At 50.7% G+C, this 284722-nt stretch overlaps 6 protein-coding genes across 25 annotated transcripts; 3 read left to right on the forward strand and 3 right to left on the reverse strand.

The window, feature by feature from the left end:
• Positions 1-1516: 1516 nt before the first annotated feature.
• GPT (glutamic--pyruvic transaminase) lies at positions 1517-48409 on the reverse strand. 8 transcript variants are annotated; one of them, XM_084854757.1, is made up of 12 exons: positions 47857-48409; positions 24168-24336; positions 19545-19634; positions 18629-18737; positions 17053-17186; positions 14937-15180; positions 12783-12862; positions 12090-12226; positions 11674-11848; positions 7843-7998; positions 5362-5474; positions 1517-4415 (listed from the first exon to the last, which is right to left on the reverse strand). In XM_084854757.1, exons 2-12 carry the CDS (start codon positions 24303-24305, stop codon positions 4292-4294), a joined length of 1500 nt encoding a protein of 499 aa, XP_084710883.1. In that variant the 5' UTR covers positions 24306-24336; positions 47857-48409; the 3' UTR covers positions 1517-4291. The 8 variants fall into 8 exon arrangements, with proteins under 8 accessions (XP_084710883.1, XP_084710881.1, XP_084710880.1 ...); XM_084854755.1 differs by lacking the exon at positions 47857-48409 and adding an exon at positions 30336-31574 and having other exon boundaries at positions 12150-12226; XM_084854754.1 differs by lacking the exon at positions 47857-48409 and adding an exon at positions 30336-31574.
• On the forward strand, positions 27042-49677 carry LOC146346463 (uncharacterized). 10 transcript variants are annotated; one of them, XM_084854771.1, is made up of 3 exons: positions 27042-27853; positions 31543-31890; positions 32017-49677. In XM_084854771.1, exon 3 carries the CDS (start codon positions 42684-42686, stop codon positions 43920-43922), a length of 1239 nt encoding a protein of 412 aa, XP_084710897.1. In that variant the 5' UTR covers positions 27042-27853; positions 31543-31890; positions 32017-42683; the 3' UTR covers positions 43923-49677. The 10 variants fall into 10 exon arrangements, with proteins under 10 accessions (XP_084710897.1, XP_084710898.1, XP_084710899.1 ...); XM_084854772.1 differs by having other exon boundaries at positions 27042-27257; XM_084854773.1 differs by having other exon boundaries at positions 27042-27180.
• A 15425-nt stretch (positions 49678-65102) lies between these two features.
• PPP1R16A (protein phosphatase 1 regulatory subunit 16A) lies at positions 65103-135476 on the reverse strand. 4 transcript variants are annotated; one of them, XM_084854764.1, is made up of 11 exons: positions 135344-135476; positions 119927-121605; positions 93472-93542; positions 85864-86009; positions 81084-81187; positions 77935-78059; positions 77101-77226; positions 74986-75061; positions 73762-73891; positions 73363-73525; positions 65103-71174 (listed from the first exon to the last, which is right to left on the reverse strand). In XM_084854764.1, the coding sequence occupies exons 2-11, from the start codon at positions 120174-120176 to the stop codon at positions 70794-70796; spliced, it is 1572 nt and encodes a 523-aa protein (XP_084710890.1). In that variant the 5' UTR covers positions 120177-121605; positions 135344-135476; the 3' UTR covers positions 65103-70793. The 4 variants fall into 4 exon arrangements, with proteins under 4 accessions (XP_084710890.1, XP_084710887.1, XP_084710888.1 ...); XM_084854761.1 differs by having other exon boundaries at positions 65103-71177; XM_084854762.1 differs by lacking the exon at positions 135344-135476 and adding an exon at positions 128745-130513 and having other exon boundaries at positions 65103-71177.
• Positions 135477-136947: 1471 nt separating this feature from the next.
• Positions 136948-152616, forward strand: LOC146346465 (uncharacterized). The gene is made up of 3 exons (XM_084854751.1): positions 136948-137570; positions 138037-139082; positions 151199-152616. The coding sequence occupies exons 1-3, from the start codon at positions 137294-137296 to the stop codon at positions 151679-151681; spliced, it is 1806 nt and encodes a 601-aa protein (XP_084710877.1). The 5' UTR covers positions 136948-137293; the 3' UTR covers positions 151682-152616.
• A 5861-nt stretch (positions 152617-158477) lies between these two features.
• On the forward strand, positions 158478-196691 carry FOXH1 (forkhead box H1). Its single transcript, XM_084848495.1, has 3 exons — positions 158478-161961; positions 192865-192969; positions 193688-196691. Exons 1-3 carry the CDS (start codon positions 161605-161607, stop codon positions 194651-194653), a joined length of 1428 nt encoding a protein of 475 aa, XP_084704621.1. The 5' UTR covers positions 158478-161604; the 3' UTR covers positions 194654-196691.
• Positions 196692-230357: 33666 nt separating this feature from the next.
• On the reverse strand, positions 230358-278816 carry KIFC2 (kinesin family member C2). Its single transcript, XM_084847932.1, has 18 exons — positions 278492-278816; positions 268949-269039; positions 266968-267140; positions 264731-264986; positions 262669-262856; positions 261401-261466; positions 260807-260944; positions 250240-250413; positions 249516-249663; positions 249046-249176; positions 248168-248279; positions 242088-242269; positions 238741-238845; positions 238143-238273; positions 236387-236510; positions 234252-234381; positions 233154-233383; positions 230358-232038 (listed from the first exon to the last, which is right to left on the reverse strand). Exons 1-18 carry the CDS (start codon positions 278633-278635, stop codon positions 231913-231915), a joined length of 2649 nt encoding a protein of 882 aa, XP_084704058.1. The 5' UTR covers positions 278636-278816; the 3' UTR covers positions 230358-231912.
• Positions 278817-284722: the final 5906 nt, after the last annotated feature.

A 284722-nucleotide genomic window follows, 5' to 3' on the forward strand; every position in this document is an offset into this window, starting at 1 on the left:
CCAAGGGCGGACTGCCTCTGCATCTGGAGGGCCCATGTAGCCATCATGACTAATAGCCCTTGATCAGCCTTCCCCAATCTGGTGCCCTCCAGGAGGGCTGGACTGCAACACCCGTAATTCCAGCCAGGATGGCTGTTGGCCATGCTGGCTGGGAATGATGGGAGTTGCAGCCAAACACATCTGGAGGGCACCAGGTTGAGGACAGCTGCCCTTGATGGACTCCTCCTGAACCTCTCAGCAGCGCTCTACCTCAGAGAGACTTTTCAGCTTTGTTTGGAATGCTCTCTGTGTGTGACTGTTGCCTTCCCTCATTCTTTCCCCTTCCCCTTCCCCCCCACCCCAAACTCCTTCTTTATATTTGGACATTTGGCTGTGTTGTTTTAAAAGGGAATTCTCAACTCTTCCCCATGTGAAGGATTGGATAGTTACAAAATTAGCATTTGTGTTTTTGGAATTTTCTTAAGTTTCGTTGAGTTCTGTGTATCTGGACTTTGACCGAGAAAATCCAAGGCACCCTTTTCCCTCTAGGGCTGGCCTTAGAGAGGGGTCCTTGGCAATAGGGCTCAGAAAATCCCCAAGCAGCTGGACAGCCTAGGGGGTGTCAGGAGGTCCATCCTGGCCAGTGACAGCCTATCAGTGACTCTTTTGTGGGGAACGCTTGTAAAGAAGGGGTCTACCAGGATGAAGAGTCATTCTTCCTCCCACATCTGTAACAGCCTCATTAGGGGGGATGCAGATTCAGGGCACCTGGCTGGCCACATGCGCCAGTTTTGAGACCCTCTACAATCACCCTAGTGCCCCAGAAGGTGATGAGTCCAATTGGGAGCCCTGACCAGAAGGTGCAGCGCACCCCTAGCACTGCGGTGCTTCACATCCCACAGCCCTGTTCCAGGGAAGGACATAAGAACCGAGGCATGCGCTCAGTCGGGGGCCTGCTGATGCTCCAGGAAAGGGTGGAGCAGCAGATGACCCACCACTAGTGCAACACCTCCCTCCGCTGAGCTCCGAGGACTGTGCACTGCCTTGGCCAGACAGCTCCCCTGTGGCTTCAGCAGCCTTGTCACAGACCAGCTCCTTGACCTAGGAGGAGCCAGCAAGGATGCGCACAGGCCATAAGAATATCACAAGAGCCATGCTGGATCAGGCCCAGGGTCCATCTTGTCCAGCATTCTGTTCACACAGTGGCCAACCAGCTGCCTGCAGGTAGGGGTGGCGTGGATGCCCAACTGGGTCTGACAGTCTGCCAGCCCCCCCGGCCCAGACCGCACCCGCCAACCCCTGCCCTCACTCGCCCCCACTCACACCATCCTGGATGCTCTGTGCACTCACCCTGGGCCCCATCCGCAAGCACCTGCCATTTTGCCGAGTCTTTTTTTTTTACTAAAGAAGGAGCTAATTAAAAATGTGCACATTTAAATATGCACACATTCAGGCTGGGAAAGCTTGATCTACGCAATATTAGAGGTATTGTGCCTCTATTGCATAGATTGAGCTTTCCCAGCCCAAAGGTGTGCATATTTAAATATGTGCATTTTTAATAAGCTCCTTTTTTTGGTTAAAAATCTCAGCAAAATGGCGGACGCTTGCAGAGGGAGTCCAGAGTGAGTGCAGGTGGCTCGCCGAGCTCGTGGGGTCCCAAGCGCAGGTCCGGGGGGGCTTGAGCAGGGGTGGCGCTTCAGTGGGCGCCCACCGACCCCAGACAGGGGTGGATTTGCACATCCCTACCTGTGGGAAACCCACAAGCAGGACAAGAGTTCAAGGCTCCCTTCCACCCATGTTCTCCAGCAAAAGTGTACATAGGCATATTGCCTCTGATACCGGAGGAGGCATCAGGACTAGTGGACATTGATACCTTTCTCCTCCAGGAACCTGTCTAATTCCCAAAGGGCCAGTCGTCTCTGATGTGCTGATACAGCACAGACATGTGTATATTGACATGATTGACATTCACAGGGGTCTGATTAATGCCCCCGACCGTATGCCTTTGGGTTTATGAAATGCTCCAGCTCCCTTTTGAGAGGCAAGTGGAGCAGAGTCTCAGCCTGCTGTTGTTAGGTCCCGCCTATGCAAGGAAGCATCTGGCACATGATGGTTTCCCATGAATACATCCTTCCCCTCCTCCATGAATGGCTGCTTTTCGGGGTGGGGGTGGGGTTACAGGGGTTGACTGAGTAATGGAAGCCATTCCAGTGGCCACTAAATGACCCAATGATGCAGGAGTTCTGAAGACACATGAGTGAATGCTTCCCCCATCTCAGGAATCCATTCATTAGACTCTGGTGCTAACACCCATTCTCAGAGACACTGGAATGGCGGCGGTGGCGGAGGGGTGTGTGATTGCCACAGCTCAGCTGTTTGGAAGAGCTCACTGGGGCAGGCAACGCACAATTGATTATACCTTGGAAAAGAGAGTTATCAGAAGGAACTGAATGGCTCCGTATACCATCTAATGGGATTCATTCCCTGTGCACTGTGCAGGAGAATACTTGGCCTGAGATCATGAGGAGCATTTTGCAAATATCAGCCTAATTCTGCATTTGATTGTCAAGTATCCCCACTGACTCCCCAGGACAGGCGGTGCCCCCAGGTAATTTCAACGGCCATGTCCCAAAACGGTGTCCTGCTACTTGCAGTGACATTCTCCCCCATAGCTCTGGGGTGTCTTGGCCACTGATGTGCAGGCAGTGATGTGCAGTTTTCTTTTCTAAATTACACCCACCTGAAACAACATGGGATGAAACCACCGTTGCTTGGCAAACTGTGTGAAGGATGGAGACAAGCCCCATATGCCTCTGTGCTGGCTTCTGCCCCCCACCCCACCCCACGACGGCTGCATTGCCTCTACGTTTGTAAATCGAGCAAATGCTGCAGGAAGGCCAGACGCACCTCTGCGCCCACTAAAAAGAAACCCACCTACCTGAAGCTGACCGGGTGGATGTTCCCACCTTTGCTCAGGGATGGCGAGCCTGATGCAGGGGAAGTAAGAGTCACCGACAGCCCCCCATGGAATTCTTCATTACTCTCATTACACTATACATGGAAAGAGCTGCTGGTGTCTCTTCTCTTTCTGGGTGGGGCATTGTTGTTTTTGGCGCCCTCCATTTCCTGAGCACCCCTGGGGAAGCTAGTTTAAGTCCATAGTATAGATGTTCCCTTGCTCTCTGCGAACCTGCCTGCTTGCTTTGCCTGACTTGGGAGCCAGCAGGGTGGTCTCTGCTGGCAAAGCGGTGGTGGAGAAGGTCCAGGGGCTGTCCAGCTGGGACACTAAATGCAGCACAGCAGCCATCAGACGCCCTCCCGAGACTGCTGGGACCCAGGTGCCTCCTTGCAGCCCTGTGGGCACGCTCAGCCACTCTCCCTCCTGGAGCAAGTGGAGTCCAGAGGAGAGAAGCACTCCCGACTACCATCGGGCCAAGACTCCGCTTCGCGGCTTATTCCAGCTGGCCTTCCTGCTTCATTACTCTGCACCCACCACCTTCCTGTTCTCACCCCCATCACATTGTGGGGTGGCACCCGGAGTGGGCGCAGTCCCTGGGGACCCACAGAGATGAGACCCCCTTTCCAAAGCATTCATTAAGTGGGTTTTATTGATCCTCAGCTGCCCCCCCCCCGAGCCACAGACACGCAGGGCGGGGGGAGCACCATGGCCGCCCTGCACCAGGGTACAACGTCCAGGTTGGAAGGGGGACTTTGGGGTAGGCTGAAGGCGATGCCCGCCCGCCCTGCTGCTCACCCCCAGCAGTGTGAAGAGCGAGAAGCCCCTGCCCACGGCCCAGCCCCTCCCCTGCCCCACATCCACAGGAGAACAGAGAAGCCAGACGGGACCTGGGCAGGCTGGAGGGGGCGGGCAGCAACCAAGGCGCGGCTTTCTCCCCTGGAATCGTGGAATGCAAGGCACAGCTGGCATCGCGGGCAAAGGGGCCACGAGCAGGGAGGGGCAGCATTCGGCCCGGCAGCCTGCTCCGTCCTCTGGGCTCAGCCCGGCCTTGGCCTGCGTGCCCAGGCTGGGGGGGACAGCAGCAGCCCAGGTGCGAAGAGCTGGCCGGTGGGAATGACCCGCCGGACAGGGGCTCTGAGGCATGGCAGGGTGGGCCTAGGGGAGCAGGGCCACCCTGCGTTCCAGACGGTGCACTGGGGGAACACGCCCAGCCCACGGGCAGCTGCCTCTGCTGGCCACAGGCCCTTGCTTGATAGATGGCGCTGTGGTTGGGGGATCTTGGAGCGCCTGAGGGGCATGCAAACTGGAAGGTGAGCTGGGCAGAGCGCCCTCCCCAGGAGTGCCCCGGCTTCCCTATTGTCCTCCCCCTTCACTCCTGAGCTGGAGTTGGGAATATTCCTGGGTGAACCTGGCATGGAACTGGCTCAGCTTCCGCAACATCACCTCGAGCTTCTCCAGGGGGGGCAGGATGGTCATTCTGGGGTGGAGAGAGCAAGGAAGGAGACATTTAGGGACATGGAACCATGGGAGCGGAAGGGACCCAAAGAGCACCTAGCCCACTCTTCTGCTGCCAAAGGCAATACCCCCTTCCCTGGCCAGGGCGACCCACGGGAGCCAGGCCAGAGTGGAACAGAAGCAGCCCTCAGAGGCCCTGCAGCCAGATGTTCCGAGGGCTCCCAGTGCCTTGCGACCCAGAGGCACTGGGCTCAACCCACCCTCTCTTCCCCACTTGGGCAGCCGAGCCTCGAAGTTACGAGCGCCCGCCTCATGTCCCCTCCCCCCGGACCGTGTCTGGTGTGGCACCCGGCAGATGTTTCCCAGTATTTCTGGATGTCTCGTCCCCTCTTGAAGTCAGTCCATACAAGCGCTCCGTAAGTCTAGACTTCAGCTCCCAGCAACCCCCAGCCAGCTGGGAGTTGTAGTCCAACACATCTGGAAGGTGCCAGGTTGGAGAAGGACGCTGCACACAGTGGTCAATAGCAAGTGCCAGCCTGTGGTCCGGGACTGCATGCCACCAGCTTGTGGATGGTCCCGCCTGGCCTTCTCCTGCTGCCACCACGCACTGAGGGGCTGTGCAAACAGTCTGGCGTTTCCTGGCTTCCTGGCGCTCCCCTGACCCTTTTTATTTTGGCATGGCACGGCGGCAAGGCATAGTGATGGGGCTGGTGCCTCGGGCAGGGCAACTGTGGATGGAATGGGAGATGGGCTGCTGGCCAGTCCTCCAAGAGTTCTCCATGATCCCAAGGGGTTCAGGGGCCAGAGGGCCCCAGTTGGCTTCTTGGGGGAACTCTGGCAAGGCTGTTCGTGGCAGCCCAAGAGCAGTGGTTGGAGAGCTGGGCTGAGGGACCTGGCCTCCAGAGAGCAGGAAGTGCAGCCCACTTGGCCCACTCAGATGAGGCACAGAGGACCAGCAGGGTCTTTACCTGAAGTGGAAGGTGCCTTCCTTCTGGCCAAAGCCGCTCCCTGGGACGACACAGATGCCCGTCTCCTCCAGCAGTTTGAGGCAGAAGAACATGTCTGGGGCCTGCCCTTGTGCCTGGGGAAATTGCGGGGGAGGGGCACAAGAGGGTTACTCAGGGGTGTGGGAGCGCCGCTGGGGAGCTGGGGGAACCAGCCAAAGCTCTGGCAGGGCAGGGCCCAGCGGCGACTCGCCCTCAGCCCGAACCTAACGGAGCAGAGTCGCTCATTGCAGACTGGGCCCGGATCACCGTGCTCCACTTGGCCCCCACAGGAGGCCACGTGGTCCAGCGCTCCCTGGGTGCTTCCAGATGGAGGGCTCCCGGCAGGACCAGTCACGAGGCCTTGTGCAGCTATTTTATCTTGTCCTCCTTAACAGATTTTCTGCACCAAGAAAGAAGAGGGACAAAGCAGTGGGAAAACATGGGAGGATTCCAAGTGGTTGATGATCTTGTCTGGGCCTCCTGCAAAATTCCGTGAACGAGGCAGGGCAGTGGTGCACCTAAAGGCTCATCTGGAAGCACCATGAGAGGAGGAGGACGTGTGTGTGTGTGTGTGTGTGTGCACGCGAGTACGTGCACTGTGAGTCACTACTAGAGTGCTGTGCATGAGCCTGGGGCTTGGCCAGGAGACGAGGGTGTTAAGCAGCCAGAGCGACTGCTTAAAGTTCCGTAATGGTCAGGGACCAAGTGTGCTAGCCACATTTTTGGTTAAAGAAATTAGCAGCCCACGGCCCAGAAAGGCCAGGAATTAGTTGGAGCAGGTGACTCAGTCCTCTCCCTCCAGCTGGAGGGAGGAAGCAAGGGCCCTGAGTGCAAAGGAAAAAGGGGGCAGCACTTTGGACAGGCTGAGGGAGAGGGGAGAGTGGACTGGAAGTGGAACAGCATCGCGGTGTGGTGGGCTGCCTCTCTGGGCCTCTGTGGCGGGGCAGTGGGTTCGCTCTTTGTAGAACAGCCGTGCTGACTGTCTCCAGCTATGACCAACTTGTATATTTTTCCGTAATCCAAAATATTATGACAAAAGCGCCGTAAGTCTCCAGCAATCTCTCCTTCCAAAGGAAGCCAGCCGTCAGGCAAAGAGCAGCCTCTGGAACCTCCCCTGCTAGAGAAGCCAGGTGCGCACAGTGGCCTCATCCTCACTCATGATCATCATGGCTGTGCAAAGTGAAGCCAATGAGTCCAGCAGTGCAAGCACAGCTTGCACCACGCAGGGCAGCCTCTGAAAAAAGCTCAGAAACTGCCACAGGTGCAGAACAGGGCTCCCAGCGTGCTGACTGAGGCCCACTATTCCCATCACACAGCTTTAATCAGCTTTGGGTCACTGTTTGCTTCAGGGCCAGTTCCTAGTGTTGCTCTGTCATCGTCGCCTTGAAAACCCTCAACGGTTTGGGGCCTGGGATCACAAGGGCCACCTTCTGCCACACAAACCTGCTCGCTGGCCCAGGGCAATGAATGACATAGTGGGCTCTGTTCTGTGTCTTGCCAGCTGTCGGGGGCATGGGGGTGCAGAAAGACATGGGACAGGGCCTTTACTGTTTTGGCACCTTTGGAACTCGCTCCCCCAGATGACTCCCCTGGCATTTCAACAAATGGTAAAAAACACATTCTTTCATTGTGCCTTTGGTTAGGAGCACTGTTAGCTCCTGGCTTAGTGTTTTGATTTGGATGCTGAGAATCTTTTGCTGCTTTGGGCAAAATCCTATGCAGGCTTAGACAGAAAAAAAAGTTGAAACTTTTAAAACAGTTTAAACTGTCTAAACATGCATAGGATTGTGCCCTTAGTGTGTTTATTTTATTAACAGCATTAACGTATATTTTTGTATTTTTGGCTATTCTATCATATTTGTTTTATATTGCATGCCACTTTGGAGGCCTATCAGTAAAAATATTATATATTTAAATACAACAATGAGAAATCATTAGTCTGTTCCCTTGTGATAACGTGGAATGGCTTAATCCTGTAAAAACAATGGTTTTTCTTTATTTCTAAGAGTTGTCAACTCCTTTTAGCTATGCCCTGTAAATGTATATGTCTCCTCCAGTATATGGCTTCATAATTTCTTACTTTTTGAAATTAATAAAAAGAAGAGGAAACATTGTGTCTGAGTGGCTGTCAGCTGGTACAGAAAGCCCCCCCCCCCTCCCCCGGGTGCAGGGACAGCCCTACATGCCACAAGATGGACAGGACCGTGGAGTGGAACCCACTCAACGGATTCTGCCAACCTTGAGAGGCCTGTGCAGATGTCTGGAGGTCAGAAGCTGCCTTGTTCCTAGCAAACCCTTGGCTCACCTCTGGCCCTGTTATCTGCTCTGACTGGGAGCTGATCTCCAGGGCTCTTTCCCAGCCATGCTAAAGGATATCCTTCTAACTGGAGATGTCAGCAGTGAATGTGGGGCCAATTGGGATGGCGCACCTTGTTAGGGAAGACCGGGGAGGGGAAGCCTTACCTGTGCGTCTTGCACAGCCCGAGGTGGCAGGTGAATTCGGGGGAAGGCATACATGGCCCCCTGCACTGGATTGCAGCGGATCCCAGGGGCTTGATTGAAGGTCTCCTCCGTGAGCCGGGCCTTCTTGGCCAGAGCACTCAGCACTGCCTGCTTTTCCTGCAAGAAGAGGCCCACAGGTGAGGGCAGAGAGGGAGAGCAAAGCATCTAGAAAAGGGCTCTGATGGGCAATCCAGCCCTTGATCCTGCCTGTGAGCAGGACCAGACACATGGGGGCCCCTTCATGAAACCAAACCAGCAAACTGGGAATATGTGCTGGATTGATCAGGCCTGAGTTCTGCTGGCTGTACGATGCTAATTCACCATTAGCACAACTCACAACTTGATGGCCGTTCAACCCGCCGCTGCACAACTCTGGGCCAGTTCCCACAATCCTCTAAGCCCTGCACAGCCGGCACCACTTCCATGCTGCCATGTGCTATCTGTCATCTGCATGCCACCACGATGTGCACAGTGCCAGCTGGGGCTGAGGTCAGCAGGTGGCAGCAACATGCACCTGGCGAGCCCCCTGCAGGCACCTCAGCACAGACTGGCTGGAAAGCATGGAGCGCTCACAAGAACACCGTTCCCTTCCAGCAGCCTTTGCAACAGCGCCCTAAAATGTGGCTTGAGTTGTGAGCCGTGCCGACAGTGAACATAAGAACAAATTGCCTTGCCAGATGCCTCTAGCAAGCTCACAAGCAGGGCACAAAGCATCCAGTAATCTCAGATATTCTGCCACTGAACATGGAAGCTCTGTATGCAGTCATGAGAGCTTAGATACCTCACGTCTGTGAAGTGGTTCCACAACCATTTCATCATGAGAACAACTCAGCCCAGAACTGATTAATTGGCATGCTCACCACACCAGCTTGATGATGATGTGAAGCGGCCCTTAAGCTAGCCCTAAACCTAAGCCCTGTTTTAAACAACATTACATCATGCCAATGTTACCACAACCTCCTTTAATCATTTTGGTGTTTGAAAATAATTATTGGACCAGAGTTTCTGGTATTTAATGTTTAATTTAATTTAATACCGGGTTGCACCTCACAAAGGCTGGGAAGAATGTGTCTGGCCACAGCATGAAGAACTTCATCAGGAGGGCTTTAAACTGAATCCTACGGGGAAGGGAGATGTAATGTTGGGGGTAACAATGGACATAGGCACATGCACTGCAACAGAGAGAACAGCTCTGATAGCACCCAATAATAGTCTTCAGACACATGTAGGAAGAAAGCCAGACTATGAAGCACATGGTCTTCGATGTCTATATACTAAGCCCAGAGTATGGGAAACAAAGAGAACGAACTTGAACTCTTAATACAGCAGGGAAATTATGACCTGATAGGTGTAACTGAGACTTGGTGGGATGACTCTCATGACTGGAATACAGCACTTGAAGGATATAAGCTGCCACCATTGGGGAAGAGGCATACCTGCTGCTGCTGGGCCTGCTGCTGCTGCTGCCACCGCTGCCACCACCAACACCAGGCCTTCCCTGCGGACTTCTGCCTGGCAGACCGCCAGTCCCTGCAGGACCAGGCCCCCAGGTACCGAGCTAGCTGTGCTGCTTCCACCTGCCCCTTCCTGGAGGGGCTACATAAGCTGGTTGGCTGAGGTGGCCTGGGACAGCCAGGGCACGCAGGGGAAGCTACCACCACCAGGTAAGAGGCGTGCCTGCCTCTGCCACCAACACCAGGCCTTCCCTGGTGGACTCCTGCCTGGCATTATTTTTAAGGGGGTTTTTATTTTTTTTGTTTTGTTTTTGTTTTTGTTTTAATTTCTGGGGGATTTTGTTGTGTTTTTAGGGGTGGGTCGCCTGCCTGATCCCCTTCATGGATCACTGCCTTGTTGTGGTGAAGGGGCTTGCGTAACTCAGTGAAGCCATAAGCTATGCCATGCAGGGCCACCCAAGACAGACAGGTCATTGCAGAGAGTTCTGACAAAATGTGGTCCACTGGAGAAGGAATTGGCAACCCATTCCAGTATTCTTGCCAAGAAAACCCCATGGAACGTATCACAAGGCGAAAAGATATGACGCCGGAAGATGAGCCCCTCAGGTCGGAAGGTGTCCAATATACTACTGGGGAAGAGCAGAGGGTATTTCCAAGTAGCGCCAGAAAGAGCGAAGCGGCTGGGCCAAAGCCGAAAGGACGCTCAGCTGTGGATGTGTCTGGTGGTGAAAAGAAAGTCCGATGCTGTAAAGAACAATATTGTTTAGGAACCTGGAATGTCAGATCAATGAATCAAGGTAAGCTGGAGGTGGTCAAACATGAGATGGCAAGACTGAACATTGACATCTTGGGAATCAGCGAACTAAAATGGACAAGCATGGGCAAATTTAATTCAGGTGACCATTATATCTACTACTGTGGGCAAGAATCCCTTAGAAGAAATGGAGTAGCACTCATAGTCAACAAAAGGGTGGGAAAAGCAGTACTGGGGTACAATCTCAAAAACGATAGAATGATCTCAGTACGAATCCAAGGCAAGCCATTCAACCTCACAGTAATTGAAGTCTATGCCCCAACCACTGAGGCTGAAGAAGCTGAGGTTGATCGGTTCTATGAAGACCTACAACACCTTCTAGAACTAACACCAAAAAAAGATGTCCTCTTCATCATAGGGGATTGGAATGCTAAAGCAGGAAGTCAAGAAATCACCGGGATAACAGGCAAGCATGGCCTTGGTGTACAGAATGAAGCAGGACAAAGGCTAATAGAGTTTTGCCAAGAGAATACGCTGATCATAGCAAACACTCTTTTCCAACAGCACAAGAGACGACTCTACACATGGACATCACCAGATGGTCAATATCGAAATCAGATTGATTATGTCCTTTGCAGCCAAAGATGGAGAAGCTCCATACAGTCAGTCAAAACAAGACCTGGAGCTGACTGTGGCTCAGATCATGAGCTTCTTATTGCAAAATTTCAGCTTAAATTGAAGAACGTAGGGAAAACCACGAAACCATTCAGGTATGACCTCAATCATATCCCTTCTGAATATACAGTGGAGGTGAGGAATAGATTTCAGGGATTAGACCTGATAGACAGAGTGCCTGAGGAACTATGGACGGAGGTCCGTAACATTGTTCAGGAGGCAGCAACGAAATCCATCCCAAAGAAAAAGAAATGCAAGAAAGCCAAGTGGCTGTCTGATGAGGCTTTACAAGTAGCTGAGGAAAGAAGGGAAGCGAAAAGCAAGGGAGAAAGGGGAAGATATATCCAATTGAATGCAGAGTTCCAGAGAATAGCAAGGGGAGACAAGAAGGCTGCATCCTAGAGTAATAAATGAACTGCATCCTAGAGTAATAAAGGAACTGGCAGAAGAACTCTCAGAACCGCTGTCTATTCTCTTTGAGAAATCATGGAGGACGCGGGAAGTGCCAGAGAATGCTGATTAAATTTGCAGATGACACCAAATTGGGCGGGATAATGGACTCAAGTGACAGGAAGCCAGATTCTGGCTGAACATCAGGAACAACTTCTTGACTGTTAGAGCAATATGACAATGGAACCCATTGCCTGGGGAGGCGGTGGGCTCTCCCACACTGGAGGCGTTCAAGACGAGGCTGGACAGCCCTCTGTCAGGGATGCTCTGACTTGGATTCCTGCACTGAGCAGGGGGTTGGACTTGATGGCCTTGTAGGCCCCTCCCAACCCTACTATTCTGTGATGTTTCTATGACTCTATGACAGAGGTGCCTGCTGGGCCCTTGGAATGGCAGTGAGACACACACCCTGTTCGTCCCCCGGCCTCCATATGCAGCGCCATGCCCTGATTCACCCACCTGGCTGAACTGCTGGTACGAAGGGTCTCCAGGCTGCGGACGGTTCATGACCACATCAAGGAGGACCTGCCCAGTCACCGGCGGACACAGGCGCACAGAGACCAGCTTGGACAGCTGCTGCTGAACGGCGGGCTCCATGTTAATCACCTCCATGTAACCGCCCCGGAAGCCGCACCTGTCAAGACCAGTGAAGGGGAGATGACTCCAAGGGCTTTGGGCAAACATTCTGGGATATGTTAGGCACGAATGCAAGCCTCAAACTATATTGCCCCATGTTTGCTGGCTCTGTTTCCGTCCTGGGTCGCAGGCGGAGGAGAGCCAAGCCAAGGAAGAGGCCCGGTTCTCCCTCCTTCTGCTTTCCTGAAGGCAGAGGAGGGGAGCCCCGACGGGGGTGGAAGAAGGGACGTGTGACTCACTCGCCCACGAAGCCCTTAGAGATGGAGTGGAAGGTGGCCAGCTCCACGCTCTCTGCGTACTTGGGACCCATCTCAAAGAGCACCTTCTTGAAGGAGTGGAACTGGGAGCCCTCGGCATACACATTCTCCTGGTACACCTGGGTTGGAAGAAGCGCAGCGGCGTTGGCTGGCGGGCAGCAAGGGCCCAGGAGCACAAAAGCCTCCCCAGCCTGCTCCCTCCAGATGTGTGGGGCTGCAACTCCCATATCCCCAGCGAGTATGGCCATCATCCCTGACTGTTGGCCATGCTGGCTGGGGCCGATGGGAGTTGCAGTCCCACACATCTGGAGGGCGCAGGCTGGGGGAGGCTGCTCTAAAGTGGCAGCACAATCCAGAGTCCCGGCCTCCCCCAACCTGGCACCCTCCAGATGTTTGGGGGTGCAATCCCATCACCCCCAACCATTGGCCATGCTCACTGGGGCTGATGGGAGTTGTGGTCCAAAACATCTGGAGAGCGCTAAGTTGAGGAAGATTGATCCAAACCATACCAGAGCAAGAAGCCATTAGGGGGCTGGGCATGGCTGCACTCCGACTGCACCTCCCGGAAGACCAGGATGCCCTCTGCTGGCTCGGGGCCCCCGTTTCCCAGCAGGGAGACCACCTGGCCTTGGCCCCCTGAGTTAGTGGAGGAAGGGGAGAATCCGAAACCTTTACCTCATCAGCCAGGAGGAAGAGCTGCTCTTCCCAAGCAAAGTGGATGACGTCTTCAATGCACTGGCGGCTTTGAACCTGTCCTGGGGTGGGGGAGAGAGAGAGAGAGAGAGAGAGAGAGGGAGGGAGGGAGGGAGGGAGAGGTTCACCGAGGGAGCTGCCAGGGAGCCGATGACGTCTTCCTCTGCATTTGGGGGCACGGCTGTCCCGAGGCTCAGGGCTTGTTTACACAGTCAGTTCTCCTGGATTAGCAGCCCCTCAACTCACTTATGCCACAGAAGTGAGCTGAAAGAAGGTCAGCAGCCCCTGGCAAGACCCGGGGCTCGTCACTCCCCTCTCTTTCGTTCCAGGATAAACTACCATGTAAACTACGGCAGAGCTGTCATCTCTGGCGGGCGGCCTTGCCAAATCCCCTGGAGACACAGAGGGACTGTGAACGACCCAAGCGAGTAAGCAAGGGCGGGAGCAGAAACATCCTGGCATCCGGCCTTTGTACAGAGACTAGGGAGGGCTGACAGGAGGCCCGCAGGCTGGGTTTGGACCCAGTTTTATCTGGCCTAGTCTAGGGGTGTTACGCGATTTCAATCACAGCGCATGTGTTATTTTAAAGATTGCCCACAGTTTCGCTTTCAGAAGGAGTGCGCATGGAAAGCCGAATGACCCCACCGGCACGCCGGAGACAAAAGATGCCCAACTGTGCCAGTCTGCCTCAGGAGGGGGTCTTTCAGGGGGCACAGCCACTCCACAGCACCTCGCCCCAACGCTCGCAAGCTTCGTGCCTCTGCAGCCCTCGCAGCAAGGTGAGGCCAAGGGGACTTGCAGAGTCTGACCACTGGGAGGGGGTTGGTGCCTGGGCCAGGTCTGTAGCAGAGCCCGGGAGAACACAGGCGTGTATGATAACTGGGAGAGACAAAGGGCCGTTCTCTCAGGATAGCCATCTCTGCATCTTAACTGTGGCAACAACCTTTGGGAAAGAGCTTCAGGCTGCCTTGGTCATTCCAAAAAGCCCTTGGGCAGTCTGCCCCATCCTGGGGCCAGTGGTGTTGTGGAGGCGGGGCTCGCAGGGCCGCAGCCCTGGCACTTTTCCATGAGCAGGGACTCTGACATCATCTGCCAGCCCCCTCAGAATGCCCAGCTCCTCTGAGCTTAGCTGCGATCCTCACTGTAGCTGTGGGGGGAATGGGTTTTCCAGGCAACAATATATTGTTCCATGTTGGAATGCAAAGTCTTTGGGATGACTTGGTCTGGAATGGGCAACTAAGACCCATTCGCTTTACCAAAGACGTGCTCCTGGTGGAGATGAAAACTCCTGGAACTGGTTTGTTGATATGGATGGACACAGCGGCCTGAAATAGTTGGACTGCCCTTGGAGACTGTCACAACGAGCTCCTGCATTTCCAAATTTACCACTACACCACTGTGTGTGTGTGTGTGTGTGTGTGTGTGTGTGTAGTTCAATCCAGCTGGGTGTGTGGACGTTTCTGTTGGAGCGGGAGTTGGGAGATACAATGAAGGAGCTTAGGGAAGCCTAGTGGTAATGTTGGGGCGCTAAGGGAGTGTGCAGGGGGGCTGTTTAAGTGAGAAAGGATCTGTCCATGAGGGCTGAGTTGAGAGGGTGAGGCTTCCATGGAGTACCTTATTTTGAAAACCTAAAATATTTGTGAATGAGTGAGTGGGTGGGTGAAAAAGATTTTAACAGCCCTGCATTTTTTCTCGGCCGTCCACCCCGCCTTGCTCTCAGCTGCACTGTTTCTGGATCCCCGTTGAAGGCTGTATATCTTACACGGTTGTGCAATCTTAGAAGGGGGCGTGGCTGTGGCTCTCACGAAGGGTCCCTGCACTTCTGGATTGGCCACTATGCTACTGCCTGGGGCCCTCCAGGTGTCTTGAACTGTAATGCCCAACATCCCCAGCCAGCCATCCCTCTCTTAAGTCAAGTCTCGGGAAACAAGGGCGAGAGCAGAGCAGGCAGGGACGGAACGATGGAGGGAGAGGCCAGACGTTGCTCTTCCTCCTTCTGGGTCCAGCACCACGCAGGAGGGAAACATTCTGGGCTCCATCCTCCAGGACCAGATGAATTCATGGCGCTCTGGGCTGCTCTCCCATCAGGGCCAGCCGGGATGCATGCTCTCCTGCCACCGCACCTCGGACACCTACCGGTCGGGTTGCCCGGGTTGATGATGCACAGGGCCCGAGGGTGGCAGTGCTCCCGGGCTTGGCCCAGCGCTCTCCGCAGCTCCCCGACGTCCAGGGCCCAGCAGTTCTCCTCATCCAGGTAGTAGTTGATCTGCACGGCATTGAGCTCTGCCAGCGCTGCTGAGTAGAGGGGGTACTGGGGGATGGGGATCATCACCCCAGTGCGGGAGCACCCCTCCCCCGACACCAGCAGCTTCAGAATGGTCTGGGGGCAGAGCAAGAGGGAATGGGGGGTTAACAGAGCTGCGCGCACGCCCACCCGCTCACCCACAACCCATTCCCGGGCCTTGAACTTTCAAGGCAAATGAATGGCAATTCCGGGGCAATCCTGCGGCACAAAACCTCACAGGGAAAAAGGGGTCGTTCCATATTAGGCTAAGGGCCAAACTAGACAGGATGCTTAATTAACATGCATGTTTTTGTCATGTAAATAGCAGCCAGCAGGAGCTGGAGCAGGCGCTGTGGGACCATGTCGCGGGTGGGGTGAGGAGGAGGAGCGCAGCGGTGTCTCTCCCTGCCACTCGCCAGACAACATTTGCCTCTCCAAAGCTGCTCTTGGCATGTCCAGGACGCGTCACTGAGCCAACGCCGCCTTCAGTCCCGATGCAAACAGCAGCTTCGGAGAGACAGATCGCGCCCGTTTCCCCGCAGTTAACGGCACGGCTAGTCTGGCCCACGGTGAACCTCGTTCTGGCTGGGTCCTGATGGTAAGGGAGAGCAGCAGAATTAAAGTCCTGTTAAATGCTCCCCACTTCACCCAAGTAGTGAGAAGTCCAGAAGCAACAAAGCAGGATCTCACAGGAAAGAGAGCATGCACTGGAGAGTCAGAGTGTCTTTTTCGTGTCTCCTGATTTACAAATATACAAGCACTGCACTTTGGGAGCAAACAGACTCCCAGGTCCGACAGCACAACCACTCACCCTGCATCTGATTCCCAAAGGGAGCAACTGCGCCCCAAGGAGTGTTCACCTTCAATCCATCACAGCACTCATCTCCCACTGTCTCTTTCCAAAAAAAAAAGTCCAACTGCCCTGCAAGTAGACTAGCACAGCAGACAGAGGGCTAGGACATTCCTCCCTGCTGTGCTACCTTTCTGACTTCAGGGACTTTTTTTAACACAGGAGAGCAGCATTCAAAAATATGAAACCCACAGATCTGGATTCAAATCTCCCCTGAAGAAGAGCTGGACACAGCTCAAAACACGTCAGGTTCTTGGCACTGTCATGGGAGACTGCAGTGGTGCCGTATGTGGGGTGGTGTCCCACAAATTCACACCTGGAGTGGGTTTTTCTCCTGATACGTGCTTCTAAGCTTTGGGGATCCTTCCCAATTCTGCAAGCTGTGATGGTGATTCTGAGGGCCATCCCAGCAACCCTCCATTTTCAGCGCACGTGGCAGAGCCTGGGGCTGCCCGTCCTCCAAGGACGAGCGGCTGCCCTCCATGTGCATTGAGGGTCCTGCACATGGACAACGTCCATTCATGCCAGCTCAGCTGCCCCACTCCTGCCAGGAGATGGACAGTGCCAGGAACAGCCACAAAAGGGCCTTTGTGAAGCTGTCCAAATGCCCAGAGCCGGCCATTGGCAATGCAGCCCTGGAGGCAGCTACTCTGGGATAAGAACAGGGAGGTCACATAGCGCAGAGTCATCGTAGCTGGTAACAGGCTGCATCCTCATGACTCACAGCTCTGCCACTTTGCCCCGAGCCTCACAAAACATTCCTCAACGAATATTTAGGCAGCAGCAGCAACTTCTCCAAGCGGGCACATCCCCCTGCACCGCTATTCAAATGATCCCCGGGGTGATAGAATGTGCCTAATGGAGGTGGCGCGGAATGGGCGCTGGGCAAGCGCTGCTGAACCTCCTCAGATGTAACCTTAAATGTTCCCCTCAACAGCAGCTCAGAGTTTCCGTTGCAGAGGGCCTCCCTTCTGGAACCTTCTCCACATGGGGGCGCTGACTTGGTTTCTGGGTGCCAAGCAAAGAGCTCTTTTATTTCCCCAAGCTTTTTTTTACTACCCACCCATCCCAAGCCCCCCTCAATGCCCCTCCCTCCACGTGCATTGTGGTCCCCGTACCACAATAGCATCACTGGCGCCTGTAGAAAGGAAGATGTTTTCTGGGCTGGAGGGAATTCCGCCATCCCGACACTCAATGAAGCGGGCCACATCTTGGCGGATAAGCTCGATGCCAGGGCTGGCGCTGTAGGCACCTGAAGGTGCGGGAGAGAGAAGAAGAGTGAGCTGCTGGAGAGGTGCATGACCTGGCCATCACAACCCAAGTGGGTGTCACTTGAAGGGGGCTCCGTGATCATATGCAGTAGGTGCTGCTGCACTCATGCCCTGCTTGTGGGTTCCTGGTGGACAGCTGGTTGGCTGCTGTGTGAACGGAATGCTGGGCTAGGTGGACCTTTGGTCTGATCCAGCAGGGCTCTTCTTATGTTCTTATGACATTTGCTGTGTTCCCAGCATGCATCTGCACAAGGGTGGCTCTTCCCACAGTAGCCAACCACATGTCCCAACTGGAAGCCCACAAGCAGAACACAAGTGGATCAGCCCCCTCCTGCCCATGTTCTCCAGCAACTGGTGTACATAGGCATACTGCCTCTGATACCGGAGGCAGCAAATAGCCATCAGGACTGGGAGCCATTGAGAGCCTTCTCCTCCAGGAAATTGACTAGTCCCCTTTTAAGAGCTTCTCTACATTAAGCAAAAGCCCCGCATCCTTAGCAGGGCTTTCTGCTTTCGCTTTCTTTGTGGGATTCTGATGGGCTTTTTTACGCAGTGGACATGTGGTTTGAATCGAGGAAAGTCCTTCCTCGGCAAGTTCTATATGTTTCTGTGTTTCAGTTTACAGCCACTAGATGGCGGTGTCATCATAGTGCATTATAGTACTACACCGACATTTCACACAGCCGACAGATTGGAAAAACGTTCCTTTTTGCACTATCTCCAATCTTTTTGAAAATGGAATAAATGGGGAAAAGTGCAGGAGATGTCCTGGAGGTTGACAACATAATGTAAAGGGTCCGCTAACTTCCGTGAATGACCAGTCACGAGCGTGTGATAAATCGCTTGTATAGAAAAGCTCTAAAGCCTTTTAAAATCCCCTTCCTTTTGTCTGCCCTGAATCTCTCACTTCATGGGATGATCCCATAGGGTTCTAGTCTTGTAAGGGAGGGAGGGAGGGAGGGAGGGGTCTCCCAGGGTCCCCCAATCCATCAGGCATTTTGCTGCCTGAAATGGAGCCCCCTGCCCTCCTCACCACCACCAGGACTCACACTTCCAGAAGTCTTGCTGCACCATTCAGACACCAGTGCCAGAGACGGCACATGTTCCAATGGTCGTGTCCAAACAGGATGTTGTAAAGGCCTCTGGGTTGCACCATGTGGCCACTTGGGGAGGCAAACCGCTAGAGGACAGCCCTGCATCCAACAGACCACACTGGTCCTGTCTTAGCTTGACAGCATCTTACGCTCAGTTTGGAGATGGTGGCTGGTTTGGGGATGAGGCAAGAGTGCCAGACACTGCCCAAGGCTGCTGCCTCTCGTCCATTCTGCCTAACAGAGGGCAGAGGGGTTTTAGAGAGCGGATGGAGGGGCTGACTGCGGGCCACCCAGGGAAAGGTGCCGGAGGAAGGATGGAGGACACTCACCGATGCTCTGCCCCCCACACGCTGCCAGCAGCCTCCGAGCTTTCTGCTTTGCATCCTCGGGAAAGATGGGGTCATTCAGGAGGTCAGGGTACATGCAGAGGGCAGTGACCTGCAAGGGGAGAGCTCAGCTGAGACGCCCTGAGTTCGAATCTCAGTGGTCCCCACCCCACCCCTCTGGTCCCATCTCAGTCCGGTGAGCCACGCCCCCCTGACAACACACTCTTCCCCCAATCCTGGACTGCGACCTGCCCCAGCCTGGCGCCTTCCACATGTGTTGGACTACAACTCCCAGCATCCCCAGCCAGCACTACTGGCTGGGGATGCTGGGAGTTGTGATCCAACACATGCAGCAGGTGCCAGGTTGGAGAAGACTGCCCAGGTGTGTGCAAGCCGGTCGTGTCAGCCCATCCTCCTAGAGGCTTTCCCCTTCATCAATACCTCGCAGGCGTCAGCCCTGGGGTGGAGTCAGCCCTGGGCACTGAACACGTGTCCCCCAGCGGAGCTCTGCCAGGCACAGTCTCAAACTAAGCCCCGCCCAGATGCAAGTAAACACCGCAGGATCTGGTTCTCTATTTCCACTGCCAAGCACTGCGCTTGTTGGCCTCAAACTAGCACCGTTTCTCTGCTGCCCTTGAGACTGGAAGGAAAAACCTCAGGGTCCAGACCTCGGGGTGGGGGCAGGGGGCAGCTTGAAGCAGGAGGCCTAACAGATGAAGGGCCCTGGGTCCTTGTCCCACCCCAGGAGCAAAGTTCCTATAGTTAGACCGCCCTCCCCTTTACCGGCGGTGGGCCAGGTAGAACTCCAGGACCCCTCCCCTCTCTCTCCCTTCTACCGTCCCGTCCTGGGCAGGCTCTTTTATTCTGGGCACCCTGCATGGACGTCTCTGCTGATCTCCCTCGTCCCCTCAGCACTTACCTGGCGAAAGAAGGTGATGGGATTCTGTCCCATCGCTTGGGCATCGCCGATATTGGCTCTAATCACTTCTGTGAATGGTTTCTTCACCCCCTGCGAAGAGGAGGGAGGGAGGGAGCATTAGGCACACCAAGACACTGCTCAGCCGTGGTCCTGCCACAAAGAGAGAAGGGAGGGCGTCCCCAGCCCCCTCCCCACTCCTTCAGCACCATGCACCCCCCCAGTCAGTCACAGAAGCAGAATGAGCTCTTACTGCCCCAACAGGCAGTTAGCCAAGCAGGAGACAGGGCTCCCCTGGGCTTAGCACATGAGTGGGATTGCCAGCCCCTCCCTGCAACATCCCTTGGCTCCTGCCGGAAACCGACTCTGGACCTACATGCTGCCTTCCCCAGCCTGGTGTCCGCCAGCTGTGATAGACTACAACTCCCGTCTTCCCCCAGCCCGCTCAGCCAAGTCATCTCAATTAACTCCAAGCCTATTCATGCAGAACCAGCACGTGACTTTGGGAAGTTCTGGCTTGTTTGTTACATTTATATCCCGCCGTTTCCTGCCAGGAGCCCAAGGAGTACATTATCTTCCCCCTCTCCATTTTACCCTCACAACAACCCTGTGAGGTAGGTTAGACTGAGAGTCAGTGACTGACCCAAAGTCACCTACTGAGCTTCACAGTCATGTGGGAACTAGAACCTTGGTCTCCCCAGTCCAACACTCTAACCACTACACCGCACTACATCCAACACATCTGGAGGGTACCGGGTTAGGGAAGGCTCCCTGGCAGTGTTATGCTGCCCTGGCCTGCATCGGAAGGTCCTCCCTTCAAGACCTTCCTCCCCTGGAGGACGTGAGGAAGACCACAGCAGATTCAGCTGCAACTCACTTTGGGCTTCCTGCCATCTTGCCACATCTTTTCTTTTCCCCTGGTAGGACATTTGTGCCTTCGACAGCTGCACAGCAGGCAGAAATTCAGCAGGTGCAGCTTTTCCTGCCACCAAGATGCAGGGATAGGGAATGCTCCACCTGCTGAACTTTTGCCTGTGGTGCCATTCTTAAAGGCACCACTTGCCAAATTGAAAAGGCCACCCCCCTGTCCTCCCCAGTGTCACCAGCCTTGCTGTGTGGAGGGAGATGTGGCTGCTGGCTGCGACTGCGGCGAGCAAAGGAGACAGCCACCTGCCTCGGGAGCCCCCTGGCTAACAGAACCAATTGCCACCCCATCCCAGAGTTTCCTTTCTCCACGGTGAGGAAAGCCTCCTCCACTGGGTCTTCCCAAGTGTTAGGATGGCAGTCTGTAGGGCAGCTTTCCCCAACCTGGTGCCCTCCAGATGTGTGGGACTACAACTCCCACAAATCTAGAGGGCACCAGGTTGGGGAAAGCTGCTGTAGAGTGAGGAGCCTTCTTGGTCTCCACTGCCTTCACCTCTTGTGCCTCTGCTGTGCAGGGCCCTGAGCCACGAGCAAGAGGCCCCACTCAAGAGTCCCGCACCGTGCAGGTTGCCAGGGCAGCAGGACCACAGGCCGGGCGGCCCCTCCTAGCGTGCAGCTAATGCAGTCGCTGCACACTGCAGGGGACGTGCCGAGAGGTCCCCACAGGGACATGGGACGCTGGCCGAGCTTGCCCAGCCAGGGGAGAGGTGGAGGGGGGTTGCTCTGATGGATGTCAGAACGTGCCAAGACCCCTGCTGGGTCAGCCCACAGCGGGTCGGCCTCCTGCTTCCCACAGTGGCCAACCAAGCGGCCCCTGGAAAGCCTGCACAAGCAGGGCACGAAGGTCAGAGCCCTCTCTTGGTGTGGCCCCAGGGGAGCGGTACACAGCCTCTGACCTTAGAGGCTCCACGCAGCCATCGTAACTAGTAGCTGCCAGAAGGCTTCTCCTCCATGAATGCGCCTAGTCCCCTTTCAAAGCCACATGAGCTTGTGGCCATCCCCACATCCTATGGCTGCAAATCCTTTCAACAGCATGAACACACACACACACACACACACTCATCTTGTGCAAGGAAGCCCTGTCTTCTGTCTCTCTCCAATGTGCAGCCAATCCGTTTCACTGGGTAACCCATCCTCTTCCTCTGTTATCTCCCTCATGTCTATTTCTACATTGTAAGCCTCTCAGGGCAGAGACCTCTCCCTCTCATAGAATCATAGAATAGTAGGGTTGGAAGGGGCCTACAAGGCTATCGAGTCCAACCCCCCGCTCAATGCAGGAATCCAAGTCAGAGCATCCCTGACAGAGGGCTGTCCAGCCTCGTCTTGAATGCCTCCAGTGTGGGAGAGCCCACCACCTCCCTAGGTTCCATTGGGTTCCATTGTCGTATTGCTCTAGCAGTCAGGAAGTTTCTTCTGATGTTCAGCCGGAATCTGGCTTCCTGTCACTTGAGCCCATTATTCCGTGTCCTGCACTTCGGGATGATCAAGAAGAGATCCTGCCCTTCCTCTCTGTGACAACCTTTCAAGTCCTTGAAGAGTGCTATCATATCTCCCCTCAGTCTTCTCTTCTCAAGGCTAAACAGGCCCAGTTCTTTCAGTCTCTCCTCAGAGGGCTTTGTTTCCAGTCCCCTGATCATCCTCGTTGCCCTCCTCCGAACCCTCTCCATCTTGTCTGCATCCTTCATAAAGTGCGGTGCCGAGAACTGGACACAGTGCTCTAGATGAGGCCTAACCAGTGCTGAGTAGAGGGGAGCTAGTATTTCTGGGATTTGGAAGCTATGCTTCTATTAATGCAGCCCAAAAGAGCATTGGCCTTTTTTGCAGCCCCATCCCATGGTTGGCTCATATTCAGCTAGTGATGGACAACAATTCCAAGATCCTCCTCGCTAGTAGTGTTGTTGAGCCACGTATCCCCCATCTTGTAACTGTGCATTTGGTTTCTTTTTCCTAGGTGCAGAACTTGGCATTTATCTCTATTAAATGTCATTCTGTTGTTTTCTGCCCAGCACTCCAGTCTATCCAGATCACTTTGAATTTTGTTTCTGTCTTCCAGGGTATGAGCTATCCCGCCCAGTGTTGTGTCATCTGCAAATTCGATAAGCATTCCCTGCACCTCCTCCTCCAAGTCATAAATACAAATGTTGGAGAGCGCTGGGCCCAGGACGGAGCCCTGCAGTAATTCTTTATACAGTGCACAGATGGCACCACCATCACCATCATTCTCTGCATCCTCCTCCTCCTCCTCCTCCTCATCGAGATTGCCCCCCGCCCTGCTGTCACTATAAATGTCACCCTGCACCGCAAAAACTGAGCCCCACAAAAATTCAGGATAGCTCCACATTTCTCCTGGGCTTTGAGGACCATGATGGAGCAAGGGTGGATGGGTCACCAGCCCCAAGAGGGTGCATCTGCCTTTAAGAGTCACACAAAACTGGCAATTCCACCTCTTGTGACTTTTCCCATCCCAGAGCAGCAGCAACAGGAGAAGCCATGAGTGGGGGGATGCCACTGTGGAAAAGAGTAGAGGCCTTCTTAGGGTCCAGGCCTGGAAGCCTTGGGAGAAATGCTTCCCTGCAGGAGTCAAGACTTTTACATCCACAGCTGGTTTTCTCTGCAAAAACGTCTGCTATTGTTTCACTTCCTTCACGCCCAGATTGCTCGGTTTGTTTTAATCACTGTTATCATCCTGGCAATCAGTGCACACTGTCTTTACCTGGGATAGAAGAGCTACAGCTGCCTTCTGCAGCCTAGTGCCCTCCAGATGTGTGTTGGACTGCAACCCCCATCATTCCCATCCAGCATCGCCATGCTGGCTGGGAATAATGGGAGTTGCAGTCCAGTACACGTCTGGAAGGCACTAGGCTGCAGAAGGCTATGGTAAAGGTTTGCTACTATCTCCCCCAAGAGGGATTAAAATATGGAAACTAGGTATACAGTTGCCAACATTTGGAGCAGCCCCTGTATCTGTGCTGGTATTAACAACAGCTGGATTTACAGGCGTGAGCAGGTGGTGACAGCTGTCTCTGTGCCATGGAAGTCTTCACTTGCTACTGATTTCTGTAGGTCAAACTACTGCCAGGGGCACAGCAGCAGGCCATGGCTGCTTCTCTGGTATGCTTGCAACCTTAACGAGTAAGCAGTGGGGCAACAGTTCCACAGGTCTTCAGAGCCAGGGCTGGATGCTCCATAGCCCCACCTCCTGTAGCCCCACCCCACTTGCACCTTTGGCCATGCCCCACTGCTACCGGAAACACGTTTGTCGATTGTTCATGTCACATTTGCCATCCAAATCCAGACAGGATGGAAGTGATGGCCGTGGGGTCTCAATTCCTGATGAAGTGTCCCTACCTCTTGTAAAGCAGGCCCTTTTCAGCCTAGGGGGCTACCCTGGTCAGGTCCTCACAATCATGAATGCAGATTAGCATCCCAGCTTCATGAGAAAGCACACAGAAATACTTTTTTTAAACTGTTGATGTAGTTCTAAGTTAGCAGTTTGCATGTTTTAAACTGGATTTATACTTGTATTTTTAATATTTTCAGAAACAGTTACACGAACATTTCCATTAAAAGATGCTGTAGGAATAGAACCAAGTAATGAATCATGCCGTCGCTTGAAGTCCTGTCTCAACTGAAGAGAAGCTTCACCAGTGGTGGGACGCTTCTCCAGCCCGAGGCCACGGCGATGGGCACCAGCTCCCTTACCTGCTGAAGCTCCTTCTCCAGCTGGACGGCACGGGCAACAATGGGCCCCCGCACGGCATACTCCACCTTCTTGATGAAGGGGTTCATGGAGTCCAGGGTCAGCACCTTGTCCCGCCGCGCCAGCCCGTTCTCTGCCATCCCGGGCTGGTCCGCCTGCTGCTGCAGGGCCCTGCGGAGCAAGAGGGAGGTGGGGCTGAGCAACGGGCACAGCAGGGAGGGCACCCGCTGTGGGCACCCCCCTGCCCCGGCATTGGGGAGGCTGCAGCCCAGGGCAGCCCTGGCAACCCCACGCCTTGGCACTGCCTTCATGGGAACCTTTGCCGCAAGTGCTCCGGCTGCCGGGATTAAAGTCCTGTGGAGAGAGAGATCCAGCGATCTGGGCAGGGCTGGGACAGGACTCATGCAGGTGGCAAAGATCTGCAAATTCCCAAGTGGGTGGGAAAGGTGCTGGGGCTGGGCCTGGCAAAGAGAGGGGAGAGCAAGGCCTCGTGGCTTGGCCGCCTTCCCTGCCCCACTGGAGAAGGGCACCTACCCAGCTACCAGGCAGGGAAAGAGGAGGCTGGTTCCCACATGGGCAGGGAGGGGAACGAGCAGCTCCTTTTAATGCAAGGCAGGAGGGAGGAGACTCGGCCTGGAAGAAAGAGCCACATTGTGGAGAGCAGCTGAAAGGGACCTGCCATCTCGCCTTTGGAAACAAAGGCAGAAAACAAACGGCCCCCCTCCAGTCCCCCACAGAGTCTTTCACTGGCCCCTGGCAGGCCGCCTATGTGGGATGGTGGGGCGGAGGAGGGAAGGAAGGAATGCTTGGGGACCAGAGCTTGTCCCCCTTCCTTTGCATCAGTGGCAGGCACGGAGCCATGGGAAGCGGGGATGGAGCCAGGATGCCGGCGCTGGGTGGGTGGAAAGACTGAAATGTGGGACCTGGCCCCAAAGCACCGCCTGGGTGTACAGGAGAGGGCAGCCATGCGGGCAGAGCCTGCCCCCCCCCCCCGTTCTGAACAGTCCACCCCAAGACCAGGGCGTGAAGGTTGCATAAATGTTGCACAGGCGGGTTCAATGGGTCACCCCTCATGGAGTTGAGGCAGCTGCTTGGGAATTCTTCAGCACAATCCTGATACTGAGAATCAGTTTTGCCACAGCCAGGATTGAGCCACTTCCCAATCCTCCCAGCATCCATAGCTCAATAGTCATGGAGCATGTGTACATTTAGGAAGTCCAGCGTTGGCCTCTCCAGTTAAAGACAGCAGCAGTTGGCCTCAGTCTGGTTCCCTGGAGAACCACTGCCCGTCAGAGCGGGCACAGCGGGCATGCACACTGAGGCTCACTAGGAAGCCGTCTGGGGGCCACATGATCCCATCAAAGTCTCCCCCCCACCCCTCACTCAACCGAAGTCAGCTCGTGGTGACACCACCACTGCATCAAACACAGCTGTATGAATCTGTCCATAGCACCACTAACAGACAGCCGGCTGCTACTGCTGACCTGCAGACACTGTGCTGAGAAATTCCCAAATCCATGGTCAGGCAATACTTTTACTAGGAGAAGTAAAATATGCACAAAATGGCAAGCAAGCTTTCAAAAACTCCAGAGCCCTTTGCGAGCAAGCTTTCTAAACCTCTAGATCAGCCTTCCCTAACCTGGTGCCCTCCAGATTTTGGGACTGTATCCTCCAGCATTCCTGACCATGCTGGTTGGGATTAATGGGACTTGTAGTCCACAACATCTGGAGGGCACCAGGTTGAAGAAGTTTGGACTAGATCTTAGAAAAAAAGAGGGATGGGGAAGAGAAGAACGAAAAGGCTGACTTGATGCTGAAGTCATGAAGTCTGCATGGTCAGAGTCTTAATATATGTCCTCCAGATATGTTGGACTACAACAGCCATCAGCCCCAGCCAGCCTGGCCAGTCCCACCTAGGACTGTTGAGACAAACAAAATATAATGGCTGATCCCCCCCTCCATTTTTGAAAATATAATGTGCAGTAGCTACTCAGGGTTGTCTCCAACTTTAGTCGAAACACTTGGTAGGCAGAGAACAAAAGTGAACAGTCGTGTTCAGGCACAGCTGAAATAATAAGACAATGACTGGGTTCACACAATATGACAACCCCTACTCAAGGTTGAGCATGGGGTTGAGTGAGGTGGGTTGTTGTTGAACTGTAGGTTGTTGTGTTGTGTGAACCCAGTCATGCTAACAAACCATGGTTTGTTGACCATGAACCCACAGTTCACAACCCAACAACAAACCATAGGTTCTCTTCGTGGGTTGTTTGTGGTTTGTTAGCATGGCTGTGTTCACACAACACTACTCACACTTCAACAACAACCCACGGTTTAACAACAACCCACACTCAACCTTGATTGTGGGTTGTTGTGTTGTGCGAACCCAGACAGACAGAGCTGCAGTCCCAAGTAAGGAGAAATAGGTTGGTTCCCATTTGGGCATCAATGCCATTTCAAAGCACTCATTGTGAGTAGACATGCACATCTAATGGACCCAATAAAAGAGTAAAAGACACAGCAGGGGGGAGGTGGCTTCAGCCTGTGGAAAATAACTAAGGCAAGGCCATGTTGATCAGCTTCTTTGTGCCAATGTGGGAGATTCCTCAAAAGCCCATAACTGTTGTCTTTGTTTCTTCTGTACTGAAGAAGAAATTGTTAGGACAGTAGAGATAAGTTATCTTGTCTCCACAGCAACTCACCCCAGACCTAAGAATCATCGTCCTTGCAAAAGTTGCAGGGCTCTGAGAAGAAGCCGGGGGTGGTGGTTCAGTAAAAGCTCAGTTGATAATGACCAGACATGCGCGCTAGGCTTGGCTGATGTCACTTATTTAGCCACATTATGATTATAAATGTAACTGGTGAGTGTTGATCTGGGCTGCCTCTGGGTTGACAGAGCTGCCTTCGTTGTACACGAATAAACTCGAGTTGAATCTTACCCGCGTGTCCAGAACTTAGTTGGAGGGCAGCTGGGCACGGACCTCCAAGTCCAGTTTGGACTATTACCACAATCTGGTGAGCCAGCCCAGAGGGCCCAGCTTTGCAGCGCAATCACGCCCCGCCCGATGCCTGAACAACCCAGCCGGCACTAGGTGAGTTCACCTTGCGGTCTTCTTGAACGGGCGGGACGGGTGTGCTTCAAAACCAAGGCCAACTCCAAGTAGGGTAAGATTTACTGGTAAAAAGGGGTAAGACCCCCTGGTTGGTTTCCTTTGTTAAAGGTGATGTCCATTAAGTATTGAAAGGTATATACAGGACAGCCTTTACTGGTTGAAGGAGACAATATGGGTGGGGGTCGGAGTGTCCCGACGGGGTCATCTCTAGATGTTATGCTTAAGCAATGGAATACTCTGCCAGGCATGGCTGGTTTGAGTAAAAAGCGCTTGGTTCTGTTGTACACAGAAAAATGGCCAGTTCTTAGTCACTCATGGCCACCCAAAGGATCCTTCAACCAAAACATCTTAAGAGATCTCCACCTTGTTCTCTAGAAAGGGTGTCCGAAAACATGGATTATTGGTTTCTCTGGGCTGACATGGCTGAGAAAAGGCAGGCAAGAAGTAAAGCAGCATCCTTCTCAAGCGTACCATCCATGCCACCTCTGCCGCCTTGTCCACCGCCCCCCTACCCAGAGAACCAAGATCTGGTGCCATCCCAAAGAATGTATCCAGTTATAAACCAAATTCAAAGGGTATGTACACAAATGTGACAAATAGGGGTTTTAAACGACTACCCCAACCCCTGTCCCCCGTTAAGTCTGAATGATGCAGCTGATTGGACAGTCATAACTCAGTACCAAGAATGGATGCACACCATTCTATGATAAATGGGTCAGAAAACTATAAACTGGTCTAAGGTGTGGGCTGTGACTCAAGAAAAATCAGAATCCCCCGCTGATTTCCTGGTTCGTTTGACTCGCGCTCTGCGCATGTATGGGACATTAACCCTGATGAGGCAAGGCATGCTGCCCTGATAGTAGGTATGTTTGTGGAGCAAGCCGCTCCTGATATTCAAAAATATTTCAGGGAACACCAGCCAGGGTGGCAGGAAAATTGTGTGGAGATGTTGGCAATAGCAAAGTATGTGTTTGATAGAAGGGAGGAGAAGGTGCAGAAGCAACAGAAGAATGAGAAAGAGTTAGACGCAAAGTTGTTGGGGGCAGCCATTATGGGAACAAGGTTCCCGGGGTGTGGCCGAGGGAGAAGACGAGAGCTTGGTCATGGACGTGGTCAGAGAGGGCGTGGTAGAGGAGCAAGTGCAGGGGCAAATGAGGGAGGACAGGGAAGTGGTTATGACCAGGATGTGTGCTATTATTGCAAGCAACCTGGTCATGGGAAAAATGAGTGTCCCCAGAAGGGGAATCAAAGGTAAGAAGATCAGTGGACTGGGCAGTGGCAGGGGCAAGGGCCCGCCACTTACCAGGGAGCAGAAAGTGTTGGTACGTCAGAATGATGGGTAGAAGGAGGTCTAGAGTTGGTTAGTAACGAGAGCGAGAGTCAAACCCGAAGCAGCTGAAAACTGAAATTGGCAAAACCTTTTCTGACCCTTAACATAAATGGGAAACCTTATGACTGTCTTCTTGACACTGGCGCTGCAAAAAGCATGCTAAATAAAATCACCTTACCCCTTTCTGGTTCCGGAAAAAGTGTCATAGGAATTGATAGAAAAATAGCCACTGTTCCCCTTGAGTCAACCAGTTACGGTTAAAATTGGCCCTTTTGCAGCAGATCATTCCTTCCTGATGATGTCAAAAAGCCCAGTAAACCTCTTGGAAGAGACCTGCTAGCAAAGTTAATTGCTTCTATCACTTTCAGCTGAGATGGGCTCCATGTCACCCTGCCTTCCTCCAATGTTATGGCTTTTTTAGAGGAGGCCAGTCCCCTGACAGACACAGATCTGCCAGAAGAGCTCAGAGGGCTGCCATCTGAGTACTGGGCGAAAGATTCGGGTGAAATCGGGCTGCTAAAATCTGCAGTTCCTATAAAAATTACTATCCGTACTGACATGCCCCCCCATGGGTGAAGCAATATCCCATGTCATTGGAAGCCAGAGAATGCATTGAGAAACTAATTGAAAAAATCTTAAAACAAGGTGTCTTAGTCCAATGTTTTTCGCTATGTAACACCCCAATTTTGGCTGTCAAAAAGAGGGTAGAGCCAAGACAGCCCCCCGGTTACCGCATGGTGCAAGACCTCAGGCTAATCAATACATTTGTGATCCCAAGACATAATGTTGTCCCAAATTCCGCCACCGTAATATGCAGCATCCCTGCAAGTGTATGTGTATATACAGTATTAGACCTGATATTTTACTCTGTGCATGCTCAGAGGAAGATTCCAAAAGTGATTCGGTCATATTAGTTAACGCCTTAGGTGAAAGAGGACATAAAACTGCAAAGAGGAAGTTGCAGTGGTGTAAGTCTGAAGTTGAATATCTGGGACACATTCTGTCTTGTGGAATAGAAAATTATTTTGTAGACGTGTGCGTGCCATTACAAAAATGAATGCCCCATCTACTAAAACCCAGGTCAGAGCCCTGTTTGGCATGTTGGGGTATCGCAGAGCTTGGATCCCTAGTTTCTCTGAAATTGTGAAGCCACTGATAGAAAAAACAAAGGCTGTGGCCCCAGGAGAGTGTGAATGGACAAAGCTTGACTCCCAGGCTTGGGAACAAGTAAAGACTCTCCCTGTATCCACTCCAGCTTTAAGTCTCCCAGATTATACTAAACCTATTATTTTATTTGTACATGAGAAACGTGATGTGGCTTCTGGAGTTCTATGTTAAAATTTTAAACCTCATAGGAGGCCAGTAGGGTATTGCTCTGGGCAATTAGACAGCGCTGCGAAAGCCTATGCCTCTTGTTTGCCCAGTGTTGCAGCCACGGCACTCATTGTTGAAAAAGTCCAAGACGTTGTACTTGGTCATCCTTTGCAACTCTGGGTAACCCATGCAGTATCCGCCTTGTTAACCGAGCGAAATACCCAGCATTTTTTCCAACGCCCGTTATACCAAACACGAGACTTTGTTGCTCCAGACTCCAGAATTAACTATTTCACAGTGTAACGTGTTAAACCCTGAAACTCTTATGCCTGAGCAAGATCCAGATCTCCCACATGACTGTAAAGCAGTTATTCGTGACGTGCAAATGCCTAGAGATGATCTGAAAGACACACCTTTGCAAAGTTCTGAATTCATTTGGTTTGTTGATGGGTCTTCCAGGCTGGTGGATGGAATCCATAAGACAAGTTATGCAGTAGTGTCAAACACAGAAGTAATTGACTCTGGACCTCTGACAGGAAATAAAAGTGCACAAGCCGCGGAACTGGCTGTTTTAGCCAGAGCTTGTGAAAAAGCAGGAGAGAGATCTCTGACAGCCTACGCTGATTCTAAATATGCCTTTGGAGTTTCTCATGCTACAGATGCCCTATGGAAAGAGCGAGGATTCATCACAGCAGCGGGAAAACCAATTTCCAATGGTCCTGAAATCGACAGGCTGCTGAACACAATCCATTTGCCTCAAGAATTAGCAGTAGTACATTGCAAAGCTCATGAGACTGGTAATGACCCTGTCACCCAAGGGAATGTCAGGGCAGATAAGGAGGCAAAATCAGCCGCCCTTCATCCACTGCCTCCTGAACACCTCCTCTGCACTGTGATACCAGCCCCACCCTTATTAACATGGTGGGAACTTGCCAGTGCAGAGGAGAAGAAAGTGTGGCAAACGGCTAGAGCTACACAAGATAGCACTGGAGCCTGAGCTGTCCCAGATGGCAGGCTTGTTTCACCAAAAGCAGGTCTAAGGCCAGTATTACAACAGCACCATAGCCAGGGGCATGTGGCTAGTACTGGGTTGGCAAAGGGGATTTGCAGAGAATTGTTTGCCCCGGGTATACATCAAATGGCTAAGCTGGTGGTTTCTGCCTGCCCTCAGTGTGTGAAGGAGAATGCAAAAGTAATACCGCCTGGGCCCCAAGGCGGAAGACCATGGGTGTAATTGCCATTTAAATCCATTCAGATTGATTTTGCTCATTTGCCCAAAACACAAGGATTCCAGTGGCTGTTAGTCAATGTAGATAAATTATCGAGATGGGTAAAGGCTTTCCCCTGCAGGAAAGCCACAGCCCAAAAAGTAGGGAAACGTTTGATGAAGGACATTGTCCCAAGATTTGGCCCACCTCAGTGTATGTTCTCAGATTAGGATCACATTTCACTACTGCACTTCTAGCCTTACTGTCAGTAAGGACCACCCCATGACAGCCCATGGGTCTGTCTCCTTATGAGATTTTACTTGGAAGGCCTCCACCAATTGGCCGAGGATGGGCTGTTCCTCATGTTACACTGCTAGGAGGGGATGAAGACTTAACTGCTTATATTATTTAGCTCCAGGGCCAGTTCCAGCGTATCCACAGGCACGTGGGCAACGCGCAACCACTGCCCCTTGATGTGTCAGCTCATCCATTCCTACCCGGAGACGAGGTCATCATTTGTGCATGGACAGCCGAAGGCCTCCAAGAACATTAGACTGGTCCCCATCTTGTGTTGCTGACCACTCACACAGCAATAAAGGTGAGAGGAAAGTCCGCTTGGATCCACTACACCTATCGCTCAAAGGATCCATCAAAAGGCTCTTCTGATCCTGCACTTGCAGGAGGGAGCAAAGGTGAGGACCACGCACAACAGGGGAACAGCACCGCTAGCCTTTCTCCGGACCCTGTGGACGAAGCAAGGGTAGGTAGTAGTTGAATTTGGGTTGCTAGCAAGGTTAAGCGTTATAGCGTGCATGTTAGAGAAGAGCTTGCATTGGCAAAATGTTTGGATGTGTTGTTTTAATCTACCGTCTATCTTCTTGTATAGGTTGTCCTCGTGAGCCAGTATTACAGACTGATTCTTCCCCAAGTAGCGTTCTGAGTATAACTCAGAGCACCCAACAAACCTTTGCACTTTCAGACTGTTAGATCTGTTTAGCGGCCTCTAAGGCTACCTTGGCTCCAGTGCCCTGGGAGGCCAAACCATTAAGTGCAGCTAACTTGGCAAGCCCCCTGGTTCCTTTAAAGTCAGATAACAGCACTTGAAAGGATTTGGGGTTTCCAAATGCTCACACATGGTGGTCTGTCATTCCTACATTGGGAACATTCTGTTTTAAAAGCACCTGTAAAGATGGACCGTTTGGGGGTAAGTCCAGCTGTCTTTGAACCCAATATAGTAGCACGAGATTTGACCTATCTCACCAGTAGACTTATCAGGCTACAGGCAGTAGTTGAAGTATTTGCCAATCATATTGCAGATGCCTTAGGCCTGCTTGCTACTCAGATGACTCAAATGCAGGAAGCCATAATCCAGAACAGAATGGGTTTAGACTACCTGCTGGCAGCTGAAGGTGGCCTGTGTGGAAAATGTAATTGGTCTGACTGTTGTCTAAGGATTGATGACAATGAAAAAAAATTGTAAAACAATTGGCAGCAGACATTAGAGAAGTAACGCATGTACCTGTACAAGCCTGGAAAGGATGGAATCCTATAGATTGGCTAACTGGATGGTTCTCAAACCTTGCCTGGTTGAGGCAAGGCTTTCTCATTGTGTTGGGTATTCTATTTGTGGTATTGTTCTTACCCTGTATCTTTGCATGCTTTGCGTCTTGTATAAAAAGACAAGTTAGCCAGCAATTTCTTGCTATGAATCAAGGCTTGCCACAAGAAAAGGTAGAAAATCGGAAAGAACTGCTGAAGCAGTGGGCTGACGGCACTCTCTAGGTGATCCAATATGAAGAATTCCGCTCCTATTGGATCAAATGAGGGAATGTGGAAAATAACTAAGGCAAGGCCATGTTGATCGGCTTCTTTGTGCCAATGTGGGAGATTCCTCAAAAGCCCATAACTGTTGTCTTTGTTTCTTCTGTACTGAAGAAGAAATTGTTAGGACAGTAGAGATAAGTTATCTTGTCTCCACAGCAACTCACCCCAGACCTAAGAATCATCGTCCTTGCAAAAGTTGCAGGGCTCTGAGAAGAAGCCGGGGGTGGTGGTTCAGTAAAAGCTCAGTTGATAATGACCAGACATGCGCGCTAGGCTTGGCTGATGTCACTTATTTAGCCACATTATGATTATAAATGTAACTGGTGGACTCAATGGCCTTGTAGGCCCCTTCCAACCCTAGCGTTGATCTGGGCTGCCTCTGGGTTGACAGAGCTGCCTTCGTTGTACACAAATAAACTCGAGTTGAATCTTACCTGTGTGTCCAGAGCTTAATTGGAGGGCAGCTCGGCACGGACCTCCAAGTCCAGTTTGGACTTTTACCACAAGCCCTCCATGGTAATGGGCACATGGAGCCACCCATCAAACTGGGAGGGAGGAGGAAGAGTTGGGGTGACTCAGTATCCCTTCAGTAGTGGCAGGATGAGTCACTAGCTGCCCAGGGCCAGGGACGGGACAGCCCAGGAAACTGTATGCTGAGCTGGTTCAGGCTGAAGGGATCAGAGGGGGAATCCCCCTGCCTACAAGAGAAGCCGGATTACCAGCAAACCCGAGAAACAGGTTCTCCAATTGCCACCTGGCCTGCCCTGCTTATGACTATGGACAGATCCAGACACTGAGAAGGGCAGGAGAGCTGGAGGCACCGGTCACTCACACTCAGGCCCAAGGGTCCAGGGTGACCTGACCAGGACCTGGAGGCAGGAGAGCACTGGGGGGCCGGCCCACTCGAGAGTCCCTTGTGCATGAGAGCCACCCCGCCTCCCTTCCTCCAACCAGACGGGCTTCCTTTGGGGTGCTTAAAATGGTGTCAGCTGAATATGCCCAACCTGTCATGGCCAGTGTCAAAGCAGGCCGCTGGCATCCTCCATCAGTCTTCCCCAGCCCAGTGTCCTCCAGACACACTGGACTGCAACTCCTATCATTCCCAGCCAGTATAGCCGGTTTGGGAAGGCTGTCCTGCTTTAACATTGGAACAGGGCGCAACTACCATGGAAGTGAACATTCATCACGGGGGCTCTTTAGTGCCACGTGCGAAAACACCAGAGGGTTCTATGATGCCTCTGCATTTGCACACCTACAGTGGGCTTTGATGGGAGAGACCTTGTTCATTCCTGCTTTACATTCTGAGTTCAAGTAGGAAAAGTGTTGGTGCGTAAGCGCACAATGCTGGCTGGGGAAGGCTGGGAGTTGTGGGGCTTTGTTCCCTCTAAACATGCATAGGGTTGCGCCTTGAGTGACCAAATATAGCTGCATGGCATCGTCACTTGTCAACTGAAATACACTACAGGGCTATAGTTTACTTTGTTGGGACAGAAGTGATGTTGCTAATTAGCTAGCCCACAACAAAAAAGAGCAACCTTGTTTGCACACCCACAATGGTCAAGAGCAGAGCTGGACATGGAGCACAAGACCCATATCGGCTGTAGCTGTGAAGTCATCCAGCCTCCTGGGAACTGCAAGCCGAGCCCTTCTGAGCCAGTTCTGGCCACTGGCGCAACTCCTCTCACCTGCTGCTCCATGCTCAGGTGGTCCCCAGCACCCCCCTCATCCTGCTTCGGCTATTAGCAGGGTCATCCCCCACCGAAGACGGAACTTGGGTGCCAGCAGACTGAAGCAGTTCTTTGGCCTTGTGAGGAACAAAGCCGTACACTCCAAAACGGAACTCTTTGGAAATTCTTGGGACGATGCAAGCAGCAGAAGGAGGCCAGGAAGGTTTCCTCCTGCCTTCAAGCCCAGCATCAGGGCAAACCTGTTTATCTGATCTGTTGTGAAAGCATCTACTGCATTTTCAGAAACTACACAGATAAACAAATAACCATCACAATCATTATGCTAAACCCCAGCTAATTGTTTTCATTGGTCCTTTTGGGACCATCCTTAACTAAGACACCCACACTGTAGAAGGTGGATGAGACACACACCACTGCCGCCGCCGCCACCCCACAACACACACACACACATCCAGCCAAGCCACTGTGAGAATTGCCAGCTTGACAAGATGGACATTCGCTCTTAGGCAGTGCTGGCTCCAGGACTGGGTGTGTGTGTGTCAGGTATGATAATTTTGGTTGGGGTCCCTAACCTAGAAGAGGCAGAACATGCAAACTAAGAATTCTCTTGGCTGCAACGGATCTTCTTGGAAGTTCTGTGCAGTGGGAGAACTAGCATTTGCAAGTCAGTGGGCCCTCTATTGGCCTTGGGGTCCTGGCAAATACCCAACCATTCCAGCCCCTGTAGCCATCCCTACATCTGGGCTGAGGCCCAGTCTGAGCAACGCATTTGTGCATGCAGCTGTTTCTGAAAGACCACCTCCTCCTGTATAAGCCTGCCCAAAATGCACACTCATCATCTGAGGCCCTGTTGTGCTTCCTGCCTCCTAGAGAGGTGAGGTTGGTGGGCACTCACAACAGGGCCTTTTGCGTAGCAGCACCCCAGTTTTGGCGTTCCTTCCCCGGGAAGGTTAGGCTAGCCTCCTCCTTAGAGTCGTTTAGATGGCTGGTGAAGATGATATTGATCCACCGAGCTGTTAACACTGCTCTCTGCTTTTATAATTCATCCCCAGTTTTAAAACATGTTTTAAGTGTTGGTATTGTTACACATTTTAGTTTTTGTATTTTTATTGTACAGGGCCTTGAGCACTCACTGGGTGGAAGGGTGATCCAAAAATATTAAATAAATAAATAAATAAAATAAGAAGTGACCCCCATCCAGTGCTCAGTCTGCTCATAGCTCAGTTTGAGCTGCATTTCCCTGCTTTTTTACTGGCCCAGTTCCAGTAGCTCTAACAGCAGCCTGCCCCATGGAAACTAAGGGGGTGGGTCTATTCCTAGGGTGGAGGTAAAGTGATGGGACAAGCTTCGGCTGCTTAATATTTGTGGGGCAGGCTTCCATTAAAGGAACAGCAGCGGGGCCCATAAAGAACAAAATTGGCAACCCTATACTTTACAGATTGATGATGCATTAAGGATGGGAGGGAGAGACACTATCCCCCAAGGCCAGACAATGCATCCATTGCAGGGCTGGCGTTTAAGAACATAAGAAGAGCCCTGCTGGATCAGACCAAGGGTCCATCCAGTCCAGCATTCTGTTCACACAGTGGCCAACCAGCTGCCGACCAGGAACCCACAAGCAGGGCACGAGTACAAGCAGGAACCCACAAACAGTGCCCGCCCGCCCATGTTCCCCAGCAACTGGAGTACACAGGCTCGCTGCCTATTCATTCTCCTCTCCCCCCAGGTCAACCTGGTTCTCATCCAGAACCTGCTCGGGTCTGGTCTCCTGCATCTTAGTTGGACAGACGTTACATCAGGGCCCACAGATTGGAGAAGCAGAGGATGGCGCTCCTGTCTTCCTTGCCAAGAAAGACACCCCCACCTCCATGTCCAAGCACTTCCCCAGCGCCTTGGCTCCAATGCTCTTTTTTCTGAGAAAGGTGAAGCAACGTAGGACGGGCCAAAATAGGTTGCAAACATGTATATGGACAGGAGGAACAGTTCCCACCCTCTGTTCAGGAGGCGTAGATTAGAATAGCCTTCCCCAACCTGGTATTCTCCAGATGTGTTGGACTACAACTCCTAGCATCCCCAGCCAGGATGCTAGGACTTGTAGTCCAGCATATCTGGAGGGCAGCGGGGAAGGCTGTGTTAGAACTGTTGGAAAGTGTAACCCAGGGGCAGCCACCCTCCCACCCTCCCCATACAATCCTGCTAGGAACCATGCTGTCTCCTCACATGGCAAAGTTTCCAGCAAGGTTTCTCAAGTGGCCGGCAATCAGCTGCTGAGTGGAACCGTCTTTGCTTCACTTTTTATTAAGAATTGAAAAAAAGACAAAAAGACCGCCTGTTCACTGTGTCAAATGGTAAGCATCCCCCCACCCCACCCCACAGTTCTTCTCCACCCGACCATCCGCTTCCCCTCCTGACCTTTGGGACCTTTTGTCACACACACACACACACACACACATATACCGTTTAAAACCTCTGAACATCCGGATCAGCCCCAAGATGGACTCTTCTTTCCCTTTTGTATTTCTACCTTTCCTTTGCCTCCTTCTCAAACAGCTCCCTGGGTTGTCTCCGGCCAAGGTTTTATTTGTGTTACAGGCCTGATTAGATTCGTCCCAAGTCTGTCTGGCCCCTATTGTGTTTACGTGCGCTTATTTCGTGCTGGTTTCCCCCTCCTCGGCCGCGCTATCTTGCCCCTGTGCTATCCTGCTTTGTGTGTGATCCCGCTGCTCTCAATCTTCCCTATCTCCTATCTTCTCCATAGAGTTAGCCAAACAATTGTCGCTCCCATTTGAATTCTGCCCACATGCTTATTCTATTTTCATAATAAACCACCTCTCTGAGTACCCTTTGGCTTGTCTCTTTACTTTGTTCTCCACCTGGGTTGCTCTAATTCCTGCCATGGTGCGCCATAACTTTTAGTTAAAGGTCCACATATGTGCGGTGTGAAGAGGTCCTCCCTTTTGTCTGTCCTTAATCTCCCACTATTCAGCTTCATTGGAGGACCCCATGGGGTTCCAGTATTAGTGGGAGAAGAACCTCTCCCTCTCTACACCGTACATGCCTCTCTGTCATGTCTCCCTGCAACCCCATTACTTGCCTTTTTTCTACTGTATACACGTGTACACAAGTACACATGGCAATACATGCTTTTTGGTTTTGTTGAACGGATAATTTGGTGAGGTGCTGTGGGTGATTGTGAGTGAAAAGGCCTTTTTGGTAGTAGCACCCCAGTAGTGGAACCCTCCCTAGGGAGACCCATTGACTGCCCAATGCCCTTCATCCACGGTGTTGCGAATCTGGGAGGGGAGGAATGACTTTCCCTGCAGGTGGACCCCTTCTCTGCCATTGCTCCCCCCAAAGGAATGACTGGGAGGCTGCCACCAGTCAGGATGACCCTCCAATCTGTCCAGCTACCTGGGGAGTTTCTGAGCCTGGCTGCCAAGGCCCCCTCCCTCCAGCCCAGCCCTGGGGCAAAAAGGGAAAGTGCTTTGGATTTTCTAGCCCAAAGCCCAGACACACAGAACCTTGAGAAAATCCTAAGAATGCTAGTGGTTGTTTGTCTGGGGTCCTTCGCATGGGTTTAGAGATAAATTCATTTTTAAATTCCTTAAGCAGATGAATGCCCCAAAACTAAAAAGTTTATTGTGGGGGGGAGGGAGAAGGGGAGGCAACAGTCACACACAAAGTATTCCAAATAAAATCAATCAAGTCAACCTAGCTTAGCCAGTTACATGTTACCTACTTGAGTAGAGTGTTGGATTTCAGAGCATGTGCAGAGTTCATTGCAGAGCAGATGATCTGAGAGAGCACCTAGGCCTTCAATTAGATGTCATCAGGAAGACAGTGAAGAGGGAGCAAACTCTTACTTCTATGAGAATCTGAGTTCAAGTAAAAGCCCCTAAGCCGAGCATGACTGTTGCCTTGACCAATCATGCAATGCCCTCCATTTCTGATGTCAGTGGTCTAGCTAGCAAATCAGGAAATTACTTGGTGGCTGAACCCACCACCTTAACTTGAATGATAAAAGATGTCATGATGGCCACCCACTTGGACGGCCTTAAAAGGGGATTAGACAAATTCATGGAGGAGGAGAAGGCTATCAATGGCTACTAGTCCTGATGGCTCTATGCTACCTCCAGTATCAGAGACAGTGAGCTGGGGAAGGCGGCCGAGACAGCGCTGCTGCACTCGTGTCCTGCTTGGGGGTTTCCTGCAGGCTGCTGGTTGGCCACCGTGTGAAGAGAATGCTGGACCTGACGGCCCTTTGGTCTGATCCAGATGGCTCTTCTTATGCTCTTTCCGCAGTTGACCCACATGGTGTCTGCTTACTCTCACAAAAGGGCAGCTTGCTGTAGCGAGTGAGGGTGTGTTTGCAAGGAGCTTTTTTTAAAATGCCAGCTTGCTCTGGAAAGGGCACCGTCAGCAAAACCTGGCATATGCTGGTGCCACCTCTCCTGGGCTGAACAAACAGCGATAAGACAAGCAGGTGAGGGGGGAATGCTCTTGGCCAAGCAGCCACTCAGGAGCGGCGCAAGGATCCCTCCTCCCTTTCCCCGCGCTTCAGACAGCTAGGGAAGAGGGCAAACGGATGGAGCACTTTCTGGATTCTCCTAATTGCTCCCCACAGGCCCTCTGGATTGTTAGGCGCCACCTGGTGCCATCCCACACTGGTTTGGACTGGCAGCACTCATTTTTTGTTTTCTTTAGGATTTTTAAGAGAAGGAGAAAAGGAGGGGAGGGAGTCAAAAGGAAAAAGCAGCACAGAGTAAGCAAACCAAAGAGGACCCCGCATTGCAGGCAGGGTCAAAAGGGGAGCTGGAGGGCAACCGGCTGCAGAAGGCTGAATGAGAACATAAAAACAGCCCTGCTGGGTTAGGCCAAGAGAGGTGTAGCTGGCCACAGCAGGCTGCCTTGTATCGAGTCAGCCCATGGGCCCAGCTAGCTCAGTCCTGTCTACAGTTCTGGCAGGGGTCTTGCCCAGCCCTAGCTGGAGATGGCCCAGCATCCTGTTTCCAGCAGTAGGCAGCCAGACGGCCCCTAGCCTGCTCACAAGCAGGGCATGAAAGCGACAGCTGCCTCTGTTCCTTGCCCCACCAGCAGCTGGCATTCTGTGATGAGATAGCAGCAAGCAGATGGTCTCTTCTTCCTTGTGCCCCCAAACCAGCCCCATCTGGTGAAACAGCTAGTGCAGCTAGAGGCGCCCGACCTGTTCACACAAGGCTTGAAGGACAGCACTTGAGGTTAGGGCTGTAATCCCCTGCACACCTGCTAGGGAGTAACTGCCACTGCAGTGGGATTTACTCAGGAGTAAATCCTATTGATTTAGGGGGATGCTTAGGGCAGGGCTCCAGAAACCCAGGAAGTGTGAACATGTCATCTTGGAGGTCAGAGATCCAAGAGGCCCGTGAAACAGCAGTGTGGTTGTCCCAGCAAGAACCTGTTCACAACTCGGGGCTGAAAACTAGAAATTGGGAAAGTGTGAGGGCTGAGGGGGTTGCCACATTTCGTTTACTGGCCCCACTCCTTCGCCTTTAACAGCAGCTGTCTTAGTTTTAAAAGGCAGCAGCCCCAAATCTAGCCAGAGCACGATGGTACTGGCTCTCTAGGCAGGCTGGGAGCCTGAGCAATGAGGCAGAAGCAAGGTCCCCTGAACTGGGTGGGTGGGACTTGGAGCAGCGATGGAGGAACTGGGCACCAGAGGCATTGTGGGCCAAAGGCTCCCAGAGGCCATGCTGATGCAGCAATGCCTCCAGACCCCTCCTGTCCCCGGCCCTGCACTTTGCCCCTTCCCTTCCTGCTGGGAAATCTGCTTTCTAAGCATGCTCTGACTCATCTGAGTCCCTGTTCAAACTCCAGAGTGTCAGAGCTGAGGTTGCCGCCCCTTTCTCCTTCTGTGCCTCAAACAGCTGCATGAGAGACAGAACTTCAAGAGATGCAGCTTCCCTCGGAGGCACAGTGCCATGACGTGGGGGCCTTTGCTGGACATACTCTGCCTGCCATCCAAGTGCCCTGAGACGTTGGAACTCAGGTCTGTTTGTGCAAGCGCAGCCATGTTGCAAAGGATTCTGGGAAACAGGGCTGGTCCTCCCATGAAGGTGAGGTGCCCGCCTCACATGCCACGCTGCACAGAGTGCAGGGTTGGGTCCTGCTGCTACCCCCTGCCCTGAATGCCACCTTTCAGTTGTGCTTGCAGCAGCTCCTTCACTCCAGACTAGCCCTTCTCTTTGCTGCTGCAGCTGCTTTTCTCATTCACCATCAGTGCAGCACCAGCTTTCCCCCCAACCCACATGCCTGAGATGCTGCCTTCACTAACACTATTCTCACTCTTATATTGCCAGCCCCAGAGCCACACTGCCCATAAAAAGCGGCCAGCACGGCTCAGCCAGGCCCAAATCCCTGGCTCTGAGGGCCGTTCCTGGAGACCACCTGTACTGCAGGCGAGGACCCTGAGAGCCAGGCATTTGGGCCTGGCCATCTCTCTGCAGAGCTGTGCTGGCCACTTTATGGCTCCTCTTGCTGCTGCTCTCCGAGAGCCACAACAGCAGCACCAAGGGGGAGGTAGGTGGGAGATGGAAGGCGTAGTGGGGGGAGATGCGGCACACGGCGGCAGCATTGGGGGAGGATGCAGCAGAGGCGCACATGTGCTCTCCCACCTCAGGCAGCAGAAAGCTTGCACTGGCCCCGCCAGGACACCCCGCCTTGGATCTTGCATCATTGGCGCCTGCTTTCATTATGTGCGTGGCCAAGACGCCCTTGTCTAAATTACTTCCAGGGGTGATCTACACTTTAACACAGACCACTCTGGCAGCGAGCAATGGGAACCCTCTGTGAGCTTTAAGGGGTCACCCCAGAGCACCATCTGGCTCTGGGCCAAAGGCAGGCTGGAAGGCCGCTGAGCTGGCATGTGATGATGGTGCGCTCCCCTGAACCAGCCATGCTGGCCGGGAATTGTGGGAGTTGCAGTCCAACACATCTGGAGCGAGCTAGGCTGGGGAAGGCTGCCCTGAGTGCTCCCACCACTGTGACCTCTCGAGAAAATAGTTCTGCTCCCCAATCCAGGTGAACACCAGAGGCAACCCTGCTAAAAGGCCAGGAGACACCCTGGCTTTGGGGCACCACGAAGTGGGGGGAGGCACAGTGGGAGACAGCTAGATCTAGTCCATGGGGCCCAATCCAGCAAGATGTTTGCCTATATATGCCCCAGTGAAATCAAAAGGAGCTGTGCAAACAGGCATTCTGCATATGCCCAGAGTTATGTATTTCCTGGGCCACGCCCTGGTGCTCACAAAAGCGTTCCAGGGTAAAACTCAAATGAACCTTGGATGGAGCACACATGGTTATCAGTGCACTGTGTGCATGTGTCTGTTTGTGTGAAAGACAGCAGTAATTTCCCCACACAAATACAGTTTGTACTGCTCGCTAGACCAATTAAGCTAATTTACTGAGACAGTTTACAAAGGTTCCATATTCAGTGCAGCTGGTGAATCATGAAACCAAGGCCTACAACAGGAAGAGAAGAGTGGTAGTAGTGGGAGACTCCTTGCTGCGTGGGATTGAAACCCAAGTATGTCACGAAGACCCGTGGACTCGCCAGGTATGTTGTCTCCCTGGAGGACAGATCAGAGACGTGACTGAAAGGTTGTCTGCACTCATAAAGCCCACTGACAGGTATCCCTTTCTTCTCATTCATGTGGGTACAAATGATACCGCCAAGCGGAGCTACGACGAAATCACGTCAGACTTCGAAGCTTTGGGAAGGAAACTCAAGAACTTTGGGGCCCAGATAGTTTTCTCATCCATCCTTCCAGTAGTTAGAAGAGGGATAGAAAGGCAACGAAAAATACTCTGAGTGAATGACTGGCTACGAAGGTGGTGCCTGCGTGAGAGATTTGGATTCTGGGACCACGGGCTATACTTCCTGGAAGATGGGCTGTTGGCAAGGAAAGGATGGGAAGAATGTGTTTGGCCACAGCATGAAGAACTTCATCAGGAGGGCTTTAAACTGAATCCTACAGGGGAGGGAGACATAAAGTTGGGGGTAACAATGGATGAAGGCTCATGCACCACAACGGAGAGAGCAGCTCTAATAGTGCCCAATAACAGCCTTCAGAAACATGTAGGAAGAAAGCCAGACCATGAAGCACATGGTCTTCGATGTCTATATACTAATGCCCAGAGTACGGGAAACAAACAGAATGAACTTGAACTCTTAATACAGAAAGGAAATTATGACCTGACAGGTGTAACTGAGACTTGGTGGGATGACTCTCATGACTGGAATACAGCAATTGAAGGATATAACTTGTTCAAAAAGAAGAGGAGGAACAGAAAGGGAGGTGGGGTTGCACTGTATGTGAAAAATACATATCTCTGCACAGAAATACAGGAGGATGAGCTTGGTAGCCCCATCGAGAGCATCTGGTTCAAAATTAATGGAGCAAAGAATAAAAGGAACCTGGTGGTCGGAGTCTACTACCGGCCACCCAATCAAGGAGACGACAAGGATGAAACTTTTCAAAAGCAAATAGCCAATGTTTCAAGGAACCATGATGTAGTAGTAATGGGGGACTTCAATTTCCCTGATACTTGTTGGGAGACAAATTCTGCAAAACATGGCACCTCCAGGAAATTCCTGACTTGTGTGGCGGATAACTTCCTCCTACAGAAAGTCGAGGAAGGAACTAGAGGATTGGCTGTCTTTGACTTGATCCTAACCAACAGAGATGACTTAGTGGGTAAAGTAGCAGGTACAGGAACTCTGGGGGAAAGCGGCCATGTTATACTTCAGTTCATGGTTCTAAAGGAAGCAAAAGCCAAGTGTAGCCAAACGTGTACCCTGGATTTTAGGAAAGCTGATTTTAATAAACGCAGAACAATGATCAGTAAGGTCCCATGGCAAGCGACTCTAACGAGAAAAGGAGTCCAAGATGGGTGGGAGCTTTTAAAAAAGGAAATTCTCAAGGCACAATCACAAACCATTCCAACAAGAAGAAAAGGTGGAAGACAACAGAAGAAGCCAATGTGGCTTCACAAAAAGCTTAGGGATGACCTGAAAACAAAAAAGCACACATATAGGGAGTGGAGAGAAGGCCAAGCAACAAAGGAAGAGTACAGGCAGGTAGCACAGAGTTGCAGGGATGGCGTCAGGAAGGCTAAAGCTGAGAACGGACTGAGGTTAGCAAGGGATGCTAAAAACAACAAAAAGGCTTTCTTCAGCTACGTGCGTAGTAACAGGCAGAGGAAAGAAACGGTGGTTCAGCGAATAAGGATGGCGAAATGGTAACAGATAACAAAGAAAAGGCAGAGGTGCTCAATTCCTACTTTGGCTCAGTCTTCTCCCAAAAGAGGGTCTATGACCTCCCTGGCAAAGGCGAAGTACAGGCTGATGGAGCAGGATTGCAGCTTGAAGTCAATAGGCATATGGTCAAGGAACACCTAATTACTTTGAATGAGTTCAAAACAAGTGGAGTACCGCAGGGCTCAGTCCTGAGCCCAGTGCTCTTCAACATTTTTATTAATGACTTAATGACTTTATTAATGACTTGGAGGAGGAGGTGCAGGGAATGCTGATCACATTTGCAGATGACAACATTGGGTGGGATGCTAATACTTTGGAAGACAGAAACAAAATTCAAAGTGATCTTGACAGACTGGAGCTCTGAGCAGAAAACAACAGAATAATATTAATAGGGATAAATGCCAGTTCTGCACCTAGGAAAAAGAAACCAAATGCACAGTTACAAGATGGGGGATACGTAGCTCAACAACATTACAAGCGAGATGGATCTTGGAATTGCGGTAGATCACAAGCTGAATATGAGCCAACCATGTGATGTGGCTGCAAACAGGGCAAATGGTATTTGGGGATGCATTAACAGAAGCATAGCTTCCAAATCCTGGGAAGTACTAGTTCCCCTCTACTCAGCACTGGTTAGGCCTCATCTGGAGAACTGTGTCCAGTTCTGGGCACCACACTTTATGAAGGATGCAGTCAAGCTGGAGAGGGTTCAGAGGAGGGCAACAAGGATGATCAGGGGACTGGAAACAAAGCCCTATGAAGAGAGACTGAAAAAACTGGGCATGTTGAGCTTTGAGAAGACTGAGGGGAGATAGGATAGCACTCTTCAAGTACTTGAAAGGTTGTCACAGAGAGGAAGACCAGGTTCTCTTCTTGATCATCCCAGAGTGCAGGACATGGAATAATGGGCTCAAGTTACAGGGAGCCAGATTCCGGCTGAACATCAGGAGAAACTTCCTGACTGTCAGAGCAATACGACAGTGGAACCCATTCCCTAGGGAGGTGGTGGGCTCTCCCACCCTGGAGGCATTCAAGGCGAGGCTGGACAGCCATCTGTCAGGGATGCTCTGACTTGGATTCCTGCACTGAGCAAGGGGTTGGACTCGAAGGCCTTGTAAGCCCCTTCCAACCCTACTCTTCTATGATTCTATGATCCGGAAGTCTTCCTTGCTGGCCAGGGACCCTCTGGAGGTGCTGACTCTCATGATGTCTTTAAAATACGGTGCAAATACCACTCCCTGAATGAAGGCAGTCCTTGTATGGAAGGCAGTGCTCACCTCTGCCCTTAAGAACTAGCTTGCCACTGACTGCCCACCATCAAAAAAGAGCAGCAGGACGCTTCTAACATTGTCATTATCTCCAATTAAGTTTGAGGGATTTCCAGCAGGTGCTATCAAGCCCATCCAATTAGATGTACTCCCAACATTCCATGATAACAAGCCTACTAATCTGACTACACCCATTCAGAAAACAGTGGCAACCAAGGCTGTTCATGTGGGTTAATTACCACTCTCCTTCTGTACAACCACCACGCCCAAAGTGCGAATAGCACACTAACACCCGTGCAAAGTCCATGGGCACCGAGTTCCTCTGTGGCTGCATTCTACCTTTATTCGGGATAACGAACATCCCACGCTTCCTGTCTTGGAAGATATACAGAGCGGCCTCCAGGACTCACTTGGGGATTTTCCAGCTCACCGACTCCTCTCGCGCCTCGAAAGAGGGCCCCAATTTCAGACCCTGGCCTTCACCGTCTTAGACGAACTTTAGACCAACCCTGCTTTAGACAAACCTGTGCATAGCTCCCGTTGTGAAGCACACACCTAATCTTTGTCCTCTTCCCCCACCCCAACCACCATTCCATGCTTTGCAACGTCTTCAACATCCTAATGTTAGAATGTTTACCAACCCGGATTTTGAAAAATATATACTCTGAGCATGTGCAGTGTTGCATTTTAAGCTCACTTGAAGAATCGTCGCACCACCGCGACTACAGCAGTGAGGAGTTTGCTTCTGCTGCCCTCATCGCCTGCTGCTCCCTGGGTGGTCACCCCCCCCCGGGGGGGTGCAGGGCCCCGGGCTTTGGCGTCAGGCCCCGCTGCACGCGATGGGGCACCGAGGGGCCAAGGGAAGAGTGGCGCAACGCCCGCGCGAGGCTTGGCAGGGCGGTGTCGCGCCCGCGCGGAGGGCGGTGTCGCCCGGCGAGCTGGGACAGGCTCTTGGCCGGGCGGCGCCTCATCCCGCCTCCAGGCCGCGCGCCAGCCCAGAGCGTGGCCTCGCTGCCGGTCGCCCGGGATGCGCGCGCCCCTTTTGTGGCTTCGACGGGGGCGGCGGAGGTGGCCCGGGGCCCGTCCGGCAGGACAGCCGGTGCCCGGTGCCCCGTGGGCACGCAGTAAGGGAGGGGCGGGGCTCTGGCACGCAACCCCGCCCTTCCTCGGAGCACCTGCCGGATGGGAGCCTTGTGCGTCCCCGCGCGGGAAGACGACGGCGGCGGGAATAAAGCCCCTTCCGAACGCGGCCCCTCTCCCTGGTGGCGGAAACCTGGCGGGACCGGCGGCCCCCCGGGGGGCAGGGAAACGACGGCAGCCCGAAGCGCCTTCCCGCCCCAGCCGCCCCCGAGGGCCCAGGCCCGGAGCGGCCCCTCGCACCCGCGCTGGGGCCCGGCTGAGGCACAGGGGCCGCGCCCCCGGCGCAGAGAGGCGGCGCGGGAGGGGCCGAGCCGGCGAGGCCGCGCACGCGGACCCAGGCGGACGCTGGGGCAGGGGCGGCCTCTCTCCGCGGGCCCGCGAGGGGAGCGGGGCCGGGGGCAAGCCGAGGCCGCCTTACAGCGGCCCCCGAGGCAAGGCGCGGCGTCTCCCCTCGGCGGCTTCAGAGATTTGCCGGGCCAAAGGCGGCCCTGAAGGGGCGGGCGCGGAGCCGCCTCCTGCACTGGGCTCCCCTGCGCGCTTTGGTGGGAGCCGCGCAAGCCCCCGCGCCCGCAGAAGAGGAGGAGGCCGTAGCCCCGAGCGCCCGGCGCGAGAGCGCGGAGAGGCGCCTCAGGAGCGCCCCGTGCCCGCTCGCGCGGGGCTGCACGAGGCCTGCACCACCGGCCTCCCCTCCGGGCCGGCCCAGCACCTCGAGGGACCCAGGCAGCTGCAGCCTCTTCGGGGATGCCGAGGGAGCCGCCTCCTGCCCCGAGAGGGCGCCCCAGGACCCTCGCAAGGCGGCAGAGGATGCTGCGCCGCCCCTCCGTCGCAGGCTCCACCTGTGGGGAGCAAACCCCCTCGGCCAGCCCCTCTCCCCAGGTCGGCGAGAGCCCCACACCCCCTTCCAGCCGTATAGGCCGGAGCATCCCGCCGCGCCGCCGCGCCGAATCCCATAGGGCTGGGCGCGAACAGCGCCGCGCGGCTCCGCGGAACACGGACCAGCCTGGCCCGAGGGGCGCGGGGAAGGCCGCCTCTCCGCACACGGCAGCGCAGCGCCCCGTGGAAGGAGGAGGGGTTGGCCGGGGGGAGGCGGGGCTCTCCGCCTTGCCAGCAAGGGGCCGGGGCAGGGCGTGGGGAGGCCCAGCAGACCCTCCGCCTTGCCCCTTTGGCGGCGCCAGCCTCGAAGCAGCCCGGCCCTCGGGGCCTTCCGGCAATTGGCGAGAAAGGCGGGCGCGGGCGCCCCGGCCCCCCCGGCGGCCCAGCTCGGGGGGCTGCTGAATTGCCTCGTTTCCGAATATTGGCTTGTTCGCCCTTATTGTTCAGCCTCTGGCATTTCTAAGCACGCGAAGACTAACAAACTACAATTCCCGCGTCCCGAGCAATGGTGCGGTGCGCGCGCTTCCACACGCGCAGAAGCGCCCCCCCAGCCAAAGCCTGCCCTGCCTGTGCCAGGCTGCAGGGGGCGCTGTCGGGCGCTCGCCCCTTCTCGCGAAGGGAACGGCCGGGCCACTCACCTCCTCGTCCCTTGGGGGTCTCCCTCTCCCCGGCCGGCGTCGCCAGGGGCCCCTCTCCAGCGCAGCCGGCCGCCCTCTTGCGAATCTCCTCCTCCGGCTAATAATAAGGCAGGCAGTGCCCCAGGGAGGGCTCAGGCGGCAGGAGTGGGTGTCACCTCCGTTTGCATGTGGCCGGACAGGCTGGTTTGACCTTTGCTGGAGCAGCTGCCTCCCGGGGCCAACCCCAGGCCGCGAAGCCGCTCCGTTTCAATCCTGCCTGCTTCCCAGAGCACCCTGGCAGTTTCGGCGGGAGCACAGCTCCCCGGAACTGAGGGAGGAAGCCATCCCCAGCTCCTCAGAGCCCCCTGGGGCAGGGACCCACAATTCTCCAGACCTAGGTCTCTCTCTCTCTCATACACACACACACACACTCCAAATTCCTCAACCGCAGAGGCAGGACTTAATATCTCCAGTGCTCAGTTCGGCAAGCTCGACCCTTGCACCTTTTTTCAGCGCTACGGCTCAGTCACAGATGCATAATGCATGTTTCTGTGCATACGCAGAGCACATTTACCTTACAACCCACCCATCTGGAATTCTGGGACAGAGCTATTAGTGTGTGTGGATTCAGGCAGGTCTGAGCCCCATTTATTTTTTGCGTTATTCTCATGCCACCTCAACAAAAAGTTTGGCTGGCTCACAGGATAAAAATAACACATTAAAACTATAACAACGCAATACAATAAGAATACAAAAAATAAAAGACATGATTAAAACAGCACTAGATGAGATAAAAAGGATCAAAGAAAAGTAGGAGAAGAGAATAATGTTAAAAGATCGTGTTACAGTGTTAAGAACTACAGGATGATTTAACAGGCTTGGGGAAATCAAAAGGTTTTTGCTTCAAAAATGCTTTAGAGTAGTGCCAGTCGTACCTCTCTGGGGGGGCATGCCATAACTGGGATGTCACTGTTGAGAAGCCCCTTTCACTTGCAGCCCTGGCTGTACCTCACTTCCTTGCTGGGGGCACTCGAAGGAGGGCCTCGGGTGACGTTCTCAGTGTGGGTCCAGGTGGGGACATGTGGGAAGAGGCAGTCCTTCCAGCACCAAGGTCTGAAGCCCTGAAAGGCCTTAAAGGTCAACAGCAGCTCTTTGAATTGGTCCTGGGAAGCCAGTAAAGATGGGTGTAAGATGTTCCTAATGCCCAGACCCATTTTAGATATTAAAAACCATCCCCCATGCTCCAAAAGCAGACTCTTCGATTGTTGTGCTTTGAATTTGTTTTTATTTTCTTTTAATTAAGATGTTTTTATTCTCTATTTAACGCTTGTTAGCAACACTGAACACCATTTTTGGTAGAGAGGTGGGATATACAGGAAGTAGAAGGAAGGCCAAGCTACAAAGGAAGAGTACAGGCAGGTAGCACAGAATTGCAGGGATGGTGTCAGGAAGGCTAAAGCTGAGAACGAGCTGAGGTTAGTGAGGGAGGCTAAAAGCAACAAAAAGGTTTTCTTCAGATACATGCATAGTAAAGGGCAGAGGAAATAAATGGTGTTTCAGCTATTAAATAAGGATGGCAAAATGATAGCAGATGACAAAGAAAAGGCAGAAGTGCTCAATTCCTACTTTGGCTCAGTCTTCTCCCAAAAGAGGGTCTAGGACCCCCCCGGCAAAGGCGAAGTACAGGCTGAAGGGGCACGATTGCAGCTTGAGATGGATAGGCATATGGTCAAGGAACACCTAATTACTGTGAATGAGTTCAAATCTCCAGGGCCAGATGAGCTGCATCCTACAGTAATAAAGGAACTGGCAGAAGAACTCTCAGAACCGCTGTCTGTTATCTTTCAGAAATCGTGGAGGACAGGGGAAGTGCCAGATGACTGGAGGAGGGCTAACATTGTCCCTATGTTCAAAAAGGGTAAAAAGGAGGAACCTGGGAACTACAGACCAGTCAGTCTGACATCAATCCCTGGGAAAATTCTGGAGCAGATGATAAAGCAATCTGTAAGCACCTTGACAACAATGCAGTGATTACTCAAAGCCAACATGGATTTGTCAAGAACAAGTCCTGCCAGACAAACCTGATCTCATTTTTGGATCAGGTCACCTCCCTTATGGACTGTGGAAATGCTGTGGACATCATATACCCCAACTTCAGCAAAGCTTTCGACAAAGTGCCCCATGATCTCCTGATGAGCAAACTAGCTCAAAGTGGGCTAGATGAAACAACGATCCGGTGGATCCACAGTTGGCTACAGGATCAGACTCAAAGAGTGCTTATCAATGGTATCTTCTCAAACTGGGGAGAGGTAACAGCGGGGTACCGCAGGGCTCAGTCCTGGGCCCAGTGCTCTTCAACATTTGTATTAATGACTTGGAGGAGGAGGTGCAGGGAATGCTGATCACATTTGCAGATGACACCAAATTGGGTGGGATAACTAATACTTTGGAAGACAGAAACAAAATTCAAAGTGATCTGGATAGACTGGAGCGCTGGGCAGAAAACAACAGAATGACATTTAATAGAGATAAATGCTAAGTTCAACACCTAGGAAAAAAGACACCAAATGCACAGTTACAAGGTGGGGGATACTTGGCTCAACAATACTACAAGTGAGAAGGATCTTGGAATTGTTATAGATCACAAGCTGAATATGAGCCAACAGTGTGATGTATCTGCAAAAAAGGCAAATGCTCTTTTGGGCTGCATTCATAGAAGCATAGCTTCCAAATCCCAAGAAGGACTAGCTTCCCTCTACTCAGCACTAGTTAGGCCTCACGTGGAGTACTGTGTCTAGTTCTGGGCACTGCACTTTAAGAAGGATGCAGACAAACTGGAGAGGGTTCAGAGGAGGGCAACAAAGATGATCAGGGGACTGGAAACAAAGCCCTATGAAGAGAGACTGAAAGAACTGGGCATGTTTAGCCTTGAGAAGAGAATCATAGAATAGTATAGAATAGTAGGGTTGGAAGGGGCCTACAAGGCCATTGAGTCCAACCCAACAGAAGACTGAGGGGAGATAGGATAGCGCTCTTCAAGTAGACTTGAAAGGTCCCAGAGAGGAAGGCCAGGATCTCTTCTCGATCCTCCCAGAGTGCAGGACACGGAATAATGGGCTCAAGTGACAGGAAGGCAAATACTGGCTGAACATCAGGAAAAACATCTTGACTGTTAGAGCAATACGACAATGGAGCCAATGACCTAGGGAGGCGGTGGGCTCTCCCACACTGGAGGCGTTCAAGACGAGGCTGGACAGCCGTCTGTCTGGGATGCTGTGACTTAGATTCCTGCATTGAATGGGGGGTTGGACTCGACTGTCTTATAGGTCCCTTCCAACCCCACTATTCTACGATTCTATAAATTAAATAAATAAACAGATAATCCTTCATATGTCAACCACGGCATAGAGCACAAAGCGTATTCCTCCCCGCTGTGATTTCTAGCTCCACAAATCATACGCGCTGTTTTCTAACCCATCTGATGTTACACAAGGGGGCCACTGGTTAGCGCTGCCAGTTTTACAAGATTAACTATTTCTGTTTCAGCTGGTAAGAGGAGCATTGCATAGACGCCCCATGACAGGCGCCTCCCAAGCAGTTGCCTGGGTCACCTGCCCTGAATTCCAGCCATGCTTCCACCCCCTGGCAGCTCCAGCCCCATAAAGACCTGGTTGTCTGCAAGAATACGTCACATTCGTATAGCAATTTTCCAGCGCGCATTCTTTCAGCACTCTTTGCAACACCCCTGCAAGACAGGCCAGTATTATTAAGGTCCTACTGCAGGTGGTGGTGGCAGGGAGGAACCAGTCGCTGGTCTAAAGCTAGCCAGTGAGCTTGTGGCCAAGGTGAGGTTTCAGCCCTGGATTCTCTGCTGACGCTCCTGGCCGCTACGCTGCATCACGCCTGTGCTGTGGGCTCTGTCGAAGTGGCCAGCCCCTGGGGCACACCGGCGCCTGCAACTCACCCACTCCTCACACAGAGCTGTCATGAGGCGAGTTTTAAGGGGAAGCCATGGCCAGGAATGGTCCCCTGGTTTCACCCCAGTTGGAAACTGGTCATCCAGTCCTCTCTGCCACTCCTCTGGACTGGCATTTTGACTTGAACCATCTGCAGTAGATATTGATAATAAACTCTGAAGTGTTTCGTGCTAAACCATCTCCAGTGGATAATGCAGAGATCTTTTGGCAGGCCTGGAGGGAGAAACCTTTTCCTTTTCAGAATGAAAAGAAAATGTTGAGGGACGGGGGGACAACAGGAATTGAAAAATTCAAAGTAAATGATGGAATACCAATAGCAAACTTAGATACCTCCATTGGGCTCAGAATAAGAACAAACGCAAACAACAGGAAACAAACCTGTCCTGAGTTTATGAGGCAGGCCCAAAGGAAACACACACTTGTGCAAAGAAACAGCTTTCCAGTTTCATTGGATCTTAATTTTCTTCTCTTTCAATATTTATTTATTTTAGAAACTAAACTTTCCAATCAAATCGAAATTCTCATGGTCTTTTTTTCTGGGAGCAATGCAGGGGGCTAGATGTTTGGGCGTTGTGTGTCTTCGGGACTGCCCGTCAGTTACAATTGTTGTAACCCCTGTCTGCATTGCACCTATTTGCTCATTGCACCTTGTATGTCAGCTGCTGCCTTAGAGCTGTGGAGCTCCCTGCCTCTGGAACCTTAGCCATGTCAGAGCACTGCAAGGCAGCCTCATAGGTGACCAGGGGTAGGTGGGTGGGCAGCCATTTTAGTATATAATTTGTCATATTTAGTGAGCTTCAGTTGGGGGAGTGGGGCTAAGAATCTATTTTTTTAAAGCAAGTTTTGAGAGAAAGTAAGTTAATGGAACAGAGGGTTTTCCCAATCCCATTTGCCCAATTGTTAATTTTTGCTTATCAGTCTATTTCTTTATTAATGGCCTTCTGGAAGCTAGAAAAGGCCTTCCTTTTGGGGAAGGCATGGGTAGTATGTAATTTTAATTTGCTGCTTTTAAGTTGTCTCTGCTCTTTGAATATTTTCAGTATTTGCTGACGGACGTGCTGTTATTTTCTGCTGCTGTTTTTATGTTTTAATGTTTGGTGTTTATTTGTAAACTGAAAGGTGTTTTGAACTATTAATATTTTTTATTGTAAGCCACCTCAAATTCTTAGGAGTAAATGTGGGCTGTGGTGCCCTGATGGTGGACTGCCCACAGCCCCCAAGGGATGGTCCGACTGACACTGATGTCAGCTTCATTTCGGTGCCAAGTTAAGGCCTGGCTGTTGAACCAAGCATTCAGGTCTCATTGACCATAGCTCGGTTCTAATTTACCATTGCTGATTTTATATACTAGCTTCTGGATTACTCTTTTATGTTCTTTTACTGGATTTTTAGAAATTGATTGTATCCCGCCCTGAGATCCACTGATACGGGGCTGGCTAGAAACATTTAAATAAATAAATAATGTGCACTTTAAAAATAAATACATATTGGGCTGGGGGATTTTTCTCTGGAACATTCTCCCCCTTCCCTAACCCTCAGATCACGATACATAACTTCTCATAAACATCAATGTTCTTACCGATGGCTTTAAAGGGATACTGGTACAGTCCATGCAGGATAAGGCTGTCAGTGGCTACTAGTCTGTGCCTTCCCGGACCCTAAGATCATCCTCAGCGGTCCTTCTCTGTGAGCCCCTGTCAAAGGAAGTGGGGCGGGTGGCTACGAGGAAGAGGGCCTTTTCTGCTGTGGCACCCTGGCTGTGGAATGAGTGCCCTAGAGAGGCTCACCTGGCACCTATGTTGTACTCCTTCCGGCACCAGGTGAAGACCTTTTCATTCTCCCAGTATTTTAGCATTTTAGCTTCCTAGTCTTTTAGCCTTGGTGTTTTAAATCTGTATTTTAAATCTCTGCACTGCTGCTAGGTTTTATTCTGGTGTGCTGTTATATTGTGGTTCTAAGCTTTCATATTTATATTGTTTTATAGAATCATAGAATAGTAGGGTTGGAAGGGGCCTATAAGACCCTGTGCTTTGTGGTTTTAATTTTTGTGAACTGCCCAGAGAGCTTTGGCTATTGGGCAGTATAGAAATGAAATGAAATAAATAAAATAGCCATGGTGGTTATAGATGGCCTCCAGCATCAGAGGCAGTGTGCTTCTCAGTGTCAGTTTCCAAGGAAGATGAGCAGGGGGTGCTGTGGCCCTCCTGTCCTATCTGTGGGCTTCCCATTGGGGCATCTGCCTGGCCGCTGTGGGAACAGACTGCAGGACTAGTCGACAAGCCTTCGGTCTCATCTGGCAGGCTCTTCGATGTCCTTAGCGGTGGATGGCAACTGGCCAGTGAGTGACTCCCAGTTGGGCCCTGATATACGAGGGGGCTGCCTGAGGCTGACTCGCTGTAGGCTCCTTGTGATTCCCAGTCCCCCATAGGGCCTGTCTCACTTCCCACCACCCTCCCAAGGTCATCTGCAGGTCACAAGCAGGAGGGAGGAGATCTGGACGAGACACACAAGGACTGTCAGCCGCTGGCGTGAAGGGGAAAATGTCTTCGAGACAGCTCAGATGTCAGCATTTGGTCAAGACATTCCTCCCGTACAGCAAAAGCCTCTTTCCAGTCTTCCAGGAAGAACCGGAGGAGGAGCAGTTGCTCCCCTCCCTCAAAATGCAAGTTCCTTCTTGAGCAAAGGTCTGTGCAGCCAGGCCCATCATCTTGGCATCTGATCTCACAATTAATCAGAAGCATACTGAATCTGCAAAGAAGGAAGGGAGGGAGGGAGGGAGGGAGGGAGGGAGGGAGGGATTGATTATTGATTGAAGCAGTTATTTTGATCTGCACTTGTATTCCAGACCCCTGGACCAGGGCGCAGAAGGTATTTTGAACGAATTGAAGCAGGATTCAGTGGTGTGAACTTGTGTTGGTGTCGCTGCTGGTGGCACAGGGGAGGTTTCCACTGAAAGTCGATGGGAAGCAGTGGGTGGGCTAAGCAGGAGCACTTGACTTCTCTGCCCTCCTCAAGGAGGAGCACCTGGTCAAGGAGCCGCACCACTCCAGACAACGTTGGATGACTCTGAATTCCGAGCTGCCCTAGTAGTTGTTCTTGAACTCCAGGGCAGGGCGGTTTTCCAGCACTGTTCATATTCCAGTCTTCACACTAGTCTAGAGAGAGCAGCGTTTGTTTGTTTGTTAATGTAGACCCTGCTCTTTATCAAATAACTTCAAAGCAGCTTACATAAAAAAGTCCATGAAATATGTAAACCACAGTAAAAGCAATCCAAATGACTAAAATCCATCGATCAGAATCCCAGGGTATATTCTGATGGATAAATCAGGGCAATTCCATACTGTCCGTAGTAAAGATGACAGCTGTACTGTGTTTCTGTGTAAACCACAGATATCAGGCACCCAGGTGTCCGAGAACCCTGGCCTAACTGGGGTCCCCACACATGGGCCCCCCGGTGTGTCTCTCCCACACTTCACAAGGTTGTGGCAGGAGACACTGGTGCTTGATCATAGGTGAAGGGTGGCGCTCTCGTTAGCAGAGGAACCGGGGGCGGGGCGGGGCGGGGCGGGAGGGAAAGTGCTTGTGCAACTTGATATCCAGCGTCAGCCTTGATGGGTGTTTGACTGCTGTTTGACGAGCCGTTTCTAGGCTCTGCGTTCTCTATGCAGCTACGGGGGATGGCTGCACCTGAGCAGCTGAGAGGAGGAGGAGGCCGCGCACCTCTCGGACTGCCTGCCGGTCTGTGTGTTGCCCCCCCCCCCCCTTCCATGCACATCTTGCGGAGGAAAGCTCGCCACACCTCCCAAGAAAAGCCCAGCTGGGTCATAGAATCATAGAATAGTAGAATAGTAGGGTTGGAAGGGGCCTACAAGGCCATCGAGTCCAACCCCCTGCTCAATGCAGGAATCCAAGTCAGAGCATCCCTGACAAATGGCTGTCCAGCCTCGTCTTGAAGGCCTCCAGTGTGGGAGAGCCCACCACCTCCCCAGGTAATTGGTTCCATTGCCGTATTGCTCTGACACTCAGGAAGTTTTTCCTGATGTTCAGTCGGAATCTGGCTTCCTGTAACTTGAGCCCATTATTCCGTGTCCTGCACTCTGGGATAATCAAGAAGAGATCCTGGCCTTCTTCTCTGTGACAACCTTTCAAGTACTTGAAGAGCGCTATCATATCTCCCCTCAGTCTTCTCTTCTCAAGGCTAAACATGCCCAGTTCTTTCAGTCTCTCTTCATAGGGCTTTGTTTCCAGTCCCCTGATCATCTTTGTTGCCCTCCTTTGAACCCTCTCCAGCTTGTCTGCATCCTTCTTAAAGTGTGGTGCCCAGAACTGGACACAGTACTCCAGATGAGGCCTAACCAGTGCTGAGTAGAGGGGAACTAGTACTTCCCGGGATTTGGAAGCGATGCTTCTATGAATGCAGCCCAAAATAGCATTTGCCTTTTTTGCAGCCACATCACATTGTTGGCTCATATTCAGCTTGTGATCGACTACAATTCCAAGATCCTTCTCGCTCGTAGTGTGGTTGAGCCACGTATCCCCCATCTTGTAACTGTGCATTTGGTTTCTTTTTCCTAGGTGCAGAACTTGGCATTTGTCCCTATTAAATGCCATTCTGTTGTTTTCTGCCCAGCACTCCAGTCTATCCAGATCACTTTGAATTTTGTTTCTGTCTTCCAAAGTATTAGCTATCCCTCCCAATTTTGTGTCATCTGCAAATTTGATCAGCATTCCCTGCACCTCCTCCTCCAAGTCATTAATAAAAATATTGAAGAGCACTGGGCCCAGGACTGAGCCCTGCGGTACCCCACTCGTTACCTCTCCCCAGCTTGAGAAGGTCCCATTGATAAGCACTCTTTGAGTCCGATTCTGTAGCCAACTGTGGATCCACATGATCGTTGTTTCATCTAGCCCACTTCGAGCTAGTTTGCTCATCAGGATATCATGGGGCACTTTGTCGAAAGCTTTGCTGAAGTCGAGGTATATGATGTCTACAGCATTCCCACGGTCTACAAGGGAGGTGACTTGATCAAAAAATGAGATCAGATTTGTCTGGCAGGACTTGTTTTTGACAAATCCATGTTGGCTTCGAGTAATCACTGCATTGTTGTCAAGGTGCTTCCAGATGGATTGCTTTATGATCTGCTCCAGAATTTTCCCAGGGATTGATGTCAGACTGACTGGTCTGTAGTTCCCAGGTTCCTCCTTTTTACCCTTTTTGAAGATAGGGACAACGTTAGCCCTCCTCCAGTCATCTGGCACTTCCCCGGTCCTCCATGATTTCTCAAAGAGAATAGACAGCGGTTCTGAGAGCTCTTCTGCCAGTTCCTTTATGACTCTAGGATGCAGTTCATCTGGCCCTGGAGATTTGAACTCATTCAAAGTAATGAGGTGTTCCTTGACCATATGCCTGTCGATCTCAAGCTGCAATCCTGCCCCTTCAGCCTGTACTTCGCCTTTGCCAGGGGGGTCATAGACCCTCTTTTGGGAGAAGACTGAGCCAAAGTAGGAATTGAGCACCTCTGCCTTTTCTTTGTCATCTGTTATCATTTTGCCATCCTTATTTAATAGCTGAACAACCATTTCTTTCCTCTGCCTTTTACTATGCACGTAGCTGAAGAAAGCCTTTTTGTTGTTTTTAGCATCCCTCGCTAACCTCACCTCGTTCTCCGCTTTAGCCTTCCTGACGCCATCCCTGCAATTCTGTGCTACCTGCCTGTACTCTTCCTTTGTTACTTGGCCTTCTTTCCACTTCCTATATGTGTCCTTTTTTGTTTTCAGGTCATCCCTAAGCTTTTTGTGAAGCCACATTGGCTTCTTCTGTTGTCTTCCACCTTTTCTTCTTGTTGGAATTGTTTGTGATTGTGCCTTGAGAATTTCCTTTTTTAAAAGTTCCCACCCATCTTGGACTCCTTTTCTCGCTAGCATTGCTTGCCATGGGACCTTACTGATCATTGTTCTGAGTTTATTAAAATCAGCTTTCCTAAAATCCAGGGTACGCGTTTGAGTACACTCGGCTTTTGCTTCCCTTAGAACCAAGAACTCAAGTACAACATGGTCGCTTTCCCCCAGAGTTCCTGTAACTGCTACTTTATCCACTAAGTCATCTCTGTTGGTTAGGATCAAGTCAAGGATAGCCGATCCTCTAGTTCCTTCCTCTACTTTCTGTAGGAGGAAGTTATCCGCCACACAAGTCAGGAATTTCCTGGAGGGGCCATGTTTTGCAGAATTTGTCTCCCAACAAATATCGGGGAAATTGAAGTCCCCCATTACTACTACATCATGCTTCCTTAAAACATTGGCTATTTGCTTTTCAAAAGTTTCATCCTTGGCTTCTCCTTGATTGGGTGGCCGGTAGTAGACTCCGACCACCAGGTTCCTTTTATTCTTTGCTCCATTTATTTCAACCCAGATGCTCTCGATGGGGCTACCAAGCTCCTCCTCCTGTATTTCTGTGCAGAGATATGTATTTTTCACATACAGTGCAACCCCGCCTCCCTTTCTGTTCCTCCTGTTCTTTTTGAACAAGTTATATCCTTCAACTGCTGTATTCCAGTCATGAGAGTCATCCCACCAAGTCTCAGTTATACCTATCAAGTCATAATTTCCCTCCTGTATTAAGAGTTCAAGTTCGTTCTGTTTGTTTCCCATACTCTGGGCATTAGTATATAGACATCGAAGACCATGTGCTTCATAGTCTGGCTTTCTTCCTACATGTGTCTGAAGACTATTATTGGGCGCTATCAGCGCTGTTCTCTCCATTGCAGTGCATGCGCCTACGTCCATTGTTACCCCCAACATTACATCTCCCTTCCCCGTAGGATTCAGTTTAAAGCCCTCCTGATGAAGTTCTTCATGCTGTGGCCAAACACATTCTTCCCAGCCTTTGTGAGGTGCAACCCATCCCTAGCCAACAGCCCATCTTCCAGGAAGTATAGCCCGTGGTCCCAGAATCCAAATCTCTCTCGTCGGCACCACCTTCGTAGCCAGTCATTCACCCGGAGTATTTTTCGTTCCCTTTCTATCCCTCTTCTAACTACTGGAAGGATGGATGAGAAAACTATCTGGGCCCCAAAGTTCTTGAGTTTCCTTCCCAAAGCTTCAAAGTCTGACGTGATCTCTTCGTAGCTCCGCTTGGCGGTATCATTTGTTCCCACATGGATGAGAAGAAAGGGATACCTGTCAGTGGGCTTTATGAGTGCAGGCAACCTTTCAGTCACGTCTCTAATCTGTCCTCCCGGGAGACAACATACCTGGCGAGTCCACGGGTCTTCGCGACATACTTGGGTCTCGATCCCACGCAGCAAGGAGTCTCCCACTACTACCACTCTTCTCTTCTTCTTCTTGTAGGCCTGGGTTTCATCGCCTCTGTTTGACTGACCTTCAGCCTCTTGCTCACTCTCATGCAGGTTCCCCTGTGATTCTTCCTCTGCAGGCTGTCCTCCAGTCTCATCTGCAAGTACCTGGAATCGGTTCCACAGCTCCACCGCTTCCACTGGTGCAGAGTGGCGTCTAGTTCTTCTTCTCCTAACTGTCACCGTTTTCCAAGGAGTATCCTCTACTCCATTTTTCTTCACCTCAGCATTTCCCACTGCCTCATCTTGCTGTTGCTCTTCAAGCTTCTGGTCTGCCCTTTGCTGCTGTAGTTCCCCCATTCTGTCCAAGAACTCTTCGTGTTCTCTTATTCCCCGGAGGGTTGACAGTCGCCGCTCCAGTCCACTTACTTTTTCCTCCAGCAGCGTGATCAACTTGCACTTGTTGCAGGTGTAGGCCATGTTGTTCTCAGGCAAGAAAACAAACATTGCACACACCTTGCAGGTCACCACCACTGGAGAGTCTTGTCCTTCCATAGCCTCTTCTCCCTTTTTGTGTCTAGCTTTGTGATTGTTCTAGACTAGCCTGTGCCTGCTCCTCTACTCAGTAGAGGTTAAAAGCAGAGTCCCACTGGTGTGGAAGTGTGTGTTACAAGACAAATAAATGAAAAAAAGTTAGTAAAAAAAAATAAAAAAAAATGTTAGGGGCCTCCCCCTTGACCTCCCCTGCCGAACTCCCCTGGCCAACTCCTGTTTGCTCCCCCTGTCCGCTCGCTCTGGTCGCTCGCTCTCTGGGAGCTTGCCTGCTTCTGTAGTCCCTGGACCAGCTGGAGCAGCTTGCTCTGCTCTGCTCTGCTCAGCTGGGAGGCGGGAAACAGACTGAAGCTTCCCGCCCAGTCAGCTGCTGGGAGTACTCAGGCCACACCCCTCCAATTCAGTTGGAGCTCTCAGAAGCTCCTGGTGAGCTCACAGCCAGTCAGAAGGATAAAGGGCAGCGCCCTGGGCTTCCTGCAACCCACTTACCTCTTAGCCTCTGTCTCCTTTGTCTCCTTTGTCTCTTCAACCACTGCAACTCCCCTGACCAACTCCTGTTTGCTCCCCCTGTTCGCTCGCTCTGTTCGCTCGCTCTCTGGGAGCTTGCCTGCTTCTGTAGTCCCTGGACCAGCTGGAGCAGCTTGCTCTGCTCTGCTCTGCTCAGCTGGGAGGCGGGAAACAGACTGACCATCTTCTCCAGCAGCTCTTGCCAATAGTGACCAATTAGATGTCCACAAGAAGCCCACAAGCAGGGCATGAATCTGAAAGCTCCGTTTAGCCATCGTTGCTAGTAGCCCTTGATAGACCGGCTCTCCTCTGTGAATGGGTCTGACGCCCTCGAGTAGGAATTGGTTGACCAGTCGGCTCACAGCTGCCTGGTTGCTGCAACAGGCTGCCCACTTGGGTTGTGATTGCAACTGGGCTGGCCTCGTCTCCCTGGGCTCAGTTCACACCCTGCCAAAGGTGTCTGGCCCCCCTCCGCAGCAAGACCTTTACACCCATCAGCCGCCCCCCGCCCCCCCCCCCATGAGCTGGTTCAGATGTGGCCTTTCTGGAATCCAGAAACCGGCAAGGCTTCCGCCTCCCTGCTGAACTCGCTTATCACTGGGCCAGGATGTTGCAAACTTGTACAACTGGCCCCTTGTCCAGCAGGCAGGTTGAACAGCCTGGGGAGCCAAGGGCAGCAATCGGCCTGTTTGTTTGGCCAGGTCAGTCAGGCTTGCCCAAGCAAAGGTCTCTGAGGACAGGTCAGTCAGGCTTGCCCAAGCAAAGGTCTCTGAGGACAGCTTTGTTTTCCTCCAGCACTGCCTATCCTGATTTCCTCTCTGAACTCCACCATCAAGAGAGATTGCTGGAGATGGGAAAAGGGGCAGAATGAGGGGTGGCTTCCCACAATGTCTCCCCTGTCCATGGCGGAGCTGAAGCTCAGCTGCTGGCCACAGCCCCCCTCCAAGCGATGGGGCTGCTCTGTGCTGCTCTTCGATGATAACCATGTGCATCTTACTCTTTACCCGATTGCTTCTCCAGCGGCCCCCAGCCCTTTTCCTGGAGTGCCAGGCGATGCCCACCTAACTGAAGCGAAAGACACCAACCCTCCCTTTGGGGGCAAGGTCTGCGGGTGTCAGGTGTTGGCACAGCTCCAGCACTTACTGGATGAAACTGATTATCTGGAACATTTCCACTCTGGTTATTGGTCTGGTTTGGGGACTGAGACTGTCTTGGTTGCCCCAGTGCAGGGATGCAGAACCTCTGGCCCATGGGCCAGATTAGGCCCACGGAGGTTCCACATCCAGCCCGGGTAGCCACCTTGGATTCTTCCAGGGGGTGGGGCTTAGCCTCCAAGCCCCACCCCTAGAGGAATCTCCCCTGGAGGAATCCCCGCTGTTATCTCCGATCAGAGATCGGGCACACACAGAGATTCAGCACACACAGAGAGACGCACAAAATGAGCAGGTGAGGGGTGATGCCATTGGGTTTGGCCACACCTCAGACATCATCTGGCCCATGGAGGGCAATTTGGCCTTCCTCCACAAAATTGTTCTGCACTCCTGCCCTACTGGATGAGTTTTGTGGGGAGACAGACAGGGGAGTGGGATCCTGTTGATTCTCCTGAACCTCTCAGCAGCATTCAGTACCATCAGCCACCATACCCTCCTGGGTGGCCTCACAGGGATGGGTGCAGGGTGGTCTGTGTTGAGCTGGTGGTGCTCATTCTTGGGAGGCGAGACCCAGAAGGTGGTGCTGGGGGATGACTGCTTTTCCCCCTGGCTGGTGGCCTGTGGGGTTCCATGGGGTTTGATCTTGTCCTCCATGCTATTCAGCATCTACGTGAAACCACTGGGTGAATTCATCTGGAGTCTGGGGTTGCGGAGACATCAATATGCAGGTAACACCCAGCACTATTCCTCATTTACACCTGAATCTAAGGAGGCAGTCGAAAACCTCAAATGCTGTCAGCTGGGAAGGACCGGATGGGGCAGAACATGCTGAAGTTTAATGGAGACAAGAGGGAAGTACTGCTGGTGGGTGGACCATCTGACCCAGGGTTTGGTGCACAGCCTGTACTGGATAGGGTTGCGCTTGCCCTCAGACATCAGGTTCATGGCTTGGGCATGCTCCCTGACCTGGTGCTCCTGTTAGATATGCAGGTGGCATCAGTGCCAGAGCATTTTCCCCCCGCTTTGGCTGGTACACCTGCTACAACCTTTCCTGATGGAATTGGATGCTGCTGTGGTCATTCATGCCCTGGCAACCCCCAGATTAGACTGTTGTAGCATGCTTTATGTGGGGCTGCCCTTGAAAAGCATGTGGAAGCTTCCACTGGTGCAAATGCCACCAGGTTCTTGATGGGTTGGGGATCAAGGTCATATTGCATCTCTTTTGTTTTATTTACACTGGTTACCAGTTCATTTCCAGGCTCAAGTCAAGGTGCTGGTGAGAACTATCAGGCTTCAACACTATGGTCTTGTAAGTGTTTGGTTTAAACTTAGCTGTTCAAGAAGCCATTTGGCATAATGTTCTCCTAACTTATTTTAATACTGTTTCCTTCGTGGTTGCATTTTATGTGTTGTTTATATTCAATGATTTTTAATGACAAGGCTGTGTTCTGGTAGACTGCCTGAAATTCACCTAGTGCAAACAGGAGGTGAATTTTTATATATATATATATATATATATATATATATATATATATATAAATGAAAATAATCAAGACCATCACAAACCTTGAGGCCATCCAGACTGGTCCCAGAATTGCATACGGGGAAGGAAAGGCCGTCAGGTGCTACTTCACTAGACTAACTGCATCCACCCCTGAGGAGCCATCCGGCTTGCATCCAACCAAGCTAAGACCTTTTGCCTCCTCATTGATTTCCATAGCAGAGTTATGCCTGTGCCTACCCGTCAGGACTTCCGAGTGCTTAACCTTGGCTGGATCAGGCCCCTGTGTCCACAGGCTCAAGGTCACTGAACACAGGCTGGTTTCAGGTCAGCCTTTGGCCACTCTCCCAGTGGGAAAATAGAGCGACCCTTCTTGGGCAGCTTCAAACGTTACTTGGGGAAACTTCACCAGCAGCAGCTGAAATGCCCACTCATGCCACCTCCAGCTGGCAGAGAAACGTCTTACACTTGGAGAGAAACTTGGACCCCTCATTGACAGCTTGCACACCAAGTCCTTCCAATGTTACGGGAAGCATCTGGACCACCTGGGTGGGCTGGCAACACCTCCAAGCCTGCTTCATGAGATCCGAATCCCAATTTGCAAGGGAGGGGCTGGGGCCCATCTCATCGAATGCATCCAGAATGAAAAGGCTCTGCTTTGCACATCCAGCCTCTCCTCAGAGATCCTGGGCTCCTTCACATGGAGCTTTTATCCTGCGATTGAGATTGCTCCTTCACGAACGTTTGTGGGCTCTTTACATGATGCTGTGACCCTCTAGGGTGTCTCCTGCGCTAACTCCTGCACTAAATGCCCTTTGTTCTGTTTTTAAATAGATCACAGATCATGAGCGATCAAATTACCCCCTTGTGTTCCGCTTCAGTTTCCTCTGTGAAAAGTCTGAAAGTGGCAAGAAGAGGAGCGAGATCAATGAAAGATAATGGAAGACTCAGATATGGGGGGGGGGGGAAGAGAGCGCGTGTAAAGGGAGTCAGTTGTGATCCTGCATTTAAAATGGAAGCAGAAAACCCCGATTTAAATGCAGGATTTTAGGCTGGTGTAGAGATGCACATTGCCAAGGTGCAATCAGAGCAATTTTTACCACCCCGTAAGGTTCGCCGGTGTTGTCCTGGCCACCCTGCAAAGGCGGGGGTGGGCCGAGCAGAGACAGAGTGGGCTGCGCAGTGCTGTCCTCCCACCAGGTTGCAAGTGCCTGGCTCAGCCCTCACCTCTCCCACGAATTTACAGCGGGCAGCTCGCGCTCTCAGCAGAAGAGCACTGTGGCTGCCTCACAGAAGGAGCGGCTTGTACATGCGACCACGCCGGTCGGAGCGGGCCACAAAGGTCACAAATGCCTCGCTTGGCACAGGCTGGGTGATGCTGCTGGCGGCTCAAGGCAGACCCTCAGCCCGCACCCACCCGATGACCGCTAACTCTCCGTGTCCTGACGGAGGCCCATCTGCACGGCTGCCCCGGCCGAGGCCTAAAGCTGCCGCTCTCGCCTCCTCCCGCCAGGCCCGAAGGCAGCTGGGAAGCAGCGCTTCGCATTGCCGCCCCTTTGCGCCTCACCTGGGAGCGGGGCCTGAAACCAGCGTGCCAGCCTCGCCCTCTGCAGGCTCCTCTCCAGACTGGCATCCATCTGGCTGCGGGAGAACGGGCTCAAGCCCAGGGAGGAGACATGGCAGGGGAGATGGGGGGCTGTAAGGGCCCCCAGGTCACACTATCCCACAGGTCCCTTAGAGAAGCAGGAAGCCGCTCCTTTAGCAACGGCTATAGGTGAATGACAGTGAGAGTGGAGTGCTGGGTGGAGGGAGAGATGGATGCAGCCTGGAAAAAGCAAGAGAGATGCATTTTGTGACAAGTTATTTCTGCTGGGCAAAAGGGAAACCTTGGGCAGACATCTTCATGAGAAATGCATAAATAACAGTAATAAAAATAGCAAACACATGGAGGGAGGATGTGTATTGCTTGTCATTGGTGATGTTATAGGTGGCCCCACCCTTGGTGACATTCGCACAACCTCATCCCCAGATGAGCCTTCCCCAAACTCAGCCTTCCCCAAACTGGCACCCTCCAGATGTGTTGGACTGCAACTCCCATCATTCCCAGCATGCATGCATGACTAGCGCAATGGAAGTACTTGGGTGGAGAGAGAATCTGTCACCAAATCTTCCTCCGTTCTGTATCCTACATGACTGAGGCCCCACATGAATCTGCTGCTTTAAAAGCACACACAGCCCCAAATCATCCAGCAGAGCCCGAGACCTGCAACCCATCTCTAGAAACTGCAACATGGGCCACTGGCACCCAGAGGGAACTAGCCAAGGGCCACCATCACCCTCCACTCCACCTGCATCCTCCTTAGCACACCAAGAATGAGGCAGTGTTTTCTTTTTTATATTAAATTTGCTGCATTGGGTCTCCTCTACAGTTGGATATCCCTTTTAGAAAGAGGAACCCCACGCAAATCTTTCTGCACTTAGCCACTGCAGGTAGTGCTGTGTGCCATTTTGGGCCTTCTGATACCCCAGCTGGGGAGGCTTCCCTCTGGAGACAGCCAAGCAACATGGCCAACTGTTCCCCTTCGCAGGTGCTGCTAGAAATTAGAGCCCAGCATTTCACTGGGTGAGGATCCGAGCGGCTGGATCCTCCTTGGTAACTTAAGGGGTTGCCAGCTACTGAGATCACACTTTTGGATAGCTGGGCAGGGCGCGGGGGCTGAGCTGTCCACAGGCCTACAGCTAGGAGGCAGAGCCCAGCAGTGGATCTAGGGGAGGGGTGTAGTCTGCATGTGCCCCCCAGACCTTTATTGAGCCCCCCACGGCCACCACATCTCCCCACCCAGCCAATTCCCTGGCTGACTGTACCCTCCACTGCCTCCCCCTGAGATCCTGATACAGACTGCTCTTTTCCCAACACTGCTAGCAGCGAGCAAAGAATGATCCATGTTGGGACCACATGCTGCGTGTGCGTGGCTTCCAGCCCGAGCTAGCATCGAATGCAGCCCTTGGGGTCAAAAAGGTTGTGTGCCTCTTTTACTCTAGCGGCAGAGGCCAGAGTAGTAACTATCTATTCACCTACGACCATATCACTCACTAAAAAAAGGAGTATAGAGGGGAAATGGGCCAGAAAGCTGGAAACCCAGGCAGGATGGGGATTTTTACAGGGCCGTGGGCAAACCTGCTTCAACTCTCCCTTCAAAGGCGTCTCCTCTCCTTTACTGCACACTCTCTGCTGATTAAAGAACCTGAATTTATGGCCAGGCTCTTAACCATACGTGCAGTACCTGAGTGCGTGTTTTTCCACAACTCCTGTTACAGTATGAAGTCTGGGCTTTGTGATGGTGGAAAAATAGGCAGGAATACTCAGATTGTGTTGGGTTTTTCTTCCTGGCACACTGTGCCTGTCAAGCTCCTCAAAGCTACAGTACAATGCCATAACATCTCATCTCCCCCACCCCACCGAGTAAAGCAAGTACTGCGGGGTGAGAATGTTGAAGAAGGCCGGGTGCTAATTCAGCACCATTGAAGACCCGTATAAACACAACCACACATCTTTTTCGGTTTTTTACAGGAAACACTTTTAATGGTAAAAAAGAGTAAATCAAAAGCTCCCCCACCCACCCCCGGCCCCTAGCAGCAACCCTGGAAGGAGAAAGCCCCCATGCTGAGGAAGCGGGGGGGGGGGTGTTCTGCAGTCAGCCAATCACAGGACCGGCCCAAAGCAGAAAAGATCCAAATGGCCCCACTCACCAGGGACTATGGGCGGGATGCTCTATGGGTGTCAAAAGGTGTGATTCCCCCGCATTTCGAGAAGGCCTGGAATTCCTGGTGAACTGTGTTCCGAGTCCTCTCAGTCTGCTTCCCATCAACCAAAACCTGCTGCTGAAGGTGGGCTGCCTCAGCTCCCCATACGTTACCAGAGGCCTCCGATTTAAGAAAACAGCTGCAACAAAAGAAGCCTGCCCTGTTTGCTGCTGGAGGGCAAAGCTCCTCCATGACCACTGGGTTCCTGTGGCCAGCAGGCCAAGTGCTCCACCCCAAGGAAGAAGCAACCCCGCAAGGGAGAATTTGCTGGGGAGGAAGTAAGTGCAAGAACTCGCAGGATGTAGTAGGGTTTGCCTGCCTCAGGAGGCAAAGACAGGCACACACTTTGCTCCCAAAAACCAGCGAGAGGTGTGCTGCGGTATGAAATCACGGGCGGGACAGGAAGACGGAGAAACCATTCAGGGCTGTGCCCACTCTGCACGACTGCAGAGTCTCCCCTCTTGGCCAAAGGTGCAAAATCTATTCTAGAAGCTAGATGAGAAGCCTCTTCTTTGGCAGACTCCCCACACTGCAGTCACTCCGCTTCCCCCTCAAAGCAGGGCTGGCCCCAGCCGTCCCGCCCCAGGCTCGTGGCCAAAAGCAAACTCCGAAAGGCTGCACGGCCTCTCGTGGCACCTCGAAAGACTAGCATATGTCTTGTGGCACATGCCTGAAGAGCCGGCAGCTGCACAGCAACACCGTGGAAAGGGAGGAGCACAGAGGGAGCAGGGAAGGCGGAATTCAAATCTGCAGAGGAAGTAAAATGCGGGATGCTTCTCTTACTTTGAAACTGCTGGTGGCGTGGCTGGAGTGAGTGGAACACATTTCCCCTCCGCTTGTGTCTCATTTTCAGCTCCAGCACTACAAGGCCAGCTCCCATGGCAGGGGTGGTGTGTAATGTCTATGTGGGGGTGGGGTGGGGATCATGGCCCTCTGCTCGAGGGAAAGGGCTCCTTCTTGGGGAGGGCCCATAGCTCACTTCCTTTGCATGCAGAAGGCCCCTGGTTTGATGCCTGGGATTTCCAGTGGAAAGGGTCTCAAGCAGAAGGACAAAGTCTCTCTCTCTCTGATCAAGGCTCTACAGACCTGCTACCAATCGCAGCAGACAACACCGGGCTAGGCAGGCCCATGGCCCAAGTCCAGACAAGGGTGTTTCATCTGCTGGAACTTGGGAATGTTCTGCGAGGGGGGGATGCATCAAGCGGCATGCCTGAGGGCTACAGAGCCTGCTTGGATCTCGGAAGGCTCAGCTGCCTCCTGAACAAAGGACCAGGCATAAACCTTTCCGTATTAGCAGAAGGGACGTTACACATATGCATGGTGTGAACCTGTGGTTATGGTTATGCGACAGGAAGAAGGATGGATTTGCGTATGCGTGATGACTGGCTGAGTGAGCGAAGAGTGGGGGTGCAGTCGGGGGGTGCTATCAAAGCTGGGTGCTGGGCTTGTGTGGGTCAGACTGGGATATAATTTGAGACAGGATTTTGGGAGAGGGAGGGGGTGGCTGTGGTAATTGTGAGGTGGTTGGTTGAGAGTGTGATCTGGAATATGGTGTATGAGAGAACATGCATTGATAGAGCCACTGAAAGTTACATATTTACTGTTCAACAACCTAATACTGTAATTAGTAAAGCTTTCTTTGTTTATAAAATCCTACACCTTCTGCTCTTGGCTACATAAGAGGGAGGTAATAAAGGGAACAGTATAAGGTTATAGGAAAGTCTGTGTGTCCTCAGAGCTCTAGGACAGGGTAAAAAGGGTTGGGCCTGAGCCTAAAGGTCCGGGTGGCAGCGGAACCATGAGTGAGAGTGTGAAGGTGTTTCCTGCTGGGGTGAGAGAGGGGAATCCTTAGAGAAGGGGAATTCTCACTGGGAGTAGGCAGGAACACCACAGTCCGACAGAGAGGGAGCAGCTCGGGGGGGGGGGCACAGGACAGTCACACAGTTTTCAAGGTCCTTGAAAAGAGAGCGTACGACAGAGAGAGGCCTGCAGGAGGGCCAAGAAGTCCGCTCTTTGGCTTAGACTGATAAACCTAAGCGATGCCTCCCCCACCCCCAAGGACTCACAGCAACACTGCAGCCTGCCCATCCCAATTTCCAGTGTGGAGGGCATCGTGAAAAAACAGCAGGACCTCTGTTTGCTGGGGACTTGCCTTTGGCCCAGCTTTCTCAGCCCATGTGCTGGCCTCCTCTAAAAGAAGGAGAGTGGGAAGCTGGACGCTGCCCCACCTGCTGGCCATCAGGGCTTGAGGAAGCAGGGCTGCCTTCACCACACTGGCCCTGGGCTGGAGGGAGAGAACCTACAAAGGACCTTCTTGCTTTGAAGGAATGTGCCACGAGAAAATGACAGGAAGGGAGAGGAGGCGGCACGACTGGTGGGGCTGGGCCACATCTGGATTTGGGGGTTTTCCCCTGTACGCCACATGAATAGAAGGGGTGAGGGAAAGCAGCCCCCAAAGTGACTCAGCAGAGCTGTGCTCCTCCAGAAATTCTGCTGCCTCCTCGGAAGGTGTGTAGTTGACGGAGGGGGAGGGGAGAAGAGGCAGAGAATACCTAAGGTGGTCCTTGGTGGATGGGGTGGATTTCCAGCACCCACCCCTGCCAGGGTTTACGAGGATGCTCTGAGGCACAGGTTGCTAATTTATTGCCTTATCAATGAGAAGAAAAACATCAGGATTAAAAATAAAAAGTAGTTGTTAGGAAAAAAAACACTGCCACATTTTTAAGAAAAGGATTATGCAAGAGAATAGAAAATTCAGGGCTTGCAAAACCACTGGAGAGAAAGAGAGGACAAAAACATCGATTGCATTAGGAAAATCACTGCGACACAGCTGCCTTTCAAAGACAGCCAGACAGGACCAGAACCGGAGTGCCTTGTAAAAAAATGTGCCCACCCCGCTTCCACAGAGACAGTCCTGGCAGTTCACCCATGAGGGGACCGATGAGCAGCTCAGGAGCCAAATCAGCCAGGAGCACCAGAGTGCCGATGCCCCACTTCCATCGCCCAAGGAAAAGCTGCGTCCACAGAGAGCGGGGTCAGCTGCAGCCAGGACGGGAGTGGCTTCTCTCCGTGTTGCTTGAGGCTCCTGGAGCATCCCTCACACTGCCCCTGAGGGCGGCCATTGTCGGGGGGGTGCTTGCAACGGCCGCAGCACAATCAGCAGGAGGAACAGGTGCCAGTAGCTCCCGCTCCCTGAAAGCCACCCCGGAAATGGCCGGGCTGTTCAGCCCCTGAGCCCCTGGGGGCTCCCCTCCCCTGACTCAACTTCCCAGCATGCCCTTCTCTGCATCTGATCAGCTCTGAGGAAGAGGAGGGCATGGACGGGCCCATCAGCTCAGGGAAGAGGCACCCTGTTCCGCCATGAATCGGAGCAGTCAGCCCTTTCGGGGCATTGGGAGGGCTCGGCGAGGAGCACCTCTGTGTCAAGTCCATGGCCGCCAGTTCTGCCCTGTAGCACTCCGATGGCGAGCTGTGCAGATTGGGGAGAGCTCTTCAAGCTTGTCTGTAGATGCAGGAAGCCCCATGGACAGCCGTCAGAGCAAATGATCCACCATGGCGCACAGGGAGGCACACCAGCCCTTACATGGGCCCCTCTCCCCGTGTCTGGCCAGCAGCAAAGACCAGCTACCCTTCTCTGCAAAGGCGCAGCTGCCACCGCTAATGCCTCCTGGATGGGGGCCTTGGCCTTCACTTGTGCCCTGGGCATCCACACTGGTGCAAGTGCTGCGCCAGGCCATGGAGCCCTCCGAGGCCCAGGCGCTGTTGGGTTCTCGTCTCCTTCTGAGACCTTTGAAGCTTGCAAGGGCAGTAGAACGGCTACAGGGACTCTCCTCCGGAGCCAAGGAACCCTGAGGCTGCCCAGCAGCCCTGGTCTCCTGGCACAGAGAAATGACCTCTCAAGACTACAGTTCCTGGAACGCACTGCAGAGTCATAGAAAACGGTATGCAGGGAACTGTGGTTTGGCGGGCCGCATTCCTCGAGGGTGCCGTGGCGAGCTCACGTTTTGCATCTGGCTTGAGTGGCGTCTTCCACGCGCTGCCTCCCGCACGGACAAGGCCCTGAAGAGCCGCCGGATGAGGCTGTGGCGCCCAGCCTCAGGAGGTGCCAGGCCTGGGCGCTCACTGGACACTATCCCTGCTTCATGGGCCCCAAGGGGACGAGGTCTCTCCACGCTCACATCAGCTTGCAGCAGCGCTTCTTCTCAGCCGGTGTCTCTTCAGCCGGAGCAGTCAACTTGAGGAGGGGGGGATCCCCACTGGCTGCCGTGAAATACACGGAGTTGTGTTCTGAGTCTGGGCGGGGGACCTCGCCTGTGCCAAGCGGGAAGTCCTCCGAATGGTGTCTCTGCAGTTTAGCAGCTGCTCGCTGGCGCTTCAGGTCAGCTAACGTGTGGCGGGCCTTCTCCTTGCTGAGGTGGGGGGATAGTTCGTCCTGCGTGGCCAGCTGGTAGGAGACGCTGCGGTCCAGCCGCTTGCAGTACAAGTGCTTGGGGTGGGCCGTGCCGTTGCGCTCGGACAGCTGCTCCCCTGGCTCTGCCGCCACCGCCTCGGGATCCTGCTGGCAGACAGAGAGGAAGGATGGAGGCAGGCGCAGCAGCGCAGCCCTGCCTCCTCCGCCCAGCCCCCATCCATGGGCAGGAGGCAAGCACCATGGCCCCACACACCCCTGCAGGGACCACGCACACACGTGGGGCTGCCTGCCTCACCACAACTCTACCCAGCCCAACCGGGAAGGTCCTCTCAATTAGTCAGGCCCTGCACAAGCTCAGACAGCCAAGGGCAAAGAGAAAGAGAACGCAAGAGGGAGCAGGCAAGTGGGCAGGGGACTGACAACGGGGTTGGGGAGCGCCCTCCTGTGCAGCTTTGTATTCATCAAATTTATACCCTGCCATTCCACCAAAAATGATGCTCAAGGTGGCCCTCAGAATGGTTCTGTTTGGACTGCCGTTTCACTTCTCCAGAAGTGAGATTCCATTCTTTTTTTACTTTGATCTTAAAGATAAAAAATGGGGGATCAAACTTATCTGCCTTTCTTCATCCCAGCAGCTCTAGAGGCAGCCGCAGGTGACCCCAAAACCACCACAGCATCACCTGCTAGCGTGAGGGGTAGACAATCTTTTCAGCTCTGAGGGCCCCCACCCACCCACCCCCATGTGTGCGAGCCCACACATCTGGGGTTTCTCTTGCTAATGCTAGCAAGGGGATCCCTTCCTGATCTCCAAGCCCTGATGAGGAAGGGATTCCCTTGCTAGCCTAACGCCATCGCTGCAGCAGGTGAAGGGGGATCTGGCAGGCCACCAGAAATTGCTTGCTGGGCGGCCTTTTCGCACATCTGCGCTAGAGCCGTATTCGAATGTCCAGAGGGCCCCCCTCCCCCTCCCAGCTCAAGGCTGCAATCGTGCAAATGCCAGGCCTTCCACACCATGGACCCCAACAAAATGGAAGGGCTTTTGGTGGGAGACAAGGGAAGGCTGGGGGAGGCTGGCCTGATGTTCAATGGGGTGCGGCTACCTCCGAAGGACCAGATCCACAGTCTGGGGATGATTTTAGACTCCCAGCTGTCCACGGAGGCTCAGGTGTTGGCCGGCCGGGCAGCGCTGTGCCAACTCCATCTGATATGGGGCTGCGCCCCTACCTCCCTAACCATCTGCTCCCATCAGTAGTTCATGCGCTGGTCTCCTCTCACCTAGACTACTATAATGCGCTCCATGTGGGGTTACCCTTGAAGACAATTCGGAAGTTGCAGCTGGTGCAGAATGTGGCGGCCCACCTGATTAAAGGCAGCTGTCAGCAAGACCACATCACTCTACTGCTGAAGGAGTTGCACCGGTTACCAGTTGTTTTCCAAGCCCAATTCAAGGTGTTGGCATTGACCTTTAAACCCTATATGGTTCCAGCCCAGTCTGTCTTAAGGAGTGCCTCCAACAGCACCAGGGACGCCGCTCAAAGAGATCGGCCTCGGTAGGCCTTCTGTCTGTCCCATCAGCCAGGACAGCTAAGTTGGTGAGGACTAGGGAGAGGGCCTTTTCTGGGGTGGCCCCCACTCTGTGGAATTCCCTCCCTAATGACCTCTGCCATGCCCCCTTTTTGATGAGCTTCCACCAGGCTGTTCAGGCAGGCATTTGGGGTGGGTTAGGGTTTTTTATGGCAGTGTTTTTGTTTTCTGTTCAGTTGATTATGTAAATTTGTTGTATTTTGTGTTGTTATTTGTATTGTACACTGCCTATAGTGGCTGGGTAGCTGGTCAGATTGGTGGCAAATAACTAACTAACTAACTAACTAACTAACTAACTAACTAACTAACTAACATCAAGTCAGGTATTTCTCTCCCTTCCCCCCACCCCTCGATCTTCTTGTATGAAGAGATCTGGAGGTCTCAAAGGCTTGCACATTTTGGGTGATCTTTTGGTTGGCCTAATAAATGTATTTCACTAACATGGATTCTGTGAACTTGCTTATGGCCAACATGACTACTTTTGCTTTTTGTGAAGCTTTAATCAGCAGGTTCATCCTTGAGCCCCTCCAATTAAACAGAAACTGAAGTTTTAGTTGAAGAAAGGCAGCTGTGTTTTTATCGAGGATGTTTTGGTTCTGGCGTGTTGTAGAGAGAAAACAAAAGGAACTTCTTCAGAAGGTGTCCCACGAGGGTGTGGTGGCCATGAATGGCCAGCCAAAGGGGCAGGGGCTTGATGGTCTCCACCTTCCAGTCCAACTGTACAGCTTCCTGGTCAGCTACAACTCACCAAAACGTGCGGCTGGAGCTCCGCGTCTGTCTGCTTGTCCTCGTCCTCCGCCTCTCCCTCGCTCTCCCGCTGCTCTGCCTGCTGCCAGACAATGGCCTCCTTCTTGTGCTCCTTGCGGTACAGGTTGGTGCGCTCCGTCACGCTGACCCGCCTCACCACTTTCCTAAGGGGTGGGAAGGGGGGCCGGTGGAAGAGTGGGAGGGCGCTGGCCTCGAGCACAGCAGCTCTGGGGCAAAATCCTCTGGGAGCGTCTGAGGCACAAGCCCCTCAAAGCAAACGTGCCAAAGAGGCTTCGGCTGCCCCGCCTGCCTGCCCGCCCGCCCCCCCTCCTGTTATCCCAGCTGGGGCCAACAGGCAATCCGGGTCCCACACACTGAGCCCCCCTATCCCAGACCATACCCTCGGCTGCCGGCGCTGGAGGTGCGGCGCTGGAGCAGCGACTTGTGCTTGTCGTGAGATTTCAGGATGGCATCGTGCTTGTGCTTCAGCTCCAGGAGCTTGGCACGCACCTCCTCGTCCGCACACACGTCTTGCAGGAAGAGGGAACGCGAGAGAAGGAAGCGTCAGTGCTGCCCAGCGCCTCCGTCCGCCACTGGGGCATTCCTTGCAATCTTCCGTTGTTACCCGCGCCTATCCCCCTACCTCTGTTGTCTCCCCAGCTATACATGCTTAAAGAGTGCAAGCTCCTTGGGGAAGAGACTGCTGAATTTTTTGAACAGTTGGTTCTACACAAACAACCAATACATTATGAGGGTTCCAGTTCAAGGGAACCAGTTGGCACTGAAGAGCTCTGGTGTCAGCCCAACCTCAGTCCCTTCTGCTTTTTTATACGGAGCCCTCTGGTTAATGAGTATTCTCATACCTATATCGCCCCCCACAAACATAGCGTGTGAATTATGCTCATTTCCATGGACTTCCTCATTTGCACTGCTCATTGTCCTTTTGACATGAACGTTCTCAAGAAAGCTGGGCTTCTCTAGCAAGGAGCAGGGAGATGGAAGGAGGAAGGATGATGGAAGCTGGGGTGGGGAGGCTGTAAAGGCAGGGGACAGTGCAGACCCTTGGAGGCACATCCCAGCAGAGGAGGCCAAGGGGACACAGCAGTGGGGACCCTGCGAGCACCGGAAGGCCAATTCAGTGCCGTTCCACCTCCTGAGATTTAGCCAGAGACTGTCACACTTTCTCATATTTCTCTCCATAGACAAAAGGACTAGGTATTCACATTAAAAAAAAAAACAGAGCAGAGATCTTGAGTGCCAAATTCTGCCCTTGCATGTATGGGCATCTGGGTCGCCCCAATAACGATGCTGGATTCCTTTGATAAAGACTCCCCACAGAGGTCTGTAAGTAGGAAGAGTTGACAGGGTGCAGCCAGTACCACCACTCAGAACAAGGCAATAGCCAGGAGCAGACTCTGCACTGTCCAGGGAAGGTTGTGGCAGCTGGAGAGCGCCACCGTCACCCCGGACAGAACAAGCACCGCCTTGCTCTCTTGCCCATGAACGCCAAGTGCCGTTGATGCCACAGGTGCCGCCTGCTTCGGAGGCACTGGAGCCAATGACTGGCCGGGAGCCAGGAGGCCAAAGCAGCCGCCCCCGCTCTACTCTAGTCCCTCCTGCTCACCAAGTGGGGTCTCATCCAACACCGACTTCCCGTTGAGATCTGCTCCGTGAGCCACCAGCAGTTCCACCAGATGAATCTGAAGGTAACAGAGAAGAGGTTTCAGCAAAGGAAGAGGACAGGGCAACATCAGAGGACCACCAGGCTTTGGGGATCAGCCCAACAATCCATCTCGTCTCGCACTGTGTCTGCTTGAGGGAAGCCGACAAGTGGAATACAAAGGTGACGATGGTTGCCTCTGGCTAACTGAGGGACGACATCACAGTGCAAAATTAATCTACTCAATGTGCAACTTATTTACAAAACTTGCTGCCTCGAGATGTGGTGGCTGGCTAGGATGGCTTGAAAAGGGGATCTGTATCAGAGGCAATAGGCCTCTCAATGCCAGTTGCTGGGGGACATCACTGAGAGAGGGCTATTGCGCTCCTGTCCTCCTTGTGGGCTCCCCACGGGCCTCTGGTGGGCCACTGTGTGCACAGGATGCTGGACTAGATGGGCCTGTGGTCTGATCCAGCTTCAGGGCTCTTCCTATGTCCTTTGAGAAGTAAGGGTATAAGGAGAAGCATTAAACTAGGGCTCTTGTGTGTTCCAGCTAAAATAATGAAAATTCCACACCAAATCCAACCCAAATTCTGTCCCAAGAGAAGCTGAATTCTGGTTGGAAATATTTATTGAACAGTTTTTGCCAAGTTGCATAATGTATTCTGGTTCTGGTGGTCATGGGGAGGGGTAAGGTCATTGGAGCCGAACCCTCAACCACCGAAAGTCTTACTCAGCCACTTCTCTGACTTCCGAGGCCTGAGCAAGCAGAGCTCAGTGGCCAGGAGAGCAAGAAACGGGCTTTGTGTTTTCAAGGAGAACCAAGACTCTCCAGATGCTAAAGTGCAGGCTCACTGCCACATTCTGTGCCCCCTTGGAATCAGGGCACACAGAGAGCCCTGCTTCTACCAACAGCCGTGCATCTGGCCCCTCAGCCTCTCCGAGGCCTCAGGCTAAGAGAGGTCTTTTGTTGCCCTGCTACCTGGAACCCTTTTGAGTACAGATGCCAGGGAAAGAACCTGGGACCCTCTGTGTGCAAGCAGGGGCTCCTCCTCCCAGCCCCCCACAGGTACACACACACACACACACACACACACACACACACAAAGCCATTCTTCCTGCCAGAGCCACAGACCTCCGAGACTTGTCACGGAGAAATGGGAATGGGGTCTTCACAAGGAGGAACGATGGAGCTGGAAGGACCCCTGCCCAACCCCCGGACACAACACTGTACGCCCGAAGCAGCCCTAACAGATGCCTGCCCGCCCATCTGCTCCAGCGAAGGAGGGCCCACCGCCAGCTCCACCTGTAATCACACATGCTTATCACTTAAGACAGGCATAGATGGGAATGGTGCAGAAACAAACTTCCTGAGCTGTTCCCCACCCCCCCACCCACTCCCAGCCATGGGCCCAGCCCACTGTTAAGAGCGCTCAGAACCTGCCACCTCCAAGGAGGTTCCTCCGTCCCCCTCCTCCCCATCCCACCCTGCCTTAGGAGGGCAGAGCTGCCTCCGTTTATATCAGTGCTAAAATATTCTCAGAACTATGAAGTCTCCCCTAAACTTGAACCCAGATTTCCTCCTTGCAGTTTCAACTCTGGAATGTGCTCCTCTCCTCTTTTCAATACTTGGAAATGGCAGCTTTCTCTCCCCATGCTGGTAAACCATGGTGGCCTTGGGGTGGAAAGTGTCCCCGTGTGCCCAGCCTTCCTACTTCCCTTTTCCGCAGAGGACTGGCCTTCCAGACCCCAAAGACATCCCCCACCACCCCAGAGCGGGGGCTGCTCTCACCTGGAACAGCCAGCTAATTGCCTGCATTACTGTCAGCTGCCTTTGGAAGTCTGCAGCTTACCACATTTAGCAGGGGATCCCAAGAACCATCTGGCCTCTAAAGCTCAGATTAGTGAGATTACGACTGTAACACGTTCCACGAAACAGGCGCTGGAGCTGGCACGGCCACAAGGGGGCAGCAACCCACCCTGATGAGACACTGGCCGGCCACCACAGTGGTCCCCTGCAAAGGCTCCAGCAAGACAGCTGGCCCGTCCCCTCTCCACCTGGGCGCCTGCAGCACTCACCTGGCCCCAGCAAGCTGCAGCGTGGAGAGGCTGCCAGCCGTCGTTGTCCTTGGCGCTCATGCTGGCTTTGTGTTCAAGCAACAACTCAGCGGCCTCCAGGTAGCCATTGGCCGAGGCGATGTGCAGCTGTGGGGCAGAGCACACACTGAAGGCAGGAATGAGGGGGGGTCTCCCTGGGACACCAACACACAGAGGGGGCCAGGCCAGTCCACTGGAGGCTTCTGTTAAGGAAGAGCTGGGCCACTCTGAGAAGTGGCTGGGCTCCATGGGCCAGGGCAAGGACGCCCTCTCCCCTCCTGGGCACTGCCCAGCCAGATTCAACTCATGCAGGGGCACAAATCTGTTTGAACCAGATGCTTCAGTAAGTGAAACGCTGTCCTGACTCCTGGAGGACATGCAATCAACTCGGGTGGGAGGTTTAACCCCCAGCTCTGTCAGTGCTGCTCCCCTCTTCTTTGGAACACGAGGCCAGGGCACCCCCAGTGCTGAGAAGGAATCGGGCAGGCGCCACTGACTGGATGTCATGGGCTGGGCTGGGCTGGGCTGGGCAGACTTCCGGTCCTGGGGACCCCAGAAGCAGCCTAATCCCGAGTCAGACCCACCTTGGTCCATCTCACCCAGGACTGTTGACACTGACAGGCAGCAGCGGCTCTCTAGGACTCCAGGCAGGAGTGTTTCCTGCCCTGCCTGGAGATGCTGCTGGGGCTGAGCAGGGGCCCTGCCCACTTTCTCGCCGCATGGCGAAAGAACGCCCAGGCACCATTCTAGGTCTTGGCTGAAGGAAGGGAGAGGCCAGGAGCCAGAGGTGCGCCCCATCCCAAGAGCCCATCTCACCAGGGTGGCGCTGTGGTCCAGCGGTGTATTCAGGTCGACGCCTTCCTTCACCAGCCGGTGGATGTCGTCCACCATGGCGCGCTCCACTGCTGAACGGGCCTCCTCGATCGTCTCCTGAGTTATACCTGGGCAGGGGGCAGGCAGGCAGGCAGGCACATGACGAGGGGGAAGCACCCTGGCGCAACTGGCTGGCTGGCGATGTCCCACCCAGCCCCTTTGCTGGGCTCAGAAACCCCAGCGGTGGCACTTCCGATTGACACCCTCTCCAGCATGGCTGCCCAAGGTCCGCAATGCTGCTGTGGCCTCGGTTGTTCCCTCGCAGCCTCTCCCTTCCAACTACAGCCACTTACTGACCCCACACCACGCCACCCCCGCCCCTTGCCACTACCAAGGCTTCTGCCATCTACGCTGGCATCAGAGCAACATGCCTCTGGGGCAACAGTCAGCACGGACGCCAGGGCTCAGCTCAAGCAGCAACTCAGATTTCCTCCTTGCAGTTGCTAAGAGGAAATGGTGCTATAAACTCACCTGGCTCTTCATACATACATCAAGTAGTTCTAAACCATAAGCAGGACCTGCAATGAAACCCTGCAGCATGCCCGGCTACTGTTCAGAGTTCCAGCCAGCCAGCCGTGCCCTCTTCCAGGACACTCAGTGCCATTCCCCTGCCCCTGCCCCTGGGGTTCAGTCATTGTCCCCCTGCCCTCCAAGGGACAGACAGATTCCCTTAAACCTCCCCCTAGTGCGTGGGTGGTGCCCTTTGGGTTACATATGGACCAGCACTCAGAAAACTGAGTTCACTACTGGTCCGTATCAGGCAAGGGGAACCTCTGGCCTGTGGACCGGACACGGCTCACGGAGTTCCCCATCTGACCTGCCTCCTCAACCCAGGAAGGGAAAATCTCTGCCAATGGAGCCTTTTAAAAGCCCAATTGCCATGTGAGGAGGAATTTCCCCAGGGGAGAGGCGCTGCTGCGGAGGGAAGAACTAACCCTCCTCTCCCCTAATGCTGCAAGCCCCGCCCCCGCCCCCACAAACCTGGCAATCATGCGTTCAAAAGCCTATTGCCACGCGGGACTGGGTGCATTTTGGGAAGGAGGAGCAGGTGGTGTATGTACATCCTGTGTGAAACTGGGTCTTTGTCTGAGAGAGAATGAGTGTGTGTGTGTGTGTGTGTGTGTGTGTGTGTGTGTGTGTGAGAACAGGGTCTGGGCAATCATGTCAGCAGGGCCACGAGCCAGCAGCAGGGTGGGCCAGCACACTCCGGGATGGGGCCCCATCCACTGCTGGCTTCAGGCCCCCAGGTGTGGCTGCCTGGGGCTGGACAGGGTGCCCCCACCCCGGCATCTGCGGCGGCGGTTTAAGGGAGGCGAATGGCTGGGGAGGGGCGGGGCGGGCTGCGCTCTCGGCCTCTGCGGCACCATCTCCGCAGGAGCGGGAGAACGATCTGCAGTTTACTTCTGCAACCAGAAATGGCAAGGAACAAACTGATCCGACACCACCAGCCCCAGAAGCGTGCATCGCCAGCCCCCTGTTGATGCACACCCACACCCCGCTACCCAGCAGGGAGTGCACAGCCCGATCATCCATCAGGGCACAGATGAAATGCTGGGTGGCAGATTTGCAGCCATTCAGAAATACGACCGAGGAGAGTCAAGGTGTCAACGAAAAGGCAGCAGGGGGAGGCTGGTGGGAGACTCTTCTAGATGAAGCCAGGAGAAGGAAGGAGTTGGCTCTCCCCTGGATAGGCAGGTGGGCGCTAAGAAGCGCTCAGGTGGAGTGGAGCCGGCAATACCATGAGGCAGAATGTGGCAAGAACCCATCAGTGCCAAGAACCCATCAGTGCCCTTAAGGGTGGCAGAGTGGGAAACAAACCGGTCTGGCCCACAGAGCACAATCCACCAGGGAGTCCCCTGAGCAGACCCCACTGAAATGACTGAGAGCCAAGCAAGGAGTGTCACAGGAGGGGGAGGGGCCTCATGGTAGGGCCCCACTCCCTTGACATCATCCGGCCTACCAGGGTTGGTCTGGGGGCAATCCGGCCTACAGACCAAAAGAGGTTCCCCCGCCCTCCATGCCACCCCACCCTTCAGCATGTGCTTCATGACTCGACCAAAGAGGTATCAATGCAGCAGGGAGGGAGTGCGGAAGTTGTTTCTTCTCACTGAGAGCAGCACGGCCATGGCAGAAACTGCCGAGGGAGGATGTGCTGCTGTCATTCCTCGTATCGTACTTTTTAACATGTTCTATGATCTTATTTGTGAGCCCCCTGAGAGGGCTTTCTTGGCCTGGAATTGTGGTATAAAATACAGATGGGAAGGCTAGGCAGGCAGCACCCTTCCCTCGTTGGGGGGGAGGGGCGCTAAAGCTGAGGACCCTACAGATCTGGGCAGGGCTCGGATGCATGAGTCACTGGCTCCTGCTCAATTGCCAGATTGTACGAAACCATGAGGAGAACAGGAGGGTAGGAAACTTTCGGTGGATAACAGCTGGCTGGAACGTTCCTAGCCCTGACTGAGACAGCTCTTGTGGCAGAGGACCGCATTAAACTTGGAGACCGAGGTGGATTAAATTCATAAAGATGCCTCCATCTGCTTCAGCCTGATGCTTCGGTGAGCAAAACATTTTCCTGACTCCAGAAAGACATGGTCAACATGCTCTCACGATTGTAACTCGGCTCCGGTGGAAGCGTTTCCTCCGTTCCAGCTCACTGACTGCTCCTCAGAGGCAGGGTGCTGCCCAACAGCGGCTGGTGAGGAGGGTGGCTGCCTACTGGCCCGCTTGTGGGCTTCCCTGACGCAAGTGGTGGCCGCTGCTGAACTAGATGGGTCCTGGGCTCCTCTCATGTTCTTATCCCTTGGAACAAGGCAGGGCCACCACCCAAGCTGGGATCAGGTTAGACACACTTGCCGCAGAGAGAGAGAGGAGAGAGCTATTTTTCTGAGAATCCAGGCAGGGCTGGGCCTGGTTAGTGACGCTGACCAGCTCTATCATTCTGTGCTGAAAGAGCCCAGTCAGAGGGGTGTGGAACGAGCTGGAGTGCCTAGTGACTACCCAGGGGCTTGCAATGCCAGATCCAACACGGCAAGCCAGGACGGGTGACCAGTTTGGACAAAGGGAACCTGTGTCCTGGAAAGCAAGAGACTTACCTTGGTCAGCCATTGCTGTTTCAATGTAGTCCAGTGTCGCATCGTCCTCGCAGAGGTCGTAGGGCATGTTCCCATCCGAGTTGACAGCAAGCAGGTTGGCACCTCTGGAGAGGGAAGGTGGAGAGGAGCTGTGAGCAGGTGGCTGATTGTCTCTCCACCGTACCCAACTCAACTGCTGCGCACAGCACCCAACCCTCGCTGCCAGGTGCTCAGTGAAACAGATACAAGGAGTTATTTTTGTTCAGGAGCGGGCAACGGCGCTTGGAAACATGCTCCATGGGCACTCTTCTGAGAGCCCTGCAGATTGGGTTTCATTCTCCCCCACCCTCTCACTCAACAGGGGACAGTGGCTGAAACAGTACCCAGCTCCCCCACAGCACCTTGCACCAGGACCCAGCAGCTTTTGCGAAGGGCTGCCATGCTCAACTCGAGAGCACAGCGGAGTCAGGAGGAAGTGGTAGGGAAGAGACGGACAGGCACCGGCCCTGTTTTGTTCAGCCTGGCAGTAGAGCACCATCACGATGCTCCTCCCAAAGAGACCCAGGAGAGGCCTTGCACCAGAGTGGCTGAGAGCACCAGCTATGAGCGGGAGGTGCCTGGTTCAAATCTCAGCTTAGCCATGGACTTCCTGGGCGACTTTAGGGAAGGCTCTTTTGGTTTCTCTTGGCCCCCACCCTGCCCATCCCCCAACTGCAGGTTGAAGAAACAAGAAGGCAGGTCAATATTAAGGGTTACCAAGATTTTTTAATTTCACAGAATCATAGAACAGTAGGGTTGGAAGACCATCGAGTCCAACCCCCTGCTCAATGCAGGAATCCAGGTCACAGCATCCCTGACAGATGGCTGTCCAGCCTCGTCTTGAATGCCTCCAGTGTGGGAGAGCCTACCACCTCCCTAGGTCATTGGCTCCACTGTCGTACTGCTCAAACAGTCAGGACGTTTTTCCTGATGTTCAGCTGGAATCTGGCTTGCTGTCACTTGAGCCCATTATTCCGTGTCCTGCATTCTGGGATGATGGAGAAGAGATCCTGGCCTTCCTCTCTGTGACAACCTTTCAAGTACATGAAGAGCGCTATCATATCTCCTCTCAGTAGTCTCTTCTCAGGGCTAAACGTGCCCACTTCTTGCAGTCTCTCCTCATAGGGCTTTGTTTCCAGTCCCCTGAACATCTTCATTGCCTTCCTCTGAACCCTCTCTAGTTTGTCTGCATCCTTCTTAAAGTGTGGTGCCCAGAACTGGACACAGTACTCCAGATGAGGCCTAACCAGTGCTGAGTAGAGGGGAACTAGTACTTCATGGGATTTGGAAGCTATACTTCTATTAATGCAGCCGAAAATAGCATTTGCCTTTTTTGCAGCCACATGACATTGTTGGCTCATATTCAGCTTTATTAACAGTATTTACGGGTTGCCCTATGACGAGGTTCTTGGAGTGGCTCACAATAAGAAATAAGACCATTCACCAATAAAAACAATACTGCAAAAAAGCATACATTGCAGAGAGTGAAACAGCTTGAAGCAAATCCTAAGCCCAGGACAGGGGTGGAGAACCTTATGGGTTCCAGAGCCCAGATTCACTGCCTGGGCGCCCCATGGGTTGGTTGACATCAGGGGTTGGGGCCCTACCCTGTGACATCATCAGGTCCCTGGCTGAAGTGCCAGCTGGCCAGTGCTTCAGCCAGAGAGCCAGCCTTGCTCATTCCTCACCTTCCCCGCACAGGGTAGGTGAGGGATGAGCAGAGCACACTAAGACAGAATCCCGTTATCTCTGCTCTGTGATCGCCCCATTGGTAGGGGGAGCTTTGCACAGGAGAATCTGCTTGCAGTCTCCCATCACAGACCAGAGATAGCAAGGGGGATCTCTCCCCGCCTCCTCCTCCCCAAGCCCCCAGTAGCCTCCAGGACAGGGAGCGGGGACAGGGAGAGTTCCACAGAGGGGCCCAAACATCCGAGGGCCAGATGGGGAACATTCATGGGCTGAGGTTCCCCATCCCACCTAAGATCATGTGTGCAACATGCTTGATCACTGCTCATCTTCGCCATGATCACTCTTGCAGAAGAGGAGCAGACACCCAGGGCCAACAGGGCAAGGGGCACATTCAGCCTCCAGGGAGACCAGTGCCCTGTCCACGTGACTGCACCTCCTTCTCAACAACTGCCCTAAACATGCCTTGAGCCTAGTCTTCACGCAGGAATGGACCCATAAAGGACTGCCCTCCCTGCTGGCTCAGGCCAATCGCCCATCGAGCTCCGCATTCTGCCTCCCAATACGACCATGGCCTGATGCCCTGGGGGAGTTCACAAGCTGCCACAGGGGCAAGATTGACCTAGCACCCTCTGGCCCTCATAGATTGACCATCCCTGAGAATGGAGGTTGCCCTTTTGAGAATGAGCCACCAAGAGTGCCACCGGCCACATGCTTACCACATTCTTTCTTCAAGCCACTTATGCTTGCAGCCATCACAATATCCTGTGGCCATGATTTCCATAGGTTACTGGCAGGCCGTGGGAAGGAGCACTTCTTCTCTCCTAACCCTGCCTATCAATCTCCATGAATAGCTCCAAACTGTTGTTGTTTTTCAGAAAGGAAGTCCTTTTTCTGACTGCCACCCCTTCTTCACAATCTTAGACCAATTTTTATCATGTCCCCACCCCTGCCCCCTACTGTTTAAAACAGGGGTGGGCACGTGGTACCCCCAGAGATGTTTTGTCCCACAACTCCCATCATTGCTCACCACTGGCTATGTTGGCTAAAGCTGATGGGAGCTGTAGGCCAAAACATTTGGAGGGCCACAAGCTGCCCTCCCTTGGTTTGAACCTTTCTTCATCACTCAACAGTGGTGAGTGAAGCATGGCTAGACTAGGCCATGGAAATCAGGAAGAAGAGCCACTCACCACGCAAAATAACTTGGGAACTCAGTGCCACAGGGCAAAGGCTTTCCCCAGTTGGATCAGTCTACTGCAGAGCTCTGTGGACCAATTCTGAGCCCCTTCCCAAAAGCTCTCCCATTGGCCGGGCTGAAGACTTACTTACAGGAGATCCCTGCAGGCAGCCAACAGCGCTAACGATAGAGTTTCTCTGTCAACAATACAACCCTGTTAAATATTTACAAGCCTACAAGCTGGATCCAAGACAATTACACTGGAACCCACAAACATGACCTCAATTCCGGGTGAGGTGAGGAGTCTGCTAATTATGCCACTGAGGAGGAGGAGGGCGAGGGGCACCTCACCTCCCAAGGAGAAAAAAGGAGATCACTCAAGCAGTTTGAAGGTAAGGGTGCCCTCTTCCTGGAACAGCTCAGAGACAGGGAGGCATCCCAGGGATGCAGCTGGAGGAAAGAGTCAGGGGCTGAACTTCTCCCTGACGCATGACGGTTAAATTTGCAAGAATCACTGACCAGAATACGATCTGGGGTTTGTGAAATCAGGGAGGCAGAGGCAAGCCTTGCAGGGTTCCCGCCTGGCCTGGCTACTGGCCGGCAACACATGAGCTGCCTTACCCTCAGTCAGAACGTAACCAAACTCAGAGTTCTGTCTTTCCCAGCCCTGCCCAGAGCGTGAGTGCAGGCGCTTGAAACTGGGACCTTCCACATGAAAAGGCACAGACTCAGTCACTATGCAGTGAGTCCTGCTAATCCGCTCATACACCGCTGCTTTCTCCTGAGCCAGGTGTTGGTCCTTCCCAAGAACTCCAGCCCTGCCACCTGAGACCCTTCTAAGTAGAAGTGCTGGAGACGGAACCTTCTGCACAAAGGGCAGGTGCTCTACCCCAAGGCCCTCCAGTCTCAGGCCTTGCACTGATGGCCAAGCATCACTGGCAACATTTTTTGTCTTTACTGATTGTACAGATGCTTCCAGAGGAATAAATCAGTGGAATTATGCCTGGCATATGCTGTGAAGACTACCTCCTAGAGAAAAACAGAGGCACTGTCTCACTAACAATGACAGTGTGGGTGGGGCATTTTGACTCTCCTGACAGCAGTACCACCACCCAGTGCTTAAAAGAAAGGTCTGCAGAGGAGGCCCTCGTCAAGACCAGCCAGGGTCTGTGGCACGCCCATTCCTCTCTGCAATACAGCAGGCAGACCCATGTGATCCAGACGGTCAAAGGCTCCCATGCAGATGCTGCAGGTCAAGCAAGGCTTACTGCACTCCCCTATGCGCATGTGCATGCACAGACACCAGCCCCGTCCCTCTATGCTCCTCGGAGGCACGACTTCTACACTGCCCTCTTCCAAGGACTGCACTCTGGTCAGGGCTGCACCTGCCCCTTGCCAGAGCCTTTGCACACCGCAAGTACTGAATGCCAGATGCTGAATTCTAAAAATTGCAGGGACGGGGAGGAGGTCATCTGTCCCACACCCCCTGTGCAGTAGATGTGGCTGGTACACAACTTCCACTAGTCAGGGATGGGTGGGGAGGGGAGGGATTCAGGTGCAGAGTCTTGTCTCTCCCTATGGCTGGCAGAAGCAGAATTATATATGCATAAACTTCCCTTATTTGCATAATGTGTTTACAGGATTTGGCTTCTTTTGGCCACAGAATATTATAGCAGCCACTCCTCATACACGGCCCTGGACTATGGCACCGCTGGCAAGCCCACCCCTCATAGCTGTTGGCCCCAAGGGGTGGCCTAGTCTGGCACTCTGGATCCCAAAAGCGGCCAGCCAGGCCTGCTGTGGAAGCTCACAAGCAGGGCGCATCCCCCACATCTGGCACGGAGGCGCCCTCTGGCCCAGAAGACAGCAGAATCACTGCCCACACAGTTATTCCCTTACTTTTCGATGAGCAGCTCCACCAAGTGCAGGTGCCCACAAGTGGCAGCGGCATGCAGGGGGGTCCAGAGTTCGCTGTCACAGGCATTGACATCGGCACCAGCTTCCAGCAGCAGGTCAACAACGTCCACGTAGTCATCAATGCAGCACTGGGAGAAAGACGGCGAGGTGGAAACATGAATACAACAGGTGCCAATGAACCCCTGAAGAAGTAGGGAAGAGGGGCTCCGGACGGCCCCAGTTCCAGGGGCAGGAATGCGACCTGAACATGGAATACAGTCCATTAGCTTGCACAGCCAGCAATTCCTGGTATGCTCTTGAACGCCAAACATCTCCAACGACCAGGAGATCACCTTCACCTCTCCGCCCAAGAGAGAGCAATCCTTCAAGCACCCTGCTGCTTCCCACCCCAGCTGTACATCCGTTTTAGACAGCAAGGACATGTCTAGGGTCCCCCTTGCTGGTCTCCCCGTGAATGCCAGACTGTCTGTCCCAGAGGACTCGCAACAGAACCTGGATGCCTACCAGGAGTAGCACAGGACCTTTTTTTCTTACAGCTGCATCTTGGTAGCCAGGATTTATCCATCTAAAGCTGTGAGCCACGTCTAAGCTGCTGAATCTTAGGCTGATTTCATCAGCGATGTCCCACCATAACCCACCCTAGAAACTGAAGGTCAGCCTCAGTTTGGTGCACACATACATAACCTGCCAGGACCTACATTACTTCTGTGTTGTTTCCCCTTATTCTCTGCTCAGGGCAAGAACCCTATCTAATTCAAACAAGCTGCACCAGTGGAACTTCGGCTTGCTTCTGAGCTGCTGAAGTTCAAACAAGGCAAGAACACCACAAATGCACATCAAGAGCTAGTAGGTGTGTGCTTTTTTTAAAAGAGGAGAAAAAAGAAAAAGCATTCTGTACCAAGGTTAACTGGGAAAGGTTTAATTTTGTAACTACAAAAATTATGCAAATTAAACAAGCAAATATTTTCTGTTTTGCAGAAAACTGCTTTAGATAGTTAGGGGGAGGGGCAGCACCTCACTCTAACCACTGCTCACCATGGCCATCACCAATCATTGCCCACACACTCATCTGTGCAACCTGACAGTTTGAAAATCTGCTTTAAAAAGAAGTATAGCAGAGATCTTCAGGACGCTGAACTCTTCACTCACTCCATACTCATATGTTTACACAGTACAATTATGGGATTGCCAAAAGGCTTACATTCCAAAACAGGATGAGCAAAGGAGGAGGATAAAACTGGCAGCTTAGGAAACGGGAGGCTGCTAGTACACCCCAGAGGCTTTACACTTCAGAGCATCAAATCTCACATAACTGAGAGGGGCACTCCATGCAGAATCTTATGGCCATCACTGCTGCCATTAACGACTCATCTCAAGACAAAGCAACATGCAGCACAGCAAAGAGATACACCGGCCCATCATATGATTGACATCAGCCAGTTAAGACAGGGGTGAGTGGAGGGAGACTGGGAAAAGGGGGAGAACCAAGTAGCAGGGTAAGCACAGAGCAGGGGAGGGGAGAATGCTTTAGGACATGACTTTCAGAAGGAAAGCAGCAAGCACAAAGCAGGGGGGTCTTTCAAATCCAGGATCTCCAATTTGGGGGCCCCACACTGGGGACAGGGAAGTCCTCCCCCCACCCCCGGCCATGAAGCTTAGCAGGCCTTTCAAGGAGATTTCGAACCCTTGGAACTTGCCACACGATCTAGCTTCCTAGCTCTGTCCCACAAGCCCCTGCCTCTTTCTGTTCCTCCATTGCTCCTTGTGTGGAGTAGCACAAACAACTCCAGTGACCCTTCTAAGAGGCTCACCAGGAGATGGCTGCCAACCCAGCAGGACTTGGGGACTCTACAGCTATAGTGTGGGTGGTGAAGGGGCGGTGGCAGCTTGCTAGGTGTCATTTATGGAAGACCTTGTTTCTGGTCTCAGATGGAGAGGACTGCAGACTCCCATCTAGTGCAAACAGAGAGGCCTTCCTCCCTACCCTCTCTTGGCTTTTCAGAAAGAAGTTAAGACACCGCTCTTTAATTTGGTCTTTTAAATTGTGAATTGTGGCTTTAATGTTGCTTCAATGTTTTACAGTGCAATCTTTAAAGGTGGCCTAAGAATAATTTTAAATAAATAAATAAAAACCTATGCATCTCTACTCCGAAGTAAGTCCCACTGAATTCAGTGTGGCTTAGTCCCAGGGAACATATAGAATTGCAGCCTTAATGTTTTAATGTTCCTGAATTACTTCTTGTGTCTTATTGTTTTTGCATTGTTGTGCATGGCCATGGTGACATTTGTGGAAAGGCGGTATAATAATACTACCACTGCAGCAGCAGCCAAGCAAGGTTATAGTACAGAGATCCCTAACAGCCCGAGGAAACAGCCACAGTCAGCGTCCTTCTTTCTCCTTCAACATTTACAAGAAGGAATACTTCCTAAATGCAAATGGATGACAATGTGAATCCCTGACCGAAATGCCATTACCCTGGGCAGATGGGTGAATTTCAGGGGGAGGGGTTGTCAGCCTGCCAGCCCAGTCTGCACAGGAGGAATTATCACCTTGCCAGGTTCGTTTCTGCAAAAGAGGAAGTGGCTGGGATTAAAGGCTCAGCAGGGCACATTTCCAACAAGAGTTCTCAGCATGCGAGGGATCAGCAGAAATAAATATTTCAGCCCTTTGGCATGGAGGCTGATGCATTCCCCAAACTGCAAAGGGAGGGCCAGAAAGAAGGAGAGCCAGTATGTGCAGGAGAAGCCACCACCCAGGGAAGAGGGAGTGCCTGCTGCTGCTGCCACCACCATCACCACTGTTCCCTCTGTGGACTTCTGCCTGGCAGTATTAGTAAAGGGGATGATATTTTTTTATTTTTAATTGTTGGTGGTGGGGGGTGGGTTTTGGGGGGATTCTGTTGTGTTTTTAGGGGTGGGTAGCCTGCCTGATAGGCAGAAGTGAAGTGGCATGTGTCCACCTGACGGAGGCAATGGGGGGAGTGCTGGGGGCCAGACTGTACAGAGACTGGGCTGCAGGTGCTGGCAGGGCGCTAGAGGCAGGCCATGCCAGGTAAGGGGAACAAGGGAGAGATGTGTAATATCTGTCCCCTGTCCCTGGCCTGTCCAGAGCCAATGGATGGCTGAGGGAGGCGTGACTCCACCTTCTGGCCTTCGTTTGCTGCTCTGCAATGCCAGGTCTGTTACCCAGAAAACCTCCCTCATCCATGACATGATCTGGGATGAGGGTGCAGACCTGGCATGTATTACAGAGACCTGGCTGGCTGAGGCCGCTGCTCCAACTCTTGCGGCCATGTGCCCAGCCAGATTTTCGTACACACAGCAGCCGAGGGCTGGGGATCAAGGAAGGAGAGTGGCTGTTATCTACCGGGAGTCCTTGGTCTTCACCAGACCCCCTCTCCGGGAGACCAAGGTTCCCGAGTGCATGTACTGGAGATTGGGCCCAAAGTCTGGAGATTTTGCTTGTGTACTGCCCACCCCGCTGCATGATTGACTCCCTGGCCGAGGTGCCTGAGGTGGTCTCTGATGTGCATGTACAGTCCCCTAACTCATTGGTGTTGGGGGACTTCAATGTACATTCAGATGCTGTCCTCACGGGCGCACCTCGGGACTTCATGGAGACCATGGCTTCCTGGGAGCTGTACCCTATTCCAGCTGGGCCCACCCATGTAGCTGGTCATGCTCTAGACCTTGTGTTTGTTTCTGGAGAAGCGGGGAGTGATCTGGAAGTCAGGGGTATATCCACCACCCCCTTGTCATGGTCAGATCGCTATCTGGTGACATTGGACTTCTTGGTTCCACAACCCCTCCACAGGGGTGGAGGACCCATTAAAATGGTTCGCACCAGGCGTCTTATGGATCCGAATGGATTCCTGAACGTGCTTGGGGATTCTCTGGAGCACGCCAACAGCCACTCGGTCGAGACCCTGGTGGGTGGCTGGAATGCCGCAATCACTGGGGCATTAGATCGGGTGGCTCCGAAACACCCTCTCCCCCAGAACAAGGTTCAAACTGCACCATGGTTCAATCCGCAGTTACGAGCTCTGAAACAGGAGGTGAGACAGCTACAGTGCTGGTGGCAGAAGTCTCGCTCCAAAGATGATCAGACACGGGCTAGAGCTGTATCTTCAGCCTATCACATGGTGGTGAAGGCAGCAAAAAAGGATATTATGCTGCCTCTATCACGTCCACAGAGTGCTGCCCCAGGAGGCTGTTCCAAGCGGTCCGGAGCCTGGTCAGTCCAGTTGCTCCGGAACCACTGGAGCATTCTAAGGCCTTGGAGGCCTTGGCAAGGCACTTTGCAGATAAAATTGATTGGACCAGGAGTGTTATTCTGTGCGCCATGGATGCAGTTAGCGAGCGAGAGGCGGCCTATGGCAAACCGGTTTTGTGGGATCGGTTCCAGCTTCTTCCTCCTCATGAAGTGGACACGGTGCTTTCATCTGTAAGGCCGACCACCTGCTTACTTGATCCTTGCCCATCTTGGCTCATTATGGGCTGCAGAGAGAGACTGGGTGAGGGGATCAGGGTGGTGGTGAACGCCTCTCTTGAGGAGGGAGTGATGCCATCAGCTCTCAAGGAGGCAATGATAAGACCGCTCTTAAAGAAGCCCTCCTTGGACCCCCAAGTTCTGAACAACTTTCGCCCAGTTTCAAATCTGCCATTTTTGGGCAAGGTGATTGAGCGGGTGGTGGCGATATAGTTGAAGGCACACTTGGAAGAAGCCAATTATCTAGATCCATTTCAATCGGGCTTCAGGCCTGGGCATGGGACAGAAATGGTCTTGGTTGCCTTGGTGGATGATATGAGGAGGGCTCTGGATAGGGGTGAATGCTCCTTCCTTGTTCTCCTCGGCCTCTCAGCGGCTTTTGATACCGCTGACCACAGTATCCTCCTGGACCTCCTGGAGGGGTTGGGCATTGGGGACACCATATTACAGTGGTTCCAGTCCTTCCTCTCCGGCAGGTACCAGAGGGTAGCACTGGGAGAGGAGGTTTCGGACCCGTGGCTGCTCACTTGTGGGGTGCCACAGGTCTCCATCATCTCCCCAATGCTATTTAACATCTATGTGAAGCTGCTGGGGGCTATCATCAGGAGGTTCAAGGTGCGGTGTCATCAATAAGCGGGTGACACGCAGCTCTACCTCTCATTGAAATCTTCACCAGGGTTGGCCGTAGAAGCCCTGTCCAAATGTCTGGAGACGGTGAGTGGCTGGATGGGGAGGAACAAGCTGAACCCTGACAAGACCGAGGTGCTTTTGGTGGGAAACAAGAGGAGGTTGGGGGATGTTGACCTGGTGTTGAATGGGGTACGGCTACTCTTGAAAGACCAGGTCCACAGCCTGGGGGTCATTTTAGACTCCCCGCTGTCCATGCAGTCTCAGGTGTCAGCTGTGAGCTGGACAGTGCTGTACCAACTCCATCTGATACGGCGGCTGTGCCCCTACCTTCCCAACCATCTGCTCCCATCGGGAGTACAAGCCCTGGTCTTCTCTCATCTAGACTACTGTAATGCACTCTATGTGGGGTTACCCTTGAAGATGGTTCGGAAGCTGCAGCTGGTGCAGAACGCGGCGGCTCGCCTCATTAAAGGCAGCCACTGGCATGATCACATGACTCTGATGCTGAAGGAGTTGCACTGGCTACCGGTGGTTTTCCAGGCCAAATTCAAAGTGTTGGTTTTGACCTTTAAAACCCTATATGGTTCCGGCCCATATCCTTGAGATAGGCCCAGCCTATCTCAAGGAACGCCTCCAGCAACACCAGACAGGCTGCTCAACAAGATGAGCCTCAGATGGCCTTCTCTCTGTCCCATCAGCCAGGACAGCTAGGCTGCTAAGGACAAGGGAGAGGGCCTTCTCTGTGGTGGCCCCCACTCTGTGGAACTCCCTCCCTAGGGAACTCCGCCATGCCCCCTCTTTAATGAGCTTCCGCCATGCGTTGAAAACTTGGTTGTTCAGGCAGGCATTTAGGGTGGGCTAGGAAAAGTTTAGAAAATGTTTTAATGTGTAATTTTATTGTTTTTAAACTGTTTGTGTTATTATACATTGCCCAGAGTGGCTGGGTGACCAGCCAGATGGAAGATTAAGAAATTTAATAAATAAAATAAAATAAATAAAAGTGGGGTAAACAGAGCAGGCAGGGCAGACAACAGCTACTGTCAGGAAGGAGCAAAAGTCAGTATTAGATGCTCCTGCACTAGCTGACTGAAGAGAGGCAAGAGAGGCTGGCTCAGGAGCCCCAAGGAACCATCAGCACAGAAGCAAACCACACTAAAGGATCAGGAGTAACACCAAATGGGTGGGAGTCGAGGGGAGGGTGTCTTCTCCAATGCTGCACCCTCTACACCCAGCACCTTGTACTTGGATTTCTGAACATCTCTACTCTAATCTCTTTTATGTTGGGGTAAAACATTCACAGCAGTCAAGATCAGTTAGGACGGGCACTGCAAACTGGCTGCAGGTTCTGGATGCTTTTCAAAGGCAGCCCATTACAGTAACTGTGCCTAAGGAAAGCTTAACTCCCTGCATTGCCTATAACGCAGGCTTCCCAAACCTGGCAACCCCTCCAAGGGTCATGTGGGCTGGGGATGATGGAAGTTGTAATCAAACACATCTAGAGGGCACCAGGTTACAGAAGGCCATGAATAACCAACGGCCAGCACTCAGATACTCTTTGCTCAGTCACTGAACCATTCTTGTTCAGTTGCCATGAGGGTCTCACCCTTGGGAAAGGCAGCACTTGCTCTGCGTGTTCTGGTCTGCTGTGCATACTGCCAGTCACCAGGCTGCCCTCCCAATCACGGTTTCATGTCTGGTTATTCCGCTTTTCTCTGGTTTAGCCTTTGCAAAGATTGAGGCGTACTCCACAGAATGACCCAACAAGATTGTCCAACTGAGGCCAGCAGCTGCTTCAAAGGAAAACGCAACAGGCCAAGCCCTCAGGGCTAAGCAAATCCCCCACCCCTTCTACAAGCTGCACTGGCTGCATTTTAAAACTGCTTGCTTGAGAAGCCAGCGGAACTGAGCAGAGGGTGGCAGTGGGGCAGAAGAAGAAGCCAGCAGAGGCCTGGCTGGGTAGTGACCCTGAAGATGCTGAAGGAGCAGCTGGTTATGTTTAGCCCAAAGAAGAGATGGTATGGCAACCACTGTCAAGTATGCGGAGGGCTGTCACACAGATGATGCTCCAGACTGGAGTGCAGAACCCAAACCAACGGGTTCCGGTTATATGAGAGGGGACATTGATAGTACAAGGTTTTAGCAATGGGCCAGACTGGCTTAGAAAGTCAGGTGGACTCTTCTTTGTTAAGGGGTTTTAAGCAGAGGTTGAATGGCTGCTTATCAGGGTTGCGGTAGCAGTGCATTTCCTGCATGGGCGGGGGGTGGACTAGATGACCTTGGATGACCCTTTCCAACTCTCCAATTCTACATCTCTGATTGCTATAAGGGCTCCACTAAGTAGCAGCTGTCAAGATGGAAATTGGGGAGTGGGGAGGAGGACTAGAGACAACAATGCTAGGCACTTTATACCTGAGGCTGGCACAGATGAGGAGAGACCAGGGGAGAACTTAGGAAGCAGGCACTGGACTCACCTGGTGCAATGCAGTAAGGCCATCTTCATTGTACAAATTTGGGCTGAGGCCACTCTGAAGGAACTGGCGAACTGTTAAAAAGAAGAAGACTACCTTTTAGACAAGGGGCTTGTGAATCTAAGCATGGCCACTGGGTCAGGGAATCAATAGACACAGGAGGGTGCATTGATGAGGCAGGGGCAAGTTTGGGGCTGAAGAAGTTCAACCGCCCCGCCCCCCTTTTGCCCAAACTGGTCCATCTCTGCCACTGCAGAAATAAGTCCCAACAATAAGCTTCATCATCAACATGCATTCTGAGATCCCTGCTCATTACAGAGGTAGGTTGCTAGTTTCATATTCATTCTGTCTGGAAGCAAGTTTTTTTTTGTGGGGAGCGGGGGGCTTGCTGAGTGACATGGCACTGGTGTGGATTTCACTCTGCTCCTGATCTGCTGCCACACACTCACTACAGAGCACACTTCTGTGCTTCAGAGTCCAGGACACTTTATATATTACAATTTCCTACATGGCTCTATGGAGTATGGTGGTGAAAATGCTTTCCCCACCACCATCAATCCACTGAGGGGCACAGCCACTGCACTAGTGATGCACATGCGATGCCCCACACCCAACCTAGTGCCCACCAGATGTGATAGACTGCAACTCCCAATGGCCATGCTGGCTGGGGAAGATGTGAGTTGTAGTCTAACACATCTGGAGGGTGCAGATTAGGGAAGGCTGCTTTACACAGAAGTCAATGTCTCTACAGGAAGCTGCAGAAGCAGAATACAGTTTTATGGGCTGTATCCAATGGTAGTCCTACTTGGAGTAGACCCATTCAAATGAATGGGACTTGTTAGACTAAGTTTGGACAAAATCTGATGTTCTTAGTGCTGGGAGCCGGGTGCTCTGAGAAGGCCAGTATCCCTTTTGTCAGGTTGGCAGCTGGGCCCCTGTCCCCTTCAAGGCTGCCCCCAAACCAGTGCTGGGCAAGGATATTGTGAATTCTTGGGATTCACTCAGCCTCGCTTCCTCCCTGACCACCACAATGGAATACCCTGAACTGAATGCATGAAAAGGTCTGTCTCTCTGTACATGACCATGGGGCATGGACACAGCACGTGAATGCAACACTCCAGAGGGTGCCCTCAGATGAGTTTCCTGCTAGAGAAATTAAAAGCCACACACTTGGGATATCAGGTCACTGCGGTTTCGAGCAACACAGAACTGCAAACTCCTCGAGGCTCTTCTTGGGTGTGGAGGAAGGACTCTCTTTCTCACACTGTCTCCCCTATGACTTAACAAAGAGTGTGGTAGTGACAGGAAACACTTCTGGTGCTCCACAGTGCATTCATTCATTCATTCATTATTTATTTTATTGCATTTATATCCCGCCTTTTTTCCTCTTGCAAGGAACCCAAGGTGGCTTACATTATCTTCCTCCTCTCCATTTTATCCTCACAACAACAACCCTGTGAGGTAGGTTGGGCTGAGAGTGTGTTACTGGCCCAAAGTCACCCAGTGAGCTTCCATGGCTGAGTGGGGCCCAGAACCCAGATCTCCCGGCTCCCAGTCCAACACTCTTGCCACTACATCACACTGGCATCCACATTCATAGTGCAGTCAAGGTTAAACAGACAGGCCAAACAGCTCGGCTGGATTAGGTAAGTAGGTTAAACCCCTAGCATGGCCTGCCCCACGTTTTAACCCAGGCACAGGAAAACAGTTCAGGCCCCACTGACCCTAAAAGTATCACCTATTTATAGCTGGCTCCAAGCCAGATACTTTGGCCAGGCAGAGACTGGAGCCCCAGGATGGAGTGGAGCCAGGGCAAGGAGAGGCTTTTCATACAAGCGTCAGCAATGGCCAGGGGAAAAGGCCAATAACTCAATATGCATTTAACTAAGAAACTGGAGAGACACCCCCTCCCCCAGCCCACCGCCGCCCCTGCACAACCGTCAGTTGTACCTCAGACAAAACCCGGGCAGTTTGCCAGGATTTAGGGAGCCATGGGGACAGACAGCTCACTGTAGGAGGAGGAGGAAGAAACACACGTTCCTCCTTGGAGTGCACAAGCACGTGCACCTTTGCACAGGGCAACATGGGGCAGGCATGTTGACTTAAGGATTACATTCCAGCACTAGCTAGGCAATTCAGCAGCCCAGACAACTGCTGGGTTGCACAGATCCTGGAAGGAGAGTTGGAAGGGGCCTGGAGAATCATCCAGGCAGAGCTGGGTCTATTCTGCTTGTCTACAGTTGACTGTGCCAATGAGAGATCTGATGAGAGGTGAAGGATCCAGCACCATGAAAACCACAGCTTTTTTCCCCCTTCCAAAGTAAGTTTCTGTCTTCATGGCTGACGAGCAGAACTCAGAAACATGCAGGCAGCATGTAGTGACAAACACTCAGGGCCCCGAAACATCCACACCCTCCAGTATCTGTGATCTTCTGCTCATCATCCCCACCAGCTAGCACAGCCCTTGGCAAAAGAAATCAGGGACCCCTGGTTGCATCACTCCTCCTGGTCAAGCTAAATGTTTCCTGTGCTTTTCTGCTGTTCCAACCAGGCCACATGAAAGCAAAGGACAAGAGAAACAGGGCTATTATGAAGTGCTACGCTCTTTATTTTTGCTTCCCTGTCTCCAGATTTTACAGCTGAAGTGGACAAGGTGAACTGGATTTCATAGCCAGGATCAGAGCTAGAAAAAGAATTCCCAAGACCTCACATTGAAAGTGCCAGCTCTCCACATCACTGAAGTCTCACATTCCCAGACAAATGTATTAAAGCATGACATGTTCATGCAATCCAAGCACCTTGGATTTTTCCAACCATGGTCAGAATTACCACTGGGCCTAAGGGCCCTTACGTCAGCTGCCCATCTCCCCCTCTCTGGTGAGGAACCTTGTAGGAATTTCAAGAGAAGGAACTGGAATGAAAAAGACACTGATTCAAGTAAGGTTGACACAAACCTTGGGAAATCCGTGATACCCAAAATGGAGGCTTGCAACACACAGGCAGGATACAGAGTCCAGCAGGAGAGTGCCTTGAGAACTTGCCACTGGGAGTGAGAGACAGTCCCAGTGTGATGCCAGGCAGGCCCTCCCCATCAGGAGGGTAAAAGCACAACCAAGAAGGGGTGACCGAGCTCTCATGTACCCCGGTGCTGGCTGTTATTGAAAGATAAACGATTTCATCTTTGGTGTCCTGCAGGATGGAACATAATCTGTGCTCTGTGACCTCAACACTGTAGTTATAGGATGGACACTTATATTTAGCAGTGAGATAGAACAAAAATGAGACCCATATTCAAAAAGGACCATTTTTAAAAAATGCGAAGACTAATCTCTCCAACGGCTCATCCCACTCCCTCCTGCAAGTTCTGGAATACGTTGCATTGGAGCACATAGACTAAAAGCATAAGAACATAAGAAGAGCCCTGATGCTGGATTAGACCAAGGGTCCATCTAGTCTAGCATTCTGTTCACACAGTAGCTGACTAGCTGTCAACCAGGAACCCACAAGCAGGGCATGAGCTCAACAGCACCTTCCCACCTCTGGTACTGGAGGTAGCACATAGGCATCAGGTCTAGTAGCCATTGATAGTCTTCTCCAGGAATTTGTCTACCACCTTTTAAAGCCATCCAAATTTCTGGCCATCACGACACCCTGTGGTAGCAAATTCCATAGAAGTGATCTGGAGCTCTCTAAAGCTCACCCACAATTTTGTGCTTATTTGGTGGGTTCTAATAAAGCAACTGCCCGAAGCAGATTCTGGAACTGAAAAATATTGCTGCTGCTGTACGTGGTGGGCTGACCTTGATGTCCAAGTGGAAGACAACACAAGCACGCACACATGCGCTGTGTGAAGGGCTTCCTTTTATCTGTCTTGAATCTCCCACCAATCAGTTTCATGGAATGACCCCGGGTTCTAGTATTTTGAGAGAGCGAGAAAAATGGGAGGAGAAAAACATCACACCTCTACACCCCTCTAGGAGAGGCACTTCCATGGACCCTCAAGACCAGCCTTCCCCAACCGGGTTGTAGTCCAACGCACTGGGCCTGAGGGCCCTTACATCAGCTGCCCATCTCCCTCTCTCTGGCAGGGAACCTTGTAGGAAGTTGAAGAGAAGGAACTGGAATGAACAAGACATCTATTCAAGCAAGGTTGCCATGAACCCTGGGGAGTTCGTGAGAACCAAAATGGGGGAAACCTTCCAAAGTTTGGGGAAGGCTGGTGAAGAGCAAAAGGATATCCCATTTAAAAGGTGCACCTCACCCAGGCTGTCTCCCCGAAGTCATTTCAATTTACTCCAGACCTACGAACACAGGACCAGCATGTGACTCTAGGAAACTGGGTGTGCTATGAAATACCTAGCAAAAGCCACAACACAACCTCCTACGCTTCCACATCACTGCTCTATGAAAAAAAAAGCCACTCTTCTCAAACCAGGAACCACTCCCTGCCAACAGAAACTCACCAGAAACAAGAGAGAGAGCTGCCACAGAGGGAAAACACCAGTAGCAATTGGCAGTGCTGACGCACCAAAGGCATCCTGTCGATAGCCTCTTTCCCAGGATGAAAAATGCTCAAGAGCATTTAATGGGTGGCCAAGACAGGCTGCAAATGGTCAAGACATGGGAACACAGGGGCCTTCAAGCAGCAATGAGAAGACGAGAGGGCATTCGAGAGGAAATCAACCCTCACTGCTCATTGGAAGGACAGATACTGAAGCTGAAGCTCAAATATTTTGCCCACCTAATGCGAAGAGAAAACTCCCTGGAAAAGACCCTGATGCTGGGAAAGATTGAAGGCAAAAGGAGAAGGGGACGGCAGAAGATGAGATGGCTAGATAGCATCACCAATGCAATGAATATGAACTTGAGCACACTCCGGGAGAGAGCGGAGGACAGGAAGGCCTGGCGTGCTATGGTCCATGGGGTCACAAAGAGTCGGACACGACTTAATGACTGAACAACAACAAAGGGCAGCATGAAACCTCTGCCGGTTCACTTCCTTTATTGGCCACATTTTGTTCCTCTCGGGAGCTCAAGGGCAGACTCCCCTCCAGGCACTGACCGGAAGCAGACCTGATGAGCTTCAGCAATGCTGCTGTCTCAGGTGCCCTCAGGCTGTGCCCTCTGGAACCCAAGCAACGCCCCCAGCTGCACGCACTACCACCCTCTGCGTGCAAGCCCAGACTGTGGCAGGGGGTCATTTGGGCACGAGACCATCACAGGCAAGCCACAAGGTCCCACAGCCAGCAGCTGTGGATTTCTAAACTGAGGAAATGATGCCCAGAGGATGGCAGCCCTACCAGGAGGCAAAGTGGGCCAGCCAATTCTGACTGCCATAGAGAGTAGACAGGAGGAGTCCAGCTGCCAGGCACAATTCAGTGGGAAATTCGCCTGAGCAAGCCTCAGTGAAACGAACAGGGGCTGTGCAAGAATACTGCACAGTTCTCCTCTTTGGGATGAGGTTTGCACGGAGAATATCCTGCTGGATTGAAGCCCAGATTAATTACTGGGTGGGTGGCAGAGCAAAAGACACACATGCACACGGATCTAACTCACAGGGCACAATCCAGCGGGACATTCGCCTGCACAAGCCCCATCAAAATGAACAGCAACCCTTCATTTAAGTTGACCTTATAATGGAAACATTCCACTTCCCTCAGGAAGGAACCAGGTTCTGTTTTTACCAACTTAAACTAAATATTGCAAACTTGGGTTACAGAGGGGATGAAGCACCCCAGCATTTTAGTTGGCCTGCCAGGATATCGCATCAGGACACACACACACCCCACAACTCCCGACACAACTAGGCTACCAGGAAGTCCACACTCTTTGTGGACAAAACATTGCTCATAGGAAATATTCCATCACATGTTTCACGAATTGCTTTTTAATCGCTTGGAAAGACACTGTTTTATTGACTGTGGTTTGCATATTGACTGTTGCTGTCATTTAATTACTTTTACTGTCAATGACTGTAAGGCAGGAGAGAAAATTAGGAAACAGGCCACCCTGAGAGTCAGGATGTTCATGAATAAGCTTTGCATAAGAAGCCAGTGAGTTGAACATCCTCCAGCTGCTTTTTGATAGTTACACATTATACTCTACTGTAAGATGAGTTGTGCCTGCTCCTGTATTTCATGTTCTGTTCCTCCTATAATTATTTTGTTACCCAACTTCCATAACAACCTATGCTAAGATGGCTGGGGGATTATGGGAGTTGTAGTCCAACACAGCTGGAGAGCACCAGGTTGGGAAAGGCTGTCCCATACTGTCTGTGATTCAATACTGTGATCTGGTGAAGGAGCTCTCCTGTCAAGCCACCCTCAGTTAAGGCTATGTGGGTTCCCTCTCTGTGGCTATTCAGGAAAAGCTTGAACAAAAGACACCCTAGAGCCAGAGAGACACAGCGTCTAGCAGGCAGGCAAACCTCCAGGTGTCTCCAGCCGTCAGGGACCTCTTTTGTAGCCCCCTTTTGGACCAGCTCCCTTTGCTCCAGGACTGCAAGAGCATTTCCCAGCTCCATGGAAGGTCACGTCTGCAGGGTCTCTTGCCCTCCTCCCCACAGCTTGTGTGCTGCAGCATTCCAAGGGCAGTTATTATAGCTAAGCCAGAACAGCTTGTTCCTGCCATGGCTCTGTGTCCACTGTAAACTGCCACAACACACCCACATGACACGCCCCTGCCCCATGCTCTTAATTGCTAGGGATGTGCCTCTTTTGTTTTTGTCTTAAGCTGTCCACCATTAACCTTGCACTGGCCAGTTTTCTTCATGTGCTCCTCTTTTCCTGGATTTGATAGCTCCTCTAATGGCTGCTAGAGGCCAGTACTGTACATGGCAAACCAAGACAGACATACAGCAAGCTATCTTCACCTTTCCTAGAACAGGCACCACCCCAGCTGTGACAGGAAGCTAGTGCCTGGAAGGGATAGCTCCCCAGCTGCCCCACTTGCTTTAACCAGGGGAAGGAACAGATGGTTAAAGATAAACAGCAGCAGCTCCGGGCACTGTTGTCCCTAATCTTGCATGCAGGAGGATGCAAGTGGAGCAGCTTCTTCAACCTGGTGTGTCATCCCCCACTCCCCAATGTGTTACAATTACAGCATCTCATCACCCTGATAGCACCCATCATCCCAATGGCTGTGCTGGCTGGGGATGATGTGAGTTGTAGTCCAACACCTCTGGAGAGCATTGTATAGGAGAGGGCTGCATAGAGGGGTTCCCCTCTCTTGGCAGGTCACCAGAAGCAGGGAGCCATGGCCCATGGCTCCAATGGTCTGCATGGGCAGGCACTCAACATTACTGGCTTTTTGTTGTGCAGAACTACAAGCCAATGTCACCAAGGACGTTTCAGATGTAGATTGGTGCCTGTATATGCCGTTCATCCAAATGCAGAGCTCACAGAGTGCAGGAGGTAACTGAGTCCAGCCCGTGAGAAACCATTTTGCTTTGGGCTGCACTTCCCCCGCCCCTCCTGCAAGCCGCTATTTTGCAGTTTGTTCCGGCTGGTGGACCTCAAGGTTCCAGTATGAAGAAGTGGATCCAGTAAGCCTGCTCAGCCCCTGCCTTGAGGATACACAGCACAGCTTAGTTGAGACCTGTTGTGCCCAAAGTCAGCATGTTTTAGAGTGCCCTTGCCCAACCTAGTGCCCTCCAGATGTGTGGGACTGAAACTCCCATCATCTCCAGCCAGCATTGCCAACCCTTCCCCGACCTGGTATGATGGGAGTTGTTGTCCAACACATCTGGAGGGCACCAAGTTGGGGATAGCTGATTTAGAGACAAATTAGGAATTCAAACCTGCCATTGTGCTTATAATACAGAGCCAAAGGATGGTAGCTGTTCTGGAAGAATCAATCCAGATCACTTTGGTGTACTATCATGTGTGCAGCATTAGTTACTCTTTGCTATCTAAATCCATCTACAACAGACATCCATTATGCTCTCCAATTCTTCCCCTCTTATTACATAGACTTCCAACTCCTTCTGAATAGCTTTTTGTTTCTTGATATAAAAGACCTGTCAATCACTGCCTCCCCAGTTGCCACCCATAGAGCTGGAGTCTTCTCCTAACTCTGACATCCAGGTATTGAGGTGAGCAGCACCACGCACAACATTCTGCATCTTTGGATGGGGGTTTTGCAGGTATGCTGTCGGCAGCCAGAGAATACCATCGACAGCAGTAGATAGAACAGCAGCCATACTAGTTCTGCTATCACATCAGCAGAACTTGAGGGCAGCCCCACTTCTGGTCCATGCCTCTTTGCAACCAAACTAGAAGTTGGCCCAAAGCAGCCACCGCCCAGGGCAGACAGAACGCAGGCTTGTAAATAACATTTGCATTTTGGGTAGATGATCTAGACTGGCTGAAGAGCAGCAGAGCTGGCTCTGCCATCCATCAGGGATAAACTGCCTCAGGTGGCAGATTTTCAGACACCAAAGGGCAGCAAATTGACAGTTGTTTCAATATATTGCTCAGCTGAAGTGGGGCCTTTGGTTTAATGACTGGACCATTTGATTGTCACCTGTCAGTCTGTAACACAAGGGGTGCTTCCAGAAGAGGCTTTCATCGTGCAATCATCTTGCTTCATTTACAGAATTTACAGGACGTCCAGATATGGCTGTCTTCCCCTTCTGATCCCCCCATGTTTTCCTACTGCTTCTTTCATCTTACTTCTCACAGAAAGTCTGGTAAAGAGTGAAAAACAGAATAGCTGTGCAACGTCTTTTGATTGGCAGTGTGGCAGTGCTAGGAGCCCTCCATCTAGAAGCAGCTCAGAGCTCTGCCAAATGTCGAGATAGCAGAATGGAAAGGGTACACATGTTCAGAGCACAACTCTGTACTTCAAGGTTGAACAGCAGCTCAGCACAAATGGGGGAGGAACACAAAATCCAAGGCACTGTGACTTTTCCCTTGAAAATCACAATATAAAGTGATAGGTCCCCTGAAAGACAGAGACGTCAGGATGATATCCAGGACTGCACTCTGCGCAGCAAGTACAAACCCTAGCTTAATCAACAGACCTGTTTTCAGAGGGGAGGGAGAATTCAGAATGGAATGCAATGGAACATCTGACGTGAGAACTCCGTAACACCAACTGTTACCAGTTATATTTTTATTGCCAGAGGAAGGGTTTGTCCTTTGCATTTTCTGCCTCAAGCATCCTTGGGAACCTGGTTTGCTTCAATAGAGAGAAAAAGCTTGAAATGAGTAGTGAGCAGCCAAGACTGTGAGCTATGCATGGGGGAAGCACCTAGTCCAAATTTCACAGCAGCTCTTAACTTCTCACTAGGGCGGGGGGCCTTAGACAAGTCTTCTCACATCCTCTCCCACTACCCCATCAGGAAAAAGAGGGACAATAATCTTGGCCTTACAAGTAAGCTGCTGTAAGGTTTATGAAGATAATGCATGTAAAGCTCATACTTCAGATGTACATTGAGGATTAATTACTAAATTATTAACAAGACACAGTTTGCTTTCTAGAGCCACCTGCCTTTGCTCCTGAACATCCGTCTGGGGTCAAACAGCCACCAAGCTAGGAGCAAGCTGGGCAACACGCTGCTATGCAAATAACAGTTTGCTATGGAAAGGGCCTATGGATTCGAAACTTGACTATTATGCACTGAAGGGGGGACCAACTCTCCAACATCCATGATGAGATCCAATCTAGTCCAGCCACTCAGTGGGCGAGTTTCTTTTCTCCCACATCTCCTGTACAATGAAACAGTTTTCAGAGCCAGAAAGTTTTCATGCATCACTGACACTCAACTTCCAAGCTAGAGGGAAAACGGCCTTTTGGCTCTTCAGGCCCATGAGATGCAGGACTTCTCACAAAGCAAAGGATTTCAGTGCCCACGCTGCACTCTAAACAAGAGGCGCTTACCCATGAAAGCTGCAGCAAGCTGGGCCCAATGGCCACTCTGACATTCCACACATTCCCCAAGCCTTAAGCTTAGCCACCTGACCGTGGTCCCTGCTGGGGAGAGACAATGCAACACCTCTTCTGCAAAATTGCTGTAGGGATTGCCAAGAATGGGCCCCGCAGCCATTCGTTTGAAATATGCTGTGAAAAAAGGAACTGGGATTGCTGCCATGTCTTCGACTGCCATCCCCGATCCTAGCTCAGTGCCTCACGAGCATTTCAACCCAGGGGTATAGCTACATATCATGGTTGCGCATTTCAAAACTTTAAAAAGGCAGGTTATTACACAGAGATACGGTCAGTCCAGTGACAGGAGGAGCCAGAGGGAGAGGTGCCAAAAGGAAGTGGAGGCAGAAGGCACCTCCACCTACTGGCATGTTTGCTATGGAAGCCCCATTGGGCAGCCCCCCCCAGCCATTCTGAAGTGAATGGTAGCTGAGAAAAAGCAGATCTTGCGCAGTTCCCTTTCATTTCAGTGGGGTTAAGGCAGGAGAAAGTCCTGATGGATCATGCCCATGCATTTTTTTTTCACGTGTCTTATCCTACACTTTCTCCAAGGAGACTAGGATGGCATGCATGGTTTCTCTCACATTTTTTATCCTTGCAACCCACCCACCAATCCCCATGAGGTAGGCTAGACTGACAGATGGCCACTGAGCCAAGGTCACCCAGTGAGCCCCCTGACTGAGTGAAGGGATTTGGATGAAGGCCAGGGGGCAGGAAAGGGTTCAACTCTCAACGCTCCTGCCTCAGTGCCAATCATCTGATGCAAATCCCGCCCCCACCCCCTGGGGCTGCTATTAGCAGTGTGACAGGAAAATATACTATAACCTCTGAACTGCATTAGGGAATTGGGGGGGGGGAGGGCTGAGTTAAGCCTCCCTCACCTGCATAAACCCCTGCCCAGTCACATGCAGTTTGACCTATAGATGCTGTCTGGTCAGTGTTAAAAAAAAGAAAAGAAAAAGGTCATAGGGGGAAACATCCAGTTGCTGAGGCTCCTTCAGCAGAGGAAGCAGCTTCCCAGAGCTGAGGGGAACAGGACAGGGTGGATCTTTAGGTGCCTAGCTCCCCTAGGGCCAGATGTCTGTCTCCACAGAAGTCAGAAGCGGATGGACCCTGGGCAAAGGCTTGGGAGAATCTCTGCTCGACGTTCCAGCAGCAGCTCCACCCTCTGAGGGCCAGAGCCAGCCAAGGCCTCGGTGGCAGAGGCAGAGACCTCTTGCCCTCCAGGACTATAAAGAAGGCAGCTTTCCCTAAAGCCACACACAATCATCTTCATCATCATCTCCTTTCTTCCACCAGAAGCCACAGCTAGCTCTCAGCAGATCCAGCAGTTTAGAATTATTTCTATATTTAGCTCATCGCCTTTCCATTCAAGGATCACATTTTGTCATTCACCAGCCTGGAGAAAGGCCAAAAATCCCCATCAAGCGCCTCAGCCTGCCCTCCACTGTGGTAGGAAGTCGAAGGAGAGCCACTAAACACGGAAGGAGAATCAGCAGCTGAGACCGAGCCTCGGCACAGCACCACAAATCAAAGCACGATGCAAAGCCAAAAGCAATCGACGGTCTGACGCCTGGCCTGCGTTTTCTTGCATCTACAAACCTGATTGTGGGTGGAGAGAAGTGATCTGCAGAGCAAGTTTAACTCTTATGAAAACAACGCTATCAACAAATTTAATATGGTATCATCAGTAAACATGACACCTTACACATTCAACACAAGCAAAAGGCCCCAAATACCTTTTGCCCCAAAGACCTTACAATATAAATTTGGGCTGGCGGGGGACTAGTAAACGCACCTGAGTCAGCTCAGTACCCCAAACTGGCCAAGACTAGAATATGCAACACTGTTCTTTTTACCAGCAAGAACACAAGATCCATCTAGTCAAGTGTTCTGTTTCCAACAGCACCCAGGCAGGTAAGCCTTTCTGTGCCATATTTAATGTGCAAACCGTTTTATTCTGTCACCCTTGCAACCACCCTGCATACAGGGCACCAGCATTTCCATTTTAGAAATATGGAGCCTGAAAGAAAGAGCCAACCTAAAGCCAACCTTTCATGGTCAGCAGGGTTCTGGACCTGGTCTCCAGGCAGGCCCAAGCCTATGATGTACTACTACTTCCAGACACTGAGAGTGTGCTAGGAGCCATCCACATCAGAGGAGTGGCACCATCTTTGCCCTGGCAGCTTGCAATTCATATGAGCTGGACTGGACAAGACTGGGATTAGCGGTGGCATCAGGAGGTAACAGCCATGGAGAAGAAGGACCAAATAGTAACAAAGGGGTCCAGTTAGGTGAGGCTCAAGGTTTTGGGGTTGTTTTTTTTAGAAAGCTCTGCTTGTTATACAACTGGGTTAACAACAATGCATCCAATGAGGGCCGATGTACACATTACACAGCAGCAAACACCCTTGCCATAGTCAGCTTCATCTTGCTGGTGTGGGCACCTGTCTGGTATACAGGGTTTCAAACCTGTGTCTACTGCATGCACATGTCATATGTTTACACATACACATAAAACATTTCCCGTATAAATGCAAAAACAAAATGCATGTGAAGCAGCTCCAGGTCGCAGGGCTATTGCTTGTGGATGGACTGGAGCTTAGCGGTAGAGCCCAAGCTTCACATGCAGAAGGTCCCAGGTTCAATACCTGGCTTCTCAAGATAGGGCTGGAAAAACTCCTGCCTGAAACCCTGGAGAGCCATTGCCGCCAGTCAGTGTTGACAATACTAGCCTAGGTGGACCCATTGTTTTGCTCAGGCAGCTTCCTAACTTCCATTCAAAAGAAGGCATCTAACAGTCTCAGATGGGCCTTTCTATTTGAGGTGAGAGAGAAGCCACTGGGGCTCCAGAACAAAGAACATCCTCCAGCAGAAGACAGGAGAATGGAAGAGCCTGGGAGCAGCAGCAGCAAACTGCCAATGGCTTAAGCCCGTCAAAGAGCACTGGAGTTAAGAGAGAATCATCCGTCATACATTTCAGTCCTGCTGAACTGTGTGCTACCTTGCATAGTTTCATCCTGCACATTCATTCGCTATGAACTCAAAGCTCTGAAGGTGATGTTTGTTGGTCCAAACAGCAGTTGCAGCCTTGCTCAGAGCCAGCTGCTAAGCCAATGATGTTACCAAGCACAGACGGCTCACATGGAACAAAGATCAGAGCCTGGGAGCAGAATGGATAGCTGGGAAGGGAGCACTACCAATATGCCCCCAAGGAAGAGGAAATGGCTAGAAGATTAGATCTGTTACACACAGAGAGATCAGCATAGATGCAACAGGCAGTATACTCAGACAGTCACTGAGAGGATCAAAGGGGGACTGCCTGGTCTTGGAGGCAGCCATGACCCAAGATCCCCAGAGTGACTCACAGCCTACAAAGAGGTCGGACACACCAGTAGCCCAAAGTAAAAAAGAAAGATGATGGTCTCCATCTCCTCCCCTAGTGAAGAAGGGGCTGTGATAGAAAAGTGGCCCTCTCTATTGGGAGAAGCTTACAGAGATCAGCCAGGGTGTTCTCACATAACTCTACTACTAAGCAAGGGTTATGCGAGGGTTGTTTAATTCTTGAATAACACACAATGGCTGGGTTTGCACAAAATGGCGAACACCCTTACCACCCCAAGCAGGGGTTGCGTGTCTGAAATGGAAGCCACATGTGCCCGGCACATGCCATGGCTCATCATGGGTTAAATAACCCACAATTAGCTGCCCATTATATCAGCCTTCCCCAGCCTGATGCCCTCTGGATGTGTTGGACTACAACTACCACCATCCCCAGGCAGCGTGCCCAATAGTTGGGGTGATGGGACTTGTAGTCCAAAACATCCAGAGGGTGCCATGCTGGGGAAAGCTGCATTATAGTCAAGTGCAGAGAGGGGGGAGCCATAATCAGCAGCAGCAAGTATATTCTGGCAGAAGGAAATTCACTCCATCAGAGCTGGGAGCAACTTCATAGGTTTGCAGCCACTTCGTACTGACATGTTATATCAGACGCACACTTGACACCCATCTTTTTTCACCTGGTCAACTCAATACAGTGTACAGCTGTTCAGTACATTAGGCCTGCCCTTGGTCATGGGTTGGAAGCTTCAGCCCATTAGACTAGTAGTCCAGCATCTCCACTGGCTGCCTAATGTCTCTGGCAGACCCAAAGCAAGGTGACAAGTAGAACCTTAAATCCCATGTTTCTGAGACACCACTGGTCCCATTGCAATGGCAAATATCAAACACACCCTCCTCCTCAACGTACCGTCTACCGGCATGCCACGGTACAGTGGGGTAGAGCACATGCTTTGCAGAGGGACGGTCCCAGGCCCAAATCCCTGCATCTCCTGGAAAGCAATTTCTGCTTTCGTCTTTGATGAGCCACAGCCAATCAGGGTCAACAGTACTGTGGCTAGATGGACCAGTGGTCAAACTCTGAATAAGGCAAACCCACATGTTCTTTCCAATCCAAAAAATGACAGAATGATCTCAATTCGAATTCAAGGTAAGCCATTTAACATCACAGTGATCCAAATATACGCCCCAACCAGATGCTGATTTCACAGATGCTTAAAAAGCAGAAGTAGATCAGTTCTATGAGGATCTGCAGCACCTACTGGTGTTATTTTGCTAGGGAAAAATAAGATATTATTTTGCTAGGGAAAGTGGAAGGCAAAAGTAAGAGGGGCCGACCAAGGGCAAGATGGATGGATGATATTCTGGAGGTGATGGGACTCGACCTTGGGGGAGCTGGGGGTGGCGACGGCCGACAGGAAGGTCTGGTGTGGGCAGGTCCATGAAGTCATGAAGAGTCGGAAGTGACTGAACGAATAAACAATGAACGTGTTCTTTGGGGAACTGAAAGGCCATCACAATTCCTGCTGCCTGGACACTCACCAAGTCAGAGTTTAAGTATCTTCTAGAATCTACAAAAGGTTTTCTTTTGGCTGGCTTCTAACAGACAGGGCAAGGGGAGGGGCAGAGTTTTAAGACCGTCTAAGCACTCGTTATTTACAAAGATTCATAGAATAGTAGGGTTGGAAGGGGCCTACAAGGCCATCGAGTCCAACCCCTTGCTCAATGCAGGAATCCAAGTCAGAGCATCCCTGACAGAGGGCTGTCCAGCCTCGTCTTAAAGGCCTCCAGTATGGGAGAGCCCACCACTTTCCTAGGGAATTGGTTCCATTGCCGTATTGCTCTTACAGTCAGGACGTTTCTCCTGATGTTCAGCCGGAATCTGGCTTCCTGTCACTTGAGCCCATTATTCTGTGTCCTGCACCCTGGGAGGATCAAGAAGAGATCCTGGCCTTCCTCTCTGTGACAACCTTTCAAGTCCTTGAAGAGCGCTATCATATCTCCCCTCAGTCTTCTCTTCTCAAGGCTAAACATGCCCAGTTCTTTCAGTCTCTCCTCAGAGGGCTTTGTGTCCAGTCCCCTGATCATCTTTGTTGCCCTCCTCTGAACCCTCCCCAGTTTGTCTGCATCCTTCTTAAAGCGTGGTGCCCAGAACTGGACACAGTACTCCAGATGAGGCCTAACCAGTGCTGAGTAGAGGGGAACTAGTACTTCCCGGGATTTGGAAGCGAGGCTTCTATTAATGCAGCCCAAAAGAGCATTTGCCTTTTTTGCAGCCACATCACATTGTTGGCTCATATTCAGCTTGTGATCGACAACAATTCCAAGACCCTTCTCGCTTGTAGTTTGGTTGAACCACGTATCCCCCATCTTGTAACTGTGCATTTGGTTTCTTTTTCCTAGGTGCAGAACTTGGCATTTCTCCCTATGAAATGTCATTCTGTTGTTTTCTGTCCAGCGCTCCAGTCTATCCAGATCACTTTGAATTTTGTTTCTGTCTTCCAGGGTATTAGCTGTCCCGCCCAATTTGGTGTCATCTGCAAATGTAATCAGCATTCCCTGCACCTCCTCCTCCAAGTCATTAATACAAATGTTGAAGAGCACTGGGCCCAGGACTGAGCCCTGCGGTACCCCACTCGCTACCTCTCCCAGTTGGAGAAGGTCCCATTGATAAGCACTCTTTGAGTCCCATTCTGTAGCCAACTGTGGATCCACCGGATCGTTGTTTCATCTAGTCCACTTTGAGCTAGTTTGCTCATCAGGAGATCATGGGGCACTTTGTCGAAAGCTTTGCTGAAGTCAAGGTATATGATGTCTACAGCATTCCCACGGTCTACAAGAGAGGTTACTTGATCAAAAAATGAGATCAGATTTGTCTGGCAGGACTTGTTCTTGACAAATCCATGTTGGCTTCGAGTCATCACGGCATTGTTTTCAAGGTGCTTTCAGATGGATTGCTTTATCATCTGCTCCAGAATTTTCCCAGGGATTGATGTCAGACTGACTGGTCTGTAGTTCCCAGGTTCCTCCTTTTTACCCTTTTTGAAGAGAGGGACAGCATTAGCCCTCCTCCAGCCATCTGGCACTTCACCCGTCCTCCATGATCTCACAAAGAGAATAGACAGCGGTTCTGAGAGTTCTTCTGCCAGTTCCTTTATTACTCTAGGATGCAGTTCATCTGGCCCTGGAGATTTGAACTCATTCAAAGTAATGAGGTGTTCCTTGACCATATGCCTATCCATCTCAAGCTGCAATCCTGCCCCTTTGGCCTGTACTTCGCCTTTGCCAGGGGGCTCCTAGACCCTCTTTTGGGAGAAGACTGAGCCAAAGTAGGAATTGAGCACCTCTGCCTTTTCTTTGTCATCTGTTATCGTTTTGCCATCCTTATTTAATAGCTGAACAACCATTTCTTTCCTCTGCCTTTTACTATGCACATAGCTGAAGAAAGCTTTTTTGTTGTTTTTAGCATCCCTCGCTAACCTCAGCTCGTTCTCAGCTTTAGCCTTCCTGACGCCATCCCTGCAATTCTGTGCTACCTGCCTGTACTCTTCCTTTGTTACTTGGCCTTCTTTCCACTCCCTATATGTGTGCTTTTTTGTTTTCAGATCATCCCTAAGCTTTTTGTGAAGCCACATTGGCTTCTTCTGTTGTCTTCCACCTTTTCTTCTTGTTGGAATGGTTTGTAATTGTGCCTTGAGAATTTCCTTTTTTAAAAGCTCCCACCCATCTTGGACTCCTTTTCTCGTTAGCGTTGCTTGCCATGGGACCTTACTGATCATTGTTCTGAATTTATTAAAATCAGCTTTCCTAAAATCCAGGGTACGCATCTGACTACACTTGGCTTTTGCTTTCCTTAGAACCAAGAACTCAAGTACAACATGGTTGCTTTCCTCCAGAGTTTGTGTAACTGCTACTTTATCCACCAAGTCTTCTCTGTTGGTTAGGATCAAGTCAAGGAGAGCCGATCCTCTAGTTCCTTCCTCTACTTTCTGTAGGAGGAAGTTATCCGCCACACAAGTCAGGAATTTCCTGGAGGGGCCATGTTTTGCAGAATTTGTCTCCCAACAAATATCGGGGAAATTGAAGTCCCCCATTACTACTACATCATGCTTCCTTAAAACATTGGCTATTTGCTTGTCAAAGGTTTCATCCTCATCTTCTCCTTGGTTGGGTGGCCGGGAGTAGACTCCGACCACCAGGTTCCTTTTATTCTTTGCTCCATTTATTTTGATCCAGATGCCCTCGATGGGGCTACCAAGCTCATCCTCCGGTATTTCTGTGCAGAGATATGTACTTTTCACATACAGTGCAACCCCACCTCCCTTTATGTTCCTCCTGTTCTTTTTGAACAAGTTATATCTTTCAACTGCTGTATTCCAGTCATGAGAGTCATCCCACCAAGTCTCAGTTATACCTATCAAGTCATCATTTCCCTCCTGTATTAAGAGTTCAAGTTCGTTCTGTTTCTTTCCCATACTCTGGGCATTAGTATATAGACATCGAAGACCATGTGCTTCATAGTCTGGCTTTCTTCCTACATGTGTCTGAAGACTATGATTGGGCGCTATCGGAGCTGTTATCTCCGTTGCAGTGCATGCGCCTACGTCCACTGTTACCCCCAACATTACATCACCCTTTCCCGTAGGATTCAGTTTAAAGCCCTCCTGATGAAGTTCTTCATGCTGTGGCCAAACACATTCTTCCCGGCCTTTGTGAGGTGCAACCCACCCCTTGCCAACAGCCCATGCCTTTAACATTTATACCTGGCCTGTTTCCTGGGGATAGGGAAGGTGACAGATAGGTTTTTATTTTAAAGCCTGTTGTTTATGACCACAAAGGAACTGCCCTCTTGCTTCCTGGTGAAATGATTACAAATATGTGAAAATTGTCTCTTTTTGCTAGGCTTGATTTGTCCCATTTGTCTAAACCTCCCTCAAATATTACCAAGAGAGGAGGAGGGACCCCATGGATAGGCACAGACCTCATGGGCCACAGAATGAGGGTGCACAGGAGAGAAAGAAAAGTGGTGGATGATCGGAGTGGCAACCCTGATGGCTTGGCTTCCAGTTTCAGTGCCTCACCAACAGGGGAAGTCTTGAGATGGCTTTAAAGGCACGTTGGCGAGCACACGAGGCGTGTTGTATGTATGTGTGGTGGATTCCAAGTCATTTTGGTTGGTTAGAGAAGTCAGTGAGGAAGTCCTCTCACCAACTGCAGGAAAATGGCTCGTCCAGGAGAACTGAGCAGCATAGGAACTGTGCTGCCAACCATAAGGCTACTACCCACAGTCCTCTCCCCCATTTCAGCAGATTGTTTAATCAAAAGTTATGCTTTTAAAGACAAAGACAGCCATAAGACAAACCCGCCAAAATCCACAATTCTGCATACCTTTAATAGGACCATAGAATCATACAATCATAGAATAGTAGGGCTGGAAGGGGCCCACAAGGCCATCGAGTCCAGCCCCTGCTCAATGCAGGAATCCAAGTCAGAGTATCCCTGACAAATGGCTGTCCAGCCTCGTCTTAAAGGCCTCCAGTGTGGGAGAGCCCACCACATCCCCAGGTAATTGGTTCCATTGTCGTATTGCTCTTACAGTCAGGAAGTTTCTCCTGATGTTCAGCCGGAATCTGGCTTCCTGTCACTTGAGCCCATTATTCCGTGTCCTGCACTCTGGGATGATCAAGAAGAGATCCTGGCCTTCTTCTTTGTGACAACCTTTCAAGTACTTGAAGAGTGCTATCCTATCTCCCCTCAGTCTTCTCTTCTCAAGGCTAAACATGCCCAGTTCTTTCAGTCTCTCTTCATAGGGCTTTGTTTCCAGTCCCCTGATCATCTTTGTTGCCCTCCTTTGAACCCTCTCCAGTTTGTCTGCATCCTTCTTAAAGTGTGGTGCCCAGAACTGGACACAGTACTCCAGATGAGGCCTAACCAGTGCTGGGTAGAGTGGAACTAGTACTTCCCGGGATTTGGAAGCGATGCTTCTATGAATGCAGCCCAAAAGAGCATTTGCCTTTTTTGCAGCCACATCACATTGTTGGCTCATATTCAGCTTGTGATGGACAACAATTCCAAGATCCTTCTCGTTTGTAGTGTGGTTGAACCACGTATCCCCCATCTCGTAACTGTGCATTTGGTTTCTTTTTCCTAGGTGCAGAACTTGGCATTTGTCCCTATGAAATGTCATTCTGTTGTTTTCTGTCCAGCGCTCCAGTCTATCCAGATCACTTTGAATTTTGTTTCTGTCTTCCAAAGTATTAGCTATCCCACCCAATTTTGTGCCATCTGCAAATTTGATCAGCATTCCCTGCACCTCCTCCTCCAAGTCATTAATACAAATGTTGAAGAGCACTGGGCCCAGGACTGAGCCCTGCGGTACCCCACTCGTTACCTCTCCCCAGTTGGAGAAGGTCCCATTGATAAGCACTCTTTGAGTCCCATTCTGTAGCCAACTGTGGATCCACCGGATCGTTGTTTCATCTAGTCCACTTTGAGCTAGTTTGCTCATCAGGAGATCATGGGGTACTTTGTCGAAAGCTTTGCTGAAGTCGAGGTATATGATGTCTACATCATTCCCACGGTCTACAAGAGAGGTTACTTGATCAAAAAATGAGATCAGATTTGTCTGGCAGGACTTGTTCTTGACAAATCCATGTTGGCTTCGAGTCATCACGGCATTGTTGTCAAGGTGCTTCCAGATGGAATGCTTTATCATCTGCTCCAGAATTTTCCCAGGGATTGATGTCAGACTGACTGGTCTGTAGTTCCCAGGTTCCTCCATTTTACCCTTTTTGAAGATAGGGACAACGTTAGTCCTCCTCCAGTCATCTGGCACTTCACCCGTCCTCCATGATTTCTCAAAGAGAATAGACAGCGGTTCTGAGAGTTCTTCTGCCAGTTCCTTTATTACTCTAGGATGCAGTTCATCTGGCCCTGGAGATTTGAACTCATTCAAAGTAATGAGGTGTTCCTTGACAATATGCCTGTCGATCTCAAGCTGCAATCCTGCCCCTTCAGCCTGTACTTTGCCTTTGCCAGGGGGGTCATAGACCTTCTTTTGGGAGAAGACTGAGCCAAAGTAGGAATTGAGCACCTCTGCCTTTTCTTTGTCATCTGTTATCGTTTTGCCATCCTTATTTAATAGCTGAACCACCATTTCTTTCCTCTGCCTTTTACTATGCACGTAGCTGAAGAAAGCCTTTTTGTTGTTTTTAACATCCCTTGCTAACCTCAGCTCATTCTCAGCTTTAGCCTTCCTGACACCATCCCTGCAATTCTGTGCTATCTGCCTGTACTCTTCCTTTGTTACTTGGCCTTCTTTCCACTTCCTATATGTGTCCTTTTTTGTTTTCAGGTCATCTCTAAGCTTTTTGTGAAGCCACATTGGCTTCTTCTGTTGTCTTCCACCTTTTCTTCTTGGTGGAATTGCTTGTGATTGTGCCTTGAGAATTTCCTTTTTTAAAAGCTCCCACCCATCTTGGACTCCTTTTCTCGCTAGCATCGCTTGCCATGGGACCTTACTGATAATTGTTCTGATTAATTAAATTTATTAAATTTAATAAATTTATTAAAATCAGCTTTCCTAAAATCCAGGGTACGCATTTGACTACACTCGGCTTTTGCTTCCCTTAGAACCAAGAACTCAAGTACAACATGGTCGCTTTCCCCCAGAGTTCCTGTAACTGCTACTTTATCCACTAAGTCATCTCTGTTGGTTAGGATCAAGTCAAGGATAGCCGATCCTCTAGTACCTTCCTCTACTTTCTGTAGTAGAAAGTTATCCGCCACACAAGTCAGGAATTTCCTGGAGGGGCCATGTTTTGCAGAATTTGTCTCCCAACAAATATCGGGGAAATTGAAGTCCCCCATTACTACTACATCATGCTTCCTTAAAACATTGGCTATTTGCTTGTCAAAAGTTTCATCCTTGTCTTCTTGATTGGGTGGCTGGTAGTAGACTCCGACCACCAGGTTCCTTTTATTCTTTGCTCCATTTATTTTGATCCAGATGCTCTCGATGGGGCTACCAACCTCCTCCTCCTGTATTTCTGTGCAGAGATATGTCTTTTTCACATACAGTGCAACCCCACCTCCCTTTCTGTTCCTCCTGTTCTTTTTGAACAAGTTATATCCTTCAACTGCTGTATTCCAGTCATGGGAGTCATCCCACCAAGTCTCAGTTATACCTATCAGGTCATAATTTCCCTCTTGTAGTAAGAGTTCAAGTTCGTTCTGTTTGTTTCCCATACTCTGGGCATTAGTATATAGACATCGAAGACCATGTGCTTCATAGTCTGGCTTTCTTCCTACATGTGTCTGAAGACTATTATTGGGCGCTATCAGAGCTGTTCTCTCCGTTGCAGTGCATGCGCCTATGTCCATTGTTACCCCCAACATTGCATCTCCCTTCCCCGTGGGATTCAGTTTAAAGCCCTCCTGATGAAGTTCTTCATGCTGTGGCCAAACACATTCTTCCCATCCTTTGTGAGGTGCAACCCATCCCTAGCCAACAGCCCATCTTCCAGGAAGTATAGCCCGTGGTCCCAGAATCCAAATCTCTCTCGTCGGCACCACCTTCGTAGCCAGTCATTCACCCGGAGTATTTTTCATTGCCTTTCTATCCCTCTTCTAACTACTGGAAGGATGGATGAGAAAACTATCTGGGCCCCAAATTCTTGAGTTTCCTTCCCAAAGCTTCAAAGTCTGACGTGATTTCTTTGTAGCTCCGCTTGGCGGTATCATTTGTTCCCACATGGATGAGAAGAAAGGGATACCTGTCAGTGGGCTTTATGAGTGCAGGCAACCTTTCAGTCACATCTCTAATCTGTCCTCCCGGGAGACAACATACCTGGCGAGTCCACGGGTCTTCGCGACATACTTGGGTCTCGATCCCACGCAGCAAGGAGTCTCCCACTACTACCACTCTTGTTGTTGTTGTAGGCCTGGGTTTCATCGCCTCTGTTTGACTGACCTCCAGCCTCTTGCTCACTCTCATGTAGGTTCCCCTGTGATTCTTCCTCTGCAGGCTGTCCTCCAGTCTCATCCACAAGTACCTGGAATCGGTTCCACAGCTCCACTGCTTCCACTGGTGCAGAGTGGCGTCTAGTTCTTCTTCTCCTAACTGTCACCCTTTTCCAAGGAGTATCCTCTATTCCATTTTTCCTCACCTCAGCATTTCCCACTGCCTCATCTTGCTGTTGCTCTTCAAGCTTCTGGTCTGCCCTTTGCTGCTGTAGTTCCCCCCTTCTGTCCAAGAACTCTTCGTGTTCTCTTATTCCCCGGAGGGTCGACAGTCGCCGCTCCAGTCCACTTACTTTTTCCTCCAGCAGCGTGATCAACTTGCACTTGTTGCAGGTGTAGGCCATGTTGTTCTCAGGCAAGAAAACAAACATTGCACACACCTTGCAGGTCACCACCACTGGAGAGTCTTGTCCTTCCATAGCCTCTTTTCCCTTTTTGTGTCTAGCTTTGTGATTGTTCTAGACTAGCCTGTGCCTGCTCCTCTACTCAGTAGAGGTTAAAAGCAGAGTCCCACTGGTGTGAAAGTGTGTGTTACAAGACAAATAAATGGAAAAAAGTTAGTTAAAATAAAAAATAAAAATAATTAAAAAAAATGTTAGGGGCCTCCCCCTTGACCTCCCCTGCCGAACTCCCCTGGCCAACTCCTGTTTGCTCCCCCTGTTCACTCGCTCTGTTCACTCGCTCTCTGGGAGCTTGCCTGCTTCTGTAGTCCCTGGACCAGCTGGAGCAGCTTGCTCTGCTCTGCTCAGCTGGGAGGCGGGAAACAGACCAACCAACACATCACAACGTTGAACGCTTCCACACTATTTTGTGACATTTTGGTTGGTCCTAATAAAGCTATTTGGACATTTTGAAAATGTTTCACATCTTTGTTGTTCTCCTCCAAAGTCCCCCAGTGTCTGGCTCTTTTCAAATGTGATGGCCAGAACTAATCCAGATGGAGATGAAAGGCTGTCACCTTGCTAACATAGTGTTAGCAGGAGACTTCCACCAGCAGAAGCTGATCCAGTAACAGACACATAAACATTTTGAGTGACACAGAACCTTTCCATCCAAAGGTCAGAAAGGTAGCCAATTTACCCAGAGTGTACTTTGAGAAGCCCCAAAGAATCAATTTTTAGTTAATTTCAAATGGTGCTTCTAACAAGGTGTGCTCTGCATGAGATGAGAAGGCTATCCTAAGCACACTTCCTTGGAAGAAAGTTCCAGTGAATACCCATAAATACATGGAAGATTCAAGCAAAAACTGCTTTAAGGGTGAAGTGGCCTCACCATGAAAGCCATAAAAGCACACACAAGGAACAAAGCATTAGATGGTATAGGTGTCACAGAGGCTTTTAACTTCCTTGCTGTATGATCTTGGCTTCTTCAGTCATAACAGCTTGTAGGGATGCTGGCTACAGCCTGCACTTACACTGCATCAGATGTTGGGGGAAGCCCACCATTGCACTTTAAAGGCGAGAGGCAAGCAGCTCTTGCCTGACACCCTCCAAATGTGCTAGACTACAACTCCCAGCACACTCAGTGGATTAGCTAGCTGGGGATGATGAGAGTTGTAATCCAGCACTGTGGAGGGCACTAGGTGGGGGCAGACAGTGGTAGCAAGTGCCCTGGGCTTACAGTGCCTCCTTTGTTTTAAAAAACAACAACACCTGAAACCTCGATTGTTTCATCTTGCAGGTGCTTTCTGCATTATTGTTTCCCTTCAAAGCCTTCAAAGCCAGCCTGAGTGCACAAGCAACCCAAGCAGAAAGGTTTTCAGAAGGGCCTGTAAAGCAAACAATTTAGGACAGAGAGGAAATTCCCACAAATGCAATGTCATAGAAAGCATGTTTGGAACAACAGACTTAGCATTTTCCTTCACCCTTTTAATTACTGGGATTTCAAATGGATTTTAACATAGTTCATTCCTTTTTGTTAAATTTCTATCCAGCCCTTCCACTAAGGAGCTCCGGGTGACACTGCAGCCCTACAACCACCCTGTGAGGGACACTGGGCTAAAAGAGGAGATTTTGCCAAAGCCATCCATCGCTGAGAGAGCCTCAGAGCCAGCCCAAGCATGTTTACTTGAAAGTAAGTCCCATTGCTCTCAATAATATTTAGGATACTGAAATCTATGCACACTTACCTAGATGTAAGTCCCACTGAAACCAGTAGACACGCAGAGAATTGTGCTCTGAGAGTCCTGCACAATTCAAAAGGGCAACTATCCTTCTCCAACCATTCAACAACACCACCCTTCAAGCATTCATAATCAGCCCTTGGCCAGAGAAGCTTGATTTGAAAATTTTGGCTCTTCTCACCTCCAGGGAAAAAAATTCAAAAGGACAAGGACTGCAGGCAGCTGTAGATGATCTGAAGAAGTAAAGACTCAAAGATTGCAGTAATTGGGGGGCGGGGGGGAACCACCACGATGGGGTCGAAGGGGGCTGCCACAAAGGCAGGAGTGTAGGTTTGGGGATTTAGGATCTTCAGCATCATCCAGTGTAGCATTTTCAAAGTGCTTCACGTGCCTTGTCTAGTTGTAAGCCTTATAACCCTGTAAGGCAATTATCCCCCATACTGCCGATGGGTGGTGCTGAGATTGAGAGAGTGGCTTCTCTAAGGCCACCGAGTGAGTTCATGGGATTCTAACTAGGGACTTCCTAATTCACAGCCCTGTCTCTAAGCCACTACACAACACCAGCTCTGAAAGACCTGATTGGTCTGCCCAAGGGCACATGGACAAATTCCTGGAGGATAAGGTTATCAATGGCTAATGGTCCTGAGGGCTATATGCTACCTCCTCTGTACACCAGTTGCTGGGGAACATGGGCAGGAGGGTGCTGTTGCACTCATGCCCTGCTTGTGGGTTTCCTGCGGGCAGCTGGTTGGCCACTGTGTGAACAGAATGCTGGACTAGATGGACCCTTGGTCTGACTCAGCAGGGCTCTTCTTATGTTCTTATAACAGATGCCCTAAAAAGTTTCAGAACCCTTCACACAAAGGAAGGTTAATCCTTAACCTGTTTTGTAAATCTGTGACTATACCTGGACACACAGTGCTCCTAGCCAGTGCTGCAAGGGGAAGCGCTTACAACGACCTGGGTCTTTTCTTCTGCATTTGCATGTCACTATAGCAGACTCCATCTCCATACACTCCCTAGGACACTCCTGTATGGCCTACATGCCCTTGTTCAAGCCACAAGAATCCTACTAGTTGTTTTTAAGTTTCTAGCTCTCACAATCTGAGAGCTAGGGGGTAAGAGTAGCATGGCATGCTGCCCAATTCATGACGTGTTCTTTTTAATTTTCATGATTTCATATTATCAAGCCTTTCCCGGACCAGACCCCTTGCTCGTACAAGGGCCTCAAAGCATGTCATCACCCCAAGGCACAGGAAGGAGAAATGGAGGCTCCGGGAAAGGCAAGTGCACAGCCAGGAATGGGCGTAATGGCAGCAGCAGAACTGGGAGGAGCCCAGATATCCCCGCCTCCGTCCTAGGTCAGGGCTCTATGCACTCGACAAGGTTTCCACCACTCTGGTTTTGTCCTAGCTGACTCCATCCATTCAAAGCAAGATATTTTGCTGCCATGGGATTCAGGGATGAACCAGTGAAGCTGGCATATACGGAGTCAGGCCATTAGTCCACCTATCCGAGCCGCTGCATGTTTGCCTGGAAAAGCAGGGCAGAAACAAATAAAAGCCTTTCTCCTCTGATGGGCAGCATCTAGAGCAGAGGAGCAGGCCCTCTTTCAACCCCAAGGGCCAAATTCCATTCAGAGAAGCTCTCAGGGGCTGCATTTCAGTGGTGGGTGGGGCCAAAAATACCAGCATTCTTTAGCATAAAGCTCTTCCTGCCAGTAACTCAGCCTTAGGAGAAGCATTTCAACCTTTTAGAATGGGGGGAAAATACACAAAAGCCAGGAAAACACCAAACCATTTTCAGTCAGGGGAAAGGGGCTGGGGCCATTTGGGAGCCCTGGAGGGCCAGTCTGGGACTCCAGGTGGGCTGGATTTGGCCCACAGGCCTGAGGTTCCCCACCTCTGAGCTAGTGTCTGAGAAGGCCCTCTTCAGTCTTGCTATCTGACATCCATTTATCTGGAAATGCCAGAGACTGACCTTGGACTCTTGTTCATACAAGCCATGGCCCCGCCCTGCTTGCACTGGCAAAATCTCCCCCTGCCCTACCTTCTTCCACGTCATTGCGGCATGCAGCCTCCAACAGCCGGATATTCTCAGGAAACACCACATGCTTCTCCTTGCTCCTCTCCTTTCTCCTCTTCTCCACTTTGGCCTTCTTGCCCTGCACATCCTTCTCAAACTGTGCCCACTTCTTCAGCTGCTGCGTGCGGCGCTTCTGGGCATGCTTCAGCCGCTCCTGCGTGCCCATCCTGCCCACCGCAGACATCTCAGCCAGCAGCTCCAGGTGCTCCGCCATGGCTGGGCAAGATCTGTCCGTCACCTACACTTCACAATCAGGGGGATCCCAGAAGCATTTGGAAAAGACCCGGGCGAGGAGGGCGCATTAAGGATTCTGGCCCCCCATCAAGCATCACTAGCACCTCTTCAGAAGAGCTTGGCAAAAAGGCAATGACTTATTGCTGCACTGTGACTGCTTGCTGAAACAGCAACACCCCCTCTGTTGAAGAAGAGGCCTCCTCCATGCCCATCCCGGAGTGCACAAGAAACTGGCCCTTAAACACCTGAAAGTCTCAAGAGCAGCGAGCCTCTCCCCAGTCAGCAACCATGCTAGTTAGCCAACAACAACAAATCCCAGGTTCCCTCCAGCTTTTGCCTCCCTTGTCAAACCAGGCAGGAATTGGGAGAAGGAGCAACTGACAAGCTGGAAGAAGGCCTTCGGAAACGCCCTCCAAAGGGGTCTTAGTCATGCTCAGGAGATATTTCCATCACCTACTCAGCTTTACTCAGTGGGCTAAGGAGAGAGCAGAGGTGAAACCTGGAGCTGGGCGGGCAGGGGCTTTGCTAGCCTTTTTCCTCCATAACACAGCCTGTCCAGAACAGCCTAAGGTGACTTCCTATTGAGAATAAGACCGAAGCATAAGTCCAAGTCTGCCAGTCCTTGCTAGCTGTTTTAATCCTCAGCCTGTTAAGCCCATGTCTCAGCCTCTGTGTCTCCCCTGTTCAGGGTGCAGCGGATGGGTCTCCAGATGCCCTCTGGAGGGGAATTACTACTGTTCAAGCTGTGCAATAAATCTCGTCACCCAGATAACACCCAGCCGGTTGCCTCCTCTGCACATGAAGCAAGGTCTCAGGACTAGAGAGCCAATGAGGGCAAGTCTCCTCAGGCTGCCAACCCATTCCAAGCTGCAACTGCTGAACAGAAGAATTCTTGCCAGCACAAGGAGCCTACAGCGAAGCTGCACTTTCTTCCAGGGCACAGCTCAAGACTGCCCCATAGTTTTTGCCATGATCCCCCCACAAAGCAAACAGCCCTCAGTAGTTTCCAGACAGTTCTAATCTTGCTGCTGCTTTGGAACAAAATCCTAGGAGGAGCTGTTTCGCTGGGGCCTCGGCTGCTCACACTCTTTAATATGTTGTACGAACCTCCTCAAAAAGGCAGCGGGGTGTGTGTGCCCCTTCTTCCTCTGCTCCTTACCACAAGCAAATTCCTCCGGAACAGTCCCAAAGCCTTCAGCCAGTACAAGGTCCACCTGCTTGCATGCTCCCTCCCTTCCTCTCTTCCCCCGTCTCCAGCTACTCAGGAGTGCAGCAGAACAAACTGGCTGGCCGGGCTGAGCCGCGCTCACTGTAGACTCCTCCCTCCAGCAGTTCTCTCTAGTCACGGTGCCACTTGGCCGCTGAGCTGAGCTTCCAGCCACCCACAGCCGAGCACGCTCCTGGGACTCCTGCAACAGAAGAGGAAGAAAGAAGCCAATCGGAAGGGGGTAGGCAGGGTACAAAGAAGTGCCAGCAAGAACTAACCCCTCTCTCCGCCTCACACGTTGCTGGTTCTGCCCTGCCTTAATCTAGGATTAACCTACAATCAAAATTTAAGCAAATTACTTGGAGCTTTGGCAGAGGCAACTCAAAGCTTCTTTTTCTTCTCTCTCCTGCCCCCGCCCCCACCCCCTGCTGTCTCCTGCTTTCACCACCCTTGCACGGCCATCTTCCATCCATGAGCACCCAAAAAATGTTCAACAGGAAACCAGCACAACTGAATGGTCCGCCAATACACACTGATCACCCTGGCATTATGCAGACAAAGCAGCAAGGAGCAGGAGAAGATGCTCCTGACCTCTGCCTCATCCCCAATTCAGAGAGGTCTGATGGAGAAAGTGAGCCCCCCCGCCCCCCACCCCGCCAAGCCCTTGAGGAACAAAGGCCACTCACTGTGAACCAGGAGACAGATTAGCTGTTTACCTGGAAAAACATGTCTGAGGCCCCTCACCATCTATATCAGATTGGGGGAAAGGGGGGGGGGAGAGGAAGTGAGAGAGAGAGAGAGAGAGGGAGGGAGAGAGAGGCAGCTACCAGTTTTGCACTTTGCACCCCAGGTTAAAGCAGCAGTGCTTGCCTCCAATTACCTAAGGATAACAAACAGTAATATTCATATATAAAGTGCTTTGAACTCTTCCCTAGTTATCTCTCATGATGGGTTAGGTGCCATGAGACTCCATGTTATCATCGATGCAACAGACCAACACAGGTATCCCCCTGGAACATGAGCTATCATCACCGCTGATTATTTCCTTAGCCCTTTTAAAGAGCAATATTTTGCAAACTTTGTCCATGCCATGACCCTGTAAAGCAGGCAACTCCTTGCTTCCTTTTGACAGATGGGGAATTGAGGCGGAGACACTGTCAGGGGCCTCCTGAAGGCCACACAGCACATCGCTGGCTGGTGAGGCCTGGACCCATATCTCCACGCTGCCTTTTCATCACCTCACACTCACATGTGCTCATGATGAAGTACTTGGGCATGAAAACAAACATCGGAGTTTTATACACACAACAAAGTGTTCCAGTGACCGCACTGCATTTACCCAAGCACATAGTTAAACTATGGAAGTCACTATCACAAGAGTAGTAATGGACACTAACTAGGATGGCTTTAAAAGGGGATTAGACAAATTCATGGAGGATCAGGCTATCGATGGCTTCTAGTCATAAAGGCTATACATCATCTCCAGTATGAGAGGTGGTATGGCTCTGCATACCAGTTGCTGGGGAACATGAATGGGAGGATGTTATTTCACAAATGTCCTACTTGTGGGCTTCCTACAGGCAGCTGATTGGCTAATGTGTGAACAGTATGCTGGACTAGAAAGGCTTTTGGACTGATTCAGCATGGCTCTTCTTATATTCTTAAGTTAGTGCTGAGTGGGTACACACCCTGAAGCTTCTCCAAAAGAACACATGTAGTGCAGGGGCTTGATGTGAGACTCAGAAAGCCCCTTGGATTACCAACGAACAGGGCAAACCCATGAATAAATCCACACAGCTGCCACACCACGAGAACACCAGCTACAAAGCAATTTCCAGATGGGCTTCTGCTGCTGCAAAAACAACCAAAAGTCTATTTGTTTATCTTTAAGATGCCACAAGGATCTTTCACACCCAATTTCCCTAACAGTTAGCTCATATAAAGAAAACCTATAGGCAGGATTGTGCATCTCTAATCACACTGTGCAAGGGCCAGACCTGGCACAGAATTCAACATCCTGAACAATCCCAGGTTTCATTTTTGTCTGCCTCCCCACTAAAAAAAAAAGTTTTAAATTGGCTGCAAAGATGGTCTTGAAGCCATTTGAGAAGTGCACAGTCAAACCTTCAAACAGGGGGGAGGGAGAGAAGAGCTCAGGATTTCCATTGGTCATGAGATGGCAGGGGGGGGGGAGTCAGTGTCCTACACTGTACATCTCCATGACCAGCAGAACCAGAATTATGTGAAATAACAGTAATCAGCAAATATATGCACGTTTACACAAATCTATGCAGGTTGTAAAACTGAGCTTTTCTGGCAGCAGAATGTGAGTTATGTTGATGTATCACTTTTATCTTAAACACAAAGGATACATAACCACAAGCATAACCAACACCAGGCATCCAGATTATAACGCACCTTTTTTGGAATAGGAGGTGTAAGGTTATTATGTTCCTGAAATTCTCTGCCTAATATTGTGAGTGGTTGGCACAGACTGGGTGGCTATGTTTAGGCAAGATGATGGGATCTTATTCTCATACTCTTTTGTGCTTTCATGTACCATACATTACAAACAAAAATTGAACCGTTTGCACGCAGCAACCCAACCAAATGTGCCTGCTAACACTGATGCACCTGGAGAGTCCAGGTAGAGCCAGCCAAAGCAGCTGGAATAGGTAACTGAGTCATGCAATCTTGGATCCCTGTCAAATGTCAAAGAAGATGCTGGGGCACACCTCTTGGAGTACACATGGACATCCGAGGGTGTGATCCAAGGGTTGCGCCCCAACATCCACTGCAATATTGCAAGGGATTCTGGGGTCCACCTGGCAGACCACACTCCGCTTCACTGGCGCCCCAAGGAATTGCTGGGATCTGTTGGCACTATCAAGATACCCTGGAAACAAGGTGAAGAGGCCTGTGAACAAGGCTTCTAAAAAAATGTACCTGCTACATTCAGCCATTTTCACAGGACTTTGTCTGCAATGGGGTCTCGCACGGTGGACAGGCAATTCAAATCTGTAGCTTCACCCAACTTCTAATGTTTAGTTATGAGACCTGCAACAGCAACAGGGACAATTCTCCCAAAAGGCCTCATGTTTGCGCTTCAGCTCTTCCCCTCCATGGTAGTGGGGGCCACTGGTCTGGCTTTGAAATAGGTAGCAAGCCTTTCTAGGCAGAAATGGTTGGAAGAACAGTGGTGCATCTAAGGAATTAATTTTAGTTCCTGGACTTAATGGTTCTGCCCCTTTTAGATGGCCATGTGTATTCCTTCAGTTGTGAAGCACACAATTAACATTTCTCCTTGCAACTTCCCTGCCATTCCATCTGCTGGGGGGTCATTTGGGGACCCTGGGTTTCAACCCCAAGGTCTAACCCTAGCTGCACCATTGGGTTTAGGAATGCACAGGCATCCTTTTGGCTACATAATAAGACTGCCACCAGTAAGAAACATTACGTCACTTCTGCCCCACCTCTCCAGTCAGGCAAGTCAGGCAACGCTTCTCCTTCCCATCTGGCATTATTCCAGCCCCATTCCATGCCGGGGCGCTCACGAAACCAGCCTGGGGTGAAGTATGCAGGAACTCCCTGAGTCTCCTTGGAATAAAGAATGCAAAGAATCGTGCCAAGAATGGGAGCAACTCATCAAGCAATTACTGTGCAACTTGTATTCAAAAGGCATACAAACAAAACTTAAAAGCTCCAGAATCTATATGAAATACCTTTATTAGGCCCACCAAAAACATTACATAAAATGTGCAAGTGTCTGAGATCTCCCGATCTCTTCATTCGGGAAGATGTTCCAAAAAGCAGGTTTGTTGGGGGCAGGAGCAGAGGGAGAATGAGGAATAAAAAACCCCCGACTTGATGATGAAGTCAATATCTGCACTTCCAGAGTCCCAAGATGTAGCATGGGACAAGGGGTCTTCAGACATTCAAATTAGGCTCTGCAGGTCACGTTATGGTTACAAGTTGGAGCTGGAGCTGCCTTTGGGGTTACAAGAAAGGGGGAAATATTAGATCCCCATTTGGAAATATAAGATCTAGCTGTTACTCAGATGTGTTTCCATCCTGGGCAAGGCACACAGGTCCATTTTACCCACGGACTTCAGAGAGAAACTAGTCAGTCACTATGATTCCACCATCGCTCTTAGGGTTTTTTTCCTTCCAATCCTCCCCTTCCCCACCAATCCTGCTTTTTGTAACATTCTGCCTAATGAAGAGATCTGGAAGTCTCAAAAGCTTGCACATTTTTGCGATCTTTTGGTTGATCTAATAAAGGTATTACAATAATATGGATTTTGGATCTTTTTTCTTTTCGTCAACATAGCTACCTTTGTTTGTTTTTTTAAACTTCATGCATTATTCAACTAACATGTGTCCAATAATTATTTTGAGGGGGGGATGACACATGACCATAGTGAATGCAGAGCAGCACGAGATTCCACTGGAGGGGGTGGGGGGGACTGCTACAAGCTCTGAGTCTTCCCTCCTCTCTCCAAGGACAAGAAGCTCCAAACACACACCGGTCGCCAAGCCTCATTTTGTTCAGAGACCAATTTGCAGCTCAGACACCTATGAGCTTTTTTGCACCAAGAAGTACTGGCCGCATTTGTCCCCACCAAGCTGGTCTCCTTCTGAAGGAACCAGAGGTAGCACACTGCTGGTCAGCACTTCCTCCTCCGCACAGTAATTCACATGTCAGCACTAACTGCCCAGAGCAGAGAAAACTTTTAGGACCAGATCTATTCAAACTTCTAAAAACCTTATTGGTCAAACAATAAATGCGCGACTTGACTGAATGAAACTGGAAGCTCCACACACAGCTCACAGGTGCCTCGCGCAAACCAGGACAGCTCCAGCTGCACAGCAGAGCCACCTTCAGGAGCGCCAGCTGTAGAACAGGCAACCTCTAGTTTATGTTCAGTTACCTGACCAAGCACACTCCCACTGGGCTGGCAGATTCGAGATAAGGACTCCCAGAGGTGAGAACCAACAATGAAATGCAGCACGAGGAGCAAAGGGCACCCTTCCAAGGCCTCTTGCCTGCCACTGGAGGCATCTGCTCAGGAGCTGCCGCTGCTGAATTCCTCTGCACTGAATGCTGAGCAGCGGCAGCTAGCAGTGTGGTGCAACCTTCCCCAATGGCCATGCTGGGACCTGGGGTCAAATTCCAACCCCCAGCTATAAAGCCCGCTGGCTGGCCTCAGGCCAGTCGCCTTTTCTTCCAGCTTAACCATCCTCACCGGGCTGTTGGGGGCTATGATAGGAGGAGAACTGTGTACACTATCCTGAGCTCCTTGGAAGAAAGGATAATAAAACACCCATAATAAATAAATGGAATCAATAGCACGGTCCAGCGAAGCGCTAGATCTGGACTCAAATCCAGTCCCAGCCATGGAAAAATGAACTCCCTCTCCTGCCTCACCACTCTCACAAATGACGGGCCGTTCAAAAGCCCACCTCATGCCGTCTTAGATAAGGAGGTCCAACTTAGCACTGGTTGCTTGTGGACTACAGAAATTTAGATCCTTCCAGCCCCTTGAAGCATGCCACTGCTTGGCTCTCAGCTGGCAACTCTCGGCAGGAGGTCATGGCAGCCAAAGCCATGGCAGCCAGAAGGGCCATGCTCTCTCCTGACCAACAGAGGACCAGTAGCTGTTCTACTATAATGCCATAAAGAAACCAGGCAAGTAGCAAGCTCACAGGGCTAGGATAAGAGGGCAAGACTGAACTGAGAGGACAAGATGAATCACCAGGAGGGAGGTTCTCCGAGTCACTTCACACAGCAACTGGGTTGACTGCAGTAAACATACAAGACGCAAAAGGGAAATATACGTCTTCGAGTATTGCGGACCCAGGATTGGTATATGTCCACTGCTTATTTGGAAGCTGTTTTTCAGGTAGCCAGCTCAGGTCGACTCAGCCCTCCATCCTTCCAAGGTCGGTAAAATGAGTACCCAGCTTGCTGGGGGAAAGGTAGTTAGGACTGGGGAAGGCAATGGCAAACCACCCCACTATACAGTCTGCCAGGAAAACGCTGAGGGAAAATGGCGTCCCTCTAGGAGCCAGTAATGACTTGGTGCTTGCACAAGAGGAACCTTTCCTTTTTCCTCCCTTTTGCACTTTGGGCATTGAATATGAAAACACACTGATATAGTGACAGGGAACACAATTGCCACAGGGAGGTCAAGGCAGCCTCATGCTTGGTCAGTCCTGCAAGGATAGGACTGGCTCCCAACGTATCCTGCAATCCGAAACCTCATGACACACAAGAAACCTCCTGGCTATTCTTGGCACAAAAGGCAATGCCAAAACTCTGGAGGCCTCCAGAGATCATTACTTTTCCCAGCCCTCAGAAGCATATTGTTAAGTTACTTCCTCCAAGTGCTCCATCTCATTGCTTCCATTCCCATTGAGTCCCAGAATACCGCCTCTGAGGACAACAATCCCCAACCTTCCATGGATGATATGCCACTCCAAGGACTCTCTCCTTGAAGAGCAATAAGTCCCAAGTTGGTAAGGCAGTTTCAATATACCTGCCCAGAGAATGGAAAACTGGACTTCCCTTGACATGTTCTTCTAGTCAGTGAGGAGTGTGTATTATTTATCACGATTATTTGTTATTTATTAATGACAAGAGCATGCTGCCCATAACATAATGTTATGTGGCAGCATACAAATGCTGTTAATAACAAATACTAGTAATAAATATAAACTACGTTCTGCTCTAGCAGGCATTTTGCTCTGTAGGTTTTCATTGGTTATGTTTTGAGTGCAGTTACCCAATCCAAGCCCTTGGAAAGGGACAAGTTCAGTAATGGTGGAAAGCACAAGTAATTAACCCGTATTCTGTTCTTCTGTGGATCAGACCCACCACAGGAGAGCATCAAAGATGTTCAAATGGCTTCTTGTAACACAAGGCGTGTACAGGGAACACTTAGCTGCCTTAGAGAAAAGAAGATTATGGGAGGAAAGGGGGCAGGACAGAAACACTTAAATAACTACAAAACTCTTGTTGTTGTTTTTAAAGGAGGAAAATAGTTTCACAGGGTCCCTAAGACCCTGTGAAAGAAAGAAGTCTCAAGAGACTGGACATTCAAAAAGGCTTCCAAACAGTAACAACTGCTCAGCAACAGAGCACAGTACTCAGTTGCATTGCTCCCTGGGACGAGCCTCAATCCGAGTATGGGCTCAATAATCCATGGGATAAATTCTAGCTCTACAAAAATATACTTTCAACACAGAAAATTAAGCGCAATGCAAATATCTGAAGCCAACAACACTTGGAATTGCTACCGAAGGCCTAATGGTACAGAAAGTCTCTTGGGGGATACTCACGTCAAGTAGTATAGCTAATCTGGGTCTTGCAAGGCCTGGGAGGACGACACTGGGTTTGAGGAGATGTCTGGAAGGCATCAGAGAAACACACAAGACATGTGCACCCCAGGTAGGGCATACAACACTTGAAGCAGATTGTCACCATCTCTAATTTCAGTGTCTTACAAAACAGTGTGGGAAAAGAGGGGTAAGAAAGCACCTATCTTCGGGCAGAGTCTGGAAAGCAGCAGGACTCTCCTCAGCTGATGGAATACATGGCCAGCCAGATGGAAAGCTTTGTGAGATTTCACTACTATTGAAGCACTTCTCTCTGGCTAAGAATTATGAGATCCAAAACAGGAGAGGCGATTCTATTATTATTGGTCCTGCTGCTGATGAAGGAACTTACACAGAAGTCTTTCAGAGAGGTGACATTACTCAAAAAATAATGCATCTACCTCAAAAGCATACACAGTGCTATGCAACAAGGGGTCTCCTATCTTATTTTCTCTATCTCATTCTCCAGGGCTAACACACCAAGAACTGCCTATAATTGCACCCAATCAATATTTTATCTGCCCTGAAGAGGTGGGGGAGGGGGCTGCTCCAACAGACCAACTTTCCATCATACCTTTTCCCCAGAAGATGCTGCTCAGACTGGAGGGAGCTCTCCCACGCAAACAGCCACAGTTCCTGCAGCCTCACAGAGCTTGCTCAGCATCAACATGTGGATGGCTCCCTCCCAGCTAAGGGCAGCAAGCTGGGGGAAGTGGGCTAACAGAAGCCTCAAAACCAGGAATTCCAAGTGTATCTGACAACAGGAGGCACTCAACCAAAAACTAGGCCAGAGTAGAAGGGCCACTGACAATATGAAATATTTAGAGAAAAAGGCAGAGCAGGAAGCCACTTTGCATGACACCCAGCATGTTGTCATGCTTACAAGGAGGCTGCTTGCTAAGAGGGCAGGGCTGCTTCCACCCCCACTGGGGGGCAGGGGGGGCTGAGACAGCCATTTAAGCCAAGGATTTCAAGGGACTCTCTAATGTATAATCAGTCAGAACTGACCTGAAGTAAAAGAAAAAGGCATTCCACAGCAATACTTTGTGGTATAATTCAAGGAAGAATCTCCAAGTTTAAATTAGGGGCCTAAGTCTTCGTGGGGTTTGCCCTGACTTAAGAAATGCCAACAGCTTAGAGTCCAATTCTGAATGGTGCTATACTGAGGCAGCAGCTGAGAGGATCAAGCATATGGGTCTGAATACCAGGTCAAATGCTAAAGCTCTTCCCCATCTGATCAATCATATCAGCCCTCAGTTCAAGAATGGGGTGGGAGCACAACTCTGTCCCATTCTTCAGGTGGGTGGGAAGAGAGATACACTATAATCAGACCAAGACACTTCAGCTGCCCCAGAAGCCACACAGAGGCCCTCTCTTCTGTGCTAGACCAAGTACAGGATATGAGGCCAGCCTGCAAATTCCTAGCTCAGCTTCCATCTGAGGCTGTTTGTATGAGTTGGAAAGGGGCAACAGTCTGTTGTGTGATGACTGAAAGTAGCAGTTTCAAGCACCAAGGAGCCTGGATCAGACATCTGCCCCAGCATCCAAATTAATTGGGTGCCTCTGAGTTCCAGTGTTAAGAGAGAGGGAGAAAAATTCTCTGTCCTCACTTCCTCCTCACCATGCATGCCACTGCCAGCAGATCTTCCAGAGAGGGGGAGCTTTCAAAGGCAGGAGGAAAGTCAAGCTAACCATTCCTCCTGAAAATCACTGCGACATTGAACACAGAGGTAATCAATTTACATAAATTAATACAGCCTGCCGCAAGCCAAAAGCATCAAGGCTATACCAGCAAACAAGGTCCAATGCCAAGCCAGAAGGAAGCAGTTTCAGCATTCCACATGGACCTGAGCACAGAGCTGAAACCAGAAAGCTTACCAGTGCCTTATAGAATCATAGAATCATAGAATAGTAGGGTTGGAAGGGGCCTACAAGGCCATCGAGTCCAACCCCCTGCTCAATGCAGGAATCCAAGTCAGAGCATCCCTGACAAATGGCTGTCCAGCCTCGTCTTGAAGGCCTCCAGTGTGGGAGAGCCCACCACCTCCCCAGGTAATTGGTTCCATTGCCGTATTGCTCTGACACTCAGGAAGTTTTTCCTGATGTTCAGTCGGAATCTGGCTTCCTGTCACTTGAGCCCATTATTCCGTGTCCTGCACTCTGGGATGATCCTGGCCTTCTTCTCTGTGACAACCTTTCAAGTACTTGAAGAGTGCTATCATATCTCCCCTCAGTCTTCTCTTCTCAAGGCTAAACATGCCCAGTTCTTTCAGTCTCTCTTCATAGGGCTTTGTTTCCAGTCCCCTGATCATCTTTGTTGCCCTCCTTTGAACCCTCTCCAGCTTGTCTGCATCCTTCTTAAAGTGTGGTGCCCAGAACTGGACACAGTACTCCAGATGAGGCCTAACCAGTGCTGAGTAGAGGGGAACTAGTACTTCCCGGGATTTGGAAGCGATGCTTCTATGAATGCAGCCCAAAAGAGCATTTGCCTTTTTTGCAGCCACATCACATTGTTGGCTCATATTCAGCTTGTGATCGACGACAATTCCAAGATCCTTCTCGCTCGTAGTGTGGTTGAGCCACGTATCCCCCATCTTGTAACTGTGCATTTGGTTTCTTTTTCCTAGGTGCAGAACTTGGCATTTGTCCCTATTAAATGCCATTCTGTTGTTTTCTGCCCAGCACTCCAGTCTATCCAGATCACTTTGAATTTTGTTTCTGTCTTCCAAAGTATTAGCTATCCCTCCCAATTTTGTGTCATCTGCAAATTTGATCAGCATTCCCTGCACCTCCTCCTCCAAGTCATTAATAAAAATATTGAAGAGCACTGGGCCCAGGACTGAGCCCTGCGGTACCCCACTCGTTACCTCTCCCCAGCTTGAGAAGGTCCCATTGATAAGCACTCTTTGAGTCCGATTCTGTAGCCAACTGTGGATCCACTGGATCGTTGTTTCATCTAGCCCACTTCGAGCTAGTTTGCTCATCAGGATATCATGGGGCACTTTGTGCCATGTGCCATGAACTGTTAGGAATATAACATGTATATATAACGCTCTCAGGGGCCTGATTCAGCTGTAATGACAAATCATAGTTTCTTGTTATGGAAACAATGGAGCGTACCATCCTGCCTTTCCTCACTTCTTTGCGTATGTAGGGAGGAAATTTAAAACTTCAGGTTGGGGCTTATTTCAAACCACAGGGGGGGTTTCGTTTTGTCTAAGGTCAGGAAATGTTGGTGTGTACAAACCAAAGTTACTTACCCACCCAGTATACCAAACCAGTTGATATTGTCAATTAATTTAGGAAATTGTGGTTTATTCCAAATCACTATCAGACCCTTTAATTCTCCTCCCCTTGCACACAAAGGAGCGGGAGGAAAGGAATGGAGCACATAAGCTCAAGCGTCACTGCAGCACATTCTCATCACAACCAACTATGATTTGTTGTGATGTCTGAATGCAGTCTCTATCTGAATGGCCAAGCTGCCTCCATTTCAGTGGGATAAGCTTGCATGTCACGGGGTGATTTTTGTTTCAACCCTGACTGCCCTGCCACGTGTCCTATACCAAAAAACCATTCTTTACTAAGGTTATGCCCTCACACTTTCATTGCTAAACAAGCAGAATGATCAAGGGAAGAGATGTAAAGTACTGTCAAGTCTGAAGCCAGGTGGAGAAACAGAAGCATGCAGGTTGTTGTACCTTGCCAGGCTGTGCTAGAGACAAAATAGCAAGAAAGAAAGCAGGAGAGATATTTATGAGGGGCTTCCGTGGAAGGGATTTATAATGTGAGTATCTAAGCAGGCATGCTGTTAGACATTGTGATCAGAGCAACCATTTCAGAAAACTGGCCTTTTCAGAACTCACTCTTAACAGTCACTCAGCAAACTATAGTTTCACGAATTCAGACTAATTCAGAGGAACTCATTGTTCCTAGCCTGGAACGAGACACAGATACTGCCACTTTCTCCCTGTACCATGATGCAACATGGAGCAAAAAAGAAACTGTTGTACATGCTCCTATGTTTCTTTAATACATCATACCCTTACGGTGCATTTAATTGTTGTAAGTCATATTGAGAGCCAATCTTGGCTGAAAGTTATATATCATAACTATAATAACAATGAAAAACAATAAACAGAAGACACCTTATTTGTTCGAGAGTACAAAACAGGCAAGGTGGTACCCTCAAACTTCTGCTTGTTGAAAGAGTATGCATCCTTTGGGGTTACAGAGCTTCTCTTTAAGCCATGGATAGGCAACCTGATACCCTCCAGATGTTTGGACTTCAACACCCATAATGCCTGACTATTGGCTATGCTGAGTGGGGCTAATGGAAATTGTAGTTCAAAACATCTAGAGGGACCCAGATTACCTGCCCCTGCTTTAAGTCCAGAGTTCTGTGTAAAACAAGGAATCTACGCATCCTGCCACCAACAGAAGATAGAACAAACAATAATTATTGCCCACACTATGTTTAAATCTCTCATTTTGTGGGAATAGTACACCAAAAATCACCCATGTCTGCCAATGGCAAGAGGCAATGAATATTTGGTATCATTTCCTCCAGGACCAAAATGGCAACAAAGTTCCTCACATTTGTGGCATCATGTAGAGTCAACCACCAGTTATTTTATTTATTGCATTTATTGCATTTATATCCTGCCTTTTTTCCTCTTGCAAGGAACTCAAGGCAGCTTACATTATCCCTCTCCTCTCCATTTTATCCTCACAACGACAACCCTGTGAGGTAGGTTGGGCTGAGAGTCTGTGACTGGCCCAAAGTCACCCAGTGAGCTTCCATGGCCAAGTGGGGACTAGAACCCGGATCTCCCAGCTCCCAGTCTGTCACTCTCACCACTACACTACACTGGTTAGAGACTCTACACATCCTTCCCTGCAAAGATTTTGTAGACCTGGCAATCTTTTCCTCTCCCATAAGCAGGGACAATTTCCAGCCAATCACCATATTATTACCCCAAGCCAAGCAACTGCACCAGGTACTCCAAGAGCTGCAGCCCCAGTATACTCTGCAGTGGATCCTGAGGCATTCTGCTCAGACTGCAGGTGGCTGTTTCTTTGACACCTTTTACGTTTTAGCAACTGGGAGAATCAGCCATTATCTGTTAGTTTGCCTTAACAGCCCTAGGTGTAACTTGAAACCTGCAAGCCCCCTGGCACAGCCCATCCCATTTGAGCCTGCAGCTCCTCCTCCTTCTCCTCCACTCCATCTTAAGACTCAAACCATGCAGGCTTCTCGACTTCGACATCAAGTCAGCCTCGTTTCCCTTCCTCTCCCCCCCCCCTTTTCTAACGTAAGAGCATAAGAAGAGCCCTGCTGGATCAGACCAAGGGTCCATCTAGCCCAGCATTCTGTTCACACAGTGGCCAACCAGCTGTCGACCAGGAACCCACAAGCAGGGCATGAGCGCAACAGCACCCTCCCACCTATGTTCCCCAGCAACTGGTGTACACAGGCTCACTACCTCTGGTACTGGAGATAGCACATGGCCATCAGGAGTAGAAGCCATTTATAGCCTTTTCCTCCAGGAATTTGTCCAACCCCCTTTTAAAGCCATCCAAATTGGTGGCCATCACTACATCCTGTGGTAGCGAATTCCATAGTTTAACTGATGAAGTGATCTGGAGCTCTCTAAAGCTCACCCGCAATTTTGTGCATATTTGGTGGGTTCTAATAAAGCAACTGCCTGAAGCAAATTCTGGAATTGAAAAATACTGCTGCTGCTGTACGTGGTGGGCTGGCCTTGATGTCCAAGTGGAGGACAACACAAGCACGCACACATTTATTACCACCGTGGCCAAAAAACCCTGCTGGGGCCCATCTACTCCAGCGTCCTGTTTCCCCGCTGTGACGAACAGGATGCCTCTGGGATTCCCACAAGCAGGGCAGAAGGCAGATCCGCTTCCCCACCACTGACACTCCAACCTTCCCCAATCAGATGTGTGGGATTACAACTCCCATCATCTCCCAGCCAGGTCAGGGAAGGCCGTAGGTACTCCAAGACAGACCTGAGGTGTTGAGAAGGAGAAGAGCTTCTTCTCTCTGCCCACTTCCTCCAGCCCATCCCTGACCAGGTCCCCCTCCGTTACTCACCTTTCTTCTAAGCTAAGGAGCCCCAAAGGCTTCCCAGCCTTCTCCAACCTGCTGCCTTCCAGACAGGCTGGGCTACAACGCCCATCATTGGCCATGTTGACTGGGTATGATGGGGGTTGTAGTCCAACACATCTGGAAGGTGCCAAGTTGGCGAAGGGTCTGTAGCCTCTCCTGACAGGGACTCTTCCCCACCCCGAATTGAATAATCCTAAGCCTCCCCCTCCTCATCACACTCCCCCCACACAGACATACACTTTGCAGGTGCCCCCATCTCCTTGGCCACATGACCACATGACCCACTTCGCCTATTCCCCGCCCCCCATTGGGTGGGGGTAGGGAGGCCGAGCCCCAAGAACACCCGGGTGACCCAGTTTAGCTACCCACCCCCCACCCGGTCACGTCACGTCACGTCCCTCCCGTCCCCGCCGGAGCTCGGTCGGTCGCTCACCCTCGGTCGGTCGGTCGGTCGGTCGGTCACCCCACCGCGTTTTCAAGCTGGGCCTTCCCGCGGGGCTCGCTTTTCCCACTCGGCCCAGCGTCGCTGCCATGGCAACGAGCCACACTTCCGCCCCAGGCAGGAAGTGAGGGACTCCCCGCGGCCGCCATGTTGAGAGAGGCCGACCTGCCCAAAGAAGGGGAGGAGAGACGGCCACCCTTGGAAGGAAGCTGGGCAGCCCTGGCTCCTGCAATCCATTTTTAATGCCCACGTTCAGCTTGACGTATTGCAGGCTGATCCCCGCCCCGCCTGCATCTCTTTAAGAATCGATAAAATGTTTCATTTTTTTAAAAAGGAATGCTTCTGGGCATGTGCAGAGTGCCACTGAAAGGTATGTTCAGCCTGCCTGGCAAGGTTGAAAGTCTGTAGCTTCCCAGGAGAGGAAAAAGAAGAAGAGCCACATCCCACCCTTTCTTTGGAGTCTTCCTTCACCAGAAGGGGGGGCATAGGAGTCAGGTGGGCCTGACTTGAGGAAGGCAGCCCCCGCAGGAGCAGCTCGATTCTTCCCCCTCACAGAAAGAATGGGCTGGTTGGGAGAAGCCCACCAAACACTCACTTCTACCAGGAGGCCTTCAGAGGCCACCTGCCAGGGGGCTGAGCATTCCACCACCCCTGGTCAGAAGGTATGCAGAAGGGTCTAGCCTGGTCACATTCAGGGGTCTCTCCTTTCCTGACTTGGCCCTGTAGCTTGCTTTCTACTCCTTGACTCATGTGATGGGATTTTTAAGCAGTTGCATCCTGAAGCTTTGCTTATAAAACTCCGGAATAAATACCAAATAAGCCCACCATTTAGAGTATAAATTAAGTTATCTAAAACCACCCTGCATCAGCTCAACATCAGCTCCCAAGACCCCAACGGAAACATTTTGCAGTACTTCATGAAGATGTTGAGTCAGTGTGAGGCACACAAATCTCCCTGTATGTTTTTTTAAGTCCATGGTGCTTTGCAGAGGACAGATGGATGGATCCCTGCCCTAAGGAACTTACAGCTATAAATGAAACAAGGTCCAGAGCGTGAGGAGCACCACTTTAGGGGCATGTGTACACTACAAACACAAGCCTATTATGGGTTCACACAAAGGATCCTGGGGGTACTTTAGGACAGTAAAGAGGCAGGGACTTTTGTCAGAGATTGCCAGTGCCCTCCCCTTGGAAAATCATCAGAAGCGGAGAGGCATCTTTCACGTTACTTGCTACCTGATCAAACCTGTACCTTCTGCATGCAAAGCAGATCACTACCTCTGCAGTTTGTGCCTTTCCCTCAGCCTGCTGTGTGATCCACCCTGGAGTACAAGAGATCGGCATTAGCTGTGTTATTCTCATGATTACAGGCTTCCAAAAGTACTCCTTTATCATTCCTGTGCTACCTAATTCTGAATCACAGTCACCCATGCATGCAAAAAGGAAAAGAAAAAGAACAAAATCCTTATTAGCCTATCAAAACAGGAGAGCAGAAATGCACCATGCATTCTCTTTTCCTCTTCTTCTTTGTTTCCACTTCCTCATGTATTCTTGCCATTATATTTCCAACAGATCAATGCAACCATGAGGAGTAGAAACCAGTGGCAGCTGTGTAAGCCAACAAAGGCAGGTTCTCAGGAGGCATTTAGAGGATCATTGTCACATAAAGAGGAGGCACAAAAATAATAAAGATAACCATGCTGGGCTATGAGAAAATAAAATCCAAATGCCACCGTTGGGTAACATGTTTATTAGGAGCAGCAAAATGCCACAAAAGATTGTGCAAGCTTTTGAGTTATCCAGAACTTTTCATCAGGCTAGGTGGTACAAAAAACAGTGGCAGGTTGTTGCATGGAAGACGAAGAAAAGAACTGAGAACTGAGCGTGACACTGCTGTGACATCACAGTGGCCAGAATCCAGACCCTGCTCGGACTAAAGCAATGCTCTTTAGCTCCAGCTCTGCGCAACCAACCTTGACCTCTTTGCTGAGCATCAAGACTTCTTGGTCCTCATACATGGCCCATCCTCGGTGTCCTTTGGCCAACAGGTCTCCAAATGCTTGCAGGAACAGGCGGAGCCACCAAAGACCAGATCGAGCCAGGCAGTTTCCTCATGATGCTGACGAGGAAGATGACTGGGAGACTGATCCTGACTATGTCAATGATACCAGCAGGCAGTGGAGAGATCGTGAGATTTCAACAATTTCAATCATTTCTGGTAAGCATGGAGAAGAACGGAGCCGTAAACATGGACTGGGAGGGTGTGGAGGAGGGGAGACAGTTCTTGCCCCAATTGCTAGATTTTATTGTATATATTTGGAATGATAGCTCCCCTACCTTAAACAGCATACTCGGACAACACATGGACACATGCCCCAATTGCAATGCTTCAGTTACACGGTATGTACTTTGCATGGTATGGAAGAGGCAATCACCATGCATGGGGATTATATAAAGTTAACAGTCCTTCAAAGGGTGGCACTCATTCCCAGCTCTTAAGTTCTAGGTCTGCCTTCCCCAACCTGATGCCCTCCAGATATGTTGGTCTACAACTCCCATAACCCCCTAGCTGGCATAGTCCAACACATTCAGAGGGCACCAGGTTGGGGAAGGCTGATCTTGGTGGAGAAGGCCATGAGTTGAAGACATTTCATTGAGTCATTCTGTTATTTCTTTATTTTTAGATCTCTCTAGATCCATTCGGGACTGCAGCCTTGGAAAGTCAGTCCCGCAGAGCAAGAAGAATTATGCTGGTCACCAAAGCCACCTCCAGCGTTACAAAGGTTCAGCATGGAACTGTGTAAAGGATTCTGAGGGGCATCAGCCACCACAGTGTCCACATGTACGCTCTTCCCCTAGTCTCGGCATCGAGAGGTCCTCCCTGTTCAACCGCAATGCTGCAGAAAAGCTGGACACCTTCTTCTCAGAGAAACTCAAAGCTTGGACTAGTGACACTGCCCACCTGTCCGACACCTTTGAGAACATGGAGGCCCCACAAGAAGAGCCCACCAGCCACAGCAGAGCCCATAGAAGTGCTGAAAAGGGACATGCAGGCACTGAGCGAACGAGCAGGAGACAGAATCAGAGCCGGGCAGTCCAAGCAAGAAGAGATATGGTGGCAGAACACACCTGTAGTTCTCCAGACAATTATGACCCTGGTACACGCCATGATCCATGCCTGAGGCACCTCCAGCACAAGGGGGGCACTTCAGAAGGCCCAGTCTGGAGGCACGAAGGTAGCAGGCCCTCCACAACTGTGAGCAGCTCAGCCAGGATCTTGCCCCAGTGCCGGATCAGCCATGTCCGAAGCTGCAGGGCCTGCCAAGCATTTAACCAGGATCTGCCAGAAGGGAAGGAGGCCCTCTATGAGAACTGCTGGGCCCCACTGCAAGAAGAGGACAGAGATGGCATGAGTGCCCCCCGCCCAAAGGAAAGGATTGCACCTGCCTGCCCACAACAGATCCCAGACCGACTTACAAAAGTGCAGCAGTGGCTGGAGCAGACCCCAGTGGAAGAGCCTCCAGCCCACCCAAGGCAACGCAAGCATGGAGTCGCACGTTTGGCAAGCCCAGTGACTCCAGCGAGGTGTCCTGCTTACAGACCCCTGGATCAGAAGGAAGGGGTTCCCTGGGGCAGAGCAGGAGATGCTGGAGACTGCCAGAGTCGGGAGCTCCCTGCTGAGGCCAGGCGCAGAAGGAACAGCCATCGAGAAGTGAATCCCAGTCATCAGGTGAGGGGGAAACAGTGCGGGGTTGCCATGCTCACATCACTTGGCAAGCCTCACTCGCTGAAGAGCCGTTCAGCAATGGAACCACCTGTCTGGAGGGGTGGTGGACTCTCCTGCACTAGAGGGCTTCAAACACAGGCCAGGCATCCATCAGCTGGGGATGTGCCAAGCCTCGATTTTCAGAGGGTTGGACTAGAAACATAGAAAGTGCCATAAACCAAGTCAGACCCTTGGTCCATCTAGGCCAGTATTGTTGACAGTGACTGGCAGCAAACATAAATACCAGCATAAAGCGGGGGCGGGAGTCCTAGGAAGTATTTCCCAAGGCCAGCCTAAAACAATTTACTCCCCAGCATCTTCCACAGCATGGAGAGCCATCCAAGGATATACCTCTAAGATCCCCTGTGGTGTTTCATGCATGCTGCCCAGACAATGACTTTGGTTACTTCTGTAGTTGGGTCAACTCCAAAAATCTTCTGCTTGCCCAAGGAAGAATATGGGACTGTCCATCATGCCAGAGGGACCACAGCTTAGTGACAGAGCATCTGCTGTGAAGGTCGAAGGTCCCAGGTCCAATCTCCAGCAATCTCCAGTTAAAAGGAGAAGGCAGCAGTGCTGGGTAATCTGTCTTTCTACCTGAGACCCTGGAGAGCTGCTCCAGTCAGAGTCCAGCCATCCCCAACCATGCACTCTCCAGATGTGTTTTACCAGTGACTCTGCTGGCCTGGGGTGATGGGAGTCCAACACATCTGGAGGATGCCTGGTTGGGGAAGGCTAGAGCAGACATTACCGGGCTCGGTGGACAAATAGTCTGAGCTGATATCAGGCAGCATCTGACATTCTTCTTGCAGCTTCCCCTTGAGCTTGTGCACCAGCTGGACAGGCCCCAAAGGCAGCAGGCCTCCCTCTTCCTGGTCCCCAAAATCTGCTCTTCACAGGCCTACTACCTGAAGTGCTTCATTTCCAGAAAGAGAGATGTTTGGGGCTCACTTCTGTCACAGTCTAAAATAATGACTTCTGCTCTACAAGTCCTTCCCCCACTGACGTGTGGGGTTCCTCTCTGCTTACTCAAGAGTAAGTAGATCACCTTTTCAGGGGAACTTTCATCTATTCCTGGCATGAAAAGCTGGTGCCAGGGCTGAACCTCCATGAGCCTTGATGAAAATTACGGTCTGACTACCTTGGAATATATATATATATTTATATTTATATTTATTTATTTATTTTTAAACGTATAGCCCACTTTTCCTTGGAAACTTGCTCAAGATGGCTTACAATTACAGATAGACCCACACACACACACACACACACACACAAAACTTCAATACATAAGAAAACAAGAGAGACAGAAGCAAACAATAATAATAATTCCACATTAAAAGCTAACCAAGCCTTTAAACCTTTGATAGATCTATCCATCCTTCATGAATTTAATAAATTTAATAATAATAATGAATTTGTTTAATCCTTTTTTTAAAAGCAATCTAAGCAATGCAGTTATAGGACAAATCCAGTGGCCGGGGGAATTCACCTCTCCTACTCAAGGGAGTCTCCTTCAAAAACATAAATAAAAATGCAGAATTGAGGAATCCAGTGATGTCCATCCACTTTATGTTCCAGTTTGGATGGAATGCTAAACCAGTTTAACATCACACAAACAACCCTGGGCGGGCCTCAGAGTTGATGCTCCCTGGCATGGCCATGAAACTGGAAGTATCCACTTCCTAGTTTAAACTAACCACAGCTTGTTGTTATGTCTCAGCTGGGAACTGCAGTTAATTTAAACCAACCTTTCCCAACGTGGTGCCCTCCAGATGTATTGGACTGCAACTCCCATCATTCCCAGCCAGCATGGCCAGAAGCAGATGCTTCTGACCTCCTCCTTGCACTTCTGAGAGAGAAGAGGAGAGGGGGGAACCCATGAGCCCAAGGCTCAACCAGCCTCATTTGCATAACACTAAATTATGACTTAGTGACATCCAAACCAGGTCCATGTCTCTTCTTAGGAAGTTTTAGATCCACACACAGGGGAAGTGGCCAGCAAGGCTGTTCACCCATTATGCAAGCAGAGGCTGATCATATGCGCTAAGATTATGTGAACTAATATTTGCCTCAAAATACGTTTTTTCTGTTATTGCTATTAACAGTTCTAATAATGTAAATATTCTATCAGCAGATAGAATCAGGAATAGATTCAGCATTTAAGTCATGTTTATCATGTTAATTATAAATGCTAAATAATTAAAATTAATTTCCATTTTCCATTGGGAATTTCCAATTTCCAATGTAATTTAAACTACGTTGTCAGACATAAAAATTTTAGGATTTCTATGATTGATATAATACCATTGGTAAGAGGAAAAGATGTAATGGTGAGACAATCTATATCTGTCAAGCCAAGCCTGAATGATCCATTTGAAATGTCATCAAACGGATACAGTTGCAGAACCATGGCGAGGGCATGGAGGCTGCAGAAACAAAAGTTCTGATGATTAAAAAGCATTAGCAGGGCATGTTTAGATTATGAAACGCTGCTATATTGTTTCTGAAACCAACAGCTTTGTGGTTGGATAGGTAGACAGACATGAGAGATGTATAGGTGAATATAGGGCTCCATGGGAACACTAGCAGTTTTGAAAATATGACTCAACAGACCAGCTGTCCCCAACTTTGTGCCCTCCGGATGTGTTGGACTGGGAATGATGGGAGTTGCAATCCAGCACATCTGGAGGTCACCAGGTTGGGGAAGGCTGCAGTAGAGTATGATGAATCCAAACACATGCCACCACACCAGAGTTGACAGTGAGTCATATTTGCTCCCTGATTACACACACATTTTCAAAATGTGAGGAGAGAATGTACCTATGCAATTGGCCCTTGTGGTAATCTGACTGCAGGCAGGGCAAATGTTCAGGAAGGAATGCAGCTTGCCAGCTCCATGCCAGAGGTTGTTCCACAAGGCTCTGAGCTGTCTGTTGTTTTCTCCTCCCTGGGTGCCGAAAGTATGAAAATGTAGCTTTGGCACTGCTGGTCTCTGCTTACCTGCCACTGCCAATCTTTAGAACTGGACTGTTGGTCACCACTGGAACATCCTGAAGTATTTTCAAGCCTCCTGGTGTACCAGTATTTAAGGGATGGGGTGGACCATCCTGAAATTCACCGCAATAACTTAGGTCTTTTGCAGGGCCACATTTCCCAAATTTCTTTGCTGCAAGAGAGCACTAGATAGACCGTGGTTCCCAATGCAGCACCCACGGGGACTCCCAAGGCACCCACAAAGCTTCCCACTCCCTGCTTCCTTAAAAAAAAAATTAATTTTTAAAAACTTGAAAAATGTCAGGGTGCCAGATTCTCCTTCCTGTTCCTGAACCTGCCACTGATCAGTGGTTGGGTGGGCAGGATGAGAAGGAAAGCGTTGCTTCCTGGCCCCACCCAGGTTTCATCTCTATAATCAAAGAGCAGTTTGCTATCCCAGTCGGCGGGGGTGGGGGTGCTACCTAAGCCTTCATCATTCCCTGAAGGGGGGCATGAAATCTCTCAACCAATCCATTGCATTGTGGGTGGTATGCAGTAGTTTTCAAGTGTTTTACCCCACAACACTTCCACAGACATTCCATTACCTCAGAGAGAGAAAAAATTGTTCCACAATCTGTCAAAACCTCTGAGGGAAATCCTGTAAAAAAAAAAATTTCCAGCAAAGCCTCAGCTACAGATTAGGCATCTATAGAGGCCAGTGTACCCACAGCTTCTGGGTACCTTGTGGCAAAATCTACCAATGTGAGGATGTATTCTTTTCCTCTGCGTGTTTATTGAAGGGGCCCACTGTATCCATTCCCACTCTGAAAAAAGTCTCTCCTATGATAGGCAGAGGTTTCAATGGGGCTTTACCTTGGTGCCCACCTGCTGACAGGTGTCACAAGACCTGCAATACTCAGCTACCTGTTTGGCAATACCAGACCAGAAGAAATTTGCCATTTTCCTTTGTTTAGTCTTTTTTCCCAAATGTCCTGCGCATGGCATATCATGGGCTAGTTTCAGTAACTTTAGCTGGAATTTTTTAGGTACCACCAGTTGTTTTAGGGGCTCCCAGTTTAGCTCTTGGGTTTGTGGCAACCAGAGTCTATACAGCAACCCTTTGTTCCAAATAACCTGCTCCCGATTTTCCTCAGGCAAAGGCACCTCCTCAGGGAGAGCAATTCTTTTTAAAGGTACCAAACCAGGATCAGTGAGTACTTTCTGTTTGAACTCCTCTGTTCCTCCTAAGTCAGAAACCTGGCTCTCTAGAACCCTCTCCTCTACAGAACCGCTTGCCTCAGTTACTTGACTGGGGTTAGATTCTGCAGATTCCTTACAGGCTTGTTCTGCCTCTTCCAGGACTGCATTTGCTTCTTCCTGGGGAGGTTCTGGGGTTTGGCTTAATCCCTTAGGGATCAATAAAAGTTGTACTTCTGGTTCTTTTCCTTTTTCCGGAACAATTTTTTCATGGCCCTCCCCTGGAGCTTCCCCCCTTTTATTTTGATTGCAAGTTACCACACATATTTGAGCATCTGGACCCATTATATCTTTTCCCAGGCTGCGTTTCCACCAGCGATTTACTCCAATCTGGCTGCGCGGTGAGGTCTCTGTGTTTCCATAACATCGTGGCCATTCAGCACCAGCCCTGCATTTTAACGGGGAAAAACTGCTTCTTCTGAGACTGGTTCTAGTCTGACTTTTCCAGCTTACTTCAGCTCCGTTACTGACCTGTTTCCACAACCGCACTGGGATCAGTATCATAGTCCTGCCCATGGGGCATGTAGCCAGCCGGGCCTTTGTGGGTGTGTCACTCTGACCTCAGTGACCCAACCCCTTCCCTCCCTGTTTCCTGGAAGTTTCATCACCGTTTTGGAGCAGGATGCTGAGGGACCAACTTTTAAAACATCATTGAAAATAAGCACCAGAACACAGCCCATGACCCCAGTCAAGGGGTGTTTTCTCCCATTGTGCTGAATGAGGCTTGCCCTCTCAGTGACCACAGAAATGGTCACTGAGTTCCTGACTTGTGTGGCGGATAACTTCCTCCTACAGAAAGTCAAGGAAGGAACTAGAGGATCGGCTATCCTTGACTTGATCCTAACCAACAGAGATGACTTGGTGGATAAAGTAGCTGTTACACAAACTCTGGGGGAAAGCAACCATGTTATACTTGAGTTCTTGGTTCTAAGGGAAGCAAAAGCCGAGTGTAGTCAAATGCGTACCCTGGATTTTAGGAAAGCTGATTTTAATAAACTCAGAACAATGATCAGTAAGGTCCCATGGCAAGCGACTCTAACGAGAAAAGGAGTCCAAGATGGGTGGGAGCTTTTAAAAAAGGAAATTCTCAAGGCACAATTACAAACCATTCCAACAAGAAAAAAATGTGGAAGACAACAGAAGAAGCCAATGTGGCTTCACAAAAAGCTTAGAGATGACCTGAAAACAAAGAAGCACACATATAGGGAGTGGAGAGAAGGCCAAGGAACAAAGGAAGAGTACAGGCAGGTAGCACAGAATTGCAGGGATGGCGTCAGGAAGGCTAAAGCTGAGAACAAGCTGAGGTTAGCGAGGGAGGCTAAAAGTAACAAAAAGGCTTTCTTCAGCTATGTGCATAGTAAAAGGCAGAGGAAAGAAATGGTTGTTCAGCTATTAAATAAGGATGGCAAAATGATAACAGATGACAAAGAAAAGGCAGAGGTACTCAATTCCTACTTTGGCTCAGTGTTCTCCCAAAAGAGGGTCAATGACCCCTCTGGCAAAGGCGAAGTGCAGGCTGAAAGGGCAGAATTGCAGCTTGAGATCGACAGGCATATGGTCAAGGAACACCTCATTACTTTGAATGAGTTCAAATCTCCAGGGCCAGATGAGCTGCACCCTACAGTAATAAAGGAACTGGCAGAAGAACTCTCAGAACCACTGTCTATTCTCTTTGAGAAATCATGGAGGACAGGGGAAGTGCCAGATAACTGGAGGAGGGCTAATGTCCCTATCTTCAAAAAGGGTAAAAAGGAGGAACCTGGGAACTACAGACCAGTCAGTCTGACATCAATCCCTGGGAAAATTCTGGAGCAGATGATAAAGCAATCCATCTGTAAGCACCTTGAAAACAATGCCGTGATTACTCGAAGCCAAGATGGATTTGTCAAGAACAAGTCCTGCCAGACAAATCTGATCTCATTTTTTGATCAAGTCACCTCCCTTGTGGACCATGGGTATGCTGTGGACATAATATACCTCGCCTTCAGCAAAGCTTTCGACATGATCTCCATGATCCCCATGATCACGATCTCCTGGAGCCCCATGATCTCCTGATGAGCAAACTAGCTCAAAGTGGGCTAGATGAAACAACGATCCGGTGGATCCACAGATGGCTACAGAATCGGACTCAAAGAGTGCTTATCAATGGGACCTTCTCCAACTGGGGAGAGGTAACGAGTGGGGTACCGCAGGGTTCAGTCCTGGGCCCAGTGCTCTTCAACATTTTTATTATGACTTGGAGGAGGAGGTGCAGGGAATGCTGAACAAATTTGCAGATGACACAAAATTGGGTGGGATAGCTAATACTTTGGAAGACAGAAACAAAATTCAAAGTGATCTGGATAGACTGGATTGCTGGACAGAAAACAACAGAATGACATTTCATAGGGAGAAATGCCAAGTTCTGCACCTAGGAAAAAGAAACCAAATGCACAGTTACAAGATGGGGGATACGTGGCTCAACCACACTACAAGCGAGAAGGATCTTGGAATTGTCGATCACAAGCTGAATATGAGCCAACCATGTGATGTGGCTGCAAAAAAGGCAAATGCTCTTTTGGGGTACATTAATAGAAGCATAGCTTCCAAATCCCAGGAAGTACTAGTTCCGCTCTACTCAGCATTGGTTAGGCCTCATCTGGAGTACTGTGTCTAGTTCTGGGTGCCACACTTTAAGAAGGATGCAGACAAACTGGAGAGGGTTCAGAGGAGGGAACAAAGATGATCAGGGGACTGGAAACAAAGCCCATGAGGAGAGACTGAAAGAACTGGGCATGTTTAGCCTTGAGAAGAGAAGACTGAGAGGAGATATGATAGCCCTCTTCAAGTACTTGAAAGGTTGTCACAGACAGGAAGGCCAGGATCTCTTCTCAATCATCCCAGAGTGCAGGACACGGAATAATGGGCTCAAGTTACAGGAAGCCAGATTCCAGCTGAACATCAAGAAAAACTTCCTGACTGTTAGAGCAATATGGCAATGGAACCTATTCCCTAGGGAGGGGGTGGGCTCTCCCACGCTAGAGGCATTGAAGACGAGGCTAGACAGCCATCTGTCAGGGATGCTCTGACTTGGATTCCTGCATTGAGCAGGGGGTTGGACCCGATGGCCTTGTAGGCCCCTTCCAACCCTACTATTCTATGATTCTAAATAACAGAGAAGCCCCTCAATTGACACAGCATATATCAAAGCCCAATTCCTTAAATGCGATTAAGCGTAATGTTGAGGTTCCGATCCATTGCCTTAGGATGCAACTCCTTGTGCTTTAAAATGGGGGCTGGTTTCTAACTCTTTCCCACAAGAAACCCATTAGTGTCTCCTCAGTAACTCTCATTGCAGTCAATGAGGCTTGCCTTTGAATGCCCACATCAGAACGTACAGAGATTCCCCCTTAGTTGAAATGGCTCACTTTTAAGCCCAATTCCTTAAGTGCGATTAAGCCACCAAGTGGGATCTAGAGGCTCTGATGAATTGCCTTAGGAAGAAAGTACTGCACAGCTTAATTATAGAGATCCTGCAGGTAACAATGGGGGCTGGTTTCTCTCTTTGTGTTTACTGCTCTCTTTCCCCCAACAAACCCATTACTGTCTTGTCAGAAGTAGCTCCCATTGTGCTCAATGAGGCTTGCTCCTGAAATGCAGGTGCATCTGGACTTTCAGGGGAAAGGAGAAGGGAGGGGAGGGGGGGAAGCCTCTCTTCACAGCAAAGCTGATTCCTTTTTAAAAATCTGGTACTCCTCCATTAGCTTCTCCTTCCATTGTCCTGGAAACACCAAGAAGGTGGGAACACTGATGAGGTAATCAGACTCCACCCACCCAGACTCCACCCAGCCATCAAGAATATAATTCGATTAGAGCTCAGCACAGAGCCCCAGGCTACAGTGATAAGCTGGGCTTTAAGGGCTGTGGAAACAGGAAAAGGAGAAGATGCAATTGGGGAAATATCACAACAGAGTTGCAAACAAAGTGAAGCTGATGGCATGGAAACACGCCCCAGAACGATAGGGGCAAATTGGGCTTGCGGTTCCATCACACCAAACTCATACAACCCTTGCCATCCCCTCCATTTTATGGACAACCTTGCCACTGGGGCATCAAAAGATGGGCCCTTTACTCCCTGAATTTCTATGTACCTTCCTGGTACTAGATCTCCAGGTGACACCAAATCAGCTTGTATTAAAGCAGGGGTCCCCAACCCCCAGGCTGCGGACCGGTACCGGTCCGTGGCCTGTTAGGAACCGGGCTGCAGTAGGGGTGTACGAAACCCCCCTACCTTGGGTCCGCGGGGGGCGGGAAGCAATCCGTCCCTCCCCCCCCGAATCCTCACCGGCCCCGGCTGGCTCCACTCTGTGGCAAGTCTGCAGAGCTGCCAGCCGGCTCCGGACGCTGGCGGACTTGTGGCTGCTGGGACGCAAGTGGATGCCATTTGCATCCCAGCAGCCAGATGTCCGCCAGCGAAACCATCCCCCCCCCACCATGGAAAAATTGTCTTCCACAAGACCGGTCCCTGGTGCCAAAAGGTTGGGGACCGCTGTATTAAAGAACAACCTGCTTCCAAGTCCAGCATGGCGATAATGGTTTTATCCTTAACATAAACAGGTTCTTTAAATTATTAACCTCTTCACAGTTAGAGATCACAAACCCACAATTACAGGACTGTTTCATACTTGCTACACCTTGGGGCTTGTTTTGTTCCTGTTGGGAGCACCCACTTTAGCAGGCAAAGGGGTTTGTAACCTAGGGCAATTGCTCCTGATATGGCCTGTCTGGCCACAATAGCCGTCTCTATCCTTGGCGTAAGAGGAATCATTTGGAGGTTTTTTTAAATTCCTTTTTGACTGAGGTTTCTCCCTTCCCTCTGTTCTTTTCAGACTCCAACCTTGGGCCCAAACCTTCCCAGTTTTCAGTCAGTTTGTCAGCCATTTCAGCAGCTTGGCTTATATTGTCAGGATCTTTATGCTTAACCTTCAGGTTTATTTCCCTGGGTAACTGAAAATAAAACTGATCCAGAGCCATTAATTCTAGCACTTTTTCCCTTGTATCAGCCTTAGCTTCCTCTACTCATTTCAGTAGCAGGTTTTTTAGCTTTGTTCCAAATTCCACCATAGAATTATCAGGCTGAGGAGCTAACATTCTGAACATTTTTTCTAAAGTACTCAGGACCCAACCGGACCCTTTAAACACAGTTTCTTTAAACTGAACATAGATAACAGCCCCACCCTTGGCATGCTATTATAGATCTGTGCCAGCTCCCCTTTTATTAAATTAGGCACAAACTTCATATATTCAGACACTGGTTTTATTTTGATGCCAAGTAAAAACATGGCTTTTTACTAGAGCCTTTGAGGGCTAAATCATTCCCTAAAGCAGCACACTGTTTTAACTGTTTTATTGTTTTAGTTTTTAATTTGTATGGGCTTGCTTAATAGTTTAATATGTTTGGAGGGCGCAATCCTATCGGGATAGGTGGCTGCCTCCGAACTTGGAGGCGACTGCCTATCCAATGCAGGGCAGGAGAAGCACAGAGGGGATCGTCCTGCATTTACGGCTAGATAGCCAATTTTGGCTGTCTAGCCGTGGGACCTCGGAGTGCGGGAAGCAGCATCAGGACGACACGTACAATGTGTCGTGCTGGCATTTCCGACTTCCCCACCCCAACACGCCCCCAGGAACTCCCCGTTTGTGCTGCTCCACGCTCCTCTTCCGAGCGTGGGGCCATTCCGTGCTGCCTGCGAGACAGCGTGGGAGGGGGCGGAGGTCAGTTCTCAGGGAACCAACCTATCCTATGTCCATCTAGCTGCAAACTAGCGGCCATAGGATTGCGCCCTTAGGTGTTTGTTTATTGTTTTATACTGTTTAAACGGATTTTATCTGTATGCCACCCTGAGATCTTAGGGTGGGATACAAATGTTTTAAACAAACAAACAAATAAATTCACCCTCCTGTAGTCCCCACTTCTGTGATGCCTATTCAAAGGTGGTCAGGAACACCTTTGGGTCTTCTCCTGGGAGGGATGCCATGAAGTCCTTGCGGGTGACCCTAGCTGGCTGCTCCTGCCATAGCTTTGCCATCTTTTCCTCATGTCTGTGTTGCTCCTCTTGCATCTTTTCCTTGTGTCTGCATTTTTCCTCTTGGCTTTACATTCTTCTTGCAGCTTTTCCTCATGTCTGCATCGTTGCTCTTGGGCTTTCAGTTGCTCAGCCTGCAGCTGGATCCGCTCCCACTCCCACTTGTACTCCTCCTTCTGCTTGGCCAACATCTGCAGTTCCCTTTCTTTGACCTCCCATTCTTTTGTTTGGGGCTCAGCAGGACTTATGGGCCTCTTTATGCCAGCTGCTACATGTGTGATCAGCATTACTTTAAGCTCTTCCACAGCTTTTTCTTCCCATTGCAAATTGTCCTTTTTGCATGGCTCAATCTGGGCAGCTTTCTTCATAGACAGATACTGGCTCACCTTGCTAGCCTGTCTGTTCCCTAATCCACAGATCCAAAAATAGAACACGCTGCCTTTGTCAGCTCTATTGGGAGAACCCTAAACATTTTGGCATGTCAAATTTTACCTTTGGTAGAATCCCACCGCTAACACCACATGTCAAGGTTCCCCTTATGACCCGGACCCCCTTAAGGATCTCTTGCCTCCATAAGAGTCCCGCTTTCCTTCATCTAAACTTCCCCTTTCCAATAACATGGCGTTTAGGCTGTAGACATGGGATGATTGACAGACCAGACCTTTGGGAGTTTAACCACAACAGTTTATTAGTAAATTTAAAGCAAGCAACCACAACTACAGGTATTTACACAATATTGCTGAGTGATACAAAAGGCCTTAAAAGAAAAGTTGCAAAACGCAAGTTCCTTTACCCTAGCTGTATTTAGATTTCTCCAGGCTGCTTCTTCCTGCTTCGTCTTCAGGCTCTGGGCTTCTCAACTCTGCTCTCACTACTCTGGTCTTTCTGACACTCTCTTTATATACCCTCCTCCCCCAAAACCAAAAGTACTGCTTTAAATCTGAAGAAATGAAACTTAACTGGGGAAATGAAAATGAAACTTAGCTGGGGAAATGAAACTACTCCTCTCAGGGATACCCCCTTCTAACAAAAAAAAAAAAAACCACCCAGGCCTCTAAGCCTGACCTTTTTTCCCTTTGCCTCTGTAGGCCTCAAGCCTTCACAGGGTATTTTGCTGTGCTTCTGTGGGTTCAAATATGTGGATTGGCTGTGGAGTTCAGAGCCTTCCTCTGCTTGTATTCAGTTTTTTGGGGAAATTAATTACCTTTTAACTAGCCAGGCCCCCACAGCAACTATTACGTGACTAGCCACATCCTCTGTGCGAAACATTTTGTGGTGGTGCCCACAGCAGTTTCTCAAATTCCCAAATGCGCCCATGGGCCCAAAAAGGTTGGGAACACCTAGGATAGACAAATGATTTTTCTCTCCAACAGTTGATTTCTTTAAAGCATGAAACATGTAATAAACCGTAACAATACTTCCCTCTGCATGAATTGTCCACACTGAGGGTGCTTCCAGAAGCATAGCTCTTGGTGCGTACAGTTAGAAAGCATTATACAGCTCTTCTGTCTTTTTCTGCTTAACTCAGCCTTCCCCAACCTGCTGCCCTCCTGCCAGTGGCTGGCTGCTCCTTTCTTGACAGAGGCTTTTACCAGGAAGGAATTCAACAGGTGCAGCTTTTCTCCCTCCCTGCATCTTCATCTGCTGAATTTCCTCCAGTTGTGCAGCTGTCATGAGGTGCAGGAACCTCTACTGGGCAAAGTGTTGGCAACTTTCTGGCCACTGGGGCACAGCAGCTACAAGCCGTGTTTAAGCTTTTCCCGTCCTCCCTTTCCCCCATAGCCAGCTGCACAGATCCTCGCCTGTGATGACACAAGTACTTCACCCGCCACATGTTCCTGCTTGTTCTGTGAGCAACAGAGACCTCGTGCCAAATTGATCTCCAGCAATAAAAGGCCCGACCCCTCTGCAGAAGAAGTAGCGGTCCAGCTACAGGCAGAGAACCGCGTGCCCCGGATCGTGGAGGCCTTTGAGCGTCGGTCCCTGCGGGAGGCCAAAATAGCAGAGCAGGAGAGGGCGTTCCAGTCTGCCGGGCAGAGAGACCCAGAGAAGAGAGGCAGGGTGACAAAGAGTCATCGGGAGAGCAGGCGAGGCCAGCGGGCCAGCAGCTCCAAGGCACGCAAATCCCACTTCAAGGAGGAGCCACGCGAGGAGTCAAGGCCCCGGCTGGTGTCTGAGGGACACCAAAAGCACAGCACAGGAAAGGATGGGGAGCGGGCAGGGAAGCGGCCCAGTTTCATGGACAGACTGCGAGGGCGGCAATAGCATCCCAGCTGAAGCAGCCAAGGGCCTGCAAAGGAGCCAAGCACAAGGCCATTGCGAAGGGATGTGCAGAAGTGGCCGATGGGGTCACAACATGGAGGAGGCTCCAGAAGTGACCGTAGCTCAGGAGTCTGAGCTGAGCCAGGGGGTGGAGTGCTGGCCCTCTGCAGGAGGGGCAGAAGCAGAACCCAGAGCAGTGGCAAGAACCTGTCCCTGGAGCCAGTCTGCTGTGGCCAACAGATGGGGCCTGAAGGCAGTGGGGTGGGCTTTATGGAGGGGGCACACTGATTGCCCCTGCCGGCCCAGCTCTCTGCCTTCCACAGATTGGGGCTTGGGCTTGCCACACGGTAGGCTGTCAATGCCATGGGGTCTCCCCCCGTCCCACCCTTGAGAAGACAAAGGAGAGTGACGGTGCAAGGCAGGGTGCATGTGACCCTGTCCAGCTGTGGGGACCATGGGTGGGACACAGCGAGTAATGGGGCGGGGGGGTCAAGATGAAGCAGGCAGTGGTATGCCGGCCAGTAGGTCCCATGGAGGTAAGTTTTCATAGTATGCATCTCTCCAGTGGCTCCCAAGCCTGCTCCAAAGGATGATGTTTTGCTGGTTGGGGAGGGGATCACAATAGCCTGCTGCACAGAGAGATTGTGCCAGGCTGGGAGAGAGCCGCTGGGGTTTGCTGACTGAGGCCAGGCCAAGCGGTTCTTCTCAAAAGGGACAGTGTTAATATAAATAAACTTTGGCTGTGATCCAGATGTGTACCACAAGATGGCGTTTCATGATTCCTTGGTTAATTCCATGATTGATTCCAGGGCTGTAGGAGACAAGAAGAGGAGGGACACACACCCCCTCTGCAGGAGGCGGGCTCATCCCACCTCACTCTCTGACTCATCCTTCCCAACCTGGTGCCCTCCAGATGTATTGGGCGGCAACTCCCGTCATTCCCATCGACAATGGCCATTGGCCATGCTGGCTGGGCGTGATGGCAGTTGTAGCCCAGCACATCTGGAGGCTCTGGGTTGGTACTGAGTACCGAGAACTCGCACAGGAAGTTTAGTTTGCAAAGCACTTCATAATCATCATCATTCTGCAAGGGCAGTCAGTCACACATTATCCCCTGTGTTACAGAGAGTGATGGCCATGCAAGGAGGACATGGTGGCCCAGACCTCCGAAGGCCACACCCGTTGTTGGCTGGACATGCCCTGCCTGTGGCCAGGAGTGAGTTGGGTTCAGTGGAGAGAGACAGGATCACCACCCTACAGGACCTCAGGCAGTAGACCTAGTCCTCCCCTCTTGGGTTTTCTTTGGCGTTCGATCCCACTCTATCTCCGGGGCTTTATGCAGACATATCTTTACATTTGCAAAAAAGACAGACAGGAGGCACATTTACACCACCTATTTCAGTCTTATATCATGTTTAAATGTCATGAAAAGGCTGTAGCTGGCAAAGCAACCAAAGCACTCTGAGCCACCTCATTCCTCTCCCGCCCCGCCCCACCCCGCCCCATTTTTCCTAAAGATAATCGGGGAAGCCTCTAGAGAAGCATTTCACCCTTTGACATGAACACTGAGCTCATTCGTTTCTGGTACCAGAAGTCTAGTACATGGGCAGCCAACCTGTGGAATGAGGTGTGGCACATGGAGCTGGGGTATAGCATATGCCTGAGCAGGAGTGGGGCCTGGCATGGCGCCCAGTTGCATTGCTGCCTCCCTCCTCTGCACTGCGCCCTGCCTGGCCCTGTGGCTCAGAAGACCAAGGTACTGGGTGGGGAGGACGAGGGATAGCATCTGTAGTGCAGCCTCTCCCAACCTGAAGCCCTCCAGATGTTTTGGACTACAACTGCCATCAGGCCCAACCAACATGCCCAATGATCAGGAATGCTGGGAGTTGTGCTCCGAACCACAAGGTTGGGGAAGGCTGCTGTGGTGCATATTAGAACAATGCCCCCTTCATACTTTGGCCTTGGCTTGTGGGACTCTTGCCAAAGGGTTTGGCCATCACTAGTCTCAAAAGATTAATCTATGAGCAAAAATGGAATACAGTGTGTTTGACATAGAGAGAATCTCAAACACTGTCAGCGGAGGGAGGGGGAGATGGTGGTGCAAATGCTTGCTAGGAGAGGGATCCTGGATGAGTGGCTTTGCATGTGGAAGGTCTCAGGTTCATTCCTGGGCATCTCCAGGTACACCCCATACTGCTGCTGGCTAGTCTGTGTAGACCAGCCAATGCTAGCTGGGGGATTATGGGAATTGTAGTCCAACACATCTGGAGGACACCAGGCTGGAGTGGGCAATACTGAGCTAAGTGGGCCAGTGGGCCAACTGGATCAAAAGCAGCTTCTTCCACAGCTAGGAGAGGTGAAAGTTCTTCTCTGCCCCGAAGGCCTATTCAAGTATAATTTGGCTGAGCCATGGAGTAGAGTCCATTTCTCTCCCACCCCCCTGCTTGCTCTTATGCCCCCATCCCCAGAATATGGGCAGCTGTGGGGGTGTGGATGAGAGGGTCTCATTTTGGGGAAACTGAAGGGAAGCTAAGGTAGCAGTGCAAAGACAAGAGGGAACCCTGGCTCCAAAATCATCGCTGTCAGCATTCTTGGAGCCAACGTGCAGGTCATGACTGGCCATCTGAAAACGGGCTGGGTTTGGCATGAGGCAAAGCAATCAGGGGATGAGTTCACCAGCTGCAGGCTCTTGCACTTGGTGCCCTTTGCTGCATCCACTTTCGAGCTATAGCTTTGCAGTACCATAGTGAACACTCATTGGCGTGTGAGGTGTGCCCCTAGTGAAAGCAAGCAATCCACACCACAATGGCTTTGCCACTTGGCAAGATCCAACTCAAGCCCCCCACCCCTCCAGAGGCCCATTGGATGGCGTGAGTTGGCTCTCTTTGAGTTCAGGCACAGCTGGCTAGCAAAAGCAGGTACGGAACCAAACTGCTGCCGCTGCTCTTCTCGTGGCTCCTCCCGCTTCCCCCACCCCCTAGTTACCGTGGATCACTGCTGTGGCCGCCAACTTTGCTTGACACAATCATGCCGGCAGCTGCTGTGCTGCATGGATTAGGAAGGGACTCCCAGTTCAGCAGTGTCATTTGAAGCAATTGTGCATGCCCACACAAGTGTTGTTCAGTCGTTCAGTTGTGTCCGACTCTTCGTGACCCCATGGGCCATAGCACGCCAGGCCTTCCTGTCCTGCGCTCTCTCCCGGAGCGTGCTCAAGTCCATATTCATTGCATTGGTGATGCTATCTAGCCATCTCATCCTCTGCCGTCCCCTTCTCCTTTTGCCTTCAGTCTTTCCCAGCATCAGGGTCTTTTCCAGGGAGTTTTCTCTTCGCATTAGGTGGCCAAAATATTTGAGCTTTAGCTTGAGTATCTGTCCTTCCAATGAGCAGTCAGGGTTGATTTCCTTTAGGATGGACTGATTGGACCTCCTTGGCTTCCTTCCTGGAGGGCTAGGTGGAGGATGTTTCGAAAAAGAGAGGAAGGGCAGAGGCTTGTGCACAGGGCAGCCAGTCATATTTAACCCTGAAATGGATGGGGTAAGAACAGCACACAGCTGTTGAATCTCAATTTGGCCAGGCTGGCAAAACTAGTTGGGCCAGCAGTCAGTGGCTAATCAGAGCGCTTGTGGGCAAAGCCATTGAGAAGCAGCATGCTAGACTCCTGACCAACTGAGGCTACAATTACAGAGTCCTATTTCCTCCAAAATAAATACATTAAAAAAAATAAACTGCATGGATGGGGGGTAAAAATCATTTCCCTCTTGTATGTGGGAAGGAGAATACAATGGGCTTTAACCATTTAAATTATTTTTAAAATGCATGTCTAGGCAGAAGAAAATAATTAACACAAACTAAAATAGATCTATTTCCACCTCTCTGGTCTCCCTTGTGCCACCTTACTGATCTTGGTAAGAGACAGTAACCACATAGTCACATCTGTGCTCTGAACAGCATCTAGCATGGTAGAGACGGGGATATAAACAGATGTAAAAGGAACAGGAAGGATCACCCCTTTGAACATAGGGAACCTCTGAGAATGTATTCTGATACATTCTGGGTCCTGGCACTGGGCCCAGTGCCCTTCAACATTTTTATTATGACTTGGAGGAGGAGGTGCAGGGAATGCTGATCAAATCTGCAGATGACACAAAATTGGGCGGGATAGCGAATACTTTGGAAGACAGAAACAAAATTCAAAGTGATCTGGATAGACTGGAGCGCTGGGCAGAAAACAACAGAATGACATTTAATAGGGCCAAGTTCTGCACCTAGGAAAAAGAAACCAAATGCACAGTTACAAGATGGGGGAGACGTGGCTCAACAAAACTACAAGTGAGAAGGATCTTGGAATTGTTGTCGATCACAAGCTGAATATGAGCCAACAATGGGATGTGGCTGCAAAAAAGGCCAATGTTCTTTTGGGCTGCATTAATAGAAGCATAGCTTCCAAATCCCAGGAAGGACTAGTTCCCCTCTACTCAGCATTGGTTAGGCCTCATCTGGAGTCCTGTGTCCAGTTCTGGGAACCACACTTTAAGAAGGATGCAGACAAACTGGAGAGGGTTCAGAGGAGGGAACAAAGATGATCAGGGGACTGGAACCAAAGCCCTATGAAGAGAGACTGAAAGAACTGGGCATGTTTAGCCTTGAGAAGAGAAGACTGGGGGGAGATAGGATAGCACTCTTCAAGCACTTGAAAGGTTGTCACAGAGAGGAAGGCCAGGATCTCTTCTCCATCATCCTAGAATGCAGGACATGGAATAATGGGCTCAAGTGACAGGAAGCCAGATTCCGGCTGAACATCAGGAGAAACGTCCTGACTGTTAGAGCAATACGGCAATGGAACCCATTCCCTAGGGAGGGGGTGGGCTCTCCCACGCTGGAGGCATTGACGACGAGGCTGGACAGCCACCTGCCAGGGATGCTCTGACTTGGATTCCTGCACTGAGCAAGGGGTTGGACTCGATGATCTTGTAGGCCCCTTCCAACCCTACTGTTCTATGATTCTATGAACTTGAAACCAACTCTTTGAATGTTGCGCAAACCAGCTGTAATACTGAGGAGGCAACAAGGCCAGTGATGGAACTAGAGAAATACAGTAAGCTAAGCCATTTACTATGAGTAACTGCTTGGATGCAGCATTTTGTGCACACCCTCCGGACTCCAGCAGGCAAATGTAGAGGTCCACTGATGACATTTCTGATGCTGAAAAATATTGGATAGGGAGAACACAACTAGAAGGCTGCCCATCAGAAGTGAAACAGCTGAGGTCTGGGATTCATATCAAGACAGACCCAAAATTAGCCGAGTTGATTGTCTTCCTGGACAACCATGGGCTCATGTGCATAGGGGGAAGACTACAAAAAGCTAAGTTCAATCTGAACCAGCAATGTTCTTGGATAGTATCTCCAATGCACAAATTCACCAAACAACAGATACTATCTCAACATGAAAGATTAATGCAGGCTGGGCTATGTGATACCATAGCACAGCTAAGAAAGAGGTTCTGAATTATAAGAGGGGGCCAGTTGGTAAAAACAGTAATACAGAGATGTGTACTATGCAAACTGCATCTAGTACAACCAGGAAGAGAAGTAGTTGCTCCTTTACCCAAAGACTGACTCCTAGAAGCTCCTCCTTTTGAAGTAACTGGTGTAGGCTTTGCTAGACCTCTATATAGACCTCTATATACAAGAGCAAAAAAATTATCCAAGAAAGCATATATTGTTTTCTTTACATGTACTGTTACTTGCCATTTCAAATCGAAGCACAGAAAGTTTTCTGTGAGCACTAAGATTTGTAGCTAAACATGAGAACCAGTGTGGTGTAGTGGAGAGAGTGACGGACTGGGAGCCGGGAGATCCGGGTTCTAGTCCCCACTTGGCCATGGAAACTCACTGGGTGACTTTGGGCCAGTCACAGACTCTCAGCCCAACCTACCTCACAGGGTTGTTGTTGTGAGGATAAAACAGAGAGGAGGGGGATAATGTAAGCTGCCTTGGGTTCCTTGCAGGAGGAAAAAAGGCAGGATATAAATGCAATAAACAAATAAATAAACTGTGTAAGGTTGTGTATTCTAATAATGCCATAACCTTCAAATGAGCTGATCAATATTTGATGGAAATTTGGTGACAAAGAGATAAACAAAAACTTCAAGAATTCTTTGGAGAAAGAGGGTTTACTTGGAAATTCATTGTTGAGGGAATAGCATGTTGGAATGTTGGGAAAGACTCATTTGTCAAGACTTACTTAAAACGACAGTAGGAAGAGCTGCTTTATCATATGAAGAACTTGAAACAACCTTAACTGAAATAGAAGCCATACTGAACTCAAGACCAATAATCTTTGTTTATAATGAGACAGAAGAACCATTACCGCTGACCCTAGCTCATTTTCCTGTTGGGCCGAGATTAGCAATCCTCACTTCTCAGGAAATTAGAATGTCACTGGAGACAAACTTTCCAAGAGGTGGAAATATCGAGAAAAGTTGATGAATTCATTTTGGAACAGATGGAGAAGGAATACGTTATGGAATTAAAATCTGCATATTACAGCAATTCCCCAAAGGGGAGCACTGAGCTCAAGGATAAAATGCCTAAACAAATGTAAGCCTGCCATCCTGAACAATTATTAGAAGACCTGTCCAGTTGTTGTGTCCTCCGGAAATGTAAGAAGGAGATGAATTTGAAGTGAAGTTCGTCGGCCAGAGGACGCTGACTCGCTAAAGGGTTAATGTTTTTCTTAGGAAAGTGAAACTGAAAGTCGCGCGACCCTCTTTGTCAGTAGCAGTTAAGCCTTCACTCTCAAGTGAGCTGTATCAGGAGGAAATTACGCTCTTGTTTGCTTGATACAAAGTAAGAGACACTCTCCAGAAAACCTCATTTTCAAGGCAGCTGGCCTGCGCCATGCCCAGGGGCGGCCGTGCCCATCCCGAATGGCGCAGCCAGTCAAGCGGAGGAGATTCCTGTCTCGGGGGCCCTGCAGGGCAAAGGAGCTCTTTGAAGCTCGTCACATGTGGATTCGCCAGTCTGAGGAATCTCTTCCCTCCCGAGGAAGCCCGCTCGCCGGAGATCGCCTGGGCCGCGGCGGCGGCGCGCGGCGGGGGGGACGCGACGGGGCCGGGGCATAGTAAGGATGCCGGCGGGCGGGCGGAGGGCTGACCTGTCACCTCATTCCTCGCATATCGTACAAGCTGATATTGTAAAGGGGGTGGGGAAGACTAGCCTGTCCAAAGAGTCAATAACTGTGGCTGCCTTTGCGGGGAGGGGGTGTGGGATATAGATCACGATCAGGGTATTTATTCTTAAAATGCGCAATCCACATTTTTGCACTCAAGGCACTATATGGTTACCTTAAAATACATCAACCACATAATAAAATAGCATTATATATCATACAAACATAATAGTACAGTCGAGGGAAGCAAAAAACCTTCTCCAGATGCTACAGATACAAAAACCATGAATAGTGAGTGCATTTGTATTTTTGTAAGGATGTTTGGTTTTTTGTGTTGCCACAGCATCGACTGTGCTGGCAGCCTGGCCCCCGTTTTGCATCCAGCACAATGCAGGTGTGAGGGGGGCTGGGTTGTGTCCAGCTCCAGGGAAGAGGTGGAGCCAGTGCTGTGCCAAAATCTGCCCTCCAATTTCCTGAAAGTTTTCTTCCCCCATGAATGAGGTTTCTATTGTTCTGCCTCATTCTCAGGGTGTTTTATAATTTATTTGGTGGTGTTTTTGAGTTTACCTAATCATCAAGAGGCAGCTGAGGGTGGTGGTGTGTGTGTGTATGTTTAGTTACTATTATTTATTACATTTCTGTACCATCCCATAGCTGAAGCTCTCTGGGCAGTTTACAAAGATTAAAAGCCATTAAAAAAAGTATACAAAGTTTAAAAACCCATTTACATAAAAACACACAGACAGTACACACAGAGACCACATATATCTAAAAACAACTTTGAGCAATCAATCATTAAATAAATCCAGGACCTGATTAAAACTCATCATATGCTGCCAAATGCCTGAGAAAAGAGAAAGTTCTTAACCTGGTGCCGAAAAGATATGAATGTTGGTGGCAGGCAGGCTTTGTCGGGGACATGATTCCATAATGGGGGGGGCACCACCACGAAGGCCTTCTCACTTGTTCTCACTTGTTCAGAGGAGGCACCCAGAGAAGGGCCTTAGATGCTGACCATAGCGTCCAGGTAGAGTCGTGTTGGAAGAGGCGCTCCATCAGGTATTGCACTCCTGAGCTGTGTAAAGATTTATAGGTTAAACCCAAGACCTTGAATCAGGCTTGAAAACACACAGGCATGCCGTGCAAGTGGGCCAGAGTTGGTCTTATGTGTTCAGACCGTCTAGTCCCTGTTTTCAATCTGGCCACCACGTTTTGCATGAGCTGCAGCTTCTGAACCGCCTTCAAAGGCAGCCCCATGTAGAGCGCATTGCAGTAATCTAACTTGGAGGTTACCAGAGCAGAGACAACTGAACCCAGGTTATCGCTGTCCAGATAGAGGCATAGCTGAGCCACCAACCGAAGGTGGTAGAAGGCACTTCGTGCCACTCAGGCTACTCGAGCCTTAAGTGAAAAAGATGGCTCCAGGAGGATCTCCAGGCTACGAACCTACTTCTTCAGGGAGCGTGCAACCCCATCCAGAACAGGCTGAGCACCCTCCATCCGGTCAGAAGAACCACCCACTAACAGCAACTCAGTCTTATCTGGACTGAGTTTCAGTTTATTAGCTCCCATCCAGTCCATTGTCACAGCCAGGCACCGATTTAGCACATCCACAGCCTCACCTGAAGATGAAAAGAAGTAGAGCTGCATTTCTTTAGCATACAGATGACAATGCACTCCAAAATGCCAGATGACCGCACTCAGCTGTTTCATGTAGATATTGAACAGCATGGGGGACAAAACCAACCCCTATGGAACCCCATATTGGAGAATCCACAGGGCCAAGCAGTGTTTCCTAAGCACCACCTTCTGGAGCCGCCCCTCCAGGTAGGAGCGAAACTACTGCAGTGCAGTGCCTCTCATTGCCAACTCAGACAGAAGGATACCATGGTTGATGGTATCAAAAGCTGCCAAGAGATCAAGGAGAATCAACAAGGTCACATTCCGCATTTCTCTCCCAATATAGATTATCATACAGTGCAACCAAGGTTGTTTCCAGGCCAAAACCCAGCCTGAACCCTGACTGAAATGGATACAGATAATCAGTCTCATCCAGGAGTGTCTGTAGGTGGTTTGCAACCACCCATTCAAGGCCCTTTCTATTCTATTTCTTTCTATTTTTCTTTCTCTTACATGGCTCTGCATTGCTTTGCAACTTCCCAGGCTGCCTGCATGTCATTATTGCAAAAAGACGAGGTCTTCCCCTGGAGGTTAATTGACGTGGGGGAAGCCAAGGACGCTACAGGCTGCCATAGAGGTAATTGTCCAATGAAAGACAGGACACTTGTGCACACTCCTCCGCCACCTCCGAAGTAAGGTAAGTACAAGAAACCCAAACCTGACCTGAGAATTTCTCCAAAACTAAATTCACCATTGTATTTCATTCTGAAAGCAGTTTCTTTCCTATCAAATTGAATGAGAATGGTAAAAAATGTGTGAGAAATCTTCAGCACAAGACTAATTGCAAATGGAATTTCCATTATGCACATGCACAAACACACACACACTGTGGGGGAGTGGTCCATCTCCAGAATGGCCCCTCCCCTCCTCCCTGCAGGATCAGATTAGCAGCCAGATGTTAATTGCATGAGCCCAGACCCCCACCTCTGGCAAATCCTTCTGACTCTAGCTGGGTGAGCTGGTCATCAGCATGATAAAGGCATGAATGGACCCCCAGCTACTTCCTCCTTCTTTGGGCTAACCAAGTTCCAGCTGGAGCAAGAGCAGGAACGCTTTCTGGGCTGGGGCTCTCATGGCTAGCAGCAGCAGCAATGAGAGCCCATCAGCCTGGACTTTGGCCATGTCTGCACTGGAGGGCTTATGTCCTATGCCTGAGATGGGCAGTCCGGAGAAAAGGATCTTGGCCTCCGCTTTGCCCAGGGAGGACCCTGCCCTGGGCAAGGAAGCTCTGGAGGCAGAGGCGGCAGAGGCGGCAGCTGCAGAGGGGGATGTGGACAGGGAAGTTGAGGGCCTGGGGGAGGACCCGGGCAAAAGGGTGAAGAAGAAAAAGAAGAAATACCACCGCCACCCCAAACCACCCTACACCTACCTGGCTATGATTGCACTGGTGATCCAGGCTTCTCCAGACCGGAAACTCAAGTTGTCCCAGGTAGGAGGAAGAGAGCTACAGCAGCCATGGGAAGGGACCTTTTCTGTGGTATAGGGGGATGTGTATGTTGCGGTCCATGTTCCAATTGGAACTGGGTTAACTCATCCATCAAAGACAGCCCCCCCTCCCTGCTAATGCAATTCTGGGCGTCTCAAATATAGCCATACTATCCAAGTCATGAGAAGTAACAGGCCCACTTCATTTCCCACCGGTCATATCTCATCTGGAGTACTGTGTCCAGGTATGGGTGCTGAGCATGCAGGATGCATAGGCAAACTGGAATGAGTTCATGGAGGGCAAGTCCTATGTGGAAATGTTGATGGAACTAGGTGCATTGAAGCTGGAGAAGGCAGAAGGGGTAGGACGACATGAGAACGCTCTGAATATCTGAAGGGCTGCCCCATAGGAGGAGCGTGAAGAGTTATTCTCTGCTGCCCTAGAGGGCTAAAACTAATGAGCCAAAGTCAGGGGAGGGCAGATTTTGGTTGAATATTAGAGAAACATTTTGATGGTAAGAGCAGTTTGACAATGGAACGAATGATTTAAGAGGGTTGGTGGCTCTCCCTTGTGGAGGTCTTCAAGGAATGGCTGGGCAACCATCTGTTGGGGATGCTCTTCCTCTGGATTTCCTGTATGGAACAGGAGGCTGGACTAGGTAGCCTACAACAGGAATGGGCAGAAAGGAGATCAGCATCTGCAGGTAGATCTCTGGGTGACTTGCAGTAGATCAACAGGGGTTAACGACTCCCAGTGGTTTAACAATAGAAACCAATGAAAAGGGCTCCACTCCAAATTAGGCAGCTGTTGCTCTCATGTCCTGCTTGCCCACGTGTGAATGGAATAGACTAGATGGACCCTTGGTCTGATTCAGCAGGGCTGTTCTTACAATAAGCACATGGACTGGTGTTTGTCTTGTTTTTACATATTTTTGATACATACAGTTTGGATGTGGTTATTTGTTTTAAACCATTGTAAGAAGACATGGGAGAAAGATGGGCCCTTGGTCTGATTCGGCATGGCTCTTTTTGTTCTTATGAAATGAAGAATGTGGGGTGGGGAGAGGAACCAGGGGATTGATTGTTGGTCCTTGATAACAAACTCTTGCATTGAGCATATATCTAAGTGTATGTTGCCTTCTAAGCTGCTGTTATTCATTTGGGTCTGGCTGGTGGATCTTGAGGTTCTAGCAAATAAAAAATAAAAACAAAGTAGATCCTGTAAGTCTTACAACTGACCTATAAAGTCCCTCCAACTTCTAATTCTGTAACTCAGTTTTCCATGCTTTGCGGATGTTTTGAGATCCATCTGAGAAACGCTCCTCAGTAGTAAGGGTGGGGATTTATTTCAAGTTCCTGCATTATCTGGACATTGCATGCACATGCGCGTGCACACACACAGTTGCCCCCGCCCCAGCAGATTCTCTTGTCTTGTACCCAGCACTGCTTGTCTTTCTCAGGACACTCACAGCAAAGTGGTTTTCTGCATAGCAAGGGTGGGGGAGGGCTGTTCCTCTTCCAGATTTGGCATAGAGATTTATTCTTTTACCAGTCCAGGTTTGCTCAAAAATCATTAAACAGGAGTGCTCTCTGTTTCAGAAAGTCCTGGCTTGAGGTGTGCGGGGGAGAACACTGGAAAAATGAGTTCAGATACTAGGGCTCTGGAGCATCCCCTGTCTTTGGAAAGTTGTCTGTGAGCCCTCCAGCCAAGATCAGCTATGGACCTGCCATGTCCCAAGCATTCATTATCTTTGAAATAGGGATATTTAGGGTAGTGTCCAATGTTAGTCCTACACAGAGTAGACCCATTGAAATGAATGGGATTTAAGTTAGTCTTAAGTCCCATTCATTTCAATGGGTCTACTCTACATGGGACTAACATTGGATACTACCCTTAGGCCCAGAGATCCACCCCTTCTTCCAGCGGTGCTAATCAGCCTCAACAAGGTAACAAAGAGAGCACCCCATGCCCACCAGACACCCCTAAATTGAAGAAGGGAGTAACTTTGGCCCCATTTGGTAGTGCTCTTTCCCTTATTTTTCAGTTTCAGAAAAGAAAGCAACTCAGGAGGAACATAAAGCAATTATGTTTGGTATGTAGAAAGCAGAGGGAGATAAATATTTCTCCTTCTCCCATCACAGTAGAATTGGGGGTCATCCATTGAAAGTTATGGGCAGACAAAACTACTTCACCTATTACAAAATTAATTCATGGAATTGGCTGCTGACACTAGGAGGGTTGATGGCCACTGGTTTAGATGGTTTCTAAGGGGGGGTTGGACAAATTCAAGGAGGGGATCTATCAAGGGCTATTAGTCACAATGGGTACTTGTCTCTGAAAATCTGTTGCTGGGGAGCAATGGCAGGAGAAGACTATTCCCTTCATCCAGGTAGATGCAATTACAGAAAAGCTAGTTCACAGGAAAGAAGGGGGAACAAAGACCATTATTAGAGGGGCAAGGATTTAATGCAGGGGTGGGCAACGTGTGGCTTTCCAGACTTTTGGCCTACAATTCCCATCATCCCTCACAATTGGCTATGTTGACTAAGGCTGGTGGGAGTTGTAGGCCTGAGACGGAAGACCCATTTCTGCTCTGGCTGACGAGCTTGTATCTCTTCTCTGAGCAAGTGTGTCAATGACTCATCTGACCAAGGGGGAAAAAGCAGCTGTATGGACAGCGCCCGCTCCGCAACACATGTGTAGATCCCAGCTGAGTGTTCTGGGCTTCACGGATTGGTGGATATGGGCTGTGGACCTTGAAACACTTTTCAAGCCAAATAACACACCACAAACTATATATTTATTGTTAAACCGTATTAAGAGAATAAGGAATCATTGTAATGATAAAACAAGCAAAACACATTACTATATGTAATGCAATTAGAATTATTAGACGCATAATAGAAATAGTGGCAGCATATTTCTTAGTAAAATTAAAGTTCTGTTCTTCTTGGCAAACAAAGCAGTCATCATTAAGATCTTGTAGTTACCTATCTGGCAAGCATGGTTTGCAGGGCTTAGGTCATCATGCTGGTAGGCTTCTCGTTCTCCCAAACAGATCAGATTCTTGCCTGGTATTACCCCCGTGTTGATGAGCTCACCGGACGTTTCGGATCTGGTCACGCCACTACTCCTAGCCCCAACATGGCCGCCTCCCAGTGCAGCCAGGCTTGCCACTGACTTCAGAAGCGCCTTAATGAAGGTCTTCCTCCTAAGCCAAGCTGCGTCTCGCTTTGGTGGAGGTGGTTAACCAGCCCACTCGTGGCAACTCTCTTTGCCGCATTTCCAAGAACACTGTCCAGAATTCGCCGGTAGCTTATAGCATACATAGCTAAGCACACTATTACTAATCACTTACAGTTTGCATACGCAGACGATTAGGAATAGTACTCCTATGAAATAAAATGAATTCTTATCAACAAGGCACGTTACATTCATGTTTTGTGACAGGCCAAAAGGAGAACAAGTTGCCCATCCCTGACTCAAGGCATACTATATAGGGCCTTAATATACTGTAGCCTTTCCCAGCCCGGGGCCTAATGTAACATCAGCTGCCTAAAACAATGAGAGCCTGTCCCCGCAGGTTTCTGCCTCCCAACATGTCGTTCATCCAGAACCACATGTTCCAATGGGCAAGTTGGCAAAAGGGCCAGTCAAAAAGCAGAAAAATTGAGGGGTGTCAGGGGATTAAAAACAACAACTGCACGTTCTGTTCCTCAGTTGCTTGAACTTTAATTCTTGCTCAACTCTAAGCTTTGTTAGCAGATTTTGGTTTGTCTGGGGAGCCTTTTTGGCCTCAGCTTGGTTCTTGCCTCCTTTTTAAAGACGGGCCCCCTTTCTCTGTTTGAACATGTTCTTTCTTGGCTTTGAGAGTATTTGGGGCTGTCTTTCCCCAAGCCAGTTTTTCTGAGCCAGTGGACTGGCTCCTGAGCAGCTTGGTGCAGTTCTCACCCTGTTTTATTCTGCTCACTGGTGAGGCTCAGGCCTTTCATTTTAAAACATTTTCTTCACTCTCTACCTGGATTATTTTTTCCGATCTGGACTTTGCTGGGTTCTACACCTTGGATTCTAGGAGAGAGATCTCTTTCAACCTTCCTCTGTGGCCCTCAAATAAGGCCTGTTCTTCAGTTCTCTGCTTGGGATAGGAATTACGTTCCGTTTAATTCCCCTCCCCTTTCTTTTCTCTAAAGGTTTAGGTCTATACTACTATACAGTTAAAAACTTCAAATATTGCATTTAACTAGTTTGGACGGATACCAGTTTAAGTGCAGTTAAATAACAATTCACACTACTGCTAGTTTGGCCTCCTATAAGTTTTGTTATAGCTATTCCATGTGATACTCTAATACAGGCTTCCTAATATTGTTTCCTAATAGAACTTAAAAAGAGTGAAAGTGTAGTTTACTTTTCATAATACAATCTTAGCATGTAACCTGTGCGGTTCATGGGAACAAATGTATTTTCTCTGTAATCATTGTATGTTTCATTTTATATCTGTATGCGGTGTTCTTCTGCATTTACTTTTCTCTATAAACCATTCATATCTTAAGATTTCCTGTGTGCCATGTTTTCATTTGTTTAACAAGTTGAAAAAGTATTCACTGTTTTCCTGCTTAAGTTTTAAAAATATATTTTCAAACATATTACACTTTCAAATAGCCTTAAGTCAGCTGTGGTTACACTCTGTCGCCCACTGGAGCAAAGTCAGAAACTCATTTTCAGTGAAATACAAACAGGGTCACTGTGAACCCACATTGGGGTGTGAGGTATGCCCTTGTTCCTCACAAATACCCTTATGAAATGGGTGTGGGGAGGAACACACCGGGTTCACATAAAATGCTAACCCGTCATGGGTTGCATTCAGGAGCGAACCACAGTGTGTTAGTGTGTTGTGTGGGGGTGCTCCCCCCCACGATTAGCCACCCGCATTAGCCACCCTCTGCAGGAGGGGTAAGGGGCCCTCGGGTGGCTTACCATGTTGCCTGTCAGGCAATGCGTGGATAAATCCAGCTGCTCCATGGATAAATCCCAGTGACCATAGAGACGCTCACCTAGAGTGTCCCAAACTTCTGGCAATGCTCTAGCTGGCATGGGTGATCTCTATGGTCGCCATTGCATCAGAACAGCTGGAGTGGCCAGCACAACTTGATTCCTGTGGCAGCAGCCATTGGATGACGGGGGAACCACACAGCAGGATGGGTAAGGGAACCACCCTACTTTGTGTGGTTCAGCAGTTGTGTGTTGGGTGCATGCATCGTAGTTGCCTTACCCCTCCCTGCTGCATGCTTCTGCTACCCACCATCTGTGAACATGCCCACAGACGTAGCTTAAACCTTTTTAACCACCCTTGAGTATTTACAGGATGACTAGAGGGTGTTAAAAAGGAGAGGGTCTATAGCTCAGTGGTGTAGCACCTGCTGTGCATGCAGAAGATTCAGTTCCTAGCATCTCCAGATGGAGTTGGAAAACTTCGTGACTGACACTCTGGAGAGCCTCTGCCGGTCATGCTTTATGTGTCCCCTTTTGCAAGGGTTGCTGCTAGGTTCCAAAGCCTGCTTTTCTGTGTTGTGGCTCTGAAGGTATCATCATTATCATCTAACAACAACAACAACAACAAGGTCTTATTTTGTATGGCTGTGTGGATTCCTCCCCCCCCCCCCCGCTGTTTTGCAGTCATGACCTTAAAGTCATTTGATTGTGCAATGAGAGTTGTTCCTGGAACAGGAGAATGGAGGTTGAAGGGAGTGCTTCTGTGTGGTGGTATGAATCCGCCACCCCACCCTGCCCGCTTTGCACTCATAATCTTAAAGTTAATGGGCCAGTTTCCCCTTTCTGTGGCATGGGTCGCTGGCTATTGGGAAGTCAAAGGACTGCTCTGCCTCTGCTGACCACTTGAGAAGTGGCACACCTCACAGCCCAATGTGCAAATTCTCTCTGTGAAAGAACCCTCACAACTGTTGGGGGGGGGAGGTGTCATGAGGGCCAGAGAGAATGAGTAGAACTCGAGAGTCTGCATGATAAGGGCTATCTATGCAAACAGCTGCAGAGCTTTATCTCTCAAGCCATCTGCTAGCTGGCCTGCCCCATTCCTCCTACTGTATCTAATGTAAATATCTCTCCCCCAGGTCAGAGGTCAGTCAAGCCAGTTGGGGGATTAGAACCAGCAGGGTGCAAATTGCTTTGGTGAAGGGGAGAGAAATGTTACACCAGCACAGGAGGAGTGGTGGAATAATACAGCTTCACACAAAACTGCCCCCCCACACACACACACACTTCAAGGAACTCAGGGAGCAATCTGGAGTTTTGTCCAAGGGAGCCAAGAGGGCATCAAAGCCAGCCAGCAGAATCAGTTTGCTGCCTGACTTGGGCACAAATGACTGGGATCTTCTCCTGCATGAAGCCCATTAAAATATGGAATTCACTTCCACAAGATGTAGTAGTGATGGCCACCAATTTGGATGGCTTCAAAAGGGGACTGGACAAATTCATGGTGAGTAAGGCCATCAGTGGCTACTAGTCTTGATGGCTCCATGCTACCTCCAGTATCAGAGGCAGCATGCCTGTATACACCAGTTGCTGGGAAGCATGGGCCAGAAGGTGCTCTTGCATTTGTGTCCTGCTTGTGGGTTTCCCATGGGCAGCTAGCTGGTTGGCCACTGTGTAAACAGAATGCTGGACTAGATGGAGCCTTGGTTGGTCTGATCCAGCATGGCCCTTCATATGTTCTTAAAGTGAATAGATCGCAGGCTGAGTCAGTCTACAATCCTATGCCCACTTACCTTGGAGTAAGTCCCATTTAACTGATTGGGACTGACGTCTAAGTAAACATTATGCTGTGAGAGTGAAATGTGCAAGCATTATACTGTGCAGCTATTTACGGCAGGAAAATGTCCTGCGTTGCCCCTGGAGAGAGAGAGAGAGAATTTTGGACATGGATGTGCAAGGGGGGGGGGGGGCTCAGCATCCCAGCTAGTCCTGTTCCGCAAGGGTGTTGTACACACATCTGTTCAGTTGCAGGCTGAGCTTGCCAGCTCTATTCCTAAGAGAGGTTCCTGGGCTGTGCCTCAGTGAGAACATCAGCAGCTTCCAATTTTCTTCTTGCAGAACTACTACCCCTCCAAGTTCAAGGCAAAGGAGCTGGAGCATTGCCATGAGGGCACAGGCAGTGTGGAAAAGCAAAAGTGTTGAATAACCAATACAATATGACAAGGAGTCTTGTGACACCTTAAAGGAGAGCTTCTTTCTTTCCTGGCATAACCTCTTGTTGACACTGTCCGCTTCATCAGATGCATGAAGGGTTAACCTCTAATGGGCAGTTCTATATACAAATTCGGTGGGGGGAAGAGATGTAAGCTGCTGTCAGAAGTGAAATGCAAAAAGAGCAGACAGTAACGCTGTAGCAATTCCAGCCAGCCATTAGCAACAAGCCCATCAAAACTCCTCCGGAAGGACATGAAGGCCTGAAGGTCGCAGTCTTTAGCATTTTGCCCTCGGGCTGAGATCTCACCTGTTTTGCAAGTAATATTCAAGCAAAAGGACAGGAAACACTGACCCAGATACCACCTTGGCTCTGCACAGCCAGAAGGCTTTCCAAGAGAGCTCAGCTTTGCCCACTGGGTTCCAGCGACTGATTGGATAACCCTAAAATTTTAAAACAATATCCAAGTGTTATTTGTTACTACTGAACACTTAGCCAGAACACTTATGTTTTTAGAAAACATGGGGCACACAGTTTAAACAATCAATAGGCTAACTAAATTAAACTTCCTCTTCATCTGACAAATCCATGGCTAGCTTTGAGAAGCAAAGGCCGGGGTCCCCTGCATTTTCCCCTTGAATTCCAAGAGCTCCTCTGAACATACACAAAACACCCTTCCCTCATCACTTATAGCTTGCCCCCACAAACTCTGCCCCTTTTGGTCAGGGGGTGGGACTTCCATACCTATACTTCCCCCCTCCCTTTCTTCTGGTGGGGCTGCAGTGCCTTTAAGAGCTGTGTGCTGTCAGCAATTCAACAGATGAAGCTTGCGTCATGACTGTTGTTACTTGCCAAGAAAAGAGGTGTCCACTGAATTCTGCCACTTTTAATGGCATAGATGTCCCATGGGGCAAAAAAGTGGCAGGGCAACAGCCCTCTTCCTGACAGACATGAACCTCAGATCCACGAAGGGCTGTGCTTTCATCTTGGGATGTGCTAAAATTAACTTTCTCCTTTCTGAGGTAATGACCAAGGTTTTGTTGTTGTCGTTTGTAACATTTCTGGGGAATTCCCTCACTGGTGTTGCCCCCTTTTTCTCCCTGAAAGAGACTCCAAACCTTTCAAAGTTGAAGAACAGGCAGACAGACAGTCAAAGGGGGGAATTCTTTTAGAACAAAAACAGTCCCGTAGCCAGCCTAAAACCTGGAGTGGGGGGCAGGGAGTGTGAAAAAATGGGGGGGGGGATCTGGTCTGCAGGCCTTTTTAAGACAAAAGCATAAACTGTTTTAATTTCATCCTTATTTTTGCAGCCATACTGCTAAAATTTTCACTAAGCAACGACAGAGAGCCCACCACCTCCCTAGGCAGTTGGTCAGAGCAGTCAGACAAGGGAACCATTAGGAAGTTTTTCCTAATGTTCAACTGAAATCTGCCTTCCTGTAACTTAAGCCCATTATTTTGTGTCATACAGTCTTGGATGATAGAGATGAGGTTGTGGCCCTCTTCTATGTGACAACCCTTTAGGTACTTGAAAAGTGCTATCATATCCCCAACTCTTCGTTGCCCTTATCTGAACTCATTCATTTATCTGAATCCCTCTTAACATTTGGGGTCTAGACCTGGACCTGGACTTTAGCTGGTCTAGACCTGGTAAATTCTCCCAATTGTTGTTGTTGTTCAGTCATTCAGTCGTGTCCGACTCTTCGTGACCCCATGGACCATAGCACGCCAGGCCTTCCTGTCCTGCGCACTCTCCCGGAGTGTGCTCGGGTTCATATTCATTGCATCGGTGATGCTATCTAGCCATCTCATCCTCTGCCGTCCCCTTCTCCTTTTGCCTTCAGTCTTTCCCAGCATCAGGGTCTTTTCCAGACAGTTTTCTCTTCGCATTAGGTGGCCAAAATATTTGAGCGTCAGCTTCAGTATCTGTCCTTCCAATGAGCAGTCAGGGCTGATTTCCTTTAGGATGGACTGATTGGACCTCCTTGCAGTCCAGGGGACTCGTAAGAGTCTTCTCCAGCACCACAGTTCGAAAGCATCAATTCTTCGGCGCTCAGCCTTCCTTATAGTCCAGCTCTCACAGCCATACATTACTACTGGGAAAACCATAGCTTTGATTAGACGGACCTTTGTCGGCAAGGTGATGTCTCTGCTTCTTACTCTGCTGTCTAGGTTTGCCATAGCTTTCCTCCCAAGGAGCAAGCGTCTTTTAATTTCATGGCTACAGTCACCGTCTGCGGTGATCTTGGAGCCCAAGAAAGTAAAATCTGTCACTGCTTCCATTTCTTCCCCTTCTATATGCCAGGAAGTGATGGGGCCAGATGCCATGATCTTCATTTTTGTAATGTTGAGTTTCAAACCAGCTTTTGCACTCTCCTCTTTCACCCTCAACAAGAGGCTCTTGAGATCCTCTTCACTTTCTGCCATTAGGGTGGTATCGTCTGCATATCGGAGGTTGTTGATAATTCTCCCAGCAATCTTAATTCCGACCTCTGATTCATCCAACCCGGCATTTCTCATGATGTACTCTGCATATAAGTTAAATAAGCAGGGTGACAATATGCATCCTTGTCGTACTCCTTGCCCAATTTTGAACCACTCGGTTGTTCCATGTCCGGTTCTTACTGTTGCTTCTTGACCCTCGTACAGGTTTCTCAGGAGACAGGTAAGGTGGTCTGGTACTCCCATCACTTTAAGAATTTGCCACAGTTTGTTGTGATCCACACAATCAAAGGCTTTAGCGTAGTCAATGAAGCAGAAATAGACGTTTTTCTGGAATTCTCTTGCTTTCTCCATGATGCAGCGAATGTTGGCGATTTGATCTCTAGTTCCTCTGCCTCTTCGAAACCCAGCTTGTACTTCCGGTAGTTCTCGGTTCGCATACTGCTGAAGCGTAGCTTGTAGGATTTTGAGCATCACCTTGCTGGCATGTGAAATGAGCGCAATTGTACGGTAGTTTGAACACTCTTTGGCGTTGCCCTTCTTTGGAATTGGAATGTAAACTGACCTTTTCGAGTCTTGCGGCCATTGCTGAGTGTTCCAAATTTGTTGGCATATTGAATGCAGCACTTTAACAGCATCATCTTTTAGGATTTTAAATAGCTCAGCTGGAATACTGTCATCTCCGCTAGCTTTGTTGTTACTAATGCTTCCTAAGGCCCACGTGACTTCACTCTCGAGGATTTCCGGCTCAGGTTCAGTGACCGCACTATGATGGCTATCAAGGACATTACTATCATGGCTATCAAGGACATTAAGATCTTTCCTGTATAGTTCTTCTGTGTATTCTTTCCACCTCTTCTTAATCTCATCTGCTTCTGTGAGGTCCCTGCCTTCTTTGTCCTTTATCATGCCCGTCTTTGCACAAAACGTTCCCTTGAGATTTCCAATTTTCTTGAAGAGATCTCTAGTCTTTCCCATTCTGTTGTTTTCCTTGATTTCCTTGCATTGTTCATTTAAGAAGGCCTTCTTGTCTCTCCTTGCTATTCTCTGGAACTCTGCATTCAGTTGGATATATCTTCCCCTTTCTTCCTTGCTTTTTGCTTCCCTTCTTTCCTCAGCTACTTGTAAAGCCTCATCAGACAGCCACTTGGCTTTCTTGCATTTCTTTTTCTTCGGGATGGATTGAGTTGCTGCCTCCTGAACAATGTTACGGACCTCCGTCCATAGTTCCTCAGGCACTCTGTCTATCAGGTCTAATCCCTGAAATCTATTCCTCACCTCCACTGTATATTCATAAGGGATATGATTTAGGTCATACCTGAATGGTTTAGTGGTTTTCCCTACGTTCTTCAATTTCAGCCGAAATTTTGCAAGAAGCAGCTCATGATCTGAGCCACAGTCAGCTCCAGGTCTTGTTTTTACTGACTGTATGGAGCTTCTCCATCTTTGGCTGCAAAGGACATAATCAATCTGATTTCGATAGTGACCATCTGGTGATGTCCATGTGTAGAGTCGTCTCTTGTGCTGTTGGAAAAGAGTGTTTGCTATTATCAGCGTGTTCTCTTGGCAAACCTCAGCTTCTTCGGCCTCAGTGGTTGGGGCATAGACTTGAATTACTGTGATGTTGAATGGTTTGCCTTGGATTCGTACTGAGATCATTCTATCATTTTTAAGATTGTACCCCAGTACTGCTTTTCCCACCCTTTTGTTGACTATGAGTGCTACTCCATTTCTTCTAAGGGATTCTTGGCCACAATAGTAGATATGATGGTCACCTGAATTAAATTCGCCCATGCCTGTCCATTTTAGTTCGCTGATTCCCAAGATGTTGATGTTCAATCTTGCCATCTCATGTTTGACCACCTCCAGCTTACCTTGATTCATTGATCTAACATTCCAGGTTCCTAAACAATATTGTTCTTTACAGCATCGGATTTTCTTTTCACCACCAGACACATCCACAGCTGAGTGTCCTTTCGGCTTTGGCCCAGCCGCTTCACTCTTTCTGGCGCTACTTGGAAATACCCTCTGCTCTTCCCCAGTAGTATATTGGACACCTTCCGACCTGAGGGGCTCATCTTCCGGCGTCATATCTTTTCGCCTTGTGATACGTTCCATGGGGTTTTCTTGGCAAGAATACTGGAGTGGGTTGCCATTTCCTTCTCCAGTGGACCACATTTTGTCAGAACTCTCTGCCATGACCTGTCCGTCTTGGGTGGCCCTGCACGGCATAGCTTATGGCTTCACTGAGATACGCAAGCCCCTTCGCCACAACAAGGCAGTGATCCATGAAGGGGAAAAAATTCTCCCAATGGAGGGATGTAAATAATGGGGTTCCACAGGAATCTGTATTGGGACCAATGCTTTTCAACTTGTTCATAAATTATCTGGAATTAGGAGTGAGCAGTGAGGTGGCCAAGTTCACCAAATTTTGTTGTTGTTGTTCAGTTGTGTCCAACTCTTCGTGACCCCATGCGCCATAGCACGCTAGGCCTTCCTGTCCTGCGCTCTCTCCCGGAGTGTGCTCAAGACCATATTCATTGCATCGGTGATGCTATCGAGCCATCTCATCCTCTGCCATCCCCTTCTCCTTTTGCCTTCAGTCTTTCCCAGCATCAGGTTCTTTCCAGGGAGTTTTCTCTTCGCATTAGGTGGCCAAAATATTTGAGCTTCAGCTTCAGTATCTGTCCTTCCAATGAGCACTCAGGGTTGATTTCCTTTAGGATGGACTGATTGGACCTCCTTGCAGTCCAGGGGACTCGAAAGAGTCTTCTCCAGCACCACAGTTCGAAAGCATCAATTCTTCAGCGCTCAGCCTTCCTTAGAGTCCAGCTCTCACAGCCACACGTTGCTACTGGGAAAACCATAGCTTTGATTATACGGTCCTTTGTTGGCAAGGTGATGTCTCTGCTTCTTACTATGCTGTCTAGGTTTGCCATAGCTTTCCTCCCAAGGAGCAAGCGTTTTTTAATCTCATGGCTACAGTCACCGTCTGCGGTGATCTTGGACCCCAAGCCCAAGACAGATTTTGTCACTGCTTCCATTTCTTCCCCTTCTATATGCCAGGAAGTGATGGGGCCAGATGCCATGATTTTATTTTTTTTTAATGTTGAGTTTCAAACCAGCTTTTGCACTTTCCTCTTTCACCCTCAACAAGAGGCTCTTTAGATCCTCTTTGCTTTCTGCCATTAGGGTGGTATCATCTGCATATCGGAGGTTGTTGATAATTCTCCCGGCAATCTTAATTCCGACCTGTGATTCATCCAACCTGGCGTTTCTCATGATGTACTCTGCATATAAGTTAAATAAGCAGGGCGACAATATGCAGCCTTGTCGTACTCCTTTCCCAATTTTGAACCACTCGGTTGTTCCATGTCTGGTTCTTACTGTTGCTTCTTGACCCTCGTACAGGTTTCTCAGGTAAGGTGGTCTGGTACTCCCATCTCTTTAAGAATTTGCCACAGTTTGTTGTGATCCACACAATCAAAGGCTTTAGCGTAGTCAATGAAGCAGAAATAGACGTTTTTCTGGAATTCTCTTGCTTTCTCCATGATCCAGCGAATGTTGGCGATTTGATCTCTAGTTCCTCTGCCTCTTCGGAACCCAGCTTGTACTTCCGGTAGTTCTCGGTTCACATACTGCTGAAGCCTAGCTTGTAGGATTTTGAGCATCACCTTGCTGGCATGTGAAATGAGCGCAATAGTACGGGTAGTTTGAACACTCTTTGGCATTAGCCTTCTTTGGAATTGGAATGTAAACTGACCTTTTCCAGTGTTGTCGCCATAGAGGCACCACGAGGAGTTCCAAAAGCATCTCTCCAAACTGGGAGAATGGGCATCAAAATGGCAAATGCGGTTCAATGTAAGCAAGTGTAAAGTGATGCATGTTGGGGCAAAAAATCCCAACTTCAAGTATAGCCTGATGGAATCTGAGCTAGCAGGAAATGACCAGGGAAGAGATCTTCAGGTTGTGGTGGACAGCTAAATGAAGATGTCAACCCAGTGTGCAGCCGCTGTAAAAAAGGCAAACTCCATGTTAGGCATAATTAGGAAAGAAATTGAGAATAAAACTGCCAATATCATACTGCCCTTATACAAATCGACGGTGTGACCACCCTTGGAATACTTTATACAGTTCCTGTCACCACACCGAAAAAAAGATATCATAGAGCTGGAAAAAGTACAGAAAAGGGCAACTAAAATTATCAAAGGGCTGCAGCATATCCCCTATCAGGAAGGTTACAACAGCTGGGGTTGTTTAGCTTAAATAAGAGGTGAGTAAGGAGAGACATGATAGAGGTGTCCAAATTGTGGGGCTGATTGGTGAGAGATTCAAGACAGCTAAAAGGAAGGACTTAGTTTAACTTTGAAATTTGCTACCACAAGATGTAGTGATGGCCACCAATTTGGATGGCTTTAAAAGGAGGTTAAACAAATTCCTGGCGGAGAAGGCTATCAATGGCTACTAGTCCTGGTGGCTATGTGCTACCTCCAGTCTCAGAGGCAGTCTGCCTATGTACTTCATTTGCTGGGGAACATGGGCGGGAGGGTGGTGCTGCACTCATGTCCTGGTTGTGCGTTTCCCATGGGCAGCTGGTTGGCCACCGTGTGAACAGAATGCTGGACTAGATGGACCCTTGGTCTGATCTAGCATGGCACTTCTTATGTTCCTATGTTGTTATTTGAGATGAGGTCTGACTGGTGCAGAGTAGAGTGGAATTATCACCTCCCGTGATTTTGAAACTGTACTACTGTTGATACAACCTAAAATTGCATTTGCCTTTTTTGCAGTCACATCACAGTGCTGACTCATATTCAGCTTGTGATTGATTTCAAGTCCAGGACCCTTTTTACATGTATTATTGTCAAGGGTGTTGTTGTTTATTAGTTCAGTCGCTTCCGACTCTTCATGACTTCATGGACCAGCACAAGCCAGAGCTTTCTGGCAGCCAACGCCACCCCCAGCTCCCCCAAATTGTCAAGGGTATCCCCCATCTTATACCTGTGCATTTTATTTCTTTTTCCTAAATGAAGAACTTTGTACTTGTCTCTTTTAAATTTCATCCTATTATTTTCTGCCTTGTCTCCTAACCTAGCAAGATCATTTTATATTTTGTGTCTTTCTTCTAAGGTATTAGCTACGTCACCCAATTTTGTATCATCTGCAAATCTGAGAAGCCTTCCCCCCATTTCTTGAACTCTTCTTCCTGTTGGGTTTTCCTGTCATAGAAGCCTACTTATCAGCACTCTGATTTTATTAAAATCAGCTTTCCTGAAGTCCAAGGAAGTTTACGAAGATGTTGTGATGCTGTTTCAAGGTCAGCAGATTCACATGCTTTCTTGGCTGCTTCGAATGTGTTCCTGAAAACAATACCATTTTGCAGTTCTTGAAACTGCCTCCCAAAACAATCAGTATACTTCAGTGCTGCCTGGATATCCAGATTTTTCTGCTTCAGCAGTTATGTTACAGGCTTAAGATAACCCAGTAATCTTATGAATTAGCATAATTTCAGTAAGAAAGGGAAAAGAAAGACTACTGATCTGACTGAGCGATCCAATAGCTCACTTTTAGAAGAGAAAAATTTTCACATAGGGAAAATGCACTGATTAATTTGAATGAATTAATCAGTGCATGGAAAGCATGACTTCTTCATCTGACTGTATAACTGTAACTGAATCTCAGGTATATTTATGTGTTTATTTTATATTTATATATTATTAAATTTCTTAATCGCCCATCTGGCCGGTCACCCAGCCACTCTGGGCGATGTACAATAATACAACAGTTTAAAACAATAAAATTCCACATTAAAACATCATATTTCTAAAAAATACCCTAACCCACCCCAAATGCCTGCCTGAACAACCACATTTTTAATGTGTGGCGGAAGCTCATTAAAGAGGGAGCATGGCAGAGTTCCCTAGGGAGAGAGTTCCACAGAGTGGGGGCCATCACAGAGAAGGCCCTCTCCCTTGTCCTCAGCAGCCTAGCTGTCCTGGCTGATGGGACAGAGAGAAGGCCATCTGAGGCTCATCTTGTTGAGAACTCCTGTCTGGTGTTGCTGGAGACGTTCCTTGAGATAGGCTGGGCCGGAACCATATAGGGTTTTACAGGTCAAAACTAACACCTTGAATTTGGCCTGGAAAACAACCGGTAGCCAGTGCAACTCCTTCAGCACCGGAGTAATGTGATCACGCCAGTGGCTGCCTTTAATGAGGTGAGCCGCTGCATTCTGTACCAGCTGCAGCTTCTGAACCTTCTTCAAGGGTAACCCCACATAGAGTGCATTATAGTAGTCTAGACGAGAGGAGACCAGGGCTTGTACTCCCGATGGGAGCAGATGGTTGGGAAGGTAGGGGCACAGCTGTTGTACCAGATGGAGTTGGTACAGCGTTGTACAGTTCATGGACAACACCTGAGACTCCATGGACAGCGGGGAGTCTAAGATGACTTTCAAGGGCAGCCGTACCCCATTCAACACCAGGTCAACATCCTCCAGCCTCCTCTTGTCTCCCACCAAAAGTACCTCGGTCTTGTCAGGGTTCAGCTTCAGCTTATTCCTCCCCATCCAGCCACTCACCGTCTCCAGACATTTGGACAGGGATTCTACGGCCAACCTTGGTGAAGATTTGAACAAGAGGTAGAGCTGCGTGTCATCCGCATATTGATGACACCACACCCCAAACCTCCTGATGATCGCCCCCAGCGGCTTCACATAGATGTTAAATAGCATCGGGGAGAGGATGGAACCCTGTGGCGCCCCACATGTGAGTGGCCACGGGTCCGAAACCTCCTCTCCCAGTGCTACCCTTGTCCTCTTCCTCCTTCTCGTCCATGCTAGTCCAACCCTCCCCAACCTGATGCCCTCCAGAATGGACTACAACTCCCATAATCTGCAGGCAGCATTATTATAAATTATCATTATCATTATTATCGTTTATATATCACCTTAATTGCTAGAAAGCCATCAAGGTGATGCACAGTCATTTAAAACAGTAATACCTTAAAACAATAAAAGACTATGAAAAACAGTAAAATATGAAACTCTCTAAAACAACTACATATTTTAAAAGGCTAAATTAAAAAGATGTGTAGTCATGCCCTTTCTAAAAGGCAGGAGTGAGGCCCAATCACAGTTCTTGAGGGAGCACATTCCAAAATTTGGGGGCAACACAAGAGAAATCCTTTGAGTGCCCAACAAATGGGCCTCTGCAGGCAATGGTGCCCTCAAAAGGGCATGTTTATAATGAGGCAGGACTCGAAAGCCAGTGAAGGACACAACTTTGGGGAAGGCTGCCCTATATTTGCTGTGTTGTCCAATGGACATTCTTTGGCCTATCCTGAACCTGAAGCCTCTTCAATTGCAAAGAGCCCCAGTGATGAAGCCTCAGCATAACAAGCAAGTCAAGTACCCATGCAAGTTTAGCAACAGGGTGAGGAAGTCAGGGCAGTTGACTCTTCCCTCCCTACTCATAGTAAGTAAATAAATAACTATTAATTAATTCCACACCTTCTCCTAGTAACAACTTAGATTTCCAGATGAACAACCCCAATAATAGCAATTAAAAGAAACAGTTATGAAGGTAGAAAGATAGTAGGGGTGTGGGGGCTATTCAGTGTTTTGCACTGAGTGCCACATGTACAACTATCTGCCTGCTGGACAGAGGTCACGGGTGCATGCTCAATGTAATGAACTCCTGGCTCTCAGTGAACAAGTTTGTTCCCTTGAAGCCAAAGTTGCAGTCCTAGAGAAGCTAAGAGAGGTAGAGAGATTGGTGGATGAAACCTCCAGAGACCTATTAGTTGTGTCCCACTCCATGGGTAAGAGCTCCTTGGTGGTCACAGAGAATGGATGTCTCAGGGAAGGAGGGTGTCATTCTGAGGAAGAGGGAAATGATCCCTTAGAAGGGACCCATTCCTCGGAAGATGAACAAATACCCTCTCGCGCCGAGGATGTGCCTCCAGGGGTCTTGTGGTAGTGGGAGATTTGATTAGGGCTCAGTCCTGGGCCCAGTGCTCTTCAACATTTTTATTAATGACTTGGAGGAGGAGGTGCAGGGAATGCTGATCACATTTGCAGATGACACCAAATTGGGTGGGATAGCTAATACTTTGGAAGACAGAAACAAAATTCAAAGTGATCTGGATAGACTGGAGCGCTGGGCAGAAAACAACAGAATGACTTTGAATAGGGATAAATGCCAAGTTCTGCATCTAGGAAAAAGAAACGAAATGCACAGTTACAAGATGGGGGATACGTGGCTCAACAACACTACAAGTGAGAAAGATCTTGGAATTGTTGTCGATCACAAGCTGAATATGAGCCAACCATGGGATGTGGCTGCAAAAAAGGCAAATGCTCTTTTGGGCTGCATTCATAGAAGCATAGCTTCCAAATCCCGGGAAGTACTAGTTCCCCTCTACTCAGCACTGGTTAGGCCTCATGTGGAGTACTGTGTCCAGTTCTGGGCATTGCACTTTAAGAAGGATGCTGATAAGCTGGAGAGGGTCCAGAGGAGGGCACCAAACAAGATTAGGGGACTGGAAACAAAGCCCTATGAAGAGAGGCTGAAAGAACTGGGCATGTTTAGCCTTGAGAAGAGAAGACTGAGGGGAGATATGATAGCACTCTTCAAGTACTTGAAAGGTTGTCACAGAGAAGAAGGCCAGGATCTCTTCTTGATCATCCCAGAGTGCAGGACACGGAATAATGAGCTCAAGTGACAGGAAGCCAGATTCCAGCTGAACATCAGGAAAAACTTCCTGACTGTTAGAGCAATACGACAATGGAACCAATTACCTGGGGAGGTGGTGGGCTCTCCCACACTGGAGGCCTTCAAGACGAGGCTGGACAGCCATTTGTCAGGAATGCTCTGACTTGGATTCCTGCATTGAGCAGGGGGTTGGACTCGATGGCCTTGTAGGCCCCTTCCAACCCTACTATTCTATGATTCTATGATCATTAGACACATAGACAGCTGGGTTTGTGATGGGTGTGTGGACCGCATGGAAAATTGCCTGCCTGGTGCGAAGGTTGCGGATATCTTGTGCTGTCTAGATAGCGTTGGGGAGGAGTCAGTGGTCATGATCCATGTTGGTACCAATGATGTGGGGAAATGTAGTTGTGAGGTCCTGGAAGCCAAATTTAGGTTGCTAGGTAGGAGGTTGAAATCCAGGACCAACAAGGTGGCTTTCTCTGAAATGCTACCTGATCCACGTGCAGGGCCAGCTAGCCAGGCAAAACTAAGGAGCCTCAATGCACTGATGAAGCAGTGGTGTAGGGAGGAGAGGTTCTGATTTGTTAGGTGCTGGGGAACATTTTGGGACAAGACAGGCCTGTACAAGGGGGACAGGCTCCACTTGAACCAAAATGGAAGCAGACTGCTGGTGCTAAACTTAAAAAGCTCGCAGACCAGCTTTTAAACTAAACCCTGGGGGAAAGCCGACAGGAGCTGGGAAGCGTTCAGTTCAGGATGAATCATCTCTATGGGATGAAAATGCAAATGTTTTTGATTGCCCAAATATAGAAGGGGAGGAAATAAAACATAAGCATATGGTGAAACATGATAGCCAATCAAAGAGGCCTTAGTGCCATAGCAAAAGATGCACATGCCAGACACACCTGGGGAGGGACACCATGTACAGGTATTTCTACGCAAATGATAGAAGCCTCCAAGCCAAAATGGGGGAGTTGGAGTGCCTGGTTTTAAAGGAAAACCTAGATATAGTGGGCATTATGGAAATCTGGTGGAATGGAAAGAACCAGTGGGATACGAGTGAGGGGAGACATGATAGAGGGGTACAAAATTATTGCTGGTGTGGAGAATGTGGATAGGGATACATTTTTCTCCCTCTCCCATAATACTAGACCCTGAGGTCATCCCATGAAGCTGATTGGTGGGCAATTCAGGGCAGATAAAAGGAAGTCCTTCTTCACACAGCACATAGTCAAACTGTCAAATTCACTACCACAAGATGCGGTGATGGCCACCAATTTGGATGGCTTTAAAAGGGGACTGGACAAATTCCTGGAGGAGAAGGCTATCAATGGCTACTAGTCCTGATGGTGATATCCTACCTCCAGTATCAGAGACAGTATGCCTATGTACACCAGTTGCTGGGGAACATGGGCAGGAGAGTACTGTTGCGCTCATGCCCTGCTTGTGGGTTCCTGGTCGACAGCTGGTTGGCCACTGTGTGAATAGAATGCTGGACTAGATGGACCCTTGGCCTGATCCAGCATGACTCTTATGTTCCCATCAATGTATTTGAGTTCTAAGAAGGGATAAAAATTATTTCCCTCCCCAACTATTCTTAATTTAATAGACCCAGCAGTATTACTGCTAAGGGGCCAGGGACAGGGTAAAAGCCTGAACAGAACAGAACGACCCCTTTATTTAAAAATAAAATAAATGGGATATGTTACAAACACTTCAGAACAATATTTTAAGACTGAAACACTTGCAATATTATATTATTATTGATTCCATAATGCCTAGAACATCTCCGAAACAGAACGGAATGGCCTGGAATGCCAACTTCCAAGTGAGCCAAATTAACTAAATTCATCAGTCACATGTGACTAGATGGGAGTGATGCAATCAACCACAAACCATCCACAGAAGCCACATTCCAGTACCTCTTTCAGGCAATAGTCCATATTTCAGAAAATGGCTCGGAATGCCATCTTCAAAGAGAGCCAAACTAACCAAATTCACCAGTCACACATGATAAGATGGGAGTGATGCAATCAACCATAAAACTTCTACAGAAACCACATTTTGGTTCCTGTTCCTGGCAATAAACCATATCTAGGAGAAATGAACCAAAACACCAACTTCCAAGTAAGCCAAACCAACCAAGTTCACCATCACACATGACAAGATGGGAGTGATGCAATCAGCAACGAACTCCACAGAAACCACGTTCCCGTTCCCAGCAATAATCTGTACTAAAAAACACACACCTGAATCCCAACTACCAAATGAACCAAAACCTACCTAATTCACCAGGCACACATGATGAGATGGTAGTCATGTAAACAACCACAAAACATCAACAGAAACCATGTTCCAGTACCCATTCCAGGAAACAGTCTGTATTCCATAAAGTGGCCCAGAATGCCAACTGCCAAGTGAGCAAAACCAACCACATTCACCAGTCACAGATAACCAGATGAGAATGATGCAGTCAACCACAAACCATCCACAGAAACCATGTTCCAGTATCCGTTCCAGGCAATGGTCTGTTTCTAGGTGGAAAAAACGGCATGCAAACTTCGAAATGAACGAAAATCTATCATTCGCCAGGCACACATGACTAGATAGGAGTGATGTAATCAACCACAAAACATTAACAGAAAGCATGTTCCAGTACCCATTCCAGGCAATAGTCTATATTCAAGAAAATAGCTTTGAACACCAACTTCCAAGTAAGCCAAACCACCCAAATCCACCAGTCACATATGACAAGATGGGAGTGTTGCAATCAGCTACAAAACTTCCACATAAACCACATTCCAGTACTTGCTCCAGGCAATAGTCTGTATTCCAGAAAACAGCCTGGAATGCCAACATCCACATGAACCAAATCAACCAAATTCACCAGTCACATGAGATGGGAGAGAAGCAATCAACCACAAAACATAGTCTATGTCCTGGAAAATGGCCCAGAACACCAAATTCCAAATGAGTCAAACCAACCAAATTCACCAGTCACCTATGACAAGATGAGAGTGATGCAATCAACCACAAAACCCCCACAGAAACCACCTTTTGATAACTGTTCTGGGCAATTAATTGAATCTAGGGGAAATGGACCAGAACACCAACTTCAAAGTGAGCCAAGCCAGCCAATCAACCTCATGCCAACCAAATTCACCAATCACACATAACTAGGTAGGAGTGATAGAATCAACCACAAACTGCCCACTGAAACCAAGTTCTAGTACTTGTTCAGGGCAACAGCCTGTATTCCAGAAGAAAACCTGGAATGCTAACTTCCAAATGAACCCAAACCCACCAAATTCATTGGGCACGCCTGACTAGGTGAGAGTCATGTAATCAACCACAAAACATCAATAGAAACTATGTTCCAGTACCCATTCCATGATGTAGTCTGTAAAATGGCCCGGAGCACCGACTTCCAAGTGAGCCAAATGAACTAAATTCACCAGTCACATAAGGTGAGACAGGAGGGATGCAATCAACCACAAAGCCCCTAGAGAAACCATGTCTTGGTACCATTCCCGTCAATCAACAGTTTCTAGGGAAAACAGAAAGCAACACCAACTTCCAAGGGAGCCAAAACAACCAAATTCACCAGTCACATATGATGAGATGGAAGTGATGCAATCAACCATAAAACATCCCCAGACACCACGTTCCGGAAGGTTTCTACATCCATAGGAACCACGTTCCAGTAGGAGGAAGACAAGGAGTTCTACAGGTACAGACACACATGAAGAGTGAACCTGAGAGGCTGCGTGCTCTGCCGTGTGCTCCAATGTGTGGGTTGAAAAGGGCGGTGTCCTTTTAGCTGCTTGACTGCACATTGTGCATGATTGGAGGGCTGCTTCCTGCAGAACCAGCGGACGCTGCATCGATACGTGCGAAGAAACGCCATCTATATCACTGTGGTTGTTCTGCGATGTTTGCTTTGTATCTGAGTAGGCCTGACACCTTGTTTTGTTACTGTCAAAGGCCTGTGCAGTACTTGCTTAGTAGCGTTCTGAAGGGGGAGAGAGAATATTGTTTGAATATTGGTAGATGGGCCTGCAGCAGGTAAATTCTGATTGTCTGGGGATTCCAGCTAGGTGGAAAAGAGCGGATGGGAAACGGTAGTTAAGGAATTGACCGCTGAAGCTTTAGGAAAAGAGTCTGTGGAGAGAGAGAGAAGGTAGAAGATCTGCTGGTTAGTGTGTGGTGTTACAGAAGGCCTGGAGGAAAACTGGAGAGAAAGCGAATAGCTAAATAGCTACGGCCTGAACATTAAGCTATTCTTTCTCTGTGGGATGAGGATCAGGAGCAAGTGGCTGTGTTATGCCAGGAGGCAGCCCTAAGATCTTGCCAGAAGAAGGTTAAACAGTGAAAACCCAGTGAAAACCCAGATAAACCGCCCATGCAGCCAGTAGCACAACAGGAGGCGCTTTGGTGTCAGAGGAAGACTGCACCCAAGAGCTGGGCCTGGTTGTGAGGGTATTGGTTGGGGATGAGGTTTAGGGAATTTGGCCTGAGGTAAAAGAAGTCATTAGAGGCTCATAATAGCAACAGTGTCTCTAGAGTGAAAGAACTGACAGTAACCAGTCTTTCGAAAACCCCATTAGTATTCTCTTAGGTACAAAATATCCCTTTAATGAATTAACTTGTTTAATAGTTCATCTTGTCTCTGGTGTTGGTGCTCATCTCACACCCAAGCCTTTTCTACTAGGCTACTAGGAGGTTTTAAAGTATTCTCAGAGAATTGGTGCCAGCGGAAAACAGTTAGCTTGGGGAACCCTGAGTTATAGTGGCAGAGAGTTACTTAGGTCCTGAAATATAAGCAATAAAAAATAAGAAGCCCCATAGGTGGGATTGCCCAGTAAAGGAGCAGCTTCCCTGTAGGCAGAGATAGTGCTCTGGACAGGAAATCCCCCATAAGGTCCAGAAGGTATATAAGCCCATCAGTTCTCAGGGAGCAAGCTCACAGAGAGCGCTCATAGGACTTGGCAGCAGAGGTCTACAGGTGGAAGAGACAAGGAGCCCTATAGGAAGCTCCACAGGAGGAGGACAAGGAGTTCTACAAGTGCAGACACAAGGAGAAGAGTGAACCTGAGAGGCTGCGTGCTCTGCCGGGTGCTCTGATGTGTGGGCTGAAAGGGGCGGGAGTGTTCTGAAATAGCTGCTTGATTGTAAGGAGCGTGTCTTGAAATAACTAGTGGATGGCTCGTTGCGTGTGATGGGAGGACTGCTTCCTTCTGAGCCAGCAGAGGCTGCATCAATAGGTCCAGAAGCTCTATAAGCAGCCAGTTCCCAGGGAGTGAGCTTTCTGAGAGAGCTAACAGGACTCTGGCAGCAGAGTTCTGAGGAGGAGGTGAAGGAGGATGAGCAGGATGAATGAGAGGAGGAGCAACCTGCGTGGGTAAGAGTGACAGGAGGAAGAGAGTCAGAAGGCACCCTGCACCCCTGGAACGAAGAAGACACTTTTAGGCTCTTGCAGAAGAGCATGGCTGGGTTCACACAATACCATAACCCACACTCAAGGTTGAGTGTGGGCTGTCGTTGAACCATGGGTTGTTGCTGAAATGTGGGTTGTTGTGTTGTGTGAACCCAGCTATGCTAACAAGCCGTGGCTTGTTAACCACGAACAACCCATGAAGAGAATCCATGGTTTGTTGATGGTTGTGAACTGTGGGTTGTTCATGGGTAACAAACCTTGGTTTGTTAGCACAGCTGGGTTCAGACAACACAACAACCCACAATTCAACAATAACCAGTGGCTCTGATCCTTCAGGGGAAGATGTACAGCACATCTTGCAGGACATGAAGAAAGACACTAGAGCCCTACAGAACAGATGGAATGGAACCGCTCCCTACAGCAAGAGGAAGAGAAGGATGGTTGGGGCTGGTGACTCCCTACTGCAAGGAATAGAAGGGGATGTGTGCCAGCCAGATCCACTGGCTTGAGAAGTATATTGTCTCCCCAGAGCACAGACTGGAGATATGATGGGACAGCTGCCAAAACTCATCAAGTCCACTGATAGTTATCCCTTACTGCTTAGCCATGTGGGAATGAACAAAACTGCCAAGCACAGCCATGACTGCATCGTGTCAGACTAGGAAGCACGACGAAAGAAGCTCAAGGATTTGGGGGTTCAAGTGGTCTTCTCATCCATCTGTCTAGTCTATGACAGATGGATGAGAAGGGAAATAATTCTGCAGGTGAACAATTGGCTATGAAGATGGCGTTGCTGGGAGAGATTTCATTACTGGGACCATAGTTTACACTATTTGAATTAAGGACTGCTGAGAGGAGATTGACTGCACCTCACAAAGACTGGGAAGAGTGTGTTTTGCTCGAAGAATAGCAAGCTTGATCAGGAGGGCTTTAAACTGAATGCTGTGGAGGATGGAGACGAAAGCCCAGAGGTAAAGTCAACAGGTAAGAGCTCACGCACTGTTGCAGGAACTGGAAGAGCAGCTGTAGTGGTGGCTGTTAAACCTATTAATAAAAATGCAGGAAGGTCATTGGTGCATAAAACTCATGGCTTTCGATGCCTTTATATTAATGCTCAGAATATGCTCAGAGTATGGGAAATAAAAAGGATGAGCTTGAACTCTTGATTCAAGAAGATAAATATGACTTAATGGGTATAACTGAGACTTGGTAGGATGACTCCCTTGAGTGGAACATAGCAACTGAAGGATAGAACTTGTTCAAAAAGAACAGAAGCCACAGAAAGGGGGAAGGAGTTGCACTGAATGTTAAAAATGTTTATACCGGCACAGAAATTCAAGAAAATGAACATGGTGGCCCTATTAAAAGCAACTGGGTTAAAAGAAATGGAGGAAGGAATAAAAACAATAGCATGGTTGGTGTCTCCCCAACCAACCATCCAACCAAGGAGAAGATGTGAATGATGTTTTCCAGCACCAAATTGCAGATATTACAAGGAAACTTGAAATAGTAGTAATGGAGTCCTTTAATTACCCTGTTATCTGTTGGAGACAAAATCTGCCAAGCATGTCTCTCCGGGAAATCCCTGACTTACTTTGCTGGCAACTTTCTCTTTCAAAGGGTGGAGGGAGGAACAAGGGGAGCAGCAATCCTTGACTTGACTGTGACAAACAGGGAAAAGTTAGTTGATGATGTGTAAGCAGCAGGAACTTTGGGGGAAAGTGGCCATGTAATGCTTGAATTCTTGATTTTAAGGAAAACTAAAGCTGAGTGTAGTGAAATGTGTATCTTGGACTTCAGGAAAGCTGAATTTAATAGACTCAGAGCAATGATAAATAGGATTCCATGGCAGGAAAACCTGAAAGGAATAGGAGTTCAAGATGGATGGGAGTTCCTACAAAAGGAGATGCTAAAGGCATGATCAGAAACAATCCCACTGTGTGCGGGGGGGGGGGGGAATGGAAGACAACAGAAGAAGCCCTGATGGCTACACAAAAAGCTTAGCAATGATCTGAAAATCAAAAGACACGTATAGGAGGTGGAAGGAAGGACAGTTCACTAAGCTATACAGACAGATAGCCCAGAATTGCAGAGATGGTATCAGGAAGGCTGAAGCTCAGAATGGGCTGAGGTTGGTGAGGGATGCTAAGAATAACAAAAAGGGCATCTTCAGATATGTTCAAAGCAAAAGGAGGGCAAAAGTAATGGTAGACCAGGTGCGAAGATGGGAAAATGCAGACAGGTGACAAAGAAAAGGCAGAACTGCTCAACTCCTATTTTGTCTCAGCCTTCTCTCAAAAGAGGATCTGTCATCTGGCTTATGTGACAAACAGGCTGAAGGGGTAGGAGTGCAGCTTGAGGTTGACAGAGAGATAGCCAAGGAGTATCTAAGCACCCTAAGTGAGTTCATGTCCCCTGGTCCTGATTAATTGCATCCCAGAATGTTGGAGGAGCTAGCAGATGGAACCTTTGTCTATTATCTTTGAGAAATCCTGGAGAATGAGTGAACTACACGAGGAGGGCAAATGTTGTGTCTATCTTCACAAACTAAGACACGGGGTATTATAGATCAGTCAGTCTGACATCAGTACCTGAGAAGATTCCAGAGCAAATTATAAAAGGCTTGATCTGTAGGCACCTTATTGCAGTGAGCACTTTGTTGTTCAGTCGTTCAGTCGTGTCCAACTCTTCGTGACCCCATGGACCATAGCACGCCAGGCCTTCCTGTCCTGTGCTCTCTCCCGGAGCATGCTCAAGTTCATATTCATTGCATTGGTGATGCTATCTAGCCATCTCATCCTCTGCCGTCCCCTTCTCCTTTTGCCTTCAGTCTTTCCCAGCATCAGGGTCTTTTCCAGAGAGTTTTCTCTTCGCATTAGGTGGCCAAAATATTTGAGCTTCAGCTTCAGTATCTGTCCTTCCAATGAGCACTCAGGGTTGATTTCCTTTAGGATGGACTGATTGGACCTCCTTGCAGTCCAGGGGACGCGTAAGAGTCTTCTCCAGCACCACAGTTCGAAAGCATCAATTCTTCAGCACTCAGCCTTCCTTAGAGTCCAGCTCTCACAGCCATACGTTACTACTGGGAAAACCATAGCTTTGATTAGACGGACCTTTGTCGGCAAGGTGATGTCTCTGCTTCTTACTATGCTGTCTAGGTTTGCCATAGCTTTCCTCCCAAGGAGCAAGCGTCTTTTAATTTCATGGCTACAGTCACCGTCTGTGGTGATCTTGGAGCCCAAGAAAGTAAAATCTGTCACTGCTTCCATTTCTTCCCCTTCTATATGCCAGGAAGTGATGGGGCCAGATGCCATGATCTTCGTTTTTGTAATGTTGAGTTTCAAACCAGCTTTTGCACTCTCCTCTTTCACCCTCAACAAGAGGCTCTTTAGATCCTCTTCGCTTTCTGCCATTAGGGTGGTATCGTCTGCATATCAGAGGTTGTTGATAATTCTCCTGGCAAGCTTAATTCCGACCCGTGATTCATCCAACCCGGCGTTTCTCATGATGTACTCTGCATATAAGTTAAATAAGCAGGGTGACCATATGCAGCCTTGTCGTACTCCTTTCCCAATTTTGAACCACTCAGTTGTTCCATGTCTGGTTCTTACTATTGCTTCTTGACCATTGTACAGGTTTCTCAGGAGACAGGTAAGGTGGTCTGGTATTCCCATCACTTTACGAATTTGCCACAGTTTGTTGTGATCCACACAATCAAAGGCTTTAGCGTAGTCAATGAAGCAGAAATAGAGGTTTTTCTGGAATTCTCTTGCTTTCTCCATGATCCAGCAAATGTTGGCGATTTGATCTCTTGTTCCTCTGCCTCTTCGAAACCCAGCTTGTACTCCTGGTAGTTCTCGGTTCGCATACTGCTGAAGCCTACGTTGTAGGATTTTGAGCATCACCTTGCTGGCATGTGAAATGAGCGCAATTGTGCGGTAGTTTGAACACTCTTTGGCATTGCCCTTCTTTGGAATTGGAATGTAAACTGACCTTTTCCAGTCTTGCAGCCATTGTTGAGTGTTCCAAATTTGTTGGCATATTGAGTGCAGCACTTTAACAGCATCATCTTTTAGGATCTTAAATAGCTCAGCTGGAATACTGTCACCTCCGCTAACTTTGTTGTTACTAATGCTTCCTAAGGCCCACTTGACTTCACTCTCGAGGATGTCCGGCTCAAGTTCAGTGACTGCACTATCATGGCTATCAGGGACATTCAGATCTTTCCTGTATAGTTCTTCTGTATATTCTTTCCACCTGTTCTTAATCTCATCTGTTTCTGTTAGGTCCCTGCCTTCTTTGTCCTTTATCATGCCCATCTTTGCACAAAACGTTCCCTTGAGATCCCCGATTTTCTTGAAGAGATCTCTAGTCTTTCCCATTCTGTTTTCCTCGATTTCTTTGCATTGTTCATTTAAGAAGACCTTCTTGTCTCTCCTTGCTATTCTCTGGAACTCTGCATTCAGTTGGATATATCTTCCCCTTTCTCCCTTGCTTTTCGCTTCCCTTGTTTCGTCAGCTGCTTGTAAAGCCTCATCAGACAGCCACTTGGCTTTCTTGCATTTCTTTTTCTTTGGGATGGATTTCGTTGCTGCCTCCTGAACAATGTTATGGACCTCTGTCCATAGTTCCTCAGGCACTCTGTCTATCAGGTCTAATCCCTGAAATCTATTCCTCACCTCCACTGTATATTCATAAGGGACATGATTTAGGTCATACCTGAATGGTTTAGTGGTTTTCCCTATGTTCTTCAATTTCAGCCGAAATTTTGCAACAAGAAGCTCATGATCTGAGCCACAATCAGCTCCAGGTCTTGTTTTTACTGACTGTATAGAGCTTCTCCATCTTTGGCTGCAAAGGACATAATCAATCTGATTTCGATATTGACCATCTGGTGATGTCCATGTGTAGAGTCGTCTCTTGTGCTGTTGGAAAAGAGTGCTTGCTATGATCAGCATGTTCTCTTGGCAAAACTCTATTAGCTTTTGTCCTGCTTCATTTTGTACACCAAGGCCATGCCTGCCTGTTATCCTGGTGATTTCTTGACTTCCTACTTTAGCATTCCAATCCCCTATGATGAAGAGGACATCTTTTTTTGGTGTTAGTTCTAGAAGGTGTTGTAGGTCTTCATAGAACCGATCAACCTCAGCTTCTTCGGCATCAGTGGTTGGGGCATAGACTTGAATTACTGTGATGTTGAATGGTTTGCCTTGGATTCGTACTGAGATCATTCTATCGTTTTTAAGATTGTACCCCAGTACTGCTTTTCCCACCCTTTTGTTAACTATGAGTGCTACTCCATTTCTTCTAAGGGATTCTTGCCCACAGTAGTAGATATGATGGTCACCTGAATTAAATTCGCCCATGCCTGTCCATTTTAGTTCGCTGATTCCCAAGATGTCGATGTTCAGTCTTGCCATCTCATGTTTGACCACCTCCAGCTTACCTTGATTCATTGATCTGACATTCCAGGTTCCTAAATAATATTGTTCTTTACAGCATCGGATTTTCTTTTCACCACCAGACACATCCACAGCTGAGTGTCCTTTCGGCTTTGGCCCAGCCGCTTCACTCTTTCTGGCGCTACTTGGAAGTACCCTCTGCTCTTCCCCAGTAGTATATTGGACACCTTCCGACCTGAGGAGCTCATCTTCCGGCGTCATATCTTTTCGCCTTGTGATACGTTCCATGGGGTTTTCTTGGCAAGAATACTGGAGTGGGTTGCCAATTCCTTCTCCAGTGGACCACATTTTGTCAGAACTCTCTGCCATGACCTGTCCGTCTTGGGTGGCCCTGCACGGCATAGCTTATGGCTTCACTGAGTTACGCAAGCCCCTTTGCCACAACAAGGCAGTGATCCATGAAGGGGGCAGTGAGCACTAGAAACCAGCATAGATTTGTCAAAAACAAAACTTACTTCATTTTTCTGTTGGGTAACTTCCTTAGTAGATCGTGGAAATACTGTGGATATAATATGTCTTGACTTCAGCAAGGCATTTGATATCCTGATTAGCAAGCTAGCTAAGTATGGCATTACTACTAGGTGAAACCACAGCTGGCTGGAGAACTATATTCAAAGAGTGCCTGTCAGTGCTTCTTCATCAAACTGGAGGGAGGTATTGAGTGGGGTGCCTCAGGTCTCGATTCTGGGTCCTGTACTCTTCAACATTTTTATTCATGTCTTGGAAGAAATTGAGGGAATGCTTATCAGATTTGCAGATGACACCAAATTAGGTGGGATAGCTAATACCTTAGAAGACAGAGACAAAATTCAAAATTATCTTGATAGGTTAGAAGAGTGGGCAGAAAATAATAGAATGCAATTTAACAGAGACAAGTGCAAAGTTCTTCATTTAGAAAGAAGAAATCAAAAGCAGAGATATATGATGTGGGACACCTGCCTTGGCAATAGTGTGTGTGAAAAGGCTCTTGGAGCTGTAGTCAATCACAAGTTGAATATGAGTCAGCAGTGTGATATGGCTGCAAAAAAAGCAAAGGCAATTTTAGGTTGCATCAATAGAAGTATACTTTCAAAATCACAGGAAGTAATAGTTCCACTCCACTCTGTGCTGGTTGGAGCTCACTTTGAATACTGTTTCTAGTTCTGGACACCACACTTTAAGAAGGATTCAGACAAATTGGGACAAGTTCAGAGAAGGGAAACAAAGATGATCAGGGGACTGGAAACTAAGTCCTATGAGGAAAGATGGAAGGAACTGGATATGTTTAGCACTGAGAAGACTGAGGAGGGAATATGAGAGCACTTTCCACGTCCCTCAAGGGTTGTCACACAGAAGAGGGCTGCAACTTGTTCTCTGTCATCCAAGACTGTAAGACACAAAATAATGGTCTTAAATTACAGGAAGGCAGATTTTCCTTGAACATCAGGAAAATGGTCAGAGCAGTCAGACCATGAAACCAACTGCCTAGTAAGGTGGTGGGCTCTCGGGGATAGTTTGAACTGGATTCCTGCACTGAGCAGGGGGTTGGCCTCCATGGCCTCATCCAACTCTAGGATTCTGTGAAGGCAGCTTCCTATTTTCCCACGTTCATGTAGTAGCCCTTACTTGCTGGCCCCTGGAATCTTCTCACCTTTGCTTCTCGCCTTCCAGATTATCAAGGAGATCAGCACCCTCTTCCCCTTCTTCAAGGAAGGCTACCAGGGCTGGAAAGACTCCATCCGCCACAACCTCTCCTCCAACAGCTGCTTTCACAAGGTGAGGTGGAGCCTGAGTCCAGGCAGGGCTGGGGTGATCCCTGCAGTGCTCTCTGGTTTTCCCAAGGGAGGCCTTCTGCCACATGCCAACCGCTACTCAGCTGTTGGGCTGGACGCAATTTCTGGAACTTGTATCCAGGACCAGAGCATGGAGTAATTTCCTCATGATGGACAATTTTAGGGCTCCCAGTCCCTTCCCCAACCCGGTGCCCTCCAGATATGTTGAAGTCCAAAGCCATGCTGGTTGGGGATTATAGTAGTTGTACTCCAACACAACTGGAGGGCACCAGGTTGGGGAAGCCTGCTTTACCCACACACACATTCACCCTGAGTCCCTTCTTTGGGACATGCACTGGGCTGAATCTGATATGCAGTGGAAGTGGATGCTCCAAAAAAACTGGACCTGGATCAGTCTCCATGGAACTGAACAATGGGCACCATGTAGATCTGTCTGTCTCAGGGACAAGACAGGCTACGCATGGTCCAATTATAGGATTCCATTCAAAGTCCCAAGCGGGTGGGGAGGATGAGCCCTGGGTAAAAGCAAGGTGCTAGGAATGAGCCAGTTTGGAAGTTCAGGGCCACTTGGGTCTCGAAGGAGGCTCTGAAAGCTTTGCATGGAGGCCTTTCCTCCATCCAGGGCAGGGAGAGGGAGTCTGTCTTGACTCTGTCTTTGGAGAGGGAACACATACACACTCTATCCCTCCCATCCCTTGCAGGTGCTGAAGGACCCCATGAAACCCAAGGCCAAGGGGAATTTCTGGACCGTCAACGTGGAGCGTATCCCACCCGAGGCCCTCAAGCTGCAGAACACACCCATCTCCCGCCAGGAGGAGAGGACATTTGCTGTTGACCTTGCCCCCTATGTGTTCCACGGCTGGCCATTCAGCGGCTCCCAGCCTCCCCACAACGCGGCTTCCTCCAGGGAAGACACATGCCTGACCACTGAAGGGGCCCGGCAGAACAGCCCCTTCAGCATCGACTCCTTGCTGAGCAACTTCCAGGACGTGGGCCTTTGTGGGAAGCCCAGGGCGGCTGCTGAGCCCCTGCACCCCCTGGCAGCTGGCCTGGATGTCTGGGGCCCGGTCCCCATCTTCCGTGTCTCCTCAGGGCCTCCTGTGCTGCCCTGGCGGCCTTCGTGTCACCTGCCAGCACTCCGCTCGCTCTCCTCCTCCAGCAGCCTCTCCTCTCTTGGCTCCTTGTCACCACAGGAAAGGGAGGCTGGGAAGCAAGGGCCCAAGAAGGGGCATGGGTTCCACACTCTGGCCAAGCGCCCCAGGGTGCTCCAGGCCCTGGAGAACAGCGACTCTGACTCCGAGGACGACGCCCCAGCCCTGCCTCTCCCGCACTGGGAGCAGCTCCCCACCTCCTACACCAAGTGCGTCGCACCCAATGTGGTTGCCCCCCCAAGCCACTCCTCACCTTTCCCCACTGCCTTCCCGGGCCTGCCCTTCTGCAGCCCCACGCCCTTTCCTAGCCCAGTGTACTGGGAGCTGATGGCAAGGCCCTTGCTGAGTCCCGTCCCCTCCACTAGGCTCTTGGTAGACTTGGATCAAACCATGCCTCCCAACAAGACCGTGTTTGACGTGTGGATGACTCACCCGACGGACATCGCACACCCAGCCATGAGCAGGAGAGGCCCTTTGCCAAGCAGTGCTGTGGTGGCCCATTATGAGCCCTCGTGAGAGGGCTCATTAGCGGTCAGGGAGGGTGAGCTGCCTCCCAGAAATGCACGCTGTGCTCATCGGTCAGGGAGGATCCAGCCAGCCAGTTTACACCCCTTGCCGTCCTGTCTTAAGCCAACTGCAGATCTTTTTACGCCAGGCTCTGAAGCATCTCCAGAACCCCTTCAGCCACCCGATGTCCCACCCATCAAGGCCTGAACAGCAGCCAATTGCTCAGGTATTACTGTTCTACCTGTTCCGGGAGGATAGATGCAGCTGCTGTTTCATCCAGCAATCGCAGTCTAAATCCACTGGGAATCATCTCCATCCAGAGCGGCCTTCTGATAGGATGGGGATTCCCCCATAGCAAGTTATGGAGTGAGGTGGAATCTGCTGGGCAGGTCCTAAGCAACACAGGCAGAATGAGAGCCAGGTCCTGCTGTGCGGGATCTCTCTGTGGAACAGAGAGAAGGGTTCTCCCCCCACCAGCCACTGAATCCTCACTTGACCCTGACTAGCTTCCTAACAATGGGTGCATTTATTGCCAAGGCCTTGCTGCTATGGGGTGGGGGATCACTCCACTGAAATATTTATGTCCCATGTAATCTTGCACGTAATGTCATGCAAGACAACTTGGGAGATGTCATACCTTGTCCAGAGAAGGGGCAGGCAGAACATTTTTCATCTCAAGCTCCAAAAAGGTGTTGGCTTATTCTTTTCCTCTGATCCTGATATTGAGGAATTGCCCAGAGAAAAATACACCATCACAACATGACAGATGATCTAGCCACAAGAGCAGCTCATGTGGCTTGAGACCTGCATACCTGAGGGACGCCTCCTTCTGCATGGACCCACTTGTGCATTAAGATCATAACCAGGGTCCCTTCTCCAGACGCCCCTGCAAAGTCCATTTTTATTTTCCCAGGCAGGCTTCTAATCCACACAGGTGAGTGTAACCCTGCAGAGTGAGCTCCCTGCATCAAACCTTCCTCGTCCAACACATAGAGGGCACCCGAGCCAAGCAATGGGGGCAGGACAGAGGTTCAGGGCCAGCAAATGCTGGCCTGTTCTCCCACGATTCTGACTGCGTTGGGGTGAACAGCTGCATAGAGCTAGAGTTGTGATTATGGCCCATTTATCTTACCGCCACTCATGACCAAAACCAGGGATGGAACGGGCTTTCAGACCAGCTGCCTATCAAGGAGTTTGTGCATCTGCTAAACTGATACGACATTTTGCTTCTCTGTGTTTGTTACTCTGCCACACGCTTACCCACACTGCAAGAACTCCATCTTTATTCTATATCACCATGCAATATAGTAGAGGAGGTATTTATAACAGTTTACCCCAACCTGGCACCCTCCAGATGTGTTGGACTACATCTCCCATAATCCCTCCAGTCAGCATTGATCCCCAACATCTGGAGGACACCAGGTTGGAGCAGGATGTTTCGTATATATCAGTCCCATTGCGTTTATTTATTTTTCTCTGTTTGGGCAATTCCTCACTATCAGGATCTGTGTTCTTGTTGTGAATTACCTTTTCTTGTATGGTTTCTATTCTTTCCCCCAACCGAAAACGAGATGAATTCACACAAGTATACCTCGAATGCGATGGCTAAATCTGAACTCTTGCATGCATGAAACAGGCGGCACAAATGACCATTGGTGAATGAGGCTGCACATGACGAGAAGCCTCTGGGGGACTGCAGCAGCCGGTGGCTATGCAATTACACGGCACTGCCTTATACAGGCTCTGATCCTTGGTCCATTTGCCCCGGCACTTCCTTGTGGCTCTTCAGAGTCTCAGGCTGAGGTCCTCCCCATAATCTGCTACCGAATCCCTTTGAGGGGAGATGTCGGGGATTGGACCTGGGCCTTAGCGTGCAAGAACTATGCTGTACTGCTGAGCTGAGGCACTCCCCCAAACTGGCTCTGACAGTTGCTACAGTCACCTGGGAGGATCTCCCTCCCTCCCTCTGCTGTACCTTGCTGGCTGCTGGCTCAAGCATTCACCCTCCCTCTGCGAGTTCAGCTTCTGGCTTCTTAGTCTGAGCAACGGAAGATGTGAACAGACTTCACTGAAATGTCCCGTTTGTGGTGATGGAAAGTGATATGAACGTTCCACATTCTGCATTGTTTCAGCTGTGAAGGCTGTTTCACACCTGCAAAGAATGCATGTCAGAATCAGCCCCGTGGGAAGGCCAAAGCAGGCTTCTCTTGGTGGGGGCAGGTGGGGGGTGGAGTGTGTGTGGTCAAGAATCTCCTTGTGTCACTCTCTTTCAGCTGGCTCCAATCCTCCTGTGTAGAAATTTGCACTCGTACACAAAGCCCTCTTCCCACTGACCTCAGCTTTATTAAGACCATAAGAACGATCATTTTGGGTTTACCTAGCTTAGCACTCTGTTAAGAACGTAAGACGAGCCCTGCGGGATCAGGCCTCTCTAGACCAGCATTCTGTTCCCTCCTCCAGAGGAAAGGACTCCTCAGTAGCAAGACCCTTCTCCCAAGTTGGACTGTTGCCAGAGGACCTATAACAAACTACAGCTGAACTCAGGTGGGGCTCAGGAAGCTCTGGCTATATAAACTTTCACTTTCAGACTAACCATTGGTGGACCAACATTGTTTTACCAGCTTCAGTGCCTTGTATCCCTGACCTTGCCTGGCAACCGAACCTCTGTGCTACTGACCCTTGGACTCCTGCTTGACTCTGCTTCTTGGATTGTGTATTGTATCTGACTGCTTACCTGTGTTTAGACCTTGGCTACCCATCAGACCTCTCTTCTGGAAAGCAGCTACTTGCGTGGCAGTACTGTGCTTTGACCATTGCCTGTGTGTTGCCCACCCCTGCCTTTGCCTGATCCCACACTGCCTTTGTGCTTGGCCATTTGCCTGCTTAATTGACTTGCCTACTAGATGTGCCCCAGTACTTGCCTAGCACAGAATCTGAACCAGCTAGAGCAGGACAGGCTTGGAAGTTGCACTGTAAGGCCATCCTCCATGCCGCCTCCTGCTCCTCTTGAACCAAAGCAGTGTGTGCCACTGTGTCTATGGCAGGATCCTGCAGCACTGTGCTCCCTGGAGTAATCAAGGGCTGTATGAAGAGCCGTCATCAAACCATTTTGATTCCAGCTGAACATCAGGAAAAACTTCCTGACTGCTAGAGCAATACGACCATGGAACCGATTACCTGGGGAGGTGGTGGGCTCTCCCACGCTGGAGGCCTTCAAGACGAGGCTGGACAGCCCTCTGCCAGGGATGCTCTGACTTGGAGTCCTGCACTGAGCAGGGGGTTGGACTCGATGGCCTTGTAGACCCCGTCCAACCCTACTATTCTATGATTTACTGCACTCCCAGCATCTGTAAGGTCCTTTTCTATGTGGAAACCTCACAGTTTCATAAAGGCCAACCCAGCCTTCTGAAAAGTGTGAGAAAACTAGAAAGCGTCCAAAGTGGATCCAAAAGAAGAGAACTAGTCTCAGTATGCTAGAAAGGTAGTTTATTCTTTGAGAAGCATAATGCATTTCAGACCAGAACTGCTTGGGGCCCTCCTCAGGGGCTATAAAAATAGAGACATCACATTTGCTTAATGTGTATTATTTTATTGTACTCTCGTAGTTTTATCTATGACACATCGCAAGAAGTGCCTGTGTATGCTAACAATTCTTATAAAGCCTTCAGATAACTGTCAGGACTGGCTCGTACATTTGAAGATAGGTGAAATAATGACCTAGTCCACATGTAATGGTGGCACATCGTGCGTTAATTAGTTAACCAATGATTTGCTGCAGTGCATGCTGGGTGTGTTTCACAGCCATTTTGCATATTCAACTTTCAATCTCGCCGACTGGGGGTTGCTACATGGCATCCGAATCTGGAGACTATGGCCCCATCTACATGAGCCATTTGCCCCGGTGCCACTCCGAAGGGAAGATCTTTGCAACAGATGACGCAGCCCCGGCTTCGCAGCCCAATCATGATTTTCATGGAAAAACCCGGGTTTTCTCCAAGTCCATTTGCTGCGAAGTCTTCACTTGCTTCGGGTTCACTGCGGGGCAGGGGTTGAGCTGTGTGTCCCTTCCTCGGATTGAAATCGCAGCATCAGTGATGCCCCCCCTCCTTCGCAGCTCCGCAGTTTCAGAGGCATGAAGAAGCGGGCTGGTGAAAGCTGTGCTGACTGGTGGAAGGGAACTTAGCTGGGGGCGGGGGGAGAGCAGAGGGGCAAACATGTCTCCCTGGTAGTAACTCATGGCCTTCAGTTCCACGTCTCTGCCTCTCACTTTAAGTGAGCTTGAGAGAGGAGACATGAAGCTACAAAGGGACACGGCTGAGAAACAGTGGATGCCGGCAGATTCGCAGCTGCGCAGTTGAGACAGGGCGGGGCCCGGGGAGGATGATTTTCACGAACATATACTCAGCAGCACGGCATGCTCTCAACGCTGGCTCAGTCTCCGGAGGCAGCGGCTGCCTGCCCACCTCAGAAATGTGTACGCGGGGTTTGTTATGAACGTCGACTTGCAAGCAAGCCCTACATGCTGGCCATGCACCCTCCTCCCCAGCTCTGCGCGCTCTGCTTTTCCCAGCTTGGGAGGCCCACTTTGACCCTCCCATCTTCCGCCCCAGTGGGTAATTCGCGGCGCTAATACCGCGCAGCTCCTACCAAGCAAACAATGAAATCAGTGCCATGTAGATGCGGCCTATAGGTTAATCGTGGGATAAACAGCCCACAGTTAACCTACATTTAGTAGTTTGGTTAACTCTGGGTTGTTTAACCCACAATTAACCTATAGTTAATTGATTACATGGGGGGGGAACAGAAGAGTCACTCCCCTTCTGTGTAGCAATACACCCAGAACGTCCCTGACATTTAGTTTTGAGTTATGATCAATGCAAGCGTAACAGATAGTTAACATGTATAGTAAGATCTATAATACATTCCCTTCAACTATGATTTTACCTGCCTATCTTATCTATTTTTATTTTCCCAGGCATTTTAGCATTTTAGCTTTCTAAACTTTTAGCTTTGCTGTTTTAAAAATCTGTATTTTAAACTCCTGCACTGCTGCTAGGTTTTATTGTGGTTGTATTGTTATATTATGGTGTTAATGTTCTATATATTTTAAATGTTTTATTGTGTGGTGTTTGGTTTTAATTTTGTGAACCGGCCAGAGAGCTTCGGCTATTGGGCGGTATAGAAACAAACAAACAAACAAACAAACAAATAAATATCTTCAAATGTATGAGTCAGTCCTGACAGAGGCCCCAAGCAGTTCTGGTCTGAAATGCATTGTGCTTCTTAAAGAATAAACTATTTTTCCAGCATCTTGAGATTAGTTCCCTCTTTTTGGACCCATTTTGGATGCTTTCCAGTTTCCTTGTACTTCTCAGAAGGCTGGGTTGAACTTTATGAAACTTTGAGGATTCCACATGGAAAAGGGACCTTACAAATCCTTGGAGACCTGCGCTGGTTGGCAATTACTTTCTGGGCACAATTCAAGGTGTCGGCTTTTAACCTTGAAAGTTCTAAACAGCATAGGAACTAGTGATCTAAGGGGCCACCTGTCTCACTATGAACCTGCCTGGATACTAAGATCTGTAGGAGCGGCCCTTTTGAGGATACAGTTACACAGAGGCCTGTTCATCCGGCGTATATAAAATGGCTTTCTCCTGTAATGCCCCCAAACTATGGAATGCACTCCCTCAAGAACTACAGTTGACCCCCACTCTCTTGCCCTTTAGAAAGGATGTAAACACTCACTTTTCAATTTAGCCTTTTAAAATGTGTTGTTTTAATGTTTGGGGGTGCAATCCTACGCATGTTGAGACAGAGAAAAGACCTACAACTCCTAGCATTCCTCAGCTGGCTGGAGAATGCTGGGATTTGTAGGATTTTTTTCTGTCTAAACACGCACAGGATTGCACCCTTAATGGCCTTACTTTTTAAAAATGTTCTTATTTTTATTATTTTAAGGTTTTATTATTTTACATTGTACATGACCTTAATGGCTTTTTAGCAGATAAAGCGGTATATCAAAGTTAATAAATAAATTCTTGCACTCCAAATATTCTCATGGCATTTCTCCTTGTTTATGATTGTACTTCAGGGTTGGGCAACTTACGCCCCTTAGATATTTAGACTACTCTATGCAGGGCTGCCTTTGAAAGCTATTTGGAAACTTCAGCTGTTCCAGAATGCTGCAGCCAGACTGTTGAACAAATGACTCCCTTTTTACAACAGCACCACTAGTTCCTAATCTGTTTCCAGGCACAACTCAAAAAAGAGTTCTGGTTATGACATATAAAGCCCTAGACAGCTTGGGACCAGGCTACTTGAAAGACCACCTTCTCCCATACTGCCTGCCTGGGTCTTAAGGCGAAAAGGAGAGGCCCTTCCCTCGATGCCACGTTGAAGGTGTGTTTGGTGTGACACAAAGCAGGGCCTTCTCAGTGGCTGCTCCCAGGTTCTGAAACTATTCAAGCAGGCCTTTGGCATGTAAGCTGCCCTGTTGGGTTGGGGGCTGTTTTTAGGCTTTTATTGTGTTTTTAATTTTTAAAAAATACTTGTTGATTGTTTTAATGAAGTTCTTGTTTTAAATGCTGGTTCCTATCATTGTTAGCTGCCTTGAGCACCATTTGCTTGGTGGAAAGGTAGGGCATAAGCCAAATAAATAAATCTGCTATAGTAATAAAAGATGTGAGCCTGTCTATCTGTCAGCACCATAGCTCCAAGACTGTGACACCTAAAACTTGGCATGCATACTAAGGGGACCCCAGGGGTGTACTAATTAAGCATTTAATTGTTTGTAACATGTATTAAATAATTGTAATTAATTTAAATGTTTCCTGCCTCCCAGCTGAGCAGAGCAGAGCAAGCTGCTCCAGCTGGTCCAGGGACTACAGAAGCAAGCAAGCTCCCAGAGAGCGAGCGACCAGAGCGTGCACAGGGGGAGCAAACAGGAGTTGGCCAGGGGAGTTCGGCAGGGGAGGTCAAGGGGGAGGCCCCTAATATTTTTTTAATTTTTATTTTTTTAATTTTTTAACTATTTTTTTTTCATTTATTTGTCTTGTAACACACACTTCCACACCAGTAGGACTCTGCTTTTAACCTCTACTGAGTAGAGGAGCAGGCACAGGCTAGTCTAGAACAATCACAAAGCTAGACACAAAAAGGGAAAAGAGGCAATGGAAGGACAGAACTCTCCAGTGGTGGTGACGTGAAAGGGCGCCAGGTTGGGGAAAGCCATACAAGATTCTTCCTGTTTCCCGCCTCCCAGCTGAGCACAGCAGAGCAGAGTAGAGCAAGCTGCTCCAGCTGGTCCAGGGACTACAGAAGCAAGCAAGCTCCCAGAGAGCGAGCGACCAGAGCGCGCTCAGGGGGAGCAAACAGGCGTTGGCCAGGGGAGTTCGGCAGAGGAGGTCAAGGGGGAGGCCCCTAACAAATTCTGTTTTCAATTTCTTTTCTCATAACACACACTTCCACACCAGTGGGACTCTGCTTTTAACCTCTACTGAGTAGATGAGCAGGCACAGGCTAGTCCAGAACAATCACAAAGCTAGACACAAAAAGGGAAAAGAGGCTATGGAAGGACAAGACTCTCCAGTGGTGGTGACCTGCAAGGTGTGTGCCATGTTTGTTTTCTTGCCTGAGAATAACGTGGCCTACACCTGCAACAAGTGCAAGTTGATCACGCCGCTGGAAGAAAAAGTAAGTGGACTGGAGCGGCGACTGTCGACCCTCCGGGGAATAAGAGAACACGAAGAGTTCTTGGACAGAATGGGGGAACTACAGCAGCAAAGGGAAGACCAGAAGCTTGAAGAGCAACAGCAAGATGAGGCAGTGGGAAATGCTGAGTTGAAGAAAAATGGAGTAGAGGATACTCCTTGGAAAAGGGTGACAGTTAGGAGAAGAAGAACTAGACGCCACTCTGCACCAGTGGAAGCAGTGGAGCTGTGGAACCAATCCCAGGTACTTGCGGATGAGACTGGAGAACAGCCTGCAGAGGAAGAATCACAGGGGAACCTATATGAGAGTGAGCAAGAGGCTGGAGGTCAGTCAAACAGAGGCGATGAAACCCAGGCCTACAACAACAACAAGAGTGGTAGTAGTGGGAGACTCCTTGCTGTGTGGGATCGAGACCCAAGTATGTTGCGAAGACCCGTGGACTCGCCAGGTATGTTGTCTCCCAGGAGTACGGATTAGAGACGTGACTGAAAGGTTGCCTGCAGTCATAAAGCCCACTGACAGGTATCTCTTTCTTCTCATCCATGTGGGAACAAATGATACCGCCAAGCGGAGCTACAAAGAAATCACGTCAGACTTTGAAGCTTTGGGGAGGAAACTCAAGAACTTTGGGGCCCAGATACTTTTCTCATCCATCCTTCCAGTAGTTAGAAGAAGGATAGAAAGGCAATGAAAAATACTCCGGGTGAATGACTGGCTACGAAGGTGGTGCCTGCGTGAGAGATTTGGATTCTGGGACCACGGGCTATACTTCCTGGAAGATGGGCTGTTGGCAAGGGACGGGTTGCACCTCACAAAGGACGGGAAGAATGTGTTTGGCCACAGCATGAAGAACTTCATCAGGAGGGCTTTAAACTGAATCCTACGGGGAAGGGAGATGTAATGTTGGGGGTAACAATGGACATAGCCACATGCGCTGCAACGGAGAGAACAGCTCTGATAGCGCCCAATAATAGTGTTCAGACACATGTAGGAAGAAAGCCAGACTATGAAGCGCATGGTCTTTGATGTCTATATACTAATGCCCAGAGTATGGGAAACAAACAGAACGAACTTGAACTCTTAATACAGGAGGGAAATTATGACTTGAAAGGTATAACTGAGACTTGGTAGGACGACTCTCATGACTGGAATACAGCAATTGAAGGATGTAACTTGTTCAAAAAGAACAGGAGGAACAGAAAGGGAGGTGGGGTTGCACTGTATGTGAAAAAGACATATCTCTGCACAGAAATACAGGAGGAGGAGCTTGGTAGCCCCATCGAGAGCATCTGGATCAAAATTAATGGAGCAAAGAATAAAACGAGCATGGTGGTCGGAGTCTACTCCCAGCCACCCAATCAAGGAGAAGATGAGGATGAAACTTTTGAAAAGCAAATAGCCAATGTTTTAAGGAAGCATGATGTAGTAGTAATGGGGGACTTCAATTTCCCCGATATTTGTTGGGAGACAAATTCTGTAAAACATGGCCCCTCCAGGAAATTCCTGACTTGTGTGGCGGATAACTTCCTCCTACAGAAAGTAGAGGAAGGAACTAGAGGATCGGCTATCCTTGACTTGATCCTAACCAACAGAGATGACTTAGTGGCTCAAGTCGCAGTTACAGGAACTCTGGGGGAAAGCAACCATGTTGTACTTGAGTTCTTGGTTCTAAGGGAAGCAAAAGCCGAGTGTAGTCAAACGCGTACCCTGGATTTTAGGAAAGCTGATTTTAATAAACTCAGAACAATGATCAGTAAGGTCCCATGGCAAGCGACTCTAACGAGAAAAGGAGTCCAAGATAGGTGGGAGCTTTTAAAAAAGGAAATTCTCAAGGCACAATTACAAACCATTCCAACAAGAAGAAAAGGTGGAAGACAACAGAAGAAGCCAATGTGGCTTCACAAAAAGCTTAGAGATGACCTGAAAACAAAAAAGCACACATATAGGGAGTGGAGAGAAGGCCAAGCCACAAAGGAAGAGTACAGGCAGGTAGCACAGAATTGCAGGGATGGCGTCAGGAAGGCTAAAGCTGAGAACGAGCTGAGGTTAGCGAGGGAGGCTAAAAGCAACAAAAAGGCTTTCTTCAGATACGTGCATAGTAAAGGACAGAGGAAAGAAATGGTGGTTCAGCTATTAAATAAGGATGGCAAAACGATAACAGATGACAAAGAAAAGGCAGAGGTGCTCAATTCCTACTTTGGCTCAGTCTTCTCCCTAAAGAGGGTCAATGACCCCCCTGGCAAAGGCGAAGTGCAGGCTGAAGGGGGAGAATTGCAGCTTGAGATCGATAGGCATATGGTCAAGGAACACCTAATTATTTTGAATGAGTTCAAATCTCCAGGGCTAGATGAACTGCATCCTAGAGTCATAAAGGAACTGGCAGAAGAACTCTCAGAACCGCTGTCTATTCTCGTTGAGAAATCATGGAGGACGGGGGAAGTGCCAGATGACTGGAGGAGGACTAACGTTGACCCTATCTTCAAAAAGGGTAAAAAGGAGGAACCTGGGAACTACAGACCAGTCAGTCTGACATCAATCCCTGGGAAAACTCTGGAGCAGATGATAAAGCAATCCATCTGGAAGCACCTTGAAAACAATGTAGTGATTACTTGAAGCCAACATGGATTTGTCAAAAACAAGCCCTGCCAGATAAATCTGATCCCATTTTTTGATCAAGTAACCTCCCTTGGTGGACCGTGGCAATGCTGTAGACATCATATACCTCGACTTCAGCAAAGCTTTCGACAAAGTGCCCCATGATATCCTGTTGAGCAAACTAGCTCAAAGTGGGCTAGATGAAACAACGATCCGGTGGATCCAGAGCTGGCTACAGAATCGGACTCAAGGAGTGCTTATCAATGGGACCTTCTCCAACTGGGGAGAGGTAACAAGTGGGGTACCGCAGGGCTCAGTCCTGGGCCCAGTGCTCTTCAACATTTGTATTAATGACTTGGAGGAGGAGGTGCAGGGAATACTGATCAAATTTGCAGATGACACAAAATTGGGCGGGATAGCAAATACTTTGGAAGACAGAAACAAAATTCAAAGTGATCTGGATAGACTGGAGCGCTGGGCAGAAAACAACAGAATGACTTTGAATAGGGATAAATGCCAAGTTCTGCACCTAGGAAAAAGACACCAAATGCACAGTTACAAGATGGGGGATATGTGGCTCAACAACACTACAAGCGAGAAGGATCTTGGAATTGTTGTCGATCACAAGCTGAATATGAGCCAACCATGTGATGTGGCTGCAAAAATGGCCAATGCTCTTTTGGGCTGCATTAATAGAAGCATCGCTTCCAAATCCCGGGAAGTACTAGTTCCCCTCTACTCAGCACTGGTTAGGCCTCACCTGGAGTACTGTGTCCAGTTCTGGGCACCACACTTTACGAAGGATGCAGACAAGCTGGAGAGGGTTCAGAGGAGGGCAACAAAGATGATAAGGGGACTGGAACCAAAGCCCTATGAAGAGAGACTGAAAGAACTGGGCATGTTTAGCCTTGAGAAGAGAAGACTGAGGGGAGATAGGATAGCGCTCTTCAAGTACTTGAAAGGTTGTCACAGAGAGGAAGGCCAGGATCTCTTCTTGATCATCCCAGAGTGCAGGACACAGAATAATGGGCTCAAGTGACAGGAAGCCAGATTCCGGCTGAACATCAGGAAAAACGTCCTGACTGTTACAGCATTACGACCATGGAACCAATTCCCTAGGGAGGTGGTGGGCTCTCCCACACTGGAGGCGTTCAAGACGAGGCTGGACAGCCACCTGTCAGGGATGCTCTGACTTGGATTCCTGCATTAAGCAGGGGGCTGGACTCGATGGCCTTGTAGGCCCCTTCCAACCCTACTATACTATTCTGTGAAATGTGTCCATGGATTGAAGCTTGCAGTACATCTTCCATCACTAGATGGCAGACATCCCTAACCACCGCCTGCATGGTTTTGTAATCCATACAATTTGAAGCCCAGGGAAATTATCAGGCAGAGGGACAGCATTCTGCACTTGTCCTCTCAGGAATGGAGAGGATAGACCCCTCCTTTAAGAGGGCTACAGGGGCGCACCAGGTGCTGGTGTGCCAGCAGACGGACCTTCACTTGGATGGGGTGGGCACAATGTGTCCCGACAGGTGTGCAGGTTTGCTTGAAGGCTTCGCTGTATCAAACTATTAGGGTGCCTTCCCCAATACCAACCCGTGAGATCATTATGGTCATTAGAGGAGACCTTGCTGGCTGTACCACGACCTGCAGATTGCCATCTTGCAGCAACCAGGAAGGGCCTGCTCCGTGGTGGCACCTCCTTAAGGAATTACTTCCCCCCTCATATTCCGGAGGCTCCAAGTATAGTGTGCTTTAGGTGCTAAATATGGACCCACCTCTTTACCCAGACCTTCCCCTAGTGAGTGTGCTGCCCAGTTTGTTTGGTAATTATGGTGTTGTATTGACTGTAATGTTCTTATTGTTTTATATAAATGTTTTACAATTAAAAATACATAATTGCTATTTTAATAATACCTTAATGCATTTGAATGTATTTAAATTCTCTTGTAAGCAGCTTAGAAATATTTTTAAGTATGGTAAGTGGTATATAAATCTATTAAATATAGTAAAAACAACTGACACTAATGGCTATTTAGTGGGCCGAGGGACAGAGTTCTCTGTCTGCTCCCTCTCCCCTACTGGGGGGCTGCCCCTCCCCCCACAGGGAAAGCCTTGGGGGCTGGAGGGGTGCGCCATAGCATGGGATGGCTCAGGGGTGCCAGCCAGCCTGGCTTCACCCAGACAGCAAGGGCAGTGTGTCCAACTCTGGCGGCTGTGTCAGTTTGCTTGCAGCTGTCGCTGTATCAACATAAGGGGTATTCCCACCCATGCAAACAGGCTGAGCATCTCCAATGAAATTCTGTGAAGACACACACAGGTGTCTACACCTAATGCTCATATCATACTTAAGTCAACAAACACACAAAGTGTCCAAAATCCACAGCTGGGCACTATTAGGACCAAACAAAATGCCACAAAAGAATGTGCAAGTTTCTAAGTTCTCTTGATTTATTTTGTACCACCTAGCTTGATGAAGAGTTCTGGAGAACCCAAAAGCTTGCACACTTTTGTGGCATTTTTGTTGGTCCTAATAAAAGTACTGACTATGGATGTTGGATATTTCCCCTCTTTGTTTGTTATGTGCCTTGATAAAAAAAAAGGGGTTAGCCAGAAATCAAGAGTTTCCCATATCAACCCCTCCATAATGATCCCACCAGCAGCCTGCAAAGCCAGGGCATCTGATTCAGGAAAAAAGTATTCCTAAAAGGTTCATTTCTGAGATGGATGTGTACTCTTATCTGTCTAACGGTAAAGGTGTCCCCAACCAGTCGTGTCCGACTCTAGCGGGTGGTGCGCATCTCCATTTCTAAGCCGAAGAGCCAGCACTTGGAAGCAAACTGAACACATGCTTGATGGGAGTGGTTACTCTGCCACTTACTACTACATATACCACTGCAATCTTTGTGCATTTGCCTGCCAATGTTAGAACTGGTTCCTCAAAAAATAATGCTGTTTCTTTCCCACATAAGGAGATATAAAGAAGCTGTATTTCAATTCAGTTTCCAGGATTTGTATACTGTCTGATTTAACCACACTGAACTTCTGTGAAGTTGTAAAGGCCAACTGCCTTATCAGAACTAAACGCAAACATGAAATTGCAGTGCAGATGGGTCAAGGGAGCAGTTCCATACAGAAGGTCCATTTAACTATGCATGCATGTATGTATATTCCTCTCTTATAACAGATAACTCAGAACTGCTTACATAAAAAATAACAACACCTTAATAATATATGAAAATAAGATGAGCCATGCTGCATCAGACCTATTTATTTATTTATTTATTGCATTTATACCCCGCCTTTTTTCCTCTTGCAAGACCAAGGGTCCATCTAGTCTACCATTTGTTTCCCACAATGGCCAACCAGCTGCCCATGGGAAACCCACAAGCAGGAGACGAGTGCAACTGCACCCTCCCGCCCCTGTTCCCCAGCAACTGAAGTACATAGGCAGACTGCCTCCGAGACTGGAGGTAGCATATAGCCATCACGGCTAGTAGCCATTGACAGCCTTCTCTGCCAGGAATTTGTTTAACCCCCTTTTAAGATGTAGTGGCCATCACTACATCTTGTGGTAGCAAATTTCAAAGTTAAACTATGTGCTGTGTGAAGAAGCCCTTCCTTTTATCTGTCCTGAACCTCCCACCAATCATCTTCATGGGATGACCTCACTGAGTTCTAGCATTGTGAGAGAGGGAGAAAAACCTCTCCCCATCCACTTTCTTTACAGCATGTGTAATGTTATATACCTCTATCATGTTCCCCCTCACTAGCCTTTTTTTCCAAATAAATATTCCCAGATGTTGTAACCTTCCTTCATAGGGGAGCTGCTCCAGCCCCTTGATCATTTTAGTTGCCCTTTTCTCCACTTTTTCCAAATCTACAATATCCTTTTTTAGGTGCAGTGACCAGTACTGTACACTGTATTCTAACTGTGGTTGCACCACAGATTTGTATAAGGGCAGTATGATATTGACAAGGGTTTTTTCAACTCAACTTTTTCAAATTATGCCTAACATAGAATGTGCCCTTTTCACAGCAGCAGTACACAGGGTCGACATCTTCACTGAGCTGTCCACCACAACCCCAAGATGCCTTTCTTGGTCAGTCACTGCTAGCTCAGACCCCATCAGTGTATACATGAAGTTGGGATTTTTTGCCCGAACATGCTTCACTTTACACTTGCTTATGTTAAACTATATTTGTCATTTTGATGCCATTCTCCCAGTTTGGAGAGATCCTTTTGGTGCTCCTTGCAATCACTCTTTGTTTTAACCACCCTAAATAATGTGGTGTCATCAGCAAACTAGGCCACCTCACTGCTCACGCATAATTTCAACAAGTTGAAAAGCATTCAATACATATCTCTGCAGGACCCCATTGTTTACATCCCTCCATTGAGAGAAATGGTCTTTTATTCCTACTCTCTGCTTTCTGTTTTTTAACAGTTCCTGATCCATAAAAGGTCTTCTCTTATCCCATGACTGCTAAGTTTGCTCAGGAGTCTTTGGTGAGGGATTTTGTCAAGTCTTTTGGAAGTCGAAGTAAACAATGTGTATCACCCCTGTCTACATGTTTATTGACTTTCTCAAACTCTAAAAGGTTAGGGAGACAGGACTTATCTTTGTGGAAGCCATGTTGACTCTTTTTCAGCAGGACTTGTTCTTCTATATGCTTACTATCAATCAAAGCTTTTATTGTTTCAACCAGAGGTTACAACAAGCAAAATAATAACAAAGATAAAACATACATAAAAGAAATCAAACAAATCACATTAATTTTTAATTTCCTGCAAGGTCATAAAATTAGCTGTATGTGATTGGGCTGTGAGAGCAAAATTGGCCAATGCCAATAAGACTGTCTTACTTTTGGAAGTAAACAAAAAGTGTATCCTGTCTAAATCGGACCAGCTGGACTTTTTTTCAAGAAAACAATGCAAATATTTAGAACGAATTTGGGAATAAATAGGGCAATCGAATAAGTAATGAGGTAGATCTTCCACTTTGCCAGTACGGCAGGGACAGAGTCTCGAGGCACAGGGAGTCTTGTTAAAACGCCCTTCTAAAACTGCTGTTTTCATTTGCTCCATCTTCAGCAAATCCAATGTGAGAGCGGATCTAAGACGAGGGTTTGTAATTAAAGCCAGATAGTGTTCACATTCAAATTTAAACTTGGTCTTTGATAACCAAAGTGCTATCTTATTACTTGACACTGAACAGAGACCCGTTTGGATAGAAACACTGTTAACCCTCTCTTTAAAAACCTCTTTGCTATGGGCAACATTCAAAGTGGTAAAATATTTAAAGGAAAAAACATAATAATGAATGTAAGAAATTAATTTCTGAAACCAGGACAATGTGTTTGATGGGTTAACTCTCATTTGTGCTAAAAGGCACAGTTTAGGAAATCTAGCTGAAAGACAGAAAAAAATCTTGAGCCAATAATGAAAGGCCCTGATGACCATGATAGATTTAACTGGTATTACACCAGTTTCTGAACGTAAACATGAAGCAGGTATACACCTTGTCAAACCTAGAATTGTTCTCAGCAATTTGTTTTGAAACATTTCCATATTATAGGAAGACTTCAAAGCCCGTAACTCTCCTCCATATACAAACTGAGGGAGAAGTTTTGATTTCAACAAAATTAATATTGGGTGGATTTGGTAACTTTCCCTTGTATGCCAGAACTTCAGTAAACCGTTTAGTTGTTGGTTTGTCTTTAATTTCAAGGATTTGAAATGAGCGTCCCAGCCTCCTGAAGCTGAAAAATAGACACCCAGATAGCGATATGAGGATACTTGCTCAATAGGATGGGTGTTTATTCTCCATTTGTGTAATGGGGATCTATGTCCAAAGACCATGACTTTGGTTTTTCCATAATTTATAGATAGTAGGTTTTTATGGGAATATTCAGCCAATGCTGATAGTAATCTCCGTAAACCTATCTGGGTATATGAAATGAGAATCAGATCATCAGCATAAAGAAGAAAGGACAAATTCCTTTCTTCTAATTTTACTGGGAAATAGAAGTCACCAGTCAAATCAAAAGCTATATCATTTATAAATAGAATGAAGAAGGGCCAGGACACACCCCTGTTTAACTCCTTGAGATACTGCGATATTATCTGTCATGTATCCAGCAGTAGAAAATCTCACCTGAATGTTTGAGTTTTCATGCAACAGTTGTAATAGACTCAAGAGATGTCGATCTAAATTTAAATCTGCCAGTTTTGCCCATAACCTGTTCCTATTAATTGAATCAAAAGCTGCTTTGAAATCAACAAATGCCACATACAATTTAGATTTTTTAAATTTTTTTATACTTATTAACCAGGTGGTCTAGTACAAAACAATGGTCCATTGTTGAATAACCAGCTCAAAAACCAGCTTGTTCTTCTATAAGGATGTTATTTATGAAGGCCCAATCCTCCAGTTTGTTCAGCAGGTGTCGAGCATATAATTTGGCTGCAATATCAGTAAGACTAATTGGCCTGTAATTTGAAGGGAGATTATGGTCTCCTTTTTTGAAGATCAGAATTACAACAGAAGTATTCCAACCCTTTGGGAATTCCCCAAGTAGGTTTATATGATCGAACAATTTGGCCCGAATAGGCAGCCACCACTTGATGTTATGTTTGATTACCTCTGCTGGGACATAGTCTTCTCCTGGGGCTTTTTTAGCTGGCATTGTATTAATTAATAACTCTATCTCTTTATAGGATACGGGGGGGGGCATGGATCTGTAGTGCCAAGGATGGAGCACAAAGGCAGATGTAATTGCGGGCTATCGGCATTAAATAAAACACTGAAGTGTTTCTCCCAGTCTGTCTTTGATATCTGTGGATTTACATTTGATATATCAGCATTTAAGCTGTTGTTTACGATCTTCCAAAAGGCTGACATATCTTTTGTCTTCAAAGCAGTATCCAAGCTATGCCAGAGATGTCTTTGAAATGTCATTTTCTTATTTCTGATTAATTCCCTGTATTCTTTTTTCTTATTCCTATATGCTTACTAATTTTACCTTGAATACTGTTTTCAATCAATTTACCCAGAAAGGCATTAAGCAAACCAGCCTGTAATTTCCCAGATGCCTCCTGAATCCTTTTTTCAAAATTGGCATTACATTGGCCACTCTGCAGTCCTCTGGTACACAGGCTGATTTTAGGGATGTGTTATGTTTTTTTGTTAGAAGATCAGCAATTTCACACTTGAGTTATTTAAGAACTCTATGATGGGTTCCCTTTGGGCCAACTGATTTATTAGCAGGAGTTGTCGTCCATTTAGATCTGAATCCAGATAACAGTTTCCTGAACTACTGTAGGTGTTAATTTAGTCAGCAAAGCTAATATGATTGTGTTATCACCAATTACTGATGTTCTGAAGGGCCACTGGGGTTATTTTGTATTTAAGCACTGACTGAATTGTCACAGGCTTTTGTATTTCATGGCCATTTAACTCTAATTGTTACAGTTTCCCAAAGTCTCCTGTGTATGCAACTTGAAGCAAGAGCAGAAAAGCTAAACAAATTCAAGAGGCTGGAAAAAAAACCATCCCCTATGAGGAAAGGTTACATCATCTGAGACTGTTTAGCTGAGACAAAAGGTGAGTGGGGGGAGACATGATAGAGGTGTACAAAATTATGAATGCTGTAGAAAAAGTGGAAAGGGAGATGCTTTTCTTCCTCCCTCATAATACTAGAACGGAATGGGATCATCCCATGAAGCTGATTGGTGAAAGGTTCAGGACAGATAAAAATCCTTCACACAGCACATAGTTAAATTGTGGAATTTGCTACCACAAGATGTTTCCAGCTTGGCTCTGCTTATATTTCATTGCCTATAACATAGTTTGTATCATCAGACATTCTCTGATAAAAAAGGATTAATATACCTGCCAAGTGAGGACTGGGATTTTGGGGATTTTGATGCATCTGATGAAGTGGAATCCAGTTCATGAAAGCTTTTGCCATAATAAGGGCACAATCCTATGCATGTTTAGACAGAAAAAAGTCTGTTTGGGAGTTGTAGGACTTTTTTCTATCTAAATATGCATAGGATTGTATGTTAAATTTGTTAGTCTTTGAAGTGGGACCAGACTTTCTTTCTTTTTTGCTGGAACAAAACAACATGGCCTCTGGATATTTCTTTTAAATATTGAGATGCCATAAGTCTGTACCTTATTCAACAGTTAACAGAACTCTAGCAAACCCAGATGCTGTGACAGACCCTTCCCCAACCTGACACCCTCCAGATGTGTTGGACTACAACTCCTATAATCTTCTAGCCAGATATTGTGGCTGAGGGACTATGGTAGTTGTAGTCCAACACATCTGGAAGGCTGCTATAATACATAGAATTTTAAAGTCTGTCTGGTCAAGCACCAAATCGAGGGTTTATCCCACCAGCTGAACATGAACAAGCATTTCACAAGAGCTGCCATTTCAACACACTACTTTTACACACTAAATACATACACACCGTTTGAAGGTGTAGTTGGATACCTGAAGAGGGGGATCCTGCCTTTCATGTCAAGAACACAGTTCCCACTGAAGGGACCGGTGCTATTTTATTTATGTCATCCATACTGAATGGCATTTCTCAACACCCAGGTGGGCCTAGTTTCTTGAGCTCTCTTATTATAATCCTTGGTTCTATTGCCCTAGCGAGGGGCACTTTGAGGATGGAGTGGGCCAGAACCACCCCCTCCCCCATCCGTAAAGGCCACAACCACCACTGCTTCCCCATCCATTTCTTGCTGCTGGGTCGGCACCCAGGGGACCAAACAGTCCCCTTTATGGGGCTGGATTTTGCTCTGGGGCAGCCAGCGGCTGATGCCTACGTTATTGCCATGTGTTGCCACCATCGATAGGATGGCCCCCCACGTGTTTCATTCCAGAATGGGGATCCACCCCACATGCACCCCAGATTTGCAATAATGCACAGCTGTGTTCTGCAGCTGTCGACATAGGGCAGGGGTCAGGCCATCATCAAGCTGTCCACCTCCATGGTCTCTGCTAAAGCTGTAATCTCTGTGGGTAAACACGATGGCATCCTTCAAATACCCAAGGGGCTGTAATAGCCTTCCCCAATCTCGCACTCTCCAGATGCTTTGGACAACAACTCCCAGCATTCCTCACCATAGGTTGTGGTGGCTCAGGCTGATGTGAGTTGAAGTCCAAAACATCTGGTGGACATTAGGTTGGGGAAGTCTGGGCTGTAACACGGAGTGGGGAAAAACGTGCTCTGGGTAGTATCACAGAATCATAGAATAGCAGGGTCAGAAGGGGCCCACCCTCTTCATGGATTACTGCCTTGTTGTGGTGAAGGGGCCTGCGTAACTCAGTGAAGCCATAAGCTATGCCGTGCAGGGCCACCCAAGACAGACAGGTCATGGCAGAGAGTTCTGACAAAATGTGGTCCACTGGAGAAGGAAATGGCAACCCACTCCAGTATTCTTGCCAAGAAAACCCCATGGAACGTATCACAAGGCGAAAAGATATGACGCCGGAAGATGAGCCCCTCAGGTCGGAAGGTGTCCAATATACTACTGGGGAAGAGCAGAGGGTATTTCCAAGTAGCGCCAGAAAGAGCGAAGCGGCTGGGCCAAAGCCGAAAGGACACTCAGCTGTGGATGTGTCTGGTGGTGAAAAGAAAGTCCGATGCTGTAAAGAACAATATTGTTTAGGAACCTGGAATGTAAGATCAATGAATCAAGGTAAGCTGGAGGTGGTCAAACATGAGATGGCAAGATTGAACATCGACATCTTGGGAATCAGTGAACTAAAATGGAAAGGCATGGGCGAATTTAATTCAGGTGACCATCATATCTACTACTGAGGGCAAGAATCCCTTAGAAGAAATGGAGTAGCACTCATAGTCAACAAAAGGGTGGGAAAAGCAGTACTGGGGTACAATCTCAAAAACAATAGAATGATCTCAGTACGAATCCAAGGCAAACCATTCAACATCACAGTAATTCAAGTCTATGCCCCAACCACTGAGGCCGAAGAAGCGGAGGTTGATCGGTTCTATGAAGACCTACAACACCTTCTAGAACTAACACCAATAAAAAGACGTCCTCTTCATCATAGGGAATTGGAATGCTAAAGTAGGAAGTCAAGAAATCACTGGGATAACAGGCAGGCATGGCCTTGGTGTACAGAATGAAGCAGGACAAAAGCTAATAGACTTTTGCCAAGAGAACACGCTGATCATAGCGAACACTCTTTTCCAACAGCACAAGAGACGACTCTACACATGGACATCACCAGATGGTCAATATCGAAATCAGATTGATTATGTCCTTTGCAGCCAAAGATGGAGAAGCTCTATACAGTCAGTAAAAACAAGACCTGGAGCTGACTGTGGCTCAGATCATGAGCTTCTTGTTGCAAAATTTCGGCTTAAATTGAAGAACGTAGGGAAAACCACTAAACCATTCAGGTATGACCTAAATCATATCCCTTATGAATATACAGTGGAGGTGAGGAATAGATTTCAGGGATTAGACCTGATAGACAGAGTGCCTGAGGAACTATGGACAGAGGTCCGTAACATTGTTCAGGAGGCAGCAACTCAATCCATCCCAAAGAAAAAGAAATGCAAGAAAGCCAAGTGGCTGTCTGATGAGGCTTTCCAAGTAGCTGAGGAAAGAAGGGAAGCAAAAAGCAAGGGAGAAAGGGGAAGATATACCCAATTGAATGCAGAATTCCAGAGAACAGCAAGGAGAGACAAGAAGGCCTTCTTAAATGAACAATGCAAAGAAATCGAGGAAAACAACAGAATGGGAAAGACTAGAGATCTCTTCAAGGGAACGTTTTGTGCAAAGACGGGCATGATAAAGAAGGCAGGGACCTAACAGAAGCAGATGAGATTATGAAGAGGTGGAAAGAATACACAGAAGAACTATACAGGAAAGATCTTAATGTCCTTGATAGCCATGATAGTAATGTCCTTGATAGCCATGATAGTGCGGTCACTGAACTTGAGCCGGACATCCTCGAGAGTGAAGTCAAGTGGGCCTTAGGAAGCATTAGTAACAACAAAGCTAGTGGACATGACAGTATTCCAGCTGAGCTATTTAAAATCCTAAAAGATGATGCTGTTAAAGTGCTGCATTCAATATGCCAACAAATTTGAAACACTCAGCAATGGCCGCAAGACTGGAAAAGGTCAGTTTACATTCCAATTCCAAAGAAGGGCAATGCCAAAGAGTGTTCAAACTACTGCACAATTGCACTCATTTCACATGCCAGCAAGGTGATGCTCAAAATCCTACAAGCTAGGCTTCAGCAGTATGCGAACCGAGAACTACCGGAGTACAAGCTGGGTTTCGAAGAGGCAGAGGAACTAGAGATCAAATCGCCAACATTCGCTGCATCATGGAGAAAGCAAGAGAATTCCAGAAAAATGTCTATTTCTGCTTCATTGACTACGCTAAAGCCTTTGATTGTGTGGATCACAACAAACTGTGGCAAATTCTTAAAGTGATGGGAGTACCAGACCACCTTACCTGTCTCCTGAGAAACCTGTACGAGGGTCAAGAAGCAACAGTAAGAACCGGACATGGAACAACCGAGTGGTTCAAAATTGGGAAAGGAGTACGACAAGGCTGCATATTGTCACCCTGCTTATTTAACTTATATGCAGAGTACATCATGAGAAATGCCAGGTTGGATGAGTCAGAGGTCGGAATTAAGATTGCTGGGAGAATTCTCAACAACCTCCGATATGCAGACGATACCACCCTAATGGTAGAAAGTGAAGAGGATCTAAAGAGCCTCTTGTTGAGGGTGAAAGGGGAGAGTGCAAAAGCTGGTTTGAAACTCAACATTACAAAAACGAAGATCATGGCATCTGGCCCGATCACGTCCTGGCATATAGAAGGGGAAGAAATGGAAGCAGTGACAGATTTTACTTTCTTGGGCTCCAAGATCACTGCAGACGGTGACTGTAGCCATGAAATTAAAAGACGCTTGCTCCTTGGGAGGAAAGCTATGGCAAACCTAGACAGCAGAGTAAGAAGCAGAGACATCACCTTGCCGACAAAGGTCCGTCTAATCAAAGCTATGGTTTTCCCAGTAGTAATGTATGGCTGTGAGAGCTGGACTATAAGGAAGGCTGAGTGCCGAAGAATTGATGCTTTCGAACTGTGGTGCTGGAGAAGACTCTTACGAGTCCCCTGGACTGCAAGGAGGTCCAATCAGTCAATCCTAAAGGAAATCAACCCTGACTGCTCACTGGAAGGACAGATACTGAAGCTGAAGCTCAAATATTTTGGCCACCTAAATCGAAGAGAAAACTCTCTGGAAAAGACCCTGATGCTGGGAAAGACTGAAGGCAAAAGGAGAAGGGGACAGCAGAGGATGAGATGGCTAGATAGCATCACCAATGCAATGAATATGAACTTGAGCACGCTCCGGGAGAGAGCGCAGGACAGGAAGGCCTGGCATGCTATGGTCCATGGGGTCATGAAGAGTCAGACACGACTGAACGACTGAACAACAACAAGGGGCCCACAAGGCCATCGAGTCCAGCCCCCTGCTCAATGCAGGAATCCAAGTCAGAGCATCCCTGACAAATGGCTGTCCAGCCTCGTCTTAAAGGCCTCCAGTGTGGGAGAGCCAACCACCTCCCCAGGTAATTGGTTCCATGGTCGTATTGCTCTTACAATCAGGAGGTTTTTCCTCATTTTCAGCGGAATCTGGCTTCCTGTCACTTGAGCCCATTATTCCGTGTCCTGCACTCTGGGATGATCAAGAAGAGATCCTGGCCTACTTCTCTGTGACAACCTTTCAAGTACTTGAAGAGTGCTATCATATCTCCCCTCAGTCTTCTCAAGGCTAAACATGCCCAGTTCTTTCAGTCTCTCTTCATAGGGCTTTGTTTCCAGTCCCCTGATCATCTTTGTTGCCCTCCTCTGAACCCTCTCCAGTTTGTCTGCATCCTTCTTAAAGTGTGGTGCCCAGAACTGGACACAGTACTGCAGATGAGGCCTAACCAGTGCTGAGTAGAGGGGAACGAGTCCTTCCCAGGATTTGGAAGCTATGCTTCTATTAATGCAGCCCAAAAGAGCATTGGCCATTTTTGCAGCCACATCACATGGTTCGCTCATATTCAGCTTGTGATCGACAACAATTCCAAGATCCTTCTCGCTTGTAGTGTGGTTGAGCCATGTATCCCCCATCTCGTAACTGTGCATTTGGTTTCTTTTTCCTAGGTGCAGAACTTGGCATTTGTCCCTATTAAATGTCATTCTGTTGTTTTCTGCCCAGCGCTCCAGTCTATCCAGATCACTTTGAATTTTGTTTCTGTCTTCCAAAGTATTCGCTATCCCACCTAATTTTGTGTCATCTGCAAATTGGATCAGCATTCCCTGCACCTCCTCCTCCAAGTCATTAATACAAATGTTGAAGAGCACTGGGCCCAGGACTGAGCCCTGCGGTACCACACTTGTTCCCTCTCCCCAGTTTGAGAAGGTCCCACTGATACACACTCTTTGAGTCCGATCCTGTAGCCAACTGTGGATCCACCGGATCGTTGTTTCATCTAGCCCACTTTGAGCTAGTTTGCTCATCAGGAGATCATGGGGCACTTTGTCGAAAGCTTTGCTGAAGTCGAGGTATATGATGTCTACAGCATTCCCACAGTCTACAACGGAGGTTACTTGATCAAAAAATGAGATCAGAATCAAAAAATGAGATCAGAAACGCATTCTGATTAGATGGGACTACATCTAATCAGCTCGTTACAGGAGGTTAGATTTTGGTTGAACATTAGGAGAAACCTCTAGACCAGCCTTCCCCAACCTAGTGCCCTCCAGATGCTTTGGACTACAACTTCCAGGATTTATGAGCACTGGCCATGCTGGCTGGGGATGATGGGAGTTGTAGTCCAAAACATCTGGAGGGTTGGGGAGGCTGTTCTAGATAGTAAGGGTCATTTGGCCATGGCACCCATTGCCTGGGGGTAATTGTGGGTGGCCTCTCCCTGGCTGGACATATTCAAATGGAGGCTGGGCACTCCTGCGTTGTTCAAGGAATTAATTGGTTCCTTACAGAAACCTAAGCCTACAACAGCTGTCTATAGAAGCCTTTTAGAATGTAGTAAATTAGATGCTCAGAAGGTCAGAGGTGAAAGGAATAAGGAATTGGAATGTTCTATACAGTTTAATCAATGGCTGTGTCACAAAGTATGAATGTAACATGTATTGTTGATAAGAATGCATTGTATTCATAAATAATCTGTGCAGCAAACTGTAAATGATTAGTAAGAGATGTGATTAGTTCTGTGTGTGTTGTGAGATAACTGTAAATACTAGAAAGTACTCGTGGAACTGAGGCAAAGAAGTTTGCCACAAGTGGGTTGGTTAATTCTTAAAAATAAAAAGCTCATTGCCTCATGAGGAGATGGACTTTTGCAAGGGTGCTTCTGAAGTAAGCTGTAAGCTTAGCTGCGCTGAGAGGCCCCCCTGAGGTCATGAGTAGAAGGTATGACTCAACCCAAAAAGTCAAGGTGTATAGATGAGATTAAGACAAAAGAACTAAAGCTAAAGGTAGGTACTTTGGATGAGGTCATCAGCATACGGATTACAAAAGGCAAAGGGGTTTGATCTAATTAGGAGAGAGATCCTGGGAGAACAAGGGGCCGACCAAACAGGATGACCCAGGCTCTGCCAACCATGCCTGCCCATGGTTTGTTGTTGGGTTGTGAACTGCCGGTTTTTTGTGGTTTATAAATCATGCTTTGTTACTGCAGCTGGGTTCACATAACACAACAACCCACCATTCAACAACCCACACAAGAGCCCTGATGCTGGCTCAGAGCAAGGGACCATCCCGTCCAGCATTCTGTCCACACAGTGGCCAACTGGCTACCCACAGGAAACCCACAAGCAGGACACAAGTGCAACAGCACCCTCCTGCCCATGCTCCCCAGCGGCTGATGTACAGAGGCATATGTGCTTGAGTGTGGGTTATCATGTTGTGTGAACCCAGTTCAATGGGAAGTTTCCTTAGCTTCCATATGTACTATTTCTGTAGATTTAAAATTGAGAGTGATTCAACAAGATCGTTGTTTCATGTATATTGGACACCACAGGGGCTTGCTAAGAAGAAGCTGGCTAGCTTCGATGGCCTTGTAGGCCCCTTCCAACCCTACTATTCTATGAGCTCTGCCAGATGCTGGCGATGCAATGAGGACAATGCCTTGCTGAGGTGTACGATGTGGGCAGGTCCTGTAGTGGCTTCTTTTTGGTTGGAAGCCCTTGCTCGTATACGTTTTGTTCTTGAAAAATCTGTGACCATAGCAGATGTCCATGCACCTTTTAAAACTACATCCCTGTGATGTGGGGAGTAACAGATGGGCGACAAAAGTAGATACTGAGAGCCTTTACAGTTTCAGAAAGATGTATACTCCAAGCTTGGAAGGAAAAATCACCCAATGGACTGAAGATCTTACTGCTCTTGCTACATTTGAGTGTACCTCCTATAACTGTCAAAATTATATGCTTTTTTAGATTTACAGACTGCTTATATTAATGTATATATTTGTAATATAAACATTAATCTTCCCCCTTGTGTTTTTTTCTTTTTCCTATATCAAGGGAAATATTAAAGATTACTGTATATCAATATGTTTCATGAAATGAACCCTGCTTTGGGTGTGGGGGGGAGGTTGTTTGCCGGTTGTTGTTACCACTGCATTGCAAATGAAGAGGGTTTAAAAACCACCACCACCACCACCACCACCACCACAGAAACTGGGCAACCATCTGTTGGCGAAGCTCTAGCTCCAGATCTCCTGCACAGAGCAGGAGGTTGGACTAAATGACCTCAGAGACACCCTCCAACTCTACAATTCTTTCACAAACTCAATCAAAGATAATCCACCAACTAAGAAATACCCTCTCAGGGAAAACAAGGACACACGCATAAGAACATAAGAAGAGCTCTGATGCTGGATCAGACCAAGGGTCCATCCAGTCCAGCATTCTGTCCACACAGTGGCCAACCAGCTGTCGACCAGGAACCCACAAGCAGGACATGAGCGCAACAGCACCCTCCCACCCATGTTCCCCAGCAACTGATGTACAAAGGCTCACAGCCTTTTCCACCAGGAGTTTGTCCACCCCCTTTTTAAAGCCATCCAAATTGGTGGCCATCACTACATCCTGTGGTAGCAAATTCTACACTTTGAAGAAGTCCTTCCCTTTGATCTGTCCTGATCTGTCCTGTTCTCTTTTCCCTCCATTGTGTCCACCTGTGATGAAATTTAAGTTATAAACTCCCCCAGGCAAGAGGGGGTTATCTGTAAAAATGAGTAATCAAATCACTCCCTAATTTTGATCTTACAGAAGCAATGAATAAAAATTCCATCTTCGCTGAGTGACTTAAACCAATGAAACAATTTCCTCTCTCCAGTACTGGAGGGGAATGAATGGTACATTGGCACTTCTTGGCGATGAGAGATAAAGGGGCACCTGACTTCCTTCTGACCTCTCCCTGGACCTCTGCCCAGGTCCGGCTATCAACAGCCATTAGCCAGACATTAGCAGCCCTGTTGGTCTTTTGTGTAATTCCCAGGGCCCATTAACACAACAAAGGGAAAGGACTATACAGGTGGGAGTGGACTGGGGTGGATTTTTCGCTTGGGACCGGAGCATGGGGCAGCACAAGCTAAAACTAGCAGCGCCTTAAAGGAGCAGGGGTCTTCCATCTGGCCCTCCCTGAGTCCCCAGTGGGGTGGCTTGCAAGTCTGGGACAGGGGCAGATGGGCCTTTCCTCCACTCCCCAATTTCTGTCTCAAGGAAGCTGCTCCCGTGTTTGGAAAGGGGGGGGGGGGCTTCTGTAGAGAGCTGGAGCTACATTGATAGGAACATAAAAAGAGTCATGCTGGCTCAGAGCAAGGGACCACCCCATCCAGCATTCTGTTCACACAGTGGCCAACTGGCTACCCACATGAAACCCACAAGCAGGACACAAATGCAGCAGTACCCTCCCGCCCATGTTCCCCAGCAGCTGGTGTGCATAGGCGCACTGCCTCTGGTACTGGAGGTGGCCCATAGCCATAAGGCCTAGTAGCCATCGATAAGACTTTTCCTCCAGGAATTTGTCCAATCCCCCTTTAAAGCCATCCAAGTTGGTGGCCATTACTACATCTTGTGGTAGCGAATTCCATAGTTTAACTAAGCGCTGTGGGAAGAAGCCCCTCCTTTTGTCTGTCCTGAATCTCCCACCATCCAGCTTCATGGGAGGACCCTGTTGGGTTCTAGCATTATGGCAGAGGGAGAAAAATGTCTCCGCATCCAGTTTCTCCATACCAAGCATCATTCTGTAAACCTCCATCATGTCCATGAGTATTTTAGTATTGTAGCCACCATGAGTGTCACTTTTGGTGGGAAGGTGGGATATAAATTTAATTGATAAATAAGTGTGTACTCACAACTGCGTCTCAGCTTTTGTATATTCAGCATGTCTGTGAGGCCTTCTCAAGTAATCTTCCACTCCCCCAGAGTTCTTCACACTTCAGTTTTCATGCAAGAACAGAATCTGACTACCAAGAAGCTATTACAGATCTTGTGTGTGTGCACATTGCCCTTTCAATGCTTGCCAATCAGAATCATCTTTGGCTTGTTGACACTGTGATGCAAGTCACTGTAATTCCAGGTTTCACCCGTGGAAACTGCAGTCCATCAAGTAGCAGCCCAGTCTGTGGCTCAGGAGAAGCTGAACCCAGCTGGCCCAGCCAAGCTGGGTTTCCTTTGAGCCAGATCTCTTAGCACAGGAAAAGGTTTTCATTCCAAGGCAAAGTTCTGGAAAATATGGAGAAGAGAGTGCCCCTGAGTACGTGCAGACTGTCTTTTCCTCACCATTGACTAATTGCAGCCACACACTGCACACTGGGGAACTTTGGGGGCAGTCTCTCAGCCTAACCTACCTCACAGGGTTGTTGAGAAGATAACATGTAGAGGAGGATCATGTACTCTGCCTTGGGCTCCTTGGAGGAAAAGGTGAGCTATAAATGTAACAAACAACCTGGCACCCTCCAGATGTGTTAAACTTCAACTCCCATCATCCCCAGCTAGCATGCCCAAAGAACCACATCACCTGCTGTGTATTTCTTATTTTCTGGGAGCAACCTGGCAATAATTCTCACGCCCAATGGATTCATGTCCCAAATCCAGGTTCGACAGATCAGCAGCACCAAAGCCCTGGCCATGTTTTGATGGAGTGCACAGGGGACAGGCAGGAGGGGTGTCTAAACAAAAGGCCCATCCCAATCTGTCACCTTATTTTCTGGATCCTGCTGTTTTAATAGGGCAGGCCAAAATTCGACAGTTGAAGCTTTCCCTGCCACTGTACTTGCAAAAGCTTCACCAGCTGAATTTCTGCCTGTTGTGCTGCTACAAAGGAAGAGTCTGGGGGAGGGGGTAACTCCAGGACAGCATCTTAATATAACCTAGACAACCCTGCCCCCAAAGTTGCTGTTTTCCCAATCCAATGCCCTCCAGATGTGTTGGACTACAATTCCCAGCATCCTCCAGCCAACCTGGCTGGGGGTGCAAGGACTTGTAGTCCAACACATCTGAAGAGCACCAGACTAGGGAAGGCTGTTCTACAGCAACGCTCTGTAACCCACTCAGAAAAAGCACCAGAGGCTGCAGCTAAAGGGTTCCGGTGCCAAACGCCTGATTTTCCCAGCTGGGCTACATCATCCCAGTATTAGCAGCAACACTTTTGCAGCTGCTTTCACCTCCCAAGGAGCCTCCCCTGACTCTTTCTATCTATCTTCCTTCCTTCCTTCCCTCCCAAGCAGGGATCCTGAGCTTCAAAGCAGCCAGAAGTTCAACAGGGGAAGTTGCAGCTCTATGTGGAGATCTGCAGCTGCTGAGGTTCTGCCTGTCACTGAAGCTGCCAAGCCCCCAGTTCAAATCTCATCTCAGCGATAAACACTGAGACCACTTTGGTGGGCTGAAGCAGCCTCTGGGCGCTCTCACAGGTCTGGAATGTGAGGACAAGGATGGCCAAGCTTACAGGCATGGTGCAATGATCACCAGCATCATGCAGGAGGAGGAGTGCCAAGTTGCTGGATTGCTCCGTGGATGCTTCTTGTGTGTATCTGTATGTGTAGTTTGCAAATCCGCTTCTCTGTCTCCTCTCCACGCTTCCCTTGCATGAGATTCCCCCTTGCATGAGATTCCAGCCACCGCTAGAGGAGAACAAGTTAATGCCCAGCTGGCAGGAATACTCCCCCTCCGCCCCCTGCTGCCTTTCATAGGCCCCATAGCAATTTAGGCTAGACTAGGGCTGAAGGTGCTCCCACCCTTTCCTGGGTGGAAGTCCCACTGAACTTCTTTATTCTGTACTGCCCGATAACAAAGGTTAAAGCCACAAAACAGGATACACAAAATCTAGAGCAGAATAAAACACCGTGTAAAACCAGAACACAGAGGGCCAAGACTGTGGAGGAGATCTCAGAAACACAACCTGGAAAATGTTAAAAAGGCAAGAATAAAAAAGACAAGAATGTGCCCAGGGTTGTGCTCATCTTGGTACAGGTGAGGGCACACTCCGGTGGGGTGGGGTGGGGTGGGATTTATGTATTGCATTGCACTGTATTTAAAACATTTGTTGGCCACCCTTCAGGGCAGAAGCCCTCCCAAGGCAGCTTGCAGCAATAAAATACACAACAGTAAAAATACTAAAAGCTATAGAAACATAAAAACAACAAGAAAACCACCAGCAGCAGTCATATCAGTAGAAGGCCACAGTAAAATAACATGTTTTCAGGACCTTCTTAAAAGCCTGCAGTGACAAAGCATGGTGGGCCTCTGATGGCAGCTTTTTCCAAAGGTGTGGGGCCACTGCAGCGAAGGCCCTCTCTGTGTGGTCATCCACCTGATTGCTCTCACGGGTGGGCAAATGAGAAGGGCCTCTCCTTCTGATCTTGAAGCGTGGGCAGGCTGATATGGGTAAAGGCGGTCCTCCAAGAAACTTGGTCCCAAACCATTTAGGGCTTTAAAGGTCAAAACCAGCACTCTGCATTGCACTCAAACACACCAGTAACCAGTGCAGCTGGCATTGCATCGGCCCAAATGCTGGGCAAATCTGTCTGGGCTGTATGCAGTCTGGCCTGCCGGCCATGCCCAAGAGAGCCCAGGCCCATCTGCCCTCTTTGGCTTCCAGCCGAAGTACCCAACGCACGCATGCCTCGCACGCTTACTCCGAAGTCAGTCCCACGTCCGCTTACTCCGGAGTAAGCCCGCTCTGTCCCGTGGCGTGAGGCTGCCCAGGCATGCGGCGGAGGGCGGCGGCCGTGGAATCCACAGCCCCCCGGGCCGCTTTGTTGCGGAATGTTTCTTCCCGCGGCGGGGGCGGCGTTTGTTTGTGGATCGCCCCCCGCGCCTTGCCAAGCCACCAGCGCCTTTCGCCGGGCTTCTCCGGGTGATTAGCGCCGCTTTGCTAATGATCCGCTCGCCCCCCGCCTGGTGCCAAGGGGTCTGCCCCCCATCAGCATAACAAAAGGACCTCTATGGGCGCGGAGCCCGCTTAAGGCGCCCCCGCCGCCGCCCCCCAGCCTGCCTTTCGCCCCCAGTGGAGGAAGCTGCGCCTGCCCCTCCTGCGCGCCTCACAGGCCAGAACACGAGCATGGAGCGCAGAGAGGCGCGCAGCCCACCGGCCGAGCCGCAGGCGCCCAGCCCGGAGCCCCCCGCGGCCCCAGGCCCAGAGGAAGCCGCCCTGGCCCCGCGTGCGGCGGGGGCGCACAAAGCCAAGAAGCGGTATAGTCGCCACCCCAAGCCGCCCTACACCTATCTGGCCATGATCGCCCTGGTGATCCGGGTCTCCCCGGGGAAGAGGCTCAAACTCTGCCAGGTAAGCCCCAGGTGCCGTGGTGGGAGGGGCCTGCCTCGCCCAGGCTCCTCGCCTTGACTTGCCGCCAGCCCGGCTGGACGCTGGCTGCGCCGGTCTGCCTCCACTGCAGGGCCTCCCGCGAGTGGCCCCGCTTCCTGCCGCTGGACGGCGGCACTAAGGGAAAACTGGACGGGGCGGGATTTCGGCTTGGCCCGCTTCGTGGAGCCCTGCTGCGGGCCCCTCTGTCGTGCTCCGTTTGCGGGGGGTGTGTGGCTTTTTTTAATTGCACACCCCGCACCGGCGTTCCAGGCGGCCCCTGGGAGAGGTTTGCAGGCGAAGCGCGTCTCCGGGGGGAGCCGGCTGAAGCCAGCGCGGCGTGTGTGCCGGGGGCTGCCGTTTTCCTTAAAAGTGGGGGTCGGAGGGGGCGGGTGGAGCCCCCGGCCCGTGCGGCGGGGGCTGTCCTCGTCGCCCAAGCGTCCTGCGCCGGCGAAATCGAGCCGCCCGCGCTGGGCCGCTCTCCCGGCCGCCCGGCCTCCGCACGCGCGGAGCTCCTTTCCTCGGCACGCCGCTCGCCCCTCCCGCCGGAGGCGCCCTCGCAGGCCCGCGCCCTGCCCGGAGCTCCGGGCCGAGCGGCGGCGCGTCTTGCCGAGGAAGCGGGCGCGGGAGCGCGTGGCTTGCCCGGCGCGGGGTCGCTGGTTGGGCCAGAGTTCCGCCGAGGTCGCGGTCAGCGCAGCGCCCGGCCCGGCGCTAGCGCGAGACCCGGAGCGGCGTCTGGGCACCGGGGCGTGCTGCTCACCTCCCGCGGCCGCTGCTGCGGAGCCCAACTCCGTCTTGCCCAACCTGGGGCCCGACTTATGCGAGGCTGCAATTCCCATCATCCCCCGGCCAGCTAATTGAACCTCGCCTCCGAGGGCGCGGGGGCGTCTCCCTCCCAAAGCTGGGCTCGGCCGTCCTGCGGCCCCCTCCTGCGGGGGCGCCTGGAGGGGGCTTCTCCCAAGCGGGGCGGCCATCGGGGATTAACGGCCCCCGTAGACCTTTTCCTCCGAGCCTTTGCCGGCTGGATGAGCAGGTCCGAGCCATCCCCGTGGGTGCCCCCCGCCCCACGCATTCCAGTGGGCCTTGCCAGAGTTTCCGGGTGGTCGCGGCAAGGGAGGGTGCATGGGGGCTCCGGGGAGCGCGGCGTGCAAACCCCCGGAGCGCCCTCGAGGGCCCGGCGGGCTGCGCTTTGGTCCGCAGCCTGCAGTGAACCCGTTTTCTCTTCCAGATTATCAAAGAGATCCGCAGCCTCTTCCCCTTCTTCAAGAATACCTACCAGGGCTGGAAAGACTCCATCCGCCACAACCTCTCCTCTAATCCTTGTTTCTCCATGGTAAGGAGAGGGGAAATGAGGGGTGGGGTGCGGGTGGGGCTCCAGAATCCCCTCCCTGGGGGGCAGTGCCCCTTTCCTCTGGGCCCTGGAAGGCCCGGACTGGTTCTTTCCGCAGGGCTGCACCTTGCCCCGCCCTTCCCACCAGACGCCCCCCAGCAGTGTGGGCCACAGCGCCATCCTCCCTGGCCCCAGGGCTGGCGAAGGCAGCCTTGCTTACAGCCCCCTCCTCCCTCTGCTGCAGAAGCTCAAGGATCCAGCCAAGCCCAAGGCCAAGGGCAACTACTGGACCGTGGACGTGAGCTGCATCCCCCCGGAGGCCCTCAAGCTCCAGAACACACCCGTCTCGCGCCAGGAGGGGGCCGCCTTCCTCCCTGACCTCTCCCCCTACGTGCTCCACGGCCAGCCCTACTCGGACTGTCGCCCCAGCGCTCACCCGCGGGCCCGCGTGGCCGGAGCCCTCACCCGCTCTGGGAGCAGGCTGGAGCCCCCCAAGCCTCACCTGGAGAGCACCTTCACCATTGAGTCGCTGCTGCGGGATGTGCCCAGGACAGCCGCTGGCTCCAGCCCAGAGGGCAGGGCCCTGAAATCTTCACCCAGCCGGCGGGCTGCCCCAGACAGCTGCAGCCACCCCCTTGGCAGCCCTGACGCTCCCCTGACAGGCAGCGCCTCTGCTCTTGGTGAGAGGGGCTGTCCAGGTGCCCCCACCAGCCCTCCTCCATGCTTGCGGGCTTGCTGCAGAGAGGACTCTCCCCTCCAGCCCAGTGTATCTGTGTGCCACCAGCCCGTGCCACCCAGAATGCCCTGGGGCCAGCTGCCCGCTCCATACGGTGCTGCCTTTGCCCACCACGTGCTGCCCCCCTTTCCCCTGCCCGCCCTCTTTGCCTCCCCACCCCCACCCAGCCCGCCCTTTTGCTCTCACAGCCCTGCCACCAGTCTGAATGGCACTTACTGTGGCCCGGCAGCAGGGCCGCGTGCCCCTGTCTTGCACCTGGGGCACCCGGTGTGCACGGAGGGCATGCGGCAAGCCAGCACAGACCTCGGCACACCCTGCTCCAGGCCTCCACTTCCCTGCATTCCCTACCAGCCCCTGCCACGCTACTGTTATCCCTTCTGAAGGGCTGTTGGGATACGGGATTGCCTGCATCCGCTGGACGGGGCAGGCAGGCTTTTTTCTCCTCGTTGGCATGCCCCTTTTCAAGGCTTGGCTGCAGAGTTTCAGAGGCTGAACCTCTGCACTCATGTCATGGTGAAAAACCAAAATTGTTTTAAAAGTTTTACAGAAAGCATTTCCCACACAGAGTGCCTTCACAAGCAATGCTAAAATCACCTTTCTGGCCTTGCTGCAGCCCTCTGAAGCGGGAGGGGGGAACATGCAAGGTAGCTCACGTGAAGGGATTGAGCATTTCTTCACTCCTCCACCAACAGCCCCTAGCAATGCAGCTGTTGTGTTCAACGGACCAGGTCTGGGCATTCCCGCTCCCAGGAGCTTCTGTCTTAACCCTACTAACGGTTTGCATTCTCTTGTTGCCAAGTGCTGGTTTTTGCCTGGGGGGGTCACAACTGTGGGCCCTCCTGTGTGTGTGTGTGTGTGTGTGTCTTGTTTTTAATCTGGATTTTATTCTTGCACTTTTTTGTGGGAAGGCAATTAATTGAATTAAATAAATAATAAACAATGAGCTAATTCTGCTTACTTTGTCAATCTCTTCCTGCGCTGTGGTGCACTTAAGGCAGGGAGATCTGGGTTCCAGTCCCGCTTAACCAAAAATCTTAAAAGGGCTAATTTTGGGCTAGTAGGTATCTTTCAACCCAACCCAATCATCAGATTAAACCCAGGGCGAGCGGCACATACTGTCCTGAGCTCTCAGGCAAGACTGCCTAATACCACCCCTCCTTAACTGGTTCAGGAAGGCCGGTATAAAATGTTAGCATAAAATCCAGTTTTCTTCTAGAACCCCCCCCCCCCACTCGCCCGTCAGCCCTCCAGGACCAAGCTTTCCCTCAAATCTGGCCCTGATGTTCATGAGCCATGCCACCCTTCCGCTAGGGCCCTCGTCCCATCCCAAATGCTGCTGAACTCCCACTTCTTCCATGACCGCAAGCCTGTAGGCAGGCCACAGCCTTTATTTTGCCTTCTTTGAACGTTGCCTGGCATTTTAGGTCTGTCTCCGTGTTAGCTTCGTTGTCGCTAATGATGAACGTGCAATGTGCATCGCTGTTGCACTAGAGCAGTGTGTGTGTGCTGGGGCAGGGAGTTGTGTTTCTAAGAGCATGGAAACTAACACTCCGATGTGGCCCTCGCACAGCTCCTGTACACTTGACTTCGGTGGGGTCAGTGCACTTTTATGAACTGCCCAGAGAGCTTTGGCTATGGGGTGGTATAGAAATATAATGAATGAAATGAACCCGCCACTGGATTCTGCTGGAACCAAAAAAGGTGGCATCATCCTAGCAGTCAAACCACGTCCAGCAGCTATGCTCCCGTATGGGGCCCAGCCCGTGGAGGTGAACAGCTGCAACGAGGGAGATTTCCTGTCATCCAGCTGTTGGCCAGACTGAGCTTTCACAACGTGGGGTGGGGAGGGGGCAGGGGTGGAAGAGGCGGGTGGTTACCTGGCTCTAGGGAAGCCATGCATGCTGGGACCCGAGCACTCTTGATACGTTGGGCAAAGTGCTGCATCCCACCCAGGGCAGCCGATGGACTGGCACCCTTGCCTGCAAGGCAGAAGGGGCAGTCAGGATGCCCTTGTCCTGAGATGGGGTTGGAGCATAAACAGCAAGGCCAATGCACCTTGAAGAACAAATCCAGCCGAGGATAGGAGGTGACTGTTGCTCTTTTGGAAAGGATAAGCCGCGCTCAAGCAAGTGGTCTAGGTGCAACAAATGCAGAACTCTCTCCTTGGGGGCAATAGCAGGTGGGGGAGAGGGCTCCATGTGGGACGGGAGAGGGCGTTCTTTGTGGGGCCTTCTTGCTGGAGACCTGATCTGCTCCAGGGCCAGGAGCTACCATGAGTCCCAGCCTAGAAGCATGGGCCCTTTTCTTGACAGGGGCTGCAATCCCCAGGAGACAGGGACCACGCTACACATTTCTCTCCAGAAACCACTTTTTCAGTAAAATTCACCCCTGCAGGTTTTAGACAGACACCCACATAAAGTAATTAAGCAACAGCCAGAGCACAAAATGTGCGTGTGGGGGAGCATTCCAGTTTATTGTCCTGGCAGGCAGACAGCAGGAGAGGGGTCCACTTAATAAGAATTGGGCCGGGAAGGATGGAGACAAGAAAATAGTCCAGAAGCCCAGATCCCCTTCCCCCTCTCCACAAGCCCCCGCTAAAGCTTGAATGCGGAGATGCCGGGGGGGGGGGGGCAGCAAGCGCCTCAGTCGAAAAGGAGCCAAAGGGTTGTGTCCCAAAGGAGGGCGGCCCTGCAAGGAGGGCAACAGCAGCTCTTTCTCTGGGGGCGGGGGGGCGTTTAGGATGGCAACAGAACACTGAACTCTTAAAGCAAGCGAGTGCCCTGGGAGCAGGGGAGGCGCTGCTTTTTCAAGCAGGAAGGGCGAGGGAGGGGGCGCCAGCAAGAGGGGCAGCAGGAGAATGCAGGCCAAGGCTGCTGAGGGAACCTTGGGGCTAGTCGGGATCTGCCATCACCTCTGGCCTGCCACCTTCTCAAGGACATGCCATGGCCCTGGAGCCACTGTGCTTATCCTTGGGGACTCGGTGGCCTCTGGCGCGGCATAGAACTGCCCCTCCCAGCACCGTACTTGCAGTACAAGAGCTGGGTGACGGGGGGAGGGGCAACCAGAAACCTGCTCTTTAGCACCCCACCACCCCTGACTGTGAGGTAAAGGTGATTTGAGGAGCAATCTACAGTCCACGTCAAGCAACCCCAGGATGAGCCCCATTGCGAGGGGTCCTTGCTCCACCCCTTGAACATGCAGCGAGAGGCTGGAGGGAAACGCACTTTTCCAGCAAGGTTCAGGTTTGCAAAGTGCGATTGAAGGGGAGGCTGAAAGGGGTCAAGGGGCAGCTAATCTGTATTCAGACATTCTGAACATGCCTTTCAAAGCACACGGGAGAGAACCCAGATGGGAGAAAAGGAGAGACCCCCGCACGGCATGGGGGGGGCGTGCAGTGAGATGTGCGTGCCAGGATCCAGGCCTGCCAGGAGGAGGAGGCTGAGCCCCAGAACTTGGGGCCACCTGGCTTTGTTGGGCAGCTTGGAATTGGCAGACCCCTGGAGGCTGTTCCTGCCCAATTTGCTGCCGCAGCTCCCCAACACTGTTCAAAAGGGAGAGGTGCCTGAACAGCCCCCCATGGACAAAAGAGCCACCGGCCACACTGTGGGGAAAGGGCACAGCACAGAACCTGGGGGTACAATCCACGCGGTGGTGACAGCAGAAATACAGGTAACACAAGGAAGACCAAAGTCCGGGGGAGGAGAGGGGCTGGAGCTCATCGTGCAGCGGAACTGCGAGGCGGGGACAGGACGGGAGCTGTCTGGGCCATGGCCCAAGAGGAACAAGCGGCTGTCCTCTGGGGAGGAGGAGGTGATCCCAAGTTCCTGGAGCTTTGGGGAAAGGGGTTCTTGGATAAGGGCAGGGGATGAGGCTTTTCTGCATTCAGGACCAGCCTGTTTGGAGAGGGCTCATCGAATAGCGGGGCTGGGCGTTCTCCGAGTCCCGAACCGCGGTTCTCGCTCCAAGTCCTTGCTCCAGGCTCGCAGGAGGGAGTCCAGGGGCTCAAACCTCATGCTGCGTGGATGAGTCAATGCGGCGAGAGGCCGGGCCTAGCTCCACTTTGCAGACGCGCTGGGCGAACTTGAGAGAGCAGAGGGATTCGCCCACGTTCTCCTCCAGCAGAGAAATCTGAGGGCAGAGAGGAACAGGGCAGGAGAAAGGGCAGAGGCAGAAATTACCACTTGCTCCCTTGGTAGCTCCCTCTTGCCACTGTGAGCCAAACATCCAGGCCTGACCCGAAACCTGGAGCAGCGAGCAGCAAGGCCCTCTTTGCTGCCACTCCCTCCATCCTGGCCATCGCCTGTCGGCAAGAACTGAGGCAGCTGGGGAACTCCTGCATGGGGGACGGGGCTGGTTCCCCAAATGCAAGGAGGTGGGGGTCATGCTGGCCAGGAGCCCTGCCCCCCCTCTCCAAATACCCACTGCATGGGAGTGAGCTGCCCATGCTCGGAGGCACTCTTCTTCACTGGTCCTTCAGGTTTCAGCCAGGGGCTTGGCCTGCACGCCCAAACCGCGAGAAGGTGGTGCCTCCAGAGCCACTGGCTCAAACACTCCCCCGGCCTGACCGGCTGTGGCAAGCAGGATGGAAGGGGCCCTCCCTCACAATGAGAGCAGGGGGGATGTGGCGGCAGCTGGAGTCCCGGGCCAGGAGGTGGCACTGCAGCAGATGGTGGTGGGCTGGAGTTCTGGGAAACACAGGCCAGGGTCCTAGGGCTGGAGCTGGCAGCAGGCTCTGCAGCTGAACTGCGAGGGGCCTTGGCTCTCCGGAAGCCGTCCCGTCCCAGGGCCTGCTGGCCTTTCCCCGCAGCCTGCCGGAAGTGCTGCTCTTGAGAGAATGTGGTGGGGGGCGGGTCAGCCTGTGCCACTAGGTAGGCCAGTGTCTGCCGCCCACTCCTGAGGCGGGCGGTGGGGGGAGGCCTCCGTTTACCATGGCAACAGGCTGTGTGGACCGGGGGAAGCTGGGCTGGGGAGCAGAACTGGGGGCCCAGCGCCCAGGACGGCCCAAACACAAGTGCCATCCAGCACACACACCGCAGAGGGGGACCTCGCCCCAGAAGTCAGGAGACGGGTTTCCCCTGCAAACAGCCACAGGCCTGCAAGGCCATATGCTGTCCAGCCACCTTCGCTGGTGCCCCTGGAGCAGGCACTTTCTCCCTCAGGGTTGGGTGGGATGCCCAGCCCTCGCCCAGTCTCCCTGCTGTGGCTGTTGCCCCACACGGGCCCGGCAGCCGCGCCCCCCTCACCTGCACCATCATGATGGTCTTGCTTCCCTTGCCCAGCGAGTCTTGCAGCAGGTAGGTGAGCTTGGAGTTGCGGAAGGGCACGTGGGCCTGCTTGGCCCGGAGCGCCTGGATCACCTCCCCCAAGGCCAGCAGGGACTTGTTGATGTTCTGGGCCTCTTTCAGCCGCTCCCCCTGGGCTCCAGACTTCCACACCCGCTCCGAGCCAGCCAGGTCCACCAGGTTCAGCTTCCCTGGGGAGGACAAGACGGGGAGGTGAGGGGCCCCTACAGCCTTGTGCCGGCTTTCCTGTGTGGCTGGACTCACACTCAGGGAGAACAGTTCCCTGGCTGCCAAGGACCATGCTGGCTGGGGATGATGGGAATTTTAGCTCAACACGGCTGGAAGGCTGCAGGCCAGGAAAGGCTGGAACAATACCACGCCGGTAGCAAACACCATGCAGAGAGTCGCATGGGCTGATGCTGGGGTGGTACTGGGTCCCAGAAGCAGCAGAAAAGGGACTGGGGAAAAGGATGCTGGGAGTGGAGCAACAGAGAGAGAAAGTGGGCCAGGCCAGAAGGACAATGTCCACCCTTTCCCATTCCCCATAACAGACGGAGGAAGGTGTCCCACTCCCCAGGAGGAAGCTGGCCAAAGTCTTCAGCCCGAGAGGCCAGAGCACGGGTGCGCAACCTCAGGCCCGCTGGGGGGCCAAATCAGGCCTTCCAGTGCTCCCTTCCCCTGACACACCCCGAGCACCAATCCTTTGGTGTTGCCCTGGCTTTTACCCAGTTTCCCCCCATCCTACATGGTGGGAGTGCCTCTCCAAAGGCCCAGCCGCCGGCTGCAAGAGCTCCAAGCGAGACGAGGCTGGCATTTTCGCTACGCTGGCCCTGCCCTCTTTCCTTCTTCCTGACCCCTCAAAAGCTTTTCTGAAATGGGATGCAGCCCTCAGGCTGAGCCACCCCTGGGCCAGAGGCTGCTCCTGGCTCTCGACAGAGGATGCCACGGTCGCCTGGAGAGGCTCACCTGGGCAGCCTCTGTTCTTCCGCACAGATTCAGGCCTTGGGCCTCTGAGAAGGGCCCGGCCCCGCCCAGCCCAGGTGCAGACATGGCTGGTACCTGTGACTTTGGTGCCGCTGGCCAGGTCAGTGCCGGAGATGGTGAAGGTGAGGAGTGCGTGCGAGCGGGAGCTGTGCTCGTTCATGTGGGTGGAGTGGGTCGCCCGGTTCCGCTTTCCCAACAAGAGCATCTGGGGGCAGGGAGGCAAAAGGAGGGGCCAGGTTGACAGGGTGACCCTCAAACATGTTTTAAAATGGAGCCCTCAGCTGAGGAGGGAGAAGAGTCAATTTCTGGAGGGAGCGGTTAAAAGGGGAAATTTTTTAGCCCATCTGAGTATGTTTTGGCTTTGGGGAAGGCCTGGTCCTCTAGATGTTCTTGGACTGCACTCCCAGCATCTTTCACCATTGGAGATGTTGACTGGTGCTGATGGGACTTGCAGTCCAACAACTGGAGGGCTGCACATTCTTCACCCCTGCTTTACAGTAAGGAAGGAGATGCCCACGTTATATGACACATTTTAAAACCATGCTATTTTTTTCTCAAAATAAGCAGCCATCAAGGGTGTCTGTCAGTGTTGTAGGTTCTGTGAAAGATCTTCTGCCGTCTATCGAAACTGGACTACCAGTTTGCAGGTCCCACACAGCGGTTGCCAACTTTACTTGCTTATTCAGCCAAGGTACCCACAACTCCCTGGCAGGGCTCTAAACACAGCCCTGCAGCAGGATTTCTCTCAGGCCAAGACATGGGGAGGCTGGGTGGTGCTTAGGAGGACAACAGGCAGTCAATTCTCTGTGCCTGAATGCAACGCACCATTGAAGAGGCCAGCATATGTACAGAGAAGCAACTGAGGGACCAGCTGGAGGCAAAGCGATGGCCACTGAGAGCCAGGCAGCATGGTGTAGTGGTGTAGTGGTGAGAGTGTTGGCCTGGGATAGGGGAGACCTGGGTTCCAGTCCCTACTCGGCCAAGAACCTCACTGGGTGACTGTGGGCCAGTCACTGACTCTCAGCCTTATCCTACCTTACAGGGTTGCTGTGAGGATAAAATGGGAGGGGAGGGGGACCATGTACGCCACCTTGGGCTACCTGGAGGGAAGGCGGGATATGAATGTAACGAAGAAGTAGGATGTCGTCGTTGTGACCACCCACTGAGATGGCTTTAAAAGAGAAATTCATGGAGAGCATGAGAGTGAGGCTCTTAGTGCTACTCGTCAGGAGAGCTACGCGGCACCCCCGCTATCAGAAGCAGCACTTGCTGGGGAGGACGAGCAGGAGGGGCTCTTGCCCTCACGTCCTGGTTGGGGGCTTCCTCCTTTGGGCAGCTGGTTGGCCACTGTGGGGAATAACCCCAGGCTACATGGACCCCCGGTCTGATCCAGCAGGGCTCTTCCGGGGCAAGGCCAGGGCAGAGCTGGGCAGGGCTCAGAACAGAGAACTTGCCAGTGATCGAACCACCGTGACCACATGCCAGCCGGGCAGAATAGCCTTACATGGGTCCCGGGTAAGGCGCAGGCTCAGCTTTTGGCGAGCCTCCTGCAGAACAGCAGAGTCTTCGCAGAAGAGCCACTCCACACAACCCAGCACTCCGCACAAGCCATCTTGGAGCCAAGCTGCTGTGGCTCCACGGCTGCCCAGTCCTACCGCACACTTACTTGGGAGTAAGCCCTCCTGAGTGAAGTAGGGCTTGCTACTAAGTAAACATGCACAGCATCAGGCTGACTGGGCCTCTGAAAGTATGCAGGGGAGGAGGCAACCCTGAGGGGCATGAGGCCCAAGCCTGGCAAGGGAACGCCCCGCCCCGCCCGTGCCAGCGCATACAGCGTTTTAGGGAGCACAGACACATTCCTGCATGTCCCCCCCCCCCTGCAGTCTGGGGGCTGTTGAAGAGCGTGAAGGGCGATCCCTCCCCCCCCACACACACACATACACCTCCCTCCCGTTGCACGTGTGGCTTGGCACTGCCAAAGGGTCACCCAAGGAGCCTGAGCACAGACCAAGGGCTTGAACGCGTACTGCCCGAGTGTGAGACGCCTCCTTCCACCAGGCGTCTGGCCCAGCCATGCTGCCCTCGCGCCAGCGGGTGGAGAGGTGAGGGCTTCGGTGCGTGGTCGGACACAGCAGCCCACCCGCTCACGCTCAGCCTGGCCCTGGATCGAGATCCCATGGAGCCCGTTCCCAACAGTCCAGCCCAGCTACCTTTTTGATCTCACGGAGGCCGCACACCTCCACGCTGGTCAGGCCTGGGACATGCAGCTGGCCGCTCCCATCCGGGTTCAACCTGACATCCAGTTTCTCTTGGGGATCCTTGGCAAGTAGATCCCTGAAGGGAGGAAGGGAGGGAGAAAGAGGGGGACCAGCACTCGTTCTCCAAAATCTGGCCTCCCCGGGATGCTGGGGAGACCAGCTTTTAGCAGGCACAAGACGGGCAGTTCTGTGAATCTACGGAAAGGTGGCTGGCTCTGGAGCAGAGTGTGTGCAGGTGCATCAGGAGCACTTTGAACAAGCCAGGAACAGGGGCTGAACCCGCCAGGGCTATCACCGCATCACACTCTTTCATACAGGGCTGACGATCCAGAAGCAAGACCATCCCCCCATGTTCTCCTCCCAGACACAGGTTAGGAGCTCCGTTCAGGATCCCTTCATGCCATCATTCACTTGCTCACCAGCTTGCTCTAATGGGCTTTTTCTCCACCCCCACCAACGCACACCTGAGTTTTATCCTGGGCCAACTGGCCTCCATTCATTTGCACATGTTGTCACTCTTCCATCTGTGTTTTTCCCAAGGGCTGATAAAACAAGCTCACAACACTTTTAGCCCCTTGATGGGTGGAAGAACAAAGAGGAGGATTTACAGCAACAACTAAGGTTTTTTGCCTTTGTTCACCTACTTCCTGGAGAGACAAAACTAGACAAAATTAGATCATGAATATTTCGGGGCAGAGAGATTTTCATTTCTGTATTTTAATCTGAAATAGTAAATGATCCAGAACTGGTTCTGAGCAAATTCAGCAGAGCTGCATTCATAGCTTGCAGAAAGACAGACAACACACATGAGTGTGATACTGGACACAGAAGCCAGATTCCTAAGAACCTCAGCTTTTATTTTTAAAACACGTTTCTGGCCCCTGTGATGAACCTGAAATGCGCCTGATGGAATTTCAGAAGAGTTGTTGGAGAAGTTCTCCATAGGCCAGGAGGAGGCCATTTGGTACTTTCTTGGCCCTCCCAATTAAAGGCAAATCCAGAATAAATGATGCAAATTAAGAGAAACCAGGCACGTTTATTAACGAGGCATAACTGATACAACTTTTCCTGTCAGACAATCTGAAGGAGCTTGGTGCAGTGACCTGGGATGGTTGAAAACACAGAAATGAACAAACCCACTCACGTAACGTGTTCTCCTGCTGCATCTCCTGCAGAGTCCCCTCCCAGTGCCTGTAGCTCAGGGGTAGGGAACCCCCACCTCCCATCAGCCCCAGCCAGCATAGCCAATGGTCAGGGTAATGGGAGCTGGAGTCCAACAACATCGGGAGAACCACATCCCCCACCTCTGCTCCACCCTATCCACCTCACCCACTACTGAGAGCTTGGAGAGCTGGCTCAGTATCCAGACTCGGCCCACGCGGACTGGAATAGGCCACAGCCCACAGGCCAAAGGAGGCCCCTGGCTGGGAAGGGCCCACCTCTGCTGGAGAGCCTGCAGCACCCTCATCAGTTGGCGTAGACAACACTGGGTGGGAGGCACCCGCCATTGGACTCGGCACGAGGCTGTTCCGCAGGTGCACACATGTTCGCGCGGAGAAAAGAGCCATAGAGTGGCCAGAGTGACCTGCACAGCTAGCACCACGATGGCCGCCACTTCCCGCAAGGCCCCGCTGCTCTCCGCCCGCCCTGGAGCAGTGGGCGGGGTGCCTTCTCAGGGCCAGCTGCGCGCTCCGGAGGCACCTCTCACCTGACCACCTCATTGTAGATCTCCACCATGCTGAGGCTGACCGAGTACTTCCAGGCCTCCTCCTTGGCCTCCATCTCGTGAAAAAGGGCCTCCATGGCACGCTGGTTTATCCCGGGGTTGCCCGGGACGCCCTGGAACCAGAGATAAAGCACAGGCCTGATGGGGAGCACGCTGCAACAGGGATTCAGGCAGTGAGGGCTCAGCCCAGCACCTACGCTGGTGCCCCACGGTGCCGCCGCCGGTCAAGAGCCGGGCCAAGGAGGGAACTGCCCGATCCCCCACTCCTCACACCCCGCTTGGCCTGCTGGGCATGAACCCACGCAGAGGCCAGGGCAGGCCTCTGGCACAGATGAATTTATTTTTATTGTGTGTTGTTTGGTTTTATTGTGTGTTGTTTGGTTTTAGTTTTTGTGAACCGCCCAGAGAGCTTCGGCTATTGGGCGGTATAGAAATGAAAAAATAAATAAATAAATAAATAAATAAAAAATAAATGAATCCAGGTGCTCTTCTGTGCAAGGGGCCCGCGCGTGTGGGCCTCTGGGAAGGTGCAAAAGCCCAGTGAGGGGATTCCAGAGGCAGCCAGCAAGCGAGCCCTCACCTCCATGGTGTAGGTCTTGCCAGAGCCCGTCTGCCCGTAGGCAAAGATGCAAACATTGTAGCCGTTCAGGCAGGACAGGACCAGAGGCTCGATCTCCAAGAAGACCTGCCGGGACAGACAGGAAGGGGGTGCTGAGCCATGCCACCACGGTAGTTGCGGGGGCCGCAGTGAGGCCGTGAGGCAGGTGCAAGGAGGTGCCGGTGTGGGAGCTGGTGCTTCTGGGGGACATGGTGGTGAGCGGATCCGTCTCGGCGAGGGCACTGCTGCTGGCTGCGTGAGGCAGGGCGCAGCAAGCGTGTCACCTGCTGCGCTGGCAGCCGCAACTCTGGCTGTCCCGAGGAGCACAAGGCCCCTTTCCCAGCCGGCTCCTCGGGATCCTGGGGTCACGGAGCAGCAGGGGGCTGGGCCAAGCTGTGCCCAAAGCAACAGGGCCCTCAGCGCCTGGGAGAAGCGGCCCCCCACCGGCCTAGAACCAGAGTAGGCTGGCAGCTCTGATGACAGTGGGGCAGCGTAGCCATTTTGGGTTTCGGGCAGAACTTTAAAGGAGTTATCAGGGCACCTTGGATACCTCCTTTAGAGTTCCGAGCGGTTCTAAGTGAAACCCGGAGTGGATTCACTGCCCCACTGGCACAGGAGCCCCGGCCCTCTCTGCCTGGAACACGGCCCCCTGCTCCAGGCGGCGCATGCGCCTTCCTGCGTCACACGACATCCTGCGATCGCAGCCTTGCCTGGCCCGATGCCCCAGATGTGCTGGACTGCAACTCCCCTGGCCGTGCTGCAGTCCGTGGGAGATCCAGTCAGTGGCGCAGTGCACGCGGGGCTGGTGGGGCTTTTTGTTAGCAGGGACTCTGACATCACCTGCCCCCCCCCCCGAATTCCCTGTTCCCCCGGAGCTTCGCTACGATTCTCACAGTACCAAGGGGGGCGGGGAGTGATTTTTCCTAACAGCATATTTCCCCCCATTAGTTGCAGCCTAACTCACCTGGAGGGCGCCAGCTTGGGGAAGGCAGCATTGTGGTCTCGGGGCAGCCCCCCACTCCCCGCTCTCGCTGTTCTAGGATGTTCTAGAATGTCTGAGTTGCAAAGCGGGCAGTTCTCTTAGCCCTTGGGCTGCCTAATAGGGCTGCCAACCTTGCAACCCAGACGTGGCGTAGCTATTGAAATCTCCCTCTAAACGGGGGGGGGGGGAATTGGCTGCTCCCCCACCCCATTCTCTCCACAGTCTTGTCCTCCATCCCACGCCAGCTTCTGCTGCCAGGAGGCCTCTCGGGGTGCTTCCAGCCGCACGGCCACCAGCACCACCAGTCCAAGGGCCTTGTGCACCTCCACCCACTTTTGCCCCTGCTTTTCCGTGGAGAGATTCGCATTCGGAAGAAGATGGAAGAAGTGGTGGGAAAGCTAGGGTGTCTCACAAGCTGAAGACATCATCATCTGGACCCGCCCACAATTCCACAAAGGAGGCGGGGCGACTGCACGATAAACACCCCACCGGGAAGCACCCAGGGCGTGCCAGACAGCAGGCGAGGGCGCAGCTGTGGCACAGGAGGAGAGAGAGGAGGGGAGGGCTGCATCCCGCCTGCCTTGCCTCAGGTTTCGGAGGAGAGGCAAAGCGCCCTGTGTGCAGAGTCGGGCGGTGACCAGGCCACCCCACCACACTCCCAGACGAGGGCTCCGAGGTGCCTGTCCCATCCGCGCACGTGCTGGGCCCAGAGCTCAGTGAGTCACGACAACCTGAGCCCCACTTCTGAAGTGGCCGCCAAAGCCTTCGCGCAGGCAGCCAACCCCACGTCGCGAGGCTTTCTAAGGGGCAGTGGAACAAACAGGCTGCTATGAGCCTTGCCCTGCCGGCTCTTCGGGAGCCCAGGGTCCCATCTCACCAGCTCAGAAACAACCACCTATTTGGGGGCAAACGGCGCTTCAGGCGCACTTCTACGACACTCCCCCCGCCCCCCCCCACAAGTCTTCAGAAGAAAGCATCCAAGCAAAAGAAGCATCAGGCAGCTGGAAGACCGAGTGGAGGACCAGTTGGGGGGGGGGGGGCTAGATGGCCGTTTCCTTGCCTGCCAGCCACTTGCCAGCTCCCACACACACACTGCTCTTCTTCCCCGGGGGGCGGGATATGGGGGCAATTTTGACTGGAGAAATGTCTGGCAAGTAAATGACTGTGCCCCGTCACCCCCAGTCCTCTGCTCAAGTCACCAAGCTCCTACTGGTGCTTTTTTCTGGGGAAAAGAAAAAAAAAGTGGTTGAGGGCAAAGAATCTCAAAACTTCGCAGGGCATGTATGTTTGGCTCTCTGCTGTTCCAGAACATACCTGCAGCAACACTGATATTCCCCCATGCATTTCAAGGGCCTTCTCTTTATCAAGGACCAGACCTGGCCTGCGAGGCCAGGCCTGGCCAGCAACGGAAGTCTTCAAAAACGTCGAAATAATGCTTTGAATCCTTGGCTTCTAACTTGCTGAGGGAAGAGCTGCCTCTCCAGAAAGAGAAGAACCTCAAGCCCATCAGCCACGATCACATCGGCGCAGCTGACATTTGTTTGGCTTTGGCTTCATACGGCAATTTCAAAAAATCCTCCTTGTTGTTTTGGTAGCCGCCCTGAACTATGTGCCCGGGGCATGCTGCGCTAGAGACCATGATGGCAGCCCGGGGGGCGTGGGAACGTGAATGTTCCCTCCGCCCTGGGAGGGCCCACTCTCCTTTGCCCCGTCCACACCTGCTGCCCAAGACTCGTGTGGTGTGAACCAGCCCAGGCAGCGCAGTCACTCTGGAGCACAGGGCGCCCCTGAGGAGATCAACGTCGCGGGGGTTCAGGGAGTCTGGGATCGCTGCACAAGTGCCGTTCATCATGTCCATGCTGCGGGAGCCCCTTTCCTGGCTTCTGGAAACCCCCCCATCCCAGCATGTCTTTCCTTCCCGTTTTCTCCAGAATACCCCACCTCTCCTCAGCGCCCTCCAGTCAGGATGGCGCCATTCGGGGAGCATGGGCAAATGTTCTGCAGGCGGCCTGCGGAGCCACAGCGCCGTTCCCTGCAACTGTCCCGAGGGCGAGCGAAGCAGCCAGCCCCTCAGAATCGCTCTCCCTGAGCGCCCTCCCCTGTGTCTGGGGGCAAGGCCTCAGTTGCTCACTGCTGCCACACAACCCCCTGGCCTGCCTCTAAGCACTAGTCCTCGCCCACCGTGTGCCAAGCGCCCGGTCTCCCTGCCCCCTCCAGGACTGGCTTGGGCGTTTGGCCACAGAACGTGGCAGAGGGCCGGGTGATGGTGAGGTCCTCCTGGGAGGGGCCCTGGCCCTCTTGGCTCCCAGGGAAAGGTGCAGGGGGCGTCACAGGGCAGTGCGCTCACCTCCTCCTGGGTGGCCTGTGGCAGGAAGACCTTGTCCAGCTTGAAGGCGCGCGCCTTGCCCTTGTAGCAGGCGCTCACGCGGCCATCGTCGGCAGGGCCAGCGCTCACCGCTGTGCCCCCCTCCCCCTCCTGCTGGTCATCCTCGGTGAGGGGCTTCAGGCGGCACAGGACCCGGATGTTCCCTGTGGGAAGGGGAGAGGAGAAGCGTGGATGTGCCAGGTCAGGAGGAACACCTTGGCTGCCCGCCGCAACGGATCTGCGCCCCGAGTCAGCGCGCGGGGGGGGGGGGGGCTCCATCACATCAGGCACCACCGAAGCAGGCTCTGGGGGTGCCAGGTTCGTCCAAGCCAGCCCACAGGGGGCGCAGCTGCACTCCCGAATCCTCCTAGCGCCAGAAGCATCCCTTGGAGCTCTGCGCCGTCTGGGACCGCCTCGCAGGCCAGGTCTGCTCCTGTGAAGGCCCTGCCAGGTGCCACCGCACAATTTGTGGGGGCTGGAGCTGCATCACCCCTGCTCCTGCAGGGGCCGTGTCACATCCCAACGGACCCAAGTCGGCATCCCCCGCCCCGGGACCCTCTCCCCGTGAGCACTCCGGAAAGCACAGACTCAGCTGCTTTCAAGGCAATACGTCAATCACTTCATTATTTCTCTTCCTGCACTGTTCTCGTGTCACTACAGCACTCAAAATAGTGCTATTTTGCTATTAAATGAAAAGGGAAAAATGAGAGGGAATTAGTCATTAAATCCTCTTCCTTTTGGGAGCAGAGACAGACACTGGGAAACGGAGGGAGGCTGTTCAAAGGGCAATCAAGAGGCTCCCTGTCCACCTCTGGCACTCATCAGGAAGCCATGAAAGAGGCTGAAGCTACGAGGAGGAAGCTTTTAATTAATGTTGCTGGGAAACCTTGCTAAACAGGACTTACACGTGACTAAACATTTTAGGAGGATCTCGCCCACGGGGGTAATAAAGCACTACACGTGTAGAACTTCCGTTTTAATTCCACTTCTAAATAATTGCAGAAAAGCAATGCCTCAGCAGCACTAAAGGGATCTAGTGCGGAAGCAACCTGGGCTGAGCCAGGAGTTTGATTCACTGCAGCACTGGCAAGACTTTTGCAGCACACCAACATTGCCTGGGAAAGTCTACTCTGGAGATTCAGCAGGCTGTACTGGGGGGGGGGGGGAGGCAGGGCCATTCCACCAGCCCTGCTGAAATACTGATTTTTTCCTCTTCCCTCCTCATCCTGTTTTCCTTGTGCACTGTGGCTTTTTAAAATTGTATTATTTATTTATTATTAAATTTATTGATCGCCCATCTGGCTGGTCACCCAGCCACTCTGGGTGATGTACAACATACAATAAAACAGTTTAAAACAATAAAATTCTACAATAAAAACATTTCCTAAAATACCCTAACCCACCCCAAATGCCTGCCTGAACAACCACGTTTTTAATGCACGACGGAAGCTCATTAAAGAGGGGGCATGACGGAGTTCCCTAGGGAGGGAGTTCCACAGAGTGGGGGCCACCACAGAAAAGGCCCTCTCCCTCGTCCCCACCAGTCTAGCTGTCCTGGCTGATGGGACAGACAGAAGGCCATCCGAGGCTGATCTTGTTAAGTGGCCTGTCTGGTGCTGCTGGAGGCACTCCTTAAGATAGGCTGGGTCGGAACCATATAGGGTTTTAAAGGTCAAAACCAACACTTTGAATTTGGCCCGGAAAACAACTGGTAACCAGTGCAACTTCTTCAGCACTGGAGTGATGTGATCTCGCCGGCGGCTGCCTTTAATCAGGCGAGCTGTACCATTCTGTACCAGCTGCAGTTTCCGAACCATCTTCAAGGGTAACCCCACGTAGAGCGCATTACAGTAGTCTAAATGAGAGGAGACCAGGGCATGTACTACCGATGGGAGCAGATGGTCGGGAAGGAAGGGGCGCAGCCGCCGTATCAGATGGAGTTGATACAGTGCTGTCCGGCTCACAGCTGACACCTGAGCCTCCATGGACAGCTGGGAGTCCAAAATGACCCCCAGGCTGCGGACCTGGTCTTTCACGGGTAGCCGTACCCCATTCAACACCAGGTCAACATCCCCCAGCCTCCTCTTGTCTCCCACCAAAAGTACCTCGGTCTTGTCAGGGTTCAGCTTCAGCTTATTCCTCCCCATCCAGCCACTCACCGTCTCCAGACATTTGGACAGGGATTCTACGGCCAACCTTGGTGAAGATTTGAACGAGAGGTAGAGCTGCGTGTCATCCACATATTGATGACACTGCACCCCAAACCTCCTGATGATAGCCCCCAGCGGCTTCACATAGAAGTTAAATAGCATCGGGGAGAGGATGGAACCCTGTGGCACACCACAAGTAAGTGGCCACGGGTCCAAAACCTCCTCTCCCAGTGCTACCCTCTGGTACCTGCCGGAGAGGAAGGACCGGAACCACCGCAATACGGTGTCCCCAATGCCCAACCCCTCCAGGCAGTCCAGGAGGATACCGTGGTCAACGGTATCAAAAGCCGCTGAGAGGTCGAGGAGAACAAGGAAGGAGCATTCACCCCTATCCAGAGCCCTCCTCATATCATCTACCAAGGCGACCAAGGCCATTTCTGTCCCATGCCCAGGCCTGAAGCCCGACTGAAATGGGTCTAGATAATCAGTTTCTTCCAAGTGTGCCTTCAATGGCACCGCCACCACCCGCTCAATCACCTTGCCCAAAAATGGCAGATTTGAGACTGGGCGAAAGTTGTTCAGAACCTGAGGATCCAAGGAGGGCTTCTTTAAGAGCGGTCTTATCACTGCCTCCTTGAGGGCTGATGGCATCACTCCCTCCTCAAGGGAGGCGTTCACCACCGCCTTGATCCCCTCACCCAGTCTCTCTCAGCAGCCCATAATGAGCCAAGATGGGCAAGGATCAAGTAAGCAGGTGGTCGGCCGTACAGATGAAAGCACATTGTCCACTTCTTAGAATGCTCCAGTGGTTCCGGAGCCACAGGACCGACCAGGCTCTGGACCACTTGGAACAGCCTCCTGGGACAGCACTCTGCAGACGCGATGGAGGCAGCATAATATTCCTTTTTTGCTGCCTTCACCGCCACGTGATAGGCTGAAGATACAGCTTTAGCCCGTGTCTGATCGTCTTTGGAGCGAGACTTCCGCCACCGGCGCTCTAGCTGTCTCACCTCCTGTTTCAGAGCTCGTAACCGCGGATTGAACCATGGTGCAGTCCGAGCCCTGTTCAGGGGGAGAGGGTGTTTCGGAGCCACCTGATCTAATGCCCCAGTGATTGCGGCATTCCAGCCACCCACCAGGGTCTCGACCGAGTGGCCGTTGGCGTGCCCCAGAGAATCCCCAAGCGCGTTCAGGAATCCATTTGGATCCATAAGACGCCTGGGGCGGACCATTTTAATGGGTCCTCCACCCCTGCGGAGGGGTTGTGGAACCGAAAAGTCCAACGTCACCAGATAGTGATCTGACCATGACAAGGGGGTGGTGGATATACCCCCGACTTCCAGATCACTCCCCGCTTCTCCAGAAACAAACACGAGGTCTAGTGCATGACCGGCTACATGGGTGGGCCCAGTTAGAATATGGTGCAGCTCCCAGGAGGCCAGGGTCTCCATGAAGTCCCGAGGTGCTCCCGTGAGGATGGCCTCTGAATGTACGTTGAAGTCCCCCAACACCAATAAGTTAGGGGACTGTACACGCACATCAGAGAGTACCTCAAGCACCTCAGCCAGGGAGTCAGTCGTGCAGCGGGGTGGATGGTACACGAGCAGAATATGCCTGCAGGCAGCAATTGTCTTGTTTTACTGATTGCATGTAAGATATTCTGGAGCTTTTTTGGCTGAGGATTAGGATAAAAATACTTTAAATGAACAAATCTACATCACTGGGAGAATCACTGTCCCCTGAGAAGCCCCATTGCGGCAACTATAACTGTGAAATGTTGGTCAGCAGAATTTTCCACTCAGAATTCCACCCAAAATTCCTAGACAGATGGTATTTCCACATAGCATTTTTGTAATGTGCCAAACAGCCCATGTACACACTTCCAGAGCACTCAAGGTATTCAAGATCCAGGGGGAACAGGAAGCTCAAGCAACTTTGTACTTCCTGTCCCTGCACCTCATGATCAAATGCACAAGCTCTCCCACACTGCAAGCTTACAATAATTCCACCTGGATATTACAAAGAAGCCCATTTCAAATGTCTGGAGTCACTCCAACCTCTGTGCCTTTCCTTTCACTTTATCTATACATGAGAACATCAGGGGAGCCCTGATGCTGGACCAGACCAGGGCCTACCTAGTCCAGCATTCTGTTCACACGGTGGCCAACTGGCTTAGCCAGTGTGTGAACCACTGTGTCTACGTTCCCATGTGCACATTTCCATGAGTTTCAACATTTTTTCTTGTCTCTTGTTAAGATGTGTTGCCTCCTACATTTCCAAGCCCGGGACAAGGACCCTCGACGGAGAGCGTCTGGGGTGCTGCGTCCATCAGCAGTGGCCGTGTTCATCCTGGCCAAGGAGCAGCATGTGGCCCACGTCCCACAGCACCATCCGCTCCCACTGATCCACTGCCAACAGCAGCCGTCTCGGGCGGGGGTGGACAGGGCACCCTGCCACAGGGGCAGGGTTGGGAGGGGGCCGCCACAAGGAAGCACAGAGAACTTCTGCCGGGGATCCACAGGGCCCACACAAACCGATCCAGTTGGTGTCCTTGCCACCAGTCCAGCCCCATCCCTCTAGAACAGCAGGAGGGCGGGGGGAATTGTGGCCCTCTAGATGTTTTGGCCTACAACTCCCTTCATCCCACACCACTGGCTATCCTGGCTAGGGCTGATGGGAGTTGTAGGCCAAAACATCTGGGCGACCTTGCCAAGCCTCACTCCAGTACCTTCGAAATGGCAACCCGGGGGGGGGGGGGGGGGCTCCAGCTACAAGCAAGTCAGCCAGAGACACGTTGAAATCAGTGGTGTAGTGGCGGCAGGGCTCGCAGGGGCGCCACACCCACACTTTTTGATTGGCGGGGTTGCAGAGGCCATCTGCCCTGCCCTCAGACATCCCATTCCCCTCTCAGCTTAGCTATAGTTCACACAGTAGCAGAGGGCGGGGCAGCAGGGGGGGTGAATTTTCCCAACATCAAGATATTGTTTCCTGTTATAATGCAAAGTATTTTGCTGTGGGATGGTCTTGAGTGGGCCATTAAGGCCCATTAGCTTTATAAAAGACCTGTTCCCAGAGGAGATCAAAACTGGTAGAACTGGTTTCTTGCTGTCTAGCCCTGTTGCAAGGCAAAGCGTTGGGGGGGGGGGGGGCTTGATTTTGAATGGGTAATTAAGACCCATTTGTTTTACACAAGACATGCATATAACACACCCCAGGGATCAAAACAGTGGCTGCATTTTTGGACTCTCCTTGGAGGCCTGACTATGGGAGGTCGTGATGAGCCCTTCCACATCACAAGTTGCCGCTGCATCCCTGGGTGCAGTGGATCTTGGGGCAGCCCCCTCAGAGAGCACAGTGCAGCCACGTAAATGGGGAAATGTCCTGGCTGGCCCCCTGAAAGGAGGAGGCCAGGGGGCATCAGGAAGGGGGGTCTTGGACCACTTTGTGAAATGGGAGGAGGCAGAGAACAGGACTCGTGTGTTGTTGTCATGAAGATGTCAGTCACCAACCAACAGGAGCCTCGGGCACAAGCGCGGCCCCCATCCACGCAGCTCCAGTGCTCTTGCTGGTCATGCTTAGCGGAGGGAAAATCCCATTTGCCCAGAAATGGTAGGTTCTGATTTGAGTACTGAGCCAATGCAATTCCACCAAAGCCAAGATACTAGCAAGGGAAGGTCCCTTTTGGATGGTACTTTATTGGCTTGGTTGTGGTTTATCTCTTATCTATCTTCAGGTATGCTGCCCTAAGAGCTTTTGGCCATAAGGTGACTCATAGGCTGAATGAATGAATGACCTGGGAACTGGTGCACCAGGTGAGAAGCCACACCACCTTCCACACACAAAGGACATCTCAGCTGGAAAGGGTTCCCCCCACCATCCAGCTCCCCCCGCTGCCGCTGGAACTGTGAGTACCTTTCAGCTCCAACAGCTGGTCATGGTATTTCTCGCGAAGCTGCACCTCCCGCTGGTAGCGCTCCTGCAGCGAATGGTTGGCGTGGGATACCTTGCTGATGGCCGAGCACATCTGGGAGGGGGAAGGAAGCCCGGAATGTGGGGGGAGGGCTGCAGGGGGAGTGCTGCTGGGCCCAAGTCCCCCCACCCACTTGCTGGCCTCCCGGGGGGCCCAACCAAGCAACGGCCACAGAGCTCTTTCCACAGGCCGCCTGTGAGTGACCCCTCCCCCTCCCCGCCCTTCAGCTCTCCTGTCTTTTCTCTCCTATGGAGGTCCGAACGCAGCCAAGAGCTGCTGCCTAGCATGACCCCCCCCTTGCACAGCACGCCAAAAACACGCGCCCCTTGTGCAAGTGCTGGCTCTGCCCTGCGGCTCCTCACCACTTGATCAGATGGCAGGTCAGGGCAGGTCCCCGCAAAACTCGCCCAGCCTCCGGGCTAGTTATTCAGTAGTGGCTTCTGCCAGGGGCACTGTCCAGCAACTAAGAAGAGCCCTGCTGGATTAGGCCAAGGAGGCCCATTGAGTCCAACATTCAGGTTATACAGTGGCCAACCAGCTGCTCCAGGGGGACACCCCCAAGTGGGACACGAGTGCAGCGGCAGCCTCCAGCTCGCGTTCCCCCGCCACCAGTGTGCACAGGCACACGGCCTCTGAGCTCGGAGAAGAAATACAGCCATCAAGGCTACGAGCTGCAGATAGCCTTATCCCCCTCCGTGGATTTGTCTAATCCCCCTCAAAAGCCTTCCAAGTGGGTGTCCATCACTGCATCTCATGGTGGCGAATTGCATGGTACCGCCACGTGCTGCGTGAAGAAGTCCTTCCCCGCAACGGATCTCACCTGTTGCCGAGCCTCGCAGAGCGCAGCTTCGTAACAGTCGGCAAAACTGCGCACCTGTCCACGCAGGCTGCCGTAGTCAGATCTCATGCCCTGGAGGAGAGGCTGGAGGGTGTCTAGGCGCCGCTGCACCCCTGAGGAGAGAAGTGGAGAAGTGGACCGTGTGTCTGGGAACCTCCTAGCCTGCCCGCCCTTCCTCCGAGGAGCAGAGCGCACTAGCCTCACAACAGCCCTGAGGTGTGGCTTAGGCCGAGGGAGAAGGGCTTGCCCGAGACAATTCCACGGAGGGCGTGGTGCTGGATTTCCAGCACCCAAACCCTCCCCTCACCTGGAATACCCAGAGGCCCCTCCGCGCCAGACGTCCTCACCCCGCCACTGCTGGGAAACGTGTCCATGAGCGCCAGTTCTCCCTCCCCTGCCCACTCTCTGGGGCTTGTGGGGCCCCGCCCAGGCAGGGCCCCGCCCCGCCCCACCTGCCAGCTGCTCGCGCAGGTGATGCAGGTGCTGCTCGGAGCACTGAGAGGCCTCCCGGATGGCCGCCTCCTTCTGCGCCTCCAGCTGGCCGATCTCGCACAGCAGTTCCTGGCGCAGCCCAGCAATCTCAGACTCGTAGGCGGAGATCTGCCAGGAGAAGGCCTTGGGTCAGCACAGGGGGACCACATAGCTGGGCTTTTTAAAGACCCCACTACAGCGCAGGAGGAGCATTTTCTTAGGGGGCCCCACCGATGGACAGGGGAGGGCTAACCGCCCTCCCCAGTGCTGTGCCTCCCCAATCACCCCTCCTCCTGTGCAGTCAGGTTTTTCAAAAGCCCCCATCTGTGCCAATGGAGGTTTTAAAAGCCTGATTGGGGGGACATTTTCAGAAGGGGGAGCATGCGTGTGTGAGTGCGAATGTGTGTGAGAGGGAGCGTACGAGTGTGTGACTGTGGGTGCATGAGTGTGTGAATGGGGTCCGGCCACGTCCCAGCAGGGTGTGGTCCCTGCACACCTTGAGCGTGGCCTGCCCTGTGCTGATGGGTGCCCCCGCTGCACTTCCCGGAGCGTATTTAGCCCTCAGGCTGAGAAAGGTCCCCCCACTCCTCTAAGGAATCAGGGGCTGCCATCACGGGGCACAGGAATGAGCCGCTTTAGTGCTCAGCCCTGTTGAGCCAGGGGTTCTGGTGCTGCACGGCATAATTCGAACCCAGCCCGTCTCACCTTGTGCCTCAGGCCAGCGGCCGCCTCCTCGGAGCTCTGCAGCTGCTCTGTCAGCTGCTGGCACCGCTCAGCCTGCCAGGAGAGCTGCTCTGTCAGGGCCCGGTTCTGCTCCTCCGCTTCCACCATGGCCTGTGGGGTCTGCGGGGAGCCCACCTCCACCGTCTCAGTGATGTGCTGAGAGGGGAAAAGCCAACCAGCCAAGCCACTGCGGTCAGCAGCACCTGGTCCCATATTCATTCCAGACCATCAGGGTGGGTGGCAGCGACCAACGCACCTGGGACCATGTCCTGCCCCCCCCCACGCCTGACCCCAGAAGTGCACGTTCGAGCGTGTGTGTGGGCGTCTGTGTGATACACAAGCACACATCTGCCCCCAGTGCCAGTACACTTCACATTTCAAGTATACACTGAAACATCTCACTGAAAACCAGATGTGTGATTTGTCTCTCTAGCATCCTGGCGATACAGAGAGGCACCTCTTGCCTTGGGTTCAAGATGCAGTTGCTAACTCCTGAACCAGGGCGGTGGGGGTGTCAGGCACAGGCTTGCCCTGCGCACCACAATATGGCTTGGGGGAGAGGAACTCTGCGGAAATATGCCAAATCCACAAGAGCAGCCTTCCCCAACCTGGCGCCATCCAGATGTAGTGGACTACAACCCCCATCATTCCCAGCCAGCATGGTGGCTGGGAATGATGGGGATTGTAGTCAACCACATCCGGAGGGCGCCAGGTTGTGGAAAGCTGTACAAGATTCTTCCTGTTTCCCGCCTCCCAGCTGAGCAGAGTAGAGAAGAGCAGAGCAAGCTGCTCCAGCTGGTCCAGGGACTACAGAAGCAAGCAAGCTCCCAGAGAGCGAGCGAACAGAGCGAGCGAACAGGGGGAGCAAACAGGAGTTGGCCAGGGAAGTTTGGCAGGGGAGGTCAAGGGGGAGGCCCCTAACAAATTCTGTTTTCAATTTCTTTTCTCATAACACACACTTCCACACCAGTGGGACTCTGCTTTTAACCTCTACTGAGTAGAGGAGCAGGCACAGGCTAGTCCAGAACAATCACAAAGCTAGACACAAAAAGGGAAAAGAGGCTATGGAAGGACAAGACTCACCAGTGGTGGTGACCTGCAAGGTCTGTGCAATGTTTGTTTTCTTGCCTGAGAACACATGGCCTACACCTGCAACAAGTGCAAGTTGATCACGCCGCTGGAAGAAAAAGTAAGTGGACTGGAGCGGCGACTGTCGACCCTCCGGGGAATAAGAGAACCCGAAGAGTTCTTGGACAGAATGGGGGAACTACAGCAGCAAAGGGAAGACCAGAAGCTTGAAGAGCAACAGCAAGATGAGGCAGTGGGAAATGCTGAGGTGAAGAAAAATGGAGTAGAGGATACTCCGTGGAAAAGGGTGACAGTTAGGAGAAGAAGAACTAGACGCCACTCTGCACCAGTGGACGCAGTGGAGCTGTGGAACCGATTCCAGGTACTTGCGGATGAGACTGGAGGACAGCCTGCAGAGGAAGAATCACAGGGGAACCTACATGAGAGTGAGCAAGAGGCTAAAGGTCAGTCAAACAGAGGCGATGAAACCCAGGCCTACAACAACAACAAGAGTGGTAGTAGTGGGAGACTCCTTGCTGTGTGGGATCGAGACCCAAGTATGTTGCAAAGACCCGTGGACTCGCCAGGTATGTTGTCTCCCAGGAGGACGGATTAGAGACGTGACTGAAAGGTTGCCTGCAGTCATAAAGTCCACTGACAGGTATCCCTTTCTTCTCATCCATGTGGGAACAAATGATACCGCCAAGTGGAGCTACGAAGAAATCACGTCAGACTTTGAAGCTTTGGGGAGGAAACTCAAGAACTTTGGGGCCCAGATACTTTTCTCATCCATCCTTCCAGTAGTTAGAAGAGGGATAGAAAGGCAACGAAAAATGCTCCGGGTGAATGACTGGCTACGAAGGTGGTGTCGACGAGAGAGATTTGGATTCTGGGACCACGGGCTATACTTCCTGGAAGATGGGCTGTTGGCAAGGGACGGGTTGCACCTCACAAAGGCCGGGAAGAATATGTTTGGCCACAGCATGAAGAACTTCATCAGGAGGGCTTTAAACTGAATCCTACGGGGAAGGGAGATGTAATGTTGGGGGTAACAATGGACGTAGGCTCATGCACTGCAACGGAGAGAACAGCTCTAATAGCGCCCAATCATAGTCTTCAGACACATGTAGGAAGAAAGCCAGACTATGAAGCACACGGTCTTCGATGTCTATATACTAATGCCCAGAGTATGGGAAACAAACAGAACGAACTTGAACTCTTAATACAGGAGGGAAATTATGACTTGATAGGTATAACTGAGATTTGGTGGGATGACTCTTGTGACTGGAATACAGCAACTGAAGGATGTAACTTGTTCAAAAAGAACAGGGGGAACAGAAAGGGAGGTGGGGTTGCACTGTATGTGAAAAAGACATATCTCTGCACAGAAATACAGGAGGATGAGTTGGGTAGCCCCATCGAGAGCATCTGGATCAAAATAAATGGAGGAAAGAATAAAAGGAACCTGGTGGTCGGAGTCTACTACCGGCCACCCAACCAAGGAGAAGACGAGGATGAAACTTTTGAAAAACAAATAGCCAATGTTTTAAGGAAGCATGATGTAGTAGTAATGGGGGACTTCAATTTCCCCGATATTTGTTGGGAGACAAATTCTGCAAAACATGGCCCCTCCAGGAAATTCCTGACTTGTGTGGCAGATAACTTCCTCCTACAGAAAGTAGAGGAAGGAACTAGAGGATCAGATATCCTTGACTTGATCCTAACCAGCAGAGATGACTTAGTGGGTAAAGTAGCAGTTACAGGAACTCTGAGGGAAAGTGACCATGTCATACTTGAGTTCTTGGTTCTAAGGGAAGCAAAAGCCGAGTATAGTCAAATGCGTACCCTGGATTTTAGGAAAGCTGATTTTAATAAACTCAGAACAATGATCAGTAAGGTCCCATGGCAAGCAACGCTAACGAGAAAAGGAGTCTAAGATGGGTGGGAGCTTTTAAAAAAGGAAATTCTCAAGGCACAATTACAAACCATTCCAACAAGAAGAAAAGGTGGAAGACTACAGAAGAAGCCAATGTGGCTTCAAAAAAAATTAGAGGTGACCTGAAAACAAAAAAGGACACATCAGTAAGTGGAGTGAAGAGTGAAGAGCAGAGACATCACACCGACAACAAAGGTCTGCATAGTTAAAGCAATGCTATTCCCTGTAGTAACCTATGGCTGCGCGAGCTAGACCATAAGGAAGGCTGAGCGAAGGAAGATAGATGCTTTTGAATTGTGGTGCTGGAGGAAAATTCTGAGAGTGCCTTGGACTGCAAGAAGATCAAACCAGTCCATACTCCAGGAAATAACGCCAGACTGCTCACTTGAGGGAATGATATTAAAGGCAAAACTGAAGTACTTTGGCCACATCATGAGAAGACAGGATACCCTGGAGAAGGTGCTGATGCTAGGGAAAGTGGAAGGCAAAAGGAAGAGGGGCTGACCAAGGGCAAGATGAATGGATGATATTCTGGAGGTGACGGACTCGACCTTGGGGGAGCTGGGGGTGATAACGGCCAACAGGAAGCTCTGGCGTGGGCTGGTCCATGAAGTCACGAAGACTCGGAAGTGACTGAACGAATAAACAACAAAATAGGAAGTGGAAAGAAGGCCAAGCCACAAAGGAAGAGTACAGGCAGGTAGCACAGAATTGCAGGGATGGCATCAGGAAGGCTAAAGCTGAGAATGAGCTGAGGTTAGCGAGGGAGGCTAAAAGCAACAAAAAGGCTTTCTTCAGCTACATGCATAGTAAAAGGCAGAGGAAAGAAATGGTTGTTCAGCTATTAAATAAGGATGGCAAAATGATAACAGATGACAAAGAAAGGGCAGAGGTGCTCAATTCCTACTTTGGCTCAGTCTTCTCCCAAAAGAGGGTCTAGGAGCCCCCTGGCAAAGGCGAAGTACAGGCTGAAGGGGCACGATTGCAGCTTGAGATCGATAGGCATATGGTCAAGGAACACCTCATTACTTTGAATGAGTTCAAATCTCCAGGGCCAGATGAACTGCATCCTAGAGTCATAAAGGAACTGGCAGAAGAACTCTCAGAACCGCTGTCTATTCTCGTTGAGCAATCATGGAGGACGGGGGAAGTGCCAGAGGACTGGAGGAGGGCTAATGTTGTCCCTATCTTCAAAAAGGTTAAAAAGGAGGAACCTGGGAACTACAGACCAGTCAGTCTGACATCAATCCCTGGGAAAATTCTGGAGCAGATGATAAAGCAATCCATCTGGAAGCACCTTGAAAACAATGTAGTGATTACTTGAAGCCAACATGGATTTGTCAAAAACAAGCCCTGCCAGATAAATCTGATCCCATTTTTTGATCAAGTAACCTCCCTTGGTGGACCGTGGCAATGCTGTAGACATCATATACCTCGACTTCAGCAAAGCTTTCGACAAAGTGCCCCATGATATCCTGTTGAGCAAACTAGCTCAAAGTGGGCTAGATGAAACAACGATCCGGTGGATCCAGAGCTGGCTACAGAATCGGACTCAAGGAGTGCTTATCAATGGGACCTTCTCCAACTGGGGAGAGGTAACGAGTGGGCTACCGCAGGGCTCAGTCCTGGGCCCAGTGCTCTTCAAGATTTGTATTAATGACTTGGAGGAGGAGGTGCAGGGAATGCTGATCACATTTGCAGATGACACCAAATTGGGCAGGATAGCTAAGACTTTGGAAGACAGAAACAAAATTCAAAGTGATCTGGATAGACTGGAGCGTTTGGCAGAAAACAACAGAATGACATTGAATAGGGAGAAATGCCAAGTTCTGCACCTAGGAAAAAGAAACCAAATGCACAGTTACAAGATGGGGATACGTGGCTCAACAACACTGCAAGCAAGAAGGATCTTGGAATTGTTATAGATCACAAGGTGAATATGAGCCAACAATGTGATGTGGCTGCAAACAAGGCCAATGCTCTTTTGGGCTGCATTAATAGAAGCATAGCTTCCAAATCCCGGGAAGGACTAGTTCCCCTCTACTCAGCACTGGTTAGGCCTCACCTTGAGTACTGTGTCCAGTTCTGGGCACCACACTTTAAGAAGGATGCAGACAAGCTGGAGAGGGTTCGGAGGAGGGCAACAAAGATGATCAGGGGACTGGAAACAAAGCCCTATGAAGAGAGACTGAAAGAACTGGGCATGTTTAGCCTTGAGAAGACTGAGGGGAGATAGGATAGCGCTCTTCAAGTACTTGAAAGGTTGTCCCAGAGAGGAAGGCCAGGATCTCTTCTTGATCATCCCAGAGTGCAGGACATGGAATCATGGGCTCAAGTGACAGGAAGCCAGATTCCGGCTGAACATCAGGAAAAACTTCCTGACTGTCAGAGCAATACGACAATGGAACCCATTAGCTAGGGAGGTGGTGGGCTCTCCCACACTGGAGGCCTTCAAGACGAGGCTGGACAGCCCTCTGTCGGGGATGCTCTGACTTGGATTCCTGCATTGAGCAGGGGGTTGGACTTGATGGTCTTGTAGGCCCCTTCCAACCCTACTATTCTATGATTCTATTATAAGAGCCGCCCAAGCCTCCAGGTCAGAGCAGGGCATGACAAAGAATGCACCTATGCAAAGGAGCCTCAAGGACTGAAGCTGGACTAAGCACCTTGCAAGCCTTGTGCAGCTCCTGTTCATCGCAGGGGAGCTTGTACAGGAGAACCTATTGCTGGCTTATGCCCCACTGTCCGTTTGTCTCCAATCCGCTTCCACCCTCCATTCCACAGGCTGCCACCTGAGGCAGCTTCCCCACCTTGCCTCCTCCGGGACGAACCTTCTGATGCGGCCAAAGTCGAACCAGACATGATCTGGATCTCCCCAGGTTATTTCCCTAATCAGAAACCTCCTGTGTCTGCTTTGAAGATCAGGGGAGGGGCACTGGGGCGGAGAGGGTTAACCCTCCCCTCCAAGCCATTTCCCCACTACAAGCCCCCACCCCAAAGAAGGGTGTATTCTAACAGGCAGCTGGACAAGCGTTATGCAGCAGGCAAAGTATTGTGCAAGGGAAACTAAGATTTTGTGCAACTGAGCATATGGAGTTTAATAAGGAGGGAGTTTCTTTAAAACTGAGAGAGTTGACGAGATCTAGAAACTGAAGTCGAATACTGTTTCCTTTGCAGCTTCAGAACCTTATACTAACTGTAGTATAATTACTAAATGTTGGGAGAGGAGAGCGCCTCCCTGTAACTCCCCCATTCTTTGCAAGGCACCTCCACTTTTCTCCCCTCTTCTGTCATCTCCCTTCCCTCCTTTCCTTGGAAAAGCTCCAGGGTGCTGGTCTTGCAGTGGGAGGGAAGAAAGCATCCTACAGCCAGCGCGCGCGCGGTTTGCCCTGGAAGGCAGGATTTCTTTCTCCTGAAAAGCCCGCCCGGGGGGCCCAGATCCAGACGGAGACCTCCGCTGGGCAGGGCAGCAGCAGCCCTGTAACCCCAATTGCACCCCCAGTCCGGACTGGGCCCCCGCTGCCTACTCCTCGCCGCTCCCAAACACGCCGACGAGCTCCTTCCCCCGCCCATGCAGACGGCAGGGGCCGTGATCCGGTTGGCGCCGCAGCAGGTGGCGAGGGGCTAGCGCCCCCCCATCCCCACGCCGGCTGCTTGTGGAAGACCCACCCCGCACCTTGGCCCCAGGACTCCGCCCTGTCCGGACGCGGCGGTCGGCGGGGCCCCGGACAGCCGCGCTCGCCCTCTGGCGGCCAAGGGGGCCGCGCTCGCCTGCGCCTCCGGGGCGAGCTGGAGCCCGCGCAGGCGCGCGCGCCGCCAGGCACAGCGGCGCCTCCAGCTTCTGCCGCACTTTGCTGCCGAGGTCCTCGGAGCAGAGCGCCAGGCTCACTCCAGGCTCGCGGAGCGGGCTGCGTTTACATTCCACCTTGTCCTCCCAGAAGCCCAAGGTGGCATGCACGATCTTCCTCCTCCTCCTCTCCATTCCATCCTCACAACAGCCCTGCGAGGTAGGTTACACTGAGAGGCAGTGACTGGCCCGAAGTCGCCCAGCGAGGAGAACTAGAACCCAGATCTTCCACGTCCCAGCCCAGCATTCTAGGCACCGCGCCACACTGGCTCTTGATGCTGCCCCATGCTGGCTGTTTTGCATTGCCTTCCCCACTCAGGCATTCTTCACTCGTGTTGAACTGCAATTCCCATCATACAGCTGGGAATGATGGGAGCTACAATCCAACACATCTGGAGAGCACGAGGGTGGGGAAGCTGTCCTAATTTTTCTACTGTGGCTTTACACTACTGCAGTTCGGAGACCAACACTTTTGAACTTGGCCACCGGATTTGCAAGACCCGGCACAAGAGGGAGTCACTGCAATGCTAGGACTGGGCAGACCCAGGTTCAAATCCCCACTCAGCTATGCAGCTCACCCCACCTTTTCAGAGATGGAAGGAGGGAGGGGTTATATGCCCTCCAGCCGCTAGGTAATGCTACTCAATTTGGCTTCATTGCCATTTTTTTACCTATTGAACACCACGTTTAAACAATGTTTCTCTTTATTTCTTTTCCCTGCCTCTCAAGAGACCAGAGCACATTCCGGTTAGGGCTGTAGAGAGATCAGGGGTATGGCTAAATGTTATATTGTTAAATAATGGGATCAGCCATTTTTGTTTCTTGGCCCCAGAAACTTTCAGTGCAACTTGAAAATCTGCTTAGCATCTGACAGACAGGTCAAATTAGATGTTTTGGTAGGGAGCTACACACTGTGAATTATGTGGTTTTGGTTTTATTTGAAAGTAAGTGCAGGGACCCCAAGTTGATTGGGACTGCAGTGCATGGGCAGGGGAGGTTTAATCCCTTCCTCCCTAGCTGTGACTCCCCCTGAAAATCCCTCCCCCCATGCAGCAGTTAGTGCTAGGAAAAAGCTCCCACTGGCACCAATAGGAGCTTTTTTTGTAGTACTAACTGCTGGGGGAACAAAGAAGGCAGGGACCTAACAGAAGCAGATGAGACTAAGAACAGGTGGAAAGAATATACAGAAGAACTATGTGTAGTTCTTCTACAGGAAAGATCTTTCTACAGGAAAGATCAGGAAAGATCTTAATGTCCCCGATAGCCATGATAGAGCGGTCACTGAACTTGAGCCAGACATCCTAGAGAGTGAAGTCAAGTGGGCCTTAGGAAACATTAGTAACAACAAAGCTAGCGGACATGACAGTATTCTAGCAGAGCTATTTAAAATCCTAAAAGACGATGCTGTTAAGTGCTGCACTCAATATGCCAACAAATTTGGAACACTCAACAGTGGCCACAAGACTGGAAAAGGTCAGTTTACATTCCAATTCCAAAGAAGGGCAATGCCAAAGAGTGTTCAAACTACCGTATAATTGCACTCATTTCACATGCCAGCAAGGTTATGCTCAAAATCCTACAAGCTAGGCTTCAGCAGTATGTGAAGCGAGAACTACCGGAAGTACAAGCTGGGTTTCGAAGAGGCAGAGGAACTAGAGATCAAATCGCCAACATTTGCTGGATCATGGAGAAAGCAAGAGAATTCCAGAAAAACGTCTGTTTCTGCTTCATTAACTACGCTAAAGCCTTTGATTGTGTGGATCACAACAAACTGTGGCAAATTCTGAAAGACATGGGAGTACCAGACCACCTTACCTGTCTCCTGAGAAACCTGTACGAGGGTCAAGAAGCAACAGTAAGAACCGGACATGGAACAACCAATTGGTTCAAAACTGGGAAAGGAGTACGACAAGGCTGCATATTGTCGCTCTGCTTATTTAACTTATATGCAGAGTACATCATGAGAAACGCCGGGTTGGATGAATCACAGGTCGGAATTAAGATTGCTGGGAGAATTATCAACAACCTCAGATATGCAGACGATACCACCCTAATGGCAGAAAGCAAAGAGGATCTAAAGAGCCTCTTGTTGAGGGTGAAAGAGGAGAGTGCAAAAGCTGGTTTGAAACTCAACATTAAAAAAACTAAGATCATGGCATCTGGCCCCATCACTGCCTGGCATATAGAAGGGGAAGAAATGGAAGCAGTGACAGATTTTATTTTCTTGGGCTCCACGATCACCACAGACGGTGACTGCAGCCATGAAATTAAAAGACGCTTGCTCCTTGGGAGGAAAGCTATGGCAAACCTAGACAGCAGAGTAAGAAGCAGAGATATCACCTTGCCGACAAAGATTCGTCTAATCAAAGCTATGGTTTTCCCAGTAGCAATGTATGGCTGTGAGAGCTGGACTATAAGGAAGGCTGAGCGCCGAAGAATTGATGCTTTCGAACTGTGGTGCTGGAGAAGACTCTTACGAGTCCCCTGGACTGCAAGGAGGTCAAATCAGTCAATCCTAAAGGAAATCAACCCTGAGTGCTCATTGGAAGGACAGATACTGAAGCTGAAATACTTTGGCCACCTAATGCAAAGAGAAAAGTCACTGGAAAAGACCCTGATGCTGGGAAAGATTGAAGGCAAAAGGAGAAGGGGACGGCAGAGGATGTGATTGCTGGATAGCATCACCGATGCAGTGAATATGAACTTGAGCACGCTCCGGGAGAGAGCGGGGGACAGGAAGGCCTGGCGTGCTATGGTCCATGGGGTCACGAAGAGTCGGACACGACTGAATGACTGAACAACAACAACAAACTGCCGGGGGAAGGGGTACATTTTCAGGAGTTCACAGCTGGGGAGGGAAGGATTAAACCTCCCCTTCCTGTGTGCTGCAGTCTCATTCCAGATCGAAAGGACTTACTTTTGACTAAAACAAAAAACACATACTGAGCTACACACTATAAATTTAGTGACCATAATTAAGTCTGCAGAACAACTCCTGAAATCCATCTTAAGACTGTTTCATTCTGCACACATTGTGGCTTTAAGATCATGTCAGATCCCCTGCTCCCCTTTGCTTAACATTTGCATGAGGAAGAGCTCTTGAGAGCTTGAAAGCTTGCTCACTGTGACATTTCAGTTCGTCCTAAGAGTGGTGTTACCCTACCGTGGATGCTGGATTCTTCCGATGGACCAAACTTTACTTCAAGTACTCTTTTCAAAGGGGTACCTATGTGTGTGTTTTTTCCAAAGTCCACAAGTTGGACTCGATGGTCTTAGAGGCCCCTTCCAACACTACTGTTCTATGAAGGCATTGAATAACAGGCCACCCTCTGCGAGGGCACATCCAGGACGCAGCTGCGCTAGGGACCACGTGTGCTGTGCCGGCACTTTCCACCCCTTGCCCAGCAGCCGAGACGCAGGGGTGTTTCGAGTCCATGCAGCCGTGGTCAGAGACCTTCCTGCACTGACGACAGAGCTCCCTTCCCCGGGGAAAGCGACACAGCTTTCCCCCAAGATGCTTCTGAGAAGCGGCACATCTCGATGCAGGGATGTGTCTCCTGCCAGCACCAGCGGGGCCGGATTCTGGGCAAAGCAAAGGGCTGGTGAAGGAGCCCTCATGAGCGGAGCCAGGCATGTCAACACAGCGAGGCCACCCTCGGCCTGCACGAGGGGAGAGGCGGCCGGAGGAAGGGGCTCACCTTCGCCAGCAGGGCCGGGGGCTGGACGGACACCATGGCCAGCTGCTGCAAGAGGCCCTGAGTGACGTGCAGGCTCTGCTTCAGCCCCTCGTTCTCCACCGTCAGGTTGTAGATCCGCTTCTCCGAGTCTGTCACTCCCTGGGGGACAAAACAGAAGCTCATTTCTTCCCAGGGGAGGCTGGTGGCTGTGGTGTCAGTGGGGCGGTGAACCCACTCCCAGTTGCAGTCAGAACTCTAACAGAACTATCCAAAGTGCTTTAGAGTTCTAACTGAAACCTGGAGCAGATTCACCACCCCGCTGACACTGCAGCCACCAGCCTCCCCTGCTTCTTACAAAGGTCTGCTCTCCACTCTCTGCAAGCATCACGCCCCTCCTGAAGGGCAGGCGAGACCCCAGAGGATGACCACGGCCCAGATCCCCCAGTCCAGAAGCGCCTCCAGGCAGCGCCATTCCCTGCCTCCCTCTGCGGGCTTCCTCCGTTGCCCCAGCGCACAGGCCCAGGTATGGATTCTCCCTCCCACGTCCGCTCTCTGCCTTTGGCTCTCCCCAAGCAGGAGGCCTGGGGTGGGGGTGGGGTGCCAGGCCTTCCTCACCCTGCCCACGCGAAGCCGGGCCAGCTCCTCCTCTCGCTCCTGCATCTGCTGCTTCAGACCTTGGATCTGCCGGGACAAGCAGCACCAGGCATGTCAGCCTCTCCCAGCCGAGGGGGCCGTGGCAGGGGAAAGCAGGCTGGGCCCCACCATGGGCCTGACTCTGGAGCAGGCCTTCTCTGGCGGGCACCAAATCTGCCAGCTGAGCAACAAGGCGGAACCAGCCAGCAGCCTCAAAAGAGGCACTGGAAACCCAAGGAGGCCACAAAAACATTTAGTCTGTAAAACACCAGGGCCCCCGATGGCACAATGTTAACAAAGCTAAAAGTAGCAGAGCATGGATGGTGTTTTGCAGAGCAACAAACTGAAAGGCAGATCCCTGCCCTGAGGAGCTTACACTCTGCCCTTCAAGACAAGTGTGGGGGGGGAGGCAGGATGTGGGTCACAGTGGAAGAACCAGCATTAGGAACATTGAAAGCTGCCTTATACCGAGCCAGACCCTTGGTCCACCTAGCCCAGTATGGCCTACACTGACTGGCAGCCGTGGCTCTCCAGGGTTTGAGGCAGGGGTCTTTCCCTGCCCTACCTGGAGATGCTGGGGGCTGAATTTGGGACCTGCTGCATGCAAAGCCGGGGCTCCACCACTGAGCTACAGCCCCTCCGCAAGGCGTCCAGTTCACTTAGACATTCTTCAGCTCCATTAAAGCCAGGTATAGGGAATGAGGGAGTGTAGCAAAGTGTCATGGAGAAGGTGGGGTTTGAGGGGGTGCAACACCTGGACAACAGCTGTGCAATAAGTGTGGATGGGGTGAACACTGCCTGGAAAGCCCCACATCTAGAAATATATTCTCCATTTTCCTCCAATATGATAAACGGCAGAGCATGCTAGGTTGCTCTATCTCTGGGAGCAGATGTGCCTGATGCAGACAGATGTTTCTCCCCTGTACACACATGTTGGCACTCATTCCCACATGTGCCTACAGCTGGGTTGATTGAGCCCCTGTATGTCCCGCCTCTCCTCAAAAGCTCAAGGCAGCTGACAATAATTACAACTATAAAAGCCACACTGTAGAGCCATAAAGGAAACAATAAAACACCCTTCCCCAACTGGCGCCCTCCAGATGCATTGCACTACAACCCCCATTATCCCCAGCCACCCTGGCCAATGGCCTTGCTGGGCCTGGATGATGGGACTTGTAGTCCAGCAAACCTGGAGGGCGCCAGGTTGGGGGAGGCTGCTATAAACCATGCCCACCAAACCTAGAACTCACCTGATAGTGGAAACTCCCAGCCAGCCGCTGCTTCTCTCGCTCCTGCTCTTCCGCCTGCTGCCTGAGGCCTGCCACCTCCTCGGCCAGCCGACTCCTCTCCCCCTGCAGGGCGCTGATGGACTCCACCAGCTGGTGCACGCCCACTGGGGCCACTGGGTAGAGCAGGCGGGCTGAGGGCAGCCTCACCCCTGGCCAGAGGAGATCCAAAAGGTATGTCACCACCACAGGCAAGGGGAGCAGGCCTGGGGGGCGGGGAGGGCAAGGGGAGGGCCTGGTCTCCACGGGCAGGGCCTGGACCAGAGCAGGGAGCATCAGCAGCTGCCTCCGGGGCAGCCCATTTCAAAGCCAGGAGACATTTGCCTTGACTCCTCCCGATGGGGCAGAAGACGAGGTCGCCACAGCTTCCCTTCCCCAGTCCTGCCGCCCCCGGGCTCACCCCGGCTTGCCGTGTGGTGCAGCTGGAGCCCTGACCAGCTACAGCAGGATGCGGGGGAGGGAGGGGGACAGGACCAGGGGGCAAGCGGGAGACACCATGGTGGCCTGGTCTCCTGGCACACCAGGACGCTTCAAGGCGTACCAGTGAATCTGGCAACCCCAGCCGCAGCTGCTGCTCCCCACCAGCGGGGGCCCCGGCCAGGCATCGGCGGTCTGAAGGGCGGCATGCTGGACTTCGCAACCTGCCTGACAGTCTCCTCTGGAGACCCACCGTGGCCCTCCGGATCTTGGGCCATCAGCATTTTTTCCCCGCCCTGCAACCCGGGACGGGACCTGGGACCTCTAGCATGCAAAGCAGGTGCAGTGACTGAGCTGCATCACGGGGCCTTTCGCTGGCCATGATCATTCACCCTCTGGATTGCAGGAGGGGCAGCATGGCCAATCCCCTGGCCAAAGGGGCTCGCGGGGATGCGGACTGCTGCACTGAGGCTGGCTTTCCAAGCTGGGGCTGGCAGCATACTGCCCTCGCCACCCCCCAGGCGGGGAGAATGAAGGAGGGCGCTACCCAGAGCTAGCAACACGCCCTTGCTGCCACCGAAATTCATGGTGGCAAAAGCATCGCCGGTTTAGTGCTGATTCTCAATGGCAAACTACTAAAGAAGCCAAGAGTGGACACAGCTCGCTTGAGAACAAGCAAGATTTGGCCATTTCAGGCTTCCTCAGTTGTTTGCCACTGAAAATGAGCAGCAAACCAGCATTTTTTCCCCAGCAACCCAAGGAGTGTGGGACACCCCAGGGAGTGTGGCCCCGGGGGGCTTCCAAAGTTGCCCAGCCCTGAATTAATGGATGGAATATTCTGGTTTCACACTTCTGAATGGCTGGGTGGGCTTGAACCTGCATGGAGGTCCTTCGTTAGCCCACATGGGCAATGGTGATGACAGCAGGTCTAGCAGCAAAAGGTGGCCACCCTGCATGGCATTGCGTATCTCCTGCTGAGTGTGAGAAGCCCCAGGCGGAACGCTATCTGCCTTTCCTCGGCACCACAGCCCACCACTGGCCCAGGATCCAGTTATGACCTCGCAATGGCCCCATTTCCTGTGCGGACTACAGAGAAGTCCAGTGCAGACATAAGACCAGATTAATTGCAAAACACTTCTCTCTTATAAAGAACTCAAGTTTGATCCAGCAGCTTAGCCCTTGCAAATCTTGTCTTGATCCTCTTAACGTGCAGAGTTGCTCTTGCCATGGATTCTTTTTCGATACAGCAGCTTGGCTCTCGCAAATCCTTCCTTGCTTAACTTGCAGAGGAGTTCCTTCTTGGTTTAACAAATCAGGCTAGTTTTTGCCAATCTTATTTTACCTTATTTAATGAGCAAATGAGCTCTTGGAAGCAGCCGGGCCAGCTCTAGCAATTCACTTACTGCAAAGCTGGCACGGCTTATCCTATTTGCTGACCATATTATTTAGAAAAACTCCGTGAAGAAGTAGAGCAGTACTTTAGATATGAAAATGAGCAGTGCTACCACGAACCATATGGTGGCAGAGAGGCGGATCAGCCCCTCCCCGCTCCCCCACCCATCTGGAACCCCCCTGCCCAAGAGGGTGCGCCTGGGGCAGCTGGACTCGCCTTCGTGCATCTCTGCCAGGAGGCCTTGTTGCTCACAGATGACGCCCTCCAGGCTTTCGATCAGGCTGAGCTTGTCCTTCACCCGCTGCCTGTAGGCCCTCTTCAGCCCCCGCAGCTGCTTGCGACGCCGACGCTCTTCTGTGCGCAGGCGGGAGCGATACTCGCCCGCCTTCTCCTGCAGCTGCTGCATCTGGGTGTAATGCTCCAAGAAGGAGAGGAGGTGGGACATCACAGAGAGGAGTGGGGACTCTGGAGGCTGAGGCCGGGGGGCGCAGAAGCACACAGAACCCAGCGGACAAGCAGGTCGGGGTCAGGAGTAGGTGAGAACAGAGGAAGAGAACAGAGGAAGACAATGACATTCGCAACACGCCTTGTAGAAGGGGCAGGAAAACGCGGGGGGGGGGGGTGTCTTGCGCTCTCCTTGGATTCCCTCTCCCTGTATCTTCCACTGTTTCTTCTCCTATTACCAGGTTGTGTGAATCCCACAGGAAAGGGGATGATGTGCACAGGATCTGAAACGAAGGAGATCTATGAAGCTGTGGTCCTTACTCTATAGTACAGAGGGTGGGCAGAAGGTGGATCTCCAGATGTTTTGGACTTCAACTCCCAGGGGCCCCTGCCAGCATGGCAAATGGTCAGGAATGCTGGGAGTTGAAGTCCAAAACACCTGGAGACCTGCTTTCTGCACACCCCTGCTATAGGGGAGTAATTTCCTCCAAGCTGGTCATACTGTTCTGGTGCCTGCCCTGCTCATGTATCAAGCGGGGGGGAGGGGGAGGCCAATGCGAACATCAAAGGGGCTGAGCCAGTGGGGTGAGCTGACTTCTCCCCATTCCCATACCTCCCTCCCCCACGACCTGTTACCCAGGCTCACTTCCAATACTGAGCCAGGCTGGGGCAAAAAAGAGCGTGGGCTACAAAGAGTGGGGAAGAAAGAGTCCCATCACCCACAGGGCCCTTTTGGTGTTGAAATGAGACCCCCACCCCATTCCCATGCTTCATACACAGCCAATGGGCGTGGGTGCCCCCTTCCTGTCTAGGGGCTGCTGGAAGACTTTGCCTCCATCCGTTAAAGCAGGAGGATCCAAAAGGAGGAGGAGGATCTCTTTGTGCCCGTTTGGGTCTCCATTTGGGGGCAGCATTCACCATACTACGGCTTGTTGCGTCGGACTGGTGGGCAACAGCCAAGACTGGGATATCTGGCCAAGAGATGCCGTGGTCTCAGGAAGACTCTTGGACCTTTCATGGGGTATCTTCGTGGTCATCCTATATCCCATCTTTCCTGCAAGGGCAGCATACATGATGGGCTCACACGCCCCTCCACTGAGACAAGGCTGAGAGCCGGTGGCTGGCGCATGGCCAAACAGTGACCTGATTCACACATAATGCTAATGCATGGTCAACCCATGGTTTGTTGCCCCCCCCGGGGCTTGTCTAGCGGACAACTGAACGAACTGTGGTTTGTTTTTTCAATCCCTGGGTTGTTTGCTTTCCTCCTCCTTTGCCCACTCCCTCCCTGTATCCCTTCATGGAGCTGTAGTACTGGCATGCAGAGTGGCTGGGTTTTCTGACCACTCTTGCTTGCTGCCTCTGTAGCCCACCCAACTGAATGGAGATTTGAATCTGGATCTCCCTAGTTGCAGTCCAAGTGCTCTCCGCTACACTACATTGACCTGGTTCACACAACATGACAGCCCACCATAGCTTAATTTACCTGCCGGGGGTTGTTGCATTGTGCCAGGCGCTTTTTGTGTGTGGTGCTCATGGGTTCTTGGCTTGCCATAGCTTGTCGTGTCATGCGAACCCAGGCAGCAGGGGTTGTTTGAGAGTGAGACAACCCTCAAATAACCCTAAAACAAGCCAGGGCTTATTTGAGGGTTATCTAATCTTCAAACAACCTCTGCCGCCTGGGTTCGCATGACACGACAAGCCACAGCAACTCTTGCATATTCAAAATGGCAGCTGGCACACACCATGGCACTCCAGGGGTTAATTAACCCACTTTGGCTTGGCATGACATGCAATCTGGCCCCTGGAATCTCTGCATCCACCCAGTAACCCACCCATTACCACAAAGACATGAGAGAGAAAAGAAGAGCGCCACAAGCAGGAAAGGTGGGTGGAAACGTGGAGCTGCTGAATACTTTTCAGCACCCCCCCCGCCCCGACCACACCCCACCCACCCCACCCATCCATACGTGTCCCGGATAGCAGCGGAGTGAATTGTGGGTGAAGACCTTTCCGCTGGGTGCCTCCTTCTCTGCGAGGATCATCTTCGCAGCAGCCTCTTGCTTGAGGGACCGGAACTCAGTGAGCGGAGTGGGCGCATCCCCCAAGCCGCCCCAGCCCAGGCCTTCCTCCTCTTCCTCCTCCTCCTCGGTGCTACTGCCTTGGTCGCTGTCCAAGCTGCCTGCCGAAGGACACGGCCCTGGCCCGTGAGGAACACGCCAGACCCACCGCCTCTCTTCAGGGTGGACACCCCCATGATGCCCCCTTTGTTCCCTGGGGAGAGGCTACGGGAGGGGCCTCACTGGACCCACCACGGGAGGGGCAGTCAGTCTCTCCCCAGCACTTGCAGTCCCGCCTCTGCCCCTCCTTCACAAGCTGCACGAGCTCCTGGGCCTACGTAGCGTAGCGCAGGGCAGGCCCAAGGCGTGGCGTTGCCTGAGGCAGAGCAGCAGCTGGGGCCCCACGCCCACCCACAAGTCCACCATGCTCAGGGCCAGCCACATTATTTTGGCACCCGAGGCAGAAAATCCCACAAGCACCTCTCCGCATCCCTGGCAGTAACAATGCAACACATTAACGACTAAATACTGGCTGCCTTTCCAAACATGGGAAGCCTGTTTGAAGGCCTGAGGCAGCCACTGCGCTTTGCGTGATGGCAGGGCCAGCCCTGGCTTAGCCCGGTTTTTGCGGGCTGCTCATGACCCAGGCCTTCTCTGGAACTGCTCTGCGGGACCCCCAGGCAGCCTGGCCAAACGGTAAGCCGTGTGGGAAAGATCAGCTCACTCCTGCTTCACGGCAGAGGCTGCCCCTAGCCTGGATCTGGCTTAGAAAATAAGACCATAAGAAGAGCCATGCTGGATCTGACCAAGGGTCCATCTAGTCCAGCATTCTGTTCACACACTGGCCAGCCAGCTGCACATGGAAAACTCACAAGCAGGACATGAGCGCAACAGCACCCTCCCACCCATGTTCCCCAGCAACTGGTGCACATAGTCTCACTGCCTCTGGTACTGGAGCTAGCACATGGCCATCAGGAGTAGAAGCCATTTATAGCCTTTTCCTCCAGGAATTTGTCCAACCCCCCTTTTAAAGCCATCCAAACTGGTGGCCATCACCACTTCCTGTGGTAGTGAATTCCATAGTCTGTCTATGCGCTGTGTGAAGAAGGACTTCCTTTTAACTGTCCTGAATCTCCCACCAATCAGCTCCATGGGATGACCCCTTTGGGTTCTAGTATTTTGAGAGAGGGAGAAAAATGTCTCCCTCTCCACATTCTCCACACCGTGCATAATTTTGTAGACCTCTATCATGTCTTCCCTCACCGTCCTTTTTTTCTAAGCTAAACGGTCCCAGCTGTTGTAACCTTCCCTCACAGGGGAGATGCTCCAGCCCTTTGATCATTTTAGTTGCCCTTTTCTGCACTTTTTCCAGCTCTACGATATCTTTTTTTAGGTGTGGTGACCAGAACTGTACACAGCATTCCAAGTGTGGCTGCACCATAGATTTGTATAGGGGCACTATGATGTTGGCAATTTTATTCTCAGTCCCTTTTCTAATTATGCCTAACATGGAGTTTGCCTTTTTTTACAGCGGCAGCACACTGGCTTGACATCTTCACTGAGCTGGCTTGTGCCTGCCATTCAAGCTGCAGACACAGAGATGACCACCACCGCCGATCCATTCCCCAGATACATAGACACAGACTCCTAGGCCAGATTTCCCCAACCTGGTGCCCTCCAGACGTGCCTCCAGCATCCCACAGCCATCGTGAGTCATAGTTCAACAGATCTGGAGGGTGTCAGCGTGACCTAAGCTGATCCCAACAGTACCGAACCAAGCAAGTCCTGCTTGATGAATATTGTAGTTCTGCCACTGTTCTTGTTCAGATGGGCTTACCATTTGGGAGGGGGGCAGGACTTGCATGGCGCTTGCCAATAATTTTAGGCTGTGGGGGGGAGGTGGCAGGGAACAAGGATGGTGGCTACGTACTGTCCAGCTCAGTCAGCTCCTTCCAGAGGTCCTGGCACTTCAGAGTCTTCTGGGTTCTCCTTGGTGGCACCATACAAAATGCTGCGTGGCCCTGTGTAAGCAGGAAGGGGCAGGAGTCAGGCATCAGCGCCACTATAATGGGAGTCGGGAACACCATCCACATCGGTGGCACCCATGGGTGGCCCTGTATCACATCAGGTACCATCCACCCTGCTGCACGACTGACTCCCTGGCCGAGGTGCTTGAGGTGGTCTCTGATGTGAGTGTGCAGTCCCCTAGCTTATTGGTGTTGTTGGGGGACTTCAACGTACATTCAGGGGCCGTCCTCATGGGGCACCTTTTTTTATTTATTTTTATTATTAAATTTATTAATCGCCCATCTGGCTGGTCACCCAGCCACTCTGGGCGATGTACAACATACAATAAAACAGTTTAAAACAATAAAATTCTACAATAAAAAAAATTTCTAAAATACCCTAACCCACCCCAAATGCCTGCCTGAACAACCACGTTTTTAATGCACGACGGAAGCTCATTAAAGAGGGGGCATGACGGAGTTCCCTAGGGAGGGAGTTCCACAGAGTGGGGGCCACCACAGAGAAGGCCCTCTCCCTCGTCCCCACCAGTCTAGCTGTCCTGGCTGATGGGACAGAGAGAAGGCCATCCGAGGCTGATCTTGTTAAGCGGCCTGTCTGGTGCTGCTGGAGGCCTGGGACTTCATGGAGACCATGGCTTCCTGGGAGCTGCACCCTATTCCAACTGGGCCCACCCATGTAGCCGGTCATGCACTAGACCTTGTGTTTGTTTCTGGAGAAGCGGGGAGTGATCTGGAAGTCGGGGGTATATCCACCACCCCTTGTCATGGTCAGATCACTATCTGGTGACGTTGGACTTCTCGGTTCCACAACCCCTCCGCAGGGGTGGAGGACCCATTAAGATGGTCCGCCCCAGGCGTCTTATGGATCCAAATGGATTCCTGAACGCGCTTGGGGATTCTCTGGGGCATGCCAACGGCCACTCGGTCGAGACCCTGGTGGGTGGCTGGAATGCTGTAATCACTGGGCATTAGATTGGGTGGCTCCGAAACGCCCTCTCCCTCTGATCAGGGCTCGGACTGCACCATGGTTCAATCTGTGGTTATGAGCTCTGAAACAGGAGGTGAGATGGCTAGAGCACCAGTGGCAGAAGTCTCGCTCCAAAGGCGATCAGACACGGGCTAGAGCTGTATCTTCAGCCCATCACGTGGCGGTGAAGGCAGCAAAAAAGGAATATTATGCTAACTCTATCGTGTCCGCAGAGTGCTGCCCCAGGAGGCTGTTCCAAGTGGTCCGGAGCCTGGTCAGTCCAGTTGCTCCAGAACCGCAGGAGCATTCTAAGGCCTCCTGTGAGGCCTTGGCAAGGCACTTTGCAGATAAAATTGATCAGATCAGGAGTGTTATTCTGTGCTCCGTGGATACAGTTAGTGAGCAAGAGGCGGCCTGTGGCAAACCGGTTTTGTGGGATTGGTTCCAGCTTCTTCCTTCTGATGAAGTGGACAAGGTGCTTTCATCTGTAAGGCCGACCACCTGCTTACTTGATCCTTGCCCATCTTGGCTCATTATGGTCTGCAGAGAGAGACTGGGTGAGGGGATCAGGGCGGTGGTGAATGCCTCCCTTGAGCAGGGAGTGATGCCATCAGCCCTCAAGGAGGCAGTGATAAGACTGCTTTTAAAAAAGCCCTCCTTGTATCCCCAAGTTCTGAACAACTTTCGCCCAGTCTCGCATCTGCCATTTTTGGGCAAGGTGATTGAGCGGGTGGTGGCGATGCAGTAGAAGGCACACTTGGAAGAAGCCGATTATCTAGATCCATTTCAGTTGGGCTTCAGGCCTGGGCATGGGGCAGAAACGGCCTTGGTCGCCTTGGTGGATGATATGAGGAGGGCTCTGGATAGGGGTGAATGCTCCTTCCTTGTTCTCCTTGGCCTTTCAGCGGCTTTTGATACCGTTGACCACAGTATCCTCCTGGACCGCCTGGAGGGGTTGGGCATTGGAGACACTGTATTACGGTGGCCCCAGCCCTTCCTCTCCAGCAGGTACCAGAGAGTAGCACTGGGACAGGAGGTTTCGGACCTGTGGCCGTTCACATGTGGGGTGCCACAGGGTTCCATCCTCTCCCCGATGCTATTTAACATCCATGTGAAGCCGCTGGGGGCTATCATCAGGAGGTTTGGGGTGTGATGTCATCAATATGCAGATGACACACAGCTCTGCCTCTCGTTCAAATCTTCACCAGGGTTGGCTGTAGAATCCCTGTCCAAATGTCTGGAGATGGTGAGTGGCTGGATGGGGAGGAATAAGCTGAAGCTGAACCCTGACAAGACTGAGGTACTTTTGGTGGGAGACAAGAGGAAGTTGGGGGATGTTGACCTGGTGGTGAATGGGGTATGGTTATCCTTGAAAGACCAGGTCCGCAGCTTGGGGGTAATATTAGACTTCCAGCTGTCCATGGAGGCTCAGGTGTCAGCTGTGAGCCAGACAGCGCTATACCAACTCCATCTGATACGGCAGCTGAGCCCCTTCCTTCCCGACCATCTACTCCCATCGGGAGTACAAGCCCTGGTCTCCTCTCGTCTAGACTACTATAATGCACTCTATGTGGGGTTACCCTTGAAGACGGTTTGGAAGCTGCAGCTGGTACAGAATGCAGCGGCTCACCTGATTAAAGGCAGCTGCTGGCGAGATCACATCACTCCAGTGCTGAAGGAGCTGCACTGGCTACCAGTTGTTTTCTGGGCCAAATTCAAGGTGTTGGTTCTGACCTTTAAAACCCTATAGGGTTCTGACCCAGCCTATCTCAAGGAGTGCCTCCAGCAACACCAGACAGGCCGCTTAACAAGATCAGCCTCAGATAGCCTTCTGTCTGTCCCATCAGCCAGGACAGCTAGGCTGGTGAGGATGAGGGAGAGGGCCTTCTCTGTGGTGGCCCCCACTCGGTGGAACTCCCTCCCAAGGGAACTCCACCATGCCCCCTCTTTAATGAGCTTCTGCCACGCATTAAAAACGTGGTTGTTCAGGCAGGCATTTGGGGTGGGCTAGGGTCATTTTAGAAATGTGATGTTTTTAATGTTGAATTTTATTGTATGAACTGTTTTTCTTGTACATCGCCCAGAGTGGCTGGGTGACCGGCCAGATGGGCGATTAACAAATTTAATAAATAAATAAAATAAAAATCAGGGATTTGGGGGCCCCACACAGAGATCATCTGGTCTCTCCCAAGCAGCCAGTCTTCCAACAGAAGAGGGAGGGCAACAGACTGGTGAACGCACATCCCCCTGCTACAGGCGAGGGGCAGGTGAGACGCAACAGCTTTCATGCACTGGAGAAGGAACAGAGGACGCTGCCCTATTCTGAGCCAGGCCCTGGGCCCAGCTAGACCAGCACTGTCAACACTGACTGGCAGTGGCTCTCCAAGGTTTCAGGCTGGAGTTTTTCCAGCCCTACCTGGAGATGCTGGGGACCGAACCTGCAACCTTCTGCATGCAAAGCACGTGCTCTACCATTGAGGCCACCAATTTAGGCGACACCATGAAGAAAACTGCAAGTGAGGGGTAGTGAGGGAAAAGCTTATCATTGGTAGGTCAGCAGTGGGGCTGGGAGCAGTGGAGGGGAGATGGCTGAGGAGGAAATGTACGTGACTATCTAGGGGCAAATATGGAGTAGCACCTCTGTTTTGGTAGCGCCAACAGTTGGCAGCATTGGAGGAGTTGAATACGGCCTTTTGGAAGCATGGAAATCACACAGCCTAGATGAGACTGGTCAAAGCTTTCTGGGCCTTTCCCACCAGCATCAGCCTCCTGAGTCCCCACACATCTCCGTGATGTCCCACCACCTCGTCTCCTTCCTGGAGCATTGCACTCTGGATGCAGCAGCTGCAGGAGAAGGAAGACAGGCAGCATCACAAACAGCTGGGTAGACAGGAGAGGGCCTACAGGCGGTGGGGGGAAGACACGCTGAGCCTCACTGAAAAGTCTGCAGTTCTTTGTCCTGGCATTTCCCGCCTCACTGAAAAGGCTGCAGTTCTTTGTCCTGGCATTTCTCTCCTCGTCAGGGATAGTGAAATTCTTAGTTACAGGTTTTTGGACTGCAGCATCTGTAGTCCTGGAGCTGCACCCCTTGATCTCTTGCAAGGTTACAGAGGACGCTGTGGTGCAACCCTCTCAGATCACGTGTGGGCTGAAAGTTGCAGCCTAGCATCCCTGGCCATGTTGCAGGGGCTCCGTCCTGGGATGCGCCTCATGGACTGTGCAATGCAGCCAGTCGCTGAGGGCAGCAGCAACATGTCTCGGACGTGCCCTGCGCAGCTGCCGAGGAGGAGAGGCAAAATGCCAGGCACCTCCCTCCCCCCGTCCACAACTCCTTAACCAGCCAGGATCTGTGTGCATGGGGGCAGTGACAGGGGGCTATATGGTAGCAAATCTGCATTAAGGGGTCTTGAGAAGCATGACTCTTCGCGACTGCAAGCAAAGCTTGTCTGTGTGTGGGGTGGGATGGAGGATTAATCTGGATTAATACAGAGTTGAGGAACATGATCTTGTACCCAGAGAGACCAGAAGGTGGGAGTCCAGGCAAAGGGGGATTCCTTTGGGCAAGGCAAGGGAGGGAGCTAGCAAAGTCCCCTCGGCACTGTCTGATGCTGCTGACCTACACATCAGAAGTCAAGGAAAGGACACTGTGTCTGGGGAGCTGAACTAGAAATATCCACAGCCCGTGTGCCCCCCCCCCCCAGCACCATTTTCCTTTTAACACAACGTGCTCCTTTAGCAACCACAATTCATTCATTCATTCATGTATTATATTTCTATACTGCCCCATAGCCAAAGCTGTCTGGGTGGTTCACAAAAATTAAAAGCCATTAAAATACATCATATAAAATATAAAACCATTCACGTAATGACATAGTACAAATAACACACACAACATATAACTAAAAAAATGTCCCCTGCATCTGGAAAGTACATTCCCTATTCAGCGCAGGCATGCTATCTGGGTATTTTCAAAAGACAGAGTATTTTTGTTCGGTCATTTTGTTTGGTTCAGCAGAATAACTCCTGCTGAATCTGTTGTATTCAAGCACAGTGAATGACTTGTGCACCACCACCTTCTGCACTATCATCAGAGTCAAGGAGATGCTCTGCTGCAGGCCTGTGTTTAGAGCCCTGCCAGGGAACCGTGTAGAAAACTCCATTAAATAAACCTGCTAGTTACCAACACCTGTGTGAAGCTTGGACTCAACTGTCGAGGTTCAACAGACCACATACCAGGAACACTGACCTCTTGGTCCCTGGCATGGAGGACTCGCCATGGCAAAATGGGCTAAGTGGGGCACTTGTTAAACGGGCACACAGGACATGACTTTGGCCGTACCAGGCCTCAGCGCTCCCGACTTTGTCTCTGGCGTGTGCCCATCCCCAGACCTCCCTGCTTTGATGCTTCGCTTCTCCCACAGTTATGGGCCCTTTCCTGGCACTGCTGCGCCACTGGCCTCCTGCCACAACCAGCAGCCATCCTGCCTCCATTCCCAGCCAAGAGAGCACTGCGGAGGGGGGCTGGGTGGCCCCCCCCGCCCCCCCGCCAAGCCAATCTTCTTGTCATCAGTGGAGTTGGAATTTGTTTGTTTGTTTGGGCGGGGGGAATTTCCAGCTCACATTCAAAGCTAACCAAGGGGCAATGTCAAATCTGCATATATTTAAATAACAGAATGCATGTAAATGAGACATGATCCAAGGTTCATTCTACCTCTCTCTCTCTCTCACACACACACACACACAGGCCTCGAATGCCCCCTTTCCGATCAGCTGCTGCCTGGCCACCCTAGTTGGGAAGCAGCTCTGTTTCCATGGTGACAAGTGCTATGGAAACACCATCACTGAGCGATGGGCCTGTTTGTCCAAGTCCTGCTTGCCAAGGAGCAGAGCCAATCCAGATTTATCCCTCTTGTCCATACCTGGCAAGAAAGGGGCATGCATCCACCACAGGATTGTCATGGAGAAGAGCTCCAGGGAAGGAAAATGCAGAACTGAGAAGACAGGCAGCTGCCTCAGGACCACAAGGCGTGGGCCCTATGTCACTCAAGGGCACCCTCCAAGAGCTGGGCCTACTCGAGGGGCAAAGTCTCACCAGAGCTCAGCTCTAGAATCTCTTTTTATGCTAATAAACTTTGGGACATGTGATGTGCCAATGAAGATAGCACTTCTGCGCATGCACAGACTGCCTTCCTCCCAATGCTAAGAAGCAACCGCTAGTTCCTACACATCTAACTCTCGTGTCACTTCACACATTATGGACGTCTTACACAGAAAGCACTTCCCTGCAGGAAATAATGTGACATCCACATGCAGGTTGTTCCATGTGAAGAGCACGCATGTGTGTTCATCATGCAAACATCCTACACCACAGTGCTTTCTGTGTAAGAAATCTGCCGCAGGCGGAACTGCCCTGAGCAGGCCGGGCTCTCGGGTCACAGAAACGAAGGATGAATTCACTCAGAGTATAAAGCCCCAGGCTGCAAGAATGGCATCAAAAGGATGCAGACTGCAGACTGCACCAGCACGGTGCAGTAAGGTCCCTGAATGTGACTGCCAGGCAATCCTGGGTCCTCTCCCTGCTCTGTGGCAGCAGTAGTGAGCCTCCCCATTCTATCTGCAGTCCTCTCGCCAGGGAAGGCGGCATCTCCGCTCTCCCTGCCTTCCTCCAGAACAGCCCTCAGATGCCCCCTTCCAGAAACATAAGTGATACGCCACTGGCGCCCTGTTCCCTTTGCTCTGGGCCTGCCAGTGCCCCTTGCGCGGACTGGGATTTGTCCCTCTGGAGAACTCCCAGCCACCCCCTTTCTTCCCCCAGAGGGGGAGGTCAACTCGGAGCAGGTCGCATCTGCAGAGCACTCCTCTCCCCCAGCACCCTTCTAGAAGCGTCACCCTCTTCCCCACCAGCTGGAGAAGCCCTGGGTGATAGACAGTGGACCATTAAAGAAATGTGCAGACCTCTGAACGAACTCATGCATGCACATGAGCAAGGAGGAGCTCTTCCTCCCAGGGAGAAATGGCATCCACAACCCTGGGGGTGAAGAGGAAGAAAGGGCAGGGCTGGAAAAGAGAGGATTTGGGGAGGCAGCTGGTAAGATAGGAGGGAGCACCAGCTACCCCACCCCATCCTATGGCCCTGAAAATCACAATCCATTTAGGGAGCAATCCTATGGCCACTAGACACTGTCTAGAGGGCCATAGGATTTTTTGGTTTCTGGGAACCACCGTCAGAGCCTGGGCTCTGAATGCAGTTTCAGAAACCACGCTCCCCACCCCTCCCCCTGCCCCGCATAGCCGGCGTGGTTCTCTTCCCATGGGCTACGTCTCCATGCTCAGAAAAGGAGTGCAAAGACGGGGAAAAGGGGGCAGTCCTGGGGCAGGGAGGGGAGGAGACCACAGAAGCTGCATTACGCAGCTTCCTATGCACCATGTGGACTCCTGCCTTCTCCCTTCCAAAGTTGTGGCTAGACAGCCAAAATCGGCCATCTAGCCAAAAATGCAGGGCGGCTGGAGCATGGAGATGAGGTATGGCTGTGCTATAGCCGCCCTGCGTTGGATATCTGGCAGCCTCCAACTTCAGAGGCCGTCGACTATCGCAACAGGATTGTGCCCTTAGGTGTTCATCCACATCATGTCCACAGCATTTTATACACGCGCTGCCATTCCCCACATGGTCAGATGTGCATGTGAACCTCTCACCTCTAGGATTACCCTTGCCTGTGTACTTATTCCGTGCCACCCAAGAAAAGGTATGAAGTCTAAAAAGTGGCCTGGAACCAGGAGATGTTTTCCTGGAAATTCCTGGATTGCACAGGCCCCTGCATACATTGCCTGTGGTGGGCAGCTGTGGGAAGAGGGAATGAAATATTCTTGGGGACAAATAGTCTTTTCCATGGTAGATAAACACGTGATCCATGAACCCATTTCAACCACCCTCTCCTGGTAATGACCAGGATAATGACATGGTGTGCCCACACTTCCTATTTTTATTTGATTGATAGATTCCCCTCTTCTATTCTACCCCAACTTTCAGTGTATGAGGATCCCCACGGCAGCTAAGCAGCTTCATACCAATAAGACAGCTGAAGATGGTTAAGACAAAACACTGAAATCCAATAAAGCAACTCATAAAACCATAATAACGTCAGATCATGGGTATTCACGGGTGAAGCAGGGTTCCTAATCCACTGTGAGCATGGAAGGGAGGGTCTGCGTTATTCATGCAGACTGCAAGGGGCGGGTCTTGCATGGGATGTGGCAGATCAACTCAGAGGCCATGGCTGTGGAACCCTCGTCCTCTGGAGGCACATGAGAAATTGAGCATGTTTTCGGAGCATCAAGACCTTTCTAAAAGGCTGGCCTTTAACAACTAGACATAAGTAGGGAAGGGGATAGTTTAATCTGGCGCACTTGCTGGGTTTCGTTGTTTTCCAGACAATGCTGTTGTCTCCCTTGACCCGACAACAGTGATGAGAGGACGCGCGTTTCGCGAGGGAAGCCCTCCGCCCAGCTCACCACATCTCTGCTCAGAAGAATAGCTGGGCTGCAAAGACCGCCGGGGGGGAACCTTGGGGTGCTGCCACCGGTTAGCATGGGCAGTACTGGGCTAGAGGGAGGCGGGGTCTGATGGAAGGGCGCCGTTTTGTGTCTCGGGCGAGCCGTGCGACAGGCCTCCTAGCCAGGAAGGCGAGAACACCCGGAGCCCAGGAGGGATGGCGGCCAGGCCGCAGGCTGCGCCCCGGGCCGCCATTGCGCAGAACGGCCCGTCCCCGCGAAGCGCGCCGCCGCCCGCCGAAAGCAAGGCGCTGCAGCGAGCTCTCCGGCCGCGCCTTGCTGCTGCGGCGCAGCTGGGAGGCGTCCCAGACGGGGGCCCCTGGGCCGAGGGTGCAACGGCCTGCTTCAGGCAGCAGCGGGCGCGCTGCTGGCGCTGGCCCCGGCCGGGGGAAGAGGGCGACGCGACGGGACGGGCGGCGGAGCTGCCTCTCCCCGGGCCCGCGCGGTGGCTCTTCTCCGCCCGGGGAGGAAAGCCCCTTCCTGAGGCTGCAGGGCCCCCTGCTCTTGGCCCCGGGCCTCGGCTGGCCCCCTTCCCTGGGCCGCTCCGAGTCGACCTCGCGAAGGCGTCCCCAGCCGCCACTGCAGCGACGGGTGGGCCGGCCTGGCCCCGCGCCAAGCAGCAGCCCCTCCAGCCCGCCCCCTCCCCACGTGTCGGAACGCGACTGCCATCAACCCCAGCCGTTGCCCGCGCTGGCTGGGAATGATGGGAACTGCAGTCCGACACATCTCGGGAAGGCGGCCATACAGCCCCTCCATGCCCACCCCCAGCTCAGCACCAGCACCCCGTGTGCGGGGGGGGGGGTGGACGCCCTCAAAACCGAAGAGCCATCAGGGATGCCGTGCTGACGCCCCCACCCCGACGCCTCGCCCCCCAGAGCCACGCCAGCCTGCTGCAAGATCCCCCCCCGTGACAAACGCCCCGCCTCACCTGTGGGCTGCTGTCCAGAGAAGGGGGCGGCGGCGGCGGCCCTGCCGCAGCCACCCCCTCCGCCGCCGCCGCCTCCTCCTCGCCGGCATCCTTCTTGAAAAGGGTGTAGAAGATGTAGACGAGCAGGGAATAGAAGGCGTACATGGGGCCGAGCTTCGGGGGCCGGCGGCGGAACCCCAGCTGGCCGGGCTCTTCTGCGCCTGCTCCGCGGCCCCGGCCCGGCGCCTCGCTCCGCGCAGGGCTCCCGTCGGGATGCTTGGGCGCCGGCAGCCCCGGGGCGCCCAGCCGCTGCCCGGGCGCCGCGGGCCAGGCGCGCTGTCCGCCCTCGCGCAGCCGGCCGCCAGCGCCGCGCGCGCACCTCGGCCGCCGGCCCGCCCCGCCGTCTGCCGCACGACGCCCAGCGAGGCACAGCGAGCCGCCCGGGCCAGGCGGGGCCGCGCGCCGGGGCTCCTCCGCCCAGGCCGCGCCCGCCGGCTCGGATGCGCAGCCGAGGCCGTCAGCCTCCGGGCTGGCCCGCCGCACGAGCCGCTGAGCCCTCGCCCGCCCGCGGGGGACCGGGGCCCTCTGCCTGCCAAGCACGTGCGCCGCCAGAAGGCCAGCCTTCCCCCTGCCTGGCGCCCTCCAGACGGGTTGGACTACAAGCCCCAGCTTGTCCCCAGCCAGCTGGCTGCACCAAGGCGTAGACCAAGGGTGGTTTTGGCCCACATCTCCCACCAACCCATACCGTTCACTTTGCTTGCTAGAGCTGATAGGAGTTGTAGGCCAAATCATCTGGAGGGCCACAGGTCCGTCCTCCCCGCGGCCCCAGCCCCCGCGACTTCTTTGCAGCCTCTCTGGGGCATTGCAAGGAATTTTTATGCGGGGGTGGGGGCGACTCAAATCCCATGTTGTTATGGCTTGCACCCCAGTATGCAGTCTCTGAGAGGGGCAGCTCACCATTTCTTTCACCATAAATAAATATAATAATTTCTTCTCCACAGTCCGGCACGTCCTTGGCCAGCACCTGCCCCTCTTGGACTTGGCAGGGCAGGAAAACGGCACAGACTGGCCCTGCTGCACAAGATGCAGGGAGGAGAAGGGGAGCCTCCGATTAGTGCAAGGGGGGAACCAGACTACCGGTCATCACCATCAGCCAGTCTGGCAAGACTAAAAAGAGTGATTTTAATAAACTCAGAACAATGATCAGTAAGGTCCCATGGCAAGCGACACTGACGAGAAAAGGAGTCCAAGATGGGTGGGAGCTTTTAAAAAAGGAAATTCTCAAGGCACAATCACAATTCCAACAAGAAGAAAAGGTGGAAGACAACAGAAGAAGCCAATGTGGCTTCACAAAAAGCTTAGGGATGACCTGAAAACAAAAAAGGACACATATAGGAAGTGGAAAGAAGGCCAAGTAACAAAGGAAGAGTACAGGCAGGTAGCACAGAATTGCAGGGATGGTGTCAGGAAGGCTAAAGCTGAGAACGAGCTGAGGTTAGTGAGGGATGCTAAAAACAACAAAAAAGCTTTCTTCAGCTACGTGCATAGTAAAAGGCAGAGGAAAGAAATGGTGGTTCAGCTATTAAATAAGGATGGCAAAACGATAACAGATGACAAAGGCAGAGGTGCTCAATTCCTACTTTGGCTCAGTCTCCTCCCAAAAGAGGGTCTAGGAGCCCCCTGGCAAAGGCGAAGTACAGGCTGAAGGGGCACGATTGCAGCTTGAGATGGATAGGCATATGGTCAAGGAACACCTAATTACTTTGAATGAGTTCAAATCTCCAGGGCCAGATGAACTGCATCCTAGAGTAATAAAGGGACTGGCAGAAGAACTCTCAGAACCGCTGTCTATTCTCGTTGAGAAATCATGGAGGACGGGGGAAGTGCCAGATGATTGGAGGAGGGCTAATGTTGTCCCTATCTTCAAAAAGGGTAAAAAGGAGGAACCTGGGAACTACAGACCAGTCAGTCTGACATCAATCCCTGGGAAAATTCTGGAGCAGATGATAAAGCAATTCATCTGTAAGCACCTTGAAAACAATGCCGTGATGACTCCAAGCCAACATGGATTTGTCAAAAACAAGTCCTGCCAGATGAATCTGATCTCATTTTTTGATCAAGTAACCTCCCTTGTGGACCGTGGGAATGCTGTAGACATCATATACCTCGACTTCAGCAAAGCTTTCGACAAAGTGCCCCATGATCTCCTGATGAGCAAACTAGCTCAAAGTGGGCTTGATGAAACAATGATCCGGTGGATCCACAGTTGGCTACAGAATCGGACTCAAAGAGTGCATATCAATGGGACCTTCTCCAACTGGGGAGAGGTAACAAGTGGGGTACCGCAGGGCTCAGTCCTGGGCCCAGTGCTCTTCAACATTTGTATTAATGACTTGGAAAAGGAGGTGCAGGAATGCTGATCAGATTTGCAGATGACACAAAATTGGGCGGGATAGCGAATACTTTGGAAGACAGAAACAAAATTCAAAGTGATCTGGATAGACTGGAGTGCTGGGCAGAAAACAACAGAATGACATTGAATGGGGAGAAATGCCAAGTTCTGCACCTAGGAAAAAGAAACCAAATGCACAGTTACAAGATGGATACGTGGCTCAACAACACTGCAAGCGAGAAAGATCTTGGAATTGTTGTCGATCACAAGCTGAATATGAGCCAACCATGTGATGTGGCTGCAAAAAAGGCAAATGCTATTTTGGGCTGCATTCATAGAAGCATAGCTTCCAAATCCTGGGAAGGACTAGTTCCCCTCTACTCAGCACTGGTTAGGCCTCATCTGGAGTACTGTGTCCAGTTCTGGGCACCACACTTTAAGAAGGATGCAGACAAACTGGAGAGGGTTCAGAGCAGGGCAACAAAAATGATCAGGGGACTGGAAACAAAGCCCTATGAAGAGAGACTGAAAGAACTGGGCATGTTTAGCCTTGAGAAGAGAAGACTGAGGGGAGATATGATAGCACTCTTCAAGTACTTGAAAGGTTGTCCCAGAGAGGAAGAAGGCCCAGGATCTCTTCTCAATCATCCCAGAGTGCAGGACACGGAAGAATGGGCTCAAGTGACAGGAAGCCAGATTCCGGCTGAACATCAGGAAAAACTTCCAGACTGTTAGAGCAATATGACAATGGAACCAATTACCTGGGGAGGTGGTGTGCTCTCCCACACTGGAGGCCTTCAAGACAAGGCTGGACAGCCATCTGTCAGGGATGCTCTGACTTGGGATTCCTGCACTGAGCAGGGGGTTGGACTCGATGGCCTTGTAGGCCCCTTCCAACCCTATTATTCTATGATTCTATGATAAGCGCCCTGGTCTCCACAGGAAAGGTCTCTTTGTTTGCAGATAAAATGCACTTTCCTCCACCCCAGCCCCATGCACAGAATTGCCAACTTTTTTTCTGGCAGGCTCCTGCACCTGTAACAGCTACATGGGAGTAGAAATTCAGCAGGCACCACTTAGCACGCACAGAGGTAAAAGTTTCACCAGCTGAAGTTCCTCCTGTTATACAGATGTTAAAAGGTGCAGGACCCCTGTGGAGAAAAAAGCTGGAAATTCTGTGCATGGGAGTAGGGGGACCCACCCAAAAGTCTTTCCTGCAACTCCTGCAAAAATTATTTTATTTATTTAATTTCTATACTGCCCAATAGCCAAAGATCTCTAGTCTTCATCTAGTCCAGCGCTCTGCTTCCAACGTTTCTGGGAAGGTGGCATATGGCTCTTAAGAAGCTCACCAAGAGCGTGTGCAGGCAGTACACCTCCTATAGCCCCCTTCATAGATCACTGCCTTGTTGTGGCGAAGGGGCTTGCATAACTCAGCGAAGCCATAAGTTATGCCGTGCAGGGCCACCCAAGACGGACAGGTCATGGCAGAGAGTTCTGACAAAATGTGGTCCACTGGAGAAGGAAATGGCAACCCATTCCAGTATTCTTGCCAAGAAAACCCCATGGAACGTATCACAAGGCGAAAAGATATGACGCCGGAAGATGAGCCCCTCAGGTCGGAAGGTGTCCAATATACTACTGGGGAAGAGCAGAGGGTATTTCCAAGTAGCGCCAGAAAGAGCGAAGCGGCTGGGCCAAAGCCGAAAGGACGCTCAGCTGTGGATGTGTCTGGTGGTGAAAAGAAAATCCGATGCTGTAAAGAACAATATTGTTGAGGAACCTGGAATGTAAGATCAATGAATCAAGGTAAGCTGGAGGTGGTCAAACATGAGATGGCAAGATTGAACATCGACATCTTGAGAATCAGCGAACTAAAATGGACAGGCATGGGCGAATTTAATTCAGGTGACCATCATATCTACTATTGTGGCCAAGAATCCCTTAGAAGAAATGGAGTAGCACTCATAGTCAACAAAAGGGTGGGAAAAGCAGTACTGGGGTACAATCTTAAAAATGATAGAATGATCTCAGTACGAGTCCAAGGCAAACCATTCAACATCACAGTAATTCAAGTCTATGCCCCAACCACAGAGGCCGAAGAAGCTGAGGTTGATCGTTTCTATGAAGACCTACAACACCTTCTAGAACTAACACCAAAAAAAGATGTCCTCTTCATCATAGGGGACTGGAATGCTAAAGTAGGAAGTCAAGAAATCACTGGGATAACAGGTAAGCATGGCCTTGGTGTACAAAATGAAGCAGGACAAAAGCTAATAAGAGTTTTGCCAAGAGAACATGCTGATCATAGCAAACACTCTTTTCCAACAGCACAAGAGACGACTCTACACATGGACATCACCAGATGGTCACTATCGAAATCAGATTGATTATGTACTTTGCAGCCAAAAATGGAGAAGCTCTATACAGTCAGTCAAAACAAGACCTGGAGCTGACTGTGGCTCAGATCATGAGCTGCTTCTTGCAAAATTTCAGCTTAAATTGAAGAACGTAGGGAAAACCACTAAACCATTCAGGTATGACCTCAATCATATCCCTTATGAATATACAGTGGAGGTGAGGAATAGATTTGAGGGATTAGACCTGATAGACAGAGTGCCTGAGGAACTATGGACGGAGGTCCGTAACATTGTTCAGGAGGCAGCAACTCAATCCATCCCAAAGAAAAAGAAATGCAAGAAAGCCAAGTGGCTGTCTGATGAGGCTTTCCAAGTAGCTGAGGAAAGAAGGGAAGCGAAAAGCAAGGGTGAAAGGGGAAGATATACCCAACTGAATGCAGAGTTCCAGAGAACAGCAAGGAGAGACAAGAAGGCCTTCTTAAATGAACAATGCAAAGAAATTGAGGAAAACAACAGAATGGGAAAGACTAGAGATCTCTTCAAGAAAATCGGAGATCTCAAGGGAACGTTTTGTGCAAAGACGGGCATGATAAAGGACAAAGAAGGCAGGGACCTAACAGAAGCAGATGAGATTAAGAACAGGTGGAAAGAATACACAGAAGAACTATACAGGAAAGATCTGAATGTCCCTGATAGCCGTGATAGTGCGGTCACTGAACCTGAGCCGGACATCCTAGAGAGTGAAGTCAAGTGGGCCTTAGGAAGCATTAGTAACAACAAAGCTAGCGGAGATGACAGTATTCCAGCTGAGCTATTTCAAATCATAAAAGATGATGCTGTTAAAGTGCTGCACTCAATATGCCAACAAATTTGGAACACTCAATAGTGGCCACAAGACTGGCAAAGGTCAGTTTACATTCCAGTTCCAAAGAAGGGCAATGCCAAAGAGTGTTCAAACTACTGCACAATTGCACTCATTTCACATGCCAGCAAGTTTATGCACAAAATCCTACAAGCTAGGCTTCAGCAGTATGCAAACTGAGAACTACCGGAAGTACAAGCTGGGTTTCGAAGAGGCAGAGGAACTAGAGATCAAATCGTCAATGTTCGCTGGATCATGGAGAAAGCAAGAGAATTCCAGAAAAACGTCTATTTCTGCTTCATTGACTACGCTAAAGCCTTTGATTGTGTGGATCACAACAAACTGTGGCAAATTCTTAAAGAGATGGGAGTACCAGACCACCTTACTTGTCTCCTGAGAAACCTGTACGAGGGTCAAGAAGCAACAGTAAGAACCACATATGGAACAACCGAGTGGTTCAAAATTGGGAAAGGAGTACGACAAGGCTGCATATTGTCACCCTGCTTATTTAACTTATATGCAGAGTACATCATGAGAAACGCCAGGTTGGATGAATCACAGGTCGGAATTAAGATTGCCGGGAGAATTATCAACAACCTCCGATATGCAGACGATACTACCGTAATGGCAGAAAGTGA

This window comes from Heloderma suspectum, chromosome 4, assembly GCF_057233095.1.
Source record: "Heloderma suspectum isolate Gila_16-S chromosome 4, 16-S_ref, whole genome shotgun sequence".
In the NCBI taxonomy this organism is placed as follows: domain Eukaryota; kingdom Metazoa; phylum Chordata; class Lepidosauria; order Squamata; family Helodermatidae; genus Heloderma; species Heloderma suspectum.

Bases quoted from the DNA above. Each gene is read 5' to 3' on its own strand.
- GPT (XM_084854752.1), bottom strand. From the start codon at position 24,476: ATGAAGGCAGTGCCAAGGCGTGGGGTTGCCAGGGCTGCCCTGGGCTGC. The intron at 18,738-19,544 runs GTAAGTGCTGAG...CTCCCCTTGCAG, and splicing joins CCATCACCTTCTTTCGCCAG to GTCACTGCCCTCTGCATGTA. The intron at 15,181-17,052 runs GTACGGGGACCA...CTCTGCCCCCAG, and splicing joins GCGCCAGTGATGCTATTGTG to ACCATTCTGAAGCTGCTGGT.
- LOC146346463 (XM_084854768.1), top strand. From the start codon at position 42,684: ATGGATGAAGGCTCATGCACCACAACGGAGAGAGCAGCTCTAATAGTG.
- PPP1R16A (XM_084854761.1), bottom strand. From the start codon at position 120,176: ATGGCGGAGCACCTGGAGCTGCTGGCTGAGATGTCTGCGGTGGGCAGG. The intron at 81,188-85,863 runs GTAAGGGAATAA...TTCCCTCTCCAG, and splicing joins GTGGAGCTGCTCATCGAAAA to AGGTGCCAACCTGCTTGCTG. The intron at 75,062-77,100 runs GTGAGTGCTGCA...TGTTACCTTCAG, and splicing joins CTGCAGCTTGCTGGGGCCAG to ATTCATCTGGTGGAACTGCT.
- LOC146346465 (XM_084854751.1), top strand. From the start codon at position 137,294: ATGCTCTTTAGCTCCAGCTCTGCGCAACCAACCTTGACCTCTTTGCTG. The intron at 137,571-138,036 runs GTAAGCATGGAG...CTTTATTTTTAG, and splicing joins AACAATTTCAATCATTTCTG to ATCTCTCTAGATCCATTCGG. The intron at 139,083-151,198 runs GTGAGGGGGAAA...TTTCCCCCATAG, and splicing joins AAGTGAATCCCAGTCATCAG to CCAGCTGCACAGATCCTCGC.
- FOXH1 (XM_084848495.1), top strand. From the start codon at position 161,605: ATGGCTAGCAGCAGCAGCAATGAGAGCCCATCAGCCTGGACTTTGGCC. The intron at 161,962-192,864 runs GTAGGAGGAAGA...CTCGCCTTCCAG, and splicing joins GGAAACTCAAGTTGTCCCAG to ATTATCAAGGAGATCAGCAC. The intron at 192,970-193,687 runs GTGAGGTGGAGC...CATCCCTTGCAG, and splicing joins CCAACAGCTGCTTTCACAAG to GTGCTGAAGGACCCCATGAA.
- KIFC2 (XM_084847932.1), bottom strand. From the start codon at position 278,635: ATGTACGCCTTCTATTCCCTGCTCGTCTACATCTTCTACACCCTTTTC. The intron at 249,177-249,515 runs GTGGGGCGGGGC...TTCTCTCCTCAG, and splicing joins CCTGCGCGAGCAGCTGGCAG to GGGTGCAGCGGCGCCTAGAC. The intron at 232,039-233,153 runs GTGAGGGGGGCG...CTCTGCCCTCAG, and splicing joins AGACCATCATGATGGTGCAG to ATTTCTCTGCTGGAGGAGAA.